The sequence below is a fragment of the Ruditapes philippinarum genome, unplaced genomic scaffold, assembly GCF_026571515.1.
Source record: "Ruditapes philippinarum isolate M1 unplaced genomic scaffold, ASM2657151v2 ctg134_1_1_1_1, whole genome shotgun sequence".
Classification (NCBI taxonomy): Eukaryota; Metazoa; Mollusca; class Bivalvia; order Venerida; family Veneridae; genus Ruditapes; species Ruditapes philippinarum.
Genome location: NW_026852258.1, coordinates 2,365 through 280,107, shown reverse-complemented (window position 1 = coordinate 280,107; position 277,743 = coordinate 2,365). Strand labels below are relative to the sequence as shown.

Below are 277,743 nucleotides of genomic sequence, written 5' to 3'. Positions count from 1 at the left end.
TCGTATGAAGAACTTTCTCCTAAAATCACCTTATACAGTTCAAATTTCTGATTGTCTCTTGTTATAAATAAACTATGCCTATAAGCTATATATAAACAGAAAGTTATGAGAAAGATGGTCTTTATGCACTTATAGGGCACGACCGTAGTGGATGATTAATTCTCGTATTTGATCCTCACAAACGAGCAAAAATGATTTATTATCCTGTAACATACAGTTCAAGGATCTTAAAAAAAAAGATAACAGCATATAACAAGGATAAGGCTCGTAATGTCTTTAAACAGTCTCTCTTGCAGTCTGTACCAGTTACCAATGTGTGAGCCTTATACGGGGACGTCAAAGACCGGGCCCGCGAAGCGGGTCCGGGCTTTGGCTTGCCCGGCTATAGACTACACGAGTATATTTAAAAGAAAATCAAATAAAAAAAAATTAAAAAATATATAGAATTCTATACCTATCAATGAAATTTTCAGTGTCAGTTCTAGTCAGGCGCCGCCATTTACAATGTAACTCAATGATAATAGGCGGGATATTCCGATAACGGAACAAATCTCAACTTTTCGGATAAAAGATAATCGCCGAGTATTCCGAGTGAAAACGGAAGCGGTGCATGTAATACCGAATGACACCTTTAAAACGGAAAGAATGAAAGGAATTTTTAACGACTTCCCCGTTCATAGGCTTTGCCTAATTTCATATTAATGTTATATTTAAGTTTAAACTTAATTTTATGAAGAATATAATCGGATATTAAATAGAAAGAAAGAAAGAAAGAAAGAAAGAAAGAAAGAAACAACATCAAAAAAAAAACAACAACAAAAAACAACAACAACAAACAACAGCAACAACAACTTTAATGATTGTTAGTGTCGCTTAGTAACTTGGACTGTGCATATGTTTTTATTTCAGTACGATTGATATGTAATAGATATGAGTCATTCATGTCGCTTTGAATAACGATAAATTTTCAAAGCAAACTTTCTCGTTGGTTTCACTCATATTCACACTCATTTCGCACTCATTTCACACCAACCCTGTGGTCTCATTGAAATACATCACCTGAATAACACATTCGTGCAATATCTCCTATAAATAGATTAACTATAATCGATTGATATCATAATTATAAGTAGTCTTAATATGAAAAAGGCAAAGCCTCAAAGCGAGCTCGAGTTTCTTTTATCGGGAAATAGTATAAAAATAGTATAAAATAATTGTTCATTTTTATTTTACATTTTCCGTTTTAAAATTGTCATTCGGTATTTTATACACTGCTTCCGTTTATTCTGGTTCCCTGTCCTATTATAGTTCCCATTTAATTGCGCAGGATATCAGTCTACGCTTCTGTTTTCAATCAGAACACCTCGGATTTTATCGTTATCTTGTAATTCGAAAAGTTGCGATGTGTCAATTCGGTACATCGGACGAAAGTTTTCAAAACCATCATATCTAGCAGGTATTCGCGTTACCGTGAAGCTCGCTTTGAGAAATAAATATTTGAAACGCTAATATGAAAAAGGCAAAGCCTCAAAGCGAGCTCGATGTACTTTTTACGTGAAATAGTATGAAGTAATCGCTCATTTTTATTTCAAATGCAGTGACGAGTACGTGTGACGTCACACGTACTGTATTAAATATGGCTCCGCCATTGTCGTGAAATGAATAACGAGTTTTGAAAACGTTTATAAAACTATGTTTATTTTATTTCACTCTATAATTTTTTAAGCGAAATTAAAATTATTTAAAGTGAAATAAATGTAAAACTTAAAACGTTTGCGACATTAAAAAAGCGAACTTGATTTGTTTGTTTTGCACGCGCTGTTTGGCGCTACATTGTGACGTCACGTAAACAATAATTTAAATGTCTGTACAGCGTTAACGACTGAATAAAAGATATTGGTGTTCGGATTAATTTTCTTTGTTAGACCATTTTCTTTCATTCTAGATAGTTTTCACAACAAAATTCGACAAAAAATTGTTTTTATTTATCAGATTTCAAACAAAATGGCGCCTTCGAATTTCATTTTTTATACACAGCTTCCGTTATTCTGGTTCCCTGTCCAATTATAGTTCCCATAGACGTGCACGGGTGACCAGTCTACACATCCGTTTTCAGTCAGAATTCCTCAGTTTTTATTGTTATCTTTAAATTCGAAAGGTTGCGATGTGTCCAATTCGGTACTTTGGACGAAAGTTTTCAAAACCATCACTTAGCAGGTACTCGCGTTACCGTAAAGCTCGCTTTGCGAGCAGGCCCTTCGGGCCAGCTCGTCGAGCTCGCTATTACTGCCAGTGGCCGACTTTGAATAAATTTAGGGCTCTCATGTCAACAAACTCTACAAAAGATTTATTGAATTTAGCTAAATTTGTTTACTTTGCAAATAAAAGAAGAATTGTGTAATTTTTTTCATTAGAATCACGCAAATATTGTTAATATTTCAATAGGGTTATATATGTGTAATGATACATTTAAATGTACATGTTTATTCGACATTACATAATCATGATACTTTCTTTTCAGAATAATGTTGCAATATACAGTCCAATCAAGGTCTTGATTCATTTGTCTTTAAGGTTAATGTGCTTTGATAAAATCGTCTCAATCAGAAACGTTTTTCTTTCTCGTAAAGTTAAGCGAATATGCGGGAGAACATCTACTAAACGTTGCTGAACGAGCGTAAATGATTACTTAATATTTGTGTCTAGGACAGAATATATTTATTGTGGTGTGGGAGAAAAACTAAGACTATTGAAATTCAAAAATGATAAATTATGAAACAAAATGCAACGTATTCTTTAAAACATTGCGACTCTAGTTGACAAACGTGCGTTAATTAGCATCGCAAATTTGTGGACAATATTACAATAGCATCAAAAGTAACACCATCACCACAAATGTGTGTGCATAATCATCAACACAGATAGTCAAAGACATACATTTATGCGCAGTGTTGGCTTCATGTGAACCAAAAGGTCAATGAAAACTGTTATAAAAGAAAGTATTGTCCACTTATTTATCTATACCCCATATTCACTGTTGTGTTAATTCTTTATCTTGATTTTAGATTTGTTTGATGGTTTGATTTTTGCTTTTGTTGATGTTTTCATAAGTATGATAACATCTTGTACATCTAAATGATGAATTTGAATTCTGCTTTAACCAGGCGGTATTGGGTATTACCTGCTCTTGTTGTTAATGTACAGGGTCAGTCGTGCTGCACCTCTGTCATGTTGCTTGGCGTGTCATAGATCCCAATTCACGCGTAATTCTTTTGGGCAGGTTGTTAGCAAATAGGTCAAATTCTCGATTTTTATCCCAAAGTACGTTTGTCACCAAAGTGCGCTGTAACGTTTACATGAAATACATAACTGTCTTTATATAAGTGTTTATTTGTAAACTCTAAATGTGAGCTAGTCGTTACATTCAAACATCACTACATCGTTATAAATATATCTTTTTTGTGAAATTCTAAGTATTGCAAATAATACGATACCAGAATAAAACAATTTATTTAACTGATGACTTTGTCCTGCACACCGATGATATATAACCCTTCTTATCTTTCACAAACACTAAGTATAACAAAAATACGAGCAGACGTAGTTTACTTCTAAATCTGTCCAGAATAAAACAATAATCTATTGTTGATTTTCTCCTGTACACCGATATTATATAGTTCATAAGCCTTGTTACGCGGGATTTTTTTTAAAACATGTCAAATTATGTGAGGATCCGCCATTTTAATTATTACTTTAAATTTATTCAAGTCGGTTTAAATGTTTACAGTTATTCAGTTTAAATTTCAGTTATTTTTCTCGTGAATCTTTTGACAAAATGGACGTTTTGTTACACTGGGAAAAACAGCCTTTTTATAATATTTCTGTTGACTTTTAATGGATAGCGATCAAGTTAAACATAAACACAATTTTTTAATGAAGGCCGTCACTATGGATACCGTTTGAAGTCAATCTAAAGCTAATCTTCGAAAAATCAGTTCATTAGTTTCAAAAAGACTCTTCCATGGATTAATTTAAAGCAAATCTGAAAAAGTCCGTGGGGATTTACTTGAAGTACTTTTGATTAAATATTTCACATTTTTAATGTTTCTTATGATATGAGGAAAAACTGTGATACCAGTGTTCAAAGGAGGAGTCATCAAGAGCGTTATAATTTGATATGACATAAAAGAACTTTAGAGAAATAATTATAGAAATGACAAACAAGATTCTTCATCTACGTCTCTTTTATCTTGACACTTGAAGTCACACCTGAATTTGCTGAAGGTATATTGGCAATTTCATATTGAGCAATTATATTAAGTTATAAAGATATTTAACAGGTTATATGACCGTATATAACCGGTTGTTTGAAAATATAACCCGAGCCGCAGGGCGAACAACTGTTATATACTGCCATAAATTTTGTCAGGAATATTTATAACGAATTTGAGATACAGCGAACTTCCTTTTTTAGAGAAAAAAAAACGAAAGATTTCGTAATAAATTGACACAGCCGTGTATACGTATAAAACTATATAACAGTCACTATTGTCCAATGAAAAGCTACGTTACAAACGTGCAGTACTATATACATAGTATATAACCTCTTTCTACCAGCCATACCGATATTTTGTAAAAAGTTCAATATAAATCTAAATACATGTGTATGTGAGATTTCAATAGACTAGAATTTTTGTGTCAACATTGAAGAAAACACTTGGAACTTACATTGTACAAATATCTAAAATAAAAACAATAAAGGCTACACCATTTAATCAAATACACATATCTAAGAAAATATTATATATTTACATAAAGAATCAAAACATTCCTTTTTTCATGGCTATAATTGTTTTTACAACTTTCAGAGATATTCTCTGTACATATACATTTGTTCTTGAAGCATAAAGTATATATTTCAGCAGCCATGCCACTCTGGGTTTACTCTTACCCTTAATTACTTTTTCCGGTTATTATCCCAACTTTTATTTTATTAAACAGTTTATTAACATGAAAATGGAATCTCATTTTTTTTAATCACGAAACAATTTAGAAAGTAGCAAACAGACAAACGACCTATTTCTTTTTCCCAATTATTTCGTTAATGGCAAACTTTGTCAATCTGCTTGAACGAAGTCCATCGGTAGATCTGAAACATAAAACGTTGAAAAATATAACGATAAAATACACATTGCATTCTGTTATGACAGCTTGTCAACGTTGATACTGTCTACAGTATATTATAAATGAGGAAAAAACATTGTTTATTATTGACAGTTCTGGTGGAAAACATTTAGTGGTGTTCAACATACTGTCGACAAATATCATTTTCTTTTAAATCTGATGCAGAATACGCCATGTCTTATCTTCTATGTTTCCTGCTGCATTTCTTGCTCAAAAATAAAAGGTTTCGCACATTTGGTACAAAACGTCTTCCTTTATTCACACTTCAATACTTTAATAGTAGCGCTTTTTTATTTTTACTTAAATACCTGATATGAAATCTAAGTAATTCAGGAAATATAAATTTAATAATATAACAAACAGACATAACAATATTCTGGTAACCAATAGATATATAAACACGGTATACAATAGATATATGAAAATGATATACAATAACAACTGAGCATGTGATGATATTCAACAGTAGAATAGACACATTGACCGATATTCTGCCCGTGAATTATTGCATCATATATAGTTAGTTACTCACTAGCTAATAATTGTTCTATTATATGAATAGCCTTAAAATTAAATAAGGTCACAAAAAGTAAAGCCTAATGAGAAAACAAAATAGCAACTTTCGAAACGAGTTTTTTTTTTTTTTTTTTTGGGGGGGGGGGGGAGGTGAGCTGCACGCTAAAAAGATGACGTCAGAGGTACAACGGCTATATATAAACACAGTATTTCAGGATAAGCATATACTCCCCATTGCAGTCACTGTGTAACTTTTAACTATTACAGTGTAAAAATCAAAGGGCTGCAGCTCTATGGTATTTTCTGATCTTTGCAATCTAAATCATACTGACTATCTGTATGTACTTTCCTATATAAGTTTATTTTTATACACTATAATTCATCTTACGCAGCGACAGCGTTTTGATTTTCTTCTATAACAGTTTGAGATTGATACATGTATATGGAATTTTGCATGAAAAAAAAAAATAGAATTGCCTCGACTAGGATTTGTACCATAGGCCTCTCACACCCTCAACGAGACCGCTTATCTCTGCACCACGGCGAAGTAATACATATGTACCTTGAATAATCAAAGCACTGAATGTACTGATGGGGAGGCTATGACAGAATGTTTCAGACTTATAGTTTCTTTTCTTTTTGCTTAAAATGTGCTGTTATTTCAATTATTACCAAAATAAGAAGATATGCACATTGTGTCATTTATCCTTACTGTTGTGTTCAACCATTCATATATATGGTTAATATGGTTGACTATTCATTTTGTTAATATTCCAGAAAATAACATTTCATTGAGGTCTACATTCGGACTGCTAATCCTGCAAATTTTGAAAAACCTAAACTGTCAATAATAAATGACATACCAGAAAGTATGACGACTGTTCATTATAAGATAACAATAACATTTTACAACTGACTGTTCCTTATCAAAATATTCTAGGACTGTTCATCATAAATACTTTATGTCATTTTAATATCATTGAATGATAATAACAACTGCAAGTTATATGCAACATTTTTATTGAACATAAAAATTATACATATTTACATGTCATGTACCATAATTGAGATCAATAAGATACTGTCTTGTGATGAGTATTAATATCCATGCTATACGGACAGAAAGATGTCTTCTTCCGAAACAAATCTGGAATAAAATCACGTTTCAGAAAATTATTCCCATTTCATTACTCGTCGCTGACTTTGACGGCTTCGGATATTTATTAAAACTAAATATTTCTTGAAAAAATACATATCTGCAAAGCTTATTCAAAATTGAATCAACCTAAGTGAAAATTGATCAGGAAGTTATATCTTAATTCTTTTTTTACCGCCAACACTCAACCAACTTATGGTAGTTAATAGATAGATTCTACATGTATTTTTTAAACCTCACTAGCTTGAAATATAACTGCGGAAAATCTATTGTTAACAGGGTGTGCGGTTATTACGTAGGGTTTTCCCTGTCGACCATTTCCCGCAAATAGATGAGAACATCGAAGCGTCAGTGCTATGAATGGTGTTATAATTTATAAATAGCGTGTTTTGGAAGTTTTTTGTTGAAACTTCTCCAAATCCCTCCAGAGGCGTGCACGTCGCGGAGAAGGCACACGGCAGGTCAAGGTCAAGTCATCTCAAGTACCAGAGGTGATTGGTTGTCATTTCGTGACTTACTCTGGAGGTTTTGGCGCTAATGAATGCCGTTTTTGTTGTCGTCAGTCAGGAAGTTGATGCCTTGCCAGTATTGTCGTCTCCTTTACCACCAACGAACGAAGAATGGGCTACCAGGAAGATTCGGCTTGAAAAAGACGTCCCCGATGCTATAATCTCGGACATATGGTTATTCCGGCCCCGAGTATAAATAAACTTAAAACACACACACTTAATTTTGTTGAAAACAAAACAAAAAAACAACAACACATTTTCTGTAGTATTTTTTCAAGTGTTGTAAAATGAATACGAAATTCCTCTTATGCCGCCGATTATTTTTAGAACACAAACATATAATTTTTTTTATTTGATTTATTCAAATAAACATTAATCACTTCAGCGCCCGCAAATATCGTTTTCAAATTAAAGTTTCGTAAGATATGTTGATGAATTCCCGATGCTAAACTGTAAGTCATTCGTATATATATGCGTTTTTTGTTGTTTTTTGTTGTTGTTTTTTAAGCCTCTTATTCTTTAATATTTTTTATGTATCTCATAATCTGTATTGAAAATTTGAATTTTATTACACATGGACTATCAAATTATGATGCGTTGCCCTAGAATTGAATAAACTTTCTAATTACACAATACGGGATCATTCATTTGACTGAAGACTGATCTTTGCGTCTTTCTCTGAAATAATTATTTTCTTGATAAAACATATTTGACCACATATTTCTGTCATTTAACTGTTCACTTTACAGCTATATGATATATAGCGGTTTATGAGCGTTTTCCGCGTACAGCCTCCTAGGGTGTACTAATAAGTTAGTTTTCCTTAGTTATCACGCAAGCACGATCCATGTCTCTGATGTAAGCGACAATTTACCATTATTTGTCTTTAAAAAATATTAAGGACTATTAATGGTTTGTATCAACAAAAGAACATGCATGATATTGAGACTACGGTGTTGCAACGTTCTAGTTAATGACCCGTCATAAACAGTTGGTCGCTGCGTAGTAATTGGAAAATTGTTATCAAAAATAATAAAGAATATTTGCCACCTAATTAAAGCATTTACTTATAAATTTTCATTTATGCTTTTTGTTAAAAAATTATTGATAAAGTTATTATGTAGAAGGGTTTTCATACCAGAACTATTTATTACAGACGTACGTATGCCTAAACCTGATTACCGCGGCAGTATGACGTCACGGAGTAGTGATTTTGAAAAAATAACAAACAAAAATCAAGAATTTTTCAGAGAATTATTATCTGATATGAAATTAAAGAATGAAAATATTTTCATATTGTAAATGTCTGTGATGAGTGATGAGTCAGCTTAGAAAAAAACAAGGTACTATTTTTTGACCTGATTACCGCGGCAGTAAGATTTGACACACGGTATTAACATTGGGTCGGCAAAGCCTCCCCAAAAACGAATACATTATGTAATTCTAAATTGAGAATTTCCATTTCGTGTTTGCAATCCTTATTAATTTCGAGGTATTTTGTTCACGATAAACCTGTTGTTTAACACTGATGAAAATAATTTAGCGAAAATTTTCTCGCCAAAACAGTCCGACATGTACATTTGTATATATTCCACTACTCGGCAGTCAGATTTATTTGTGTACTACGCTCTGGAGTATACATTAATCGACATAGCTAAAAATAGCATTTTCATTGATTAAAATGATATTCATGATAATCCGAAGCTTTACGGAAATAGCAGAACATTTTTCATTGGGTAAAAAAGATATTCACCCGCGAAATTTGTGATTGTAACTTCACATTTCTATTGACTAATCTAAACTTTTAATGCACTGTAATTCGTTAAATGCCTACATTAAAAATTATTCTTTCTTTTAAATTGCTGGTTTTTAAGCAGTTTTGAGTGAGAACTACTTTGCGTTGTTAGGACTGTTAGGAAATCTTGTGTTAGACCGTGGATGTTAGCTATGTATTTACTGATCTTACGATCAGAAAATACAATGATATTTGGATCAAGAATTATGTCTTTAATAACAAAACGGAGCAATATTCTTTTGGACGCAGGTTAGCAAAGGCAAAAGCAGTAATTTGATACAGTGTATATACATAACACTAGACTGGCAAAGACATAACTGAAGTTTAGTATAAACATAACATTCTTGCATATCAGACAGGATTATCTCCCGTTAACATCGGTGCTAGAATAAAAAGTTTTCTTTTTTAAAAAGAAGCATGCGAGAGGTATTTTTGCTGCTGTGGAAGATTTGTTTAATTCGATAATATTTGGTGATATTTTTTGCATAAAAGACACACTGAATGGTTTAAAAATAGAATTTATTATATATATTGAATATAGTATCATAATGAAAGTTTGTTTTACACTTCATTTTTGTTTAAATGTTTTAAATGATAATATGCCGGAGAAATGGTTACTTTTTCTAAAAGGGAACCATTTATGTTGGTCATCAACTGAATTTAAAATAAATGATATGCACATATGTATATATATATCAAAAGTAGTATCAAAATAAAAGTTTCTAATAAAATTCAATAAGCACATTTTCGGTTAATGTTTTGGTAAGTTTATGGAATTATTTCCTATACATTTTCCAAAACGGGCATAAAGTTTGTTAATCAAACAATTTTAAGTCCCAGATTTATATAAAAATGTTTATATGATTTGATTAGAATAAACAGAATATAAAGCTGTATGCCTCCAACCACAATATTTGAGGAAAATCTTGAGTTAAATTTGTGCCACTTGCGCCAAAATATCTCCGTTGCGTTATTTAGTCATACCGGTTCAAAAGGTTAAGGAGCAGCAAAATTTCGGTAAACGGTTCACTCGGTCATATAATAGTGCAGGGTGAGATTGTACCTTTAATGTTCACAGTTACTACATGTACTTATCGGAACATGAAATAGTAAAACGCTATTCAGAAAGCAATACGGTAATCGATTTATACAATTTAAAAATGAAACATCCACGTAGCGCTTAGTATCGTAAATGACATTTCCCGATTTTTCTCAAACTCCTCACAGCGGTTACGTCACGCTTTGCTACTTTAACCACTGCCACCACTGAAATCACGTGATGATAGTTGTATCATGTGACAAAAACATGGCGGCCAGTTTCAGAACGCCAGGGATCCCATATCAAACTGGCAGATTTATAATTACATCATTACCAGACAAAATAAGTTCAAGAAACACAATTTGTTATCACTTTAAAACAAGTGCCGGATCAAATCTTTTTGTGCAATCGTTCAATAACTGTTTATATTCTACCATTGTTTACTATGCATACGGTGTCACAGTGAAAATATCTTTCGTTATGTTTACAAAATAATTTTTATACGTATATTTTTTTACTTTCTTGTACATTAAGCATAACTATTTAACGAAAGAAAACTATAATGATATAAAGTATTATATTTTAAAATTAAAAGTGAAAAAAATATATCCGGCTATATTCGACCGAATTTACTTGTGGTGGCAGTGGTTACTGTACAGATCAGGGGAAGTAACCGCTGCGAGGAGTTTGGATTTTTCTATGTACCGATTTGTTCACTTCGATGTTGATTATCCGTTTAATTTAAGTCGTATTTTGGAACGGAGCATGCGCGAAACAATTTTTTGTAGACTGCTCCTAACGATTTTAGGCTTTAAATGAGATTCGTTCACTACAAGCAGATACGCAAAAATGGATGCCGCCAGCAATCAGTCTGAACACTCTGGAGAGGTCTGATGACCTCTCTAATAATATCTCTCATATGTTGCGGTTCAGATCGGAATATCCGTCCCGAGGGGATCCCGCCCATGGGTCATAACCACAAATGAGCGTGCATCATCATCAACACAAACAGTCAAAGACATACATTTATGCACAGTAAGTGAAACTATACTATATATACATTTAGATCAAAGATGACCGATAAGTGAATATTTCGTCTTCATGAAAACCAAAAGGTCAATGAAAACTGTTATAACAGTATGTATCATCCACTTATTAATCTATACCCCATATTCAATGTTGTGTTAATTCTTTATCTTGATTTTAGATTTGTTTGATGGTTTGATTTTTGTTTTTGTTGATGTTTTCAAAAGTATGATACCATCTTGTACATCTAAATGTTGAATTTGAATTCTGCTATAACCATTGCTAAGTGATGTAGGCGGTATGCTGCTGTTGTCAATATACAGGGGTCAGTCGTGCCGCACCGCCGTCGTGTTGCTTGGCGTGTCATAGTTCCCAATTCTCGAGTTATTCTTTTGGGCAGGTTGTTAGCGAAACATTGATAAAATACATAACTGTCAATATATAAGTGTTTGTTTGTAAGCTAGTCGTTACATTCAAACATCTCAAACATTGTAATTAATATATATCTTTTTTTTTGTCAAATTCTAAGTATTACAAATAATACGATACTAGAATAAAACAATTTATTTAACTGATGACTTTGTCCTGCACACCGATGATATATTTTACAAACACAAGAATCAAAAAACGAGCGCAGACGTAGTTAGCTTCTCAAATTTCCAGAAAAACAAATACAATCTTATTGTCTGATTTCTCCATACAACCGATATTAGGATAGTTTATAAGCTTGTACGCGGGATTTTTAAACATTGCCAAATTCATGAGGATCCGCCATTAAATTATTACTTTAAATTTATTCAAGTCGGTTTAAATGTTTACAGTTATTCAGTTTAAATTTCAGTTATTTTTCTCGTGAATCTATTGACAAAATTGACGTTTTGTGAAACTGGAAAAAACAACATTTTTATAATATTTCTATTCACTTCTGCGATCAAGTTAAACATAAACACAATTTTAATGAAGACGGATACCGTTTGAAGTCAATCTAAAGCTGATCTTCGAAAAATCAGTTCATTAGTTTTAAAAAGACTATTCCATGGATAAATTTAAAGCAAATCTGAAAAGGTCCGTGGGGATTTACTTGAAGTTATTTTGATTAAATATTTCACTTTTTTATGTTTCTAATGATATGGGGAAAAACTGTGATACCAGTGTTCAAAGGAGGAGTCATCAAGAGCGTTATAATTTGATATGACATAAAAGAACTAAAGAGAAATAATTATAGAAATGACAAACAAGATTCTTCATCTACGTCTCTTTTATCTTGAACACTTGGAGTTACACCTGAATTTGCTGAAGGTATATTGATAATTTCATATTATACAATCATATTATAAGTTATAAAGATATTTAACAGGTTATATGGTCGTATATAACCGGTTGTTTGGAAATATAACCCGAGCCGTAAGGCGATGGTTATATTGCAAATACCCTTTTATATACTGCCATAAAACCTGTCAGGAATGTTTATAACGCATTTATAATACAGCAAACGTCCTTTTTAGAGAAAAAGAGTGAGATTTTGTAATAAATTGACAGCAACCGTGTATACGTATAAAACAATATAAACGCCACTATTATCCAATGAAAAGCGACGTTACAAAAGTGCTGTATTATATACATAGTATATAACATCTTTTAAACAGCCATACCGATATTTTGTAACAAGTTCACAATAAATCAAAATACATGTGTATGTGAGATTTTTAATAGACTAGAATTTTTGTGTCAACATTGAAGAATACACTTGGAACTTACATTGTACAAATATCTAAAATAAAAACAATACAAGCTACACCATTTAATCAAATACACATATCTAAGAAAATATCATATATTTATATAAAGAACCAAAAACATTCCTTTTTCATGGCTATAATTGTTTTTACAACTTTCAGAGATATTCTCTGTACATATACATTTGTTCTTGAAGCATAAAGTATATATTTCAGCAGCCATGCCACTTTGGGTTTTTACTCTTACCCTTAATTACTTTTTCCGGTTATTATCCCAACTTTATTTTTATTAAACAGTATATTAACATGAAAATGGAATCTCATTTTTTTAAATCACGAAACAATTTAGAAAGTAGCAAACAGACAAACGACCTATTTCTTTTTCCCAATTATTTCATTAATTGCAAACTTTGTTAATCTGCTTGAACGGAGTCCATCGGTAGATCTGAAACATAAAACGTTGAAAAATATAACGATAAAATACACATAAAAAAAGCGTGTCAATGTTGATACTATCTACAGTTAATTATAAATGAGAAATGAGGATAAAACATTGTTTATTATTGTTCTGGTGGAAAACATTTAGTAGTGTTCAACATACAGTCGACAAATATCATTTTCTTTTAAATCTGATGCAGAATACGCTATGTCTTATCTTCTATATTTCCTGTTGCCATTCTTTCTCAAATATAAAAGGTTTCGCACATTTGGTACAAAACGTCATCCTATATTCACACTTTAATACTTTAATCTTAGCGCTTTTTTATTTTTACTTAAATAGAGCTGAGATAAAATCTAAGTAATTGAGGAAATATAAATTTTATAATACAAGAAACAGACATAACAATATTCCGGTAACCAATAGATATACATTGTATAAACATGGTCTACAATAGATGTATGACAATGATACACAATGTGATATTCAACAGTAGAATAGACACATTGACTGATATTCTGCCAGTGAATACCACATCGTATACAATTACTCACTAGCCAATAAGTGTTTTATTATATAACTTTTAACTATTGTAGCTAAAAATGATATTTGAATCAAGAAATATGCCATTAATAACAACACGGAGCAATATTCTTTTGGACGCCGCTTAGCAAAGGCAAAAGCAGTAATTTGATATATACATGACAATAGTCTTGCAAAGACATAACTGAAGTTTGGTATGCACATAACAGCAATATGGTATGGAGATAGACATTATAGTCTGATTTGGGCATGGAAATACCAGCACGTTGATATAGACACAAAAGTAGTGTTGACAGTAGACATAACATCAATATTGTATAAGCATAAAAGTAGACAGTACTGACATAACAGAAGCGTGGTATATTCATACAAATTATTGGTAATGACATGGCACCATCTGGTATAGGCGTATCAATAGTTTGATACATACATATTAGTTGTTGGTATAGACATAACAGAGTTTTGTTAAGACATAATAATAAAAGTATCGAAAAGACATAACAATAGATTATTTTCAGACATAACAGCTGGTTGGTATAGATATTGCAATAAGCTGATATAGAAATGACAGTAGGTTGGTATAGACATAATAGCAGCCTAGTATAGACATAACAATAATCTGATAGAGATATATAGACATAAGAAGACACTTTAAGTAGTCTGTTATAGACATAAAAATAGTTTAGTATAGACATAACCGTAGGATGATATAGAGATATAGATATAACAGTAGTCTGTTATAGATATAACAGATGTCCTTATAGACATAACAGAAGTTCTTTATAGACATAACAGTGCTCTGATATAGACATAACTTGAGACTAGTGTATATGTAACAAATTGTGTTTAGATATACATGTACTTACAGCGTTCTCAGGTGTACAACTTGATTGACATCCTTTAGTATAAACGGTCTGGTATAATCAGACCACGTGATACCGCCATCAAAACTATATTGTAGAGGTAGATTCGGAAACTCGGATTTCATCGTAACTTGGAAGTCCCTGTTGTTGTTTGTTCCAATGCTGTAAATAAAATAACATGGGGTGAGAAGTTTTTATCAGGCAATATACACAGATAAAGACAAGAAAATGAGTTGCAAAAATGTTCTATTTTGTTTTGTTTTGTTTTGTTTCTGTTTTACACATTTAAAGAAAAACATTTTGTAGACCAATGTCGACCTTTTTTCTTGATTTCCAAAGTCGGTCCCTTAAAACAGGCTTACTGTAGCTGCACAATTTATTTCTATTATTTTACATTCTTTATAAAGATATGAAAGCTCTTAATTTCGTAATCTTCGTTTCTACACTAAATAAACTTCAATACATTTTATACACATAGTCTGTCAACTATGACAACTTTAGGGCACTTACGCGACACCTGGAGGTGGTATTCGATATTTAACTCCAGCGTTGTCAAGTCTCGGCATTTCTCGGTAGCCGACTTTGTTCGCGAACTTCTCATATTCTCTGTCAGGTTGAATAGTGGTGTTCTCAAAGACGTCTTTATGCCACGCCCTCTCTGCTAGCGCTATTAACCGCGGGAACATCATAAACTGTAGAGTATCCTTATCCTTGATCAGTTCAGTCCAACCAAATGACTGAATACCTTATAAATAATGGGGGAAAATATATAAATTAAAACAACAACAAATACAACAACAAAAACATTCTGTACGAAGAACGATTGGCTATCTTCTTATATTACCAGTTACTAGTATAGGTTATATGGTCCTATATAAATGGTTGCTTGTAAATATAACGCGAGCTGCCAGGGGAGGATTATATTCCAAACAACATTTTATACACGGCCATAAAAACTGTCCAGAATCTTAATAACGAATTTATAACACAGCAAACTTCCTTTTTCAGAGGAAAACATGAAATTCCTTTATAATTTCACAGCAGACGTGTATGTAGTTTATATAAACGTCAAGAATATCTAATGAAAAGCGACGTTACAAACGTGCAGTATTATAAAAGGCAATATTCTAGGAAAAATGATTATTACTTTCATCAAACTCAAATGTTGCATTTATCTGAAAATGTGATCAAGTACATATATGTATATACATAACGTACAATTTCATCATAAATTTACCTTTAATATTTTCCGGTTTAAGTAGCGGATCACAGTTGACGTCATTGACGCCACATACATCCTGTCGTGTGAGAGGCTCTCCAGAACGTTTGACGTCAATGTTATCATACAGGTTGTCGGGACGTAGTGAAAATACCTTGTTTGTGTCCAAATACCTGAATCAAATAATATCAACATTATATAACAAACGGTAAGGGAGACATAATTATGATTTAATGTGCAGAATTTCACGACGACTGATTTATTAATACAAAAAATATTGAGGCACCATTTTAGTGTAAGATACATGTATAACAAAACAAAGTTCAAAACGGTATATTCCGTTTCACATGATAATTTTAAATATTCAAAATTAAAAACAGTAAGAATGCGTATAGTATCAATCATACATTGTATAAACAGTATACCATCGCTCAGTTGAGTAACTAAATACACAAACTAAATGCAAACATATGCGTTTAAACAATTTAATATCTTTATCAGTTGTAGAAAAGATACTTATCTAGTACATACACTCATATCTTAAGGAAGAAATTTTTAGATAAAACGGTAATATCTAGCTGAAAACAGGCATTCAGTACTGCTGTTATTTGTACTGTAATTTCACGAAAAAAAGGTTTCCAGAACTGCCTTAAACCTATCCTGTTAAGCAACAGACAATCACTTGAGCGGTGTTGCAAAATAAGAGATTTAATAAAGTATAATGTTGTTAACAAAGGGTAATCGATTCGTGTTCGAACTGTTTGTAAGGTGCACAGACTTGGTAATTAGATTCAAACTGGCATAATCTACTTAAATACAGCAGCAATTTTCACTTTGAAATAATAATTAGATTACAAATTAGTCTAGTGACAATTAAAAGCAGAAACAGATATGTTCTGGAGCCAATATCTAGCGGGTAATGACAAGAATTCCTTGTATGGTTTTAGTAAAATTGTATCCGCAAATGTCAATTGCCAATTTATAAAGTTTTGCCAGGCAATGTAACTCAAACTTTACATCATATAAACTGAAAAACAGAAACAAATAACGAACACACCGCCCTGGAATCATTACCTCGATGCCCAGTAAAGACCTCTTTCATTCGGGTCCGGCTCATAAGGATGATCCAGAGAAAGATGTGTGACTGGAGATAAGACGACCTGAAATAAAAATTCAGGTTAAGACGCCAGTTCTTCTCAAGTGTGAAAGATAGGGAATGTAAAACAAAGTCCCACTTGCATTGTGTGAAAGGTTATCGATCAAGAAGACTGTATCCGAAATTTTGAAAACCATTTTCATCTAGAATTTGTTAATCAAATTCGAACACACGATTTGTTTAAGATCATCTATTATATGTTTAGAATAATTTGAAGATTAAAACCAGATGACATAAAAACTTACGGGATATCCGGCGTTAGCGAGCTTGTATGCTCTGTTTGCTAGGCCCCACTCCCAGACATTCTGGTAAGGATATACCAATAGATTTTCTGATCCACCCGGAAGAGGCTCTCCATTCAAGAAAAAAGCATCCTCGTAACCTGCCAACCGTAGTCCTTCGTCCACTATAACCATTTTCGCCAGGCGACTCATAAAGTAAGCTTTAGCATAAACTGGTAAGTCTTCTGGTGCGACATTTGGAAACGCTTTACGACATGCCGTTGAATTCACCCATGCTCCTTCTGGCACGGCTTCACCTCCTAAATTGAAGATCTGAAGTGGTGTAATGCCAATATGCATATTTTTGATGCTTTGAATGACAGTTTTCATGAAGTTGTATGTTGATTCAATACAAGGATTCATTGCGTCATCAGAAAACATCTGCACGGATAAGTAATTTGAATTGTCTTCTAAATCCGTTAGAAGATGGTCAATGTCATTTTTACTCCGGAATCGTTCCTCCATTGCTTTTACCGCTGCATGAGCGTGAGAAGGCATTTGGAATTCTGGGATAACTTCTACGTGTCGTTTTGCGGCAAGCCGTAAAATGTCTCGGTAGTCTTCACGTCGGTAGTATCCGGAACCGGGAGCTCGGGGTAACGGTCCTGATCCAAGCTGGGGAATAATACAGTTCTGCTCTTTCAAATCATGGCATCTCCGACCTCCAACCTACGTATAAAAATATATAGCTTATTATCAATTCAAGTATGACCATCGATCATAATTATTTACTTCATTCATAATTTGTGACCTGTAATGTCAACAATTTAGACAAAAGGAAATTGGAATAAAACTTTTTTGTTACGTGACTTTTGAAAGATTTTACGTCAGTCACTTTTTGTTGTTGCTAAAATGCCACCACAAGACTTGATATTTATATATTTGTTCCCGATAAATTAAATATTTTATTTTTAAGTCGGAAGTGTTTTTATTTGTTTCAATATCAATATTAATTGATATTTATCTAAAATTCTTACAGTTGTTAATTCTGGAAGTTGCGGTATTTCTAGTCGCCACGCCTCGTCATCAGATAGATGTAGATGTAGTTTATTAAGCTTGTACTGGGCCATTGTTTCTACAAGATCCATAACTGTCTCTTTGGGTTGGAAATTACGGGCAACGTCCAGATGCACGCCTCTATACTCGAATCTAGGTGTATCGACAACATGGATACCCGGAAGAGGTCTAAAGCCAACTGTGCCATTGATAGTTAAAAGACTCAGGAGCGTCTGAATACCATAAAATACTCCTGCTGGTCCTTGACCTTTAATGGAGATGACGTCAGCACAATCTAGTGATTTGATGACGTAAGACTCTTCGTCGGCAAATCCGGTGTTTCCGATTTCCAAAATAATGGAATTTGTTGCAGTAGGCGTTTCAATTGACGGCAGCCCAAGCTTTGCTATAATAAATAGAAGATTTGTCAAACTTTGATTTTATTGATAAGTCATACACTTGATACTGACCAATAATATGACAGATTAAGCTGATTATTTTACGTTACTGTAAGTTGTTAATTAACGAGATGATTTGCCATGATTTCACCATGTCACATTCATCTAATGTTCATAAGATTTCGTTCAAATAAAAGTGCTGAAAGCACTAATAGAGAGCGCTGTTACTGAGGACGGCACGAGAAGAATAGTGATTGAAATTTTAGTAGATGTTCAGCAATTGGGACTTTAAATAGGTGTCAATTTATGCTGTCCTACACAAAGTCCAAGGGCTTTCGGGTGAGACTTTAAATCGAGGTCCCGTGTATGAGTGCTTAAACACCTTGAAAGCTAAAGAACCATGAGAAGCTTCTGGAATTGGGACATCTTTCTGTATCTGTATCTTGTACTATCCTCCAAAAAATCTAAGATGTCTAATACTCTTCTGGAAGACTCGCCCCTATGGGAACCAGTGGCGAGTATAATAAACTCAAGTACATACAAACGACCAAGTTGTTATTTCTTAACATGGTAGGTAAAGAAGGCTTTAATGTGCATTTTATTTCTGGTGAATACATGTTATATTATGTGACTTTATTTTAACATATTTTGCTTGCTGCTTTTATGTGACTAGAGGTAATAAAATTTTGTTCTGTTCTGTACCCGAAATTCTCTGTTACCCAGACCTATTTAGATAATAGCCATAGCTTTAACGGTTGCTAGAACTACGTATTTTTCTGGCCAGTAGTAAGCAGTAATTTGCACCTCTGTATTTCCTTTAGAACGAATGATTATTAACCAATTTAAAAACAAAATAATTTGATGTTTTAAAAAAGGGGACTAAATGAAAATACACGCTTGTAAAAATCAAGCAATGTCGTTTTGTTAAAAAAAATGTCACGTTGTCATTGATTTTCAAATAAAAGTCAACACCATAGTTATCTGCCTTTTGTGGTTTTAGCTTATTTACATTAATGAATGTGTTATAAAAATTAAAGATTCATGTCCTCTTTATCTGTACCTGGAGCAAAGAATGTAAAAATCTTAACTAAATAGAAATACATAAATTTTGATGTTTTTCCTTTTTACTACTTAAAAAGCAAGTTTTTAAAAATCAATACAATTATTTGTTTCGTTTAACATACAGTATTGTTAACTTATTACTCTTACGATAGTTGTTTAATTAAATGCCCAGTATGTCCCAGAAATGCTTTTGTGTTTTTATTTCTCATTTTGTTTTCTTGGTGTCTTTTCTAAGTTTCCAAAACATAACTAAATAGTACATTTGCTTCTTGTAATTAGTACAGTTATAGTGATTAAGTATTTTGTATGGAAGTCAAAATACTACTTAGATTACATGTTGCTACTTGTCTGACTTTTTTCCATGTGATAAGCATCTTATATGCCTTAAAACATTAATGTAAACGTCATAAAACTCACGTGTTCTCTTTCTTAAAAGATGTATAAAATCATCTATATTATATAAAGGATGTTGTGCCTTTAAGAAACTTTACTCTGGCAAATGATTTCACTATACAGCTTCATATAATTAAATAAACTATTGTGTGCAAATTGTTATAGCATTTTTAATAATAAGCGGTGATAACCTACTTATTGCAGCACATTCTATCAAACAAAGATAATTGTTTTCATATTAGAATATAAAATCTGTCAATTAGTCTTATAATGTGGTTATAATAAGCCTGTGAATACATATTTATTTCGTTTATATATATCTATATATCATAAATGTCTCTCTCTTTAACGGTCATAATATCCAGATTGTCATTCATAGTGAAAGGTAGGAATAAAGAAAAGTAGCCCATAATATCATCATTTACGAAATTGATACAATTTACTCATATATTATTCTTCCCCTGCCCCAGTATGATAGTATGAATAGTGTTCACTGTGTCACCACCTTATAATTATACTGATATACACTATATATAATTATTTTCCTTTTTTAAGGCAACTCACATCACTTTATAAGATACATTTATTAATATGTGTTATAATGTTCGTTTGCAATGTTTGTTATTGCTGTTATGGATAAGGAACAAAATTAACATATGCATTTAATTTCTCCGTTTTAAGAGCTTATTGATTTGTATATAATTCTTCTAGATGCTTTTTTGATATGCATATGTATTTATTTATATACCGTATATATCTCGGTATACAAATTTAAGTCAATATCATTTTTGTATATCATAACTTATACGCGTACTTACTTGCTAGGAAAGTGGCTTCATTTACAAGACTCGGAGCTCCTGATACGGTCCATGTATTGTCTATCCTCACGGGTCTGGATGTATCAAAGCCAACCTCTCTCGGTGTCGGTAAGACAGCATAGCTAACTGCTCTGTTACCCAAATCGTCTACCTTTATGTTATCAAAGCGTTCTAAAGGCGTGAATGGACTGTACTGATCATTACGATAGCGTTTGTACTGATTCGGATCCGTGAAATCTTCAACGAAGGACTGATCTTCAACCGCTGTAGCTGCCAGAGTTTTGGCGCTCAATCCGTCTGATGTCACGTACCAATTATTTGGCACATCCGTTTTTGACACCGCCCAGTCTTGAATAGTAAGCTTGAGCTCCCTTGGTTCGTTTGGTAGCAGAAGACCAAATCTGCGCAAAAATTCTGCGCGGAACAACATTCCGTTAACATGATGCAATCTTATATTATAGTCCGCTAATCTGTATCCCCGAGGGTCGGGTAAATAGTCCGGTTCCACCATGAAGAAACTGTGGAAAAACATCTCTACATTATTCATGTTCATTGCCCGATCTCCTTTGTTAGTTAATGTTATAATCATTGTATGTTTCTTGCCGTCATATCTGAGATTGTCAGTTATTTTCACCCGCACATCTAAGTTGTTTGCTATATAGTTTAGTTCTGATTGTGTAAGACCACGTGCCAGTTGTAAGGTCACTGTAAAAGAAGTAATATAGATATTTTAAATAGAATCTATGTGATATTGCAACGATATAAAAATATCATTCATACAAAATTAAACATTAGGTCATTTTGTTAATTTGAAATATTTGCTCAGATTATAAAAATCTGGATAAAGTGTCATCCCTCGGAAGCATACATCACAAGAAAAATACATGGAAACTGAAGACTCGGTTTGATTGAGTCTGTACATGAGCGATTATGAAAAGTGCAACATCCCTCACGCCCCCTAGCACCGGCTTGAACGGAAGTCAGTTTATTTATTAAGTTTAGTGGTATCCTGTGAGGTTGCCAGTAGGAATGTTTAGTACTGTATGTTTTAGAATATATTATCCAATATCATATCTTACCAAACAAATGTATTTTCTCTTACCTGATTACTAGTAAGTATCATATTATATTTTGTATTATCATGACCACGTGACATATAAGTGTTTTCTTTATTTATTTGCATGACGATATATTATGTACACGTTTTAAATTAAATGCCTGTTCTATTCTTGTTTGTGAAAAAAAATTCTTAATTCTATTTACATCTGATTAAAATCAGCTCCTAATTAACGCTACGCATAAGGCAAGAAATAACTTAAAAGTAGATTTAGTCAGATTGGAATATTTTAAATATATTTTTGTCACCATAAATCATATTTTGTTCCTAATTATGGACGATCATGACAGCGCCTTTTAAACTTACATTCATAAATTCATTTTTAATTTACTGTCATAAAACATAATTAAATATACGAGTGAGTGTATTAATAATTTATAGTTTCATTATTGAAACATTCAAAATTTAATTGAGGATAAGTATATTAGTACTGAATATCATTGGTTTAAACAGTATTTATTTCATATAATACAAACATATACAATTATGATACAACAACATTATATAAACAGGATTGAAAAGGAAGTCAAAGACTTATGTAGATTTCTTTCCTGTAAATTGTAAAAATAAAGCAAATTGCAATGTAACAACACGTACTTGTAAGTATACTAGTTACTAACATGAAATAATTATATTATTACGCCTAGAAAGAGTGAGATAAGTAATGAAAATACAACAAACGACGAAAAAATGAGAATTACAACAAATGTGCGATTATATATAAAGAGGGTACGGAAGGGGAAAAAAAGCTCGATCTTTAGTCTGAACAAATAGTTTGATCTTTTTGATGAGAACATTCAAGAATTATAGTAAAGAAGAAACATATACAGAAGGATAGTTATAGAACTCAGAGAACGAGAAGTGGCCATTGTCTTTGATTGGGATGATAGGTCAGTTTTGCACAGCAAATATCTGTGATAATTTTTATATAAGAAAAGGAAATTTTACTTATGTGTCAATATAAATTATTTGAATTATTTTTGTGGTTATCGGGAGTATTTAAATCCTGGATATAAGACATAGTATCTTATTATTATTGTTAAATAAGAGACAAATTATAAATCATAATAATATAGTATAGGATGAATTAAAAGAATGTTGAATTATGAAAGCACGTGATAAACGCTCGTAAGTACACCATTTATATTGTTTATGAATTATGTAAGGAGTTAGGCAAGACAAAACCGCTGTGTGCTAGAGATATATTCATGTACAAGATCAAATATTTTGGCATTTGTTTCATCGCTGAGACCTCTATCGCCATACAGTATAGTTGACAATGTAACTGTTGTTATTTGTTGAAGTTGTTCCTTGAATATGGCTCTCTGGCGGGAAAATTGATTACAATTAAAAAAAAAGTGACATGAATCTTCAATCTCACCGCACTGACAGAAGGGTCATCAATTATGTTTTTAGAGAAGAGATCTTCCTTTAGAATGCTGCAATGGGTTCTAAGTCGTGTGTGTAAGATTTGGGACTTACGGTTACCGTGATAATAGTATATAGGTACTTTTGAAAGTGTAGAATTTAGTTTCTTCTTAAATATGCCGATGCTTTCTGAATTTCTGCGACTGCACAGGTAGTTGGTTCCACTCACTGATTGTAGAATGAAGAACAGATTTAGAGAAGAATTGAGTATTACAATTTATGTTTCTGGTAAATTATGACCATTTCTAAAATTATTAGGAGTGACATCATCAACAGATTCAGGGACTAGAGATGATAAATATGATGGTACCAGGAAGTTTGTCATTTTGTAGTACATTATTAATTTGTGTTTAAGCCTTCTAGATTTAAGAGTTTCAAGACCAGTTTCTTTGTACAGATTTGATAGTGAGACTAATTTGGTGGCTCCAGTTATGATTCGAGCTGCTTCCAACTGTATCTGTTCCAATTCAAGTTCCTCTTTTTGTGTCAAATTGTCCCATACGACGTTTGCATACTCTAATATTGGCCTAATAAAGGAGAAGTAAATAGTTTCTAGGGACTTTCTGTCTAGGGTAAATTTAAGTTTCCGCATGATATTGATTCTTTGCCAAGCTTTGTGTTTAATATTAGAAATGTGTTCACACCAGGACCCGTTGTTGGATAACGTAACTCCAAGATGTTTATGGGATTCTACTTCAGAGATTTGAATATTATTCATAAAAAGAGGTGGATGATTATGTGAACGATGTTTTTTAGTTATAAGAATTGATTCTGTTTTGCTCGGATTGAACTTGACAAGCCAAGTATCTGCCCAATTACTTATTTTATTAAGGTCTGAGTTCATGATTTCAGCAGCGGTGATAGGGTTTTCAACGATAAGATAGAGAGATGTGTCATCAGCAAACAGTCTAATGATTGATTGTATGTCCAAGACAATGTCATTGATATAGACAATAAACAGAAGAGGTCCCAATATTGAGCCTTGAGGAACACCAGCGTTGATATTAAGTAAGTCTGAAGTAGATCCAGAAAGTACAACTCGTTGTTGTCGATCAGATAAATAGTCTTTGAACCATTCAAGAAGTTTACCAGATATACCTGTTAGAGATAATTTATGTATTAGACCTTTGTGCCAGACCCGATCAAAAGCTTTTGAAATATCACAAAATACCGCTCTAACTTCTTTGCCTTCATCAAGAGCTTGACAGAAAGTATGATAAATTGAAGTGAGTTGATTTACAGTAGAATCTTTGGCAACAAATCCAGACTGGAGTGAAGTAATAGTGTTGTTATCAAGAAAGAAGTTGTAAACATGTTTGTGAATAATTTTTTCCATTACTTTATTAAGAGTGCTAAGAAGTGAGATTGGTCTATAATTAGAAATATTTTGAGGATCTCCTTTTTTATACACAGCACATACATGGGCTAATTTCCACTGTGAAGGAACTTTACCAGACTGTAAAGAATGATTAAATAGGCAACTAAGTGGTTCAGCAAGTTCTTGAGAGAGTTCTTTTAGGATTTTATTGTTTATGAGGTCTGGACCTACCGCTTTTCCTACGCTTAGTGATTTAAGTATTGATGCGACTTCTAGTGGTGTTATATTTATGTTTTCTAAGTGATTATGAACAGTTTGTGTTGTTTCTGGGAGTTGTTTGTTGTTATCAGCAAGTACAGTTTGTGATTGAAAGAAGTTATTAAAGGCATTGGCTTTGTCAATGTTTGTTGTGTATATTTTGTCGTTGTCAGTGATAGTTGGTATGTTGCTATTTTGCGTGTATTTGGTTTGATAAATTGTTTCAATATTTTCCAATAATCTGATGATGTCAGGTTGTTTGATTTTAACCTTTCAGCAAGTTTGCTTGTGTGACTGGTGCGTGCATTTCTAATAAGTTGTGTTGTTTTGTTTCTTAACTGCTTATAAATAACCCAATGATGTTGATTGTTTGACTTTTTAGCTTTATCGTATGCTCTTTTGCGCTTTCTGATGTATTTTCTTATTTCATTGTGCATCCAGGGTGGATCTGTTTGTCTAATTGTAACTGTTTTGTTAGGAATTGTTTCTTGAGTAAATGTATATAGTTTCGTTGTAATATTAAGTGCATATTGATTGATATCGTTATGTTTTAAAGTGTTCCAGTCAAAGGTTGATACTTTTTGTCTAAGATTATTATAATTACCCTTTTCAAATTGCCATATTATCCTTTTAAAAGTATTAAACTTACTTTTAGTATACTTAAAGCAGCAGAAAATAGGACAGTGGTAACGTATGTTTTGATCAAGGAAGGGTTCACCAACTCCACAAAAAGCAACAGATTCAGGGCAGGAAAGGAGAAAGAGATCTAGGATAGAACTTGAAGATTCGGTAAAGTGAGTTGGTTCAGTTATCAGCTGAGAAAGGCCGTTCTCCATGCAAATGTTATCAATCTTCTGTTTAGATGAGAGTTTCTGTGTATCAAGGTTAAAGTCACCTGTAACAATAATATCTATATTAGTATCTTTAGCCAATCCAATTGAGTTTTCTATATTTGTGAGAATATTTGGGGAGGAGTTTGGTGGACGATAAAATGTACCAAGGAGAATTTTTTTGTGCTTAAGTTTAATTTCAATCCAAATGCATTCTGTGTTGGATATTTCTAAATCGAATCTTCTTATCACATTTATGCTATCTTTAACGTAAACAAGAATTCCGCCATAATTATCAGTGATTCTGTCTTTTCTGTGTGGTGATGAATAGTTTTCAAAATGTATAGTTGAAGAGTCAATGTCTGGGCTTAACCATGTTTCAGTAAAAACTAAAATGTCAACATGAGATAGCTCAGTAAGAAGGATGTCTTTTTTGCTTAGAAAACTCTGGACATTGTAATGAACAATTGTTAAATTATTAGCAAAAGTGTCATGAAAATTTGATGCGTTTGTAGTTGTGGACTCAGACGTGGATGTTGTTGATTCAGGCCCTGGGTTAGGATGCACATCACCACATAAGATGATCAGAAAGGATAACCACAGCAGTGTTTCAAATTTTTAAAATCGAGATAGACCTTTAAGTTTCCAGTGAAGAGCAGAGGAAAGACCTATTCTCACCCTGTATACAACAATATCAATGGACATTAGGTTATTTTTGGCATGCGTAGATAATGAGGTGAAAAATCCCTACAGAGACAATGGCCGGCAAAAGAAAGAATGAGAAATATTGAGAGAAAAAGTAAAGTAGTTTGCTAAGAACGTATGGGCGTGTAATACTACCCATATTGATAATGAAAATAAATCAAGAAGTTTGTAAGATGAGATACACATATTATAATTTATATGAAAACCAGTAAAAACTATTTACCAGTAATATATATATATATATTTCGTATAAAAATTTCTGCGTTGAATAAACTGTGAGAGATGGATAACAGTTTTGTAATGAAAAAAAAGGACAATTTGTAGTGTATAACATATAATGTTCATGTATAAAACATGTATTCCAAATACAATTATTTTTTTATATACTTTTACTTTTTAAGTTATATTATTTTCAAAAAGGGAGAGTAACAATGGTCGTCCATTACTTGTTAAAAAATAAGTTGCTTCCCTTGCTTCAATGACCAATGCTGTCATTAAATACAAGCCTTATAATGTCGTATTGGTTTAATTTACAATATTGAGTGCGAAATCATAAGCATTTAGACGTGAGAATGTTTAAAAGATCAAAGTGAAAAATATTAGATTATAGATAGGTTCATGAACAGCATTTGTGTATTTCTATCACAAAACAATATTAGTTTGTATAATTATATGATTGACTTGATTGTAACAATCTAACCATCACACACCTATAATTATTAATCTTTATATAACTATGCATTCATTATTCACTTAGGACATTATGCAATGATACATATTATAAGAAGATAATAACACATATTTACATTATAAATGCCAAGTTATTGTACATCATCATCAAGACACAGATTATATAGTATCATATTTAGCTAGTCAAAGATATATACATGTCAACAAAATATTGCCCCAGTAAGAAAAAAAAACAAATAAACAAAACACTAACTTTCAACATCACCTAATTTTAACGATAAAAGAACATCATACCTGTGACAATAGAGTTGAGTATATCAAATGATACATCTATTATGTTCTCATTACAAGATACAAAAACAAAAAACAAACAAAAACAATCCACAACAAAATGTCAGTAGTGCATTGTTAAATCATCATCAATGCATCATTATATCATCACAGCTAGCACTTGTCAGCATTGGTCCCAACAAAATTATCTTCATTTTTACATAACATAAGCAGAATTATTTTACAAATGAGAAACATACTGCTGTACTATTCATTCAAATTTTTGTGAATATATACATGTATTATCAAATTGAATATCGTTAAAAGTATAGGTGTTTTATATGTACTTTTGAGTTTTATTTTGCTGTTGTCCGCTGAATTTGTGTACCGGGTTTGTCAAGCTTTGAATTTGATTTTCAATGGATTTTATTATCAAGATACAAATTATGAGGTACCAACAGTATAGAGTCTGCTAAGACTGATTGATGTGCAGGCCTGGTCTAGTTCTTTGCAGGGGCAAAGGCTAATTATTTCCGGTTCGAGAATGTCAAGGGTTGGAGTATTTCGAATATGCTTTTAGCAATTTGAATTTGGTCTTCTGAACACATCTGTGTATGTTTCAAAATTTAAAATTAAACAATTTCATGTTAAATGTTGATTTCTGCTAAAGCCGGTGCCAGGGGGCGTTTTGGGCTTTCTTTACAGATTCTGTTTTTCTCTATTTAATGCAGATCATCACAAATGTTCGCTGTTTGTATATACTAATTCACTGATAAATGTTGTGCAGAAATTTACTAAAACATGTGTTGAACTCACAACTGATTTGATTTTGTTCACTCTACTTTGTTCAATACGTGTAAATTGTATATCTGTGTCATTCAAATTAAAATATATGCTCCGTTCACAAAACACATGGTTAAAACTCTTTTAAGAACTTATTTTGCAAAACAAGAAATACAAAAATAAGTAAAGTTGATGTATTGAAAAGCAATGAGGTTACTGAAACATAATAGTTTTTAATTACGACATTGTAATTCTTTCATACTTTAATTATTCGTGAATCTCTTATAAATTTATACTAATTAGAAATTGTAGACCCTTTATATTCAATTTACCTTTTATATGACAATCATCAGATAATGTTCTTAAGTTAAAACATTTATAATAAGCTAAGATATTACAGCTCGAATATTTGAATTTTGATTGTACTTTTTAATAGGCACCTGAAACACAAGCTTCAAAGTGTTTTGTTCGATTTTAGGTATCAATTTTAATAGAAATGAGATTAAAGTTTCTTTTGCAGTAAATTTCGGGTTCAGCAAACTCTACAGGATAAACTTTTGGCATAACTTTTCATTTTAAATTCTATTTCTAAAAAAAAGAATTAAGAAAAGTCATGTTATTTTGTCAACATCTTAAAATTATAATACAATAAATATAATTACCGTGAAAAAAGATCAGTGCATATAGTGTCCGCTTCATACTTTTATACCTACATTTACACAAAAATGAATCAAATGTAAGTTAACATTTCTTAATCTGATGTGTTTTTGGTTTTATTTTCTTGTTAGGCAGGACAGTTCATAAAACATCAGTTGTGATTCAAGTGAATGGACACGGCATGGCTAATTGGAAAGGTTAATTGTCATACTAGGTAATAAACACTGTCAAACAGTTTAACACACTCGCGTTCCATGGTAAGGAAAGTATCTTTGTATTAATCATAATATCATAGGTCAGAGTCGTTCATTACCTTTTTATCATATGATTTATATATCTAACTTCGTTTTATTGTAGAGAAAACAATTCTACTAGAAAGTTTATTGGTCAATTTCTATTTTATTTTTTTACAACGGCGGTTTTAAAATGGCGTTAGTTTCATCCTCCTTTGTGAAATGAGAAATGATAAATGAAGTTGTTAACCGTATAATACGACAAAAAAAACCCCCATAAAACAGTAAGATAATAAAAGTCAATCTACATCATGTTTTTTCTTCTTTAAAATAATTAATATTTGTTTAAGTTCTCTAATTGGAGAACCGTCCATATAATATTTAATAATATGTCTAAATAAAGGCAATATATATGAGAAAATGTTGACATCAAATGTTCAACATTGAGAACTTTTTAAAAAGTCAAACGATAAATTGCATGATTGTTTTTGACAGCAATTCAGGTTTCAAAGTATAACATTTAAGATTTATGGTGCAAATGAACAGAACAGAAATTTTATTAAGACTTGTACAAAGTACATCATCTACAATACATTATATTCACATATATTTTAGCTGCATGAAAATTTACAAACAATATCTGGATATCATATTTTACGTATTCAATAGTTTCATGATAATAAATAAGTAGATAAACAAATAAACAAATAAACAACATGCATATAGCTATGAAAAAAGATGTGCATTTACTGTGTACTTTTATAAATAAATACTAGTAAGATTAATTATGAATATTATTGGAATGGAAACAAATCATTTGGAGAATGAACATTGATTCAATTCAGACATGATTAGTTAAAAGTGTATACCTAATGGAAAGAGCTTCTTTAACAAATTTTGATAAACGTACAAGCTCATGTTAAACAGTTGAGTAAATTTGTATACTGATGGATTTCTATAATAGTAAGTTTTTAAGTGTTGTTTTCTTATAAAGTCATAGCATTTACATATACAAATAAAATGGTATTCATCTTCAATATCTAAGTTATTACAACACAAAGAATATCTTTCTTCGTGAGGAATCCTATTTCTACTAAATCTACCAGTTTGAATTCTGAGCGGAAGACCATTCATTCTTAATCTACAAAAATAAAATCTAAAACACCTGGGTAGTATATTTAGATAACATTAATATTCAAAACAAGATTTAACATTTCTATATATACATAAAACAGGACTTTTTTCAAGGTTACTGAACCATTCTTGTTTGAAGGAATCAATAAAACGACATTTAAATTCTGATAAAAACATAACCTTGTCTATATTGTTACAATTATCAAAAATGTATGAAAATCCATAATTATTTAAAATATTTTTAACATTAGAAACCCAATTTGTCTGCCCTTTATTGCTATCTTCAAATGCTTGAGTATAAACTGTTTTTAATATTATATTGTCTGTATTTACAAGTTTTAACCAGAGCTTAATAATTATTCTTACATATCTATGAATATATAATGGATATCTTCAAAGTTGTTCACTATATACACTAGTATTACATGTATTTAATCTAACTTTTAACAACCTTTTACAAAATTTTAAATGTATTCTTTCAATTTCCTTATACCCCGGTCACATATTCACGAAATACGTCCCCGGAAGAGCCACGGATTAATTCCGGCATCGTCCGTAGCTACCCGTACTGGTCAGTAGCTCTCCGTATTGTAACCGTAATCAATCGTAGTAGTCCTTGTATATCCGTAGCGATCCTTGACAATTTTTGAACATGCACAAAAATTTGCTACGGAAAAATCACCCGTAGCGTATCCCTGCTAGTCCGTATTAAACCGTACTGATACGTACTGGTCCGTACGAAAACCGTACTAGTCCGTACTGATTCGTAGTCCACCAACTTGTCAAGGATTTCCACGGTTTGGTACAGAGAACTACGTATTTGTACGGTTACCTTACGTATAAACTACGGTTTTAATACGGATTAATACGGCATTGTCACGGAAAGCCACGGTCGTAATACGTTGTACTACGGAGAGGCAAGGATTAGCACGGTCTTATACGGTTTATTGCGTTGCAACACGAAACGGTACGGAATGGTACGGTCCACTACTGTTTAGTACGGATAAATTAAAAAAATAAATTAAGTATCATGTACTTTTTCAAGGGTTTTAATACTACCTTCTTGTTAAAAACAGACATATTTGCGGGAACATTCAATAAATGATAATTGGTTTAAACATATTTATTTTAGCTCGATTGCGAAACAAGTTCTTGCAACTTATATTAATCACTTTCGAGTCCGCTTCCTGGAACCAACCAGTACTGGTGTCATATGAAGAAACATGGTTGTGACCCGATAATTGCCAATTACCTGGCTGCAGCTTTATATTGAAATGGCTCAGAATGCAGTGGTCGAGCTGCTTGATGACATGCATAGAGGTAAAAATTAATATCGTACTACAATTCATAAGTAATATAATAACATTTAATGTTACATATTTTACAAACATTGGATCGTGAAATTGGAGTAAATAATTATGTATATTAAACGAAGTGTCTCATAAGCCTCGGACGCTGGCCCTTGAGTGATAAAAAGATTAATTTACAAGCTTTTTACATATTTTTAAAACATAAACATTCACGATAATTAATGAATTGTAAAATGAACAGCAAATTCTAAAATTAAAAGATCAACATGTTTCATCAATGATTACTTAGTCTAGTCCATATCTAATCAGGTAAGAGAAGACAGACGAGATGATAGACTAGAGATGGGCTTTTACGAAGACCCTTCATGTTTAGTATGAGGCTCTCATGGCCGAACTTGTTGAGGATTCGGCGTCCTTCAAGAAATTCACTTTAATCGGACCTGATATGTCTCGGGGATCGGGTGCGATGAGGCCGAGTCCTCTCCGCCAAAATCTACAAACTCTGCAATTCGTTTTCTAGGTGTTTTTTTCTTGTGAGGCATTTTGAAAATGAGCATGCAAGAGGTTGTGGACGGATAAAATAGGTCCGTATCGATCCGTGGCAATTCGTTCTTCTCCGTATCAATTCGTTCTTCTCCGTATCAGACCGTAATTATTCGTACTAACCCGTGCTTATATCGTAGTCGACCGTAGTGTATCCGTAGTGCGTCCGTCCTGATTCGTGTCGCTCCGTATCAAACCGTGTCGATCCGTAACAATCCGTGTCTCTCCGGGGGCTTTTGGTGGTAAATCCGTCGGACACCGTACTCATACCGTTGAGTGTCCGTACTGGAACCGTAGCGGACTACGGAATTTCACATTTCCGAAGTAATCCGTGAACGATTAGACCGTAGCTCTTCCGTGGCATTATCCGTAAATATGTGACCGGAGCATTAGATTTAGAATAACCCAAATTTCACATGAATAATTTAATATTAGTGAAACGAAGGCATCAAACAAGTGACATAATGTTTTTGGAATAAGGTCACACTCTTTACATTTACATAACAATATGTTCATTGCTTTTAAAGCTTTTCCAATTAAATGTTCTTGATTTAGAATAAATTTAGCAGTTTAGTTAAAAAAAGTACCTAGATAATTGAAATCATTAACAGCTTCGATTTCTTGGCCATCATAGGTCCAATGCTCAGATGCTAAAAGTGCACCCCTTTTACGAAATACCATAATTTTTGTTTTTGAAGTATTACCTTTAAGGCCCCAATTATTACAATAAGACAATAAGCGATTCAAAATGGGCTTTTACCTATGATAGCCATATCGTCAGCAAATAATAAAAGAATTAAAACTGTGTCATCTAAAGTAAGACCTGCTTCAGTTTCAGACTGAAGTAATAATTCAAGGTCTTCAATAAAAAAGGGGACATAACTTCCCCTTGACGAAGACCTACAGCATACAGAAAATAATCAGAATAGCTAGAACATGACTTAACACAAGATTTTACTTTTTGATACATATCATGTATTATACTGAGTAACTTCCCTTGAATTCCGCAATTGTACAATTTAAACCAAAACCCATTTCTATAAACAGAGTCAAAGCATTTCATCATATCAACAAATATAACATAAAATCTTTTATTATCATTTAAATATTTCTAAACCAATGAATTAAGAATAAAAATAGCGTCTACAGTGGATCTTCCCTTACGAAATCCGAACTGTGCATCCGAAATAGTGTTGTGTTCATTACAAAATATTTCGATTCGTCTATTTATAACTGTAGTAAATAATTTGACAAGCAACTTACAAGTAATTAACGTCATTTTGATTCCCTTTTTTATGCAGAAGGATAATTATACCTTCGGTCCATTTATTAGGAAAACAGCCTGAGTTTAAAATACAATTAAGTCACAAATATGAGACTATAAAATATCAATACTTTCTATAAAATATTCGTTCAATAAACAATCATTACCATAGGCTTTATTACGCTTCAGTGATTTAACAGCCGATCAAATTTCAGAACAAGTAATAGGCTCGTCTAATTCAGGAAAAATTTCATTAGTAATTGTAAAATCATTATTTTCTCAAAACTCCTCAGCTTCAGCATTGTAACACTAAAAAAATCATTACTTATATTCTCTAAATTGTTCTGAAGTTATTTTATTATCAACCTTTCCTGTTTGTTTTTTTAAAAAAAATCCAAAAATCTTTCGGCTTACTCTTTTTCAAATTTTCTATTTCTTGCATTTTCTTTCTATAGAACATATTTTTCTTCTTTGTAATAACAGATTTATAAGCAGATTTATGATTAGACAAAATTACTCTATTTTCATCCGTTTTACAACAATTAAATTATTTTAAGCAAATTAAAGAAAATTAGACCGCGCAGTATGATCCGGACAAATAAGGCGAGACATTTTCTGATACATGTACTTTAAATCGTTGTGATTTCTACACTGTAGTTCGTGTTTTGGAAAAAATCGAAACACAAATTAGGGGACTTAGTATTGATTCGAAATTGATATCAGCCAGTCAGATTTGTTTTATTTTACGTTATTTTTTTCCAACTAAATCTGATATGATATAACGGAATTCTCAAAATGCTTGCCTAACATTGACTGGTTTTTACTGTTTAGTCAATAAATGACTTAAGTTCACCCCTTTGAAAGATCGTTGATTGTATTAATTATACCATATCTGGTAGTCAGATAATGTAACATAAAAACACACAAGAAAGTACATGTAATACAAGGAATGAAATTAGAAAATTTTCACTTTTAAGAACTTTCACGCTTCTTCAAGCCCGCATCAGTAAGAATTCCGAGAACTACTAAAGTAAAAAACGTTTTTAATTAAAGTTTCCCACTGCAAAACGTATTAAATCAAGTTGGTTGGATACATTTGGAATGTCAGGTGTCAAGTGTTGTATTTCAATTAACTGAATAATCACAGTATTTTCAATGTCGTTAATACATACATATAAAGTAATTTCAATACTCATACATAATGGTAATCGGCGCCCTTCTGGATGTCTTTACATTTTTCCTGTGGTTGGACACTTTTGAACTCTCATACTTTTATTATGCATGTAAATAATCTCGAATATCGTAAAGGTGATATCATCACGCCCGGCAAACTTTCGATGCAGTTTAAAATTGTTGTGTATTGAAAAAAGAGGGAAAAGAGCGGAAGACCGCTTTAAACAGCTAAATGTAAAATACAATAAAAACAGAAACCCTAAAAGAGAGCCCAACACGTCAAAATTGAAAATGTTGCAGGCTGGATTTTATTTAGCCTTTCCATTGACGGTACTGTAGTGGTAATTGCAAGCTACCATACACGCCCCCTGGCACCGGCTCATTTAACATAAACTGGTAAAAAAAGTTTTGCATATGTTTTTGTCTTCTAATGTTTTCAGAAATCGATCAGCGCAGTTCCGTGTATCAATATTGTAGGCTATCAATGACCTAAATGCTAAACTTTTAAAAAATTCCTCTCCGTTCGATCTTTTTTCAATATACCTTGTCCACTACTTTAAAGTGGGGCGTAAGTCGGGCGTGTGTATAAATAAGATATTTTAACATTGATAGGAATATTTTACATATGGCGTTAATCTTGTCATATTAAAAGTTGTTAAGTATACACAAATAAATTGCAGTTAAGATCGCAAATCTGACATTCAATTGAAAATGAAGAACTGTATACTCACGTATGTTGTGTTTTTTTATATAATAGTTTATTGAAATGAATTATGGTCTTTGTGTCACATATTTACATATAGGAAAACGATACATTACATGAAACTATTTTGTTATAACTTACGAAATGCATACAAGGGAAGTCACTCATACGTTTTATTTTGTTGTGAAAATGACATAGTTACTGCCCCTAACTGATTTTAAAACTAAAACTTCCTTCTAGACTTTGATATTACTTTACCTATCGGTACACAGTCATCAAATTCAATATTATAATTTAAGTACATGACGGAACAAGAAACATTAAAAATTTCTTTGTAAGTATTTTAATCGTATACTACATTTTATGACCCGATAATTGCCAATTACCTGGCTGCAGCTTTATATTGAAATGGCTCAGAATGCAGTGGTCGAGCTGCTTGATGACATGCATAGAGGTAAAAATTAATATCGTACTACAATTCATAAGTAATATAATAACATTTAATGTTACATATTTTACAAACATTGGATCGTGAAATTGGAGTAAATATGTATATTAAACGAAGTGTCTCATAAGCATCGGGCACTGGCCCTTGAGTGATAAAAAGATTAATTTACAAGCTTTTAACATATTTTTAAAAGATAAATAATGTAATGGTAAAATGAACAGCAAATTCTAAAATTAAAAGATCAACATTTTTCATTAATGATTACTAGTCACGAGATGGGCTTTTACGAAGACCGTTCATGTTTAGTATGAGGCTCTCATGGCCGAACTTGTTGAGGATCCGGCGTCCTTCAAAAAATTCACTTTAATCGGACCTGATATGTCTCGGGGATCGGATACGATGAGGCCGAGTCCTCTCCGCCAAAATCTACAAACTCTGCAATTCGTTTTCTATGTGTTTTTTTTCGTGTGAGGCATTTTGAAAATGAGCATGCAAGAGGTTGTGGGCGGATAAAATAGGTCCGTATCGATCCGTGGCAATTCGTTCTTCTCCGTATCAATTCGTTCTTCTCCGTATCAGACCGTACTTATTCGTACTAACCCGTGCTTATATCGTAGTCGACCGTAGTGTATCCGTAGTGCGTCCGTCCTGATTCGTGTCGCTCCGTATCAAACCGTGTCGGTCCGTAACAATCCGTGTCTCTCCGGGGGCTTTTGGTAGTAAATCCGTCGGACACCGTACTCATACCGTTGTGTGTTCGTACTGGAACCGTACATTTCCGTAGTAATCCGTGAACGATTAGACCGTAGCTCTTCCGTGGCATTATCCGTAAATATGTGACCGGGAGCATTAGATTTAGAATAACCCAAATTTCACATGAATAATTTAATATTAGTGAAACGAAGGCATCAAACAAGTGACATAATGTTTTTTGGAATAAGGTCACACTCTTTACATTTACATAACAATATGTTCATTGCTTTTAAAGCTTTTCCAATTAAATGTTCTTGATTTAGAATAAATTTAGCAGTTTAGTTAAAAAAAGTACCTAGATAATTGAAATCATTAACAGCTTCGATTTCTTGGCCATCATAGGTCCAATGCTCAGATGCTAAAAGTGCACCCCTTTTACGAAATACCATAATTTTTGTTTTTGAAGTATTAACTTTAAGGCCCCAATTATTACAATAAGACAATAAGAGATTCAAAATGGGCTTTTACCTATGATAGCCATATCGTCAGCAAATAATAAAAGAATTAAAACTATGTCATCTAAAGTAAGACCTGCTTCAGTTTCAGACTGAAGTTATAATTCAAGGTCTTCAATAAAAAAGGGGACATAACTTCCCCTTGACGAAGACCTACAGCATACAGAAAATAATCAGAATAGCTAGAACATGACTTAACACAAGATTTTACTTGTTGATACATATCATGTATTATACTGAGTAACTTCCCTTGAATTCCGCAATTGTACAATTTAAACCAAAACCCATTTCTATAAACAGAGTCAAAGCATTTCATCATATCAACAAATATAACATAAAATATTTTATTATCATTTAAATATTTCTAAACCAATGAATTTAAGAATAAAAATAGCGTCTACAGTGGATCTTCCCTTACGAAAATCCGAACTGTGCATCCGAAATAGTGTTGTGTTCATTACAAAATATTTCGATTCGTCTATTTATAACTGTAGTAAATAATTTGACAAGCAACTTACAAGTAATTAACGTCATTTTGATTCCCTTTTTTATGCAGAAGGATAATTATACTTCGGTCCATTTATTAGGAAAACAGCCTGAGTTTAAAATACAATTAAGTCACAAATATGAGACTATAAAATATCAATACTTTCTATAAAATATTCGTTCAATGAACAATCATTACCATAGGCTTTATTACGCTTCAGTGATTTAACAGCCGATCAAATTTCAGAACAAGTAATAGGCTCGTCTAATTCAGGAAAAATTTCATTAGTAATTGTAAAATCATTATTTTCTCAAAACTCCTCAGCTTCAGCATTGTAACACTAAAAGAATCATTACTTATATTCTCTAAATTGTTCTGAAGTTATTTTATTATCAACCTTTCCTGTTTGTTTTTTTTTTAAAAAATCCAAAAATCTTTCGGCTTACTCTTTTTCAAATGTTCTATTTCTTGCATTTTCTTTCTATAGAACATATTTTTCTTCTTTGTAATAACAGATTCATAAGCAGATTTATGATTAGACAAAATTACTCTATTTTCATCCGTTTTACAACAATTAAATTATTTTAAGCAAATTAAAGAAAATTAGACCGAGCAGTATGATCCGGACAAATAAGGCGAGACATTTTCTGATACATGTACTTTAAATCGTTGTGATTTCTACACTGTAGTTCGTGTTTTGGAAAAATTCGAAACACAAATTAAGGGACTTAGTTTTGATTCGAAATTGATATCAGCCAGTCAGATTTGTTTTATTTTACGTTATTTTTTTCCAACTAAATCTGATATGATATAACGGAATTCTCAAAATGCTTGCCTAACATTGACTGGTTTTAACTGTTTATACAATAAATGACTTAACTTGACTAGAGTTCACCCCTTTGAAAGATCGTTGATTGTATTAATTATACCATATCTGGTAGTCAGATAATGTAACATAAAAACACACAAGAAAGTACATGTAATACAAGGAATGAAATTAGAAAATTTTCACTTTTAAGAACTTTCACGCTTCTTCAAGCCCGCATCAGTAAGAATTCCGAGAACTACTAAAGTAAAAAACGTTTTTAATTAAAGTTTCCCACTGCAAAACGTATTAAATCAAGTTGGTTGGATATATTTTGGAATGTCAGGTGTCAAATGTTGAATTTCAATTAACTGAACAATCACAGTATTTTCAATGTCGGTAATACATACATATATAGTATTTCTGTACTCATACGTAATGGTAATCGGCGCCCTACTGGATGTCTTTACATTTTTCCTGAGGTTGGACATTTTTGAACTCTCATACTTTTATTATGCATGTAAATAATCTCGAATATCGTAAAGGTGATATCATCACGCCCGGCAAACTTTCGATGCAATTTAAAATTGTTGTGTATTGAAAAAAGAGGGAAAAGAGCGGAAGACCGCTTTAAACAGCTAAATGTAAAATACAATAAAAACAGAAACCCTAAAAGAGAGCCCAACACGTCAAAATTGAAAATGTTGCAGGCTGGCTTTTATTAGCCTTTCCATTGACGGTACTGTAGTGGTAATTGCAAGCTACCATACACGCCCCCTGGCACCGGCTCATTTAACATAAACTGGTAAAAAAAGTTTTGCATATGTTTTTGTCTTCTAATGTTTTCAGAAATCGATCAGCGCAGTTCCGTGTATCAATATTGTAGGCTATCAATGACCTAAATGCTAAACTTTTAAAAAATTCCTCTCCGTTCGCTCTTTCTCAATATACCTTGTCCACTACTTTAAAGTGGGGCGTAAGTCGGGCGTGTGTATAAATAAGGTATTTTAACATTGATAGGAATATTTTACATATGGCGTTAATCTTGTCATATTAAAAGTTGTTCAAGAATACACAAATAAATTGTAGTTAAGATCGCAAATCTGACATTCAATTGAAAATGAAGAATTGTATACTTACGTATGTTGTGTTTTTTTTTATAATAGTTTATTGAAATGAATTATGGTCTTTGTGTCACATATTTACATATAGGAAAACGATACATGAAACTATTTTGTTATAACTTACGAAATGCATACAAGGGAAGTCACTCATACGTTTTATTTTGTTGTGAAAATGACATAGTTACTGCCCCTAACTGATTTTATAACTAAAACTTCCTTCTAGACTTTGATATTACTTTACCTACCGGTACTCAATATTATAATTTAAGTACATGACGGAACAAGAAACATTAAAAATTTCTTTGTAATTATTTTAATCGTATACTACATTTTGTACATTTTATTCTGAGTATAGAAGTGATAAATCTAAATTAGATGTCAAATGTCTTCATAATATTTCATAAATTATATTGTATACTAAATAATACAGCTGATTAATTCAAGCAAAATTCAATTTTACAAAGTATGTTTTACTTATTTCTACTATCAATTGTATCGAATAGAGAACAGTTTTTTTATTCCTATAGAATTATGACACGTGCTTATAGGCAAATCGTGTAATTAATGACATATAAAAAGAAAAAATATGCAAGTGCCTCAAATAGTTTAGGTTTTTACGGTAATTGATTTCATGTTATAATGTAAAATAATTGCAAATGTTTACGCAACAACTAACTTATCACAATATGAACTTGTTTCAGATGTAATGAACATCTGTGGTCATTCTTGTAAGGGAGATTATTTACACTAAACGAAGTTCGTCAGTATTTGGTAACAGTACTAGTATTTTTAAGCTGGAAATCTTTTTTGTATTCAGAAAAGAATTTTCTGAATATGCTAGATATATCTTAGTCTTAATATAGTTGTAATGCATTCATGTTCTTGATTCTTCAGGGTAAATTTTGCTTCCAACAATTTATCAGATATTAAGATCATTTATTACATGTTTTGCAGTAGATTACTGAATTATAACGGTTAATTATATTCTGATAATTTCACAGTAATGATTACCAAATATAATTTCACAGTAGCCGAACTATATTTGGCGTAAAAATAAAATATTTATCATTAATGAATGTTTTTTTCAGCGGAAATGTAGTCAATCATAATAAAAAATGTACGTGATAACTGTAGTTCGTAAATATTTACGAACGTTGTGCTGAAAAAACATCTAAAATCTAAAAAATAATCATGGAATTATATTTTGCTTCAACATTGTGACGTCATTATTTGATGACGTCATGAAGATAAGAGCATGACGTTACGCGGCAAAAATCAGTAAAATGGTGTAAAAATCGTTAAAAAATCATGAAATAAACAGAAAATTTGTTTGTTTTACATGTAAGATCAAATAATATTTCACTCGTGAACCCCAGCTATTATATTTTCACTCGTGGCTACGCCACTCGTGGAAAATATTGCATCTGGTGTTCACTCGGTGAAATATTTTTCGATCTTACACTGAAACAAACAAATATCCTCTATGTATTTTGTACGTTAAAATGTGAAATTCCTAGGTTATTTATCGGTAAATTCTTCGTTTGGACAAATCTTGCTATTATGATAATACAATATATAGCAAACAAATAGAATGATTATGTCAATTTAAATAAAGGAGGTGTTTACAATTATTATAAATAAATAAATAAATAAATCACAAACCATACACCTAAAAATAACAGTAAACAGCATCCAATTAGTTGCAACATGTCTACCTTTGTCCCGACTAGAATCGAATGAGAACAAAAGACAAGGTATATACATAGTATATACATATTTCTGTTGATACGTTTTTATTGACTTCTGTACCATGTTTCATAACGCACATGGTGGCTGTACCCAATTTAAGTTTTGTGAACAAATACGAACTTAATTTTATTGCTCGTAGAAAAGAAATTCATCTCACATTAATAGTAGTCAAAAAGTACATGCTCTAGACAACGTTAACTGATTGATACTTTAACACTGCGACATTTGATCGAAAACTTTGAAGCCTTTTGTCTGCAAATCATAATAATCTTTAAATTGTTCTGAAGCGAGCTCGATAAGAATGTTGTAACGGTAAGTAATTAGGTAAGTATGAGTGAACTTTTTATATTAATGTCCTGTTCCGTTATCCATAAAAAATTAAATTGAATTACATTTTATTTTGAAGATAGCTGTCATGAGTGAGATATATTTATTGGAGATGAGACATGTGCTAAAACAATGTATCAAAGTCAATGCCAACAAGCAGAGATAAAGCCCTGGGAAGATTAGAATTTCTACAGAAGAATTGTCAACAGATCTTTAAGGGGTTTCAAGCTCACTGGACCAAACAATTTACCTTAAAATGCACAAACCTGCGTTTATCCCGGAATCAAAGTCCTAGCCTGTGGAATGGTAAACATCGGGTAATGACAATCATTTTCTTGATGTCACATTGAGTTTGAAACATATTGAGTAGTCATATTCTGTAAAGACAGCAGTTAAGGCTGCTTAAACTGGAGCCAAAGTTAGTATGACATCTGTGCATTAAGTGTGGCACCGCAACATTTATACAATCTCCATATATTGGATGGCGTTGAAATGGGAAGTAATATTACCCCTTGCCTAAAATCACAACAACAAAAACAAGACATTCTCGAGTATGTCACAGACCTGCGATGTATTTTTAAGATGCCCGTTTGACAGCAAAAATTGATTTATTCCCAGTTGCATCTGTAGAATGCTACTTTTCCTCTATTTTTATACCCACTGGTGATTTTGACCTTAATCCAGTACATTGAAGATGACAACTTTGCAAAAACTGTGAGTATGTACTTTGCTTTTGCTTTTGTACTCTTTGAAAAGAAATACTTAAATTTGCAGGTTTTTGTGAACTGTGCGAGGTAGACCATGTTTTAATTTCATAAATGGAGAAGAAGTTCATTGATGTTTTTTTTATTTTAAAAATCTGATCACTGGTAAGCAAATATAAATACGTTAAGGTAAAATAAAAAAAATGGAAAATCTTTTTTTCAATTACGAAAAGATCTTGGAACTTCTGCTCTATAAGGCGTTTATTTGCAATAATGATTTCCAAATAAATATGTATGTATTGAATGAATAATGGGCAATACGTGCTTAATAGAACCTCAAATGAGCAAAATAAAATACAATATTGTTACACTAATGAGAAAATCTATTTTCGTATACACTGTAGTTTATTTTCGTTATTCCGTTATAGACCGATGAATATTTGAAAGTCATGACATTATAAATACTTAAAAGTATCTACAACATTTAGTTATGAATAATGGAAACGTGATAAAGAAACAATTTCTTTTATTCTAAATGTATTTCGAAACATTTCTGCGTACATTTGCGAAATAGATTTATTGACACAAAAAATATAGTTTTAGTTGTAAATATTGCCATAACGCTTTATATAGTAAGTAATTAAAAAGGTAATTTATTTTAGATAGAACTGTAAATTACCTGTATTACTTTGTTTAAACGAAACACCACATGTTACTGATTACATAATATATGATGAGAACAGCCTAAAATAAACTAGAAAGAGATAAACATTAACGTTTACTTTAACATAAAATACTTATACAATCAAAACGAATGCCGAAAGTGCCACTACAAGACTACTCTCCCTATCTAACACACGAGTCATTGGCTTCATAAATAAAATATAAATATAAATAACAAATCTTATAATGTGCAGCAGTGAGAAGTAATCAAAACATATTTCAAAATAAAATAAGATTTACATATACTTTCCAGGATGTTTTCTTGTTTGTTTTAACAACGCTGAAAATCATTACCCTGTTTTTCATTTTGATCCATGCTTTTGTTGATGTATGTCAAAGTTTTCATTCTATTGACATCAGTATTACATTAACATTGCAGGAGATTTTATATCAATATTTATATCTTATATTCTGACATTCATTTATCTCTTCTCTGTATATTTATTGTAAATAACTAAAACTCTCTCTTAAATGTATTTATCGTATTAAAATAACTCTTATATTGCATGAATAGAAAGCATTATCTCATTTAATATCTCATGAAAACAGATTAAAAATGTAAAAAATTCCAGATATTTGACTTTTAGATGTTCAGTTAATGTTGGACAATATTCAAATAATATTTGAAATGAACCAGAACTCATTTATTTCCTCCTTTTAAAATACCAAGAAGCATAGGAATAAAAATCAATCTTTGAAGATAATTAGAACGACACTTTTTATGTAAAGTACTTTGTATACATTGAACCTAATTAAAAAGTCATTTCAAAGTTAAACAATTCAATTAATAATAAGCAATAAGAGATTTGTAATTATGTAGCGAAGTAACGGGACGGTTTAACATGAGGTACTCCTTAGGTCCTATCCTTGTCCAACCTTCTCGTACCTTCATAAATAATTTTACGATACAACAACAACAACAACAACAACAACAACAATAGCTTCTTGTTGTCTTGGCTGTTTAGATCTCTTGTGTAAAACTATAACTGTCAAAAATGTACTTATTACTATAATTAAAAAACTTTATTATTACATTGTTTTCAGTCATTTATATTATCATTTATAAAAAAAATCTGTCTTTATTTAAAACATAATTATGGATATTTTAAGTTAACAGGTGAAAACATTGTCTAACAAAAAAGGTTGTATATGCCATTCACTTCAATTGAAAATATTATAAAAATTTGTATATAGCAATAATTATAAATAATGGCTAAGCGTTAAGCATAATTATAGGAATATTGTATTCAAGTGATATGTTGGTAACGACATTTAGAGTGTTTACTTCAAATAAGCAGCTACGTATTTTCTAAATATAAGTTGTCGGGATATCATAACGCTTAATTTGTAGAGAATGAATTTCGGGTTTGTTCGTGCCTATTAAAAGTACCAATTCATTAAATAATATATTCATTACACTTTATTTTATTCGTGAAGAGGATTCGGAAGGGCGAGGCTAAATAAACAAATTAGTATACACTAAAACAAATGTTAATGTAAATAACGAAAGTGCAAATTAAGTAGATATTTAAGTATATAGTTTTATGATAATTGATTTGATCTGACAGAAACAGTTCATGTTACAAGCGATAATAATTGAGAATGTTTATATATTAAACAACAGCTGACAACAGTTATTACATGGTTTAAGATGTGGTTAATATTTTGCGGCTAAAATGAGTATGCCCAATAAAACGCTAATGTAACTTGTGCAAATCAAATATAATTATATTACACTCGGCAAATTAGATGGTTAAGATCTTGGGACGTGTACAAACGTTAATTGAAGAGAGGTTGCTCTCGTATGTTTTGGAAGATGCCTAATTATGCGTCATATCGATATATTTTTACAAATTCGGATGTTTTAGAACAACTTATTACATTTAAACGTGTACAATTATAAAAGGTGCTAATATATCCTCACACCTCACCTTACATCTTTGAAATAGATAATATGTTTTTTATTAATTTATCTTATTTTATCATTCACTGTGACCTTGGCTTTATAACCAAAAGCCAATTTGGGTATCCTACTGGCTATGGGCAATGTCTAAAAAAATCCCTCAAACTTATGCTACTTACTTATTAAGCTATTGCTTAGACAATGAATTTACACAAAGTATCACTGTGACATTGGCCCTAAAGTCAACAGATGATATAAAGACCATAAATCCAATGCATGCTGGTCGAATGAGCGCTAAGTGATTGATACCACCCTCACGTTGACCTGTGACCTACTTACCCTGATCATAATCAATAGGGGTCATCCTCGTTCGCAACGTGAGTTAGACCAAAGCAGGTCCAACTGACCTTGACTTTTGACAAAATTACCTAAAATATATGATATGTTTATCTTTTCACAGGTGTATATACTGGCACCAACACAGTATAAATTTAAGTCGGGGCATAAAAAGAAGCGTCGATTTAAGTGCTGATTTACACTTTATGTGGAAAATGCTATATAAGATCAAAGAAACACTCCATAAACCTAACATTTTGGAAAGTCCGTATCCTTTTTATTTGGCAGGAAAGTTAATATGAATAGTAAATGGAGGATTGAATCTTTCAGATCCGGAATTTCCTTGCGGATTGTAAACTGAAATATGAGACTTTAATGTTAATAAGTTCACAAAGTTCATAATGTTATGAGTTAGCTTTAGTTTGTTCGCCAGTTTCGACGAACGTTTTAAATTATGCGGTCAAACTACATCAAAGACCAGATAAAACATTTTTTGTTCATTTAGTATGATATTAGTCTTAACTTGAAAGTTGCTTAATATTAAGTAAAGTTTATTTAACTTATTTAAATGCCGAGCTTATTTTCATGGGTTAAATTTCACCAGTTCCGAAGCACTTTCACCGGTTACGGCGGATATCGTTTTTTTACTCTTCCGTGAGAATACGTTGTTACGAGCCAGGCCTAACGAGAAAGAAAAGCCAGCAGCAAACTTGTAACAATAACAAATTTATTACAGAAAAATTATTAAAGAAAAATAAAATAACAAATTATGTTTACAAATACCTGAAGTCCAAATAAAAATGTAAATTTCAAATGTCTAGTCTGATCCTGGAATGATCCCTTTTTGAATAGCACAGTTAAATCCAAGTAAAATCCAAGAACACTTTAGATATATTCCCACAATAAAATCCACAAGAAAATTTTTAACTATTTTAAAATAATCCAAGTTCCAATAAATCCAAGTAATATCCAAGTTGAATAATACTCCAAATATATTGATGACTTAAAAGGTAACTGATGACTTAAAAGATCAATGATGACTTAAAAGGTAATACGAAAGAAAAATGTCTCCTATATATATTAAGCTAAGAAGTTTCTAGAATAGTATTTCATTTTCTACAATAATCATAATTTAGCAACTTCAACAATAAAGATCATTCCGGAAATTTCTATCTAATTATAAGGCATGAGTTTTCTACAAAGTTAAGAAAGTTCTAGTACATACATGTAGTTTATGTTCTAAAAATAGAACAATGATAATATTGGAAATACCAACTGGTCAGATAAAAATTATATACATGTAATATGTTGCATACATAACAACGTAAAAAGGCCAACGGGAAACTTCTAGTGTCACAGGCATACTGCTACACTCCACAAAAAGTAATAAAGATCATATAATTTGCGTCATGTTTCATATTAAAATTGAAAACAGCGTAATAAAAGGATACCACCATTTTAAGATAAGGGCTCCATTGCAATATGACCTAAAAGGTAATCTAGAATATACAAATGTACATGATGAAAATGCAGCCTAAGTATGGATTCCACTTTTGGATAACTTTCCACTTGAAATGAGACAAATTGTCACTGACAGCAAACGGTATCTGAGGTTATGTCATTTTGCAGGCTTGCCTATAGGCCATGTTCCAAAAGGACTTGCATGTGCGTTTCGAAAAATATTAGAATCAGATGGGACAATCACTGCCACAGCCACTGGAGAGCCTTGCCCAAGCTTCCCTCCATGGCCAGCACCAAATGCAACTGGAGGGGGTGCAGTCATACTATGTGACTATAAAATTCATACTAATGAACAAAAAGATTTTGAGTTATTAACAGATGCCCTAAATCTCATGCCTGAGAAGGAGGCAATGAACATCAATTTGATAAATATCAATTAAGAAATGTTTTTATTTTGAAATACAAAAGATCAACCTTTCAATTTTACTGTTCTATTGAATTAATGTGTTTCATTTGTTAAATTTTATCAGTATGTAGCAAGTAAATGCATATATATAGAGAGACAAACTTCAAAATATGATAAACAAGATCAACAAGGAAAGGCGGCGTTCAATGAACGCAACCCCCACACGACCTAGCAACAAGAACCAGTGGCAAGGAGCCCAGGCGGACCCCAAACAAAAACAGGATAGGGCACAAGACAGAGCACGGACAGTTATCACTAAAATGATAAATAATTTGTAACTGACAAGGAACTCAAAGACAACAAATAATTGATCGAATAATAGGAAATAAGTTGCACCTGACAAGGAATTAAAAGAAAACATATAAATATTTTGGAATACAAAGTTTTACAATTACATATTACGTATGTTAATAACTTTAAAAAACTATAGCAAAGTGTCTGTTACACATGATAATCAGAAGTTATGCTGTGCCATTTATGGCATGACTCCTGCATTCATTACGTAACACAAAAATGGCAGAAAAATTCTACAGATTCTAATGTCAAAGCAGCAATGTCAAAATCATTATCTTTAGGTATGCATGGCACATGTATCCATCTGTCACAAATATCACATTTGACCTAACCATCTGGATCCTCTCTAAGTTGTTTACAAACCAAACAGTAAATTTAGAACCTGCAGTGAAGGATAAAGACATCTTTGCTTAAAATATGATAAACAAGATCAACAAGGAAAGGCGGCGTTCAATAAACCTTACTTACACAAGATTTCCTACTATGAGAAAGAGCTGAAGATTTACCCTTACTTTTAGCTGCAGCAGATTTACCTTTACTTTTACCTACATTTTTTTTCTTTTACCGGAGATTTAACTTTTTCTTTCATGTATAATTTTTTAGCTGCAAGTTCTATTCTAGCAAATTGTCTAGTAGCATTAAATATGATAAACAAGATCAACATAGAAACAAGTCGTTTTAAAGCAGATGCTCTAATACTCTCTGCGGAAGTTGACCAATGGGGAAAAGTGTCAGAAGTTTGGTTACCTTTTTTTTTTACATTACTTCATGATGGGAATACTAGTGCTTCCATAACAGATGATGAAACTGTATCATGAACTCCTGAACCACACTGTGGTGTTATAGGAGTAGTATTAGTATTAGAAATACATATACTTACATCAGAACTGGCAGAATTTACATTACATGTACTCATACTGTGAGGTATAGATATAGTGTTAGACAAATTGAAAGCAACATCAGAAAGCAAAGATAATGGAGATTGCAGTTCTGTTGCATTTAACAAACTATTTCCAGATAAATCTCCTGACAAAGGGTTGGGTGTTACATTAACAAAACTAGTACCTGGTAAAGTTGACTCAGGGGTGGCATGACTAGAAGTAGTAACTGTTAAAAGGGACATATTTTCTGCTGACATAGAACGGGATGAAACATTAATATAGCTGGTACCTGGTAAAAGTGACACAGGGTTGGCTGGAGAAGTAACTGGTGTTACACTAACAGCAGACATAGGACTGACCACATGATAAGGTAATGAATTGTTATTGCAATCAAACTGAGCATGCTCTTTCTCAGGTGATAGTGACTGAAAAGTCATTGCAGGCTTAAGGTAACTTTCAGATATTTTTGATCAGTCAATGGGAAAAATACCAGTTGACTTAAAACTATTAACTACAGTAAGAGGTTATAAAAATATAAAAATGCCTCTTGAAGTTTTGCTGCAAAATGTTCCTTCCCAATGCTCTTATCGGGGTTTTCTTTCATATTTCTCCTAAAAGTTTGGTACCATGATTTTTTCAACGGCACAAATACACCATTATCTAAGGGTTGTAGGAAGTGAGTTGAATTTGGTACAAGTCTGAATAGTTCTATCCCTTTCTCTTGCGAAGGTAAAAACATCCAAATCAATGTGACTGCTTACACTATCGATGAGTAAAATTACTGGTCTGTCTGGACATGCATACTTATCAAAATGTTGGAGGAACTTGAAAAATGTCTTGGCATTCATCCATCCGTTGTCAGTTTCTCTATGACTGGGCATGGTATATACTTCATATTGCATGGAGAAACATGTAAGCATGACCCATGTAATCAAATCAAATTGATAAAATAATTTGAAAATGGTTGTCCCCGTATGAGACCTCATGAAAAAAGTTGTAGGCAAATCCATCGGAACTGGTTAAATGTACGTCATATAATTTTGATCAAAGTTTTTTTTTTGAATAAAATGGGTGTAACTGTTTCTATTTTGAGAATGTTTTGTTTAAATCTGACATAAAATCAGGACCATAAGATTTTTCTTGTTCTCTCAATGCATATCTGGTAACTTGCAATCAAGTTTTCAATTTGACATTTTTGACCATTTTGTTTTTTCTGATGTTAAGACCCCTTCACTATATTAAAAAACGATTTCAATATACCTATGCCAGTAATTACTTTGGGAAATGTACAGGTACAATGCTGTTTACTTTTACTATTGGATGACCTTTTTTCTCGGAAGTTATATTCGGAATCCTTCGGAACTGGTGAAACGTCGGAACTTGCGAACAGACTGTACTTTAGGCAGCACACCACATTAATTGAAGCCACAGCTTCGAATTGCCAGGGAGGATTTCATGGATATAGTGACTATTGTGGATTTAAATGATTGGTTGTATTTAAAGTGCATTTTCAGCATGGAATTTGTTTTTGTGACATGTAATATGATCATTGGCAAATTCAAAAACATGGTTAGAAATCATATGCTGTTAATTATAGATGTCAGTGCCGCCATTGTTTGTAAACATTGCTTTTAAACAACACGCTCGGTGAAAACGAGTAATTTTACAGGGGGTGGGGGCTGGTTTACAAACTTTAAGCAATAGCAAAAAATCTACAAGGCCAAGCAAGGTTCGGCGTTCGATGTGGGTGTCCCCCTCCTTGTCCAAGTGCGGGCTGCCTTCAATCCTTGATGATCTTGTTTATCATATTTTATGCTCACAACCGTGTTGTTTGTGCCGTGTGGCGGCTGTTAAAAAATCTCCCCGTACATGCAATCAATGTTGTTATATTTTCATCCTCAAGGGATTGTTCGGCGTTCGATGTGGGTGTCCCCCTCCTTGTCCATCTTAGGTAGTGGTTTGCTTGCCCGTACTCTGCCTTATGCCCTTTCCTGTTTTTGTTTGGGGTCCTCCTGGGCTCCATGCCACTGACTCTTGTTACTGGGTCGGGTGGGGGCTGCGTTCAATCCTTGATGATCTTGTTTATCATATTTTACGGAATGAATTGGATTTTTTTAACTGCCTGACTGTTGCACCTGGGATGATTTCATTACAGATTTGCAATGTTATGACATATATGTTCTTAACAAAATGTGTTTTCTTTTTCCTGGTTGTGTAGTTTGGGATCAGATTTATCAGACATATTGCTTGTAGAACATTGACGGCAGAAACTTGAAATCTAGTGTGGAGTGCTACCTTATCAGAATAAATCGTGATATGATCAATGTTGATTATCCATATTTTGTTCGAAAGTCTGTTGATATTCGCCCTTATAGACTTACATTAATTAATGTCTCTATTTTAAAATAATTAAGACTTAAACATTTGGTTCTGTTACAATTCATTTGCACTTACAAGTTTCCATTTACACATATTTTCGATAAAATTGATTTTTATTTAATGTTATTATTTTACCATTATTTTATGTACCCTTTTTTTCATCTGATAGGATGACAGATACGATAAATTGTTCATAAGAAAATACAAGACAGCATATACATGTTTCAATGTTACTTGCATCTGTACAATAAACAAACTGTTATTGTAAAATATGTTAAAGATTATTAGGCGTATATGATAACAGTTGTATGCAATCTATGTTTCGAGAACATAACTTCAATCTTATTTTTTGTTCGAGATAAACTGATTTATTGTTGTCAGAAAGTACAATTGATAGACAATCGTTTCAATAAATAAATTTGATCATAAGATAATCTCTATTAGCAGAATATTTTATTATCAAATAAAACAAAAACTAAAAAGAACAATAAAATTGTTTCTCATATCATTTATCTAGGAGAACGTAGCTTAAAGAAATATATCTAGAGATAAATGTGGCGTGAAATGTTTTAATTTTAAAAGATGAAAATCCGATAAAACATGCAAAGAAATATACAGCTAGTTGCGACACTTGTCTTTATGTTTCTTAATAAATGTTCTATTCGAAAAATCGTATAATCAAAATAATCAGCCAAATAATACAAATCAGTTAACTTTATTTTATTTTTTGATGTGATTGACTCATAGTTACATATTATGAACACTGAAAATTGTAACTTTGAATATTGGAACAATAACACGAGTTATGTAAGAAAGTACAAACGTAGGGAATGCAGAATATTTTATTTGGTATTGTTTGTATAGCTTTAATTGTCATTGCTCACGGACGTTGTGGCATATTCATTAGCTTATGTTTTAGTGCTTGCATCCTGTTTTTATATGTTATATATATTAAATATATTTATTACTTGGCCCTACCTTATTCACCATAGAGTTGTGATATATTTATAATTTTTGAATGATGAATAAAATGAAAATGAATTAAAACTAAATGAATAATTTCATGTCTCTTTATAAATTCTGGTGTCGAAGCAGTTTTTACGTATACTTATATATTCTAAATCACATTTATGTTGACCAACTTTATGGAATAAAAGAATACAGACACCGATGTTTGAAAGTTTATAACATAAAATCAATAAATAAAAACACTTATTCCATAAATACATGCTTTTATATAAAGGTAATGATAACCTGACCGTGATGATTAAATGTCCGCCCTAATTTTACTTTGATTTTCATCAAGAACATCTTTATTTTCATAATTGTATTCAAATTACGAGTATATACAACATATACATCTATACAACAATTCAGTATCTAAAAGTGCATGTAAATTATACGTTCATTTGTTTCAATATAAGTGCAATATTGTTCCATTAAAACAAATTGGTATACTAAAGAGAAACTCTATTTTCGTAAGACTTAATTATAAAAATAGTATAATAAACGCCCTTTTCGTTGGTTAATATCATTCGAGAATGCCAATAAAGTAAAATGTATGATTAACAATAAAGGAGCTATATCACTGTAAGTCTCTGATTTATATTTAATAGGCAGAGATGGTAATGATGATATAATGAACATGAAAAGGTATCCATTAATAATTACATTGGTTAAGATAAGTTAAAGCAATATGTTGCATCTTGTATTTTGGTTGTAAATACTTTTATACTCGAAGTTAAGAGCAAAGAAGAAGAAACAAAAATAATGTGTCACTGATAATGTACTGTATGTTGAGATTTAGAATAACATTTTTAATTAGTATATAAATTTGTATTAGATTTCATGTAATGTCAATCAAATTGTTACTTTTGGGAGTTGGCTTCTGATTCCAGCACATTAGTGTTGAAGATCAAATACCGCGGAGGATTGAGAAATGTTGCACATTATCTCTCATGAATAGACTCAACCGAGTCTGCACAGTCTGTATTGTTATTTCATTGCTTCCGAAGGATCACTCCTTTTCCAGAGTGTAATAGAAGTAATTGTTGTTAAAAAACACGATAAAATGAACAAAACTTGTACGTTATTGTGTAATAATAAATCAGTCAGAACAAATGTCAGACAGTGTTAATCCTACGATAAAACAATGATAAATAAAACGAGATAAAAGGTGAAGTTTGGGTATCAATTATCGGTGTCGAAAAACCAGGAAACGTATCCTAAGGGCGATCAACCAAGATTTTGATTAGGAATAAACTGAATTTCAAGCATAAAATATCTTGTGCTGGAAGGTGATCGTCCGTCTGTCCGTACACAATTGGACTTTGAAGGATTTCAATGATTTTGTTTATTTTTGACATACAAGTGTTTTATGTCAAAACACACACAGAGTTCGATTTCGGCTGCAATCAACTTATTATCGATTGAATTATGCCCTTTTTGTGCATTTGATTTTTACATAATATATTTTGAAGGATTTCAGTTATTGTTTTTACATTTGGCATGTAAGTGTTATATCAATACACCTATTAAGTTTGATTTTCACTGCAATCAACTCATCTCATTATTATATTATTATGCCTCTTTTTAAAGAAACGTTTTTGTGAAATTATTGGTTTCCACTGAAAAGCTTTAAAACTTTAAAAGGATTTCATTTAATAGCAAAACGCAGTTCCAAATCAATTTGATATTAATCAATTAAAAAAGCATGTAAGTTTGCCTTCGGGCTTATTGTCCCACCTTAGTGGACATATTGTTTCTCTTAGTAAAGATGCGCAACTAGTATATATCTGTATGTTTATTGACCAACCACTAAAACCTCTCATTAATCAGCGATAAGAGGCAAATAATCATTAGAATCAATGTCCTAGAATAGTTGTCACTGAGGATCGGACGTTTTTTTCTACCTTATTCATTCATTCCTCTCATATCCTCTTATACATAACATTATGTTATGTTATGTTATAACCTCCCATACGCCGAAATCTATGACTGGAGTTGACACATAGTAAGAAACAAGTATAATTATTGCAATTATATTTCACTTCACACATTTATTATGTATGACCTCTTTTTACATTCTTAAAGATAACTACAGCGAAACTCTTGTCTCTCATAGAAATGATGTACATTATATAAGTTTTTCTACTTAATTCACGCGTTCCTCTCATACGACGAAAATTATGACTGGAATTGACACAATTTAGTAACAATTATAATTATTACATCAACAAGCTTTTTCATTTCATACATTTATCATGTATGCCTCATTTACATTTCTAAAGATATAATAGATAACTGTAGAATGCACGATGAATGTTATTGAAATTAAAATATAAATTGTAGCTGAAAAATTGGCAAAGGTAACAAGTTTTGAATGGAATATAATTGGGGAGATAATTTCTGAGATAAATCTGTAAATTACCTGTGTTTTTCATTTACTTAAATGAAAAACCAGAAGCCGCCGATTATTACATAATAGGTTGTAAGAAACGAATTGATAAACCAAAATATAAAACTATTCTTTAATTCCTGAAGATTCAAACAATTACATGTGATCATTTAAATGAACATAGGTTCTTAACCTTGTGGGCCGTTCACCATCAGTGTTAAGTAAAACAAAGCTGTAAATATGTACAAAAAATATAGATAGGAAAATAGGAACACATCCTCTTTTTGGTTCTTATCTGTTTGTTACAACTATATATTTTAATGTCATGTTTCAATAATCCATATCAGATAGAACAATTTCAATTAGAATGATATTGACAAAAATCGAATCGGTTAATACAATTCAGAACCGTTTCTTTGTTAAATTGTGCCAATATTTTGTCGTTTTTGTGCCAATTTAGATGATTGTTAAATCAGATTTTGTGTTTATGACCAATAAAACATTACGACAACTACATTAAATGTACGATGAAAACTGTTATCTGATAAAATAAAATAAAGTTTACTAGCACAGATGGCTTGTGTGACATCGCAATATAATGTGTTATAAAACGTGTCACTATAAATATCAGTATTAAAATTCAAGAAAAAAGAATAAAGATATAATAAAAAGTAATGTACGTTACTAAATATTCCTAAAAAATAAAGTATAAAAAGTTGATAAATTGAAATTGGATCACGGCTTAATAATGTTATTTAAAAAGAGAAAAACGGAATACCCAAAAAACACCAAGAGGATCAAATTGCAAAAGCTGCAGGCTCAACATTTAAACATGAAAATGGTGAAATTTTGAAACATCCTGAGATGTGCCCTGTAGTGTTCTTTGTCGGTGGTCTTGTGTTGCTGGAATACGTGTGGTTGCGTTAAGTAAATGCCGCTTTTCTTTGTTGATTTTATAACCACTAGCATGATTATAAGTTTAGTTGATAACGTTCAAAGTAAATGTATAGAGGATATTTGTTTAGTTCAGTGTAAGATCGGAATATATTTCACCGAGTGAGCACCAAAAGGTATATTTCACGAGTGGTGCAGCCACGGGTGAAGTATGAACTTTTGGTGTTCACAACGTGAAATATATTTCGATCTTACACTAAACTTAACAAATTTTCTTTTTATTATATGCAACGAAACGTTTTAAAAAGACATTAAACCTAATACTGAATGAAAAGCGCGCCAAATAATAATACAACGTGACGTCACGTCATGAAGTTGGTTCCCAGTACTGTGCACGCTGGTATTTCACTGAAACAACGTTAAGGGCTTAAATTCAAAACAGTGAAATTATCAAATTGATAATTTCACTGTTTAAAACAGTGAACTTATCAGTTTTATATCACTGATATATTTCTATAAACCACCGAAAAGCATGTAATAAATAGCATTCGCAAGATTATTTTATGATCATTTATGTCAGTTAGTTTTTTTTATATTTTAATTAAAAACAAACGTCTGAAGTTCTTTTAATTTATTTTCTCATTCTATACGATTGTATGATTTGTATGATTGTAAACCACACGATAAATTTCTGTCTGGTTATTTCAATAATATGTATTTCACAGCAATCGTGCACATTATAACATAAAAAATCTATTGCCTTGTTAAATCGACATTTAATGTATGTAAAAGATGTTGGAAAAAAAAACACTAATTGTTTCAACAGGAATGTGGAACATTTCGGTACTTACTAATCGACGTTTAATTGTTTTACAAGTTAAAAATTAGGTTACATAATTATGTTACCATGGGTTCTTGGAAAAATGATTGAAAATAAAGTGAAATTATTCTTGATGTATTTTAGTTGGTTAAAAAGGTTAACATCTGAATGTTTCGGTAGGATACAGAAGTGAAAATTTCTGATGATCACATCTAACAATATCTGGATAAAAGTGATCCCTCGGAAGCATTAATATCAGCAAAATAAAATGAAAATTGCAGACACGGTTATGAAAAAGCACAACATACCTTAAGCCTCCCCCCCTAGCACCGGCTTGAGAGGTACTCAATTTTCCACATTTAAAAGTGCCGAAATCAATAATCCCGAAGGAGTAGAACAATGTAACAACACCGAAGTGAAGTACGGGGCAACTTTTGACGGCTGCGGCACAGCACTTGAACCTGCTGTTGAGATGTATAATTATAATTTTTGTATGAACGTGTAAAAAGATGGAAATGTATTATGTAGACTTTATCAAGCAAATCATCGTAGTGCTTTTATATGAAAAACATTTTGAAGATAAATCCAACGGAAATTCATCTGTATCACAACAAGATTTTAACATACATGTATTTTATTTCAAAATATTATGCATGGGAGCTTCGACGTTTACTTCTAAAATAGGACGCATTAATTGTAGTTGACTACTCAAGATAGCCTAATTACATAACAGTGCTCGAAATAGGGAGTCCGTGTCCTATTGGTTAAGGTCATTGACACAAAACCACTTGCCCCTCATCGCTGTATGTTCGAATCCCGACAAGAACATTTGATTGTTTCATGTGATGAAGCTATCCAGTTAGTTAAAAGAGCGTCGGTGGTTCTACTCAGGTACCCGTTCGTGCAGAAGGATTTCTAAGATCTTCCTCTTCTATTAAAGCTGGAAAGTCGCCATATGACATATACTGTGTTGATGCGACGTAAAAGAAAAAGCGAAAATGCTGTGTTGTCGGGGGGTTTCTATAAAGTTCATAATTAGTAAAATTTTATAAAAAAAATTCCGATTTAAACACAAGAAAAATAAATTAGGTAATTACAAAAGATGTAAAAAGATAACGTTTATCAAACGTACTCCACAAGGATGTTTTCCCCCCTGTTAGGGCGTTTTTGATGGTTAAATATATACAGCAAGCGTTTATCTAATACTGATGTAAACGTCTAGAGGACATAAATCTTTATTGACTTCAATTGTCTCTGCACAATTTGGTAATGACAATTTCAATACAACACTTTTCGTGAATAAATGAAATGTGATTTTACTAATTTACTTTATTGAATGATCTATGTTTTGAAAATGTAAAGTGAAGTATCAAAACAATAATCATCACAATTTACATCACCGGTTTTCAGTATAAGTGTCGGTACAAATTTATCATACATCAGGATACATGTACATGTTAATATGCTTTTATTATTTTCTGTCCCCACCCTTTGGTCTCTCTCATCTGAATTGTTTAGGATACTTGTTATCAACACTTGTTTTCCGTCTCATTACTATGTATTATATTCTATGTGTGAGAATAATGTTAAAATATTAAGTTTTAAGTTTAACAATATTATGGTTAATTAATAATACATTTCATAATTAAGGTGCATACATAAATAAACATGCATATTTTCATACTTCTAATGTTGTTATTTTGCAATAATCTAATATATCAGATTTTATTGAAAACATAATATCAATTTAAGAGCATCATATATTATCATTTTTTACAAACAGATTTTCTTTGGCATGTTTTATGATAATCTTCATTTAAAAAATGTTACTTTGGCCTCCATTTTTAATTCTGAACTACACATTTCAATACAAATATTTGAATATCTTACAACATGTTGCAGAGAACATTGAAAATATTAAATGAAAAAGTAAAGAAAATCTATAAAATCTATATTTCGATTAACTAGTGTAACAGGCCCTTTATGCTTGTTTTATTTATGTAACAGTGAAACACTTATAAGAAGCAAGTGCTGTCCGTGTGACTGGACGCTCGAATAGTGTTTTAAAACTAGTTCTTAAAATCTATATTTGATAGGGTTATGAGAAAGGTTATTTGAAAACTATAAAATGACAGGTCTATTAAATAGAAAGTCATGTGAAGTAAAACATAATTATATTCGAAAGAAAAAAGGCTTAATATTAAGATTTGTAGTAATAATAATACAAATGGATATAATAAAACAGATGGGACAAAACTTTACCGGAATTCTAAGTAGTAAAAGAGACGTAATTTTGTGTGTGTGTGCGTGCGTGCGTTCGTGTGTGTGTGTATGTGTGTGTGTTTAATATTGTTTATACTCGGCGCTGGAATAACCATATGTCCGAGATTATAGCATCCTTGCTCTTGAGACGACAATACTACCAAGGCATCAGCTTTCCGGCAAACGATAACAAAAACTACCCTTCTTAACGCCACCCTCCAGAGTTAGTCACGACAGATCAACTAATTATCTCTGGTACTTGAGATGACTTCACCTTGACCTGCCGTGTGCCTTCTCCGCGACATGCACGCCTCTGAAGGAATTTGAGAAGGTATAATTTTGTGAAGACCAAATGACACAGTTAAATCGATCCGTGCTTGAATTGTGGTGATGATAACTAACAAGTTTTCAAACTTTTCATAAAGGGTTGAAAAATAGGAAATTCTAAGTTAAAAAGGGGGCATACTTTTGTCAAAATCCATGACAACGTTATTTCGTCTTGTGTGGAAGTGGGGATGACGATAAAAGTATTTAAAGTTTCAAAGCAATATCTCAAAAGGTATAGGAAGTGATGTGGTACGAAACAATGAAAAGAAATTTGAAGTTGAAGCAAAAGTTATGTCCTCTTGTCTGGATTTGGGAATGATTGTTACTAACACGTATCTTAAGGTTCGAGTTTGGGTGGTACCAAAAGTTTAACAAAAGTGTAACTCAGACATCGACACCGACGCCGACCGTAAGTAGGATATCTCCCAATTTTATTAATATAAAAGTCGAGCTAAATCTTAAACGATTTATACAGTCCAAAAGGAGCGCCGCATGAGCTCTCTAAACTACTTAATTGTTATTGTATTTCTTTTGTCCAACTATGCACGACGTTTAAATAGTATATTACAAGAAATAACTGACATAACTGACATTATACAACAAATTTTATTTTGACAAACCTTACAACAATAGGGCAACGACCATTCAGCGAATTGGACACTTTCTCCTTTTGGAGTGTCTCAAATTAGCGTTTAATTTTTAATAAGGCGACATGCAAAAATATCATATTTAAATAATTTATTGCTATCAATTGCAAACCCGCCACCGCATTAAACAACAAAGGTAATACTTGCCTAGTTAGTACGTAGTAATCATAAACTATTTCTTTGAAAATTTTACGGCAGCTTCTCGTTGCCCCTTTGTTAAGAAAAGTCTATATTTCTAGCTCCTGCAGTGTAGGAACCTGTTGAGTTGATTTGCCGTTTAACATATTCTATTTATCATTTATTTCATACGATTTTGACTAATGTGGTAATAATGATAGGAAGATTCGAAACATAAAGATCTTTTACTACATCGAATATTGAAAAAGAAGTATCATTTATATGCCATGACCGAATTACGAAATTACGCTTAATATAAAAAACCTCATGCTTTCATGCATTCACGCTGAAAAACTTTAAATTTTCCCTCTTTATAATTTCATACTTTAAAAAAACCCATACTTTTTCGCAAATTAATAAGGTAACGAGGAAACATATTTCAGAATTACAAACTTCTTGAAACATACTTATTAAAAGAAACGTTTCTATTTATTTACCTAAATTATAAAAAAACCCACAAAAACACAAAACAAAAACAAACAACAATAACATACATGACTAAAAAAGAATTTCTATAGATATCCTATGGAATTCATCAGTAAAAATGACCTGATAAATATGGCTGGGCAGTTTTTTAAAAATATTTTAGGTATTCTAAAAGTTTTTCCTAAACATTTGTCATTATCAATGATTAATCAATCACAATTTTAATAGTAATTCTTTTGAGAAAAAAAAACAACATATATTGCTGAATGATATCAATGATTGGTCAATAACAATTGTAATAGTAATTCTTTTAAAAAACATATATTGCTAATTCAGCTTAACTTTTCAACGAAAAAATAAGTAAACTATCACTTTAAATATAATGAAATGTTTAACTTTGAAAATTAACTATAACATTTAAATTTAGTGTTAGCATTGTTGAAATGTTGTTTTATGTTTACTTTGTTGACAAAAGTTTCTCCCCATATATGTAGTTGATGAATGACATCAGTTACTACCTAGTCTTCATGAAAATATGAAAACTTAGACCGATTTTCTTTAAAAAAAATTAATAATAATAAAAAACCAACGCAAATTGTATCTATTTATATTGGAAAAACGTCAAATTAAAACATTATTGTTATTGTGCTGCAAAGGGAGTTGCCTTCTATGACTGATAACTATAGAGAAAAAAAACATCGCTGAAATTGCCTAAATCGAAAACGTTTAAGACTCGGTTTGACTAGACCTCTTCATACTATCGTTCATGCCTCCCTAGCACCGAATTTAGCAATTAACATGAAAAAGTGTACATGAAACTTTCAATGTGACACACTAGTGTCATTCCAAATTATTACTGATATGCACAATGTATATAACTTGTATTTAATTACTATCTTATTCATAAATGTAACATTTTTAACTATGAAACATGTAAAATAACCAGTAATCAGTACATGGTGTTACGCCCTTAATTTTTTCAGTTTGCAAATACATGTACAATAATACAGAAAAATTTAGTAGAATCTAAATCTAATTCTTACAGAACTCGCCTTTTAATATAATATGAAAATTAAAATCTTACAGATGAATTATTGAAATAGAAATGTTCATCAAACGCTCAAAATATGTTTCTTTTCAAAGTCAGGTACATAAAACAAATTGTCATTTCTTTAAAGCTTCGTTGTAAAGCTATTTTGAAAGCATGTCAGATATAAAAATTAATAGTCAGCAAAGATGAGGGCAACTTTGAAGACATGTATATATAATGTTAATGTCTGATCAAAAGTAATTCATGTTTAAAACGATATTCTAGTTACGTCATTGTTATCAAAGACAATCTCAGTTTTGACAACATTTATTTTGATATCAAAACAATTTATCATGTCTATTCGAGCTGCACTCTCTCCTTTCGTTTGATCTGCTGTTTGAAAGAAATGCTATACAACGTTCAATTGCAATCGAGCATTTGTGTATTATTTTTACGAGATTTATAAACTAATCATTTGCCTTTCACTGTCTTACCATAAATAACATTATAATTGAAGTATATGAAAATAATTGGAATATCACTCTAGTTCATATAGTTATCAATAAATTGCAAAACAGACGAGAAAGTATATAGATTAAATATATGTTTTTCAGCATATGTTTGTCTTATTTGTCTATATAATCTTGTCATTTTATGTCTTGAAACGTTTTATCTCAATTTAATCAAGCACTTTAATGGGTTTTAAATGAGTAATAATGACATAAATCAGTTGAGATCACTCTGGGAGTAGAAAATGTCTGTTACACATTCTTGTTTTGATATTTTAGTTTTTTTATAAGTAAAATTATTAATTATTTGATATTTAACTAGTATCTAGAGATTACTTTTGACACGATAATGTTTAAGAGTCAGATGACACTAATAATTATATAATGTATTTGAAATAAGAAATTCTACAAGTCTTGAATTGTTTAAATCACATTTCAAACATTTCAGTTTTATTTGTTTGGGTCGTCAGACCAAACAAATAATGGTAGCGAAATTTCAGACTCTAATGCTGTTAATTGCAAGTGCCGAAAGTAGTCCGCTTTTTTGAAGCGGTTACTTCCCTTTATATGTAACACTTAGGCCGAAAAAATTAGGGGAGATCACTGCGTAAATATAATCACATGACAGGCGAATTAATTTTCAAGCAAAACAATTCCCGAATGGTCGAAGATTTCTAATATTGTTTTATTCTTTATAGATATACATGCTTATAGTAAGCGCGTGATTATTTACACAAGTTAGCGTCGTTACAAACCCTAACTAGAATAATATGGTTTTCTTCAGGCCGTTAACATGTAAACTCACCGTGGCCGAGGGGTTTGCGCGCTCCCTAAGGAAGCGAGAGGTCTGGAGTTCAAATCCCAGTTAAGGCAACTCATTTTTTTTTTCAAATTGTTTAAGTCAAATAAACATTGGATCGAATATCAGTGTTGCAATTAGTCTTACAGTCTACTACAATTAAAACGCTGGAAAGCATTGGTGGCACTTTACAAAAACAAATTGTTTTATTATCTCACAACCTTCACCTTTCTGACATTCTGAGACCCAAACAAATTCAGCGCCTTCTGTGCTTTGATTTATTATGAAAGGATGAATTATAGACACTATATTTTTACTATATTTTTTATATAATGTATGTTTTCTTTGTTGTGTAAGATTTACAGAATGTTATAATCTTTATGATTGCTTGAAAATAATAATTTGCATTATATGTGTTATTATTGATGCTTTGATGTATTGTCTTAATAAGCTAACCTTCGTTAGATAAAGAGTTTATTATTATTTTTTTAAACATCCCAAAAAAGTGTAAAGGAGAATGCTACCTGAATGTAAAAACCTTCGAACGAATGAAAAAAATTAGCTGCAATACATTTTTCTTCAAATATCATTTATTGTTATAAGTTTAACTGTGTTTTACAACATATTAAATTGATAGATATAATCCAAGTCTAATTATATTTGTAAGAAGTTATAATACACTCAGATTATATTTGTTTGCAAATCTAACAACGGCAGCTTATCCGTGTTCCAATGAAAAACAATTCGATATATCAATCTAGTAACCTGTTGAGAATTTTCGGCGTGTAGCACAATCAATTATTCTTTTCTTACCTACATTTGACAGTTCTGATTTATCTTTTTATAACAATACATGAAAGACGGAATCATTTGTAGCTGTTCTATTTTTTATGCTTTTGTGAAAAAGAATGCAGATATATCAAATAAACGATCTGTATATTTCTGCATACTGGTTGGAGAGACAACTCCGACACTAAATCACATATTTTTTACAATATCTTTTTTATATTCCTGTATATTTTAAATATTTTCTTTCATTTGTAATTTGCTATAAGTATGTATTCACTTAATTGCAATAAACGTTTGACTTTGAATTGAATATTGAACCACCTAAACAAAGTTCAGTTCAAAGACTCTACATTACACTATAAAAATTATGTACGAAAATGGAAACTGGCACTTCTTTAACGTCCTAAATGAGGTTTACAAAACTTGGTAATTTTACCCCACAACAGTAAATAAAGTCAACCCATTATTTTTAAGTAAAAAATGACAGGATAGTCAGCATCAATAATTTATTTTTACATCTTATATGTTTTGTCTATAATTTATTGATATAAAAACAATTTTTTAAAATCTTTTCCAAGTCAGTAACCCTTGGTAAATACAATTCTAGTTGTACTACCTTATTGTTATTTGGTAAAAAAGAACGTTTTAGAAGCAGTTTTGCCTACGAAAAGTTTAGGTTTTTGAAAAATATTAAAAAGTTTATCAACTTAAAAAAAGCATCACATTATGTCCTGCTCCTGTACTACTAGTTGACTATATGCTTGTTTGTTGAAAACAAAGTTACAAGAATTATATTTATCAAGTGTCGTGGTTATCTATGCGTCGGAGTTATCTCTCTGACCAGTATTGACTTTTCTAAAATGGTAAAAGTTTTATTATCTTTAAATTTGAAGAATGTTTAAATAAATAATTAAATTAACGTTAAGAGCTACAATAAATGATACACATTCTACACAACATAGATAAGTTCAAATGAACTTATTGTTAATTTTAAAGTTGAGAGTTTTCGAGCAAAATTTTAAACAGTGTCTACCTGTAGATATTTGGCATAATTCATCATCTGAGTTTATAACCACATACCATGGTTTGATATTTAATATTCAATCAATCATATTCAAAACTTTAAATGTTCCTGAGCATTAGCTTTGTAGTATCGCAATAGTAAATGAGTAATTATCAAACCATTAACACATTAAGATTTCGCAGTGTAATATAACGATGAAACAATGTCTTTCAAGAACTATTTGTAGAAAAACATGTTATTGAAGAAATGACTTTTATCTCTGTTAACCAGACCAGTAAAGCTGGAAAGTCGCCAAAATGACATCTTCTGTTTTACTATGACGTACGTAAAACCAAACATACTGAATCATTGAATCGCATGAACGAGTGTTTGATAATTTCAATGTTTTGCTTTGGTCTATAGTGTCCCTGAGGCTTCTCGCCCTTCACGTTTTTCATTAAATGTTATCGATGTTTAATCTTATACAGAAGTTTAAAATACAGACAAAACGAAAGAAAACACTGTCAAGTTGTCTAGCAGTTCTACGTGTTCATTTGATTAAGTCTAAGAATGAATCTTATAATTGTTTGATGATAATGAGTAAGGTTTGTGCCGTGTGGAGGCCGCAAAAAGTCGCCCCGTATCGTTTGATGTTTATGAGTGTCATGTTTCTCCGCTGCTTGAGGACACAATCATAAAAATAAAGAAGGAAGATGTTGTTGGCTATAATATATTCAATATTCCCAGGATCATATGTCAGATAAACCTACATTATTTTCTATTATACTCGCATCCTCGAATATCTTCTGCAATTGGGTAATCTCTTTTTGTTAAATTGATTTATTTTTATTAGAAAATAATTATCCTATTGCATGTCGGAAGGCAATTATCATTTAAATTTCACTATTAACCTGATATGGCTCCATTTATATCATAATCTGGCATGACGAAATTAGATCATTCAAATTTAAGTGGTTTAAAAGGAAGATCACCCAGTACGCTACAGTGTAATCACCATTAATAGGAACGAAAGTCAAACTTGTAAACCAAACTGTTTATAAGTGTATACATGTATTTAAATACACTAATTGTGCTATGAGTTTTCAGCCTTTAAGCTTTATGTACAGTGGTAGTGGCACAATCTGCTAGAAATGTATTTTCTTTCAAGATATTTTTGTAAACTCTGTTCATGATTGTTATACAAACTGTATAGATAATAAAATAAGGTAAATCATATATTACTTTTAACAAGAAAAACTTGCTCTAAAGAGGCTTACATTATTTAGACTATAATCCAATTCACAATTGTTTGTTTAATAATGCTACAAAAGTAACCTTAGTTCTAACCAGCAAAAGTTTAGATTTAGCAGTTCAACAATATATATCAAGGCTTTGTGAACGTCTCTGAAATATGCCTCTTCCAGATCATTAATTCATTTTGTAAATAAAAAGAAGATACATATTTTCATTGTCTTACACCAAGCATACAAGGAAACTCACCACCTAATCTATTCAAAATACTTCTCTCTTGATAAACAATTTACGATGTTAAGAAACTCACATAGCTTTATACATTTATAACATACTCGCACGGCTAGCGAAATCAACAAATAAAGTAAATAAGGGTTTCCTTTGTTAAAACCTTTAGTTAAATCATTGCTTGTCAAACAAAACATAATTCAAAATAAGGCTGTGATATATTTTAATTCAGAAGATCAGCTGTTTGTTTTCATATTGCAATATAATTGAACATTTTTTAAACGTTTCTAACAAAATTATATCGATATTTTATTAGAGTGATTTTATCATGTGACAATAATTAGTATGTTAAGATCATTTGGATTACTTCTGTATTAATCAGACATGTGAAATGTTAAAACATTAATCATTATACCATTTATTACTCTTTAGATTAAAATCGATGTATTTTTTGGGGTTTTCTAGTGATGTTATTCACTGGTTTAGGTCTTACTTATCTAGCCGTACACAAATGGTTAATGTCCCCAGTGTACTTTCATCTAGCGCCAATGTAACATGTAGGGTACCCCGATGTTCGATCCTTGGCCCTCACCTATTCTTGATTTATGTTAATGATATGGAGGATGTGGTTCGTAATAAATTGCTCCTGTATGCTGATGGCTCAGGTATTTTAGTATCAAGTAAAGATATCCAGTATATAAACTCTCAGCTTACTGATGATGTCAGTAGTGTGAGTAAGTGGCTCACTGATAATAAACGTTCGTTACATCTTGGAAAGACAGAGTCTATTTTTTTGCGTCTAAACCAAGAATTAGGTCATGTGATCGACTAAATATTGTATGTAATGATACTACAATAACATCCACCAAATATGTTAAATATTTAGATGCTGACCTAGATCGATGTCTATCTGGTGAGTCTATAGCCAGTCAGGTAATTAAGAAGGCCAATGCAAAAGTTTTTTATATAGAAAAAGGTTTCGATATAGTAACAGTTATTCTTTTCCAAGAGTTAAGGGTTTCGGAAAGAAAACATTTGTATTTAATGGTTGTCAGGAATGGAACAGGTTACCAACACATCTAAGGTTCATAACAAGTCGTGATTATTTAAAAAAAATCACTTAAAGAACATTTTATGCAATCAATATCTGTTTAGTCATTTTAATCCAGTCATCTTACTTAGTTTTTATATATATGTTTTTTATGTTTAGTGCATATTTTAGTTGTACCTATTCATTGTCAAACATATCTGTCATAATTATGATTATAATACATGTGTGGTAAATTTTGTGATTGAATTACTTATGTGCAATAATTGATATAAGAAGTTGTGATTGAATAATTTATGTGCAATATTTGATAATTACTAATTATTTTGCCTTTCTGGTGTCATATGACCACAATAGAAATAAGTCGGCTTATGCCTTCTTTTTGTGTCATCCTTGGTATTGAATAAATGGCATCAACACATGCACTTTCATGTTCACATGTATTTCTTGATGTTGACATTGAATTTGTAGTTGTTTTATGACATGTATTTTTTACAAAAAAAAACTATCTACTATCTATCTATTTACATTTTCATTTTTTTTAACAAAGGGGACACATCACAACAAAAGTGGTCCTTTCCCAGACAGTGCTTGTCATTTTCGTTGTGATTGATCCTCAAATCACGTCTATGGTCATTCTCACAGTAACTCTGCTTTCGCATGTACAGAAGTTATAAGTCCTTTGCGAGAGTGTAGACACAAGTGCTGGTAAACTGCTTTACAGCCTGCCCAGGCTGATATGTCCTCTGGTGAAGTAAAAATGGCTTGCTGCCGTGATCCGGAGAGTTAACAAACAACACCGCACCAAATTCGTTTATACGCTATCACAATATATCTTTAAAACGTTTGTTTAGGTTTATAGTTAACAAAAACCGATCTGTGATACCCTTGGTCGTATTGTTATGAAAATATTAACATTTTCAGAAACGTTCACTTTTAGTTGATATTGCTATGTTTTTATGTAATGTAAGATTGTCTTCTTAAGACGGATTTATAGTATTTTCTTTTTTCCCGGTACATGCTTGTTAATATGTGATATTATACTCGATATTAAGCCAAGAAAGTGTGTAATGTGGCAATCAATTTTTATTATTATGTATTGAAATAAATAACAACCAATACAAACGTAGATTAATTAAGACAAAGCATTCTAAATCAGTAAGTACATACATGTATGTGTGTGTGCATATGCGAGCCCATGTGTGTATGTGTGTCCATATCTATATTTACTTGCACTTTTTATAAATATGTCCTAAATATGTTTGAGAAGTTATTTTGAAATTTATACATGGCTTAGAAGAAAATAAAATAGTTGTATACTGAATATTTAATGTTAAAAGCTGTTTACATCATAAAATATCATTCACATAATCATATCGGCGACAACGGCAAACTCCGAAAATAGTCTGCCATCATCGGCAGAATAGCGTCAACACCAAATGTCCCTGGCCTCCAAACATTGCTTACACGCCTCATATGATTCTGTATTGAATGGCATATGTACTTTTATCAGTTTTATTCATTTTGATTCTGATGTATCTGCTGTACATATGATGAGACGAAAATAAACTATCTTAATTGCATTGTAAGTTTTCAAATTGACGAATCATGTTTGTTGCATCTTAATTACCAGAAAAAATACGTTGAGTCACGGTCAGGACTTCTGAAATGGAAAAGCACCGGCGGGTCTGCATTATCTCAGATGCTGTAACACATACATATTAAACTCATGCATATGCCTATAAAACAATAAGCTTTTCTCTTAAACGAAGAACGTGTAATAATGTTTTTTCTTTTGGCTTGACAGAAAGATAAAGATAGGTCAATTATGTAATTATATTCTATATCGTCATTTTTTGTCATATTAGCCAGACGCTGTCTAATTTTTAAATGCCGTACAAATTTGTTTTCGTAATTACGAATAAAGTAAATTTCATGCTATTTTATGCTATTTGAACAATGATATCAAACCTTTTGTCAGTTTTAACTTATCTTACTAGTAATAAATGTTATGATAATAAAACTACAAACAAAAACAGTAATAAAATAACAATAAGTCATACTAATTTGACAATGTATAAAAGCAAGTTCAGTAAAGCTCTCATCAGTGTCAGGTTAAACAAAAACTATCTCCCTGATCTTATTTTTTTAAGCTGAAATGACAGCTATTTAAATGTAGGACCACCGGGGATCTCCGAATGAGCAATAACATAAAAATCGACATCACAGTAATAATGTTCATATTTTTTTTTACTTTCCAAATAATTTTGAAATGATTCTTTTTGACTTTGATGTTTAAAATGCCGCTATTATTGACGTTTCTTTAAAATTATTGTCTAATGAAGGGAACATAGATAAAAAATAACATAAAAATAATATGGTATGGAATTAACCTTATTTAATTCATGCATAATCTGTTTTTCAACTCATATTGATGCGCACTTTGTATTGTGTGAATAATAAAGTCTTTGATTCGATTAACAATTAAAAAAAATACAGACCGCAATGAACTTTGTTGTTATTTAAGGTAGTCTTATCCTAACGTGATTAAAAAAAAAACAACCAAAAAACAAACACAAATCAACTGAAAACAGTTATATATATCTGCAGAAATATATGTAATGTTATCTTTGGAGAACTTAATATGAAAAATATTATCTTAATCTTGCAGATAAGCTTGTTATGTTTATGATATTAACATATTTGATCAGAAACTTAACTAATCAAAAGCATATAATACTTTTAAACAGTTATTGCAATAAATTACTTTACCCGCCGTGTTTAGTCCATTGTTGCATTAGTCATACAATGTATTACTACAAATGTTATATAACCAAGATTAAATCTATAGCCATGGTAGACATATAACTTTATATAAAATAATAATTAAAAATCTATAAAGAAATCTTTTGTATGTAACCGCAACATTATAATACATTACACAATTATACCATTAATCGTTTAATCATTTTCAAAATGACCCAGATATTATCAAATACATTTAACTTTCTGTATACATCATGTGAGGGTCTTTTTAGTTACAAACTTTATAATGCACAAAATACGGAATGAATTTGGAGTTAAATAAGTGTAATGTGTATAAAAATGTTGTTATTTTTAATGTAACGAAATAATTTAAACAGAGCAAACTAATGTATTAACTAACAAAGATTGATAATTGTTTTGTGGCGGGCAGCGACTTAATTAATTTTGATAGTTACACTAATACGCATTATACCTGAAAAAAAGAAGAAATATTTTGGGTTTACCAACGAGCTATTATAGTAAAAACTTTCATATATTGTTTTATTTTGAGGGAGTTAAATTGTAGCTTATATAACATCATTTTATGTTTGCAAAAAATAATAGATTATACATCAATTTAGATTTTAACTCGGCAGTTAGAAGACTTGCTACGTTTTACATTGGAGTTGTCGCTGTTAGATATTGTTCGGTTTGAAACGGTGTGAAAGTGATGGTGTACCGTTAGTATCACAGTAAAATATGACATATTATTGTATTAAAAAAAATACATTTCTGTCTGTGATACTCTGTAGTTAAAGGAATATAAATAAATGAAAAGCTAAACTTTTAATGCAAGGTACAAAGAAAGTTTGTCATTGATAAGATATAGTGTTAATGAAAAGTTATTAGAAATATTTTTGTTGTCAGTGATGCTCTTCAGATGTAGTTTAAATATGATTAAAATGGATCTTTACATGATTGAACTCTCACAAACCTGAATCTTTCTATTGCCATTAATGATCTAAATGAATGGTAATGAAATCGCATATCTGGATTGAGTAAATTTCTATAGAGGCAGAATGTAAACTTCATTTTACGGGAAACATTTCTAAATGTATGCAAGTTTTCTGTGATAACGTCAGACGAGATTAACGAAGGTAAGTACTTTATTATTTGAAAATGCAAACATCACTTTGACTGATACCGTGTATTTATTATATATAAAAAAGAAAACAAAATGCTATTTGCTCTAGTCATGTATTGAATTCAAACATTGATTTCTACTGCATTTTGAAAATAAATATCATCAACTCTTGCCTATACAAAATAAGTTTTAGTATGTCTCCAGATCGATAAACGGGGTCGAAGTGTTGATATTTTGCATATTATTTTTTCTCGACCGTCAAAAATTGGCTTTTTACAGGGAATATCCTTCATACATGGAAACAATATACCTGTAGACGTTTATAACTTTTAAACATTGAAATCTGACATTTTCTTATATGTAATTTCAGGACATTTCATTTTAACTTTGCGATTCGTCTACAGACTTTGCTTAATGGATATTTAAGTAAATTGATATGATATTTATGGAACATTGCTTATATTGTTATACAAATCAAAAGTAAGGAAATATCAACACTATTATTATCAGTTTTTCTTAAATGTGTATGTTTTGAGAAATAAACATGTGAAATTGTTTACAATAGTTATTCTCTCAAGCCTTATCAAATCGTATAATTCCCGATAACACACAATTTGTAGGAATCAATTGCAACGTGCCTTTGCAGCAGTAACTTTTTATTCACAAACATATTTGATACACAATGTAACGGCAACGGTTAGAAAACACTTCCCTTGATTTGTAACACTTTTTACACAATAAAGTAAAGTAAAATACAATGTAACAAACTACTGAAAATGTTTCGATATTGTCGACTTACCTGAGTAATCGTAAATTTATTTATTCTGTCATTCTTATGACCATTTTGCGTGATGGTAATTATCATTGAAATTTCACTATAAAATTGATATGTCTATATTTGTATATTATTTCGTGTAGAAAGAAATTCAGAGGTTAAAGTGCTTTTTGAAGATTTAAGTACACAAACGTTGCTTTGTAATAAGTCATTCTAAAACTACAAGACATTAACACTTGCAAAACGTTTTGATATTTCCATGAAATTCTGAAGAAGACAATCAAATAGGCAGGAGCAATTAGTATATGGTATTTAAATATTCGATATATCCAATGAAAAACAATATTGGACGGTATTGGAAAGGTTAACACTAATGGCATGCTGCTGTTATTTTACTTGTTTTGTATTAAACAGATAGTGCAAGTAGTTTAATAATTGTAAAAATATAGTTCTAGCACTTATTTTTTTCTCAGTTCATAATTTAAACTTAATTGAAAAAATCTTGCGCCTCTACTATAAAAAAAATTTGACCGATTTGATGAGAAAAAGCATGAGGCATATTAATGCGGTTAACAAAGAGGCATTTAACAACGCGAAAGAAGTAGGTATTCACCCAACATGAACAATTCGTCTCTTAACAGACAATGTTGTTTTATGCACAATGGTCATTAACTAAAGTAAAAATATATCTTAATATACCGGTATATGTAATGATATGTCACGAAGTTGCAATATTCTTATACTTTGAAATTCTTAATTTCAATGTTGACACACATCTTTGTGCATCCAATTTTGTCAGGAGTATAAATGTAATAAGTTACTTGTGAAAAGTTCCGAGCGTAAAACTTAATATAATGCAGTTATGAATATTTAACATATTATTAATGCGTATGCATAAGATTAAAAATATAAGTTTACTTAGACTTTGATAGTCATAAATTTATACAGAAGTATACGTACAACCGCTATAGGCATGGATTAAAATATGTTTACTTAAACATGCTATTAATGTATGAGAATACATACCTGGCGCTATGTAAAGTCTTTGATGTATAATATATGCTTTCTGTTTATGTTGTTAGCCAAGCCTTTGGTATATTCACTTTGGGTGTTCTCTTATATTATTACTGTTTTGCAATTTGTTACGATTCAGCATCATTACTTAAAAAATTCATTGCAACCTTTGTAAGAAAAACATTTGTTTAAATGAACGAAAATATATGTTGTAAACACTTTAAAGGTTTTTCAAGCCACAGTTTAGTTATGAGTGAAAGACAGATGTTTTAACTTGTGTCAATGCCAAGTGCATATCATCGCAAAATTTTCATTGGAAATAATCTTTGATATCCCTCAATATGCGTATTGTAGCACACTTTTGCTAATAGCGCATACACGACTTAAAGATTGTACCATTTCATGTTTCAACGTCCCATTCTGCTTATGCGAGTTAATTGGAGCTTGAACGTTGGCGGTAACTCCCACTTACCACTAGCCTGCAATGATTTTGGCGTTCTTCTTCAGGTATTTCGTTTTTCTCTATTTTTTATTATTCTATTTGTTTTGCATAATGAAGCATGTAGCAATTAATCAATGAAAACTATTTCACTATGTTCTTCTGTAAGACCATTGAACTACGTAAGTGTTGTACTAAAACCTATTAATTTTTACATGTATAGTGTAAATGAAACAAACAAAACATTTCAAGAAGTATCATATGTGGGGATAATTATTGTTGAAATTGTTAATTTACAGCTATTTATAATACAGATATGGTTGTAAATCTACAATTGAAGCTGTTAATAGAGTGTGCATTAAATAGACGTAACACTACACATATAGTGAAACGATGAAATATTATACAAAATGCCATTTATAATTATAAAACACAGCTTGAAACACGTTTTGACTAATCTATTATAACAAATGTGTGTGTTATTAACAGTATTTAAAGAATACCTTAAACTTATTTATTAAAACGTTAAAGTTTCAGTCAAGATGTGAACTGACAAGAAGCGGATTAATTTAAAACGGTAATGTACATTGCATTATTATCATGTACATTATATGAATAATTTGCACATTATATGAATAAATGGTACATTACGTTATATAAGAAAACTGGTACATTTTATAAATAACTGGGTTATGGCAATGAAGGAACGAGTTATCACTATACTATTTGAAAGTACATTTTTCATTTAGATTTTATTGGTAGATATATAAGTGCGGCGTTTAAGTGAAGTTGGTCTCGTTAACGCATTATTGTATCGGTTCAATCAGAGCTTGAACGTTTTATTTGAAATTTTCATTCATAAAAAATATTTTGCAAGGTTATGTGACTCTCTTAATTTGTGCGTTCGTCAATGGGTGAATCGTTTTTTGTCTGTTTAAAGACACCGATAGAGATTTTTGCTTTACTATAAAAATATATTTAAACAAATGAAACGAAATGAATTTCATCACATATAAAAGTTTCAAAAGGTAAAACTTTTGATGTTGCACTTATAACAACATTTGAATATTAAGATGAAAATAATGGGCAATCTTTATACACCTTTATATCTTTGAAAAGGAGATGAAAAAAAAATCATTAGATAATTACCGTTAAAAGTTTGTGAAACTACAAATATGAAAGTTTTCGAGTATACAAAGGAATGAAGCGTTAACATTTTAGTGATTATTATATTCAATTGTTTGAGGTAAGTTTTATTTTCTTGGTAGTTATAGTCTAAAAAAAAATATGAAACTTTGATAACATTTCATCTGACTGATGCATGTCCTCCAGAATTAACATGTATAATTTCGTTGAAAAACGTTTTTATTTCTATTATTACATTGCTCCAATCCATTACTTAGCACTGAACAGTGTTACTAACATGTATACGTAACATTCTGAACATTTATTTTGATCATTATATGATTCATTGCGAAAAGTGTTTTTAAGCATAAGATAATGATCTGTGCTTACTTAAGAACGCTTATGTTTTACCAATATTGTCTGAATTGAATATATAATATTGTAAAATCGTATAATTGAAGATCAACACGACATTATTGTTTTGTGTACATGTATGTGGTTTTAGTTTCTTTTTGACCTTTTCATCTTGAGAAGCTCTAGTTTTCCTGTATTGTATAATAACCCTCAGGGTATGGAGCCTGCTTTTTAAGTCTCTCAGTTGATGTCTTGTCTGAGATATGTAAGCTTCATAACCTTTCAAAATTCCATTCCGTTTAGGGCACACGCATTCTTTATGAATTCCGTTTTTCTCTATTTGTGTGAGTTTGATTTATTGAAATTTTTATAGAAGTCATAAATTTTAACAGTAAATACGGAAGCATTGCTTCTAAGACATATACACTCACATCTAAGTTATAGTTTATCAACTATGCTGTTTGAATATAAAGACATACAAAAGTAAAAAAAAAACTATTGTATGACAAATGATCAGCAATGCTAAGTATTCGTATCATATTTATAAATTAGTTTTAAATCTTCTCGTGTTCCCGCATACATTAAGCTGAAGGATAAATCTTTCATTGTTAAATTAATTTATTTTTATTGTTAAATTATTACATTATTGCATGATTGTAGGCAATTATCATTTAAATTTCACTATAAACATGATACGTCCCTGTTTGTATCATATTCTGGCATGCAGAAATTAGATCAGTTTAGATTTAAGTAGTTTTAGAAACTTAAAGTACATAAATATTGCTTAGTTTGCAGTAAAACATTGCGTATTCAGTTTTAAAAAACTTAAATGCTGCATATGAAAATCGTTATTGAATTTCAATTTCAATTAAAGATTCAAATAAGAAACAACAACAACAACAACAACAACAACAAAAAACAACAACAAAACAAACAAACAATCTGATACGTAAGCTTTGGGCTACCATATTAAATTGATAGATATAACCCAAGTCTAATTATATTTGTAAGAAGTTATAATACACTCAGAATATATTTGTTTGCAAATCTAACAACGGCAGCTTATCCGTGTTCCAATAAAAACAATTCGATATATCAATCTAGTAACCGGCGTGTAGCACAATCAATAATTCTTTTCTTACCTATATGTGACAGTTCTGATTTATCTTATTATAACAATACATGAAAGACGGAATCAATTGTAGATTTTCCATTTTATGCTTTTGTTAAACGAATGTAGATATATCAAATTAACGATCTGCATATTTCTGCATATTGACTTTTCTAAAATGGTAAGATTCATTATCTTTTAATGAAGAATGTAATCATAAAGCATTAACGATAAAAAGTACAATAAATGATGCACATTCTACACAACATAGATAATAGAGATTAACAAATGTGCTCATTGTTAATTCTAAAGCGCAAAATTTTAAACAGTGTCTACCTGTAGATATTTGGCATAATTTATCATCTGAGTTTATAACCATATACCATGGTTTGATATTTAATATTCAATCAATCATATTCAAAACTTTAAATGTTCCTTAGCATTAGCTTTGTAGTATCGAAATAGTAAATGAGTAATTATCAAACCACATTAACACATTTAAATTTCGCAGTGTAATATAACGATGAAACAATGTCTTTCAAGAACTATTTGTAGAAAAAAATGTCGTTGAAGAAATGACTTTTATCTCTGTTAACCAGACCAGTAAAGCTGGAAAGTCGCCAAAATGACATCTTCTGTGTTACTATGATGTACGTAAAACAAAACATACGGTATCATTGAATCTCATGAACGAGTGTTTGATAATTTCAATGTTTTGATTTGGTCTATAGTGTCCCTGAGGCATCTCACCCTTCACGTTTTTCATTAAATGTTATCGATGTTTAATCTTATACAGAAGTAGTTTAAAATACAGACAAAACGTAAGAAAACACTGTCAAGTTGTCTAGCAGTTCTACGTGTTCATTTGATTAAGTCTTAGAATGAATCTTATAATTGTTTGATGATAATGAGTAAGGTTTGTGCCGTGTGGAGGCCGTAAAAAGTCGCCCGTCTGAGTAATGTTTCTCCGCTGCTTGAGGACAAAATCATAAAAATAAAGAAGGAAGATGTTGTTGGCTATAACATATTCAATATTCCCAGGATCATATGTCAGATAAACCTACATTATTTTCTATTATACTCGCATCCTCAAATATCTTCTGCAATTGGGTAATCTCTTTTTGTTAAATTGATTTATTTTTATTAGAAAATAATTATCCTTTTGCATGACGGAAGGCAATTATCATTTAAATTGCACTATTAACCTGATATGGCTCCATTTATATCATAATCTGGCATGACGAAATTAGATCATTCAAATTTAAGTGATTTAAAAGGAAGATAACCCAGTGCGCTACGTTGTTATCACCATTAATAGGAACGAAAGTCAAACTTGTAAACCAAACTGTTTATAAGTGTATACATGTATTTAAATACACTTATTGTGCTATGAGTTTTCAGCCTTTAAGCTTTATGTACAATGGTAGTGGCACAATCTGCTAGAAATGTATTTTCTTTTCTGATATATTTGTAAACTCTGTTCATGATTGTTCAACAAACTGTATAGATAATAAAATATGGTAAATCATATATTACTTTTAACAAGAAAAACTTGCTCTAAAGAGGCTTACATTATTTAGACTATAATCCAATTCACACTTGTTTGTTTAATAATGCTACAAAAGTAACCTTAGTTCTAACCAGCAAAAGTTTAGATTTAGCAGTTCAACAATATATATCAAGGCTTTGTGAACGTCTCTGAAATATGCCTCTTCCAGATCATTAATTCATTTTGTAAATAAAAAGAAGATACATATTTTCATTGTCTAGCATCAAGCATACAAGGAAACTCACCTCCTAATCTATTCAAAATATTTCACTCTTCATGTAACCGACTGATAATTTACAAGATGTTAAGAAACTTACATCTTGGACATAGCTATATACATATATAACATAATCGCACGGCTAGAAAAGTCAACAAAAATAAGTGTTTCCCTTGTTGAAACATTTATTTAAACTATTCCTTGTCAAACAACAATATTATGTTTGTATTGTATTCATTTGCCCAAAATCAGGTTGAGATTTTACATGTACAATATATTTTTTCTGCTCAGTGTCAAAGTCTTGACTTGGCAAAACAGTATTAAAATTGTGTAATACAAATACATAAACGTTTACCCACAATTATAATCCTTTTACATATAATATGAATCTCTTTTTTTCAAAAGTTTAATTGCATTGTTTATTTCACATAACGAAAATGTTTAATAATTTCAGCAAACCTAATTTTTAGCATATTTTTTTTTCATAGTGATCTATCACATCTTCATTCCATTTAAAATCTTATTATCTATCAGGGTTGCTTATTGCCGTGAAATATAATTCAAAAGAAGACTTTGGTATATTTGAATCCAGAAGATCAGTTGTTTGTTTCCATATTGAACTTTTTTAAACGTGCAAATTTTCATTTTTAACAAAATTTCATCTATATTTTATTAGAGTGATTTTATCATGTGACAATAATTAGTATGTTAAGATCATTTGGATTACTTCTGTATTAATCAGACATGTGAAATGTTAAAACATTACTCATTATACCATTTATTACTCTTTAGATTAGAATCGATGTATTAACATTTTCATTTTTTAGCAAAGGGGACACATCACAGCAAAAGTGGTCCTTTCCCAGACAGTGCTTGTCATGTTCGTTGTGATTGATCCTCAAGTCACTTCTATGGTCATTCTCACAGTAGCTCTGCTCACGTATGTATAGACGTTATTATGTCCTTGCGAGAGTGCAGACACAAGTGCTGGTAAACTGCTTAACAGCCTGCCCAGGCTGATATGTCCTCTGGTGAATTAAAAGTGGCTTGCTGCCGTGATCGGGGAGTCAACAAACAACACATGCACAGCACCAAATTCGTTTCTACGCTATCACAATATATCTTTAAAACTTTTGTTTGGTTTAAGTTAACAAAAACCGATCTGGATACCCTTGGTCGTATTGTTATGAAAATATTTACATGTTCAGAAACGTTCAGTTTTAGTTGATATTGCTATGTTTTTATGTAATGTAAGATTGTCTTCTTAAGACGGATTTATAGTATTTTCTTTTTTCCCGGTACATGCTTGTTAATATGTGATATTATACTCGATATTAAGCCAAGAAAGTGTGTAATGTGACAATCAATTAATTTATCATTAAATAACAATCAATACAAACGTAAATTAATTTAGACAAAGCATTCTAAATCAGTATGTACATACATGTATGTGTGTGTGTGTGTGTATGCATGTGCGAGCCCATGTGTGTATGTGTGTCCATATCTATATTTACTTGCACTTTTTATAAATATGTCCTAAATATGTTTGAGAAGTTATTCTGAAATTAATTAGAAGAAAATAAAATAAATCTTACTGAGTATTTTATGTTAAAAGCTGTTTACATCATAAAATATCATTCACATAATCATATCGGCGACAACGGCAAACTCCGAAAATAGTCTGCCATCATCGGCAGAATAGCGTCAACACCAAATGTCCCTGGCCTCCAAACATTGCTTACACGCCTCATATGATTCTGTATTGAATGGCATATGTACTTTTTATCAGTTTTATTCATTTTGATTCTGATGTATCTGCTGTTCATATGATGAGACGAAAATAAACTATCTTAATTGCATTGTAAGTTTTCAAATTGACGAATCATGTTTGTTGCATCTTAATTACCAGAAATAATACGTTGAGTCACGGTCAGGACTTCTGAAATGGAAAAGCACCGGCGGGTCTGCATTATCTCAGATGCTGTAACACATACATATTAAACTCATGCATATGCCTATAAAACAATAAGCTTTTCTCTTAAACGAAGAACGTGTAATAATGTTTTTTTCTTTTGGCTTGACAGAAAGATAAAGATAGGTCAATTATGTAATTATATTCTATATCGTCATTTTTTGTCATATTAGCCAGACGCTGTCTAATTTTTAAATGCCGTACAAATTTGTTTTCGTAATTACGAATAAAGTAAATTTCATGCTATTTTATGCTATTTGAACAATGATATCAAACCTTTTGTCAGTTTTAACTTATCTTACTAGTAATAAATGTTATGATAATAAAACTACAAACAAAAACAGTAATAAAATAACAATAAGTCATACTAATTTGACAATGTATAAAAGCAAGTTCAGTAAAGCTCTCATCAGTGTCAGGTTAAACAAAAACTATCTCCCTGATCTTATTTTTTTAAGCTGAAATGACAGCTATTTAAATGTAGGACCACCGGGGATCTCCGAATGAGCAATAACATAAAAATCGACATCACAGTAATAATGTTCATATTTTTTTTTACTTTCCAAATAATTTTGAAATGATTCTTTTTGACTTTGATGTTTAAAATGCCGCTATTATTGACGTTTCTTTAAAATTATTGTCTAATGAAGGGAACATAGATAAAAAATAACATAAAAATAATATGGTATGGAATTAACCTTATTTAATTCATGCATAATCTGTTTTTCAACTCATATTGATGCGCACTTTGTATTGTGTGAATAATAAAGTCTTTGATTCGATTAACAATTAAAAAAAATACAGACCGCAATGAACTTTGTTGTTATTTAAGGTAGTCTTATCCTAACGTGATTAAAAAAAAAACAACAACCAAAAAACAAACACAAATCAACTGAAAACAGTTATATATATCTGCAGAAATATATGTAATGTTATCTTTGGAGAACTTAATATGAAAAATATTATCTTAATCTTGCAGATAATCTTGTTATGTTTATGATATTAACATATTTGATCAGAAACTTAACTAATCAAAAGCATATAATACTTTTAAACAGTTATTGCAATTGTGAATTACTTTACCCGCCGTGTTTAGTCCGTTGTTACATTAGTCATACACTCTATTACTACAAATGTTATATAACCAAGATTAAATCTTTAACCATGGTAGACATCGGAAAACTATAACTTTATATAAAATAATTATTAAAAATCTATAAAGAAATCTTTTGTATGTAACCGCAACATTATAATACATTACACAATTATACCATTAATCGTTTAATCATTTTATAAAATGACCCAGATATTATCAAATACATTTAACTTTCTGTATACATCATGTGAGGGTCTTTTTAGTTACAAACTTTATAATAATGCACAAAATACGGAATGAATTTGGAGTTAAATAAGTGTAATGTGTATAAAAATGTTATTATTTTTAATGTAACGAAATAATTTAAACAGAGCAAACTAATGTATTAACTATCAAAGATTGATAATTGTTTTGTGGCGGGCAGCGACTTAATTAATTTTGATAGTTACACTAATACGCATTATACCTGAAAAAAAAGAAGAAATATTTTGGGTTTACCAACGAGCTATTATAGTAAAAACTTTCATATATTGTTTTATTTTGAGGGAGTTAAATTGTAGCTTATATAACATCATTTTATGTTTGCAAAAATAATAGATTATACATTAATTTAGATTTTAACTCGGCAGTTAGAAGACTTGCTACATTTAACATTGGAGTTGTCGCTGTTTGTTAGATATTGTTCGGTTTGAAACGGTGTGAAAGTGATGGTGTACCGTTAGTATCACAGTAAAATATAACGGATTATTGTAAAAAAAATACATTTCTGTCTGTGATAATCTGTAGTTAAAGGTATATAAATATATGAAAAGCTAAACTTTTAATGCAAGGTACAAAGAAAGTTTTTCATTGATAAGATATAGTGTTAATGAAAAGTTATTAGAAATATTTTTGTTGTCAGTGATGCTCTTCAGATGTAGTTTAAATATGATTAAAATGGATCTTTACATGATTGAACTCTCACAAACCTGAATCTTTCTATTGCCATTAATGATCTAAATGAATGGTAATGAAATCGCATAAATTATCTGGATTGAGTAAATTTCTATAGAGGCAGAATGTAAACTTCATTTTACGGGAAACATTTCTAAATGTATGCAAGTTTTCTGTGATAACGTCAGACGAGATTAACGAAGGTAAGTACTTTATTATTTGAAAATGCAAAACATCAACTTTGACTGATACCGTGTATTTATTATATATAAAAAAGAAAACAAAATGCTATTTGCTCTAGTCATGTATTGAATTCAAACATTGATTTCTACTGCATTTTGAAAATAAATATCATCAACTCTTGCCTATACAAAATAAGTTTTAGTATGTCTCCAGATCGATAAACGGGGTCGAAGTGTTTGATATTTTGCATATTATTTTTTCTCGACCGTCAAAAATTGGCTTTTTACAGGCAATATCCTTCATACATGGAAACCTGTAGACGTTTATAACTTTTAAAACATTGAAATCTGACATTTTCTTATATGTAATTTCAGGACATTTCATTTTAACTTTACGATTCGTCTACAGACTTTGCTTAATGGATATTTAAGTAAATTGATATGATATTTATGGAACATTGCTTTATTGTTATACAAATCAAAAGTAAGGAAATATCAACACTATTATTATCAGTTTTTCTTAAATGTGTATGTTTTGAGAAATAAACATGTGCAATTGTTTACAATAGTTATTCTCTCAAGCCTAATCAAATCGTATAATTCCCGATAACACAAAATTTGTAGGAATCAATTGCAACGTGCCTTTGCAGCAGTAACTTTTTATTCACAAACATATTTTGATACACAAATGTAACGGCAACGGTTAGAAAACACTTCCCTCGATTTGTAACCTTTTTACACAATAAAGTAAAGTAAAATACAATGTAACAAACTACTGAAAATGTTTCGATATTGTCGACTTACCTGAGTAATCGTAAATTATTTATTCTGTCATTCTTATGACCATTTTGCGTGATGGTAATTATCATTGAAATTTCACTATAAAAATTGATATGTCTATATTTTGTATATTATTTCGTGTAGAAAGAAATTCAGAGGTTAAAGTACTTTTTGAAGATTTAAGTACACAAACGCTTGCTTTGTAATAAGTCATTCTAAAACTATAAGACATTAACACTTGCCAAACGTTTTGATATTTCCGTGTAATTCTGAAGAATACAATCAAATAGGCAGGAGCAATTAGTATATGGTATTAAAATATTCGATATATCCAATGAAAAACAACATTGGACGGTATTTGAAAGGTTAAAACTAATGGCATGCTGCTGTTATTTCACTTGCTTTGTATTAAACAGATAGTGCAAATTGTTTAATAATTGTAAAAAAAGTTAGTTCTAGCACTTATTTTTTTCTCAGTTCATAATTTAAACTTAATTGAAAAAATCTTGCGCCTCTGCTATAAAAAGATATTTGACCGATTTTGATGAGAAAAAGCATGAGGCAAACATAATTAATGCGGTTAACAAAGAGGCATTTAACAACGTGAAAGAAGTAGGTATTCACCCAACATGATTTTATAATTGAAACAATTCGTCTCCTAACAGACCATGTTGTTTTATGCACAATTGTCATTAACTGAAGTAAAAATATATCTTAATATACCGGTATATGTTATGATATGTCACGAAATTACAATATTCTTATACTTTGAAATTCTTAATTTCAATGTTGACACACATCTTTGTGCATCAAATTTTGCCAGGAGTATAAATGTTATAAGTTTCTTGTGAAAAGTTCCGAGCGTAAAACTTAATATAATGCAGATATGAATATTTAACATATTTTTATTGCGTATGCATAAGATTAAAAATATAAGTTTACTGAGACTTTGATAGTGATAAATTTATATAAAAGTATACCTACAACCGCTATAGGAATGGATTAAAATATGTTTACTAAAACATGCTTTAAATGCATGAGAATTCATACCTGGCGCTATGTAAAGTCTTTGATGTAGACTATATACTTTCTGTTTATATTGTTAGCCAAGCCTTTGGCATATTCACTTTGGGTGTCCTCCTATATTATTACAGTTTTGCAATTTGTTACGATTCAGCATCATTACTTAAATAATTCATTCAACCTTTGTAAGAAAATCATTTGTTTAAATGAACGAAAAGATATATTGTAAACACTTTAAAGGCTTTTCAAGCCAAAGTTTAGTTATGAGTGAAAGACAGATGTTTTAACTTGTGTCAATGCCAAGAGCATTTCATCGCAAAGTTATCATTGGAAATAATCTTTGATATTTCATAATATGCGTTTTGTAGCACTCTTTTGCTAATAGCGCTTACAAGACTTAAAGATTGTACCATACCATGTTTCAACGTTCAATTCTGCTTATGCGAGTTAATTGGAGCTTGAACGTTGGCGGTAACCCCCACTTACCACTAGCCTGCAATCTTTTGAATTTTAACGATTTTGGCGTTCTTCTTTAGGTATTCCGTTTTTCTCTATTTAAATTGTTATACAATGTATTCTAATTTTTTGCATAATGAAGCATATAGCAATTCATCAAACTATGTTCTTCTGTAAGACCATTGAACTACGTAAGTGTTGTACTAAAAACCATTAACTTTTACATGTATAGTGTAAATGAAACAAACAAAACATTTCAAGAAGTACCATATGTGGGGATAATTATTGTTGAAATTGTTAATATACAGCTATATATAATACAGATATGGTTGTAAATCTACAATAATTATTTTGTAAAACATAAAGTAATGGCATCATTGTACCTTTGACGTTACTATAGCAATGACTATCGAGTAATCATAACATGCACGTATTGAAGCTGTTAATAAAGTGTGCATTAAATAGACGTAACACTACACATATAGTGAAACGATGAAATATTATACAAAATGCCATTCATAATTATAAAACACAGCTTGAAACACGTTTTGACTCATCTATTATAACACATTTGTGTGTTATTAACAGTATTTAAAGAATACCTTTAACTTATTTATTCAAAACGTTAAAGTTTCAGTCAAGATGTGTACTGACAAGAACCGGATTAATTTTAAACGGTACTGTACATTGCATTATTATCATGTACATTATATGAATACTAGTAATTTGCACATTATATGAATAAATGGTACATAACGTTATATAAAAAACTGGTACATTGTAAAAATAACTGGGTTATGGCAATGAAGGAACGAGTTATCACTATACAGTATACTATTTGAAAGTACATTTTTCATTTATATTTTATTGGTAGATAAGTGCGGCGTTTAAGTGAAGTTGGTCTCGTTAACGCATTATTGTATCGGTTCAATCAGAGCTTTAACGTTTTATTTGAAATTTTCATTCATAAAAAATATTTTGCAAGGTTATGTGACTCTCTTAATTTGTGCGTTCATCAATGGGTGAATCGTTTTTTTTTGTCTGTTTAAAGACACCGAAAGAGATTTTTGCTTTACTATAAAAATATATTTAAAAAAATGAAACGAAATGAATTTCATCACATATAAAAGTTTCAAAAGGTAAAACTTTTGATGTTGCACTTATAACAACATTTGAATATTGAGCAGAAAATAATGGGCAATCTTTATACACCTTTATATCGATGAAAAAGAGATGAAAAAAATCATTTGGATAATTACCGTTAAAGGTTTGTGAAACTACAAATATGAAAGTTTTCGGGTAACGTTAACATTTTGGTGATTATTATATTCAATTTTTTGAGGTAAGTTTTATTTTCTTAGTACATGTAGTCATAATCTGAAAATATGAAACTTTGATAACATTTCATCTGACTGATGCATGTACTGCAGAATTAACATGTATAATTTCGTTGAAAAGCGTTTTTATTTCTATTATTACATTGCTCCAATCCATTACTTAGCACTGAACAGTGTTACTAACATGTATACGTAACATTCTGAAAATTTATTTTGATCATTATATGATTCATTGCGAAAAGTGTTTTTTAAGCATAAAAAGCGATCTGTGCTTACTTAAGAACGCTTATGTTTTACCAAGATTGTCTGAATTAAATATATAATATTGTAAAATCGTATAATTGAAGATCAGCACGACATTATTATTTTGTGTACATGAACATGTATGTGGTTTTAGTTTCTTTTTGACCTTTTCAACTTGAAAAGCTCTAGTTTTCCTGTATTGTATAGTACAGAGCCTGCTATTTAAGTCTCTCAGTTGATGTCTTGTCTGAGATATGTAAGCTTCATTACCTTTCAAAATTACATTCCGTTTAGGGCACACGCCTTCTATATGGATTCCGTTTTTCTCTATTTGTGTGAGCTTGATTTATTAATATTTTTTATAGAAGTCATAAATTTTAACAGTAAATACGGAATCATTGCTTCTAAGACATATACACCAACATCTAAGTTATAGTTATCAACTTTGCTGTTTGAATGTAAAGACATACAAAAGTAAAAAAAAACTGTTGTATGACAAATGATCAGCAATGCTAAGTATTCGTATCATATTTATAAATTAGTTTTAAATCTTCTCGTGTTCCCGCATACATTAAGCTGAAGGATAAATCTTTCATTGTTAAATTAATTTATTTTTATTGTTAAATTATTACATTATTGCATGATTGTAGGCAATTATCATTTAAATTTCACTATAAACATGATACGTCCCCGTTTGTATCATATTCTGGCATGCAGAAATTAGATCAGTTTAGATTTAAGTAGTTTTAGAAACTTAAAGTACTTAAATATTGCTTAGTTTGCAGTAATACATTGTGTATATAGTTTAAAAAACTTAAATGCTGCATATGAAAATCGTTATTGAATTTCAATTTCAAGCAAAGATTCAAATAAGAAAAAAAACAACAACAAAAAACAAACAAACAAACAATCTAATACGTAAGTTTTGGGCTACCAGGGCTACTGTTATTTAATACAACTCATTTTGTATACAATTCAAATACATTGCCTATCTTTTTAGATACACCTTTGTATGCTCCGTATAACTATAAAATTATAATGGTAAACAAACAAACAAGCAAGACCATCAAAGGTTATTCTTATTCATGAATCAAGAAACGTGGACAATAATTGTTTTAGAAAATTTGACGTGACAAGCATTTGCATTTTTGTTTTCCTATATAAATGCATAGAACACTTTACGCACAGAGATGCGTTTGTAACATACATTATAGTTACATGGTATTTGACTCGCAATAAATGATTCTGTTAGAATACAAGTAATGAAGAATATAACAACTTAAATTTTTGTTATGATGAAATTGCAAAAAAAAATACTGTAAAATAATGCAATGCTTTAATTTGAATTCCGATCACATTCTAATCGCATAATTTCTGCCAGCCATCAGACTTACTTCAGTAAATAGTACAGCAAATCATATTTATCATGTCTGAAAGTCTTCGCAATCTTTTATTTATAAACCAGAATGCATAGGTTTACACTTGTTCAACTTTCATAAATCTATAACAAATATTGCTATTTATTGCCTCCTAAATTTAGATTACTATTCCAGTAGTACATAATGATTTGTTCGTTTTCTAGGAAACAATTTAATTCATGTCATTTGCCAACATCTTATTCCATCTGCTTAATATAAGAATGGTATAACTCTTAAAGACAAAGCAGACTTTTTCTGGAACAGAAACTAAGTCAGGAAACCCATGATAAATCAAAACAATATTAACTAAATTTCTTGTGCATCACAGCACATGCTAGTGTAAGTAAAACATGCTTTCAGAATCTATTGTAATCTGACTCCGTGATGATTCATATCAAATATGTAAGAAGATATGAAATTTTCAATGAATACAAATGCAGATAAATTTTTTTATTGCAAGTCAGCTAGACTAACAGCGTTTCATATTAAAGTAAAAGGGTAAACTATTATATCTCAATTAAAATGTCATAAATCAAATGATAAAATAATGCATTTATGTTTTATATAAATAAAAGTTTTAAGATTTTATTTAGAAGTATGAACGAAGTGCGCTCTTTAACAATAGTAACAAAGACATAAACAAAATTGTGTTGACACAGCTTTTTTTTAGATTGTTTGTACAAAAATAAATGTTCTCCTCACTTTGCTCTCAAATTGAATTAAGTAACATATAGATTTCACGAATAATGTACATAGATGATGCATTGATTGCTAACCCTCTCTAAAAAATCTCATTTAGAAGAGTTAAATCAAACATGGTAACAAATATCTGTTACAGATGTTTTATTAGTACTTCCACAACACAAGAATGATCTAGGCTTCAGACCGTCATTGAGACGTTTGTAGTTATTTACAATACACTTCATTTCATGTAATATCCACTATTCATAATGGTTGGTCAAACATTCTGATTGAGTTTTATTTACACATGAATTAGATCTAATGAATCCTATCATTGGGTCAAAACAGCTAATCAAACCTCTCCTTTAGGTCTTCAAATTATTAGCTCTTTGCAAATGTCAGGTCAACTTCATGCATATTAAAAGAGAGTTCTGAAAATGTTTAATCAACATATTTCATTAGGTGGCGGCGTGGCCGAGTGGTTAACGCGTCGGACTAGTAATCTATGGATTGCTGACCGCGTGGGTTCAAACCCTGTCAGGGGCAAGCCGTTGTTTCCTTGAGCAAGAAACTTTACATTCATTGCTTAGTACTGGTTGGTTCCAGGAACGGATTCGAGAGTGTTTCAATAAGCTTATAGCTTCCAACACAATCGAACTAAAATAAATTTGTATAAACCAACATATTTCTTCTATTTGTTTGCCTTAAAACGCATATAAACCTCTCCTATGCAATGTACATGTACTTTCTGTTTACTGGCAGCTTCAATACACATGCATATATAACTCTCAAATAAATCTACATCATTTATATCAACGTCATCATAGTAACATTGCCATATTTCACAATTATATGAAATGAAAGAAATTCATCACAGCTGTTTGAACAATGATAAATGCCTACCAAACACAGTATATCAAAGTGATGACTTATAAACAGACAAGATTGATGCTGAGTTAATTGACAGGAAAGGAACATTAGGTGAATTTATGCCCCATGTCATTACTTACAAATTGGGATAATTTCGTATTGGATTTCAAATATAAAAGTTATGTGACATTTATTATTATCTATATATAACTCATGCTACATATGAAATGCAAAAAAAATGAGTTCGGTTAATTGGCCGTAATTCATTCAAAGTAAAGAAAGTCGACTATATGAGACTGAAAAATTTATGATATTCAGCCCATCGTTGATAGTTTTAAGGTTAACTTAAACATCGCTTTTCAAATATACAAGGTATTTTTAGTGCGAAAATTTTAAATATAAAACCTAAGATAAAACACTTTAAATGAAATATAAACACAACACAAAATGTTGTCGCAAATGTCAGTTTGGACATTAAGAAAATACTCGAGCGTTACACAATACAAAGAGTTTGTCATCATTAACATCATAACATTATGAAATTGAATTATGTTATATTAAAGAACAAAGTTTGTCAGTTATCATTTTAAAGTTCTGTTTGTGACGGGCTAAATAGATATAGCAAGCTATCTACCTTAGCAAGTGGTTAATTAATCACAATATATACCATTTATATCAATATAGAACGTTCCTATAGAACGATCAAACGGTTTTAATTGCATTATATACCCCAATCCAGACATCTTGTATTTGTTTGATGACAATCAATGATAACTACAATCTGATGTACCAAGACAAATACAACAAAAACATTTATAAAAAGTTCGGTTAATAATGTGAATCGTCTCCTAAGCGCAATAACTGGTTATCGCCTGTTAAATTTAGAAGGACATAACCTATTACTGCAATGAGGTGACGGTATGTTCTTTTCTATCTGTTCTATGACTTACCATTTCTGGTAGTAATTTGCTACGTTACTTTGATCGATTTAAAAATGAAAAAAAAAATATAGCAGATTCACACTTTTAGATATTTCAACGATATTATAAACTTATGTTTTTGTTTTTTAAATATATATTGTTTAGTACTAGAAGAAAAGGTAACTCGATTTCTTAATTGCAGCAACATGTTTATAACTTAAAGGCTAGGGACAAAGGAAGTTTTGCTAGCAAAGATGAGAACAAAGTTCAGCAAGTCAAGGCGACGTTCACAGAAACATTTCACAACAAATGTGTTCATTAAAGATTCGTGTAAAATGTCTCAAGCCCGTTTTGTTCAATAATGAAATAGTGAAAATTAGATTAATAATATCAAGCCCGACAGATTCTGGGACTGTTCTACTAACCTTATGCCTATATGTCGGTATAACTTCTATATCTCATTAACTAACAAAGGTAATCATCCCCTTGACTTCGTGGTATTGTAGGCTAAGGCCCAATCATGATCAATATTTCAAAAAACGAATTGATTATACCAATTTTTGAGTAACGAAAAATTCTTGTAAAGTTTACATGTGCATGTAACACATTTCTATTGGGACTTAAGGCTACTGAAGATTCTTTACTCAAGCATACATTCTGACTGACCAACAGTCCGAAATCAAAGGCAGTTAAACATTTTAGGATGTGTGAATGCAGTAATAAAACGACAGTACTTTTGAGTTTAGTGACACATGTATTTGTTCTTGCCTTTATCAATAAATTAGTCTTTTATTTAATCATTTTAACTTAAACAACCTTATCAATAAAAGGCCAACTTAGTACTATAATTATGTTAATGGTCTATAATAAGGGATGCCATTATCTATGTGTTTACACGTTGTTTGAATGATTTTTTCCGTGTGAATTCCTGAAAGTCTCTGATGCTTGTTAAACTTATTTTAGTTGCAATATTTAAACCTGTATCATGTGTCGTTTTATAATTAAAACAAACGTTTGGTTTATTTTTTATAGGAAAAAAGGCGCACAGGGTACTGTTTTTTCAAAACTATGTGAATTTAAAGCATAACATTAAAAACGTTCAAAACTTTCAACAGAGATCAACATTTCTTACTAATTATGCAATTCTTTCAATTTATTTAAGCAAACAGAAAATTTATGTCAGAAACTATTGTTAGATACAAATAGCGAATTATTGTATACAATAAAATCTGGGTTAATGATAACGACAACTAACAAGAATTATACAGTTACGAAGCAGCGAATTAGTTTTGTGTAATCTGTTACGCTACTTCGAATAACCAAGTTACTGTGCCAAATGCAATAAATCGTTAAATGGCAGCTTTTGATATTTTATGGTATAAGTTACTGAATGATAACTTTTATTATTTCCAATTTCATAACATTTGATTTGTTGAATGAAAATTAGATTTGCCATTTATTATTATATTACTCTAGTGCACTTTGTGATGGTTTACCAGAGACACGTGAACGAATAAACTTAATTCTTCAAATAGTCATTGAATAAACCATCTTGCAGTTGATATATTTAACAACTGACGGTTTCAGATGCATATAAATTAACCTTATACTTTGTGCTCTGTTATATTGTTTTGAAAAATAGACGAATTGTGTTTTGCATATAGATGCTTTATTAAAGGATGAAGTTAATATTGATACAAAATTCCAACAGTATGATAAACTATATTGTTGTATTGAAGGATCTATAGTGTTTCCATTTTAGATATAAACTTACCTGTTATTTATTGAATTTGTAATTAAACTATGTCTCAATATTCGGAAAATATAGGATTTGAATACCTTGTGGATATAATGATAATGGATAATGTCTTTAGTTGGAAAAGGGACCGTGTTTTAAAGGTAATATATCGTTAATTTTAAAAAATAAAAATAAAAATATCAATGTTATAAAATGTGCCTGGCTATTTATTATAAAGAAAGCTAGAGTAGAAACTTAGGCTCTATATATTTCAGTGGCCAATCTCGGCTGCATATTGTCGGGGTTTTATCCCATTACAATACAAAATACGTTACAATAATAAAAGCATCGTTTTATTTATAATTGCTCATGGTCAGTTAAAAGAAATATAATGAATGCAATAAAAAAAGGAAATATAAAAAATGCCATTCTTCCTTTGACTTATTTTGTCATCCTATCTGTTAAGCAATTAACATGTATCTCTTTAAAGAGTCCAACGACGTAAAAATGAATATCATTATTACATTCATGATACGTGAAGCAAATCTATGCACTATATAATGACTTTTGCAATTCATCCAAAAGCCTTGAACAATACAAAAACAGACACCGAACAGGTATGTAATTAAAGAGATAGTTGTTTGTTCGGGAGTTTGTTTTACAACTCTTCCGTAAATGATTTATACACACAAAGGTGCGTGTTAAACATTATGCCAGTTGTTGTAACATTTTCCGTCTTTATTTTCATGAAACATGCTATCGCAGACACTAGAACTTCAGATGTGTATAGAAGACAATAGACTTTTTAACCAATTAGTCACCAATAAAAAATATAAATACTACATATTCTTGATATTTTTCATAGTGTATTATGCAGATATATGCACCATTGGGACTGGTCCAAAGTGGTCTTAATTTCGGGGCGGTCTTAATTGTGAATATTCTTATTTCTTACATACTTAATGACCATGGTATATTTTAGACATGTTGTATGAACAAACAATATGTGTCTTAACAATATTAAAGTATGTTATAACACTTAGAAATATACTGAAAGTAACATTAACCCACTTTAAAATTTACTTTCTCATTTATTTCATACAGGTCTTAATTCTGGATCATGTAACCATTGATATAAAGAACAGAATATTCTTTTCTTTTAAAGAATGGTCTTAATAGCGGGGTGGTCTTACATAGGGATTTTACTGTATGTTTATTTAAGTCTATGGGTGTCACGGATAGCAAAAATGCAAATGTTTAAACGGCGACTTAATAACCGTGCAAAACGTTTAAACGACCGTATTAACAAAATTTTAAGATTTTTAAAATGTAACTTTTTAAGTTTTTCTTAGGATAAGATAGCACATTTTGCTCGTATTGTGTTATATATGTACTTGGCATCAATTACAAAACATATCTGATTTTGAAGTACCATTGTCCGTAAGGAATGTACTGTACAAGATAAGATAACATGTAATTGGGAAAAAAGTCAACTAAAGTACAAAATAAATATCATATCTTATCATTAATAAACAAAAGTATCGTTAAAACCCAATTTAAAATTTCTTTGTCTGTTGGTCTTAAATATTAATCTCGGTGTCCGGTTATTCAATTTTCTAACCGATTGTTGGATAAAACGCGACCAAAGCCGTTTAAAGGGATAAAGATGACACTCCTATTTAAGTCCGGAGAAACATTACAAGAACTGTATTAAGTCAGATATTTCTTTTTACAGTGTTAAAAAATGACACAAGTTTCATTTTAAGTATGGGACATTGACAAAAAATAACCCATCGATAAATAATGCACGATTAGAAAACAGGTAGCAAAAACAGATTTTTAACCAGCAATAACAATGTATCAAATATAGAATGAATAGACAACAGTAAATCGTTGGTATTTAAAAACTATTCTTTTGAATAACATCGGCTTGTAGCATTTATAAATTACATCTTGCCACACAACGTGATTTGAGAACCAGTGATTAAATGTGATATATGTTTACTTGAAGTCATCATTGATAATCAATACGTGCGATGCACTCTAGAAGATTTAGCATTTTTGTTTTAAAAGAATGTACCAAATCCAAATGAAACAACTGGCTATGTACAGGGTTAGGTGAAGATCACCATTACACATAGCTATCGACATTCCAAAGACCAATTAGTAATTTTAGTTGAGGAGAGGGTAATCGAACTCTTATTATTTGAAGTCCATATGCTCTAATTCCAAAAAATCTCTTTGTAACTTTTTCACTATCACACGTGAAAAACTTCATCGTTTTGCTGTGTCACAGTCAAAAGGCCAAACTACTTATTAATGAAAACATATAAGTGCTTTCGACACTACTTACTTTTGCCGATTGAAAACGGAAAAATATTTTTTATATGAAACTTAAGTCCCCGCCGGATAAACTCTTATCAGGTAAAACAAGCACCAATTATCATAGTATTGCAAGCAATACATAAGACCCCTACTGGTTAGAACCCAAGCAACATGCTGAAGGGCCATTGGCCATTCAATTATACCATTGAATGAATGAATTACATAAATTAAATCTTTTGAGTTCTTTGTCTGTACATGTATTACAGTAATGTGTGAAGTTTCTCTGCCGAAACTATGCTAATACAACAAATTGTCAAAAGATCCAATTTTGTATAACTACAGTATTGTTTCAACTTTTTCTATTTCAAGTTAATTTGATTGAAAACTTCCAAGTTCTTTAAAAAAGGACAGACAAACAGACGGACTGACTGACTGATATACACTCTGAGATTAAATCTTTAAACATCCCTGGTTGTTATCAGAATTTAATATTTTTTAAAAGCAAAATTCTTAAACTAAAGAGGAGATAACTCTTGAGAAATGTTGCTAGACTTTGCCATACTTGATGTGAGTGTAACAAAGAACAGTTATCTTACGTTTAAAGAAGATTATATTAATAGTTTAAAATGAAGATAATCATAGAAACCCAGGCGCTAGACTTATAAATTAATCACATATGATGTAGGTGTTGATAATGAATGTATATTTTAAATTTGAAGATTTTATATTCCTGAAATATGATACCATCTGGCAGATGGACAGACAATGTTTTGCATACGATATTGAACTTGAATATCAAATATGGTAAGTATGAATGTTGTTGAAACACATTTCACGTAAGGCGACAAGCGAAATAAATAATAACATTTAAAAAATACAAAAAAACCCCCTAAATGTCGTACTATGATACAGAAAATTGTGGTTTTATATAACTCAAACCTATTCACACTGATGATAAGAGGTTCAGTTCTAAAGGCATAAACATATAATTGATTTTCACGCTGCGATAAGTGTAAATATACCAGAAGGAAGTATTCGAATGTGGACATCAAAAGTAACAAGCGTACAATGCACAGATTAATCTCATATCGTGAAATTATGATTTTTCATCAAAGTCTGAAAAGAGTTAAAACTGAACGTGATTTCTATCAGGAGAGAACAGCTGTACTAAGGACGTCATTAAGTTGAAAAAAGGTTTAATGCATATTACAGACATCTGTTACAGTTATAATCCAATATTGTGAAGAAACTTTTGCCAGACTTGCTGCAATTGCCCCTAGTGTAAGAAACGATTTTGGATCAATATATTTAGTTTGTGAACACCTCCAGAGATAAATCGATAAGTGCATTTAGAGGTTATTGAATGATTTCATGAAAGTTAACCAAATTCTTGGATTATACTATTAGATAACTACAATTCATTAATTTGAAGTATTACCAAGTTTTATGAATTATAGACTGAAAGGATTTAACAATAGCATGGATTTTAGATTAAGTATAAAGATTTAAATTAACGTTATTAATATTTCATAAAATTATCATCCTTTTAATTTATGACGGCTCCAAGGAATTTCTCGTGTGGATCAATACTATAATTCACGGTACATTAATCGATTACATGTTTACGAATGTTTTAGAAGGTATGTGTTCGATTCGTGTTCTGAATGTTGTCTTCAACCTTTTAATTGCTTTAACTTATGCTTGAAATATGAATTCACGATTTACTAAGGTTGTTAATATCTAAAATTTGCATTTACAAATATTTGTTTATCAATCAATGAGTTTTTATGTACAGATCTTCATTTCCAAATTAAAACAAAAGGAATGTTTTTGTTTTTATGACGAATGTATTTAGCCGTGTTCCTTTAGTAAGATGACTATTAAATCACTAGATAACAACAATCCTGCAGACAAACCTGTCACTGTAATTATCTTACAGGTCTGTAATTAGACGAATATTTGTTTGTTTTATATATGTTGCGTGAATGATTTATCCGTTACTATATCATAGAAAGTATGTTTCACGCTTTTCAAGGTTTCTTACTCTGACAAAACTCACAATCATATAATTATTTGTAAAAATAATAATAATAAATAAAAATAAAATACATGTATTAATAAGAAGAAATAATTTAAAAAAAGAATGAGTATACTTTTTCACAATGTAAAATATTTATAAAAGTTTTAAGATACCGTGTAAAATGAGTTATATTGTATATCACAGGTGAAAAACTTAAAGAAGACAGATGTTGTCAGCAACATATTTGAAAATAATTGTATACTACAGAGGAAACTTAGATTGTCATAAATATTATTATAGTGTTTTGATATGTTTAATTTGTTACTTACAGCAGGCCAACTTAAGCTATTTGTATATGAAACTGAATATTTAATTGTAATAAGAATTTAACATGTTAAATCAAATAACTTGACCGATTGTTGTTGGGATGTCAAATTATTTCTTGATGTGGCGACATGGCCGAGTGGTTAAACAGTCAGACTAATAATTGTTCAGTATTGGTTTGTTCCAGGAACAGTTTCGAAAGTGTATCTGTAACGTTCGAGCTTCCTACTCCATTGAACTAAAATCAATTCTGTATATTAAATGAAATAAGATATTTCAAATATGAATATTTAATAACAGAATGTCCGTACTAAACAAATATTGTAATTATAGCATGTGTTAACTACTCTGTAACTCTAGAAATTCGAAGTGCATTGCACAGTTATTGAGATGCGTTGATACAACATATCTAATTATAGAAATGTTTTAGATAACAGAACAAAAATATCCAGCGTGTGCGCGTCAAATTATTTTGTTCAGATAAATACGAATGTATAATTCCATTGTTCAGCAAACTGAAAATTTATGTTATAATGTTTCTTTTCTCCATAGAGTGAAATGTAACACTACGTATTAGTCATAGAGAATTATTGCTTACTTTTAAATCTTGGTTTATACGTAAGACGAACGAGACAGTTAAGGCAAATACAAGAAAGTATTAAATGGTAAATCGTCAAATAACTAGTCTATTGTGCTTTAAATATGTTATGCTACTTAGAATAATTATGTTACTGTGTCAAATGCAATAGTCGTATATATTTAACTACTATATTTAACTGGGTTGTATAGTTTAAATTGTCACAATTTTCCTTGTCATTTTAAGATTCTATTGTCTTATAACAATTTATTATCTACTAAACAAATATAGCTATCGGATTCTTTAACAATGATACGTTCAAAATTTTTTTCAATTCATATATACTTTGTATTGTAAATACCAGATTGTTCCATTCGAAACATACTGAATGTTTTTTTATTGAAAAAAAGTTTATGTTCAAAATATTATTTCCACAAGGATTCAAACAACGTTTAGTTTTTTACTTATGTTAATTATCTTTTTTTTTCAATTGAAAATACATTTTGCATTTGCAACTTTCATGCAATTTATCACTGACTTGTCGCCTTCATAAATATAAAAATATATTGTAAAGAGATGATGTAAAGTTGACATTAGCCGGGTCAAATGACTTGGATATTCACCAAAATCTTCATATATTACAGTTTTAATGTATAACAAAATTGAAATTCTTTATTTGGTAAATTTTCAAAATTATCTGATTTCCTTTCTCATGCAAAAATGCCCTACATAAGCGGACATAACTGAGAAAATATGATTTCCTATTTCGGCATTCGATCCCTTTTACGCAGAAGCGTGTTCATGTTCATAGAGAGGCGATATTTTACTAGACTTTCCAAATGTAACATTTTTATTGTTGTTTTTTTTTATATAAATTCACTGAAATACATACGGCAAATGTGCCCATTGTAGACTTATCCATTTTAATAATCAAATAAAAGTAAGAAAAATAAAATTTACACATTTTATCTTATTTTATACTTTTATTTTATACTTTAAAGGTGAGAGGTTAAAGTTTGAGGTAATACATAAATTAAATGCTGTTCGCACATGGGAAACTATTTGTTCGGAGGACAACTAGTACATTATAAAGGCACAACAACAATTGCTAAATATTGACCCATGAAGGGACAGCTGAAGTTAGAACCACGTGAATGCGATAATTGAACAAATCTTGTGGTTATGTAATTAAGCTTGATACACTGGTGTTAAAAGGACAACTCTTGCAGCTAAATAGCATGTTTTGCACTATCAAAGTAAAGACATTTATAAAAATAACACGCCAAACAAACCGGTGACGGAGAGGCAGCATAGTTATGATTAATTTAACTTTCTCATGGCAACGAAATAGAAACTAAAAATAAAACCTAAATACAAATTTTGCTTACTCTTGGCAACGAGATATAACTTAGACTAAAATAAACTTCTCTTATTCGAGGCTACGAGATAGAAGTAATAACTTAAAGAATTTTATCAATTAGTGACACTGAGATAAAAGTTGGGAAAAAATCGGCCATATCATATCGTGGCCTACTGTTAGGATCACTTGTTTTATTTTCTGAAGTATTATTTAGAAGTCATGAGCAATCAAACTTAGTTGTTGTTGTTTTGTTTTTAGGAAGTATCTTAGGGCAAAACGAGTCAGCAAATTTGTTTTCTTGTTTTGTTCTGTTTCTAATTTATTGTCCCATGGCCTCGTGATTATATAAAAAAACATTTCCATGTCCTGTTAATGCTTCCGCAATTTTCGGCTTGATCGGAAATGTATAAAATGAAATGTTATCACATGTTCACATCTGCATTTATGATGTCAGTAAGTGGAATAAATTTAATGCTTTTTACAGACATCTGTTACAGTTACTGTGCAAGGTTGAACGGAATGCTTTACAATTCTCACTGTTTATGTCTTTGAAATGATTGTTTTATGAAAACACTAAAGGAGAATATTTTGAGAAGTGCAAGCAGAACTTCTGGAAAAAAAAACTCAGTTCTAGGAGAAATTGAATTTGAATTTTTGGAGAAGTATTGTTTAAAGAAGAAGTTATTAACCATACATAACCTTTATTGTGTTATACAACTACTTTATTTATTTGTCTATCTTTACGCTATTTCAGAGAGGTATGTGTTTGGTTTGTCGTTCATTATGGTATTAAATAATTTCTGTTAATGTTTTATCTAAACCTACTCAAGCCTGTTCCGAGGGGTATACACGCATACAGGCTCTATCAAATCAAGTCTACAACGTTTTCATTTTCTTTTCATTTTGAGCTGAACTTTCTTTAGGGGTTCCATTGTTCTTTAATTTTGTCAATGAACTATAGGCATATAACCACTTAACCTTATGAAACTATTGAAATTATGTTAACATTTTTTTCTCAGCAATTTTGATTTAAACATTAAATCAATGATTTACCCATTAACAAATGCAGAAAGTTTCGTACGAGATTACTTAAAATAGAAAACCTCTTCTTTTATAATGATATATAAATACATATGCTCTTTCATTTTAAGAAACTGAGTCTTTCATTAAATCATTATAAAACAACAAGCTTGCATTAATCAGACAAGAATGTCACTATAATTATTTTACAGGTCTGTAATTAGAGGGATATTAGTGTCTAGGTGTTTGTTTTATATACGTTGCGTGAATGATTTATCCATGTCGGCTTATGTTTTACATTTCACAATATTTCTTATTATTATATTAGGTCTGTCCATGCATATTAATTTTATTGTCCTATATAATAAAGTGTAGATTCAAAATTTAAATCTAGTACATCAGTTGAGAAGAAGAACGTTTATTTCACTTAAACTACAAGTTTCTCGTGATTAACATATATACAAGCATACATATATAATGACATGAAAAATACAATGACATGAAAGTAAACATAATAATTATATTGGATGGACAAAACAAAATAGAGATGACACAAATACGCATAATGTATGTTGAGTATACCTTAACAATGACTATTATATGAAATGGGTAAAATTTTCAGAGAAACATTAAATAAACCGTTTTATGAACAATTCATTTCAAAGTTTTTGAAAGACTGAGACGAGAAAAAAACTGACTTGTTATTTTATGTGATTTAACATGAAATATTATCATATAATTGAAAGCCATTATTTATTTTATTAGTAAGTATTTTCGTTTCCAGAACGTCAGTCCCTTCATAAAAATATCCCATAAAATATCTCGGGCCAACGTTAACCTTTAATTTGAAACATGGCGAAGTGCGCATTATTTTACATTAAAGTAGCTATCACCAGTTAACGTATTGTCAACTAATTGAAATAACCCGATAGAAATAGGTAATTTAAGTAATCGAAATGATTCTTAAAATCAACATTAGGATAAAGCTTCGAATCATACAGGTTAAGTAGTGATTTACAAAAATAATATTTTTGATTATTACATGTAACTGGTCACTGGTCAATATTGTAGCTTTTAAAAGACATTTTGTTGTTTACTGAATTCATACGGGTTATAAGTAGTGATTTACAAAAATAATATTTTTGATTATTACTTAAATATACATGTAACTGGTCACTGGTCAATATTGTAGCTTTTAAAAGACATTTTGTTGTTTACTTACAAGCAGATATCTTAAAATGTTATAACGATAAACTATGTGAAAACAATGAAATACTTGAGTTATGTCTTAAAAGTTGGTACACATTTTACAATAACTAAGTAATTGTGTCAAATAAATTGTAAGACTGACTTCATACGGAAGTTGTATGACAGTTGTATAATGCAGGACTGTTTTATATTTTCAGTCTACAATATTAGAGAATAAGGTATAAAGTGAATCATTCCATTGTACACACAAATTTGCCGGATAGTTTTACAGTGACCCGTTTACATATGGATAACATTATCATATTTTTATTAGATGTATTTTTATTTTAAATAATAATTATAGAAAAGATGTATACCATTTTAAGTATCTATTTGTTAAACAAACAAAAATGAACATATAACCCATTTTTATGCAATGTAACTTCTTAGGACACAAGCTTTTCGGAAGTACAGAGTTTGATTTATAATAACGAGACCAAATAAAACTTAAAGTTATACTCATACCAACAATGTAAATTCAGCTATGAAGTAGTAAACAGTGAATATGTTAAGCGAGACAACATTTTTAAAGTTTGAAAGTGGTTATATAAATTTTCAAACATTTAAACTTCCAATTGTAACAATAATAGATAGTTCTGGATTAATACTTTGTACACTGGGGGAAAATAAAATATTTAACAAAATACCAAATACTTTATGAACATTTTTTCTGATTTCAGATTTTGACATGAGGCATCGTGCTTTTTACTGAAAGGATATTTATGTGTGTTTCCATTCAAACAAAATGAAGGAATTATTTACCTTGTTGATTTTAACATTAAGCCTTTCAGGGATACATATTGTGAGTGGTGAATTAAAAGGTAAGTAGTTATTGAATATTATAAAAATATTAATACCATTTAAATAATTCACTTATTTTCTTTAATTTTTCTGTGCCGATATACTAGTAAAGAAAATATTAAAATGGTATTGTCCGTAAATCATTACATCCGGATTCATATCTCGGACAACTATTGTAAAAAACCAACATCGGCTATTGTAAGAGCTATTTTGCTTGAAGTGGTTAGGTATTGTATGAAGGGTTGTTTCATTTTGGATATAAATATACTAAACTGATTTGTTATTCTAATGAGGTCAGTGATAAAAAGGTTCATTCACATTATATGTAAGATATGAATGAGATATCGATACAATGAAATTTTGTTGTTTTGGAATTAGCTCGACAAGTGCGAAGATGAACATCCGACTTTATAAAAATTGTTATACATAATTATTGCCGGAGATTTATAGTGTGGTTGTTTAATCAACATATCTTAAAATGTTTAGCAAATGGTTTGCACTAAATGATTTATGTAACTTAAAATCAAACCCAACATCATCTTATCCTTGTATTACTTTGTAGTGTTTAAAGTAACAGCAACAGATATATATTGTGAATGAATAAAGAGTTATCTTAGTCGACTGTGAACATTGATCCAAAGATGACAAAGTAAAGTCTGAGTTCATTGTTTGTTAAGACATTGTATTAAACTTGATAAAAATATAAGTTTGACTTTGATACTGGGTCATAATAATACATTTATACTCACTAACAACATTGTATTTATTTTCCCCTCTGTTAAGCGTTTATTTTTCTTTGGTTTTAAATTTCAGAATATTATAGGTTGTAAGATTTAAGGTTAAATTAAATTTAACATCATGGGAGGTTTTCCAGTTGTTGTATTTAGTGATACATGTAATCTTTTCTTCATGTTTCTAAAACTTCAGCCTATTTGGCATTAAATACAGTTGATGTTACATTTCTACAAATTTGATTCCTTTCTTTCAAATGAAACATATTTTAAGTAAAAAGAATATTAGGAGGAAAATCTTTTTTTAGAAATAGGTGAAATCGTTCAAGATCTTCATAGCGTTCTATAATTCATGTCTATATAAATTGTCTTACATGTCTATTGTTTATAAAGATATGAATGTCTTTAATATGACAAAAGTTTCCATTTAATATAACTTATTCGAGCTATCTTAGTTGTAGTGTTGAAGCAACTAGCGTATTGAAATGTATCTTTGCTTTATGTAATTATTGACAGAGGAGCACCTAGGATCTTCTTCAACCAGTAAAGCTGAAAAGTCGCCATGTGACCTATACTGTGTTGGTGCCGCGTAAAACCCGCCCCCTAAAAAACTGTAATCATTGTATCGTAATTTGAATAGTTAGATCATTTTTAAAGTTTTGATACAATAATAGGACAATCAAGACTTTCTTCAGTATCTAACAAAATGCACTAATCCCTGATCCATTAATTAATCAAATATCGTACAGAATATCTCCAAAATATGTATTTTAATGTGTCAAGGAATGCCAGTAACAGTGATCTTACCAAACAGTTGTTTGTCCTATATTGGTTATCTTGACATTTGACGCACTTCCTATTGACATTTAGTCATACTTTATTGTCTTAAAGATATCTAAAGTGGTCGTACGACAATAAAATGACATATTTCAAATTTTGTAGGCGTATCAAGTATTCCATATATGATAAAAAGTGATTATATAACACCTGGGTATTAAATGTAAAGATACAAAATTCTGTCCCAAATGCTAAGGAAAAAATAAACCAGGTTGAGCAAATTGATGTTATTCTCGTATAATTATAGCAAATAAAATTAATTCAACTTAAAGCTGAATTATATATCCTGTTCCAGATTTACTAAAGGAAAATTCAGTCCAGACACAAATCTCGCTTCTATAATATTTTAAAAAGAAAGAAAAAAACATTTATTTTTACAACGTCTCTTCTTTTACAAAATGTTGATAATGAGACACTCGTGCTTTAAGTATTATTTTATTTTTTAAATTAAATTTCAAAAAACGTTTTCATCACAGCCGATCATGTTGTTATATTTCTTCAAATGAGTATCCTTTATATCTTAACCCAAGGTTTAATTAATGATCCATGCAGACAACCTACCATGCCCGGTCACAATTTAATTGATTTGTCTTAACCAGCCTATACCATATAAAGCTGACTTTCTTATTGTACATATCTGTCTCTAATAAACATGTTAACGTCTTGATTAGAAAATGGAGATATCTGCATGAAGTTTGTACTGATATCATTTACTGTCATTAAAAATGTGTGTTCTTCTTTTAGCTAAATGTTTGCCATTGGTATTTATATAAATTAAAACAAAAGTTGACGGTGACAATTTTAATATTCAATTTAAGTTATATTGAGAGACAATGAACCTAATACAAGTATAAATATCAAGTAAGAAACATAAAGTTTCAGATAAGGTTTAAAAACTACAACTGCAAAATGGAATTCTGTCATTTCATCTAATAATAACCTACGTTTCTTAAAATTATAAGAAGACCTGCATTCCATTCATGCGAGCAGACATGAAGCAGAATCATTCAATGAAACAAAGAAAGACAAGGTCTATTATCAAAGAGATAGTTTTTCGTCAAGGAGTTAAGTATGTTTTACATATTAACTTGATTTATGTCCGATATTTGATACTTAGGTAAATAACTTACATAATGTAGCAGTACAAACTATTTAATTCCCGCCTTTAGTGACCTCTTGAATGTCTGTCACAAGTAATTGTATAAAATTGTGAAAACAGTATTTTTTTTAGTTTTATATAATAACAGGTATTTGATAGAAAGGTAATTTTCAATTTCAATTTAAGATAAAGAGATTGTTAATGAATTCCAAAACCCCAACTATCTAAAAACAAACAACTTAATATGTTAAAAAACATTGAATATAGTATCTAAGAATACGAATATTTGGGTTTCGAGTTTAAGGATATAAGGGATGGTAAAGTTGTCTCAGCTAATTTAGTGATGGTATTGACAACACGAAAAGCAAAGTTAAAATGTAAAAGGGTGATGACTTAACATATTAGCTTACCTTAGCAATATTATTAATTACAATGATCATTTCAAATTTATAATGATACAAGGTGATGCAACATGATTATTTCAATTCAATTTCAAAAAGTAGTTGGATCGTTTGAAAATTAAATGCATTTAAGCCTTTAATTATCTTCATTTCTACAGTAATTCGTTTCATTTTAAAAGCATCCTAAGCGTACACCACATACTTCCAATATAGTTATATGGCAAAAATCAGAAGCAAACAAAAAGATATTTACTCTTTACTTTAGTACTTTTGTTAGATAGAGGGTTCGATGTCGTAGAAATGCACATTGTTAATAGCCATAAGTAATGATGTGGGAAGTGTATTGGATATCTAACAAACTGCCTAGTAATGGTGAAAACAAACATTTTTAAAATCAAAATTTAGCAAAGGTAATATGACACGTCAGAAATGTCAATACAGTTTGTTTCAAATGACATGAAACCTAAAATAGCCCCTCACGTTTCATTATACAGTCTAAACCGCCAAAGTGACCCACTGTATTCAGTGACTTCCTGTCTTATGTGATCCTGTTTGAGTCCGCCCAACGATGTCGGCTATAAAGTTGCACTGTATTAAGCGACTTACTGTGCATATCACTGTTTTTAGCAACTTTGTTATGAAATAACTCTGTTCTTACTTCATGTCGGGTTAAAACATGTTGGAAACAAACATACATGTACAATATTATTATGACATAATTTTAATAGTTTTACAGGCACTAATTGTTTAATAATCCATAAAACAATCAAATATTCTATTACATTGTACAAGTATAAAATGTTTAATACTGTACTCACTTTTACTGCTCTTACCTTAAATAAACTGTTTTAACACTACATGTATATGCTCTACTAGTATTATTGAACTTTTTAATAATGTTTTGGTGTTTGACAGTAAACCCGTTTTAAGAGACTCACTATCTTATGTGACCTTCTTAAGAAAGTCCCGTGGAAGGTCACGTAAAACAGATTTGACCGTATTTTTCATATTTTATTATCTTAAAGGCACATTATGCCTTAAAAGTCCATATTTTTCAATTCTTTTGAAATGTCAAGCATTTGTTGCAAAGTGTTTTATAAATTGATTTAGAGCATATTAGATGCCTAACAACTGAAGAAAGTAGCATTGAACGTGCAATAATGTGTTATAAAGGTGGCAAAAGGTAACTAAAACTACTTATTCACTTTGATTAAAACAATTGCCAACAGAGCAAAAGAAGAAGTAACAGAGATTCAACTATGTGGCAAGTAAGTATCATTTTGAAAACTGTAGCAAGATACAAAAAATAATAAAAATATTCTGAGTAAACAAAAAAAGATGGCATTTCTGGGATAATGGGCCTTTTCGATGATATTTTCAACACGTCCTGCAAAGTTTGTCTATTTTCATATATTACTAAATAGATTGTGTATCTTTCATACTCCTTACAATTTTACGTATATCAATACTTAAAGATTTATGATTTAAATTACCTCATTCATAAACCCCTACAATTCTCTGTTTAATGTTGCGGAAATGTTGTTTCTCTGAATGAAAATGAAACTTTGCTGCGCATGCCCCGATACATTATTACATAAGCAAGACGCGAGACTTTCATCGATACAAATGCTACCTATTAAAGTTCCCGAGGATTAACTTATCTATATATCGTCTTCTATTCATGTATCTTCATTTGTGAAACATTTCATTAATTCATATCTTCAATTACCATTAACAATTACGTCCATAGCACCTGCATTTTTCTAAAATAAAACGTTTGGTTTAAATTGGAAAACTTTGTGAATAACTCGTTAATCATTCGTATTACTATGCATTTCTTCATTTGAATGATAAATCAGACACGTCATTCAAAGTTTAAATGTTTATTATTATAAAAAAAAATATTTGATATTAAACTGTTGGATCACACTCACAAAAAAACATAATTTTACAAAATCAGCAAAGTCATTCCCATGATAACCTATGTATATATAAGTTTATTTGAATATTCACATACCTACAGAAACTGCTGACCGAAGTTAGAGAATACAATATAAACAAAACAAAAAGTTTCTAAATTATAATTACTTTAAATTTACACCAGTCAAACAAACATACCGTTATAGGCAACTGTGCATAATTATCATTGAAGAGCTTTGTGGTCCGTAATTCAGAATGCAATATATGCAATAGGCTTATTTTATTCAATGATAATAGGATTACTAAACGCGTCTTCAACATGGACTACAATAAATGCAGTAATAATTGGTGCAGTGACGTTAAAACAGTTATGACAAAATTGAACTTGGTCAGACATTTTGAGAACAAGACCGTTATAAGCATAGATTATGTTAAGACCAGGATAACTCAATATTAGCGGTGACAATTTTAAAATTTATCATTAGTTATAACTACTTTCTTGTTTGAGAGATAATAAACTTAATACAAGTATAAATTTCAAGTAAAACATAAAGTTTCACATATGGTTTAAAATCTACAACTACAAAATGAAATTCAGTCATTTCATCTAATAATAACCTACGTTTTATTAGAATAATAAGAAGACCTGCATTCCTGTCATGCGAGCAGATATAAGCAAAATCAAATCTTTCGATGAAACAAAGAAAGACATTGACAAGGTTTATAATTAAAGAGATAGTTTTTCGTCAAGGTGTTAGCGTAACAATCTTACTGTTCATGAGTTACAAATGCACACAAAAATGTTTTAAGCATTCTTTAAGATCTTTGTCACTAAAGATAACATCTCACTGTTTGCCTTGTTTTCTAAAATAAAAGTATTTCAGTCATTTATTTTATGTCATTTGACCTACAGTTCTAAAATATATAGCATTCTGAATTACGGATCACAAAGCTCTTCAATGATAATTATGCTCGGGTGCCTATGATGATATTATGTTTGAATGGTGTAAATTTGAAGTAATTATAATTTAGAAACTATAAGCTTTGTTTTTACTGCTCTCGAGGGATCTCTTACTTCGGTCAGCAGTTTTTGTATGTATGGGTATATTCAAATAAACCTACAGTTATATATATACATAATATTATTATTGGAATGACTTTGCTGCTTTATGAAATTATGTTTTTGTGAATGTGATTCAAAAGCTAAATATTATCATATTTTATATTACAAAATTAAACATTTAAACTTTAAATGACGTGTCTGATATCTCATTTAAATGAAGAAATGCATGCTGATATGAATGATTTTATGAGTTATTGACAACGTATTCAATTCAAACTAAATGTTTTTTTAGAATGTTAGAGGTGATATGGAAGTTATTGTCTAGGTATATATTGAGATGTAAATTAATGAAATGTTTCAGAAATGATAATACATCAATAGAAGACGATATATGAATATGTTAATCCTCAAAAACTGTAATCAATAGGTAGCAGTTACATTGATGAAAGTCTTGCGTCCTGCTCGTGTTAAAGTGTATCGGGGCATGCGCAGCGAAGTTTCATTTTCATTCAGAGAAACATTTTTCCGCAACATTTAACAGATAAGTGTAGGGTTTATGAATGAGGTAATTTAAAACATAAATCTTAAAGTATTGATATACATACAATTGTAAGCAGTCGCTGTATGAAAAAATACATGGTATATTTAGTAATATATGAATAAAGACAAAATCTACATGTCGTGTTGAAAAAATATCATTTTAAAGGCCCATTATGCCTAAGAAATGTCATCAATTTTACTACTCAGATTTGGTATCTTGCTACAGTTTCCAAACATTTACGCATTTGCCACATAGTTGAACTATCTGCATTACTGCACGTTCAGTGCTACTTTCCATAGTTAGACATCTAATATGCGCTCTAAATCAGTTATTAAAACACTATCAAGCATAAGTTGTCATTTCAAGAACATTGAACACATATTGCTTTTTGAGGCATAATGTGCCTTTAAGATAATAAAATATGAAAAATATGATAAAAAAAAGATTGTGACCCATTTTAGGTTTCATGTCATTTGAAACAAACTATATTGACATTTCTTACGTGCCTTAATGCCTTTGCTAAATCTCTTGAGATCACTTAATGATTAAATGATAAATTTGTGAATATTCAGATACGAAAGGTTTAAGATCTCTAACTTATATAAGATAGATGATGAATCAATTTCTATATTTATACTTTTATTAGTCTTTTATCCAAATTAAAATTGAATATGATGTTACAAGGCTTAGCGTATTTTCCTTCTTGTAGTTTTTAAGAGAAATTGAAAAATTGTTATAAATTTTGTCTTAAGATTTTCTAGGATAACGAACCCTACCTAATAAAAATACTAAATTAAATATATTTTGGTTTGCTTCTGACTTTTGCCATTTAACTATATTTGAAGTCAGTGGCGTACGCTTAGGATGTGAATGGTCTTTGTTCGTATCCCGATCCAGGTAATCAATCAATTTTCATTCTTATTTTCATTCTTATTATAGTGATAGGAACATTTTCTTAAGAAACTAGTCAATATATGCTAAGGTAAAATATGACTGTTTATAAAATAATGTATATAAATGCTATCTAAATGCAAGTTAGAAATTCGCACAATTTCATATTCAGATTTCAGGTTCAAACTGTTAGATGGTAAAACGAGTTAATTTTTTACGACCTCTGTATACTCGTATATTTCTGATGAGTTTTTAATGTGCTGCTCCAGTTGTATATGTAAGATATTGCAAATTAAAACGTTACGGTTTCCGTTTGGTACTCGATATCAATTTAAGTCGTGTTTACAACTACAATATATGTGTATGTATTTTACTATAAACATACACAACTACGACCCGGCAGAGTGAAATTTGTTATGCTAGTCAAATGTGATTCACTGAAACCTTAAGGAACTAACAAATGATATGTTGATATATTTGCTTAAATCTATGTTGTAGCACACAAAGCTCATTTTCAAGATATATCTAAAAATGGTGTGTCTCGCTATTAAAAGGCATACGCAAAAAAGAACTATATTTACACGATAATCTCTCTCTTACATTTCATAATAATATTTAGGTACACGCCATGAAATGTTATACATTGTTTTTATCAAAAGATAGGTAATAAAAACATTAATTCTAACAGGTGTTTAAAGAAAGAGTATTTATTAATTAGTGTGCGTTGAATTTGCAAATAAGACTATGGGGTCATGAAGTTTTGATTTATTTATTGTCTTATAAGGCATTTTATTATTTACGCCACCTATTTGTGTTTGTTCTCGGAAGATATATATTCTGACAGCAATGGTTATGTCTCAATAAAATAAGATAACTTATATACATTTATGATTATGTCATACAGATAAAGTATCCGGGAAAACTATGATAGTAGTTATGCCATATACAATTAATATCCGGAAACTATTCTAAACTGACAACAGTGGTAATGCCATTTATATATAATATACGGAAACTATTATTATTTGAAATCAATGGATTTGTCACTTTCATAGAATACCTGGGATTTTTTTTTCTCATCTGAAATCAATGAATAACTAACATTGATAGAAAGAGTATCCGGGAAACTATTATAATATGACATCAATAGTTTTGTTCCAGGCTATTAAATATCGAAATACTTCAGTCAAGTTTATAACCTCACAACTCAACTGATTATTCAGCAATAAATAAGTATACATATAATTCTAAAGATAGATCGATGTTTTAGTTTCAAATAACTTTACAGAATTAAGATTTAAAAGCCCCGTCATTAGATAGGGATGTCACGGTACAATCGTTTGTAAAATTGATTTCAAAATCATCTATTTTTAGTTATTTTGATCTATCAATTTGTTTGCCTTTAAAATGAAACGAATTAATGTAGATATAAGATAATTTAAGGCTTAAATGAATTTAATTTACAAACGATCCAACTACTTTTGAAATTGCAATAATCATATTGCATCACCTTGTATCATTATAAATTTGAAATGATCATCGTGATTAATGATATTGCTAAAATAAACTAATATGTTTAGTCATCACCCATCTATATTATAACTTTGCTTTTCGTGTTGTCAATGCCATCACTAAATTAGTTGAGACAACTTTACCATCACTTATATCCTTAAACCCAAATATTCGTATTCTTAGATACCATATTCAATGTTTTTTTAACATATTAAGTCGTTTATTTTAGATAGTCTGTGTTTTGGAATTCATTGACAATCTCTTTATCTAAAATTAAAATTGATATTTGCCTTGCTATCAAATACCTGACATTAATCATGTTATTATGTAAAACTAAAAAACACACACTTTTTTCACAAAGTTATTGGATTACCTATGACAAGCATTCAAGCTTATAATCTAGAGGTCAATAAAGGAGGGAATTACATAGTTTGTACTGCTAAATTATGTAAATTATTTACCTATGTATCTAATATATGACATTAATCATGTTAATATGTAAAACATACCTAGCTTTATTGCATCCTATTTAGCGGTATATATCTTTTAGCACTGACTTAATCTGGTATTATATATCAGGTATTTTAATGACACTTAGTCTATTAATAGGTACCAAAATTTTGTACTAAAGTTTTCTATGTTACGCGCATCTACATAAAAAGAGCCATTTAATTTTACACCAAATAGTAGCATATTTTTAACTTTAAACTTTTCATCTATGAAATCACAAATAAAGATTAAATTATAACACGACATTTCTTTGATGTTGCATTTATTTCTTGGGGATTCAATAACAAAAGGCTTTATTATACTACATGTACAACAAATTGTGGACAGGCCTTTGCTCGTTGTAACATTGTTTTCTTTGCTATGTGTGCAATATAATCAATTAAAAATCATATATAATGTTAAGGGTATCATATGTTATTCAAGAACCCTACGTACAAGTTTTCGTAATACCACTTGAAATATTAGATGTAAAGCAACAACAACAACAACAACAACAACAAAATCGAATGAATAACAAAAGCATATGATTTAAGCCTTGCGCAAGTACATTGTGGTTAATGCATGATGATCACTTAAACAATGTGGACACATCTGCGATGCTTCAAAACTCAGAACTTTACCAGTTCATGTTAAATGTTGAATTCTGCTAAAGCCGGTGCTAGGGGGCGTGGACGGTAGCTTGTAATTACCACTACCGTCCATGGACAGGCTAAATCAGATCAACCCTACGACATTTTCAGTTTTGCCATGCTTGAATTTTTTAGGGATCCTGTTTTTCTCTTCTTTGGTCATTAATCACGATATGCTATTTATGTAATAAATGATATGCTATTAATATAATAAAAACTCGCCCATTCGAAATGTATATTCACAAAGTATTTGGGAATCGTCGGCTATGAAAACAATACCTCATTAAAATGTGATTTTTTTAACGATCTTCTTAAGAAACGTTTGGAAACAGAAAATGATATATTATCATGATAAGCAAAAAAAGATATTTTTAGATTAACAATGTTCTTTGATAAACATGTTTTAATCTATATTCCTTAAAATACTTAAATAAATAAATGTGTTAATTTAAAGCTATCAATATTAATAAAATGCTTTCACTTAAAAATTGTTTGCTGGCATAACACTAATGCAGTATAACAACCGCCTAACCCTAGCCTATTATAAAATGTTTGCAAAAAACACATTTTTTGATAAAAGCACTTAATACTCTATATAACTGGTTTATTTAGTTAATTTAAAGTTTCTTATTATTAAGTGTATTGACTTATTTCTGAAATAATATCGGTCTCTGCGGTGTTTATCGTCTACATGTGTATTTAACAACGGTAAAGAGTTTTGATGCATAGGAATTGACCACGAAGGTTGCAGTCCTTGGTGGTAAATATTGTTATGGCGTTTTATAAGTTTCAGTCCGCTTTTTTTATACATGTTCTCTTTGTTTTCTCATCTTTTCTAAATTTTCTTTAATACGATTAAGTAGACATGTAGTTCAGCTTCCATTTCGCACACCTTTTAATTGTATGGTTTTAGAAATTATAAAGAAGGTACAGCAAGGTCGTTTGGATAAAATACGAATTCGTTTAAAAAAATGAGTATGTAGTAAGAGCGATTTAACGTCGTTAGTTGCAGATTAATAAAGGGTTGACTGTTCCATTATGTTGTAAGTGTTTGTAGTTAATAACAAGCTTGCTATTTACAAATACTTTAGGTGTTTAAATTAACAGCTAAGTGGCATTTAAGTTGGTGCATACATTTAATATACTTATTGAATTATCCGATCCTTAATATCGAAATAAGATTACCATTGTAAAAGTGCAGCTAACGTTTATGACTGTTTATGAATATGTCATGTTCCAGCATTTATAATCTGATATAAGTATGTTTGACCTATCGATCTCTGTGAACAAACATAGAAAAGATACTTCTTTTAAAACCAAACTTGCATCTTGGGAGTGTTTAATGTATTGGTATCATTGTTTTTTAAATATGAAGATAATAATTGTTCCGCAACATTAAACAGTGTAGTGTTGGGCATTTGATATGAGCTAACAAATTCATCAACGACATGAAAACGTACTTTATTTAGTTGAATGGAGGTTCATGGAAATATTTAATAAAAACAAAAACTTTACATAATTTGGTTAAAACAATCTTCTTTACACTCATCTACAGAAATTGCTGCAATTATTCTGTAAGTTTTCCACAGATCTAGAAACAGTGTCATGACAATTCTGGCGAACAATAATTCTTTCAAAAAAAATGTCATAACAATAAATATAGTGTGTAAGTGACTTTTTTGCAAGTGGTTGTTGAAATAAACAAATTCAGGAAACATGAAAAATTTATCATTGTGGATGATTTCTCTCCTAATCTGTAGGTTATCTTGCACAGAAACAGAGAATAATGTAAACAAAGGTAAATATCCTTTTTTGCATGTTTTTGTTTATCGTTCTTAAGTAAATCGTATTACATTTTATATATATCAGTGGTTCAATCAAAGATATAATAACATTTTATACATAAAACAATACTTACCCCAGTTCTGATTTCATAAGAATGTTTAAAGCACGAATTATCTGTTTTAACCTATAAAAAGATATTTTAACATTTTTTTAATAACATGAAAATATTTTATTTTGATATAATATTTTGCAGAAAATATACAGCTATAGTAGACTAAGTTTAAATCAGATTTTTCATTCAACAAATTAGGTTAAACCTGATTCAATCTTTTGCTCAATGTTCTATTACTATTTGTTTTCATTTCTGAAGAAACAATTTTGGGGAGAGGGGAAGTAAGCTGCGAAACGATTTCAAATGTTTGCGGGTTTTTGCCGACATTTTATTGTGATATTTTGGCATCGGGCTAACTTTAATAGAAAGATAAAAATTTACGTAATATTTATTTCCTTTGACATTTCAAGGTAGCTTGCATACCTACTTTGATCTATTTTGCTGATGAATATGAAATCCATGTGATCTGTTTCACTGTTTTAAGACTTTGTTTACAGCTATAGAATTAATGTAAAATATCAAATACTTCTTTCATTTACAATGGTTCAAAGCAGATTAACTTACATTTTCATCTTATCATAGTATCAGGCATAATTGCTTGATCCTAATAATCAAAATATAAACTCATGCAAGGATAAATATCTAATAAAATTTGTTATAAACTTCAATCTTTTTAAGGTCACTTTGGTCCAAACGTCATTATAAATTATCATAATTAGGGTTAGTGGATGTTAATTTCATTATAGGTCATCTTACTTTTCTGTATCATACAATGTTTGATAATTCATTTTTTGGCAGTTGTCCCTCATGAAAACATATTCTGCAAATGGCTTCAGATTATTCAATTGAAATGTAATAAAATCTGTCAAATAAAACCAAATCGACAAAGTCAAGCAAATTAATATATAGAAAAAAAAAGAAATAAGTTATATAGACAAAAGCAAGTCGGCCAAAGAAATCAAAAGACAAAACCCATTACAAAGACAGAAGCCAATTGCTCAAGACATTATAGACAGAAACAAATGATATATTTCAAGACAGAAAAACAAGTTACAAGTGAGATTAATGTCTTCATATAAACATGAAGTTGTCATATATAAATGATAACAAAGACATCTCTTTAAACATTTTCATTTGAGTACTTTGATAATGGTAAAACGAAAATGATAAAAACAACAAATGTTTGTATTGTTTAAGATGACTGAAAAGGTGTTAAAGTTTTATTGTTAAATATTCATACTAAACTGATTTATAATGATTGAGGACTTGAAAAAAGTAAGTCAACTCAGGCACATGAACGGATGGTTTATGTAATTAATTCAAGCAACCCATATATAATATGTTCCTGCAACAACGACACATTATTAATTTTGGTCAAACATATTCAACTAACGTGATTTAATGTAAACTAACGATGGGAAAAACATTTATAATCACTTTTTATTGTAGTAATTTGACGTGAACTTTTGGGTCACAGATAGATAGTTGAAGAAAACCTTTAGTGAGGTTTGCAGTCAATGGTGCTTACGATATGAGACACATTACTTTGTAATAAATAGTGATACAAGTTTGTTAGAGCGTAGATGACAAATGAAGGTTTATTTTTTAATTAGCGTTACACTCTTAAGACACACTGACAAGGTGTCATTAGATAACAAAAGCACATCAGTCCTTAAATGATCCGTAAAGTGAAATTTAAACTATATTGCTATTTCATATAAAGTGTTTAAAAGTAGCATTTAACATTATGTTTTACCTTTTTCAATGGTAATATATAGTTACGTGAAAACAAGTAAAATGAAAGCTTTTAAAAGTTGTCCAACACAGCAAAATTGAAAATGATTTGGCTTGATTTGATCTGTAAAATATTTTCTTATGTTTTACTTTTAAGTCGTCTTTATTTGTTTGCATTTTTTAACTTTAAAGTGAAACGAAACAACCTTGATTTTATGACCTTTTCTTTTCTCAATATATATCTATTCATTTAAATATAATTTTGCAAATTATGATAAATTTTATTTTTTCTGTTTTTGATTTATATATATTTTCAATATAGTTGTAAAATCAAGTTTAAAAGAAAACGTACATCATTGTTTCTATATTTATGATCTAGGATAACTTATAATAGTACATTTTGTATATCATGACGTGTGACACAGTTCCAACGGAAACAAATCAACCAAAATTAGTTAGTGGTCTTATTATAGGGAATGTACTATAGTATAACATAGGTAGGGCAATGGGTATAGTCTTCAAAAATTATAATCGTCGTTAAAATCAAAACATTATTTAAATGATATTTCTCATGGAATAAAAATTGATAATTAAAACATCTATGCTGAAAAGGCGATAAGAGAATCCAACCTTTGAAGTATAAAGAGCTGTCGGAACTGTTTCTATGTTTTTACTTCATCCCCGTCCTGATGATATTTGTCTTGAATATTTCTGAAAGAAATGCTAACACATAATATTCCTGATAAAATACAATGCATTTTCAGGTGTTTGTTTGAGAACTTAAGAATATTTCATAAAGCAAATTACTTTTTATAAACAATAAAATCAATCTAGCTCGGAAGTATTCCTGAATAAAAGATATTCATTTTTATGTGAAAAAATTAGCAGTACTTTTTGTGAAAATACAATATTTATATAACATAAGTTATTCAAATTTATGAGTGCATTCGATGTTGCATATTATATATGTGCATATAATTGAATTGCAGTTCGATAAATACGTCTTGGTCAGATGTTTGAATTATTCAAACATTCTTATCGACCATATATATATATTATATATTATATATAAATATTCATTATATGCCAGCACCTTTTGCGATTGTCTGGTAGAGACTTATAAATCAGATAATATCAATCATTTGTCTATTTTATTGCTAAATAATAACTTGTGCACGATTTTATTTAATAAATTAACATTACAATTGAAAAATGACATCTTTAATTGTTAACACGCCATATCATCTATGCAAATAGTACGCATCTATTCTAATTTGCCACTCATTTCGGACTGGCACGGGATTAATAGTAAGTGAATAGGTAAATAATTTACAACTGTAATTTGGCCTAAGTGTATCATATTAAGACATTTAGGCCTAGTTTATTTGTGCTATCACATATTTATTATGCATGGATATCTGACTCTTTGTTAATCTGACTTATCTAATTGTGCAATTATAAACTTATTGCATGTTGAGTGAACATTATCATTCTAATATACGACACTATCTCAGGTTTTTATGTAAAATAAACGTTGATACTTTTAAGCTATGACTTGTAAATGATCTGTTTTAAGTGATGCAATTAAGGGTTATATGTACGCTTGTGCAAAACTTGGCATTCTGCTGTATTTTAATAACTTAATGTGTAGTATTTATGGAGAAGGTAAAATGCTTTATGCAACTTGAACAATGTGGAAACATTGGTATAAAAATAGACGAAAAACAATAGAAAACATTCGTAGATTCAAGTTTGTTATTGAAAGTAATGTCAGATTATAAATTGTCAAGATAGCCCTATTGCATGGTTTTCAAAAACAATAACTATGTAGCTAAACAAATAAGGCTAGATTAGTGCTCTGACAAATACTACAATAAATAGAGGATATTCAAGTTTTTTCTATAAATACATGATTTATTTTCATCAAGTGGTATGAAAATAAATATTTCATGAGTGGCGGTAGCCACGAGTGAAATATGGCAATTTTTATGCCACAAGAGGAAAATAAATCGTGAATTTATAGAAAAAACTTGAATTTTCTGTTTATTATATACATTTTTCTCTTTTTTGACATTAAAATTTGAAAGACTTTCCCTTAAATTTTGTGTACTGGCAGAATTTAAAAGAAAGTAGTCCGGCAAGACACCAGTGAAAATACGGAAAATATGTTTCACTGCAGTGAAAAATAATTTTTACAGTTAAAATACGAAAAATGAAAATATGCATTTTATTTCATCAATATTTCTCAATATTTCATTTATTAGTATATAGTAAAGTGCGCCCTCGTTTAGTATAAAAAGGCTTATAATCAGGACATTCAATCCAGGACAAAGCTCATACACACGACTGATTTTATGCGCAACGTATTTTAACCGTGTGACGATTTTTTCTTTCCGAAACTGTAGAAACGTCTTGCAGGTCGCCGTTCTGCGAGTAGATGTGGACTTGACATTATTGTTGTGATTGTAGTACTTTTAGGTCTTTCTATTTGGCTTTTTTATTTGAGTGGATCCAGTATTTCTTCCTTGAATATTGTCTAATCACCCTTAAGATACGTGGCCTGCTGTTTAAACGGGTCCTTTGACAGCTTATTTGTGACATGCAGGCTTCATAAACTTCTAATTTCTATTCATCAGATGAAAACTTTAGTATCGCATAATTGCAGACATTGTATCGTAAAAAATAGAATAGAACGACCGTTTGCGTAACATTTGCATAAAACGCTTGAATCATTTCATGTTAATGCAGACAACATTTACAAATATTTGCAACACTGTTTCTGATAAAAGTAGTTAACACACTGCTTTATCTTATTAAAGATAACAAACTTGTTATCCCTGGCAAGCAAACTGAAATATCATGCTACATATTATAGCATTAACACACTGGTGAAAAATTTACTGTCGTTGACCATTATTAAAACATAGGTCATCAACCTTTGCTTCTTATAAGAGGCCAAATAGTTTGAACTGTTATACAAATCTTTATGAAAAACAAACACTCAAATTAATGACATGTTAGTCATTTCCTCTTTCTTATCAATTGTCCTGTAGAGATATCTATATTATAATCAGTCAATACATAAACATTGTTGATTCGATTCCTCATATAGCGCCTTAGGGTGTCCTTAAAGTCCAAAATCATATTTCCTCAATTCCCTCTTCTTAAGACATTGAGTACCTGTTTAAAACAAAGCAAACATTATATAAATTTCACACCCACTGAGAGGTAGAAAACGACATTATTCTCCCGAGACGAGTGATCATTTTTTTTCATTTTATACCGAAAAATTATGTAAGATCTGTTTTCTGTTTGGTAATGTTAGAGGGCCGAAACGTGATGTAATGTTATGCATTGTTACCCTGTGACGTCACATTAAGTGATATAGTAAATAGATCACAAAGGGTATAATATACTTATATGAATTTAAAACATTAAACAGAGTAGCAAATAATATGTGGTATATGAAATGCCTGAACAAAGATCAGAATTTACAGATTTGATATTTACATATTACAATGTACACAATTATTATGTTCGGGAAAAAAATATGTTCGGGGAGGCATTCATGAATGCCGCCCTTCCTTGTTGATCTTGTTTTTTTTATATTTTACGCATTACAAACAGAGTCCTATCTTATATGTATTTCAAATCTAATGAATATCCATTATGCTCAGAGTTTTATTGTTTTAGAGTAAATATGTATGTCATAAAAATATGACAGATACCATGGCATTTATATTGGCAAATGTTTACATAGTAAGTACATTTGCATGTTTTCCTTTCAAAAGTTATTTTACATAATCCATTAAAGATTGTTACAAAATGTTTGGTTTGATTTATGCAAGCTTTAATGCTATTACTACTTGTTTCGTTGTTGTTTTCTTTTCATTTGAAATGATAATAATAGAGCGTCAATGACAGCAGAAATCGTATCAGTCAATTTAATTCTTCTGTTCTTGAGATTGGTTTTGTATGTATTCTTTCTCTAACAATTCACAAAGCTATCGTAGTCAATCAATCTAATAAACCTTAACGAAATATGCATGGATCAAGATGGAAACTTATAAGGCTTGTTGTTCTTTGATAATAACTAAACAAGTAATTACTGATGCAAGGAATTGTTAGAAATAGAGTTGGTAAATGAAATCATATAAAAGATAGCAAGACACTCATTGATTATGTAGTTTAATTTTAAAGTATTGAAACGTTGACAGAAGAGGATGATGATCTAGCTATAGGCAGTATAACGCAGATTTGATGTTATGGTATAAAAATTTGAAAATAAATCAAAACTGGTCACATCGATATCTTAACTTAAAATAGGTGAAAAACGTTGTATGATGAGGTATCAGAATTACAGCCACCGTTAAGCCCTGCGTGATCGTAAGAGGCGACTTAATTGGTTCAAATTACTGAGCTCTATACATATCTTAGCTCCAGCAGATTGGGTGATTTTGAGCCCTGGTATTGCTTTAAGTTTGTAACACTCAAAGTTAGCCAAAATAATCTTTCATGTCGTTCACCGTAAAACCAAACAAAATAAAAGAATGAATAAATACAAGTACACAAGTCCATTTATTTAATGCATTATTGTATTTTGTTCATTAAGACTATGCATTTTTGCTTTGTGTGGTTCCAATAGAAATAAACAACCTTTATATAAACTGCATACTTATTAGCAGATGTTAATTTTAAATGACTAACAAACAGCATATGTGTATAAACAAAACTTGATTAAAATATATAATATAATAATTAAATTCCAAAAAGAAAAGCAATTGTCATAACATCGATGTGATTCATAAAACATTCCGTCCTAACCGTTTGATAATATCTTAACAATATTGCCCTTAAATTGCAAATAAAATGAATCTTTTAACCTCTTTTTTCAACCTCATCACAAATCTATTAACAACTTAATGCGACATAAATCACCAGACCCCGGGACATTTCACAAATTAGACTGATAAAACTGTTTTAACAATGTAATAGGTTTACCTGTGACAGACATCCAAGTTGATAATGTAGACGGGAACCACATAGTTTGTACTGCTAAAAGATGTAAAATATTTAACTTGCTATCACATTTCTCACATAAATCATGTTGATATGTGAGCCGCCTCACGACAAAACCAACATAATGGGTTTGCGACCAGCATGGATCCAGACCAGCCTGCGCATCCGCGCAGTCTGATCAGGATCCATGCTGTTCGCTTACAAACCCTATAACAAGAAAAGAAACTGAAAGCGAACAGCATGGATCCTGATCAGACTGCGCGGATGCGCAGGCTGGTCTGGATCCATGCTGGTCGCAAACCCATTATGTTGGTTTTGTCTTGACACGGCTCATGTAAAGTATATTTCGTATATAAAGCGTGTCACATACTTTAAACAGGTACCAATCATTCTACTGACCCAGTAAAAATCTCTGCCATTGATTGCAATACATGCCAAGTAATGTTTTAGTATGTTGATTAGAAGGACATCAAAATGGTTTATGAAATATCATCTGAAAAAGCTATGGTTGCATTCATAAGATTTGTGTCCTCTCTCATTGATTTTTTTAGATTTTGATTATTGCATCTTTTCCCGTCTTGCTGTCACTTTATATCAAACTTGAAATATTAAAAAAAAGAAACTTAAGAAAGAAGAAAAAGGAAGAAACAACTCTTACATAAAACCTTCAATTGGTGCTTTCATTTTCAAATTTAGACTTAAAATGATCAACCAAAGTTTAGTAATATTAAATTCCAAAGCAAGTTTTGAAAAAAAAATGAAATGTTTAACTTATCAAACAATTCATTTGTATCTGTCTGTATGGACCAATACTTGCATTTGCCATTCATTTATCAGGAATATTTACTGTTAATAAATAATTTTAGAAAATATTAATAAATATAAACTCATTACTGAAATAAAATACAAAATTTTACTTATAAAAATGACCAGCAGTTAGTAAAACATATAGTAGAAACTAGTGCAATTTCAAAATATAACATTTGTGTACATTTTAAGCAACCACTGTCATAAAACGAAAGACACCGTAAACTGATATGACCTTACAGAAGTTAAAGACAAGTTTATGTCTTACGTAAACATGGCTCGTTTGTTATTTTTTGGTGTATTTTACTACTCTTAATATTAAAAACTATCCCCTTTATATAATATTCTGATTGTCTTTAATAGCAGTTTTATCTATCCAATATGTTTTGAAAATAAGTTCATGACCTTGATATATGAAGTGCAAAAATACCGTTTCATCTTTACATTTTTAAGTGCAGTGTTACAAAATTGATCAGATCATATTTCAAATAGATTTGAGGAGGTTTTATTATAAGTTTATTTTGCTAACTTAACATAAAGTAATTTCCTTTGTAGACAGAGTGTGAGTCATCGGCTATATTTGCAAATTATTATATCTGGGCTGATATTTATATGACATGCGACAAGAAAACTAGGACAGAATTACAATGTATGGTAATAATTGTTTTGGTTTTATACCATAATCTGCTTTATAATGAAAGGAGTCACAATTATGAGGGAACAAACAATATTAAAGAAATCAAGGAAATGATTGATTATGTTGACAATGCGTAATTCGCTTATGGAACTTAGAATTGAGCATTTATCATTGAGCAAAGATAGATTATCATTCACTACGTTACGACCCCAATTTTCAAACATTTGGTAGATCAAACCGTAACTAAAATATGACAGACTCGCAGATACAAACTTAACCAAATGTACAAACCAATTTGCATAGAATTCAACTTTAGAATAAATTTAAAATTCCCATCTTGTGAAAGCGTATTTCTAATGAACGTTCCATTAATCTGGAATCATTTATAGATTTTTAACAAGCATGTTATTAAGTATTTATAAAGTAATGAAATCAAATCGATGGCTAATAGCAATTACAGGTTATATTTGATTTTATATGATTTTAAAAACACTGAATGTAAGAATTTTAAAACAAGTTTTAAGGCTTCTAGATTTTAAGACGTACAAATAAGCATACAATTTTACATGTTCACAATGTAAGGATAAATAAAGCGTGATTTACTTTGTTCTCAGTTTATTTATAAAAAATAAACGAAAGCCTCTGTTAAAACTGCAATACAACTGCATACGTAAAGGTTAACAAATAGCATCTCTTGTGTAACAAATTGATGATGATGTTACACGTAGAGTTGTTAACCCTTATATTTTTTTATTTAACGCTTTTTGTCGGGAAACTAATAATTTGTGTATATATCAATTACTAGCGGTTTAATTTAAATGAAACGAGTTTTTTTTTTTTTTTTTACAAAATTTGAAATCAGTTTAGCTTTGCATTGAACACTGAATAAATATGAAAATTGTCATATTTCAGGTTTTATTATATCATCAGATATCGGTTATATATCGTTCGACTTGAATGTATGTTTATTAGATACTACTGGTAAATACGCGACTAGGGACTCTTGCTAGTGTTGTAGATAGTCAATGATATCGGGGTATGCGCAGTGAAGTTTGATTTTCATTCATAGGAAGATTTTTCCGCAACATTAAACAGTGTAGTGTAGGGTTTATGAATGAGCTAATATTAATACGTACATCTACTATATAAACGTAGAGTTTAAAAGTTGTATACAGACACTGGGAATATTGACTAATGTGCAAATAGACAAACTGCAGGCCGTGGTTTAAATACAGCTGATATTTTATGTGATATGAAATATTCGGTGAAAGTTTTAACGGGAATATTGACTTTAATATCAGCAGTAAATTGAAACAAAAATGTGCTTTTAGGAAAAATTATATTATGTAAAATAGTTTTGTGGATTTATTTTATTGTGATTTTATTAACACACGTTTGTTTGTAGTTATTGGAATAATAATATTTAAAAATGAAGAGGTTATCATTTTTAAGGATTTTTATCATTATTTGTTGTTCATCGTTTATAGAAACTGCAAGGGATATAAACAGAGGTAAATTTGTTATTTATTTATTCATTATATGAAATTTATAAACACATTTCTAAGTTTGCATGTAAAATCTAGTAAAAATTGGACGAACCTCTAATCTTGACTGATTACTTTTATCACATTTAGATGGTTTATTTTTTTATGACATTGCATGTATATATTAAACTAATTCCATTCATAAACAAAAAACATCAATCTACACGCTTAGAGTACCTTTGTTTTTGCTTTTTACATTTGCATCAATGTTTGTGAATATTCTAACGTTTAATGTCAAGTTGCACAAGGTTTGATGAGCGTTTCGTATATCACATTTGTTTAGATGGCTCTAAGAATTGCATTGTTATTCTTATCAAATTTAAGATACTCAAACATACAATCTCCGTAGCAATTATATTGCAACTGAAAATTGTAATATTCTTTTAAATAAAAAAGAAAGTATACTGTGATACTAGATCGTTGCACTATTGATATAACTAAATATCTCTGTAATAATGATAAGATGTGTTATAACTGGTGAAATTCCAAGTAAGCTGTAGACTAAATGAGTCATTTGATTAATTTTCTCATGCATTGCAATTCTTTGTTTTGTTTTGGCATCGCACACATTATATGTATAATAATATAAATAATGGGAAACAGTTCAAAACCGTGGATAAATTTGTACATTTTACTGTTTAAAAGGGCTCAACTGAGGTGTTTTGAACAAAACGAGACAGGAATAATTTTTCGAGATTAATATTTCATTTGATGTACTTCTTAACCAATATCTTGTGTGCAAAATTTTTGATCATTTTTTCACTCCATTTTTCCAGATTAATTATTCTACTCGTGATAATGTCTAAATATTAAACATGGTTGCAACACTTTTCATTTGAACCGAGCTAAGAATAGACAAAATACGATATTCAATTTATTTTGAGTATATTTCTTATTATCCGTTTTTATATCTAACTGTTTTAAGTGCCCAAGCAGATTTTCACATTTTATGTCTTAAGGCTTTTTGACCTCAGTGAAGACCCTTTAAAATGTTTAGGAAAAAAGGTAAAAAGACTTTTACTGATGTGTGAATCTTATTTTACATTAATTCTAGTTTGCAGCTTTTATTAAGGCTTATTGTATCTGGTAAAGACTAATTTATTCGTGATCACGCATATCTACTGTGCATTGATATTTGAGTATTTGGTAAATTGATTTATCTCATTGAAGAATATTTCACTAATTGTCGGCTGATAGAATAAATTCATTGTAATTTTTTTTATATGAAAACTAATTTTACGTTTACATGATGACATCTGACGCGAAGACGTTTTTCTTTTTGGTCAAACGACAGTAAACTAATTTTATTTAAGACTTTTTTTTTCTGATTTTTACAAGTATATTAAATGAGCCGCGTCACGACAAAACCAGTCTGCGCGCAGTCTGATCAGGATCCATGCTGTTCGCTTACAGACTCTATAACAAGTAAAGAAACTGAAAACGAACAGCATGGATCCTGATCAGACTGCGCGGATGCGCAGGCTGGTCTGGATCCATGCTGGTCGCAAACGCATTATGTTGGTTTTGTCGTGACACGGCTCAAATGTAAATCTAGCTAAAATGTAGCCAAGTGCAAACAAATAATTAGACAATACCATTTATTTGATTAAACTGCTAACTGAACTGCTCACCGCTGTTGGGTTCGTATCACTAAAGAACGTTTTTTCATGGTAGGAAGCTAATCCATCTAGCTCGAGGAACGTGGTTCTACCCCATGCATCACTTGATACAATGATATATTTGCTTACATTAAGAAACGCATGGCTATATGATCTAAGTCCCCATTACGAATTAATCCTATATCATATTTACATTTTCATTTTTAGTTTGAATAAAATGTATACTTGATTAAACAGTTGTACAAAACTAAATCAGTTCTAACACTTTATGCGCCTGATATGTTCAATTTTGCTCAAAGTTGTTTAAATAAGAAAGAGTGATATAAATCTTGTCTATATTATATGACGAAACTTGCAGATTAAACGTGATTTTCATAGACCTATTTCACTTTTTACAAGCCTTGTCAATTTCAAAATGTTTGTTTTCAACTTAACACGACAGTTAGTTAAATATTTAACTTTTTTATACGTCAGTCATATCAGTGAACGAGTTGTGTTTTATTTATAGCAATGTTTCCAATTGTCTGTAAAACAATTCAGTTTGTCCTAATTTAAAAAAAATGAAGACTAGAAAACCGCTCTACGCTACTTTCATAGGCCAATCTCTGTAATTTGATTGATATTTATTGATTGTGTGTTTGCAATTTTACTTGAACTAACTGATACATGTTTTCCTTGACATTTAAACTTTGCTTTCTTAACTAGATGAGCATTAATTTCGGTCTTCTACTGTGTGGTCTTTTAAAATGAATGTTTTTACGTTTTAGTTATGTACAATAGAGAAAATAAAATTCCCTATAGAAAGCCCAACACTGCAAAATTGAAAATGTTGCAGGCTTGGTTTGATTGAGTCTGTTCGTGGACGGTACTGTCAAGTGCAAACTACCGTCCACGCCCCCTAGCACCAGCTTAAGCAGAATTCAACATTTAAACACGAAAATGGTGAAATTTTGAATTTAGAAACTTCCGCAGATGTGTTCATACGGCGGTTATCATGGAACCTTCAATGTGACACAGTAGTGCCATTCCTTCAAAAGCGGCATATGGTCCCCAAGTAAAAGAATGCATGAGCCCTAAACGAGAAAACAATGAGCGGAATTAAATAACAATTTCATTCTATACATTATTGGAGACAATACTGACATTACCTGGAAGAGTATACAGCCATCAAAACTACACCTACAGGCGCAAGCTGAGTCTGATGAAGGTTGTGAAATGCTGTGTACGATTCCAAAAGAATCAGTATTTTTCTCAACAATGTATAGTGTACTCTTTATTTCACATCACCATTTTTCACAATTTGACATAACTTCAAGTACAATATGGATTTGATATGGACTTTTGAATTTTCAAAATTGAAAGGCTGGATAGAGTATGATATGCATTCGATATTGACGTTTTGGACAAATGAAAACAAAGCTAATTTTGATAAGATTGGACCCAATAATGTTTTCTGTTCGAAAATTGTGTGATGTAAACGCTGAAAGTTCTTTGGTTATACATGCGTTTAATAAGATGTAAATGATATAACTTACTAAAGCGATGCTATTCAAGTCAATGTCGTCCGATTTCACCCCATGGTTACAACAATCAACCAAAATGGTATCAATATTTAATATAATAGAAGTTAAAGAATGATAACACAAACACACTAATTAGTTTTGAGCAAGATAAATAAGGAGGAACTATTTGTGACAAAGTACACAACTGGTATAAACTAGCTAAATTATAATGGTTGTAGTAAAGACCACCTAGCACACCTCACTAGTTCTGTCTTTACATTATATTATCTGTATTTACACTATTATTTCTATCTTTACATTATTTTATCAATGTTCAAACATTTTGCACACAGTAAACTCGAACAATGATAAATATCTTATCTCAGTGTTTATTTTGATTATAACTATAATGTGAAAACATTAATACTTTAGGCAAACTATCCGAAACAAATATCTTAACCGTCAATTGAACGATAGGTCAGGTACCTTTCTTTATTTACAAATCAAAGTTGAAGAAACACTTTTCTCTTTGTACAATTAAACATCATATTGCAACAAGTCTCACACAGAACTTTATACAAATGATCATAACATTTGGACGTGCATTCTTTATCCTTATTAAATTAGTTTTGGCTTGGCTTTAAGAATGATATTTCAATATAGTAAAGCTGTTAAAAGGGTACTTGTTTTAAAAATATTCAAATAGTTATAGTATATCCATAACCTGACCTATGTTTGTTTTCACTGACAGTGATGTACAAATGCAACAAACATATATACTAAAAATTAATTAATAGTTCACACGCGATCAATTATTTGTGTTTATTTGCATGTTGTATATTTTAATCAACCGTTTTTTCTCATCAAGCGAGTCAATGTTTGAAGCAAAGCAGAGCATATTCAGCCAAAATAATGTATTGAACCGAAAGCAACAAATCATCAAATTATTCACTGTCATCCCGGAAAACTAAAACTAACTTACAGTGAAATGTTTATATAATTATAAGATGACACGGCTTTACAAATAGAAGATTTTTCAAGTAGATGAACAAGACCTACTCAAAATATATTTTGTCCCGCTTATAGGAGAGTTTATTTATATTTTATATCATAAAGATTTAGTAAACCAGGGTAATATGTAAAGGATATCTTTCTTTATTACTTTAGGATTTGATATTTATTTAATGATATTAAGACACACATTTTGAGATGATATAAAATTTCATTTTTTTCTCTAAACTTTTGATACAGACATGTCGTAAATAGTACAATTAATTTGAATGCAGCATAAAAAACCTCTTGCATAATTATGTCATAAAGCCTTCATAAGACACAATTTATGTCTTATTTTAATGTATGTCAAAGACAAAATTAAAACACTTCCTGCACTATGTTTTGATATACAGTATATTGCATTACAATGTTCATTGAAGATTCCTTTTTGTATTTTACTTAGATTAATTTGTTTTTAAATGTATGATTCCATTTGTATGTATGTTTTCCTCGTGGAGTTTTAATGTTAATAATGTTCTGGTATATTCTCTCGTATACAGTTTATTCTATAACGTGAGTTCATTGAGAAATAAGAATTAGTAGATTATGTGATTCCAACAGACAGAAGCTAAATTGAATTGTAAACACTTGTTAAACATTCGTGTTTTATTAGAAATAAAAAGAGAACAAATGAATTGAATAATATACAATTGAAGTTGTTTAAATGATCATACATTCAAATCCGTTGATTAAGAAATTCAATGTGATTTATGATAATCGATTCAAGTAAATTTTAAATGATTGTAAACCTGTTAAATATCAAATTATAGAATTTTCTTTAATCATATGAGTTATTAAGATTAAAGACTAGATCTTGATTAAACAAGACGTTGTTTAAAATAAAATTATAGGGATCACATGGATAAATTAAGAAATAATATATCCCAAACAGTGATTTTATCGCTCAATAACATCACTGTTTGGAGTTCGGATGCGAGGAATTATATCACGAGGGCGTAGCCCGAGTGATATAATGATGCGCATCCGAACGACAAACAGTGATGTTATCAAGCGATAAAATCACTAATTTGGATATATTATTTCGATTCTAACACGACATCAACAAATAAATGTTGCCGTACTGGATAGCTAAGCAAAATTGCGCCTGATTTGTTTCCGTACTTATTTTCAGCGCGTCGGATTTTTAGTGGTTACGTCGCGTGTATAATGATTACGTCACATGTCTAAATATAGAACGTCAAACTGTGCATCTGTTGCATAATAACACACACTTTCTGTTCTTCTATGTTCAATAGGGAAAAATGCGGGTCGTGTTAGAATAAATCTTGAAATACATTCTAATGACGTTTTATATTTTGTTATCTTGGCTTTACATGATACAATTCAGAACTATTAATATGAGATTCGAAATGAAAATGCAATTTCATGGCTTTTAACATGCTGGTAAATTGCGATCAATTTCAATAAACTGAAGAATTTATTACTTTATTGTGTAACGAGTAAAGTGATGCATTGATTTATAATAAAGGATCATATAATTATAGTATTTGTAAGAGTTGAGATAACATAGACTTAAGTTAACAATTTAACGGCGAGATTGATATGTTGTCATTATACAGTGGTTAAACGGTCAATGGATTCAACGTATTGCTTATTATGCTTTTATATCTATCAAGTAAATTAACATTTCACAGTATCAAACTTGATCTTGTTGTTCAAATCCTATACAATCAAGTATTTTGTACAAACATCCTCGGAATCAGGTTCATTAGATGGGTTAGATGATTCAACTTAAAATTATATAATTATGCAGACTCTTTATCAGAATAAAACAAATATTTGTCGTTTATTAAATAAACATAACGATAAAGAATGACTTAATATATATGCATAACATATACAAGGCTTTTGTCAACACCATCTTTAAGCAAATGAAAAGGCAAATACAATATTTTCTATTATTTGTTATTTATTTAGATACTACCAAATTCATTAACATGTCGAGTGTTATAGATACGAAACATTCATTTTTTACCTTTTTGTTATTTGTTTATTTGACAGTCTTCATTACTTTTTCTTGTAAGTTCAAAATGACAAGTTAAGTGAAAATGTTAACCTCATTTTAAAACCTTATCACCAATCTATTAACAATTTGAAGTACAGTATAAATCATCAGACCCCGGGACATTTTACAAATTAGACTGATAAAACTGTTTTAACAATGTTATTGGTTTACCTGTGACAGACATTCAAGTTGATAATGTAGACCTCACCAGGGAAGGGGATCATATAGATTGTACCGCTGAAAGACATATTTTGTTTGTCTTTGTATCAAGTATGTAACATAAATCGTTTTAATATGTAAAGTATACCTAACTTTATTGCCTAGTATTTAGAAATATATGATACAGCAATAATTTGATAGCGTATTAGATATGATAAAGGTATTTATCAAGTCCAACCACGACATAGTTCAAACCGACAAAAACTCACAAAAAGAAACCACTGACAAGTTTAATATATATTCACGTTCATTGTGAGCTTTTAAGATAGTTGACGTTGTCGTAATGAATTGTGACATTTGATTAGTTAGATTATACTCACCATGTTGAACTTATCTTCAAATCTTTAGCCTTTCTAGTCTTTCCAGTCTACAAATTTTATAACATGAAAAATACAATTAAAATTCATTGTAACAATTTGGTGTTAAAACGCCAGTCATTTTTATATTAGCATTTTAAGAAGCGGATAGAATATTTCCCATATTTTCAATGAAAATAATACCCAACTAATTCAAATAAATTTTGTTGGAAAATTACTTTATTTGTCATTCAACATTAACATAATTATGCATTTGTACTAAAATGTTTTGTAGCTGATTGTCTAACATTAACAAACATTATTGTCTTCCTTAAACCTTACATCTTTGTTTAACATTGTTTAAAAATTTTAAAGAGAAAATACTTACTTCTTGCATTGTCAACATAAATATCATCATAAAATAAATAGACGCAATGTGATGAATGTAAACAAGAAACATAACAAAACTTATGCTATAAATATAAGCGCAAAAAAGGAGAAAATAAGTTAACTTTAATGTTCAAGGTGAATATATGTCTAAAAACTGAATAATTTTTACCACATTTTTTGTTTGGTTATGAGGATCATTCCTGATTTATTTTATTCATTTCCTGATGAAGAACATATGACGTTAGACATTTTGTCTTCAAAACAGTTTTGCTACAAATTTTGAAAGAATTTCATGAATAATCTGAAGGTAGTCATTATATGCTTAAATGAATGTATTAATGGTACTGCATTTGAGTTACAAATTGTTTTTTTTAAACACTAGAAAAATGTTTTATTTTAGCCAGATTGTGTTGAAAACGTTTAGATAAAATGTCAACAGCTGTAAGACATCGACCCTTAAATAAAACAAATTGTACAAGTCAAGATGTCCTACTAATATTCTTTACATGAAAAACGTAAGTTATGACTAGCTGACACAATCTCCAGACAGACTTAAAAACATACATATTCAAAATGCGCGCATATACTTTGCAAACATTTGCTATTACTTAAATGTTTTTAAACGGGGTTTACTTTATATTACCATGTCATAAGTTAATTTGTCAAACTCATTGTCTTTATTTACTAGCAGAACTCTGGTTGCCATGGTAATCGAAAGAAAATACTTTAAAAATCTTCTTCTACAAAACCAAAAGGGCTACAGCTAAGGTATATGCTTTGTAGCATTGTCTAGTGGGTCTTTACCAACCCTTAATAATTCTTCTAAAATTTTACAGGCTAAGATATTTGGCATAAAACATTGTCAAGTTGACCACTTCGAAATTTTGTTTTCAAATTATTGCCCTTGTATAACTTTTAATAAGCGACTACCACGACGCGGGTTCACTGACCCACTTTATTGTTTTAATAGCTACAGATATGAAATACGAACTATATGGACATTTGCAGATGTAAAATTGAACCTTGATGCCAGTTGATCAAGATTTTTTCCGGTCACCTTCATTTTCATTTAAAGAGCTACAAATATAAAATAAGGCCTCTTTACACTCTTTCAAATATAGTTTTGCACTTTGACATTGATTAACCTTGATTTAAACTACTTATGGTAAATAGTGCTTAGACTAAATTTTTACCTGGATATTGACCGGCTGACTTTCTGTTTTGTATTGAGAGCTTCATCATTGAAATTTAAACTACAACAACTGATTAAGATGCAGATTTGAACGTTGATTTCAGTTGACCTATTTTTCTACCAAGAAACATACATTTTAACTCACCTGAGCATTATGTATCTTGTACATAAAGTGCTTTTCAGGTGAGCGATACAGTGCCTTTTATGGCCCTCTTGTTTCCAGAAGTATGATAATTTTTTCATTCTTAACATCCCTTGAATATACAAATATAAGTCTTTTAAAACAAATAAATAGAACAAAACAGACGTTTGTTTTAAACTTAAGCATATAGCTTATCATCCTAAAATACGTTTCTGCTATCGTTTTCAACTATTATGGTTCTTCCCAGGTGGCCGTTTGTGCCTGAAAAAGTACACGTACCTGAGATCTTCCTCCACCATTAGCAAGAAGTCGCCATAATACTGTGTTTGGTGCGACGTTAAATCAAACCAAGAAGGTTAACATTGCAACAGTCATATAAATGTACCATATGAAAGTGATCTGAGTAAAACAATACCATACGCTTTCGTGACAAAAAAGACCAAAATATTTTTACATTGGTCTTATGTGAAAAGTATATTTTCACGTGACATATTATACTTTAGGTCAATCGATGTCACCAAAGCAAGGTCGTTATCACTTTCAACTAAGCAATAGAGCTCATATCGTGTCCTAATAAAAAGATTAAATTATTTGTCGAAGTGTCGTAATACAAACATTTATTCTGGTTTTATGTAAACGATATCTAAATATTTTTGTTAAAGGATTAAGATGTTTGTTATTAAAATGATATGAAGCTGATAGCCTTAAAGTTTTCATACATAAGATTAAATTTATCTTTATGAAATATCTATAGATATTTTAAACTAACCTACGTAATACAACCCTTTAACCAACATCTTTAATCGAAAGGAAAGTAAATATATACTTTGAAATTTGTTTTATTAATTGTATCAAAAAACGAGGATATCAAATGTTTAACACCTAAATAAACATTTTTTTACAATTTGAATTAGTAGCATTCTTCCTTTTTTTGGCACAACTGTATTGCTAAAGAGGAAAGTAAAATATTTAATATTAAAATAAAAATGATTTCTAGACATAGCATAATTTTATGATACAAACATGATACTAATTTGTCCATCAAAAATCTATTAGATTTATTTTACATTTTAATGAGATTTAAGTACATTACTGGTGTTTGAATTCAAACGATGTTTAGAAGGGTTTTGCACCTAGATGAGGTGCATGGCTGGAATCATACATATTGAGTTATCTGACTGTTATCAGCACGTAATGTGATACATGTATACTGTTATCTCAAATAAATGTTCTACATTTAATGTAATGTTATCATACCATAGTAATTATCTGTGTCTTTTAATGAACACATTTACTTAAACTATCACTGAACATCAATATGTTTTTATAACGTTCCCTATTCGATATGCAAATATAATAAAGTTTTTATAATGAACAAATGTAAAAAATAATGATTTTTGTAGCTATTTATTTGTCAAAGTTTTGATATGATATTATTAAAAAGATACTTTAAACTTGAAGACAGAAATAGCAATCTGCTGACAGAAAATCGAAGATGAAATAGAATAAAACGACAAACAAATATTCCAAATCATACCGATATCTAGATTTATAGGAAGTTAAACGCACGAAGGCAAACACTGTTATTGAAATCATTCTTGTAGTTAACTTATCTTGTTGCAGTGTTTAAACGTATTATTATTCACAGGAAGATATTTTTTTTTCTACTTTGATATTGCAAAGCACTTTATTTATTGATTCAGATCATGATGGTGTCTAAGTGTATTTTATAGATAATAGTAAGGAATTACCATGATACAATGATAATGCCTTCATCAAAGTATAAACATTGTACTTGAGATATGCAATGTTTGTTTGTTAGTAAGATCATATCTTCCGGAAGATTCTAATAATTTCAGGTTATGCATTCAATACAAAAATGTAATAAAAAGTCCGCTGCGGATAAATGCTTTGATAGTGCATAAATTATAGCTCTTGGAATCATATTGTAACAATTAATCATAATTGATTTCTTTCATTGTAGTCTGTAATTAATAGAATGTATTTATATTAACATCGGTTTGGATGATTTTATATTAAATTCATTTCTTATAGTTTTGATATCAGTTTGATTTACTCTGACAATAAACCTAAAAATTTCCTTCGTAATAGAATCGTTGCCTTTATGACAAAGTAAAAGAAGGTACAAAATTCAAGTCTTTATATGAGTAATTCTTTTACTGACAGTGTATTTTGCAAACAATCACATTTGGTCATATTTAGTATCAATAGTACTTAAATAGTACTGTATAAATTGAAACCTAATGCATGCCCTAAAAAATCTATTTTTTGAAATTATCCATTAGTCACTAATTCGCATACATATTGACGTGCTTTTGTAAGATAAGATACCAATTTATGATGCCGTTAAAATTATTTATATCATTTTGATTGTATTATCCAGACAGTTTGTGTGTACCAAACAGACCTTAGGAATCAACTTTGTTATTACCATTTGTCTTTTTTATTTTCAGACGAATTCCTGCAAACGCTACAAGAATATGATATAGTGGTGCCAGCTCGTGTAACAGAAATAGGACATCATTTAACATATGAAATAAACCCAAGACATTCACTGCGCAGGCGCAGTGTTGATTCCAATGTGCAATCGGATGACAATATCCATTATAATATAAAAATTAACAATGAAAACCATATTCTTAGATTAAGACATAATAAGAATTTAATAGCCCCTAGTTTGGTAATAGAAAGAATGAGAAATCGTTTTAAAAATGTGACAGATTCTACCTTTAAATTCTTGGAAGATAGCAAGAAGAATTGTCATTTTCATGGAGATATTTCAAATCAACCAGGAACAAAAGCAGCTGTAGGACTTTGCAATGGAATGGTAAGTTACTGTTAGAAATATTTCGTAGACTTATCACTGAATGCAATTTGTATGAATTATTCAATGAAAGGCAATGTTGAAAATGCATGTTAGGCTGTTCCGATGGATTGATGAAATACCTTTTCAATGTGATATTATTACAGACATTGTTGTACACTGGTACATGCTATGTAATAGCAACGATATATATAGAATAGTTAACCGTTTAAACTACAACAACCGTACATCAAATTGGCAAATCTTTTTGAATGTGAGATATAGTAAATCTATTTGTAAAGCATAATCAGTGATTTAATATCAAACTTCATTACAATATTTTCCCTATACCCATTCCAATTTATATGTATGTAATTCACTAGTATTAAAAATAGATTGAATAAAATAGTTTAATTGTGTTATGATAGATAAAATTAATAGGACTAAACTTAAATAAGTTACACAGCAGACCAATAGTAATATCGTTTTGTAAAGTTAGTCACAAGATTAAATTATATTTCACGCTTCAATCGTTAAATGGTTGTAAATATAGAAATAATGTCGGTCAAATGTTCACATCATTAACATGGTAACTGACCGAAGTGAAATCAAGAAGTTATATTCACGAGATCTGCTCGCTAATAAATCATAGGTAATGATGCAGAAACTTGTCCAAATGTTCAACCTATTGAACTTATGAAATCCAGTTTAATAAATTAAAACAAATTCGTCTAACGTAAACTCCCAGACATTTTGTAGCCAGGTTGTTGTTACATACGTGATGGTACAATAATAACTATCGTTGTGGCTGGTGACACTGATAAGTTAATAATGTATGTTTTCATTTGTTCAAAGGTTAACAATGACAACCTCAATGTACTATATACTGTAACGAGAGTAAAGATACGATATGCTTGTCTCGTTTATGTGACACATCTATTCAGACTATAATTTTGTAATCTGTAATCTTCATACTATGTAATTATAATGTTAGATTTTGATACTTTTGATACAAGACATTAAAATTCTAGACAGGAAATATGTGTCTGTCTTTTCACAAAACTAAATATTTGCTTCAATTTATGTATGTGTACTAGTTTATGCATGGAATAATCACCTGAATCATTAGTCTCTATACTGTTTTGTTTTTGATATAATTATTTTTATGTTTGTTTACCTTGAGTACAATCTTTCTATAACCATTATATTCTTTTGTCTAAATAACCTGCTAAAATTGTTTATGATTATTAAAAGTTTTTAATTAAATAGGTACATAATATTATGTAATTCATTGTAAAATCCTTTCCTTTTAATATTCAACTCAGTGAATGGATTATCGTGATTCTTAAGAACATATGGTTTCAGAATAACTTTCAGTGAATTGCAGGGATCAGATAAACCACACTTTAACAATGTATAACAGATGAAGTATTGTTATGTAACTGTTTGGTATCAGAGAGGTTTCACTTCCGATCTTGCGATCTGTGAAGCCATGTGTTAAATTGTAATGCATGACTTCCGGTTTCCTTTTCTACTTCTCATCTAAAATCTAAAATGACAGATACCTGATATCTTTTGCACTTTTAACACATTATAAAGAAGTAATTGTACTTAATTGCTCTTTTGCTGAAAGTTTATATTTTTGTGTTCGTGCAGCTGCAAGTGCAATTTTTACAATACTGTGCATTTCCTTTCACGATCTATTTTCAAACAATAAAAAGTATTATAGAATATGTTCTACATTACGCTTTGACAATGAAATGAATCATTATAATGTGTGACCAAAGAAAGAAATATAATACAAAAGATATAGTAAGGGCATTTGTTTTTTTAACAATCATTTTTTTTTAAATTGTTGTAAAATAATAGGATAGATATTGCTTATTTAACTTGTAAACTGTGCTTATTTAAGTCAGGTGATATATTTATTAGGTCAATGAAATATCGTAAAGCATTCACACTTACCGAAGTGTTGCTCACAAAACAAGTTAAAATTAATTGTTCATGTAATTCATTTATTTTAATACATATCATGCGTATGTTTATATCAGATAAAGTTTCTTATTTATGACAAAAAATAATTAACTGAAATTGCAAGACCTATTTAACAAATATCCATTTGTAAAGGTAAAAAGTTAAACGTTTTGATTTGAGAAAGGAATCTACAAAGGACCAAACACCTCAAAACATGTTATTAAATTAACTAATCTTAATGGGCAAAGTGGCACAAAATATGACCAAAAAACAACAACAAAAAACAAAGAAACACACACAAAGAAAACAAGAAAAAAAAACAACACAAAAAACAAAAACAAAAACATGTATTTTTGATAACGTTCGCTTTCCGGCGATATGTAAACATAATAGACGGTCAAGAAAATACTTAAAAAACATACTTTAAACTGAACAAATTAACGTTTTTTTTATGTGATACTTATCCTTATTTTAGTCAAAAGCTTTTTTTATCTTATAGTAATTTTTTCGCAATTGAGACCGTCATAAAATCTTCATAAATATAATTCTAGCCTCCCGTCATGGCCAACAAACTCTATGTTATGTCCTGTTTAGTTTATATAATGGCTGATTTCTGTTATATCGTTTAATCGTGTACCATTACAGAGAACGACATATCAGACAATTGTAAGAAATTTGAGAAATAAGTGTTTTGTCGTGTTGTCTCGATAGACAATGGCACACAGTGATAATAACGTATATGTCATCACGACTATACGGCAATTGTTATAATCGTTTTGTCGACCAGAAAATGCCACGTTTTGCCTATATATCGTTATGTAGCTATCAAGCACATCAGAAAGGAAAGGACTTCAAATGTCGTACAGTCTATGGCACGTAACTTCCTAGTATTTTGTTGGTTTGACATTCTGTCATGTTGTCATATAAATATGTTTCTACGATAGAACGACATATAATAGTGTAATTACTGGAAATTGGTAATTAAACAGGTTTACATTTGATCTGGGCTTCACAAATTGGTAATTTGTCGCAATTGCTATATCCCCGAACGCCCGCAAAAACCGAAAAATCGACGTTTGGTCCATATGTAGCTACAATTGTCGGTCGTTCTGACGTTTTGAAGATGTGACTTCGTCTTTCCTGATAGCCTATAGTGATGCATAAACGAAATCAAGAACCACACGTTGCGTTATCGTATACATTTGGTTTGAATAACAAACGATATAAAAAGAAGACATAATGAAGTCAAGGAACGAAAGGTAGTCTGTCGTGATATATGATATTGTTTCTAAGAGATTTTTAAGTTCATTTTTAAATTCAGGACTATTTAGCGTGTCATTTTCTGTAAGGTACAAGTTATTCCAGATGGCCTATGTTAACAGATGATACTTAATTAAGTTTTGTATCTTTATAACATACCTATACGGTGAGTAAGAAATTTAAATATGATAGAATGACTAATAACATGTCATGAGCTTCATTTTTTTTATACTTTCAGATTACAATCAAAATTCATATTCAGACATGTGCATATAAGTGTACAATATGCAAATGTAATTTTAAGTACCGACACTGACGCAGTAGTTCATACATAATGGCTGGTATTCAAAAAAATAAAAATGTTCCAATAGTCAGATCGCCAGAAATATGCTCATCCCTAATAAATCGTCAACGGTTGCAAAAAACGGCTCTAAGATTTAGTTTTACTTTGGATTGTATACTTTGGACAGTCAGTAGGTTTTGGTCAATTGATTTACGTCTTTACGTATCGGAGAGAAAATAATCCTTTACTTTTAATAACCATAACAATATAAGTTTGTAAATCCTTTTTTTTTAATAATCTTTTTTTATAATCATTAACTGTTATTTACCGCAAGACAACATACAAAGTCAGCTAGTGGATGAGGATTATGCCAAATTCTAATATAAATAACAAGCTCATGTTAGTTAAGAGGAGGCGGGGAAGGGTAAAGTAGCACCAACACTTTAAAGGTTATTTGGCGGCTTTCCAGCTTTACTGATTGAGGAAAACCTCAGGTGTCCCTCAATGTATTGTTTCAGGCACTAGAAGACATCTGAGTAGAACAGTCGACGTTGCGTAAGCTAGCTGAATAGCATCCTCACGTAAAAATAAGTTCATGTCCCTGATGGGACTTGAACCGACAGACACGGATGCCTCGCCCCATACATACTCATATTAACTCATATTTGAATTTAAACTACGGTGTTATGTTTATTCTCGCCCGTTTTCTCCACAGAGTAGTAAAATTTTTATGTGACGTCGACAATGGTTGGTTACCTTTAAAATTCTTTGTCATACCAGTAAGTTTTCCCGCTCTTTGCAAAACAAACTTTATAGGTCAACAATTCAGATATTTTCTGAGCACATCTGCATAAGTTTCTAAATTTGTATTGTTTCTGGATCAGAATCATTGATGTTCTATTTCTGAACATTATCACTCAACAATAGTCTGCACAGATAACGCCATGCATGCGATGCACGTGCATTTGCTATAAAAACTTCCTGAATGTTTGTAACAAAGATAGTGTCATTTCGTTTTGAATTCCGAGCCAAATTTATAATTTACAACGAATGGTAAATAAAACAACGACATTAAAATATTTAAATGTTCTCCTGAAGCGAAAACAAAGAAGTCAGGCCTTTGCCTAGAGTAAAGGAGGAGAAACTGTAAAGGCAATAACAACATTAAACAAAATGAAAATAAAAAAAATAATCGAAATAAACAATTAAACATATACAATGTTTATCCTTGAGTAAAATATTTTAATCACAGTCATTTATTGAAATCTATGATTTTTTTACTGAATTTGTTTAATTTGAATAAAAGAAGTATGGGAAGCTTCGTGCTCTATTACAGGACAAGTACAAAAAAACTACTAGTTTTTAAAATGTCACCATATTTTCATACTATTCATGACCAACTATAATGTGTAGAATTTTAAACATAACATATCTTCCTTAACATGTTTATGTTATTTTTACAAAGAGGCTGTGTAGCAATTGCCAATATTTTCTAATATCAAATTTGAGCATAGTATATCTTTAAGTAGATTTCTTATACCTAAAGTTTGATATATCATTTTATTTCTCAATGTCCGATATTATATCTATTGCAACTTTTATTATTATTATTATTTATACATGTAGTGTCGAATATACTATAAATTGACTTTCTGACTTTGCTAGAATGTTCGAGTTCATCCATTACATACTTTTCAGTAGTGTTTAAGTTTCAAAGCAGCTTTCATCCTCAGTTAATGTTAAAAGTACTTTACATATTTTATAAAATTTCAAAGATCGTAGTGAACGATATTTAAGGTAATCAATCTCTCTTATCTATCTGAAGTGACTTTATAAAAAAATGTTGACATATTACGTTTTAATGCATATCAATTAACACCGTGTTTAACCATTTCGATAACCCCAGTTACAATGGCTTTATAAAAGGTATGCAAATGACGATAAGAATTCTAAATATCATTTAACTTTCAAAAGCAATTCGGTCGCTTGTACGTAATTTTCAAAATATGCTTTTAAAGATGTTAAAATGTTAATTACATTATAAATATGTTATATGAGACCAAAGTGATAAAGATAAAAATACTGTTAATAAAATAGCCTTGCTTCTGGAAAATATCACATGAATTTTGAATATGAACAAATATCTTGCTATATTACTTTTTAATTACACAGTTTGTGCATGGTTAACGTATATCTAATGTAAACGCATTGCCTTTGCATGTATAATGAAAATTATTATATTTGTTGGCCTTTCAAATATGCATTGCACATGTTTGCCCAAATTTAAAGTTACATATTTGATAATCCCTGTCGAGTCATTTCACGGATAACTCTCCCTAAGCACGAAAATGTTTTTAAATTTCATAACTGTTTATTCATACTTAGTTTAATAAGTAAAAATAGTTTACTTTATGTCATCACGACCGAAAAAGGCATGTTTTTTACTGAAGATAAAATCAATTTTTCGACTGTTTCTAACCTCATTTGCATTTTATTTATGCATCTGTACAATGTTCATATTATACTATGATTACAACACCAACAAGTTAAATGCTTTTAATTTAAGAATCAATCTTAAATGAATTTAATTATCATTTTTACTGTGCTTCTAAGCAACCAAACAGTTTGTCAGGTGATATACTCTATAACACATATCTTGAAAAAAATGGTATAAACAGACCATATCTTTACAGAAGCAAAAATAATTAAAATAGGTGAAGTTACAACAAAGGCAATTGTGAAGTTTAGCTAAGATAATATGATTTATTCTGAACCCTGGGAGATGAAATAGTTTTGTGATCCTGTCAAATTATAAAAATGAAAGAATACCAAACATTGTATTTCAATAATATCTACAATGCTTTTTTTCAACTCGTATTAGAAGAATTTAAACAAAGTCATAAATCCAGTGAGACCAATTACAGTCGAACATAAACAAGAAATATTCGTTGATAACGTAAAACGTTAAACAAAAAATAATCCCATGTGAAGACGAGATATAAATTTACAAATGTCGCATGACAAAGGTGTTTTACCACCTGGTTGAAAAAAATGTCAGCGTTAATTTCAACACTAATTTACTGACAGCGAGACGTCGCGGTATGTTTTCAAAAGTAATTATCATTTTGTATTTAAGGTCAATAAAATAGTTACGTTATTATGAAAATTAAAGATTGAGAAATTGGCTGTTATATAGAAATACATTATCGAGTTGTTCTTTCATTAACCGAACATTGCACTTCGTAGTTGTTTGTTTTCTCTCATTTCGTTTTGTTCAAATAGACATGATTTTATAAATATATAAGTTTGTTTTGTTGAAAAAACATTACTTTGAGTTAGTAATTTATAGCATGGCGGCATGCCTGAGTGGTTTACGTTTCGGACTAGTTATCTAATGGTCGCAAGCCGCATGTGTTTCAAATCCCGTTAGGGGCAAGTCGCTGTTTCCTTTAGCAAGAAACTTTACATTCATTGCTCAGTACTGGTTGGGGGCAGATGTGTCTATAAGCTTATAGCTTCCTACACAATCGCACTGAAATATATTCTGTGTAAACATATTTATTGCATGTTTCTGTGTAGTGATACAAAATAATAAAGTGACGTAGAGTATCATGTATCTTACCATGACTTTACAATTATATTAAAGGCAGAATTTTAGTTTTGATTTTAAATAATAATAGGGAAATATAAACACTTACCATTTCTTAAAATAATTCAATGTAATATAACATAAGTGATAAAACAATGGCTTAATAGCAGTTAAAAGATTAAGCATTTGATGTAGTAACAATTCAATGTTCTGCTAGATCATATAAATATAAACTTGGATTTTAGAAAATCTGCATGTGATTCTATCAAAATTACACACTTACATAAGCGTGTTTATTTTCTCACATGATATAAAAAGCAAACAATCTCGCCTCATTTAACGGGCGTGATAAATTTCGAGTGACATTTAAAGTACTGAAAGGTTGAATTCCTTTTGTAAAGGACATTCTTGACATAATGTGATAAATTTGAGACAATCGTGTTATATTTGGCTCTGAAAAATGACACCTAAATAGACCATGATTAGTTTAAAACAGTTAGATATAAAATAAACACCAAGAAACATTTCGATGAACGTTTGATGTTGCTGTATTATATGTATTCAAGCAAAGCAAAATTGCAGTTTTTTTGTCAATTACGTGCATGCTTGTTATATTTTATTTTTTAAATGTAGCAATTTATCAAAGTTATTTTGACCAAAATTGAATTTCCATGTTACAGCGGTCAAGTATTTTAAGAGAGCTCCGCATAGGTCAAAAACGCTTGAAAACATAAAATTTGAAACTCATAAATCAAGAAGAGCACTTAAAATGGAAAAATCTGCAAAAATTTGGAAAAAAAACCCTAGAAGTTATTGAATAACGAAATTTTGTGCGATGATTCTTAGCCCATTTAGAGTAAAATGTGTTACTGTCTGTCTGGGATAAAAATAGAGCATGCTCGTTGATTGGCTCATAAGAAAGGATAACAATAGAAAAGTCATATTCAGATGCTCGAATATTGGTTACTTTTTATAGGGTTTCATATTGTGACAACAGGGAGCTGTTTTTATTTTTGCTAGTCCTCGCTCGTACAAATAAGATAGACTCATGTTTCAATGTTCTTTCTATTAATTCCATCATGGACCAATCCACTTAAATTTTCAAAAGTTATACATATCAGAGACACTCTGTGCAGTAAGATATTATAACAACATATTGTCTTATATTTTATACCTTTTATGCTAGCTATTTAAATAATTCATCAAGCCATGGACTATCTTTAAACACGTGTTTTTGTGTGTGCATGATTGACAATAAAATTACATAATTGAACTATCAATGTTTCTATGTGGGTCTTGATTGCAGCATTTAAGATAAACGCATATTCAATGCGAGAAACCTAATATCCTTTCTTCTTTCTAATACAGTTTACTTGACACGTTTATTTTCGTCACTTTGCCAATTAAGTAGGTAAAAATATCTGCTTTAATTGTTTATCGTGTTACGTCACATGTTTTACTGTCAAAACTAGGTTCTATAAAAACTGGCATATAAAGTGTTTTTCTCTGACACTTTTTTCCTTTTTCTGTTTTTTTCTTACCTTAAATTTAACACAGTTAACAGGATAATCAAGACAATTGTTTTATATCGCTATTATACTAAAAGCTTGAATAAAATCCAAACAGGTTGCAGGTTTGGTTTGATTGAGCATGTTTCACACATGGCTGCGGCAACTGAACTGTGCACTCTTTCCTCTGCTCCCAGCTAAGGCTTAAGAAGAACTTTCATTCGAACATGAAAATGGTGTATAACTTTGAATCCGTTGAATAAATCTTTTCACAGTCTAGTTGAGTGATTTGTGATACGCACCTTATAATATTAGTTATAAAGAATTTTGCCAGGTCGTATGTCCCTATGTTACCCGAGCCGCTAGGCGACAGCAGCCGTGTATATAAAACTATATAAACATCACGATTATCCAATGAAAAATGACGTAACAAACGTGCAGCATATTATGAATCAGATGTAAGCAACATAAAATATTTAACGTCATTGAATTATCTTAACTGAATAGAAATCATTTAATCCGTTTATATGAGGATGGTAGTATGAATAGTTCATTAATCTCTTTTCGATGCATATATTTATATTGATAAGAATGAAAATGTGAAAAGAAAAGTGATTTTAAAGAAATATGTACAGCTTGATGAATTTTGTCGTAGAAATTTCTGTAAGTGTTTTATATGATGTTTTATAGGAAATTAGAAATTAGGAAATTTATGTTATTAGAATAGCCATCACATTCATGGTCGTATATGTATAGATTACTTCATGTATTAGATTATCACAAGACCATGTGCCGATTAGTGTGTTACATAGAACAGAGAACATGAAATAGCATAATTATATACATAGTACATCATACATATTGTTATAATATAATAATAGATATACAGAATAGATATTCATAATAGAATATAGTTTAATCTATCTCCCTCCCGACGATTTTATAAACACGAATACTCTTATATTGTTTTGCGAAGAATATGTCATCTCATTATAGAAACGTCCAGAAGTGAAATTCGTTAAATAGAACTATTTATCGCTTTTATTTTCGGTAAATTTCTTAACTTATTGTTTTATTTGTAATACAAAATATCACAGTGTTATAAAATTGTGATAATTTAGAAAAGCCTAATGACTTGTTGTACCACTAACCTGTTAAACACCGCTTTTACAAATATTCTAGTCTTGATAGAAATCAATTTATTCCAGACAGAAGAGTAGACAAGATACCAGAATTTCGGATATGATCAGTGCCAATATAGATAGATGAATATTCTATATTTTGTATTTTACATATAATTTACATATGATTGTCAAATCCTACGTACATACATCGAAATCAATAATGTCTATAATATGATAAAATTATGAATAAAATGGGGATGTTACAGTTTGAAAAGGACGTAAATAATCCTACAATTTCACATGTATCAAACAGTAATGATAAATTCAATAAAACATGTATCTTTAGTAAAAAAGAAATAAGTCATTTTCAAATCAGTCTAACATGACACCTTTAATATATACATGTATGGTTTCAAAGTAGGGCTAACCACAACAATTTAGATTTCTATTTAATAAAACGTTCTTCAGACAGACATTGAATATTGTCATTCTCTGTTTTCAAAATGTTCTATGTCATGTTGAGTACTGTGTAAAAAGTTGTATTTTATAGCATTCTACTAGTTTTTTTAACAAACAACGTGTAAATCACGTTGAAGGATCTAATGTATTTCATTAGTAAAAAAACAAATATCTACAGACAGTAACAAAACAAAACAAAACATAACGTTAATTCCCAAGTTACAAAGTGCATAGTCGTCAATACATACACAAACAATAACTATTTTGCATCATTCAGAACAAAGTTTCAGATATACAGTATGGTTCACAATAATCGACAAAAACAACATGACATATTCATATAATAATTAACAAACTACATAATATGTATAAAGTTTATTAATGTAAATAACATGGGAAAACTAAATAACTAAATGTATTGAAACACTAATGTCCGCACTACCTTAGTAATGAAATCCAACAAAAATTGCGGACATTTTAGTGTCGTTCTGTAATCTTTGATCCTATTTGAGATCGTTTGATTAATTACACATCTTTAATATAACAATCGCAGCATGAAGTCTATCTTTCACGCTGATCTAGTCGTTAGTGATATTCTATTTCATTGTTCGATAAAGATCGTCTGACCTGACACGGATTAGTTAATGCCTCATTATACGAGGTCATGACTTTGAACGACTAGTGTGATACTGATAAATGATAAATGATAAAACATGGGGGTCACAAATATAAATATCTGAAACGATCTTCATCGGATTAAGTTGATTTAGATAAATTGGATTTGATTAGTTTAAATACATAATGATGATAATTTTGTTATCATGAAAAAAAAAACCTAACCAAAAAATTCTAATTTGATTAGCATTAGGGTATATACATTTTTACATGAAATTATTTTGATGGAAAACTGCAAAAGATTATTCATACAGTACCTGTTCCTTATGGCAATGTTTTTCGATCAAAATGTACTTTAACAACATAAAATCATTTGTTTTTATGCCCGTCTGTCATTGTAGGGTAATAAGGGTAGCCTTTAATTTGCAAACAAATTAGAAAATGAATAATTTACATCAACAGTATCATCTGAAAGATACCATATCTACATAAATAGTAACATTGACCGTGATATAGGTGTTCTTATGCACATTGATTTATTCGCAGTTAAAACTTGCATGTCTCATTATAGATATTATATTGTCAAATTGAAATGTTTTATGAAGATTATACAACTGTGTCATTGAAAGTCATTAGTCATACTGTTACAGAATAGATATTACAATTGCTGCATTGTTAATTGAAAATCAGATTAGAGTAGGGTCAGGGAAGGCTTTAATTTCACACACCTGATCTGTGCATCTTCGTGCACAATCATAATTCATTACTTCCTCTCATGATGTAAGATATCATTCTTCTGAAACTTGGTCATAAAAGAAACAGTAACTGATTTATCTTTTTTTTCTTATGGCTTTGTTTCAAAGTTGATGCACCCAACCCGTACACCTGGAAAGCAATATACATTGTAGTATAATTTTTTCCCTTTTAAATCAAATGCAGGTGCATTGCATAAAAACGGCCTAACAATTATAAAAAACAAATTCTAAAAACTTCTTGTGTAACTTAGTACTAGTCGATTAATTATGTTATTGTTGCTTTTATAAGGTAATATATCAACATTTCTTGTATTTAATATATTTAATATCTTTTAACAATCGTTGATTTGTTGTTATCATGAACAGGACATAGTTAAATGAAGACTATCTTAGAGATGAAACGAAAATAAAATGAAACCAAAAAGTGTGCTTGATAGTAACTGTTTATCCTATTCATTAAAACCCCCTTTGCTCAAATCTTTAAATGATATTGCATTTCTATCGGGTCATAAAACACCGCTTGAGTTCTATTGACACACTTTTTATTAAGAAACATGCCAAGGGGCTTCGTTGTTAGGAAAATAGTAAGTTTATATTAACACTGACTTACTAGGTGGCAAAATTCGTATGCCATACGAGTATGTTTTAAATGAATGCCCTTCAAATGGGTTATATTTATGACCAAATTATGTAAACATTACCTTATAAAATAATGTTTCAGACTTTACTTTTTACAGCTTTGTGACTGTTGTTTTGTTTTTAAGTCAAACAAATTATACAAAGGAAATAGCTGAAGATGTATGTCCTTATTAAAAGAATGACAACATTGGCTATCATTTTATTAAATACTTAGAAGACCTTGCATTGTCAAACTTTTGTTGTTCTGTATTTAGATATTAGACAATCCTAAGAAATATGAACGAATATTTTCTTGTACATTATTTACTGTTATATCAATTATGAAATAGTAAGTTTCATCATACTAGATTTCGATTAAATTATGGTATATGATGTACTGTTTTTCCATTCCATAACATGTTGACGTCGTTTATCATTTTAATCAGATTATGGGTTACCTCATTTTATCTGTTAGATTGAAGCGTGTGATACTGACAACAAACACACGAAGAAATGTTTTAATGTGTCGCTAACGAAGATTAATGAATAAACTATATTTCTAATATTTCCACCTCTTTCACTCATGGACTCTTTGATCTGAAAATAAAATTCCCAATATTCAAAATTAGACTATAACATTGTTAAATTGTCAGAAGTTTGATTTTATCTTTAAACATGTGAGTGAAGGTGGAATAAAACATGTTTTAGTGATAGTGTCATACAATATATTGTATATAAAACACATATAAATATATGTTTAAATAAGTTTCAAAATATTTTTTATCAGCAGCAATCGACAGTCACATACCTAGATATGTCTATAGATAAAATATAATTTAAATGGCGGTAACAAAATAAATAAAGACAGTCTAATGACTGTAGAATAATTAAAAGTTAACTGATATGTCATGCCTACCGCTTTCGTCAAGATAGAGACCTCCTTTAAATGAACAGGTAAAGCAGTAGTAATTTAACATTTTACATTCGTTTCTTTAGGAAATTATTTAAGTGTAACACAAGTATAATGTTTTGACATCAAAGTTTATGATAGTCAATTTCTTTTACATAAACTGTAAACCTCTCTTGTCTTTGCTTATCAACATTTTTAGCTAGACGCTAATTGTTATGCATTAAAATATAGGAATTTATGTTATTTCATAAAATGTCATCTAAGTACAAGTAGATTGAGTAAGAAAAGTTTTAACGATGAAAGCAAATTTCAGTTTTGTTTAATTCAATTGAATTGTTTATTGCAGATGCAGTCTACATCATATCCTTTTGACATGCACACAAGATTTAGTGTTATATTCGCACAATCAGCGATATCTTGAGTAGATAGTTCTATTTTCTAATGAAAATACATCTTTTATGGAAATGTGAAGTCATCTTCCATTTACACTTTTCATCTTAATCACAACATTTATCTAAAATGCGCTTAATCACTAGCTTGTACTTCTTTATTCTATCAAATAAAACGAGTTAAAATATTCAATCAATGGTTAATGCACACATCTAGTCAATTTGAATAGTTACTTTGACAGTTTTAAATATTGAAGTCATTGTATTGGTCGACATTGGATACATGGGATACATACATTGTCGAATTCAATTTTGTTTTGTTAAACTATTCTAGCATTTCAATAAAATTTAAGCATGGAATAGGAGGCACTTATGGAGCGTGTGCTAGAGGGGATGAAGATATTGCGCTTTCCGATGTCTCTTATGGATCGACGCAATAGCCAACTTCTGCGATTGCCAAATGGTAATTCCATGAGGGAATAATATTAATTTAAAACAAATATGTGTTTTTAAAAATTTACCAACGGCTCATAAAACAGTTAAATCATTACATATCCATATACGTATGACTTTAAATTTATCAAAATGTGTCCATAGTTAGGATACAACTGTCTGTTGATCGTTTACGCTTGTTAACGCATTTTACAAAGAGTTATAATGTTTCTGTACTGTATTCATTGAATGACACAAATTACATAATTGGTACAATGATCTTGTCTGATTTGATTACACTATTACAATAAATGAACAGTCACCTGATATTGACGTGTTATTCTCTGGTATGAACAGTCACCTGATATTGACGTGTTATTCTCTAGTTTGAGTCATTTGACACATATTCGGTCAGTTATTCATTTTTACACTTCATTTAAATTCACCGATATTCTTTATTTATTAAGTGAAAGAGGAAATACGTTATCATACTAAAATGTCATTTTTTACAGTTTTTCATACTGGGTGTTTAAATTATGAAATGATGGATACAGATTGTTGAGAAATAATCAAGTCATGGTTCTAGACAAACAGATTTAGGTGTGGCTCTTAAATTGAAGTAGATGATTTATGTCTGGTCATTTACAAGATTAAACAGGGCGTTCTGCAATAATGCCAAGAAACAATATGTCATCTTATGATTTAGCATTCATAGTTTCAGTCAAATTATTATTGAATTACAATTTTTTTGTGTGAACAAAGTTTTTATCTCTTAGAGCATTTTCTGGCATTTAACAGTTGATTTATTTTTTATTTTGTATAACATATCACATCTGAAAACATACACATATATTTATTTTATCAAATTATCACATTATTTGGTTGCAATCATTTGTAAACAAAACATTTTTTCCCCACTAATGAGTGTCATATTATAGATATGAATTTATTTTCTGTATGGAAATATTGCAAAGAATTTTTCTTTCTGTCAAATATTTCTCTTATTTGCAGACGTAAAAATGTAGTTCCTACAAGTTCTCCGGCAGCTATATTAACGCAGGCATCAAACTTGCACATTTCACGTGATGCTGACATCATCAATCACAGGAATCTGCGATACATCTTGTCATAATTTAGAATAATGCCCATCAAACATTAGTGACCTTCGCTCACTTGTAGAGATTTTCTCACAGATTTTCATATCATGTCTGTTATACGCGTCCTGTGCAAATTTCAGCTGTTGTTGTTTTTTATTTAGCATTGTAAAATTGATTTAAATATTGATATGTTTTTGAACATAACAACATAACACTTAAATGTTTTCTTTGCTGTAATACTTTAACCTGTTTTTGATAACCTTCCAATTGCTTCAGTTTTACACAAACATGGCGTCACCAATTCGTGATCAGGAAATGGATAAACAGGGGCTTTAAAAAAATAAAAAATTAAGATCTGAAAATGTGTATGTATTGTTAAAATATGTTAGAATATTTCAACAAGGAATTCATTTTTTTAAGAATAAGATTTCATGCAATTATAGAAGTGTTTGATAAATACAAGAGATATTTTGTTTTAACTATTTTACCTTTTTTCAATGTCTATTATCCAAAGTCTTATGTTTATTTTTAGTGTTTCTTTAACTTAATCTTCTTTGACTTTCATTTGGTTGTGTTTACTAAATTAATATTATTCTTACTTTTTTTTACCAACATTCATTTTACGTTTATAATAATAATAACAATAATAAAGACTTTATTTAACGAGAGAACTCATTTGAACAAAAATATCAATCTTCCATGAGACCCTCAACAAGGAACAATATAAATTTAACATATTCAAACTATTAAAATACATAAATGTAAAAACATACCGGAGATTATCAATTTGTATACTTGCTTTTCAATGTACAATTGGCGCTCTTTCTTTTCAGATATCGTGTATTTATATTTCTATCATGAAGTTTTTATTTTGATATGCAGTAAAAGACAAATGGAACATTGATAAATTTATCAACCGGTTTTCAAAAATGATTGTAAAAAATTGATGACGAATTAATCTATTCAATGAGAAATATAACAATGGTTTTCTGTCAGATATGGTAAACGTGTGTGTTCCATTGCCCTAATATTTTGATATTTATCACCGTACATTGCATATATCGTGTTTCACTTGACAGTAAATTAATGTTAAAGCAAATTGGGGACATCATATTCGCGGGTATTTTGCTTTGATCTTTTACGATTGATCAGTTTGATTAATTACTGTATTAAAACGATCTCTATCTGTTACAATGGTATGATGTGTGTTCTGTTTGGAAGGTAGTACATCGTTGTATCGGATTACTTTGAATTAAACTGTTAAATATTGATTAATGGAGGCTACAGCTTCATGGTCGTATTACATGTGGTCCGCATTTAACTTCTTGTCTGTACCAATTTGTTTTTGTAAATATATTTAAAATTATGTATTGTAAAGTAATATTAAAATGATCACTCTCAGCAGTTTATTTCAAATCAAATAAATCCAAGAACATCATATTGCAAAAAGGTACATGCCACTAAAATACGTGTTTTGGTTAAGTTTAAGCTGCATACATTAAACAATTTTATCATTATTGATTTAAGATATCATTTGAAATCTTCTTCTATAGCATTGATATACACATAATTCTCAACCCTCAACTTACTAACGTTATTATCAATGTCGACTCAAAATATTTTGGAATCTCTGGCTTGTTTTAAAATATAGATTATCTATCTGACATCATATTTGTACATGCCATTCTCATCAGAAGATGCTCATCTTATTACGAACCAGTGTATTATTATAGATCTCTAAATCGATTATATTAATCTTGATTTACCTCTAAGATTGCTCCGTATGTTAAATATTTTGACTGTTGAATTTCAGCGACATATCTGAAGATCTTTGATAAAAATCGCTTGAAAATTGCAAAAGTAATGTATACGATATTTAAATGTTTTTCTCTTCATATTTTCATCAAAGGAGGTCTTGCTTTTAACCAGCTTTAAAAAGAAAAGGGACGACTTTCATTAACATTTTATATTTGAACAGTCATTAATCATCGATATACAATGTTATCGTTATTAATCAGTTATACAAAACGTTATCGCTATTTAAGACTTGTTTTCTTATAAACGGTTTTTAAGGTTTTGATTTCCAATTGTGGCTGATGGACATATTTTGACAGTTATTTTAATAATAATTCATAATTTTTGGAAAAACATATTTTGCAAACAAATTTTATTATCTTATCTCAGGAACATGAATTAATTTTACGAACATTTCCTCCACCCTAATGTCATTTTTAAGTGATAAAATCAAACTTTTAGAAATTTTGAATATATATCATTATCTTAGTTGAATATTGAACATTACTTTATTAACCATTAAACTTCACCGATGTAAACGGTTCTGAAATATTATAAATATATTCTTTCATTTAATTTCCTAATATTAATATTTTCTAGTATTCAGTTTCCTTTTTGGTGAGACTTTGCCTTCTTTCATTTTCTCATCAGTAAATCATTATTTAACGATGAACTTTTATAAATGTGTAACGTCTTTTAAATGCAAAACAAGCTATTTTTACCAATAAGGAAAATAGTAAATCGTTTTAGACAGTAATTTGTTTATGAGAATGTATTGTGAAACTAGTTATATAAGAGGAACGCTCCACAGCGCTGAAATGACATATGAATATTTGCTTGTTTCCTTTTCTCAAAATATCAATTACATACTCTAATATGTTCTCCGTTGTTTGTTTGTTTTTTTTTTTTTTTTTTTTTTGGGGGGGGGGGGGTATCTAATCATTGGATAACATATCAAAAGATAACTATGAGACAATTAAATAATTCGGATAATGAAATATAGCCTAAAATCGGAAGATGAATTTTAAAGTTATCTCTTTCTCCAAGATTCACCCTAGTCTGGTTACTTGACTCCCCCTATCCGGAACATCACACAATGGCCATACCTAAAGCTTAAGGTTATTTACAGCAACCTCACGCAACTACAAATTCTCTTTCTTTCCTATAAGAGTTTTTCCATTTGAACCTCAAAGTTGCCCTACTCCCATCACAGAGCAGTTCAGGTCAGCCATACCCGGTATTAAACATGTCTCATCCTGTTTTTTCCAGCCCCGAATGACTTAAACATTTAATCTTTTTTATCAATCCAAACATCAGCACCAATTGCAGGTAAATATTTCAATGTAACATTTGCCTCCTTTATTAATTTCATTCTGTTTTTATCATGCTTAATCACAAGCTTATTGATGCAAATCTATATATTTATATCTTCAGTCATACCTATCTAATGTATAGTTTACCTCTATTGTTTCATTCATGTTTATCAATTACCAACACGCATGCACCTACTCTTTCTCTTGTTAGCCATACGTACAATTACTGCAATTCATCAATGTTATCTGTTGATATGTTTTATAAAGCATTTATTGTAAGATCAAGGCCCTCTGTTTAAAAACATATTCATATTAAAGATAACTTATCTAAAATCGTTGCAGAAACACAGAAGAACGCTGTAGAAATAGTTCTCTGTTAAGATATGTGCCGTTGTATTTTCGGAAAATATATTTTGTAAAAGTTAATGTAGATGAATAAATTAATGAATCCATAATGTTTGATGGTGGTTAACCATAAATAAATCTTATGTTGTATTGAAAATACTTGATACCTTTATTTTTGTTTAAAATTCTAGTAGACATGAGATTTGCATGTATATCACTTCGATTTTCCATTATCATATATTCAAGAAATAAGAAATAATATATATCCCAAATTGTGATGTTATCGCTCAATAACATCACTGTTTGGAGTTCGGATGCGAGGAACTATATCATGATATAGTGATGCGCATCCGAAGGACAAAGAGTGATGTTATAAAGCGATAAAGTCACCGATTTGGATATATTATTTCGATTCTAACTCGACATCAACAAATAAATGCTGCCGTACCCGATATTAAGCTTAATTGCGCCTGATTTTTTTCCGTACTTATTTTCAACGCGTCACATTTTTAGTGGTTACGTCACGTGTATAGTGATTACGTCACATGTCTAAATATAGAACGTCAAACGTCAGTGTAATAACACCACCTTTTGGTTCTTCTATGTTCAATTAGAATTATTACTTCACAATTACAACAATAAGCACTACAATTTCGCCTATGTTAAGCTGTTAGTTAATTTCATGGTTTACTTTTTACTTCCCATTTAATAGATTGATATGCATTTTTTTTTAAATTCTACCATGTCTTCTTGATTATATGAGATATTTCACTTGACAACAACAGTGGCTGATATAAAATGTTACTATTTTCCCCCTACTTTAATTTACAAGATGTATCAGAATCGTACACATAACAGTAACCTAGGTTGGCATTAAGTTCTGATAAATTAAAAATACTGTTATATTTGATAACAGGAATGCAGAACAAGGCATTTCAAATTAAAAATAATTAAATCAGATTGAATCTTATCACCACACACTGCCATTTATTTGCAGGTACAATAATTAGATTATTTTTGAATACATAGAAATAGAAATAGCTATATATTTTTAGCTATAACACTGTGTCTGATGATATATATTCTCTGTTGGTGGTATACATGTTGCAGCATTAAAACTCAACGCTCGAAATATAAGATTCAAATTGGAGAAAATTGGAGATGTGTATTAATATCAATTCCATATATAATTACAAAGTAATATCAGCAGATACAATTTATGGTAAACGCTACATTTTTTTAATTACACTTGGAAATAAAATAAATTGAAAATACAATGCATCACTGGTAAGCATAGCTTCGAACAATGCGATTTAACACGTATCAAAACAAATACAAAACATTTTTGAAAACCTGACTTGTTGGAAATTTAGACTCTCCCTCTTACTCTGACCCGTTATTTTAGTACATACCATACTAACCAAAACACTCCATCCATTTCAAAAGCCCAACATGTAAGTTTTCTAGCATTTAACTGTTTGTTTGTTTGTTTCATTTTACGCCTTTTCCAACAGTATTTCAGTCATATAGGCGGGTAGTTTCCTAACCATCGTTAATGGAGAGTTACACCAGTATAGACTACCTTCATCCGCGCTAAACTACCAAAGCATCTCCCGGGGATCGAACCCACTCCAGAGAGGTAACTGGATTAGAAGTCATCGACTCTAATCCCTCGACCACGGACGGAGGCGGTCCATTTTAACTGTAGTAAGATGAAAAATAGTTATACATATATGTTTTGGACCTCTAAATGAGCTGCAATATTTCAAGAAAATCAAATTTGAGGAAACTGTACTAAATTTTAAGAAAAGTAAAAAATATTCAAGACTCAAGGAATAATTAACATGTTATGTGCGATTTATTTCTGATTTTGCAGATTTTTCACTATATTTCTACTTCGCGACTATTTAATATTTTAGCATATTTTTACCTCTTTTTGGTGATTTACGTGGACTGTAAGTGATTTATTTAATGAGAAAATCACCAGCTGTGTTCACTTTTAATATTTTACATTTAAATACATTTTCAAAATTCTCATGAAAATTAGCATGAATCTGAAGGCATGCTGCTTTAAAAGCTTTGCTTGTAACAAATGTATTGAGTTTCAATTAATTGGGAAACCGTAATGCTTTACTTGCCAGATTTTCAAGCATTTTTCAAACTGATAATCCTGTCCTTGATGAGTACAATGATAAAATATACTTTATGGGATATGTAAGCCTGCTGTTCATCACTGCTTTTTCTGCAGTCGTTTGATAAAGATCGTTGGCACTAAAACAAGACTATTGTATAAAACAGACAATTTTATATTGAATGAATTGTCATTTTCAAACAAGTGCAAAAAAGAAAAGAAAAAAAAAGAGAAATAGTTTCAGTACCTATTTCTAGTTTTTGTTCTTGTTGGACCATAATAAAAGTTGCAATGGGTCAAAATATGTGACATATTTTGTCAAGAAAAAGATGAAATTAAAGCATAAACCATTTGCTGTATGTTGCTTTCTTTCCTTCTAACTTGTTTCTGCATTATAGAGAATGTTTATATATCACACTGCAAACTACATGCATACTATGTTATATAGTAATTCCGCATTCAAAATATAACAGGAACATTTGTAAAAACAGTTCTGTAACAGATAAGTTTTTTGTTCTGATATTCTTGTTCTCTGCAGCAACACGTAAATCAGTAAAATATCTTCTACTGTACAACCTTTCAAGTATTGGACATTATAATTGATCCTCATGGATACCAATATTTCAAGAAAATATTCCTCATGCCACAAGCAAGTATCATTATTACTATGATGAATGTATTCTTGCAGGGGCTAGCATAGCTTCTTTGACATAAATATCGACAAAGACGCCAATTTTGCATATTTCATTTCAGAAAAGAATTCTAAATTGTATAGATGCTGATTTCTTTTCATTCCTCTCTAAAAATGCTTCAGTTTTCTGAAAGAAATGTTTGCGTTAATTAATAAAGATATTTGTTGGTAACGGGATTTTTTTTCCAAAGAAATTATCGATATCACCATTGCACGTGTCGAGTCAATATTTATTTAAACTATAAAAATATTATCAAAATAACTCATGATCTAATATTTTATGTATCTGATGGAGAGAATGGACTAAATATCCCTGCAAATAATAATACAATGATTAATAACTATTTACATTAAAAAATAAATAATAACAGAAATACTAAATGAATCATTATGAGTTCGATTTTAAATGACATGTATTCATTTTGAATTGAATACCTTTTTTAACACCGTTAGGATTATACAGTAGCAATCAAAAATGAACTTAAAGATGTCTTTGTTTATTTACAAGTATTACATGTTATACACAAACATAACTTAGCTTACTGTAATGATATATGAAATCAGGTTAAAAGCCTTTGTAGAGAATCGACATTTATCAAAACATATGTTTATATAAAAAGGAAAATAAGGTATATATTACGAGATAAAAAAAGCATCACAGCCAAGCGGTCAGCAACCGTTAGCGATAAGATATGATGTCTTGGCTATTTATTGAACAATGATGGAAATATGCACCAGGAGGGAATTGATTAGTTATCACTTATAATGCCGGTGTGCCGTAGATAAGGAACAAAAAAGTCAATAAAATATTACTTAATTCATTAATAACATACAATTTGAAGCAAGAGATTCATTTTTACGCTGTACTTAGTCTGCATTGTAGAATGCTTGTATATTCTGTAATAAAGAAAATTTGTTGTTTCAACAAATAGGACGAAAATGAAGAATCTTTAATAATAAAGGGAAGAGGAGCGTTTATATAGATAGATATGTGAAAGATAAAGTGTTATGCATTTCATATTATATTTCTCTGAAAAGTGCTCTTAAATACTAGTAAAGGAAAGATATATGCTATTCTGTTATATTAACCACTATATTTGCATTTTCATTTCATTTTCAAGGTTCTCTAGTGATATGATAAGAACCTAGGCCGTGCTCAAATCACTTTACACAAATATTTATCAAATATGATAAAACACCGTGTTAATTAACATCATAGCGTTAAAACATAACATCTGAATCATTGCCAATTATTACTACTGTTTTTATTTAAAATTGTTCTTTATGAATTGTGTTATCATAATTGGGCATTCTCATATTTATCAGCAATGAAATATAAATATTTACCTTTGTCTGTTATCTACCTAGAAACATACATTCATTATCACAACGGATACACGTTCTTGTAAACCAGGGAAACTTTAGTCATTATTATCTGATTGATTCGAAAACAGCGTGCGGTCAAACCATATGGTCAACACCCCTGATATACAGGGCGTCAAACAAATCTGTGTTTTTACTACCTTTGTTTGTTCTAAGTTCGTTCCAATGTTTTTTTTCGATATGAATTTCGCCACAGTTTATATGTGAACGAACAAGAAATAAAATTAGCGACATAGAAAGATAACAACTACAACAACAACAATAATACGAGTAAGACTTTTAATTTAGAAATATAACGCCAAACGGTTGCTTGTTCTTTAAAACTGTTATATACAAAACATGTCGTGGGAGGGCGACGAACATCAACATTTGTGATAGTAATATATGGTCAGGAAACAATGCATCGCCGAATTTGTCACCGCTATTTATAATAACATCTTTCTGAAACATCCTATATCCTTTAATTAACTTTGTTATAAACAATACGGTAGTAAAGAAAATGTTTGGTTATTCCGCATGAACACCTACTAAGGCACATGATCTTATGTTTGGCCTTGCGAATGATTTTGATAAACTATTTCGGTGACCTGAAACGAAATTGTTCAGTGATTAATTTAAAGCTTGGTTGAACTTAAATGTTACAATGACCTGATACAAATTTTGCTCAAATTTTGCTCAAAGTTTGCTCACTGTTTTATGTCCGAGGTCATTACTCTGAAGAATTCTTATGACAGATTGAGTAGATTGACAGGTATGCAAGCTTGTTCTTTTAAAGGCTATGTCTCCTTTATCTAAATTTGATTTATTTTTTGATGAAATAAACAAAACGTTGAAAATATACCACAAGAACAATATTACCTTTGTTTACTATTTATCAGTGCAATACGAACTGATATTAAATTCATTTGGCACTTCCTGTTTAAATATGTTACACGATAATGCAAGTACATTCATAGCGTTTGCTTATTTACCTATGAACCCATGTCAGCATGAAAAATAACAGAGGTTGGAAAACAACATTATTGTTGAAAAGAAACCTTGATCAATCTGACATATAATAGTTATAACAAATTACATTTCATGTCGTTAAACTTATTCAATACATGAAACGTTAATCTAATAAACGTTGGTTATTAGTAAAAGAGGCGTGACACTCCCCGTGGAGGTAATTATAATGTACATGAACTTTAAATCATTGAATAACTTGCAGCTGTTAACCGTGTATAAAGGGTTCCTTCGGGTGAACTAAGAACAAGAACTCTCTATGAAGTACTACTTTAAGTGCTATACACTAACTTTACTACATATATTATAACAATTGAATAATGTGACATAAGAACATAATTATATTGCAAAATATTGAAAAATATGTAGGGTAAATATTAGATTTTAAAAATTTTCATTTTCTGAACGGATTGACATATGTTTAAATCTTCTTATGATACAGGCGATACACCAAATAAATGAAGTGCAAAAAAGGTTTCTGAAAATATGATGCACATATTTATGCTTAATACCATTTCACGGTCGATTTATCCGCATTAGAATGGTTTGTTTATACACTATTATACCATCATGAAGATGTATAAAAGTGAACAATTTTTGTGCCATATGTAGGAAAATACGCGCTTTATTACAGCATTATTGCTGCCTGCTCTAAAATAATAATGCAGATGAAACGCTAAGAGAATCTTAATATATATATATATATATATATATATATATATATATATATATATATATATATATATATATATATATATATATATAGGTAGAATCTTAATATGTATATATATATATATATATATATATATATATATATATATATATATATATATATATATATATATATATATATATATATATATATATATATATATATATATATATATATATATATATAGGTATTTGTAAACAAAAGCAAACAATCAAAACTCAAAACTACGTGTCTCTCAATAAAGGGAATACAAGAATGCATGCTTTGGGGATAAAATTGAATGGTTATATATAATTCTGTATTAAAAAGTTTACTCGGCTAGAAAGAATCTCATCATTTTATTAGTATGAAGAATTATAAAGTTTGATTTAATAAACATGTACTTAATGTATGTTAAATAATAGACTTTTGATCAATTCCCAACCGGGAATAATTACGCAGTATATTAGAATTCAAATATTTAGTAATCCTTTAATCAAATCATGTTGTGAAGTCACAAAGTGGAGAAATCTTAACATGTGTTTTGCCTATAGGTAACATAATTATTTCAGTTAATATTAGAAGTATAATATTAGAAGTATAATAGATGTTTGAGTGAAATCAATTCAAAGGTATGTGAAAATAATAGATTCTCTACTGCAAAACTAGCATCCTTAATTGAAATTTGATATAGAAGTAAATAAACGATTTTCAAATAGCATAAATGTCTTTCTAAGCTTTTTGATTTTGTCTGCTCATTCTGTATAGAATTTATCAGATCATATATGCTTTCTGCTTCGGTACTGTGTTTTATATTAATATACAATAAATATATTTCATCTTTATGACCTTTATCTGTAAAACGATCTATATCAAAGTTTGTTAATTTGTTTTGAAACTTTTTCATTTTATAAAATACATTAAAACCAATTCAATCTGATTAGTTTTTACACTATCGGCTTCTCATTCACATACTTGTTATCTTTCATGATTACATGTTAAACAAACGTTTTCTTCTGTTTAATATAGATCATTATAATGTTGCTTTTGCTAGCATTGATCATGTAGGCCGCAATCTTTGCTCAATGGGGAGAGCATCGGATATGATTTGTAATCCGACGGTCGCTGGTTCAAACTTTGGTCGAGGCGAAATTTCTCCGTAACAATTGATCTCAGACATTTAGTCCAATGGCCATTTGTGTTTTAGCGCTGATATAGAAATCATGTAGAGTATGTAGTCTGTGAAATTCGGATAAATTGCATTTATTGCAATTATTGGTAAGTTATCCTGCAAAGCTTGTTAGGACTGATCGCCGAGATACGACATAGAATGTTTTAAAATCGACCTTAAACCGCTACAACCAAACAACAAAAGCATTGATCACGTGACAATATTAAGAGAGTACGTTGACTTCATGAAATCACAATTTCTTGAGTGCAAGACAATAAAGAATGTATATGTCAAATAACTAATGACATGATGAATATTTTAGATTATGTCTGGAGTTGATGTAACAAATATTTTAAGTACACCAGTATCATACTAACTATAGCATTACAGAAATCTAATTTCGAGGTGGATGTTGGAACATACGGTTTATTAACATAATTATGTACACTATTTTGGTTCAAACTTAGGGACTAAAGCATCAAATGTCGTTTTATAGATCAAATTATCTTTTAATCTTTTGTGATATTTTAAAGTACTCTGCCGAATCAACGAATTAGACATCTTTACTAGTAATGTACACCAAGGACCACCACTTAACACTGTGATAAATAATTATTTGATAAAATCTTAATGTCGTTTCCTTGTGACAGACAATACCTTATACATACAAAAACTAGCAATGTAACACGTAACCTACAAAATGTTAAATTGACCTTTGGTCTGATATGTTGCATAACAGAAATTATAACAAATTTTAACACACTTAATAAGATAAATGACGCTAATATAACAATATTAAGCAAAATATAACGATTGTAACAAATGCTCATTTGATACCAATTAGTGTTTGATTAATTTGATTAGATAAACTCAAATAAACACTTAAGATTAGGACCAAAGGCTTATAAATATTAATTTACTTTTATGATACAATAATGCTTGGAAATCATTAAGCTTTAGATTTGAGAAATAGTAAAAGGACAAAGTAAAATATCTAAATAGCTTGAAATCCATTCAATTTTATTCCATTTTCATCACACATATTGCTTCAGGTATAGACTGTTGCAAACCGGGTTTGATATGAGGATTTATAACAAAATATTTTAAGTATCAGTTGCCATTTCCTGACGTAATTGTTTTCTTCTTTAATCGATAGATGTTTGCATGTCACATTTAATTTTCATTTCTTTAAAAATAAATGTTAAACTTCATATGCTGCTTTTGTTTCTATAAGTATTATAACCAAATTCACGTGAACAAAACACACATCTATTGTCTTTACCTATTTGTAAAATAACACATGCTACTGTATCAGGGTGCAAGTTTTGTTTGAATAATAATAAGATAAAGTCCAGCGAAAGGTAAAATTGCACCATTGTCCCATACTTGAAGCACATGGTATATTCGATATGATATGTTTCCATCTGTCTTGTTGTTCATGATCTTTGTTATGTAAACAAAATGAGGAGTTATCACCCTGGAGCAATACGTGTTCGTACTTATGATTTTCATATTAATATGTACCTTATTCATTAGATAATTAAGCTGCAAGGTTAAAATGATTTGCCAGAGACACAACATTTCCCCAGATCATCATTAGATATTATACTAACACCTGGGTGATATGTGAACTTTGAAAATCGCTATGTTATCATTATCATTAATCTATAAATGTTTCAAATCGTTAAAAACGAGATTCTCGTGCAAAGACATAAAGATCTTGACTCAACATGATAAAATGTTGCACATACAGGGTTCGTCTAAATGTTAATGAAATGATTTAAATTTGCGCACGTGTGTAAATTATTTTTACTCTGACTAACGACTTTGCTAGGTTATGATATGTCCGTAAACTTGTACAGGTTGGTGTTTTGTAACTGAAACATTATTTGACAGGCATGTAATGTGAGGTTTTAACAATCATTTTTGAGTTCAATATTTTTAAATAGCCTTAAACTGCTTTTGCAAAATATTTGCTCGACCAGCGAATGTGCTACAATTGTAAAGTACAATGCTACAGCGAATGTATTATGATTTGTGTATATGACGTTAATGTGATAACAAAGATCAACTGGTGCACTTGAGACAAATTCGATTCTTACCCTGATTTGAGTGATCAGCAATTTAACGCTTTTCATTTTTTTGGCATTTGCACAGTTAAAATTTTGTTCTGGAAGAACAATGTAAACATGTTAGTCTAGAGATGCATCAAAATGATGTTAATTCCTTAAATCCTGTCCTATGAAGTCAAAAACCTCAATGGAGTCCTTTAAAAGAATTATCATTAAATTGTAAAGAATAACAACGAATATTACACTGATGATGGATAAATGATTCCATTTGTTGATAGTTTCGTTCTATTACAGGCAGTTCCCAAAACCTTTAATGTATCCTGACATTATGCACTGGTTAATCTTTGTTTTGTAATGTTTTATGTACATCAAAGATATGCTTCTTTTCTAACCTCTTATTTAAGAGAAAAACTATGTTGCGGTTAACCACATTAGAAAATTACTAACACGTCTGAGATATATCATTGGTAGATTTAAACAAAACATCTTTAAGACTAATGTTTATGTTTCGATTGTATAAATTATTCCCTTTGTCTACTTTTTTATCTTTACCTAATCATATGTTTATATAAAAATACAGTACCTATTAACAGAAACACAGGTTTTCTTGCCAAGTGTACAGTAACCACTAGTAATACATTTTCATCGTTAGATTTTTGATAGATAGTTATTTGAAAAAATCGCACAAGTAGGTGTAGGTAATTAGAAAAAAACTTTGATCTTAACAATGAATACGGATTTTGTTCAGCTGAAAAAATAAAACAGAACAAAAGATTTTTTCTGTGAAATAATTTTTAGTACTTTAAGCTTCTGTAACTGTGTTCCTTTTTATTGCTACTACAATTAATAGACAATGAAACAGCAAGCTGTGTTTAATTAATTATCTATTAGAAAGCACTAAACGAGCAGTTCTCGACAAACCGCAACATCTGAACCACTATCGACTAAAACAACATTAACATTTTCCCTTATATCTATTAGTTATGAAATATAAATATTTACCTTTGTCTGTAATCTATCTTAAAACATACATTCTTTATCATAACGGATACACGTTTTTGTAAACCAGTGAAACTTTAGTCATTATTATCTGATTAGTACGGCCGAAACATGCGGTCCAACACACTTCATATACATAATGTCAAATAAATCTTAAATGGGTTTCTATTCTTTTGATAATTATCAGTATTTATACCTGAAACGTCTTTTTAATGAACCTGTATTTTATCTCATAATGTATCGGTAAACAGATATAATATTCACTTCTCACTATTTTTAGAGTATATAACGATAACAGAACGTAAATATACAGAGGGATATAGTTTATATTTGTTTTTATTTTCTGTATTTTTGTTAGGTAGAATTAAACAAGTTATAATTACAAAATAAATCATCAATGGAAAAAACGCATGTGACTTGTTTTTACGAACCGTATCATGAAAGTACGGTATATACCAACACATTTGTAGTAATTTATGTCCAGAAAACAATGCTACATTTTACATAACATTTTTGTTAATATGACTATACTATCTGCAAGGCAGACTGAACCTAACAACTTTTACCTAGTGTTCATGATGTAATAATGAAGCGAGGAAGAGACACAATTCATGATTTTATTATAATGTTACCAAGTGCAGCACATGTATCGTTAACCTTGTTCTTAATTTATGAGAATTAGCTCAGGTTTCCAGTTTTATTTGCTTGTCTAGTAATAAAGTTAATTCGCTATTTTTTCGCTGTCTATAACTATTATTGTTTAGAATCATTTCTACAAGAAAAAAACTTTCAATGAGATGTAGTAAGAATGTAGAGTAGTAAAAAATGCTCCCAGTTCTTGATTGTATCGGGCAAAAATATACGTTGATGATCGAATCATCGTTTCAAAGATCATTCTTGCCGTCACTAAGAATGTGATTATCAATGTAAAATGATTGATATAACAGGTTATTTTGTATAGCAAACGTTTCGAATATTGATATATCTAGATTGGATGTGATATTTCTATTTCGTGAATCGTACTGGAGTGAGATAAGTCAAATATCGCTCTCGAGACTATTATTTACATATGTACGCATGTTTAAATGGATGGCTTGACAATCGTATGAACGATATGAATTAAAAATGATATTTAAATATCAGACTCATCTCATTTATGTATTATAAACATATCTGCAAGTTTCATATAATATACTTGTTTTCACTGCTTCCGGGAGATTAACCAATTTATTAGATCTATCCAAATAATATAAAACCTGCAAAATATGAAGTCTTATTTTGGCAAAATTTGCCGGTTTATTATCCAAAAGTGTTCTCCATTTATAAAATGAATAAAACGCTACACCTTTTTTGGTCAGTGAAAAGATGTGTTTTTTTTTATGATTGCACGCGATAGACACTTGACATAACTATTTCCGAACGTCAGAAAAATCATGTTCCATTTCGCTGAAAGATTACTGATGTTGTCTAGATTTGCTGATAAGAATCGATTGCTTTTCAAAACGGTTCACTTTTTTGTACGTACAAAGTGATGTTCGCATAAGTATTTGATATAATTTCTGTTCCGCCAGATGAAACCGTATCAGATTTATTTGGCAATCGGAACATATAGATATAATGTCATGTTTTACAATTATGACACGCGCAACGTTCATTAAAATTAATGTTGCAGATGAAAACTTTATTGCTTTCATTTAGATGATAGTTGATAGTTGAGATATCGATTTAATATCAACTTTCCTTTCCATTGACGACATAGTTCAAACTGACGAAGTAGAGCCCAAAGACACTTATTCCTAATTATGTTTTACTTATATTTTTTGTATTATACTACATGTGTATTGTACATTGTAAATGGAAGGGATGATACTTTTTAAAAATAAGTCTTTTGAGTATTATTGAACCGTTAAGTTAGTGATGTTGAGATGTTCCTTCAAATACTTCAAATTCGGATTTAAATTGTCATCCCTAGGTCATCTAAAATATTCAAACGTTAATTAATGTGTTTTCAAATAAGATAACTTATTGCCTTGCCATAGCTATATAAGGATAAACGTATGAACTGCGAACGAAATTTGTATATACTGATAAATAGAGATATACTTTTATACAAACAAAATTACAGATACATATATATACATATATATACAGATGCACATACCGGTACAAGTACCAATTAGAAAACATAGATACTTCTGCATACTCTTATTAACTTGTAATAAAACAGGGAGGATGGCAAAATATGACGACAATGAAAATGTAATAAATCTTTAATTACTGGAAGAAACAATTTAGATTATTTAGATCACTGGGTAACATTTCACATAATTTAAACTATTTTGTGTATTTGAGTAACCTATATGCACCCTGATGAATCACATTTGCTGAAATAAGAATTCAAGGATGAGGGAAAAGGATAATGTATTTTTTACACATCTCTTTGATTTCGAGATGATTTATCACCTCTCTTTCTTAACATGTTAAAATAAAATTTAATACCTCGGTATCTTAAAACGTTCTACTGAACTCTCACTGGAAATAAAGCAAAATGGAATATAAATCTTTCAAAACATATGAAATTTATTTGTTTTATATCTTCGTGTATTAAATATAAGTAAACATATAATTCATAAATAAGTAAAGGTCTTATGGCGCTTTTCCTTTACTGGTGGCGGAAAACCTCAGGTGCACCTCCGTGCATTATTTCAGACGCGAACGGGCACTTGAGTAGAACCACCGACGTTCCGTAAGCTAGCTGGATAGCTTCCATAAAGGACTCTAATTTCCTTGTCAATATTTGAACCTGCAGCGGTGAGTGGCAAAGGGTTTAAAGTCAACGACCCTAACTACTCGGTCGCGATCGCCTATTAGCTGACTGTATGTTAATACTTCACTTGATTTTTTTCCTTCTTTTATTTGTATCTTCGAAAAAAAAGGATCAGTTTAATCCACAAAACAACAAATAACATCCCGGTAAATAAGTCAATGTCAAAACGATTCATCCATATGGGGTATTGCCACACAGTCGTATGTTTATAATACAAATATACGTACTATCTAGAATGTAGACCTGCAAAAGACATTTTTAGTAGTTGAATGCTATTTTGTTAAATAGTCATTTTGATATATTTGTATGTGTGGAAGCGTCAGGTATTTTATTACTTTGATACTTTTTAGATTATTTATCAATTCATAACCTATTATTAGATTAAATACATTGTTTATAACATATAAATGTGCTATGTTTTTTTCAAAGTTGTATCTACTGCGAGTCTTAAATAAATGCATGTTAAGAAATTCTCTTTGTAAGCGACAAACATACGATATCATATTTTACGCTCTGTTAATATCCACTGTGTTCATACATTATATGTGTGTCAGTCCCAAGAACTTATTCCTAATATATGATAGGCATATTTTGTAGTACCGTCAAATATAACAACTACTATATTGTTTATATTATAAGTCACTTATGATCATAAAAAGATTTCCTTTATTCATCATTTTGAAAATTAGATATAAATATTTACCTTTTTGTGTTTATTATCTACATTAAAACATACATTCAGTATCTTAACGGATACAATTCTTTTGTTTACCACTTACTAATAGGTAAACAAGAGTCAGTATTATCTGATTAATATGAAAGCAGTGTGCGACCGAAACATATGGTCAACACCCCTGATATACACAGTGCGTCAAAAAAGTCTTCATCTGTTTATATTTTTTGTTGTAGCCTAATAGATGTTTAAGAATATCATACAATTAAGTATCAGATCGAATGTGAAAAAACTTTTGCAAAGAAGACATATAAATTAATCATAATATTATCATTGATACAAGAAACCAGACATCAAACAATGTATTGCTTTTTTATCTTCTTTTTCGGCAAGGGACAGCTCTGTTATACCTACAGTTTTGCACAACCGGTTGTAACACAGCTCTCCAACGCTCAGTTAGAAAAAATAATCTCATACAAAAGCAAATTAAAGTAAAGAATAAGAATGGCTTTCCTATATAATGCACGGAAGGGCATCTGAGGTCTTCCTCCACCAGTAAAGCTGGAACGTCGCCAAATGACCTTTACTGTGTCGATGTGACGTAAAACCCAATCAAAGAAACAAACAAGTCACTTGACTGTACGGACATTTATGTCTGTTGTGACCTTAAATTAAACAATTGTGAATAGATAAACTTGCAACGACATTGTTTAGTGAATAATTTAACGGTTCGATAATGTCGTATTGGCAGGTTAAGCAAATTTGTAAAGATGTAATATATACAGGCTTATGACCCTTATTCGTGAATGTATGGTATCGGAGATTTTATTGCTATTTAATAGTTAATAAGTGATGCATCCTTATTTTCATCCTGTTGAATATGTTCAATGAACTAGTTCTACTTTGAAGTATAAACTGTCCGTTGTGCGTTTGAAGTATTTTGATAACGAAGATATATTGAAATTCATCAGCCGGCATCATATATCCTAACGAGACTGCACGGATGTACATACTAGTATGTCCTAATACATCAATCAGTATTATTTAAAGAGAGAAAAAGTATTCAAAATTTATACTGAATCCTTTATACATCTGTTTGGATAAAAGAAAAGTTGTGTTTTCTTATATATCTCTGATCGCTTCACGTAACAGGTACAAATTTAATGTTTAATTTACCAAACTTAATTAAAGAAAAATATTGGCATGAGAATAAGTTTAACAATTTGACGTATTGCACTCATTACTAAAAAGGTGACTTACATTCAATAAAAAATTATTAGTGTATTAAAGAGGCAAATGTCATATCATTATATTTCAGTCCTATCACATCGCAACCCCATATGAGATATATTCCTAAAGAATATGAAAGATACCTGGCCACCAACTCAACAAATATAGTCATATGAGCCAACTTGATATTGTCTGCGAAGAATGATATAGAATGGAGTCAAGACCCCCTTTTACTAAACCTCCCCTAAATAAAAAGGCAAAAAAGTAAACAATGATCTGTTCTATATCATTTGCTGAATCTTACTATGTGTTTTAATGTATTTAATATTTCACCAGTTTTGGGATATTCTCATTATTATTATTATACAAAATTGAAAAAGAAACCAATGTTTGGCTATTCCATTCCAAATTCGCTTGTTAAAACCTGGAAAGAATGTTCGTGCATGTCGGTCGTGCATACAGAAACTATGTGTCAGGTTTCAGTCCGAGGTGCATAATCTTATCGATCAGTCAAGCTCATTTTTATTTTTCTCCATGATGCATATAATGGTCTCATTGGCCTCATGTGCATCAAAATTGTATCATCTCAAAAATCGACTTGCATACATATTTAGTATCATTCTGTGAATTACTGAATTCAACATTTATAGGTCACCTTTTGGTTGATAGTAACATTGAAGGACATGAATGGTGACATGTCAAGGGTCCGTACTGTGAAGGCCTGAAAAGGCGGATGGACCCTCATTAAGCCTAGAATACATACATACATCATTATGTGAAAAGTATGTTAGGTATACATATATATTTTCCTTCAAACAAAACTTTTGTACCAAATATCAATATGATAGAGCAATGACCAAGCACATCAGTTTGCATAAGGATAATTTTCAATGGTGCAGCAATGTATATCAAAGACATTATGTTTGCATACCTGATTAATATTGGTAACATCTAACAGTTGTTATAATCAATATTCCTACATGATTTCTATTTGAACAGGAAGATAAGTTTATATAACAGGATTAAACATTTAATTAACCGTTCAATTACAAGGTAAACAAATAGATTAAACATCAATATTAATTCTAATTACTGTAAATGTCTAGATATAAAGGTGAATTAGTTGTAATCTTTCATTTCCTGAATTTTAAAATGTTATAAGCTTTTTTGTTCATTGAGATATGGATAAAAGTATTAACAAAAGTAACATTTAGATTAGTCTCTATTGGTTTTGCCACCTGTAAAAAATATAGATCTATGTTTATAATAATGGTTTCAATGAATAATAAAGTAAAACTGTTTCAAAACAAATACAACAAGATATAATTATATATGTATTTCCTTGTCGTTTACTCGATTTTGGTGATATTTGTTCATACACGAAGTTGAGTGACACAACTTAGCAACGGCTTGAGCGCAGTTTGCAATTCTAAACTTAACATCCATTGTATTGGAATGAAGCAATGATCAAAAGAATTTTTCTTTAACGTATACGACTGTCATTGTTTTAGCATCTGTGTAGAACAGTAGATTTATTTTATAAGCTTTGATCTATATCACACCCTTGCATCATATTGTAACTATATTCACATTACCATCACATGTACTGTTATTTGGTTTCTTTTTTATACCTTACCTGTATTTCTTTCGTTACAGTTTGTTTTTCTCCCTTAGAAAATTTAAAACAAAACAGAAACAACGCCTATGGTTAAACTAAATCTGAACTTTACGTTATCTTATTTATGCATTTTTCTTTGTCATATTTTTACAAAATAAGTGATATCATCTCAGCTTGACTTCAGACATCTTAGTCAGTTCCATTCTATCAATAATCATTACCTGCTGTTTCTGCTGCGCTTTTGACAAGTTTGATGGTGTCAATTAACTTGATTCACATTTGTCATTGATAAGATTTAATATAACAAATAAACAAAAGGCGAAATGAATAATATGAACAATATGAATCAAAAATAAATTTGAAATAGTTTGATTGGAGAGATATTTTTCGAGAGACATCACTAATATTTAGGTTATTTAATGTGCAGTACTCTTGTAAATACTTAATCACTTTCATGGTCAAATATTCCATAGTGTTTACTATTGCCATATTTCGAACATTTACATTAGCCAACCAACCCTTGTTACACACTCTTATTGCATCTAAATGATGGTTTTATTCAAATTAAACTACATATTCAAATATCATAAAGCAATCGGTTAATAATCTGTTCGTTTTACTTAAGAAAGCTTTGATTTGGCCATATTACATAAACATTGTTTGAGAAATGAAGTTGGCTCTGTAACATTGCAGTCAAAAACCATATATCCAAATCATTAAAAGAAGTTAGTTAAAGGTATAAGGATATTCGTGTTCTATTTCTTAAAAATGAACGTAACCAGACTTTCTTACTCCGGCGGACTGTACAGACAGTAATATGTAGCTCGAGGGTAACTGATCTTACAGTCAGTGGTAATGAGTCTTTGCCATTTTCTTGTATATAACATCATTTCTGAAAACAAAATTACGAACAATATATTGTAATTTAGCACTTGTCTCTTATAGTCAGTTTCGTATTTACAACTTTTCCGAAACGACGGAAAGACGTCTTTATAAACATGAAGCTCATCTATAGAAGGTGCCGAAATTACATCGTATTATGCACGTGACACACTTTTAACGGTTGAAGAGTAAGATGACATTTTCAGCACCAGTAACAACGCTAAAGCATCCAGTCTGATAAGCAAGAAAATAGAAGATAAAGTAATATCAACATGTTTTTACCCCACTTGACCTTAAATATAGCAAATCTCAAAATAAATGGTTTTCATATAAACGTACATATAACCTCAATAGAAATCTTAAGATATTTATTTTGAACGATTGAGTTGTTTAGTTAAAATAACTTATATATAGGTAAACATATTTGTATATATATCCATTCATGTATCTGTGTCAGCTTGCCATTATGAATCCCTCATTTCAGGTTTTAATGAGACATAGATATTTAAATGTGAAAACGATATTAAAGGATCAATCAGGTTTACCAGTATACGTAATTTACTCAAGTAGAAAATCGGAGACGAGGTGATGACACGATGGTACAGCTATCAAACATATACATGTATTATTAACATAAATATACTTAATGAAATGCTTTAAGGTACAAAGATTGAATCGGATGGAAGTTTTATTGGTAAAATACAGCAAGGACAAGATAACCACAATATTAAACATATAATTATATAATGAATGATTTAAACATGGTGTTACCTACATTTCCATAGACAACGAATTAAGATTAAGAATTGTATTCTGTGTAAGTTGATTTTTAATTCAAAGTTGTCAAGTATAAAATGGTATTAGGTAGACCCAATGATATCTTTTAATTACCAAGTACACTTACTGGATTAGACATAACGGAAACGTTTTATAGTTTTATCAGACATTTTAGAGGACACATTATTATTAATATCTGTATTTGCATAAAGCCCTAATTAATAAACAAATTAAGTTTGTGTTAACATATGCACAATGTACTTGTTCCCCTTTGTCTCAGATTAAGGTCATGTGGTGTTCGTGTTTTTAGCAATTAAAAAGATGAGAAAAAAAATTTAGACTTTGACTTTGATGCCTTAATCCATTCCATACATTACGAATTAATATCGATGATAGGAAATTGATAACTATCTTACCGGAAGTAATCAAGCTGAGTTCTGCAGTGATACTGCACTCTTAATTGATAAGTTCAGGTATCTGCCTAGTTTTATTTCTATCTTACTATGTAGTGGAGAATTTTAGAAGAAAGTTGTTAACATCTGTTTTGCCTACAGGCATTGTAGTTGTTTCTATCAGTCAGTTAATTGAAGTTTGAGGATCTATATTTGAATATCGAGAAAGGTATCTCTGTCGTAAGAATAATACCCAAACATTTTATACCTGATATGTTATGTTAAACATTGTATATCGTTATTAGTTTTAAATCAGAATAACAAAAAAACAACAACAAAAAACAAAAAACCAAGTCAGATTGTTCATGAGTGTTTCTTATTGTATTTAAATCTCTTAATACAAGTGTTATATCAACTCTATTCACCGTGTTATTTAACAATATTATGGTCTTTATCCACCTTTCCCTCCAATCACTGGCTTTTATCAAGACGATAATCTTTATCGAAGGTAGTAAAAATGTTATATATGTTCGTATTTGCGAATATTTATTACCATTTTACTTTCATAGATTTCAATTGAAAGTTGCCAAATTACTAAGTGCTTTCATTTAACGGTTTCTATTTTTTGCACTTGTTTTATAATCAAAATACGAATCAAAATGTATATACAATGCATTAAATGACAGAAAAAACGTGCTTGCAATTTATTTTTTGTAATCGAAATGAAAAGGCGTAGTGTACATGGCTAATTTTTCATTAAGCGTTGATACATTGTTATACATTGAAGCTGTTATGAGAAATAATATTTTACTGTATGGAAAAACGGTAATTCCAAGGACATGAGATCATTACAGAAGTTTCAGAACTTTACAAATATTGATAGTCCCGCCAAAATGTACAGCATAAATCAGTTACAATATTATTATATCTTGAAAGTTCTCACAGAGACCACAAGAATACAAAAATAAAAATATTTATTAAATTATAACGGCTGTAACATTAAGTGCATCTAATATATTAGCATTTTTTAAACATTTAAATTCCATATATATACAGACCTTACTATTTAAATCCCTTGCTATGTATCATACTCTGTCATAGTTGTCGTCCTTGCTGGTAACGTACACCATGGACCACCACTAAATAGTGTAATAAATAATCGTTTGATAAAATCTTTATTGCTTCCTTGCGAGATAGACAGGACTTAACAGATAAAATTATATGACGAAATGTTCGCTCCTGTGACCACGTATAAATGTTAGATTGACCTGAGGTCAACTATTTTACAGGGGATCCTTCGAAATGAAATAGATATTTATGCCCTAAGAAAACAATGGGCGAAACTAATTTAAATTGAATTTTGGAGAAAGGGGATCAGATGTTGAAAAACCTGCTAATCCGAGTATGCAATTTTCAGCAATTTACTTTTCCATCTAAATTCACGGACATCATATCTAAATGAAATGCGTCTTATAAGACATAAAATAAAAGTCTATTCTTAAATGGATTTAAAGACACTAGTTCTTTTTTCTCACATAAATCACTATGATTACGAGCATATGCCGCTTTTAATGTGTCACATTGAATGTTCTATGATAACCGACGTATACATACAAATGTAGATGTATCTAAATTCAAACATCCAACATTTCAGGTTTAATTATCTAGTTCTGCTTAAGCCGGTCTAAAGGATGTGGACAGTAGCTTGCATTTATAAGTACGTTCCATTACATTCCATTAACAAGCTCATCCAAACCAAGGCTGCAATATGTTTATTTTTTTGCCGGTTTTGCGTCCTATACTGATTACGCATTTCTTTGTTCAGTAGAGATAATGTATTAAATGAAAGATGCAACATCTTTATAGACACTATCTGGTATTATGCCTAAACTTTTGAATAGTGTGAATAATGGAGATCTTTTCAAACATACACACGAAAAACAAAACATATAAAAGAAATGTGTTTTACGAACTTCGAATAAAGCAAAATTTCATCATGTTTTTGAATTACATAAGATTTTGTCTATTAATTAATATACATGTACAAGCAAAATCGAAAATGTAGAACTGTTACATTTTTCCGTAGTTAATTTCATTATTACATCTAAAACGTTAACAATCATTAAAAAGTACTTAATTTTAGTACCCAATTTTATACAAATTACTAAATTATCTCTTTCTTTATAATCTGAAATCTCGATAATCATTTTCCGACTTGCCGACTACATCATTCGAGCATCCATTTTTCTGTTTCTTCATCTCAATTGCCTACCACTTCTCTCATTGCATGTAGTCTTTTCTTTAACTATATCGCCCTGACTGTTATCAGTATCAGAAAGATTACATTTAATTGTAGTCGTAAACGTGTCATTTAACGAAACATTTTCCAAAATATATGGCCTAGTTTAATCTGATATATGTAACGTTTTTATTTGAAATATTTATTAAAATGAGGTATTAAAATGTACAATTAAATTTCAATTTTTACAGAGATAAATGCTAACAAAGAATTGCATCGTATATCGGCGACTTGCCATTTTGGTTTATTTATGATTTGTATTTAAAGATTTTGATAGTAGTAATCCCAAACGTTTTCGAAAATATACATTAGGAGCAACATGTATTTATTATTTTTGACGAGAATTGTAGAGTTGTTCTATACGAGAACACCGGATCTCTCCGATAATATAACGGTAATCAAAACCTGATAGATAAGTTGATGGTTACTTTTATACTATCTTCAGTCACACATGCAGAAAGAGAAACAGTAATAAAACAACATGAATGGACAATTTGCTAAAACAACCTTATTGTATAATTTTATTCAAATGACTGTTAACATTGTTTAAACAAGATAATCAGTCAGACACTAGACGTGTGCGATAGTTTCATCTCAATGTTACCAAGTACACCATGCAGTGCTGTCTTTAACATTTGTTCTCAGTTCATGCGAATAAGCTTAAAATCTATGTCTAGTAATAAAGTTAATTCATCAATTATTCGCTGTCTATGATAATAATGATGATATCGCCATTTTCATTGTTTTAAAATGTTTTTTACAAGAGAAAGCTTTCAAGGTAATAAAGAAGGTACAAAAGTAAAGCAAAAATGTTCATAGTTCTAAAGCCATTGAGTTGGAGTCCCCCCCATTTGTTTCATTGTTTGTTGGCATTGTTTTTCAATGAAACTTTATGCAGTCTGCTTAGCTCAGCAACTTCAGCTTTTTTGATGTTAAGTATATTACTTTGCATTTGTCTTGTTATTAATGATGAAATTACATGAATGTTCTATAACAATATACGTGGCTAAATTGGACAAGAACATTAGAGATTTTGCGTTGACATATGCTGTTATATACAAAATGTGCATCAAAGAATATACAATATCTATAATGGCATGTAAAAAGCATCAACCTAATAATAAAAGTATTACACTAAACTTGTTATATCTCTCTTTTTTGTAATGAATAATTCAGCAATTCGTGATTTGCTATGTTTCTGTTATACAGCAGTCAAGCAGGTTCAGTATCTCATTAATAATGTAAAAGTGATATAGAATCAATAATATATCAAATAATGAAGAATTGTTAAATGTACATTTCCAGGCAGCATTTATTGTACTATTCAGACCAGCGGATTATTTGATTTAAACATTTGACATCCATATTTGCGAATGTCAGATCTATTCATGTTCCGCTCCGCTAAGAGATTATAGATTTTAATTTGTTTTGCGATTGTAATTATTCCGATAAAATTCTACTCAGTCTAATGTTTGCTGAGATTTGACGCATGGAATCATATAAATCAAGTAAAACAAAACTATAAAATGACGAATTTTATTACAGTTTCAGCAATGGTAACACAGTTTTAAAGATTGTTACATAAAGAGATTAAAATGTACACTATTTATGTTGCCAATTAGTCTAAGGGTGATAAGAACAAACATTTTAGCATGCAACGGGACAAGTGTTACATATCTCTTGATAATAATCATCCTCATACAGTCATAAATGATGCAGGGAGAATGTCTTACTTACACTGAAGATAGATTTGTATAATATTTAATACTGTTAACTTTTCGTACTACTAGAAAATTAAATCTGAATGGAAAATAAGGATCAATAAATATCGATGCGCATTATTTTGGTGCAGAAAGGTGAACACTTTGAGAGTTTACAAAACTTGTGAGCTGTTATCTCTTCTTGTATTGACGTAAACCAACACAAAATCTGCTATTTATTTTTATTTTTTTATGTTAATCTGTTCAGTTGAAGCGGATATATGTGTAAATATACAGTTTCTTGGTTTCGTATCGTAAACTTATATCATTTACATTCATACATGTATAAATGATATGTAATTTTAAATCAATGCGCTTTATTTCTGAAATTATTATTTCAGCAAGGATTCATACATACGAAACATGGCGAATATTTCATAGAACCTTTAGACAGAAGTCCTTCTACACCAGAAGGTCATCATCGTCACGTGATCTACAAAAGGACTGCATTACCCGCTCATCTGGACCCTGTACAGTTAGCGGCAAACATACATCGGCGTGAAAGTTCCGAGGATGATTCATGTGGAGTTAAAGGTATAAACTTAAGCATCAGACCACCGGAGATTGAAGGGAATTTTGTAAACGTTACTCTTGTCCAAAATTATAAATACCTTTAAAATTCATTCAAACGACTTGAAGGATGTCACATTTTTTTTAATTTTTCGTGGTTAAATGCAGACTAATTGTAACATAATACATGTATTATGTGTAAAATAACTAAGAATTTGATATAATATTTCTTTTCATATATTTCAAATGTTTGAATTCATCATGCAAAAGACTCTTTGTCTTCGCGATCAATGTAGACTACAAATTTTCCACACCTCCCCCATCCCGCCCCCCACACAAAAAAATCACGAATAGTAACGTAACAACAAGTTACAATGTCCGCATTATATAAGGCGTCTTGCAGACGATACTTGTTCGATATAATGATAAAATAATTTAATATCAAGTATGAATATATGAAAATTACATACTGTTCATTTCATGAAACGAAATAGATGCCGCGATGATGTAAGCACCGTTTAAATGTAATTGGCATATGTTGTAAATAATATTTTATCAGTTTTAATATCAGCAATTTGCAGCAAATTTTAAATTTGTTTTTACATTAAATGGGAAAATTGATAAACCTATTTGTTGGTTAAATTTGCAACACTCATATTACATGCATCATAAAGAAAATCTAATGAAACATGATCGTTACTTAGATTGAAAAAGTGTGTCATGTTTTTTTTATTATAACAGGAAATTTATGTTACCAAATGAGCTACTTCACGTCATGCTAACGGCTAATGCATTTTGTGCCTCACATCACAAAAATACGAGTACTTTCACATTCTCAACATTGATGTATAATAGCGGGTCTCAGCTTCACACTTATGTGTAACATAGTTTTAGTTATATTACATCGTCATCGTGGCAAAGATAGGTGTAACTTAATTTTGGTTATATTACAATATGAATATAGCAATGATCAATATATATCCACACGTTACACAATACTTATCAAACTAAATATTTTGAACTATTAAAACTGGACAAATGCCTGTACAGATTTTTTTTTCATTTATCAAGACAGAATATTTTATGAGTTAAAATATTGATAGAACAAAAGAAAGGATTAATTATTTTGATGTAATAAACACTAATATTTAGCTCATACTTTTAATAGAGTTTGCCAATGCAAATAAACAAAGGGAGAGATGGGAACAACATCACAGGAGGAAAAAGTCGACAAAGCATCATCGAAGCAAGAGGTCATTTTCCACAGAAAGATATGTGGAAACGCTTGTTGTCGTGGACCATAGCATGATCAAATACCATAACAACGAGGACCTCGACAACTATGTTCTGACAGTCATGAATATGGTATACATAGCGGAATTTGTATATTTTTAAGACAGATTTGTCAAATGTAGTCTTATTCCCTGTAACACTTTTATGCAAAACCATTTGCTCTACAACGTGTACAAAATATATTATATATATATCAATGCCTAAATATTATTAGAATGTAATGCGTACAAAACGTATTATTTATATACCACAGTCTGAATATTATACGAATGTACATAGTTTGTAACAATAATCATCTTCTATAATTGTCCAACGCTTGCTGAGGAATTTTAAATAATGTACATTTTTATTTTGAATATAAAAAATGATGTCTAATTTTTTTAATATTCTAATGTTTGTTTCATACAGGTTGCTACAATGTTCCATGATGCAACAGTTGGGAACTCTATCAGTATAGTTCTTGTCAGAATTCTGCTGATGGAAGAAGATCAGGTACTATTATAACTCATCATCATTTTTGCTTACAAGAAGAGCGATCTACTAAATGCATTTTGACATTATTGTTTCGTTTAGATTTAGTTTATTTATCAATGAATAATAATTTAATGACAAACAATATAAGTGTACTGAGAGAAACGTCTGCATTACAGATGTTTAGTTTATCATCAGTTTTGCAACAAAAATGATCAACAAACACTAATCACTATTTTGATTTGCTTGACTCTAATTTAAAACTTTCTTCTGTATTTGAGTTAATTTCGGATTTATTCAGTTACTCAGTCTTATTTGATAACTTCTATTCTTAGAATGTGAATTTATTTTCTATGCTTACTCGTATTTCTATTTGTTTCTTTTTTAAAGTTAAGCTTTAGTCAATTGCTTGACCACCACAGTATTTAACATTTAACTAGCATTGTCTAAAAGTTATATGAAGAAAATCTCCAGTTTTATTTTACTGCAAGTTGTCTTCAGATGGCTTTATTTACATTTTACATTTCTCTTTTTTTCTAGTGCATCATTAATCGTTTTCTTATCCACAAAATTATAAATGATTCTGTTATCGACAATGTTCTACGATAACATATCTGTCTCTAAAATAAGCTATTCCGTATCACTTGAGTGACATATGCACGAGATAAGCGTGTCTCAAGAATAATTTTGGCAGCACTTTAGAGACACTCCTGCAATAAATGTCAATATTTATATTACATCGATGAAAGAAAATGCTTTCATATTTCACTCACAGTAATAACGTACAATAAAATAATATTATATTGGGAAAAACTTTACGAGCCCATTATACGAGTATTGGACTGGTAGGAAACATGATATGCTGGATTGCAGAGCAAGTATAGCAACTGAAAGGGTAGCATTAAGTATAATCTTAACGTTAAAATCCTTTTCATTTATCAGATATGTTATCAATACAATATAAATGAGTATGATTTAGTAGCAATATATACAGCCTGCTTTAAAGTTTACTTGTATCATAGTTTGTAAACCTTTCTGTTGAAAATGTGTCAGTGATAAATCGTATACATATACATGCACAGTGCTTTAACTGGAGTACAGGTGTTAGTTCCCGGCACTCCAGAGCGTACCCGTTGATTGGCTCATTTACTTTCCTTGGTTTTACTTGTTGTGATGACAGAGAAAGGGATAGCAATAGAAATGCCTTATTCATTTGCCCGTTCATTGATAACTGTTTTCTTTGGTTTCATATTGTTACAACAAGGAACGTGTTTTATTTTTTATTTTTCTTCAATTTTACCTATGACACAACAGAGAAAGAGCATCAAAACATTCGGCAATCTTATTTATACTCCTCGGGAGCAACGCTCTCCATAACCTCGTGTTTCGATGCTCTTTCTATTACGTATATCATTATCTATTTGTTTTTTTGAAAACAACCTTTGTGGTAAAAGTGTTGATCGTAATTGTTGCCAAAACAAATTCAAACAATTGTGGATTGACGCATTAGTCACTTTATCGCTACTAGGCCATTAATGTTGTGTAATCTTTTATTCATATATTGATAATATTTGTGCACTTTTTTACCAGAAAGACCTGAATATAACGCATCATGCCGACAAAACCTTACAAAGTTTTTGCAAGTTCCAGAAGAAAATAAACTTTAAAGATGATGATCATCCAAATCATCATGATGTCGCAATTCTTCTTACAAGGTATGTTGTCTGTTAACAAGTTACTTCCATTTCAAATTTCTATCTTTTGTTTTTTGAAAAAATAAAGTTTGCCTAAAATGTGAGATATTCCTATTCAGCCATTACAGTCTAGTTATTGTGTTCTTATTCATTCGAGAAGGATTGTTTATCATTTCACCAATTTTATATACAATGCAGGAAAAATATTTGTTCCCGTCTGAATGAACCCTGTGGAACCCTTGGATTGGCGCAGGTATCTGGAATGTGCCAGCCACATAGAAGTTGCAGTATAAGTGAGGACACCGGACTGGCTTTGGCATATACAGTCACACATGAACTTGGCCATAAGTAAGTGCATAAACACTCTTTTATATTCCATATAAACGCCGTAGTGTAACCACACCTTTTGGAATACCATTTCAGGTGAAATTTATGTTTATTATAAATGCAACTTTAAGTAAAAGTCGTGAACTTTAGGTACAATGCACGTAAAATTGATGAAGGTCAAGGGAAATTACATGCAAGTCTCCAGAACCATTAATATAAGTTTACCGAAATGTGCCTTCAGTGTCACCTCTGTCATGTCAAATTGGCCTGTTTACTGAGTTTAACGTTGCCTAATAAAACAAGACATCAGCATACATTACAAATCTAGAATAGGAGTGATTCCTCGGAAGCCAGATATGATTAACATTATTTGCTTTTGCATGAGTTTCGCTGAGACAAATTGATTTCCTAGTCTATGTTGAAATATTTGAAATTGTAACTTTTGTATTCAGACTGTAATTTGTGTTTATTATTATTAGTAAATAGATAAATAATTAAAGATGTGCATAACTTTAAATACCAGATAAACTTTTATAATATGTAATACTTTAATAGCTTTGTATGTCGTTGTGATATTTCTCAGAGTATAATGTTAGATCTTTACAAACATCTTAAAGAAAATTATAGAATATGAAAGTTATCTTGATCCTTAACCCTATGACTTTAGAAGTTATTAAGCAGAACTTTGTCAGTCAGCATGTTTGTATTTTGTTCATTATGTTATACATATGACCGCCTCCGTCGTGGTCGAGGGGTTAGAGTGGATGACTTTTAATCCAGTTACCTCTCTGGCGTGGGTTCGATCCTCGGAAGATGCTTTGGTAGTTTAGCACGGAGGAAAGTAGTCTAGTACTGGTGTTACTCTCCAGGAACGATGGTTAGGAAACTACCCGCCTATATGACTGAAATACTGTTGGGAAAAAGCGTAAAATGAAACAAACAAACAAAACAAAGTTATATAATTATATGAACTATGTACATGTTGTACAAGTGGTGGAATCATTAAATCATTTATCTATATTTTACCTATAAAACAACAATGCATTTATTTCTTGGCAAACATTTGGATTTATAATTCCAGATATTTTATAAATTCCTTCTAACAATTATTAAATACATCATTAATTTTCTAATCATTTAATTTTAAAGACCATTTAATTGAAGATCGGACTCATAAAGATAAGTAATCTAGTTCTTTTTTTAAAATGTATGGTATTAAGTTCGTTATTAAATTTTCGAAGCTTGCCTTCAAATTTTAAACGCAAATTATTATAGTATTCTTTCTTCAATTCATAAAAAAGTTTGCAGTGACTAATATTGAATTACAAAAGAAGATCCTTACATAAAAAAGAGTGAAACATTACTAACTCTTTGTTTTATTTGCGAGCATTTGTTTATCAATGCACTGAAGTACATATCCTTGACAACGTGAAATCATCTAATTCAAGTAAAAGAAGCAACACGTTATTACAATTTGTACTCTAAACGATTTATTAGCTGGGTAAGTGATACAGATTGTACAAATTATGAAACGTTTCCCTCCATCATCAAATGCTAACAAGGTATTAACGTTAAGTTACCACCCATTGGCACATTTATCTCACCTGTACATTTAAATCACCTGGTATCATTAAAATGTGTATTCTATTACAAGGTTAAGCCTGTTTTGTGGAATAAAACAAGGTGATGTTTAGTCAGCTCTTTTATTCCGTGATTTCTTTGTGTCTTGTATTGCAAATATTACTCACAGGTTTCGGTGTTGAAGTTATGAATAATTTCATACTGATAGGTATTAATAAACTGACAACGTTTTTTCTTCCCGAATAAAACATTCAATTGTATTAGCACGTGAGGGAGAAGATTTGTATCACTGATTCTGGAATGCTAGAAAAACATTTGTTACAAGGAATGATATATACAAGTACAAACACGTTTGTCGTCGAATAAAAAGACTACCAAAATCTTGATTTAACAGTCTTGCAAGATTTAAAATAATCTTTACGGATGTTAGTTGACGATCGTTTTAAGTAATTTTAAATAGCATTTCTCACCCTGTCAGCTTTCTTTGTTTCGAGCATTAATCTCTTTTTACAATGTTAAAATAAAAAAGTAATAATCTATATAGTATCATAGTTGAATTTCCTATAAATATATTAGACACATTTGTTCTGATTAAATTAAGAATGTAATAAATGGTGTTTTGTGATACGAAAATCATTCTATAGTGTAAATATTGTCATTGAGGGTTAAATAGTCCCGATTATGATAACAATATAACAGTGATATCGTCGGCTTTGTTTATACTGTCGGGTTTGAACGCTTTATTGTTTCAGACATATATGTATTTATGCCAATGTAAATGTCTCAATGTCAGCCAAAGGGCGTGTAATTGTCAGGATCTTCAGTCAAGACAAGCAAATGCTGATGTAACTAAATTATATAAGATACATTATGATAAACATTAATGCCAACACCCTGACATTATCCAGGTTGTTGTACCATCAACACTTGTAATGATTGAGTCATTTTGGTGTTCATGCTACATGTGTATAGATTTTATTGTTTTGTTCATTATAAATTATCTTACAAAACAAATTGTTCACACTGAGTTAACTACCCACCCTAATCATAGAATATAGCAAAGCATGTCTTGAATTAGTAAAAGTATAATATTCCCTTACGAAGGGGTTAAGTTGGATTATACGGCTGTTTTCTATCTTAAAATTGACTTTGCTCAATAGTTATTTAATACATGTAAAACCAAATTACTGGCAGAGAAATATCGATGCCAAATTTCTTTGAATGTCAGAGATCTCAATATGAAAGAGAAGACTTTAAAGATATCTATTTTGTTAAATACATGCACTCGTTCAAAGAAAACATGTATTTTAACACAAATATTTGTGGTATTTTTGCTTCTGTGGCCGAGTGGTGAAGGTCGTTGGCATCAAACCACTTGCCCTTTACCTCTGTATGCTCAAATCCTTCCAGGGACATTTCTTTTTATTTAGAGAACGGAACGTCGATGGTACTACAAATATGCCCGCTAATGCCTGAAATAATACTCCATTCTCGCTATATAAACCTCCACTGTGTGGTGCAACGTAAAATCCAACCACAAAAAAATCATGGATTTTAGTGGTTTTTTCTCCATTATTAGTTTATTACTTCCAGTCCAGCCATGGGTATATTTTAAAACAAGTCTCATTTAAGTTTTTTACAATTCATTATATACAAAATCTTAAAAAGATCATTTTTGAGTATTTTATTCATTTTTCGCAAAGATAAATTGATGTTTGGTATGATACATACACTATTATAAAAAATACTTATCCATCGTGTGTACTAAATCCTAAACTGCAAAAACGTTTCCACATAAACTTTAAACTATCTTGATATTTCGGTCAATGATTTTTATTTTAGTAGAAAGTTAATTGCGCATTTAATTGGGTTTTTCTTTTCGTTTTGTATTTTAACCAGGTTGAATGACTCTGATAATGTTTTAAGATAATATTTAACTTTCTTGCATTTATTTAAATATACCTGTCTGTAATAATTTGATATATATTATCTCTTCAAATTGAATACCAACGTTTTCCTTGTAGCAATATGTGGCTTTGGTTTTTTAAAAAACATATTTTACAAGAGGCTGTGATGTCCGATATAAAAATAATAGTTTTAATTGTTATAAGAAGTATGTTCGGAAATTGCCAAAGTTTTGTATAACTTGCATTGGAACGATATTAGCTCTATTTCTGAAGAAAAGCAAGTTTTTGTCGTCATTACAAGAAGAAAAAATTGAAATGGATTTTGCATCATCTAAAGCTTTTTAAAGATGTATTTAAATTCCAAAATCAAATATTTAACATTTGTTTATAAATTTCATACTGGTTCAACTGATATATCCATGTTTAAAGTTGCATTATTAATTACACGACATAAGACAATAATGCTTAGTCAATCAATATAAAGCAGCTGTAAATACATATGTAATTAATTTACATTTACATTTATTTATAGACAATGTAATATGCAACGAAGTGCTTATATCCTAAAAAAAACAAAACATTTTCATCTAAACGGAGTAATTATATTTTTCGCAATATTTTTGACAAGGATTTTTGTGACTTTGATTATAGCAAATTTATCTTTATTAATCTATTATCTTTCTTATTCTCTACAAACATTCATGTTTTTAAACGTATCATACACCTAACCGTATGCAAATACAACATTTTGATCACTCTGGTAAAACAATTTAACTGCATGAACCGACAAAACAGCATAATACATCACTATAACAAATTGAATAAGTGCTAAACAATAAGTGTACTGTTACAAATAGCTCAGAAAATGTTGTTGCTACATCATAAAAGAGAAGCAAGGAATTTACAAAAAGTCTGCCACCCAGGAATATTTAAAGCACGTGACATAATTAAAACTACATTATACTGCCTCGTTAACAGAACAAGAAAATGATTTATACTCGTTTTAAAAAAGTTCTCTTCAATTTTCTTATCAAAACTAACTCATATTTAAATTGGGTTTGATTACTGAAAAATATAAGGATATTTTTTTCTGTAGAAAATATTCAAAAAACAAATTGCAAGAAAAGTATTTGATTTTTATCTTTAAATTATGAAATGCTAGAAAATAATTTTACAAGCTGTTCCAAAGAATAAATGTTCCCTTGTTGTGGATTCATGGCTACTGTTTTATTGCTGAAATAGATAACATTGTCGAAAACAAGCTTATTTATTGTTATAAAAATCATGTATGGTTTCATGTGCTCACATCATCAGGTAATAATTCCTGAGTAAATGCTCTAGAAATGGCCATGACATCAGCAATGTTATATTTTCAGTTGGAAATCAGAATCGTTTATTTCATATTTTGTTTGATGGTATATACTGACATGCACATTTGATTGTTGTCATAGTACTTTTGCAGCAGCTTTTGTACAAGAAGTTTAAACATTTGATGGATATTGCGTATTGGATTGATGCTTTATTTTTAGTTTAAACATAATCATACACATTCAATTATTATAATTATTCAATATATACAATGCTGAAATGAATTAGAACGAACGATATGCAATCTTTTTTAGTTCTCCGACTCTATTTTAAATTGACAACAAATTGATGTTGTTTATTTTTTATAGATTTATTGGAACGCGTGTTTAATTTTTTTTATCTAATACATGTATAAAGTCAATACAGCCATTAGTATGCCAAAGGCTTCGCATTAAGAAATAAATACTTAAGAACTCTTGCATTACATTATCGTTGTTTATGTTGGTATTGTTCGTAATTTGTGTAGGTATTGTGACAATATGCTCTTTGTATACAAAGTATGTTATTAGGTAAAAGGATAATTATCTTTTTTCAGAAATGAGTTTTTATAGCTTTGCTAGACAAATGACATGTATATAATACTTTAATATCTTACCAATTTAACTTTACCTTTTAACGTCATTATTTTAGTAATTTCTTTATTGCACTGCTCGTTTAAATATTTTGAATTAATTTTAAAAAACAATAAATAGTAATTAAGCTTACATTAAGATGTTTATTATTATATTGGCAATGTCTACAAAGCGGTGCTAAATCTAAAATAAACTTTCTTTACATTTAGTGCCAAGTTAAATTAAAAGTTTATTGATTCTGAAAAGTTAATATGCAATGGAATTTCTCTACGGAAAATAATTATTAGATAGTTAAACTATTTGTAACTAGTACATCTGTAAATGAAAGATCATTGATATCATCTAATGACAGTAATTTCATTGAATTGTACTTAAAAACAGTTTTAAAGCTGCATGCCTCGAGATGAGCCAAAATATTTTGACAAAAAGAAATCAAACTTGAGAAAATGTACTTTTGAAGTTTCAAGAAAAGTAAAAATAATCAAGATTAAAGTAATTATTTCCATGTTATGTCAGATATTACCGATTTTGCAGTATTTTCCATATTTCTAACGCAGTAAGGGCTATTTCTTGCGTATTTTTTTCAACTCTTTTTGGAAATTGGTTGTTGTAAGTTTTTTTTTGTTCCCTTAACAACTTCACACTTGCTGTTTTTAAGACATTTTCATGTTGACTATGACAGGAATCTGAAAACGTGCTGCTTTAATATAATATGTAACGGTTATTTCATGTGTGAGATTTAAAGGTTTTATAACGTACAGTTCTTTTTATTTGATCTATAACTAGCTTTATAGGGACTTCTTCGAACATTGTTAACAAAAAAAAAAGGACTGCACTCTCTGTTTTTCCAGAATATTTTTTTCTGATTTCGCAAAATGAACAAAAACGAAACGCGTTTACGATTTTAACTCAATACCATGGGGCTAAGAATAACGCAATAGGGATTTTCAATTTAATTAAGTTTAGTTTTTATTATCTTCTAATTATTTTCGCGTTTGAAGTCCCCCATATAATCTATTTAAGAATTTCATATTTGATGTACTGAGGATTTTGGAACTCAGTGGAACTCCTTCAATGTTTTAAGCCCATCAATTTCGAAAGAAAAACGTCGAGCTATTACGATAACTGCGTTTATCAATTTACAAAAACTAAATGTAGCCCATTATTCAAACATTTTGAATAATTGCTTATAATGACAGGCTGCAGTTGTAAGACATCTGTCATTATTCTATAAGATATATTTTATGTGACACTTTTTTTAACTGAGAATTTTTGTCAAAGTTACTTATTACGTAGAACTATAGATACCAAGATGAAACATTGATATCTATGATAAAGAACGGTTGTTAGACAAGGAGCATCATCATGAAGGTTTAATTGTTAGGAGTTATGTCTCTTTTTAACTTTCTCCTAATTTATTTCGCTTGGGAAGATCTCAGTTATGAAAGTTATTGCTCTTAATACATGAAAATATTTAATAAGTAAGTAAGACCATGAATTATATGTTGAGTCATATACATATTTTTTAAGAAAATGAGAGACCATCTTATACAAAAGTACGATGCTATGCTTCAGATAATGCTTCAGACATAATCATAAACAAATACAAATATACATATTCAAACATTTTACCTCTAATTAATAGAATCGCAAAAACAAAAGTTTTAAATATCATTGATTGATTCTGCTTTCATTGCACGACCGTCATTTCAATTTGACTATGTAAGAAAGTTGTCAGTGCATCCTTTACTATCAGAATATTGTTGTTGACTAAACAGAAAATAAACAGCAAGACAAAGAAGATTGTGTTCTAACAAATATTTTAACTGTTTACGTGATTTATTTTTCTATGTAGATCTACTTTCTATATGATATTAAAGGGTCAAGTCCGTATTGTTACATGATTATATCATATTTCGGCCCGCTGCCACTACACGCGCATATCGGGTGCTTGGTTTAAGTAATTATATTACACATGCTTTACATGTAATGTTGACCTTAAGTAAGGTTTAGTTGAATAAAATTAATATCATCACCCATCTCCTCGATTGCCGTCTTTACCTGAATATTTCATTGTATTACCGTCATTTGAATGAATTTTGATAATTCTTTGAAGTTATTACTACACATTTTTCTTCATTACTGGACATTTAATTATATCATGCTTCATGGTTAAGCATGTTCAATTTAAGAAAACAAAGCTCCGTGTTATCAACTGTACAGAAATTCCCGTTTCATTATAAGTTTCTTACTCACTTATAAAAACTACTCATAGAAATTCCAAATGTTTTTCGATGGTATACCGATAGAGATAATGTAAATGAAAACATTTTTATCTGAAATTATTTAGATTTATTTTTTCAAGTGAAGGATACGATTCGTATCGTTATTACAGGAATGCCAAATATCTGAACTTGCTGCAAGCTGTAATAGCTTGAAAACTTTTACATCAGTTTTTTTTCTGTCACTCCATCTAATGTAAGAAATGCTCTATCACAGTTTAAACTTTTGTTCTAGGAGGTTTGCAGTTAAAGAAACTGTGATATTGAATTCATATTAAATTCTAATTCATGAAAACGTAAGAGTTTAAAGAAATAAAATAATATTTAAAACCTCGCGTTATCATCTCAAGAAATAAAAGTGAAAATGTTGTTTTTCATATTTAAAGGTGCATCTTCAAATGAATCTGTATTTTGTCTTGACGACTAAACTGAATGGACCTTTTTTTATCATATTTTAGTTTTGATTTATCGTTGCAAATGATTAAATCACGAGAATACTTTTCTTTCATATATTTTGCTGAACAATTGACATTAAATATTGTAACAGACCTTCTTTTGGTTGAGGTAAAACATGTGAACATGTTGTATAAAATTCCCAATATATCTAAGACAGTCAATAAATATGAAGCAGTGTAGACTTTAAGCGTTAAACAAATGATTTGTATTACTGTGGGTAGCCTATTTAAAGTTTGATATTTAGGATCACCATTCCTTATGTATATCCCTAGATGTCAATGCCTCACAAATTTACCTATACCAGTAAAAGTGCGTTCTGAATTTTCTTTTTTTTTGTTTACATAATATTTGATTACACTGTCGTTTGTTTTTTGTAACACCCTACTTTACTGTAATGTTTCGAGATGTCTATCAAATGGTGATATTCAGATATCATCTCCGCAAACTGAAAGCAACATTTGTAGTTTCAAATGTCTTGGCTCCCTATGTTTTCTTGATCATGTTTTATCTATCATGTCACGTAGTATTTAAATAAAACTTCTAATTTAATGATTTAAATAAGATAGAATCCCTCTAATTAACTTCACATTAATATTTCTTTTTTAAAAAAGGATATAATTCCCCTAAATTACTTCACATTATTTTTTTCTTTGCTATAAGTATGCCAAAATGTAACTTTACCACTTCGAAAAGCAATTTCGAACTACATTTATATGTTTCTATCAATACACAGTTTTTACAAACATGCTTAGTTTCCGTTTTATGAGCAGAAAATGTCTCCTGATTTAGTTCAAGGTGAACATTAAGTTTATATAGTGATCTACATTAGTTGAATTGTTTCTTAGTATGTGCTTTTACGACCTAATCTGCAATATAATGTGTATAGAGATCTATGTAATTATAATTAATTTACAGATTTTTTTAAAGTTTCAAATGTCCTTAATGACATAAGCTTTTGATAAATTAATCATATTTAATATTTCTTAAAAGGTCACAATTGATCGTGTAAATACATTTCAAATGAAATTAACTTCATATGTTGCAAAGAGTTTTAGAATATTTTTTGCACGAGAGTTTTTAGCTTACCTGAGCACTATGTGCTAAGAGTTGCGCTTTTATGATGGCAGAAGGTCCGTCGTCATTCGCTGTTCATAACTTTTTTTATCTACTGAATTTTGACTTAACTTCAAACAAAGTAATCCTTAGGTGGTCTTCATCAAAAGATATATAGCTGGTGCCAATCTGATGCAAAAGCAGGTCACAGGAGCTAAAAATATGCTTTAAAAATGGAATCTTTATATTTCTTCTTTCTCAAAAACGACAATATCAAGAGTTTACATATTTGTCATGTAACATTGCTATTTGACCACTACAAAAGTTATAAAAGTCATGCCTCTAAGATAAAAAATAACAGATATTTGTAATGAAGCATTCAGTAGCCGACATCTACAAGTATTTAAAAAAAATACAATGCTTTGATTAAAAATGACAAACCTAATGTCACCTCATTACTGATATTATGATTTTATCTAGCAATGTATTTCAGTAATTGTCACTGGTACAAATGAAAAATTTAGTACTTCACTTCAGTTTTGTTATAGTTTTCTGGTCCTTTGGCATCATTGAGTCCAGCAATTTTAAGTGTTGAGAACTAAGTACCGCTCAAGCTGGTCAAAAAGGGATGTTGCACTTATCCATTATCCCTCATGTACAGACTCATTCAAACCGAGTCTGCAATTTTCATGTAATTTGCTGCTTTTTCTTGCTTCCGAGGGAGCACTTTTTTCCAGATATATATTGTTCTAAAATCAAAGTCATATTACACAACACTTAATGAATATTGTTTTGATAATAAAATATAGCAAACACCTTGCTTCAAGCCCTTTGATTTACGCATCTTTCATACAATTGTTTGTAAAATTCAATGAAAGTTTACTTTGTAGCTGGCTCTGTCTCGAATTTTACTAATTTTGTTTTGTTTTTTGTCTAAATATTTATTGCATTTTGACAAAATGATTCTGGGAGAACTAAACAGTTTTCTACGCCCTCTGATTAAAAGTTATTTTAAGAAACATCTTGCCGCACTTTTTATTACAACATTGAACTTAGGTAATAGGTTTAAGTTCTCTTTAAAAGCTGAAATATTGCAGAATTATTTGATCCTGGAAATGTGAAATTTGTTACCGAATAATGAAGGAAAAAAATAAAAAACTTAGCAAAACTGTTTTTGCTAATTTGCCTCATATACTTTAAACTAAATTTGGTTTCAAACATTATGAAAAATAGTTTTTGTTATGCTATAAATGTTGGATATCATAAATAGATAAAAGTACTATATAATAAAATATTCTAATTAAATCTATATTGAATCAAAACGGAGGCATGGTTTGTATCAAATCTATTTGTCGTCTGTTTCTGTGGAAACATGCAGTTGTAAGAACATTTAAGCCGCGTCACGACAAAACCAACATAATGGGTTTGCGACCAGCATGGATCCAGACCAGCCTGCGCATCCGCGCAGTCTGATCAGAATCCATGATGCTACGAACCATATAACAAGACGAGAAACTGATAGCGAACAGCATGGATCCTGATCATACTCATTTGTTAATTACTTGCATATGAATTTTATTTGTATTTAGTATTTTTTTATAATTATTTCAGTTTTGGCATGCTCCATGATGGGGCGAGCAATGGTTGCGAGGACCCACCTGGCAAACAACTGTTTATTATGAGTCCAAGTCTTGTTGCTGACAGCATCACAAAGTCATGGTCAAACTGCAGTAAAAAGTCAATTACGCAGTTTATAGAGTAAGTTTTTGACTAATTGTAACAATGTATGATTTTATTGTTTAACAAGCATTTCTTAATGTAAATAAAACTAAATGTCGTAACAGGTTACAATTTGATTTAAAAAAGTTAGATTAAACTTATAAAATCATAACAATACATGTGTGAAATGAGAACATTATAAACGTGTTTATCGTGTAATAGGTTGTGTGGGGGCTGCGTTCATTGAACGCCGCCATATTGTTTATCATATTTTTTATATCAGTCGTGACTGGGGTTATTGCCTTGATGATGAGCCTACCTCACACAGTTATGAGTATCCCGTGATGCCTCCAGGTACCATGTATGATGCTAACCACCAATGTCGTCTGCAATACGGTTCAGATGATGCTGAGATATGCACAAATGAACAGGTACTTGAATGTCTAAACAAACATTCTTCAATAAACATAAAGAATGATATTTCAGTGAAATAGTTTAAGTCGGATACTGTGCTTTCTAGAGCAATAGTTCTCCGCTACTTTGCTTTCTAGAACAAAAGTCCACCGCTAAAAGAATATTTGTATAAATTGCTTAACTGAGATTACACCCAAACACAAACATAATAATTGAGTTACTATTTCGACTGTTTAGTTATAAAAGTCGTTTAAATAAATGTGTATTTTGAAATTTTATTTTTAAAAGAACAAACAGATTTTTGACGATAGATACTTTGTCCTGCACTTAAAACTTAGTTGTATCGTAATAAACACAGAATATGTTAGGAAAATAAGAAAACATTTTAATTAATTCAGGTTTACTCTTTATATTTAATTCAATATTTAATTGAATAAGATTTGAATAATGTTAATGTCTCTTTTACACAGCTGTATATGTACTACTATTGCACTTTATAAATAGTCCATACGTCTGTAAACGCACAACTAGATGATTACTTTAACACATCTGTAGGCTGTAAACAATCAATTTATATAAATAGGATGTATGTTCAAATCTCTGGTGTAAAACAGACAACCGATGCTCCACACATCTTGAAGCTGCAGCAGAGGGAACCATCTGTGGAAAAGATAAAGACAAGGTATACATAGACTGTATCACTCTAACTTTTTATCACTTGGTTGTAACACTTTGTTCTGCTGCACATAAATGCAAATTTAAAAATTCCACTTCAATTGACAATAGAACAAGATTCTGTGCAATATGAAACATACTAACTCAGACTCAGCATGAAGTCTGAATTTCGCCCAAAGACTTAAAATTTGACGCCAAAACTCAAAAGACTAATAAACGTGTAAGTTCTTTTTAGTTTTACATACTAATACAATGAATAAGTAAATGTTGTTTAAACGATAACACTTAGCTATATATAGTGTAATGTTCATTTAATTTTTACAGTGGTGCTTTGAGGGTAAATGTGTTAAGATTGGTTATAGACCGGAAGCTATTAATGGCGAGTGGGGTGAGTGGACATCATGGACGGGCTGCACGAGAACTTGTGGGGGAGGCGTATCTCATTCCCAGAGACATTGTGAAAATCCAGCGTTAGTATCTAGTTAATATACACGTAGATACATTGATTTGAAACTTTCTTCCTAAGATGTATTCAAATACAAATAGTTTCTAAAGGATATGACAACAAATAGTTTATTAAGGAAATGATAATAATTCATGGAGATATTTGTTGCAATTTATATTGAATAAGATATTGTTAACCAGTTTGAGCTAATGATCTGAAATTTTTGACAAGAGTTATTGGTCAAGACTTACATCAAATAGAAAATATATCCCGAAATATTATATTCAGTCCCGTCATGCCAAAAACCTTAGTGTAGTTAATTTAAAGCATCGCTTGATATTTCATATCTTTTAAATTTCAGACCGTCACATGGTGGAAAATATTGTCTTGGTGAACGAAAGCGGTTTAGGATTTGCAATACAGAAGTAAGCGCCGGATGTGTAACATAACCTTTTAAGCTTACATAATCTTGTTTTTGCTGTATTTTATATAAGACAAATTACGCGCCGTTTTCTGTGTGTTACACTAGTCAGCTTCTTAATTAGAAGGAATTAAACATACTTTGGTGAAATAAGCCTACAGATAATTTAATGATAAAAGAGCTGCACGTGTATGTTGATTAGTGCAAATGCATCATTTCTTTACAAGAAGTTGTATTTTTCAAACCTAATTTCTTCTGTTTTCTTTCTATCTGAAATATAAAATATATTTGTGTGCTTTTTAATACTTATATTTTAATATATTTTTTAACTTTGGTAGTTTTTTTTATACCGATACAAGAGGACCTAGCCTGTAGATTTTATATCAAAATCAAAATTCAACATATCTATCATCCTGGGTGGTTATTTCTAATTTTCTTTTAACTGTGTTTTATAGAAACAGTAGAAACAGTTTTTTTTATAAATATTTTGAGTAAAGTTCTATCTAAACATATTTATATTTGACAGTAATGTATTTGTAGATATTAAACATATACACATAACATGCTGTTATATTTATTTATTAGCTACCGGCACATGCATGGCACGTCTTTAAATTCCTGAAGGGTTTTGAGTGATGCCACTTAGGCTATTATATCTATTTTAATACGCACTTTCCCTCTTAGCTGTCGGCACATGATTTATTTCAAGGCCGCTCTTAATTGTTACAAATAAGTTTTTCATGCTGTGTGTATTTTATATTTGATAAGTAGTAAATTGCATGATTGTACGAATATAATTGCTTTATCTAGAACTGTTGCTTTGAAGTTATGAAAATACTTGCTCTTTTTATTATCTTTAAAAGTTTTGTATATTAACAGTAATAAATAATGAAATATCATAATAACACGATCTGTTTGATGTACTTTCAAGTTGTTTTTTTTACAAGAAATGGTATATTTTCATTTGAAAGAAATATTGTGTAAGGTGGTAGAGTGTAAATGTCTCTGCAGTTGTTTTGAAAACAAACTAAAGATATCTTCCTGATACATGTAGCTGCAAGTTGAAGTAACATGCGTAGAGTTACATTTACACGTGTTTACGTCAGCGCAAGTTATTACGTATTAATACAGATTCCTTTTAAATTCATTTACCACGTATGCGATTATATACTCAAAATAGTATGGTTTTACCATCTGTGTTATACACCAATTTATATCACAGAAAGACGATAAGCTAAAATGCATGTATTTATAAATACTGATTATATTGAGATATTGATATTTCAATATTCTTTAAAAAAAGTTTATAATTGTCTTTCTACATTTTATTTTCAAGCAATGTAAGGATAACGAAATTACTTTCAACGAAGCACAGTGTTCAGAGTTCAACTTAATTCCGTACAAAGACAGTTTCTACGAATGGGAACATGTTCCAACTTCAGGTATAAATCAATGCTTATTCAATACAAGATAGACTTGAGCTAATTATCGGAATTTGTTCTCAGTTGAAGTGTGTATGTAAAATGAAATTACATGTACATTTACTTTACGGGATTTTCTTCATTTTAAGTTTTAAAATAGACACTCGTTTATCAGATACTACGCATGTTTGTAAATGTTTGCTGAAGACTTTAATTTTCTGCGAACAAGCAAACTCTCTCATTACGCTCATTTTGATATGTGTCTTATATGATGAACAAGCAATTATCATAGTATTGCAAGCAATCCATAAGTCCCGTACCGGTTAGAACCCCAGCAACATTCTAATGGGCCATTGGCCATTCAATTTTACCAGTGAATGAATGACATGAATGAACTTAAATCTTTTGAGTTCTAAGTTTGTCTATATCATAGTAATGTGTTAAGTTTCCCTACCTTTTAAGGAAATTATGTTTATACAACAGATGATCAAAAGGTCCAATTTTCTCAGGATGAATAAGTATAACTAATGTTTCAACTTTTCTCTGCTTAAGTAAACTTGTTGGAAAAAATCTTTAAAAGTGATCTCAGGAAACAGTTTTTATGAACAGCCAGACAGACAGACATACAGACAGACTGAAGGAGACTCTTATTTTACAAAAATATAACATATTTTAATGCAAAATTCTTAAAGAGGAGATAACTCTTGAAATAAAGATGCTAGATTTATGAACATTGTCATAATGTGAGTTTTACTTTAGTTTAAAGATACCATTTATAGTCACAAAGGAGATAAGTAAAAAAAATTTCAAATATAGCTTTAACTATAATGTTTAGTAAGAGACAAAGATGAAACTTAAAAAAAATATAATGTAGGTTTTGATAATGAATGTTTATTTGAAGAAAATCTATGAAGAAAAAATTACAAAGTTAAAGAATGAATAAGAAAAATTCAAAGTATAAGGAGGAGATAATTCTGGAAATATGGTTTCTAGATTTATAAACCTTGTCATATTATTACGACGTGGGATTTTAAAGTAAATCCTATAAGGAATGAAGAAGTTGGAGTAAAAAAATACCAATTTCCCAAAAAAATCTAAGTTCAAGGGGGACACAATTCTTGAAATAGTTATTAAAAAAAGACAACATTTTTTTCATAAAAATTCTAAGTTCAAGGGAAGTAATTCTGATAATTTTTGTGCTAGAGTTATAAACCTTGTCACATAGGATGTGGTTGATGACCAGAAACTTATATTTAAAGTTTGAAGTAAACACCTTAAAAAATAAAGAACTTATAGTGAAAAAGCGTAAAAATTCAAATCAGAAATCTTGAAATCCAGTCTTTTTGTTGGCATAGCAACCAGAATTTTCAACATAGAAAAAAAGAAAAAGGTGTGCATAATCTCCACACTGCCATCTACCAATATTTCAAGTGTCATAAAAATATTTTCAGTACTTTTTGAGTTATCACTGGTTCCAGTTTATGTGTTAAATTTGCCATATTTTCAGTCTATTTGTTGCCATGGCAACCAGAATTTTCAACATAGGAAGAAAAGAAAAAGACGTGCATAATCTCCATACTGCCATTTATCCATATATCAAGTTTCATAAAAATATTTTCAGTACTTTTTGCGTTATCGCGAGATCCAGTTTTGTGGACGGACGGACGGACTGACGGACTGACAGACAGACAGACTGATGGAGGGTAAACCTAAAGTCCCCTCCGGTTAAACCGGTAGGGGACTAATAAGGGTGCTTTCATCACAAGGTTAATCATAAAAATACACAAGTGAATTATGAGAATAATTGTTTTCTTTTTATATTGTAGAAACACCGTGTCAGTTACACTGTAAGCCAAAGCAACGTTTCTTCTCCGTGTTGATGAAAGATATAGTAACTGATGGTACTCCGTGCACAGCAGGCACGAGAAACATGTGCATCAGTGGAAGGTGTAGGGTACGTACCGTAACTTTCATGTCAAAATGGCCAGTATCTTTTTACATTTACTGAACAATAGTTAAAACAATTAGTTAACGTGTAATGGAACCTAGTTGAACCAGTTTGTTTACATAGAAATGATGCAATAACAGTTTTGCAGCAAACATTACAGCATTTCTCAAACAGTCACTCTTTTTTCTTGCTTTTGACATTAAGCATTCTTTTTCGTTACACATGTCCGCCATAACAACAAACTTTAGTGCCTGTAGTGCGGCTTTGGCGAAAATGAGGAAGTGCAAAAGAAAAACAACACCATAAAACACGAAACAAAAGAAAGCGTGCCTAAATTGGCGAGATGAGATTTAGCTTGAATCAGCTTCCATATACATGTACTATTAATTCCAATTAGAAAGTACATATTAACTAATTTGAAAGTTAACAGAAAATAAACCTTTTTTTATATATACATTTATGCTATTATGCTATTATGCTTGAATCAATTAATTTAAAACATAATATTAAACGTTACATGAGTGTATCTTTAATTAAAGTAAAATCAAGAAAACTATATTTCAAATATGTTTCCATGGTTTCAGCATATTGGATGTGACTATGTGATAGATTCTAAGGCACGTGAAGACAGGTGTGGTGTTTGTCACGGTGATGGGTCCACGTGCACGACAATCAAATCACAATTTAATGAATCACAAGGGCTCGGTATATAATTATATACAAATATACTTCATTATCAAATATGTCTTTAATATACTTTTAGACTGAGGATAAACTTTTTATGACTTTAACTTACGCTTGTATCTATTCTCATAATTTGAGCTGAATTCACCATTAACAATTTTTTTTTAATCAATTAAAAAATTCTCTAAGCAAAACACAATCTTTTGAAAAAATTGCCATTTTCTTTCTCGATATGTCGGTTTTGACTATGTTTACCAATACAAGCAGAAAGAGCTATATGCTTGTTTTACATCTAAGTATGTCAGATATTTTCGAATACTGTAAATGACATGCAACATAAAACAACGGTGTGTGGTGCATTTTTCTGTCAACTTAAAGAAAAGCATGTATATTGTATATTTAAACATTTTGTTTTTCAGGTTATGTGGAAGCGGCTGTTATACCGGAAGGTGCACGTAATATTCGGGTTGAAGAAGTTGCCGCTGCTAGCAATTTCCTGGCTTTACAAAACGCTGAAGGTAAGGACAGTTAACCTCATTAACTCGTATGCTATTGATTTATTATTTAAGCCCTATCTTGACAGCATATGGTATAATTGTGAATGCTATTTTAAGTCATCTGTCGCCTTATGTGAAAATATTTTTAAAGTCGATTGCCAATTATATTTCAGCTATGAGTATTTATTTTTTTCTGAAAATATACAATTTGATTTATCTAGATAATACTTAAATATTGCTATCTTAAAAATTTACGAAATTATATATTATTTGCATCATAAAAAAGATAAGAATTTATTTCAGCGTATTGCAGCATACAATTGTTATAGTTATAAATTTATCTCATCTGCAAGAATTATTATTTTGTATTTCAAGGTGAATATTACCTGAACGGACATTGGTTTATACAATGGAGTGGTGATTATAAAGCTGCTGGTACCACTGTTCAATATAAGCGTGAAGGTAACAAGGAGTCAGTCGTAGCTACAGGACCTTTGAAGGAACCGTTGCACGTGATGGTATAACATTACTGTTAATATTCATGCTCTACTTTTTCTAACCAAGTATTATCTATATCTTTTAAAAGTTTTACTTCTTTATTAGTATAGTTCAAACATATCGATTATACCTCGATTGTGTTAAAGGATTACTGGTCATTTGAATTATGAAAGAACTTGGAAGTGAATCTAAAACGGGGCTCGAACACAAAATTCCTTTTTTGTTTTAGGCAATATAAGACAAAGGTAATTTTGTACTCATTTTTAAAAATTCTAATGTCTATTTATTATATGTCGTCGCAAATTCGTCCTTTTAAATAATAAATCAAGATAAAATACACAAATCGTACGTATTAGATACTCATTATTTTTGTAACTTATCGAAATGCCTTTAAATTTTCGGAAAAGTATCAACTTTCATAATTTGCAATTTCAATACCAGATTTATTGGAGAAGATTACTTTTGTAATTTTAACTAAACGAGATGTTCTCATTAAATTGCAGTTTTATCAAAATTTATTGAATATCTCGCTATAAGGTAACGACTATAAGGTTGAATTTTTGTCCAGTGATAGAGATTTATAGAATTTATTCCTAATTATGTCTGGTTTATAGCAAGTATGTTTTTGTGTTATCAATTATTGCATATTTTATTGTTTTGATTTGCTGATATATAAAACTTCTGCATAAAATGTATGATTAATTTCTCCTGCGATAATTACAACGGAAATATTTTATCACCGTATATTTCTTCTTCGAAAGTTAAAGCAGCGGCCCCTAGATTCATGCTTTTTTCATAAAATAAACAATAATAATAAAACGAAAAAAAAAATAAATAAAAAAATAACCAACACAAAACAATTAATTTCATTTTGGAAATAAAGTTCAATATGGGTATTTTTCTCTTTTGCCTATCGCAGAAACAGCAATTATGATGGTAAATGTGAAACAATTTGAAACAGAAAGTTTTTCGACTTTGCCATGATATCTGCATTATCCATTTTCTGTTACCTACATTCCTTAGTCCCTATAAGTGAACTGATATCATCAAAAAAAAAACTTTATTTTAAACATTTGAATAAATATTTTTAGCTGCTGTTACAGTCAGATAATCCCGGTGTTGTGTTCGAGTATACTGTTCCAAAGGACAATGTCACTGAGCCAAGAAAGCCGGAGTTTCACTGGCACCACCAACCGTGGACACACTGCACCTCGTCTTGTGGAGGAGGTGCGTATTGCCTTTATAACCTTAAATGTTGTTTATAATATGTTTTAAAAAAACATATCGGCACGTTTCAGAAGATCAATATGCTTGTCTTGGATATTTTCTTCATTTTTGTTTTAAAAAATCGTCGGAGGGTTTTTAGTTACTTATATGTGTGTGTTGTTTTGCTTTTATGAACAGTAGTGTTTTGTGATTTAAATCGGGTGTGACATACATGTTTAAAACCGATCTTTTTCCAAAATCTTATTCGAATCTTATTCATCTAAATCTAATTATTATTAATTTTATTTTTAACCCCCTTTAAAAATAATGTGTTAACAATAGGAGATTTTTACACAATAACTCGTAATCTTCACATGTATTAGTCAAGTTTAAAATATCAAAAGAATTAGAGAAGAATTCAAAGATTGTTCATAGTGCGAATTTCACATCATTGTCATTACAAAATATGCAAAGTTTTAACACAGATGTTCAAAACTTGTAACGTGAATAATTTCCTTTACATATATCAATAGTAAAATCAAAGATGCACCTTTGATGATATACGTGATCTTACAGATTTAATCCTTAAAATGCACCGCCCCTATTACAGATTTATCTGGATTAGCATACTTACGTCATACAATTCAGATTGAGTACAGTACGAACATACTCAAGAATGAGTCAGAAACATATGGGAAATATCTTTGTGGTTTAAGGGATATGATTCATGCTTAACCTTCGTTAACGTTCGGCAAATGTTCGACTCTTTTAACAACTAATACCTATAAGGACAATATTTTCTGTAGACCCTGGTCAAGTAACCGCTTACTCGAATTCTAAACCGCTTATTCAATCTTAAGGCGTCAACAGACGGTAGGATTATGTTGTACAGCACTAATTAGAGATAAGAGTACAATTGTCAAAGCAATACAACACATGCATTCAGACAGTAGTTCTGCATTGTAGGAATCATCTGAGGTTTCCCTAAAAACTAAAAAAGTTCCCTCCCAATTGATCCCTTACATACTTTACTCACTAAATATTTTTTTTTCTCCATAATAATGATTGAAACACCTCCATTTGTTTTAAAAAAAAATAATTTAATTTAATTTTTTTTAATGTGCAACCTGGCCGAGACTCAAACCTGGGACCCTCGGAATACCATACTGTGGTTCTACTGACTGAGATATCCGGCCAACTACAAAATACCTCCCCTGATTAGAGAACAGTTCAATACCGTGACATAATCATTTTCGGGACAATTTGGGATTCGAACATACCACAACTTTGGGCCCTTGAAGAGTTTTTCAACATCATTTTTACACCCATCTTACTACTATGTATACCTTTTAGCCCTAATTGTTCTGGAATTTCATTCATTACACCCATTATCAGGAGATAATTTGGTAATCTGTTACTTGTCATTGCGGGAGGTCTGTAGAAATCTGTACGACAAGATTTTCAAAATAGAACATGTCCTATCCTTTACATCTAGACTTTAGGTTTCCGAAATCAAGAAATAGTAACCTTCACACATTAAGATTTGCTTGTTGTACATCTTAGTTTTAATTGGTGTTGTACTTCAAAATCCTACCGTCTGTTGAGGCCTTAAGACAAACCGCTTAAGGCACTCAATCATTACTCATGGCGAAAAAAGTATTTAGTGAGTAAAGTATGTAAAGGATGAATGTAAAGGGATCCTTTTTAGGGAAACCTCAGATGATTCCTACAGTGAAGAATTACCGTCTGAATGCAAGTGCTGTATAGCTTTGAAAATTGTACATCTTATCTCTAATTAGTGCTGTACAACTAAATCCTACCGTCTGTTGAGGCCTTTAGTCAATCTTAGAAAGATCATAGAAAAAGCGAAATGTACTTCATATTGCCGAACTTGTAAGCTAGTTTTTCCTACATAATACTAGTAATACATACATACAGTCTAATCAGCGTAAAATTACTTAAAAGTAAAATATTCAATGTAGATTTGTAAATTTCATTTTTTAAGACCTTTTATAATCATAGTAAAACGTCGAGTTTGCTTTCTCTTTTTATTTAATATCCATCGCCATAGTCAGCTTTATTAAAGTGTTTTGTGTTCGGAACAGGTAAAAACAAAAAATGATTTAGGTAATTCAAATAAAAAAAAAGATATTTTTTCAATAAATAATCACATATTTTATTAAGAAATAAATATTTTATTTCTGCAGGAAGTCAGAGATCAGAAGTATTTTGTGTAGAATTGGAGGCAGGTGTTGTAGACGATAAATATTGTAATGTTTCAACCAAACCAGACGATATACAGAGAGTGTGTAACGAACATTTATGTCCAGCCAGGTAGATATAATCATCTTAATATTACCTCTTATATGTCCTGCCAGGTAAATATAATCATCTTAATATTACCTCTAATATGTCCTGCCAGGTAGATATAGTCATCTAAAAGTTCCTCTTATCATAGCTATCCGACATATCATGATAGGCTCACGGTTCATTGTTAAAGGGGAGTAAGTAAGGGAGAGTGTTTAAGAAGTTGTTAGATTATTTACCTCCCTTACAATGTTTTACAACCATGCAGGTATGCAAAATATAAGGTTCTATAATGTAATGATATGATTATTAGTTACTTTTGTTGTATAACATTTGAGATTTAACTGACCAGGATTGACTTATCATAATTTTATTCCTACACACATAAATGACAGAATGCTGAATCCAACGACATTGTACACGCTTTTAAATAAATAAAAACACAGAAAAAAAAAGAATTAGAAATATAAGCAAAAACTATTCTACTTACGTATAATTGTAGATGGTGGTCAGGTCCCTGGCAACACTGCTCTGTAACTTGTGGTAACAATGGTGTACATCACCGTACGGTAATTTGTGTACGAAGTCTGGGACCGGATGAACAAATAGCACTTGATGATGATGCTTGTGCAGCAGACGACAAGCCCGCCGAAACGGAGGCGTGTCACAGGAAAGATCCCTGTCCCGGAAATAGTACTTGGACTGTAGGCGAGTGGTCAAGCGTAAGTCAAAAATGTTTCAGATGTTAGTCAGTTCATAATTCCTATTTTGTTACTCCTTTTAAAAGTGAAATAATTATCTTTTTCGGGATTAGCATAGCAGTAAATTTATAAACTCATTAGTACTATAATGAAAGACAACTATTATGCATTATTACAGAAGAAAATATGCAATTAATGTGTATTACATTTTTTTATATAAAAAGGTCGTTTGAAATATAACCCTCGCTTAGCTAGATTCTTTGTAAGTATAAGCTAACAACAAAACAAAATTCTGCATGAAATGATAAAAAAACAAGAAGACAGTCGATATTTTATCACTGTTTTCATATTACTCACAAGGATTGTTCATACGTAAAAAGTAAATGTCTGATTTTAGTATTTTTAATGTTTCTACTTAAAGTTCTTACATAAAAATATTTTAGGGAATATCAAATTCTAATTTAGGCAACAAATAGTGACGATTAGTCTAAAGCACAATTTATTTATCTCCATTTAAATCAATATTCACCGCACAAAATGTTAAGAAAAAATACAAAGTAATTGCATCGTATATCATTGTAAATAGTTTTACATTATAGCCGAGGTAATTTAATTTCAGTGCAACGGAAATCCATGCGGCCAGAAATACAGGAAGGTACAGTGTAAGGATATAAACATTGGCTGTGAGAAGAATGCAATACCGTTATCTGAGATGCCATGTAGTGAACAGCCTTGTGGAGAATATGTTGCCTCTGAATGGACAACTGTATGTTTATTTGAAATTAGCTTGAATATATATAAAAACTTGTAGCACAGATTAAAAGGTATCAATCGTAATGAATGAAGATTTTCAAAATCTGTAGTTTAGCATTTAAAGCTTTCGTTACAAAATAAAATGGCATTTTTAAAATATACTGTTCTCTGTATGAAACGTTATATGCAATAGGCGTACATGATTTGTCATATATGCAAACGATATTGACGGCGTTTAACCAATAACTTAAAAAAGGTTTGATTTAATCTGTACGAAAAGGATTAACCGAATATAAAGATAAAATTTCATTGTCTTCTCTTATGCAGTGTACAAGAAGTTGCGGTGATGGTATACAGACAAGACAGGTTATATGTCAAGGTGCTGAATTTTGTGATAATTCCAAAAAACCTACATCTCAACAACTTTGCAACGTCATTCCATGTTCAGATCCTTCAACAACAACGACGTCACCTACAAGTACATTAAATGAAAACCACGAAAAGATAGTTACAGCAAACGAGAATGCAGAGATAGTTACAGATAGTTCTTTAAAATCAACAGAAAGTATACCAAATCAAAAGGAACATGGAGAAGAAATTATAGAAAATAAGGTTGTGCCTACCAGTACAGACAAGATAATCCCAATGCATGATTTAACATCTCAAAATTTAGAGTCAGAAGAACACCATGATTTTATTGAAACTGAAATGGAAACATCTCAAAACAATGATTTCATAAAATCAGATTTGGAAAGCCAAGAATCTAGTAAAGACAATATTGACAAAGATGATACTCAACATTCACACCAACATAGGCATCATCATGGAAATACTGAGGAAGAAACCGACATGTTCCCACAAAGTAATGATATACCAAATCCAAATCAAGAAACCCTTGTTAATTCTGTAGACAATCTAAAAAACAAAACAAGTGACAAGAACCTTGAAACCGAAACAGAAATTGATACAAAAGATACGGAAGAAAATGAATACTCAAGTTCAACAGTGGATGACTTTAACCCTGCAAAGGATATTTCAAAACTATCAAAACTGTCAAATAAAAAATACGAGTTACCGCCTTTGACCAATTTGGATAACTTACCACTGCTACCAAATAATAAAGAACTACCATCTCTTCCCAATATGAAAGATCTTCCTCCTTTACCAAATTTAGATGAATTACCACCAATAAATTCTGCAGAATTCGATAAATTACCAAAATTAAGTAATTTACCAAGCTTTGATAGTTTGCCACCACTTCCAGGAAAAGGACCGCTGCCAATTACGATGGATAAATCAACTTTAAATACAGATATTAATTTTGATTTACATGAAACAACTGATTTAGATAAAGGTAATATTATTCCCGAAGATATTAGTTTAAAAGGATCACAAACTATTGAAAATTTAGCGACAGAGGAAGATATTTCAGAGCTTCCAGGTGAAGACAATATTCAGAAGACCAATACTGTATACAATATTGGTAGTGAAAATCTAGCAAAAATAAACATGCCTAGTATTCCAGACGTTCATATCAATTTCACAGACACTAAGAACGAGAATCAGAACATCACATTAAGTGAAGGTGATTCATTAAGACTATCAAAGATGACTGACAACGGTCCATTCTTACCGAGAGTTATAAATACAAATCAAGCAACTCAATACAAATGGAACCCACTTGATTGGACCGAGGTATATTATTTACTGACTTGGCTTTTATTTTGCCCTTTGTGATTGAACCGAGTAATTCTTGTATATGATAAATGAATAATCCTTAAAATCAACAAAACAAATTATTTTATCTAAGGACATTGTTTCACTTTAAATGATATTTTTCACATTGCATTATGTCACCGATATCAATTTAGCTCATATGGCGTTAAAACAGGAAGATGATTTTGGCTAACCTGGGGTGGTACTAACTTCAAAGCAACACCTGAGGTCAGCACCATCTCACTGCTGGAGCTAAGAGATGCATAAATTCCAGTTTTTCGAACCCATTTATCACCTCTTATGATTACGCAGAGTTAAACGGTAGCCTCAACTATTTTCAAGGCAACCCCTCAGCCATAAGGGGCATAATGATGATGATGGCGATGATGTTATAATAATAGTAAAGATTATAACATAAATAATTAAATGAATAATAATGAGGTTAATGATCTTGATATTATTTTATGTTTGTTTTAGTGTTCACGACAATGTGGTGGAGGTATTAGAACACGGGTAGTTGAATGTATTAATTCTGAATCCAATGAAGATGTTGACCAAACTTTATGTGATATTAACACCAAACCAAATGCAATCGGAGATTGTAATAAAGACACCTGCCATGAATGGGAATCTTCAGAATGGTCACAGGTATATTTTTATGATTTTCTGCTCTCTTTGAACAAAGAGAATTGTTGAAAAGTTTCAAATTCTACCCTCAAGTACCATATTTGTGATTTTATTACTTTTTAACACATTGTAACTATGTACATGTATTATGTAATGGATCTTTCTTAATTTGCTGTCTCTGGTTATTTCTGAATGATAGAAATGAGCCGCGTCATGACAAAACCAACAGTATGGGTTTGCGACCAGCATGGATCGAGACCAGGATCCATGCTGTTCGCTATCAGTTTCTCTACTTGTTATAGGGTCGGTAAGCGAACAGCATGGATCCGGATCCGCGGATGCGCAGGCTGGTCTGGATCCATGCTGGTCGCAAACCCATTATGTTGGTTTTGTCATGAGGCGGCTCAAATGGTTTAATTCGACATTTATAAGCGTGTTATCGTTCCTGTGGGTTCTCTAACAAGTCTAAGGTGTAAAACTTTTAAATCACAAACATTATTTATAAATCATTATTTTATTACTATTGAAACCAGATTTCGACTCTTCATGAATATACACAGCATGTCGCATGATTAACTTATGATTATTTACAGACATATCATAATATCAACTAATGGCTTTTTAGCGACATCGCTTTCCGAACGACGATCACTATTAGTGAGAACGTTTTTATATAAGATTTAATCTGTCAATTTAAGTGTTCAGCGACTTGTGGCAAAAGCATCAGAACGCGTGTAGTGTCATGTCCACAAACTGGATCATGTGATCCCAAACATAAACCGGATGAGGAGGAGATGTGTGATGTACCAAAATGTGTTATCTGGGTGTCTGGGCAGTGGAGCAAGGTGTGTATATTTGTTATAACATCGATACAGATATACAGGTGGTCTGCCGGTACAGATTATAAATTCTGGCTTGAGTGTAACTGTTAAAGGCAGTTATGATACTCCATCGAGATGACACAAAATATAACACCTAGGGGGCCCGCCGCTGCGACAGCAGTTGGAGTTCATTATTAACATTACTTTTTGTTTCGTATCTAATAAAGATAGGAAAGATGAAATGGAATCTGGTTAATATAGCGTTATATTCTTATATAAGCGTATGGTTCGTAACGTTGTGACTTAAATAGGTTTGACGTCATTTTAATCACGTAACGTATCTTAGAAACCATGACATTTTCGTTGCAAACACTCGAAAATCCAGTTTTTTTGCTGATATAACTTAATACAATTACAGCTTATATTATGCACCTTTTCTATTTTATTTTATTTTTTATACATGTATTTCCATTGTATTAAACAGTGTACCAAGCAATGTGATACCGGTGAGCAATTTCGTCTCGTGCAGTGCGTGAACGTGACAAACCAACTTCCAAGTCATGGCTGTAGTTACCCGGAGAAACCAGAAGAAAAACAAGATTGTAATACAGATCCTTGTAAAAATGATAACGCCGGTACGTGTTAATTCAATTAAATATATATAATTATATATCGATAACAAAAACAGCTTATTAGGCTAAGTATATAGTTTTAGCTTTTAATAATTGTCAGCGTTATTTCAAGAGCTGTTTTTGTATTAAACTCTGTCTTTCATTACTTTAGTCTGGTCAGTTTAATTGATTACATGCCGAATTTTTAATGTACGGATAGACCTTTTTACTTGCAAGGATAATTATATTACCTGTTTACAATATTAATTATGTTTTTGTAGAATGAAATATAATTAATTTTCTTTTCTTTTCAGCCCTTTCACTGAGATGTGAATATAATGACTTTTCATATAGCTTATGTCGTGCATTGCGTAGAATGGGACAGTGTCATAAACGATTTATAGCGTTAAAATGTTGCAAAACATGCGGGATGGACTCACATAAACGTGCAAATAAAGACAGACCAAGAGGCCACTCATTGAGATAATATACAAACCAGAAATCGTTTACCAGTATTAACTTGTATGATATTCTAGATTTGAAGACAATATCCTATAAATTGAAACAGCGGAAGTTGTTATACTCGAGTTTGTAGTGTAAAGATATTCTTTCACACTTTTTGTATTAGGATATGTTTCGTTATAAAATGATTAATTTTGGATAGTGTATACTATCCACTGTTCAGAGGGATACCAATTTAAGTAACCCGAACTTCATGTAATATTGAGATGAGTGTGTTCAAATACTTTTGAACTAACGGAGAACGGTATTCAATTTGTAATTTGTATATCAATGTTTGACAAGTGTACAGTATAGTTGTTGAAGTTTTCATTTCATTCGTAGAACAATTATAATGTTCTGACAAGAATGTAAGTGAATAGCTTAGGTACAGTTTATATTTTGACACGTTGTATTGCAATTATGAATGTGTCAGGATTGATTATGAGTTTGAACAGTTATACTTGTACAGTATTGATATTTCTTTACCATAGAGTGAAGAACAAATATTTTGTTTCTCTGCTCCTTAAGTGTTCGGACAAAGTCTCAGCTGACCACGGTTTATAAGAGAGGGAGAGGTGGATATTGACGATGCCGTCTGGTTTTTTAACAGGGCTGAATAAATCCATGATTTTTTTAAAATGCGGGAACAATATACACCAGAACGGTTGTAATATAAGGTTATTTTATTAGAGGATCCGACATTGGCAATAGAGCTTGTATGTTCAAAATTTAAATAAATTTATAATGGAATATTAAAATTCTGAAGAGCAAGGTTTAGATAAAGAATCATTTGCTTTAATACGATGAATTAATACGATAATTGATCGTTGAAATAATTTTTGATTTTTGATATAAATGGAATCATTTCTTTTCACCCAAAGTGTCTCAATTACTGTGCAAGACATTTGCAATATTTATTCTTTTTTATATTCTTATGTTTAAACGTGAATTCAACTATTTGTTTTAGTGCTGCTTCAAAACAATGACAATAACAAACAATAACCTGTTTGAAAGCTTGAGAAACAGGTGCATGTATAATTAAACGCATCTTATATAACGTCATCTGATAATTGTTTTTCCCTTGAATTAATGAAAAACATTTTTCTTTTTTGTCTTTTTTAGAGTATTAACATGAAGAAAGTCAACAAAACTATAATAAGCAAGTAATCGTAATTTGATTTTTTCCCCGACGATTAAGATGATTCATGAAACAGCCAGGGTTGGGGGCGGCGGGGCCAGGGTTGGGTATTTCAAATCAGTGCTATGTAACTAATTTATGTGTGTTTATAAGGACTTATCGAGGTATTCATATGATATTACTTGTCATTATTAGACAATGTTTGTTCATGTTTTATCATATCTCATCATGGTGTATAATGTTTTGTCATGTTTTATAATTTAGACATGATAGAGAACAACATCATATTTCAGTTATAACAATATAAGATATAAGTATAATATTATATAATTAGAGATCCTCCTTATATCTATATTTTACATAGAAAGTATAACATATATACAATAAATTGTCAACAATGCCTTATTTCCATAAAAGTAACAAAAAAGCAGATGGTCCTGTACAATAACTAAATATTTTCATATTTTCAGTGTAATGTTTTAATAATACAAGCCTATACCAGAATTAAATAAAAGATGTCTTTTCATTTTTTTTTTCATAAAAATGTTCATGTGAACCACATTTATATAGTTACCATTTGCAAAAAAGCCTATGAGTTATGTAATATCTATTATTCCAATAAACCGTTGACCAAACTAAATATTCATAAGATATACTGTTCATGTATTTTAAATGATCATTGTGCTAATGATTTATATATGTAATCATGTTTTTAATTTTATCATTTGATATACTTTATAATTTGTCATTTTTGTTATAAAATTATGCGACAACATACAATTAAAAATGTCAAAAATGAGTTTTATGTTATATGATTTTCTTTACCCTACACCCTTTAAATTCACTATGTTTACAGAACTTATCATGGAAACACATTTATTTTTATCGACACAAATACGACAATAGTTTTTGTGCATCAACGACCTATTTTCAATACTGTTTGATTTTTGTCTGTGCGTATAAAAACATTTTGGTACTAACACTGTATAAACACATATTCAACAGAAAAAAGGAGAGAAAAAAAAAACAACGTAAAAGCGCAGTCAGAGAAAAACAACAACAATGCTACTGAATTTTAATTATATGATTTGAAAAAACACTTTTATTTTCTTACAAATTTATAGTAGATTAAAACACAACTGTACACAACCGGAAACCAAAGAATGATGTTTCACAGAACTGTAGATAAGGTAGAGAAGAATAGTCCTACTTTTAACAGTTGCACATTTATCACTTTTGAGATGATTGTTAATTTATATCAAGCTAAATGTTGATTTATGTCAATGTCTGGCATGTTCAAATAAATTGTCCTGAATGTTATTGCCTAGGTCCAAATACGAACCTCGAAACAATGAGGACACTGTAAAATGTAAATTAATATTTAAATATAACAACTTAATATTTCAGTCGTTAAGGCACCAAATCTATTATTATCAATCATTCACTGTCCTATGCACATGCATACTGTATGACAAAATTGAATGATTCTATATATTGTATTTCATAGATGAAATGATTTGTATTGGGAGGTCAGATTTAAACTGTTTGATAAATTTTCACATTTAATTTGACTAGAACGTTGCTGATGAAAGAATCTCGATATGGTAAAACAGTCTAGCAGCTTCAGTTTGTAAAAAAACCCACACTATGGCACACATTTCTTACACTTGCACTCGACTGAGAATATCACACTATCACATTTTCACTTGTAGATATATAGGTCATTTTCTGAGACAGAGAATAAAAAAGTAAACTATCTAACATTATCTATCTACATGTAATAAGTAACGTGAAACAGATATTAACAGAGACATTCCTGCAAATATTCAGCAGAGTAAAACAAACTGATTGCAATTTTGAACCCACGACACAAGCACTTAGCACTTAGTTATCTTTGCCTGAATTGCATGAGGGAATTGCAACGAGAAATGTAAAATCACTTATAGATATATCCTTCAAAATCCTTCATCTTTCCAGATGAACATGTTTTTTTATCATCGATAAGGGTATTTTCCCTTAAAATAAAGTAAATTGTATCCCACGTTAGTTCAACCTCAACATTTAACCTTTAGATTTACTGTTCATGCTTGTTATCTTAAAATAAGAAACGGTATACGTGACGTTACTTATTTATTTGCTACATCATGCTTCTACATGTCTGTTATCATCGATAGGAGCATTTTCCCTTATTAATATAAAGTCCGTTGTATTTCATGTTTGTTCAACCTTAACATTTAATCTTTAGACAAGAAACATTATACGTGACGTTTTTCATTCATTTGCTACTTATAATTTATCTTGATTGTAAATTTGCCTGCATTTTATTCCGCTTCTAGGGGAATGTCTGTTGTAGAAATTTTCAAAAGTATGAATAATGAAGTGATTATCTGGAACATGAAGAATAAAACCATGAAAATTCTGTCCACAACTTGGGCCAGTTTCTTCCAATCTTCCATGGTATCTTCCAGCTCCCGCTTCTCATCAATGTGTTCTTTGATACTGTGTAGACAGTCCAGTTGCTGTTTCAATATTCTAACCATGTCGTTTGAAGTGTCGTAATCAAACTCCGGCGGTAAATTTACAGGTTTGCCCGTCGTATCATTCAGGTCATTCAGTATTTTATTAATGTTGTTTTCATGATTAGACATGTCGGACCGGAAGTCTTCAGGATGAACGTTGAAGCCAGCGTTGTCATGGGTTTCGTGAAATCTCTGTTAATATAAAGATTACATGAGATTATAATTATGCACGAGTGTTCATGAAATCCGTTCACTCTGTTCGTATTTGAAATATGTATTTAAACAAGTGTATGGGTTATAAATATGACTGACTGTACGTTATAACAAGAACTGTCGGAGGACAGTAACACTCGACTATTCGAAGTTGTCACAAGGGTGTTTCATTGAGTATAATAATGCTTACCTATATGAATAAATAAAATTGTCCGAAAAGGTACAAAGGCTTGTTATTAAGATGTTTTATCGAGTTAATTATCGCTTTATTATTATGAATGCATAAAATTGCTCCAAAAAAGACACAAACCCTTCAGAAGTTTTGGAGATACCAGCTTACAAGCAAAAACTTTACCTAGAATTTCTAAGCCGAAAAAGGCGCATAATTATGCAAAAACACAAATCAGAGTTATGGGACTTGTGCCAATCATGTAAGATAATCACAGAGAACAGGTGTGTGAAGTTTCAATCCATTCCCTTCAGTAGTTATGGAGATACCAGCTCACACCGAAAATTTAACCAAGAATTTCTAAGTCGAAAAAGGGGCATAACAAGTGTTCCCGTCAGTAGTTATGGAGATACCAGTTTACACGCAAAAACTTAACCACAGGGACGCCGACGCCGACAAATGGGAGACTGCATTAGCTCGATTATTCTGCGAAAACAACATTAGATAAAGCGATAGAAATAGGCAAATTGGCAAGTTGATCATACAATGGACGAAACATTTCATGTTCTGGCTCTAAGTTTATTCAGTATTTTTGGCTGATGTTATTATAACGCATAAATAAGCATTTTATAGGTCCTGCTTAAACTATTATTTCAACAAAAAGGATACCTCAACGTTATTACGAACGTCTGGTACAACCCTGTTATCTTTCTCCGAAACCTTTACGTGGAGAAGGCGCCCAAAACCATGCAAGAACACTTTCCGGACCCAGATAGGCATTTTCTTCCCGAAATTTCCTTTGAAATGCAGGTTAAGGACAGTAACTGTCATCAGGCACGACATTGACACCAACAACATAGCACAAGCGAAATAAACACCTGAAAGATAGATTTTATAATGTTAGTACAACAGTAGATTTTCTCTTTTTCATTTGGAGGTATGCTACTTGAAAGCTTTTATAATTCATTTTGAGACATTTATCTACATGTATATTAATTTCAACTACAACATGCGCGCTATTTGTATCGTACAATATCGTGAATTTTACACTGAAATGTAAAACAATCTTATCACCTGGCTTTAAACGAAAAAATGACTTTTAATCCGAAAAGCAATTACGTTCAATATATGCAACATGTGTTCTTTGCCCGCTGAAATTGATTACATAAAGTAGGCTATATGTTTGTAACATCGTAAAGTAAAAAAATGTTTACCAATATAAGGGAAGGTTTCGGAATCTGGAGGCATTGTTTCAGATACCACTAGCAAGAAGACCGCCAATGACAGCAGCACTGTAATCTCTAGAGAAATTTTCTCCCCGGAATCTGGTGGTAACAGAAACCCAAGGAAGGCAACTGTTGAAATCAGGGTGCACGGGAAAATTAGGTTTAACAAATAGAATAATGGTTTCCTTTGAATCTGAATGTAGAATGTAACATCCGGGTACGGCTGTGAACAGCAGGCGTAATATATCTCGTGACGAATAGACGGCAGTCCTGAAACAGGCAAACATACAGGTCAACTAAGGTTCAATTTGTACGATTCGTTTTAAAAGTATGTGCGTAACAATTATAATTTATCTAAAGTACGTTCAGTTAACAAATATAATGGTAGCGTGCAGACTTTGCTCGACAAATCCATGTTTATTACATCAAATATTCTCACAAAATAAAAACATGATCATACATAATCAAAAGAATGTCTATCATTTCTTTAACAACAACCGAGCCCTGTTTATGCATCAATTTACTTTTTACAGTTTTACATTTTTCATGTTTCATTACATGCAGTCCACAATTCATACATAAATGTTACATTAATAAGTATTTCATATAGTTTCTAACGGAGGGCTTAAACATAAAGCGAGGTTGGGAAATAAATGAGAAAGAAAGGTAAAAAAAAAAAGGTATTTTGATATTTGCAAATCATTAAGAGGATCATTTTGAAAGTCTATGTACATTTCTGCAAATACTCTGTTTAACAAGTTACGCACACAATTATTTGGTATAAGATTGTTTTGTTTCATGTCTATTATTTATAACAAGTGTAAACATTCAATCTAATAACTTTATTTGAGCCGCGTCACGACAAAACCAACGTAATGCAATCTGATCAGGATCCATGCTGTTCGCTTACAAACCCTATTACAAGTAGATAAACTGATAGCGAACAGCATGGATCCTGGTCAGACTGCGCGGAAGCGCAGGCTGGTCTGAATCCATGCTGGTCGCAAACGCACTATGTTGGTTTTGTCATGACGCGGCTCATTTTCCCACTCACCAATTATTTCCCATTCTCCATTAGCTACAAACATGGAGATATCACCGGCTGATACCCTTTCTGAAACATTTACGTCATAACCATGGGACGACCAGGACCCAAACTTCATTTGACCTAAGTAAAGAATATGTACACACACTGTTATATGATTCAGTCACAATGTTTAGTTTTTCATAAACTGAAAAATTCATCGTTGTAGTATATTTTAAAATGTTGTTCTTCGATTCATGCTTGAGCATATAAAAAAATTGACATGTATTGAGCAGACGCAGTAAAGTCACACATGATTAAAGTTAAACAAAGCAATATGTCTCTAATCTTTATGAAGAAAAAACAATATTTTTTATAGTCTGGTGTTGGGAAGGGTCCACCCTCTAGTGATGTGGTCTGACACTGTTGCTTTTTATACATAGCTACAATTTATGTGTTAATATTGAAATAATATTACTATATTAATTGTCATATTTGAAATTGTATCACTGTTATGGGTTCGAATCCTGCCAGAGACTTTAAATACCTGCATGTGAGGAAGCTATCAAGCTAGCTTATGGACCGCCGGCGGTATACTAAGGTGCCTGCTTGTGTCTGAAATAATTCAATGAGTGGTACTTGGGGTCTTAAAATTTAAAAGTCGTCGCATAGCCATTACAGTGTCGGTTTTAAATTTGCAAAGACAAAGGAAAAGCAAAAAGTAGCATTAAATTAAACTAAATTAAGTCTGATGTTTCAGACAAAAAACTGAACTTTCTTCAATAGTTTTCATCTACAAAAGACATACAACAAGTTTTACTCATGTTCATAAAATCAAATTTTATTATCTCGAAACTGTACCAGACGAATAGAAGACCGGATACTCACATTGTTGAACGTCAAAAGGGAAGTATGTTACGTCAACTTTACACAGACTCTTAATGACGCTTGGAAAATTGTAATATACGGACCCGTCTGGATAAACGTCTGGTCGAAAATCAGTCAACCCGCCTAACTCGTTCTGTGCGCTGTAAAAGAAAAAGTTCCACTGTAACATACTTATAACCAAATGTTTTATTGTGAATATTTTTGGCAATGGTTTGATTACCGTCGTATAAATGATTTCTTTATACCAGTTTTATGTATAATCTAATTGACGGAGGACCAAATTTAGTATGTTTACTCATTTTTGTTAGTTATGTGTTAGAGAAGAGGAAAATCCCTAAAACACGCAACTTCCAAACATTCACTACCTCATTTATGTTTACAAGTTTAGACTCAGTTGCGCGTATGTGACCCATTGCTAAAGGCAACTGTTAGGCAACGTTTTCTTAGGCTCTCAAATGAGGCTTAAGAGGTCTCAGCGATTCTTATACCAACATGGCATAAAGTATGCTTCTAGGTTGCACTTGGTGACCAATTAAGGTCGGATGATCAAAGTAGTCAGTCAAGACGTAAAATATTTCCATCATGAAACATTTCCCCACGTCTTCTTTCCAGGCTCTCGCATGTATGTTAGTAAAACCTAAACACTTCAGTGACGAGAACATGTCTCCAGTTTCAGTTATTTTTTATGGTCCACCTAACACTCTGCCTTGCTCTGTCCAAACGGGCCTGGCGGTCACGATAAGTCAATACAATTCTGGAATTCTTCCACGCACCGTCTTAGTACAAACATTGGCCCAGAAGCATTAGGGCAGTCAATACGAAGATGCGATGCTCTAACAAACCGTCCTCGACGGGCAATCAAGAATCGGTCTTTAACTGCAGTCGACACCATTTGTCTGCTTCCGCCATGTCTCCTGATGGGTGTACCATACTTCTGGTACATTTTCCAGGTTCTGGTAATAATGATGTTATGTACACCAAGGTGTAAAAAGACAATAATATGTATCTGATTCCACTAACACCTGGCATTCTATATTGGACGAGGATTTTCAGCTGTGTATAACTCCAAAAGAAAGAGTTTTGTACTTGACAATGCATGATGACCTCTGTATTTTACATCAACATCTTTTGGACATTTTCACAGTAATTTGAATTGGATATCTGGACTTTGATAATAAAAACGAGGCTAGATGGGGTACGCTATGCTTTTGATAAACATATTTTGGACTATGAAACTTATAATAATTTCCATTGAAGCACCACGTGGTTCAAACGCTGAAGGTTCATTTGTATCATTTCATAAGGTGTGAATTAACTGTATATATTAAAGTATCAAAGCTTTGTACAGATCGAATTTGGTTCAGCTATTATGGTGTGTCATTACCTAACTTAAGATTAGCAAAGACTTACTTGTCATAAAGTGTTATGTCAGGAACCCAGATATTTTTGAATGGTACCACCATGTTGCTGATTCCTGTTTCCGTCTCGTTCCATTGTAAGTTACAATCATTCCATATCTGTTAAAATGGTTAAAATGGTAAGTTAAAGATGTGAATTGTTATTGAAAGTCAGTAATAATGGCTTTATATACAGATGTTTTTAGAGACAAAAAAAAATTAAAGTGAATTGATCTAAAATAGAAGGTCTGTTATATAATACTTGATTACGTTGAAAGTATTAAGTACAACACATGGATAATGTTGGCAAGTGTGAGAAATATGATCTAATATTGCATGTATTTATATAGCAGATAATAATTTGTCGTTTTAAAATATTATTATTCATCATAAAAATGTCAATAGCAAACACTAAGAACTTTATCAACATTTTTATATCAAGCAATATTTCATAAAATATCTAACATTTCTATAATTTTTACTAATATTTAATATAGAAAAGGTTAGGGTCTTGTTAACTATAGTGTCACCCAGCCATTTCTTACTTATGAGACACCTTTTGCTTTCATACCATGTGCCTCCCAACTCCTACCACTATGCCAGGCGCCAGGCGGTAATCATTCATTTTAACTACCTCGAGGCTCACGAGACGGCCATTTCGGAACGAATCCCACGAGAAACATTCAACCTTCAATTAACGATCCCCATGAGGCTCGAACCTTACACCTCCCGATCCGAAAGCGGACGCCATAACCACTTGGCAAACAGTACCGGTAAGCAATATACTTATTAAAAATGCGCACCTTGTAGACCAATCGACTTTAATAGCAATAAAATTTGTAATGCAACATGACCAAACAACATGTTTTTTAATCAATAAGTTAAATGTTAAAAGGAATATTTGTATGCAGTCCTACAAATAACAGACTTACAACAAATGTTCGAAGCATTAGGGAATGACATTTTAGTCTTCAAATCACAATCATTTATAAAAATGCAAAGTTCATCTATTTGTTCAAAACCAATAAGACATTAGTGCCAGTGGATGAATAACAAGTAAGCCCTTCACTTTAGTTTTAAATGTATATTAGCTGCAATGGAAGATTATATAGCCGCACGCTAACTATATAACATTATTACGTGTCGCAAAGGTACAACTACCACCAAAATTATGCTTTCCTTTCATTAAATAGTACTTTTCAAATTGTGATTTTGTAGAGAAAAATGAGACAATTTGGTGGAACTATGACCAAATCAATGTTATAATAAACAGAACGAAAGTTTCCATGAAATGTGCTTTCTCCTGTTCATCTATAAATTCGTACTGGTGTTGCCCTGTTATAATGTCAAAGATGTCAAATAGCATATGATTTAGTCTCATGACGATTCTATCAATGGATATAACATGCCAGTTTAGGATGTCATTGATAGTCAAGTTTTTCATTACAACCTATCCTTTGTTCATTTAACGGACATGTTTAATCAAAGAACGACATGTGATAAAATGTAAACATGGTTTTTTGTACTATTAATAAAAGAATCGACATTTTTAATTATTTTCTACAAACAAAATATTTAGATAACTATAGAAATATGACTCATTATTGACAGTTTTATTGAACAAAGGTTTTGTATAAATAAATTATTAAACTAATGACCTGGCATAGTGTAATAATGGGGCTAACAAAGTACTAAATGCATCTAAATATTGCAGTGCAAATAACTTAAGCGAAATCTTATCACCACCAGCCAGTATTTACTAAAGGAATCATAGCTACCATTAACGCAACCAATGGATCTATACCGAACCTTATTCCCTCAACTTTATCCTTTGTACCAAAACAATCAACAATAAACATTACACGTGTAGAAATTACTTTATGACACATAATTCGACGGCATTTAATGACACGTCCATACGTGTTATAAAAACATTAAAGGTTTTATTGTCCAACAAAACACATGGACAATAATATTATACATTGCAATTTCGTTGGAATGAAGTATTTGACATCTTAAACAGAAACGCAAAAAGAGTAACGACTTTTTATGTTAGATATAAGTTTCATGTGCTCAGCGTTTTGTTTTGAAGTAGTATAATCCCTTAACATTAATAAATGTAAGGCACTATTTGAGCTGTAACCTCTGTTTTATTGAATGTATTTATGATCTAAACCGCCACACTGAGTAATGTCCGAGAAAGCCTTTATATTACAAGTTGACATATCACCCGTACTGCCACTTTCCGACCAGCTAACAGATGTTCCGGCAAACACTGCATGACAGTGAAATTATTAAAAATCATTTTCCCCTGACAATTCTACAAATATCATCATTTCAGCTATTTATTATATGCATAAACTTTTTTTTTTAATTTACGTTAATTATAAATATGTATCATAGTCAAACCATTACTTTCATACTGCCACTTATCAATCAGTTATCATAAACATATGCTGTACCACATAAAAATGTCATAAAAAGTTAAAATAGAACCACCTGTTTCTTTGAAGAAATGTTGAATAACTTAAATTCAGATGAAAGGTAATAAACAATTTTAACCAAAGTATAAGGCAATTTTTCAATTTTGATACATATTTGCAGTAGTAAAGTTGTTACAATGGGAGCAAAGATGTACATCTCAATTTTCATTACAAAAAACAACAATTTCTTGTGAGAGTTTTAGGGTCTTAGAGTCTAAATGTCCCCAACTTGTGACAGCACACTGAAAATTGTCAGAGAGTATGTTATTCTATGGTTAAGTTACTGTAACCTAACTGGCGTATTAAGTTCCAATTAAGAACCCTACAGTAAAATGTGTGCATATCAATACCGTTACTTTTGTTGTGTGGTATACGTAATTTACTTCATGATAGTGAAACAGTGGCCCAACATTATATCTTTTTTCTACAGACTGACAAAAAACAGAGTCTGTAAATCAAATATTTGTAGAAAACTATTACGATTTGTAACAGGAAAAATTAAGGATTAGTGGAAAACGTAAATCTTACATATTTTGGACACAAATATTGGTATTTTGCTTTTTTATCACCATATTTGACATTGTTGCTAATATACATTGTATGTAGTCAAAGTGAGCATTAGATATGCTTACAATTCGGCAACATGACAAATAAGGTCAAAAGTAAAACATTCCTTGGGATAATTGAAAATGGTTGTGATTGAAAACTGGCAGTTTGGGTCTCTATAAACAGTTGTTTGCATATTTAGACCGAGCAGCTAGGCGATGTTAAATTGCAAACGACCGTTTATATGATTAATTGTAAAGACATTTGACAGGTTATATGACCTTATATAAACGGTTGTTCCGAGCCAAGAGTCTTAACGATTTTATCTATTAGAAAAGAAAATTGAAATTACGTCATAAATTCACAACATGTGTATATATAGTTTATATAAACGTAACGATTATCCAATGGTTAGCGAGGTTACAAATTGTATGAAGTAAGTGAGTTATATCATTAAACCTTTTCATCAAATGTCAATAGAAATGCCATTTAATAAACATAAATGCATATAAAGCTGTTTACAAATTACCGTTGTCATTATTGTAAGTAATGTTAACTTGGAAAATTATTATTTAATCACAAAGGCAGCAATTCATTTCTACATCTTAAACTCGTATCTAGCGGTTGAATTCCGTCATTCAGGAGTGCTGAGTGACGTATTAAAGTGTGTACAAATAAAATGGTGATAAAATAACATTCAATATGAATTTTAACAAACACTACGTGTCCAATTGTACGGAAGCCTTGCAGTATCATTTATTAATTAAAACTTGGTATTTATTAATTACAATTTATAAGTAATAACTTATTCATAAATATTTATTACTTAGCACTTGAAATAAGTGGGAAGAAGAGGGACATTATAGAAGCAGACAACCTTAGTTATTATAAACAGGTTAGCATTATAAGTAAAGAGCAAAGTGTTTAGTAATGTGATATTGTTAATAGGTCTTATGCAAGGGCTTTTATAATAATCTGTATTCAGGGCAAACAACGAAACTTGCAATATTGTATTACTACGTCATGGGTATTGTGCGACCTCTGTTTGTCATTATTATAGTGGCACGTAACCTGAAAAGATAAAAAAAGTTGCTGCCCTTCATCCGGCATTTACTTGCAAATCTGCAAATACTTTTTTACCATATCATACATTATGGACAGATTGAATTTGATTTTAAGATTATAGCCTAGATATTCTGTATTTAGTACGTCTTATGGGCTTTTATAAAGATTGTTCAAATTGTGCCTCTGGGTCAAAATTGACCAAACCCAAAGGATTTCCTATTCTAAGTATATATTCGTATATAGACTATATATGGAAAACTTTGTGTTAAGGATCATGTTATGGTTGTCAATGAAAATGTTCAAACAGTGTGTCTGGGGTCAAAATTGGCCCCACCCAATGGTCTCATATTTTATATAAACTTATTTAAGGAAAAGTTGAAAAAAATCTTCTCTGAATCCAAAAGGGCTAGAGCTTTGATATTTAGCATGAAGCATCATCGTTTAAATCACACTACCGAGTTTATTTAGCTGAGAGTATCAGGGCCATTATGGCCCTTTTGTTAAAGTGATCAGTATATTGAATGTTAATTTGAAGTATTTCACATTTATTTATAAATCTTGCTTTGTTTCAGTTAAAGCTTAAAAAATTATCTAGTAAGAAACCTCTTTGTCACACCAATTAAGTTAAGACCAATCATTGTACTATTTATCAACAATTCATGATTTTTGAAAATATAGACCTTACAGAATAGTCCCAGAGCCTTTGTGTCAAAAAGGTTTGTTAAGGATCTTTATTTTCCATGATTTCAGACAGAGGCTGTGGATACAGAGGAAATAGATTTGGCCCATGCCATACAGTATATAACCAAATTTGAAATATCCATTTTTTAGAAAAAATCAACATATATTTTTAGGGACAATTATGTGATGAAAAAAATTGTAAAGGATTAAACTTCGTTTGAATATATATGAAATAGTTGTTGATGTACTGCCCCTGATTAGAAACCTTCCATTCTGATGAACCATTCTGAATTACTCATTCAGGCCGCACGAAAACTAGTGCTTTCACACTAGCACATAGTCAGTGACAAGTTTTATTTTAAAGTAATTAAAATAGTGATTGATAACTTTTTATCATAAAGTAATAAAACATAGATTTTAAAAAATTAATAATAAATAATAAAAAAATGAATCATAAATTATAAATAATATATAATATATATTAAGTTATAAATAAAAGTTAATGCCAATATATTATATGTGTGTCACTTTTTCATGTGAAACAAAGTTGGCCTTTCTTTGCTTTTTATTTTGAACTCGTCTCATCTTTAATACACCAACTTCTGATTTCAGGGAAACACCATACAAGCGTATAGTACCAGACGTTGACGTGGGAGAGGTCGACGATCAGACTTCAAAGTTAAGTTTGGATGACAGCATTACAGAAATAATGCATATAGAGTAGTTACAAATGCAAAGGTCGGTGAAACTTGAACAATATTATGCAAAGCTGACCAAAACATAACTGTCAATGATATTGTTGAGAAAGGAAAAAAGATGTTTTTCAAGAAAAGTTACAGTTGCTTTGGCCACATAATATGTCAATTTGTTTGATAGATCGACGTGGAGAATAAACAATGAATTCACTGATTTGAATGGATCCAAATGTTCCTATGCAGAATATGTAAATACACAAGAAATGTTTGGGGTGGAAGCATAATCAGAATATGTGAAGAATTCATTTTTAATTTTTAAACCAAAGTGTTAAAGCTACTTCTGTTGTGTTTGAAAAAATAAATGCATTGATCAGTTAAATATTTCCCATGATTACTTCTGCAATATGTATATAGAGCAAAAGTTCCAAAATATTCAGTCGTGTTGCTCAAAAAGTACTTTTGTTAGAGTCAGAACACTTCACAGGAATGTTGATTAACATTTTTAGATGTGCATGTGGGATGTCGTATGTGGATTAATTCAAGGCTTTTAGAGTTATTGCTCCTGACTTATAATTATAAATAATTGAAATATTCAATTGTCATAAGTGTGAGGGGCATGCTGTGTCCTTTGGATACATTTCTTGTTGGAATATTGTTTGTGTTTATCAGTATCTTTGAGTTTAACATTTAGAAAGATTTGATGTATCATTTTATCTTGACTATTTGAGAAAAGCTGATTTCTCAGTTAAGCTTGACTATTAATTGAAATTAGCTGAAGCTTTTACATTCAATGATCACATATGCTTGTTTTGTTTAGAATTAAGGTAATATGTTTTTTACTGCTTTCCATTAGCAACTCATTTGTGAAACTTTTCACAGCTTTATGAATAATACGCGTGTAGGTATATCAGCCAAGTTGTATAACTCTGACATGCAATTTCATTAAATAATGCCAATTTTCTTCTTTAGTTTTTACAAAACTAAGTCGCCACTTAATTATTGTGACAGTTCTAGTTTTTGTATTTCTCATTCCTATAATTCTATGTTTATTACTACCTTTATGGTGTTTACACAATTAGCAGTAAAGTATTGCAGTCAGGTTTTTTTCGTCCCTTGTAAACAGGAACCCTTTTTAACTTAAAAGCTATTTGTATAGTTTGATAAGGTTTGATTAATGAAAAAGTGTCAATGTTAGAAAGATAAAAAGCTAAACACTAAATCCGTCTTTCTTCCACTTGACTTTTTGGGAACGGTACACACAGTTTTTTTACCCGATTCAGGTATGTTTTTATGAATCACTCTTCTATTGCTTAATCGATGTTGATTAGATAAGGTGTAGAGTACTCGTAGTTATTTATGTATAGGCTACCCACTGTAAATCAAAATTCTTAAAACCCCTGAATTGTTTTTAGAACATTCGAGTACGTTTTATTTCATAGCTGGGGCTGAGGGGAACGATACGCACTCATTTATCACATGCGACTTCTAGTAAGTCGTCAGCTCTTTTTCACTGCTTCGTAGAAAAAAGAAAGCTAAATTCTTATAGATTTACTAAGTCCTATATATCTAGTGAATGCAGTAATGTTTAGCATATTTTCATAAAGTTATGTTTTAATGGTACGGAATACACTGTTATTTTAAAGGATACGGTACACACAAATTTTCTGTCATTTTGAATAAATCTGAAAAAAATAATGATATGAAAATTTGCTTTAACTGATAATGTGGGTGTTTGACCTTAACGTTTAACATTAGTGCAGTGTTGCTTTAGCATTATTTTATCAAGTTGAAATGCTACAGAACACAGCGCTTTTAAAAGGGGTAGGGAACACATATACACGGAGCACATTCTTACTAGGAAAACTGGAAAGTCGCCATATGACCATGACAGTTTTGGTAATACGTGAAACCTTACCAAATATGACCTACATTACCTGAATTAAAAGTTATTGATGTTTTAAAACAATATTTCAAGTCCATGGTCATGTTTAATTAAAAATACAGTTGCCGTTGCTTAATTTTTTAATGTTTTTCCAGTTTTACTAGTGCCCCTTTGGGTATTAATAAAGGCACTAACGGGCACCCACAGTTTCAAAGGAGCAATGCCTGTCTAGCACACACGTGGAATCAAAAAGTCAAAGTCTTATAAATAAGTTATAACTTTTAAAATGTAATTAATGAATATTATTTATTATTAATATGTAATAAACGATACTCCCAGGCTTCTGAGGTTAACTTTTTTTATTGGCAAAGAATATTGAAATTCCGTCATTAATTGACAGCATGTGTGTATAAAGTTAATATAAACGTCACGAATATCCAATGAATTACGACGTTACAAACTTGTACAATGTTAATTAATATTATTAGCTTTATAATTAAATGTCAGTAGAATGTTTTCATAAGGAAATGCCATTTGTAAACATAAATGCATATAGCTGTTTACAAATCACCTTTTCATTCCTGTAAGTAATGTTAAGTCTGTAAATTATTATCTAATCACAAATCCAGCAAATCTATTTCTACCTCTTAAACTGGTATTTTGTCTCTGGAGTGCTGAGTGACGTATTTAAATGTGCGCCAATGAAATAGTGATCATTTAACATTCACTTTGAATTTTAACAAACATTTAGTGTGCAATTATCGTTTAAATTACAATTTAATCGTGGGCGGTAACTTGATAAAATTGCACCCCTGTAAATACCCTTTACTAGTACTCGAATGATTTCTACCTAGTGTTTTGAACAAACAAATTTATAACTAGAAATTTTTAATTAGATTTAACGATTCTATCAAAGACCACTTCAAAACAGATAAATTATTGCAGAGTAAATGACCGGAATAAAGTGACATTTTTTATCAATAAAGTACAAAAGATTTGAAATAATTGCTTTTTCCAAAGCAAACAAATATGATAAGCCGTGCAATCTGAACAATATTGTTCAGAAATATCTTGACATTTTACCCGCTAGGAAATGAATTAATTGTTCTATTTAAGGCTGAATATTTAATACATGAGTTAAGAAATACAATCGTAGCGTTATGAGTGATCGAAACAAATTGTAAAATAATCAATATAAACAGTTCCCTTGAGGAAATAAAGGAATATTACAAATCGATTTGTTTTCAATAATTAAATACAGATTATGTGACAATGTTTCCTATATTTCATGAACTTTATTTATCTTCTTTGCTTGATTTCCCGGTCCGAGTAATCACAAAAGACACTTAATAATACCAGTAACATGGCAGAGAAAATCCTATTAAATGTTTGTAACAGATTGTTTAAAGGATTTCCTGGTTATTACCATTGAATGCTCTATGTTTACATACATTTCAATTTTGTTGAAATGTTGCAAAACATTTATTCTTCATTTTTACTGACAGTTTTATTTATGAGCTACATGTCGTACCTATATGAGGCGTTTATGGTATGTATATATAACATTGCGCGTATCTATAACATGCATAATTAGAATACGATAAAGCAGCAACATCAAGAACAATAATAAAAACAAAAAGTCAACCCCCATAAGAAAAAAAAAGAAAAGAAAAAGGACGGCATATAACGAAACATTAACACTTTGATAATTGGTGCTATCAATTATGAACACCAAGTATTGTCATGATGCAGATTGTAAAGTTAGCCTCACGTCTCAGCTCGTCATTCTATATAGATCGAATGTCGAGCTGAATTGTGGGTAACACAATATTCCAGCTTATTATTTATTGTTCAATAACGTTCCAATTGTTGTAGAGACAGGCTTTTCTTGGCCCACATTAAGACATTTAATATGGTGCTTCTTGATTAATGTCAAGATCCGTTGACTTCATTAAACAACCTTTGCAACGTCGAATCGGATGCTGACATCCTTAAGCTGAACATCAAACAAGATAATGATGTGGAATACATTATTTAGTTTGGAATGATATTATGAATATCTATTTAATCCGCATTTAAGAATAGTTATGCAAAAGCAGAAAAAGAAAGAAAACAACTAAATGGTTGTTCAGTGCAATGTTTACTTTGATGTAACATATTTAGTTGAGATGAAAATATCTTACCAATCTAACCCAACAGTTTGTTTCCAGAATTTGCCGCGGTTCATTCTGAAATAAACAAAATGCAAATACTTCAATTAAGTTATGCATTGGCGAAAAATATGTATTTTTATAATAATTATGTAACCGAGTGAAATAGTTATAACAGAAAAAAAACACTTTGAAATATGCAAGTTAAATAATCAACGAAAGTTTTAAAGAAACTATTTAACACGTAAACTTGATCATTATTAAGTAAAAAATCTTTTTACACACTGACGTAAAATATATAATACAGAAAAGAATGAGTAATAGCAATTAAAGTCAGTTGCATTGATTAAGAGACCAAAGTAACACATATTTGACGTTTCTTGCTGCTTAGTTGGAATTATTTTGACAAACCATACTTTAAGGCTTGAAAATGGAGTTTGGCAAATTACATATAATAATTATCTTGATCATAAATTCAAATTAATAATAATTTATATCATAAGGTATTAAGAATTATTTTTGTTATACATGTACAACAATTGTTTTATCTTTTAAACTGATATCGTCCACGACTACGAAAATACAGTTTTACACGAGTTGTTACAAGTGCTGTTGTCCGTACAGATGTATGGATGCTGATATAATATGTGAACTTATTACCTTAGAATAACATTATTGTCTTAAGGGCGCACTTGCCAATGAAATGGTGTCATTAAATGATAAAATCTCATACATAGATGAAAACCGTCATAATCCCTGGACTGGATACGTATTTGATGGCTACTCTTTGGGGAGATTTATCATATTAACATCAAACATTCACAGATTCTATAAATAATTGTTTTGCATAAATTGATTTCGGGTTCTATGTGGGATTAATCGGCGATGAATATGAATAATTAAACAATGAAAATATCAAATGTTTAAACGGTCAATTCTAGTAAACCCATCTTAAATTGTGTCGTTCTAGGAATTAAGGACATCAAAGCTTTAGGGAGAATAACGCCGTATTGTTATGATAGAATATAATTTGTCCCAGAAACCAGACAAAGCTTTCATTGTATGATACATATTTATCTGGGTCATTTACATTATAACAACAAGGTTATGATACAATATTTGATTCTTGATATTTATATTTTATTTTATTTATTTCAAAACATTCTATACTTTCCAATGAAACAAATTAACTATGAACATATAAATCGCGTCGAAAAGACTAACATATTAAAGTACTATACTTGTAAAGAAGAGCAAGAAACTATATACATTTATATTCTTAGCCATAGCATTAATTTGAATAATTTTTATTGAATTAAATGAAATGTTCTTTATTGACGTTTTAATGCAATATTGTAATATATACAAACATGGGACCGGAACCGATTTTCATCACTGTAAATATTATAATCTTGATAATAAAATACCATACACTTTTCCATTAAAATCATAAGCTGAGCAGCAAGGTTAAAACAAGACATAATAAAATTACCGAAAATGAATGAATTTTAGAAATCCTAGAAAGATATATTTATTTGAACATTGACTTACTAGATCAATAATCTGTCTCAGAGCGAGGCCGACCTTGACTTGTACTGCTTCGTGATTCGCACACTTCGGTAACACGTGTGGCGTGTAATTGGCGAACAATCTCTGGTATAATGTTTCTAGTCTAACTTCCCCAACACAAACTGCAATGACAGACAATCATTTGTAAGTAAAAATACATCTACAAATTATAACTCCAAATGTTTATACTTTATTAGGTTTACAAAGGCTGTGAAAAATGTGTTTCAAAATACGCAAATGCTCGTAACGTTAAAGATCCTGATCAATCTCTCATAAACCTTACCTACATGAAAGTCATGTTAAAGATCCTTTATGTTGTAATTAAGGATTTTACAACACTAAAGTGAAATTTTATATATGTGTATAATTATTCCTCTAAGTAATTTCCAAACATCCAAGAATATGTTAAATATGTAATGCGCATTAAAAGTAATTATTAAAATATAGGCATTCATTTCTTTAAAAAACAAATAAGAACTATATTCTATTTATGATATAACATCAACCAGTATTTTTTTTAGCATCAACCAACCAATTCTGATCTCAGGAAAGACAATTAATATCAGATTATGAACGAATCTTAAATAACTGATTAAATAAGTGATGGTTTCAAAACATTAATTTCCTGCCCATCTGAGGTGTCTTTATCTCTAATGCAAACATTTTTAGTCGCAATGAGCATTCTCAACACAAATCTTTCACTTAGTATCATAACAGTTTAAAGGTAAAAATTATTTTATTTTCTTTTTAGAAGTTGACGATCACAGCATTTGACATTATGTGATAAAATTGTGTCAAATTTAGTATAACTATCACTGATTGCTCGTCTATGGTTTCAAGTAAAGGCAAGACTTCATGCAGTCAGACCAGAAATCTTTCAGTGAAGTCTCTATTCGTATTTCATATCTGAGCTATTTATGTCTTTGAAACTGACATGGGGCCGATTCCAGTCCTAGTAACACAAATAAGGCATGGAAATGTTTAAAATGTTAAATATTCATTATGCTCTAGGATCCGTTCGAATACAGCACAAAAGGGTGCTCATTGTTCTTTTAATACATAGCTCCTCGGGGATCAGTTCTCGACACTTTCCATCGATAGACAAATGCAGGTCAGTGTTTTATCGTTTAATGTGGCTTACTGTTGTGATTTGAAGTGAAAACTACCAACAACACCGTCATCAATAATTATTACAGTTATAGTGATTTGGTATGTATTGAAGTCAAAATATCACTTCGTTTACATGTTGCTTCCTTCATGACAACGTATTTCACAATCAATGCTATTTTCTTCCGGTAATAAGCATCTCACATACTTTTAATATGCTGTTAAGATATAATAAAACACATTTTTTTGTATCTCTGGAGAAAAAACCTTCAACATGATGACGTTATCATGGTGTTAACAAACACGGGACAACAAAATGTAAACAGGTGCAGTTGTAATAAAATTGGCTGTATCGTAACAATTTACTGTCTGTCTCTGTGTCAGTATGTGAGTTTGTCTATCTACCTGTCTGTCTCCCTGCCTGTCCAGTCGTTCGTCCGTTCGTTTGATCTTTTACGATCTCTTCTCTGTCATGCATACCAAAATAATATGGCATTTAATTGTTGTCGAATTATATTTTTAGTCTCTTGAACACATCTACTCCGTATTTTATTTTTCTGTCCGGCTTTTGCCAGTCTTTACCAGTCTTTATTTAATGGAAAATACAATGTCTCTTAAAATCTTTGAAATGCTTTTGAAATCATGTGAGAGCAGATGATGTATACTGTTTCTGTGCCAGACATGCTTTTATCTATCAAATAGTTCTCGTTTTTATCATGGTGAATGAAACATTTAACTTAAATAAACAGATTCGACAGATAATTTTAATTTGCTCATACCTGTGCTAATTGCAAAATGCAAAAATATTACTTCAAAAAGACACAGATAAACATCACGCCTAATGCTTTTAATAACATTATGATTCTCTCCAATGTTAACAAATACTAACGATTACAGTCTAAACAGAAGTTTCTCCCCGTTGCAATCAAACTATCTAACTTCAATCATCGGTAAATATTTAACCGAATAGAATGAACGTACAATTTCGATCATTTGTAATGATGCACGTAACTGGTTTGTTTTGTCATGATTATATAGTCGTAAATACTTTAAATATATGCCAGGAATCTAAAGGATGATTTAAAAAGTTCATTAGATCTTTCCAACAGTGACCTAATGGTGTATATCCTTTCTTCTCTAACGATGCACCTTAATTGTAATAACCGCCATATAAAAATTGGCAAAACGACTTTAATATAATAATCATATAAAATAAGACCTTTCTACTGCTGTTTACAGTATATTTTTATTTTGCCTTCAAATTTGAACTCGACATTTTGATTGTAATTTAAGATTTAATATATGCATCATTTTTATATAGATTACCTTCCTGAATTAAGAACGGAGTTTAGATTTAATACTATCATCACAATGCATATTTTACTTGTTAGATTGCATGGATGTTATTGAGCTGAAGTCTGGTATTCCAGTGAAACATAAAACTTAAACTGAATGTAATTAGATTATTTGTAATTAAAGACGACACATATCAATATACATACTTTACATAAAAAATTGTTAAAAAATTAAGTAACACCTTATGAATATTTTCCGAATTTAATTACAATGTATTTTTCATTGTGGACAATATTTATAGAAATTATATTGATTTCCATGCGAGATCATAAAACAAAATAATTAATTCAGTTCATTCGTTTATTAGATTATAATGATTAAATAGCTAAATTAATAAAATGTCAAACAAATACTGTCTGGAAAATACTTCAGAAATCCATATTATATTCTCCTTTTATTGACATATAATTGCTTAAGTTGTTATCTATGCATTGCCTTAGTGACACTACAGTTGTTTGGAATTGACTCATCTTAGCCATCAAGTCTTCTGCCAAACGAAAATATAAAAATATCTATAGCCAGTCAAAATATGGAGATGTTCTTTGCATACTGTTGCAAACTACATGATTGTAGGATGTAAAATATATTTATAAAACAACATAAGCGATACTGATCTAAAATTTCAATTAAACAAATATTACTAACATTTCAAATATTTATTTAAAGTGTATAAATTTATAAATCATTATATATATATATCTTTGCATGCTATGTTGAGCAATATGTTTCGCTTAAATTGGCTTTTTGATATTGTTGTGTTTGTGATATTGTGGCGATAGAATAGCGTTAGGTAAAAGTGCAAAGTTAAGAAATAGAGATTTAATATTTTCCTCTTTTGCATGTGAGTCAACACAAAAACTAGAACCAGTTCTATATTGAAACAATAATATGACATTATTTAATTTCTTTCTGTTATATACATAAATTATAAATATGTTCTTGTTAATTGTTCATGTCGTAAGTTTACATCAATTAAAAATAATTAAATGCAAGTTTCAGTTAAATTAAGTTAATTTAAATTACACATCCGCCCATGACTTAATTTTTTACTCATAACTTTGAACAAGTTTAATATCCAGAGGCATAATTAATTGTTACAGATTCAATATAAAGAAAATACAAAAGTTTCAGAATAATTAATGTAAAGATATAAGCAGAATATATAAATAAAGTAAATCCTGTCCTAAAACATAAAGAAGTTGCAAAAAAAAAGTTAACTTAGTTTTTTTTAAAGTGAAACACAAAACAAGATAAAATAAACATAGTTCAAAGAAACAAAATCTGGTCAAAATCCATTATTTAATTTTATTATACAGTTATGAACAAAAATATAAGAATTTATTAAATGTTCCTTACCACGAATTTCATTTCCAAAAAGGAGTAAACCAATAATCAATAATTTATTTGTACACGTATTCCAGGAAAAACATGTAACAGACATTTTTCGAGTTGAAAATATCACCATCATATCCGAAACAACAGCGTTTCATTAACCAATGTTTGACTTAAGTGAATCTACTATTTGAGGCCTCTTCAGTCAATAAATTCAATACTATATTGGGAATAGCTGCAATATTGGAAAGTCTACGATGATGATATTACATATTTCCGATGATTTTAGCTTCGGTTACCTATATTATACATAATATTTAAATCCCATACATTTCATGCCTGTATCATGGAAAAACAATTGATTCAAAACCACTTTATTTAGAGAAATCCTTCAGGAAAACTCGTTCTCATGTAATATGTGTATGTACACTTCAGTTACCAATTTCTTATATATGTTATCAAAGTTATCTGTTGATCAATGACTGTTATAAACTACATGACCAGAAATAATATATGTTTTGTTAATCTGATAATACTTTTTTCATGCAAATTATAGACTGAATCAAAGTCTTCACTGACGTTTTTTTTCCTGATTTCGAATTTGTTACACTTTTCTGCTATAGACTACAAGCGAGGTAATTGGTGGTCCAATTTGTTACTATTACAGGAGTTGCCGTATATGGCATATGACGTTTATGCAGTCGTTCTTCATGGCAACAAACTGTCCGGTATAAACATTTCTAAAGCCTTTTCGATGAGGTATTTTAAAAGAAAATACGACATAAAAATGCAAGTTAATATTTCAAATTGATTTTGAGTGAATTATATCAATTTAAATCCAAGAAATATTACCTTAATAGTTAAAATTATGCTCAGCCGATGAGTAGAGAAACAAATATTAGAGAATTTCAATTGTCAAGACCTAACATCGATTTTAATTCTTATTAATTATTTTCCTTCAATACGTATTGAAATATGAAAACAAACATGATCAACACGGAAGGGTGGCAATCAGTGAACGCACCTCGAACATAGGATCCCCGGACATGACACCAATAAGTTCAGGGCCACATCGAAATCTGACAGTTTTACCTAGTTTCACAAATAAAAGTACCAATTGCAGATAGGATATCTCAAGAAACAATTAACAAAGATGACTAAGTGATATCTATTTTATAAATGGCTCCATGCACTGCCTTTGTGTCGATAGCAGTACAACAAATATATTCCATTTTTCTATCTTTGAAGTTGCATATAGAAATTATAGAGGCATATAAAGATTGGAAGCTATTTAACTTTAATTAAAAATAATAAAATGAAATAGAAATGTGTGCATGTGTATATATTAACGTTTGTAATTGTTTCAGCATAATTTTATAAATCTATACCAATAATGTACAACTCCTAATCAGATTTATTAACTGTATGTTGTGGGTCAATATTAACGTTATTCAAATCGCTGGAAGACATTATAAATTAAAAGAAGTTAAGGCGACGTAGAAGATGATTTGTTGTAAATTGTAAGAAGCAATAAACTTGATGACTGAATACTGATAAAAATTCTTCATTTGAGCAACTTTGTAAGTTTAATATATGATTTAATACAAGTTGCCTAGCAAGATTTCATCGACGCTTTTGATTTTTTTTACAATTCAATTTTTGTTTACAATCATTAGATGAGTCAGGAAGCATACCTTTCAATAAAATCGGTGAACGACATTTCATCGAATGACAAGTCGTCCAATACGATAGTTTGACAAATATGACATTTGGTCGAAAACGTCAGTTCGTAAAAACAGAGACTTCGATAACTGATCGAAAATAAGTTTGAACACTACGACAATTGATCGTAATATATTTTTAATCCTACGACACTTGAAATCGCCCCGACAACACACATTCTGAGGCGGTTTTGATTAGATGGCTATAGTGGTTAAGTAAAGAGGAATAAAGATCGGTCTGGTTAAAACTACTGTTAACTATGATCGAAGCATTATATGACCTTACGGAAATGGTGCACTCTCCTAGTTTACAGGTATTTTTTCAGAATATGAATGTGTGTAAAGTAATTGTTAAGCATGATGAATGGTCTGACAAATAGGCCTTCATTCTTAAAACATTGATTTCAAATTTGAATAAATAATCACTTAAAATTATTTGCATAGAAACATTTATCATATGACAAATGGTCACATTGTCTTGCAACATTACTTGCCGGGATGCAATTTATATTGTGCCATATTGTAATTTATTTTTTAACAAAATGCGTTCTAGCATCTGGTGTTTGTTTTTAATAGGAAGCTTCCAGGAAATCTATTCTTTTCTAAATAGTCAGTATTAGTCATTTGGAACACAAAAAATGTGCATAAAGCTTGAGCCAAACGAATGTATGTTGTTCATTGTGCTATATAATGTATGAAGTGAGTCATTGTATTTCACAATAAGTGATCAAATCTATTGTAATTCCAATATGCTCAATTCAGAGTTAACATTTCCCTATTAATGTAAAAAGCCATATTCGCATATCCTGTGTTTTGTTTCTCATATTCAAATTCCTTTTATGAAATCCATTAAAAATATTAAATTATTCAACCAGAACTATTTATGAAGGTACATAAAATAGTCTTATATGATATGTGCATGTGAAACAATCTAAATGAATACTACAATAATTTATCACAAGACAATGTTGGAACTATAAATCTGTTCAAGAGAATGCTTCAAACTTACATAAACTAATCTACTTCGAATCAAAATGTAAATGAAATGGTTTTGTAACAAACAATTTCTGAGGTTCTTACATTGACAAGAACATATTTCGTGCAAATATTAGGTCCAATGGACTACAGACAAGATATTTATGTTCTAAAAGAAGCTGGTATTCAAATTATTCCATTTTAACGCTTTAATTGTTAATAGTCTGATTCATTTTGTAAGGAAGAAAAGTATTGTTATTACTACACATATATTAGGAAATGGCGTTTTGCTTTCAATATCTTCTGAAACTTGATATTTTCGTACAAAATTCTTTCGCAATTCTTATTGACAGCGCTGCTATTGTAGACACTTAATGAGTTTTCCTTGATACAATACATATATTGAATAAAAGTGTTATTTCAGTAAGCCATTGTTTGATTTGACAGTCTATCTCTTTTATAAATCGTATCGTAGACAGCATTTGTCTTTTTTAAATAATTCATTTATTATTTAAAATTACTTTTGCAAAAGCTCTAAGGTTATTTTACATGTATGAATTATTCAACGTGTACATCGAATCAGACTTTATATAACAGCAAATTGAAAGATAAGTAATGTTTATGTGTAAATATTCGGACGAGACACTATTGAATGAATAAACGGATCAGTATTCTTAAAACAAGGAAGGAATTTGCAAGAATTTAACTGTTTTTTCTAGGTCTTGACATTTTGTAAATCCAAAAACAATATGAAATACGAAACCCACAAACGAATCAAACAATTATAGCGACATTTTGTGGTTTGCATTCTACTTTAATTATTAAAGACAATTTAAATGCTGTTTTTTAAACTTGATGAACTTAATGCTTTGCCTTATATATACTGTAATACATAAGATCCTGTAATTTTAAAAGTTGAATACTACACCTTAATAATTAAAATCGTTGACAATTTTATTAACTGATTATTATAAAAATATGACTCGATATATTTTATTTGGCCTGTATTATGATTAGTTTTTGATGCATCTAACCTTAGTCCTCATTCACACACCATTTTTAACATTATCATTCAAATAATTTTGTCTTTGGTTACGTAATCGAATAATACCAACGAAAGTATGATAATACCTATACCTTCAAAAAGAATTCCGCGATCCGATCTTTGATTAAAACATCTACTAGATCATTAAGAAATAAATCAAAATTTGTTTGCCCCTGCCTTAATGTAACAACTATATCAAATAAGAATTAACGTCAATTTCTAACGCCCGTTGTAACAATAGAATAAATTGACCTTATATACTTATATTCTTACCATTTAATCCTATGTCAAACAAACACTAGAGTGAATCAAGGCAGACGAAATCAAATGTCTTTTTAAGGTCAACAAATGCTCTTGGGACTCGTCTATTTCTATGCAACAGGTATTTGATTATACTACTTAAAGTGAGAACTATATCTATCATGCTTTCTTTTCAAAAGCCTATTTTGGCGCCTGAGAGTAATTTATCAACTCTTTACTAAACAATAATCACACAAAATTCTGAATTTAGTCTCAACCAATTTTATCGGTTTCAACAAAATAAAATATAAACATCTTACCAGTAAAATGAAATCCAAAAGATATAAGAAGAAAACTAGAATTCATTTTAGAATGTTATTTGCTTACCATAAGCACTGTAATTATTATATTTGTTTCAAAGTGAATGAAGTAAGTACCGTAGATTATTTGCGTTAATACCCTAACAATAATATGGTTTGGTCATCGATTTGTTAAATTGTGTTTCAATTGTATTTTATTATTTCAAGCAGGCATTAACAAAGGGAAAGCTCAATCATTATGTTATACTATCCCATAGAAAGCAAGAAAGAAATCATGTTACCAGTGAGATATATTTATACAGTATCATATAGACTACCGATGAAACATTTAAATTACATTCATTAAAACACATGATTGTGTTAACATATGAAACAATTAAAAGCCTTCAATAACTTAATCATCATAATTTGTACAAAAATTTAGGAAAACACACTATGTGCAACGAACAGGCATTGTTTCTACAAATTTGACAGACCCAACATTTTCAATACAAAATGAAATATTGTCAACTTAGCTATATATTCATTCATACACAGATATAAAAGATTCATTTATTCAGGAAAAATAATAATACTAAATATCTATGCAAATAAAGAGTAAATCAGTATTTGGTTTCTGCAGGAGGTACACAATTGCTAAACTTAAATGATTTTGTCTTTGATGGAATATCTATAACACCATAAATGATTATGCCGATAGTATTGAGTATCACACATGACAGCAAATCACGAGCCAATTACATATTGATGTTTTTGGTAAGTGGTACATACATGAATCGATATGACATATCAATATAAAGCAGATGATTAAGTGTTCTAGAACTAAATATATTTGTTCATCATATTTTTTTTGTTATCAATATTTGAAATACTTGCGAAAAATGTGCCCCTTGTCGACCAATTCACTTTAAGGATAACGAACCCTCATGGGCAGCTTTTCATTACATTTACCTTTTTTCGAGATTGCAAAAGACATTTATTTTTCAAATATTAGTAGATTTCGCAACTCAATTTATTATTATTATTACCATTATTATGTGTTTTAGTGGCACACCCCTCTCCAAAATTTTAATCACCGTGGCATACTAGTTAGAGGAATTCTTTTTGCAATTGAAATAGTTTTTTGGTAGAAGTCGGGTATGTTTTTGTCATTTTGCACCTAAACAATTTAAAGTATCAAACAAATGCTTTTTCATCTAAAATAAACGCATGGCCGTAAAATAGAATCCCTATTCCACACATCTCACTAACCACTCACACCAGTGTTCATGTGTAAGTGTGCAACCTAAATCAAAAACATCTTCAGATATTTATTAACAAGTTGTAAAAATACAACAAGCACTTCAACCACCAAAATTTGTTTGCTATTTTAACAAGTTTGAATTTAATAAATATGGAATTGTGCTTGGCCAGATTTTAATTTGAATCAAGATTTCATTCATTTACATTTTTCTTTCATTTTTTAAACGCAATCATCCTTTTTTATGTTTTTTTTGCTAAGTCCTTGAGAAAAATGTTAATATCAATTAAAAAACCAGAAACTAAAAAGAATTATTTGCCTGGACCACGATATGAACCCCTGACCTCTCACATCCTAGGCAAGCATGTTACCTATTGACCACAGGCTTCTATCATAGTTATCAGGTAAATGTAACAAGCAAACCAAATGACTTTGAATTAAGAATTTCCATTAGGGTTTGTTATCCTTTAATATTTTTTGAATACATTTGAACGAAACGATAGGTCCAAAACAAACAAGTGACTCAAGTGGACTGTATAACTTACATTCAATTTGTTTCATTATGACATTCATTGTGATATCGTTGATATATTATTTAGCTAGTTGTGAGTATTTTTTTTATTCTTATGAGTAATGATAAAAAGGACATTTTCTTTATAAAATCGAAATATGTGTATTCCTTTTAGTTTTTTTTGTTTGTTTAAAAGTGTATTTCAGACTAAATGGCCTAAAATGCCTTTCTTTATCAATTTAATCAATTTAGTTCTGACGCAGGACGCCTTACATTGGCTTTCAACAGTGTAACATTTTCATTCATCAGTTTCGTGAAAGGACCGTGAAAGGACGTGCATGTTTTCTTGATATTGATCCTTTTAACGTTTGGTGATTGCTTCAAGAAAAAATCTTTTACTGCATATTTCTGTAAAAATAGGAGAGGAGACAATATAATAGCATGTTTGCAAGAAGCACTCTATTCTTAAAAACATCTAATTAATTCAACGATTAAAACAAAGTAATTATTTCAACGATTAACAGTAATATGTTGACCTGAATATGAATAACATTGCTAAAAGAAGTAGCTTCCTAAATAAAAAGCCGTAGTTAAAAACGTAAGCCCGCCATCTTTTATGCCATCTTCAATTTCCTACAATTGTCTTTAGAAACTCCTTACCTTTTATTCTCATATGGAAAGGCAAAACAATAAAATATACTTTTTTCATTTTATCGTTAAAACAAAACAACATTTGCTCATTCGGTAAGCTACAATTTAGGAAATATTTTTAACAGATCAAAAGTAACCAGAAATTACTTAAACTGTAAATGAAGAAGTATTGTTACTTCATATTTTTGTCCAATAAGATTCACACAAACACAATAAATCTGTTATTGAGAGAAAGGAAATTAATTTTAAACAAATATGTGTTGAACGTGTGTATTGCAAAGTTATCGTCATTTTCTACTTTGCGATAGATAATGCTGCCCAAAATCGAGGTAATTTTTTTGCCTACAATAGTCGCATGATGTTATTATTTATACGGAAATTATATAATTTATTAACATAAACATGTATGTATTTGCATTTGCTATTCTGGTATATGGTCAAAGTGTACCCATACAAAAATATAATGTAAGATTGAGTTGTCTTGATACATTATCAGGCCATGAATAAACTTGTGCACATTGTATTGCATTTACATAAGGTAAGATTATAATGCTGAATAATGGTTGATTTGCATAGGCTTAATGGTGTTGTTTCGCATGGTAATACTAGGCATTTAAGAGTTATCAGCATGCTATATATCATATAACGAATAAAACGTAGTGTGATAAATGCAACAGCAGTTACTCGATGAAGAATATGATCATATTTTATAAGAGTAATAAATAAACTGGTAAAATACAGCACGTTATCTAACATGAAAAACATTCACCCGCGTTGACAAGATTTACTATCATTGTAATATATTTGTAACCACTGCACTCAAACTCCTTTTATGTTCTATTATTGCATATTAAGGGGATTGAATTGAAGTTCATATTTTCTTGAATAATGTGTGTTTATTATAAATGTTTATAAATTATGTTAAGTTTGCCAAATGCTGTGACATTTGTTCTAAATTTTCTTTTCATTATATGAGACAAAATATTCATATTAGAATATTATGGATAAGAGCATTTTACTTCCTATTTAATTATCATTTACCTGAGAGCTTTCATGACACTTTTTACACTAGTTTATGTTGTTATTGTTTCCTAAAATAAACTAAATAATTTTTATAATGTACTTTATCCAGTATTTGTTTGTCAATGTCTACTTCTAGGAAATCTATAATTTAATAAAAAAATATATCGAAGCTTGTCAGAGAAATCATTGTTAATTTCAACAATGTTTTTGAAAGCGTATAAGCCTGGGACAGTGTAGCCAATTTTTATTCAGAGGTGCGTTAGGTATATTGCATTTCTCATTGCCTATCTTGTACATAGAATGTCAACCTGGCATAAACTGTTGTCGTGATTTCAGACCTTTAACCTGTCACTTACTCAAGCCGGTGCTATGAGGTATGAGGGATGTTGCATTTTTTCATTATCCTTCATGTACAGACTCAATCAAACCGAGTCTAAAACTGACATGTAATTTTGTCGTAATAAACTCTTCCGAGGGATCAAACTTTCTCCAGATTTTATAATAGGCTAGTATATTATTTTATAATAAAAAGTCATAGTTAAAAACGTATGCCCATAATCTTTTATGCCCTTTCCATCCTACAATAGTCTTGAGATACTCTTTACCTTTTATTCTCATATTGCAGGGCAAAGCAATTAAATATACTTTCCATTTCATCATTAAAACAAAACAACATTTTCTCATTCGGTAAGCAACAAATAAGGAAACAAATTAATCAGAATTTACTAGAAGTTACTAAAACTGTTAATAAAGTCTTTGCAATGAAGACTTTAAAATACAACGGATTGTTACATCATATTTTGTCCAATAAAATTCACACACACACAATTTTGTGTTATTCTGTTATTGAGAGGAAGGGAATTAATTTCAAATAAATATGTGTTGAACGTTTATTGCAAAGTTACAGTCATCTTTTACTTTGCAATTATAGATAATGCTTTCGAAAATCGAAAAAATCAGAACACATTCCAATATTTTGCCTACAATTGTCGTATGATTTTATTTTGTATACGGTAATTATATTATTTATTTACGTATACAGGTATGTATCTGCATTTTTTCGTCAAAAATGTACCATAATAATATCATACAGGTAACATTAGAATGCCGATTGGTGGCTGATATGTATAGGCGTAATGGTGTTGTTTCGTATGGTAATACGAGACATTTAAGAGTTTTATCAGCATGGTATATATCATATAACGAACAAAACGTAGTGTGATAAATGTAACAGCAGTTACTCGATAAATAATATGATCTTATTTTATAAGGCTTATAAATAAACTGGTAAAATACCGCAAGTTATCAAACATAAAAACCTACACCCACGTTGACAAGATTAACTATCATTGTAATATATTAGTTACCAGTGCACTCAAACTCCTTTTATGTTCTATTCTTGCATTAAGGGATTGAAATGCAGTTCATATTTTCTTGTATAATGTTTCTTTATTATCATAGATATTTAAGAATTATGTTAAGTTTGTCAAATGTTGTAGCTGTGACATTTGTTCTAAATTTTCTTTTCATTATTTGAGACAAAAATATTCATATTAGAATATTATGGATAAGAGCATTTTACTTCCTAATAAATTATCATTTACCTGAGAGCTTTCATGACACACTTTACACTATTCTATGTTGTTATTGTTTCCTATAATAAAGTAAATATATTGTACTTTATCCAGTATTTTTTGTCAATGTCTACTTCTAGAAATCTATAATTAAAAAAAACAATTATCGAAGCTTTCAGACGAATCATTTTTAATTGCAGCAATGTATTTGAAAGCGTATAAGCCTGGGACCCAGTGTAGCCAATTTTTATTTAGTGGTGCGTTAGGTATATTGTATTTCTCATTGTCTATCTTGTACATACAATGTCAACCTGGTATAAACTGTTGTCGTAATTTCAGATCTTTAACTTGTCACTTGCTCAAGCCGGTGCTAGGAGGCATAAGACATGTTGCACTTTTTTATTATCCCTCATGTATAGACCCAATCAAACCGAGCCTAAAATTGTTATGTAATTTTGTTTTAATTAATTCTTCCGAGGGATCAAACTTTCTCCAGATTTTATAAGAGGCTAGTATATTGTTTTTATTATAAGATCTGGTTAACAAAAATCATTGCAATCCTGAATTTCATAATTTGTTTGTTATCACTATTCAGTAAAATGATAACCTGAAAATAAAAGTCTATAGACTTGACTAATTTCATATTAATCAGTGAGTGTTATTTACTACATGACCAAAATATCATTATTTTTTAAATCTGATAATACTTTTTTCATGCAAATTATAGAGTCCCAGTCCTTATTGAGGCGGAATGAAAACGTTGATGCTTATTTTCCTGTTGTAGAATTTGTTACACCTATCTGCTACAGACTACAAGAGGTAATTTTTTAAATCGGTGGTCCAATTTGTTTCTATTACAGTAGATGCATTATATGGCGTATAACGTTATTCAGTCGATGTTCATTGTAAAAAACTGATAAACCAAGCTTCTAACTATCTCGATATGACAAATCACCATTTCTGAGGCTATTTAGAGGTATTTGTAAAGAAAATATGACAGAAAAATGCAAGTTAATATTATGAATTGATTTAGTTAGTGAAATATACTAATTTCAATCAACGACCTATATCACTTAATCGTTAATGTTGTGCTCAATACATAGTTGAGAAGAGGAAAACATAATTAAAGGATTTCAGTTGTCGAGACCTAACATCGATCGCAGGTTCTTATTATTTTTTGCTCCATTACATATTAAAAATATTGCCCGTTCCACATAGCACTACAAATAAAAATACCAATTGTCAATAGGGTAACTCAAGTTTCATTTAAAAAATGACAAAAGTGACACCTATTTTATAATTGGCACCATGCACTACCTTTGAGTCGATTACAGTACAACAAATGAATTCCATTTATCTATCTTTGCAGTTCCTGTAGAAATTATAGAGGAACAAAAAGATTAGAAGCTATCAGAATTTAATTAAAAAACAAAATGCGCTAGAAATGTGTATGTTTACGTTTTTTATTGTTTCAACATATACAACTTTACCTAATGTACAACCCCTAAGTAAATGTATCGCTCCTTTTTTGGTCCCTGCAGTAAAAGAAATTGTGTATAACATAGTGACAAAAGCAAGACTTCATAAGAGCATATTTGTAATGTTTAATATATAATCTGCCTAGGATGCTTTCATTAAGGCTTTTGTTTTTACAAGCCATAATTTATTTAGAATTCATTGACAAAAGTCATGAGGCATAGCTGTCAATTAAATATGTGACCTAATTCGAAACACGTTTTAATTGTCAAAAGTAAGACACGTCACGGTACAATGATTATAAAGAATCTTATAAATTAACACCACATTTTAAAATATTTTAAAAGTATAGCAAAATTAGTATAATAATAGATTAAAGTTCTGTATTGCATTGCACATACCTTACATAAATAGTACACTCTCTAGTTAACAGGTATTGTTCAGAATATGAATGTCCTGTATAAATGGTGTGTCAAACAGGACTTTATTCATAAAACATTTATTTTCTGTCCTGTAAAGCATGATAAATGGTGTGTCAAACAGGACACACCAGATTTTGTTTCCAGATTTTTATTCATAAAACATTTATTTTCAATTTGAATAAATAATCACATACACTTGTTTGCATAGAAAAAAAATATTCTATAACAAATCATCATAGTGTCCTGTCACAATACATGTCGTGACACAGTTTACATTGTGCCACATTGTCATTAATTTTGAAAACAATATGCGTAATAGCATCGTGTGTTTTTTTATCTAAAGCTTCCAGGAAATATATTCTTTTCAAAATCATTGGCATTTGTTAGTCTGAACAAAAAATGTGCATACAGCCAGAGGGGGATTTTCCAGCCAAACGAATTATGCTATATAATGTATAAAGTGAGATAGCCACAGTATTTCATATTAAATGATAAAATTTATTGTAATACCAATATGCTAAGTTCAGAGTAAACATCTCCCAATTGATGTAAAAAAACCATATTCGCATATCCTGCATTGCGTTACACTTATTCCAATTCATTGTATAAAATCCATTAAAAAATCAGAATTTTTTCAACCAGAACTATTTATCAAGCTACTCATAATAACTTAATCTGATATGCGCATGTGAAATAATCTAAATGAATGCTACAAGACACAATGTTGAAACTATGAAATCTGTTCAAGAGAATAATTGGTGCTAACTTACAATAACTAATCTACTTCGCGACAAAATGTAAATGAAATGGTTTCGGGACATAACATACATTTTCTGAGGTTCAAACCTTGACAAGAACATATTCCCTTCATCCCTTGTGGCTGAGGGGTTGCTTTGACGGGTTGAGGCTTTAGAATTGCAATCAGCGTTAAACCCTGCGTGATCGTAAGAGGCGATTTAATGGGTTCGAACATTTAAAGTCTATGCATTTCTTAGCTCCAGCAGGTGGAGTGGTTTTGACCCCTGATGTTGCAAATGTTTGTGGCCCGAGTTGAGCCAAAATCTTACCTGTTTCGGCGCCATATGACCTAAAATGTTTTTGTGCGCTGTGAAACTAAGCAAAATAAAGCGTATCCCGTGCATATATTAGATTCAATGGACAGCAGATAATAGATAACTGTAATATATGTCGACGTTTTAATTGTTAATAGTCTGACTTATTTGGTAAGGTGGAAATAGTAGTATAATGACTACTATTAAATACATATATTAGAAATGGCGTTTAGTTTTCAATATCTTCTGAAACTTGATATGTACGTACAAAACTCTTTCGAAATTCTTATTGACAGCCACTTTACGAGTTTTCTTTAATTCAATACATATTGGATAAAAGTGTTTTTCCAGTCATTTATAGTTCAATTTGACGGTAAAAATAGAGTCTATATGTTTTATAAATTGTATCGTAGACAGCATTTGAATTTTCTTATAAAAAAACTCAATTATTATTTGAAATTACCTTTGCAAAAAGCTTTAAGGCTATTTTGTATGAATAATGTAACATTTCCAGCAAATAAGATTGTACAATTAGCAAATTAAAAGGTAAGCAAAGTTAATGTGTAAATATTCTGACGAGAAACTATTGAATAAAAAAACAAGTCACGTTTAATGTTTTTAGTCATAAATATTAAACATTTTTTTGTGATTATGTTCAGCCACCATATTTCAACTTTGTTTTTATTGCACCGCTCGTTTCTTCAAAGGGAAAGTCACAAAGTTATTGCAAGATGCATATAATAATATTCTAATTCAAACGATTTCTAATGTGACAGCCTTCTTAAAATATTTTCTGGATTAGATTGTTATACGTTATTCTACTTGTCTGTGAACACGTTTATTCCTTTTTATATTTAAAAATAACATCATTACGTCATCAGATAAGACATAATAAAATCATTTATAAATAAGAATTTTTTTAAAGTTAATTTACACTTTGGACATTTATGATGATTATGTTGTTAGTTCTTTAACAAGTTTAGTGACACATTAATCACAAACTAGTTCTCTAATAGAACATCAAAACCCTAATTTTTAGTCCTAAATTTACTGTAGTCTACAAATACATTGTATTATGTTACGTTATTAAAATGATATTTAATTCTGACCAGTATCAATTTATCAATGGAACAAATCCTTTTACAAAAGCGAAAGTATATATCCTAATTTTTTAATAAACTGCTGTAGTACATGTAGTATTATGAAAACCAGGAAAGGGATTTGCTACGATTTTACTCTATTCGTTATAGGTCTTGACATTATGTAAATCTCCAAACAGGACTACAATATGAAAGCACGATACCTTCAAACGAATCAAACAATTACAGCGAGATTTCGGGGTTTACATTATACATATATATTATTACATTATACATAATTATTATATAATGTTTTACTAAAAATACTTGATGCACTTAATGTTTAGCCTAATATATACAGTTATACAAAAGATCCTGTAAAATTGAATACTATACCTAAATTATTAAAATCATTGACAATTCTATTAACTGATTATTACATGTATAAAAACATTATTTGTCATATTTTATTTAGTCTGTTTTATGAAAAAGAAAATACAACTTTAGTTTTTGATGCATTTCACCTTAGTCCCTATTCACCACAATATACTTTTAACATAATTATTCAAATACGTTTGTTTTTGTAACTTAATACCAATGAAAGTTTGATAATACCTATATCATCAAAACGGATTCCGCTATATGTTTTATTAAAACAACTAGATTATTTAAAAATAAAGCAAAATGTGTTTGCCCCTGCCTTAATTCCACTGCTTTTTTCCAGTACAAATAACAATTACGCCAATTTATAACGCTCGTTTTAACAAAACAATACATTGATCTAAATATACTTAGACTCTTACCATTTAATATTATGTCGAACAAACAGAAGAGTGCATCTCGGCAGACGAAATAAAATGTCTTCTTAAGGTCAACAAATGCTCTTGGGGCTCGCCCTATTTCTATGAAACAGGTATTTGATTATACTACTTAAGGTGAGCACTATATCTATTATGCTTTCTTTCGAAAAGCCTAATTTGCCGTCTGAAAGTATTTTATCAACTATTTACTAAACAATAATCACAAAATCGGATTCGACAAAATAAAATGTAAACATCTTACCAGTAAAATGTAATCCAAAAGATATAAGAAGAAAACTAGAATTCATTTTAGAATGTTATTTGCTGTCCATAAGGATTGTTATTATTATATTTGTTTCAAAGTGAATAAGGTAATTACCGTAGATAATTTGCTTTAATATGTTAACAATGATATGGTTTAGTCATCGATTTGTTAAATTGTTTATCAATTGTATTTTATTATTTCAAGCAGGAATTACAAAAGGGAACGCTTTATCATTATGTTACACTATCCAATTTAAAGTAAGAAAAGGAATCATGTTACAGATAAAATATATTTATACAGTATCATATAAACAACCGATGAAATATTTAAATTACATTCATTAGAACACATGTGTAAACAAATGAAACAATTAAAAGCCTTCAATAACTGAATCATCGTAATTTGTACCTTTCTCCTTATGTCTTGTGTTCTGTGGTTGGTCTCTTTTGGCACCTAGTTTGGCTAGGCTGTCTGCTTGCTCATTTTCAGTGACTCCGCAGTGGGCTGGAATCCATTGCAGTACCAGCTCTCTGCCATGGCTAACATGGCTTACAGCTCTGGAGAGTTCTGGTAGCCGACGGTTGTTGAGGGCCTCAAGAACAGACAGGGCATCTGTAAGCACCTCCACGTGTGAGCAGTCTTCTTGCGACTCTTCAATAAGAGTAATAGCCTGCATAAAAGCTTCAACTTCTGCCCTGAAATTGTTGCAGTGTTTTCCGGTTGGGCAACTATTTGACTCAATGTAGATGCCAGCTCCCCCATCTTGGACAGCGGCAGTTGCTGAGCCATCTGTATATACATGGGTCTAGATTTCTTGTGGGAAGTCTTGATGTATCATAGCTTGTGTTAGGGATTTCTTGGTCATCTCGTCATGTTCCACGGATGATAATTGTGGGACAGTAGTGCTAATTTGTATGTGATAGGTCATGTTTCCATGGCTCTGATTGGTCCTCTCTACCGAGAGGAGTTGCTTGTCCAAGCCAAGGGCTATAGTTTTTGAATAACTGCTTGGATTTATGTATAAAGCTGCTCCTTCTAAGACGATTCTTTGTTAGACCATACAGTTATTTTTTATGGGATGGTCTGGCAGGTACTGGTATTACGCCACTTGTATCATCGCTTTTCCTTCTCTTTTGTGACAAAGTGGTGGAATAGGGGTGAGATCTTCCATAGCTTTTATTGGAGTGGATTTCATTGCTCCAGTGATCACACGCAGGGCTTGGTTTTGGACCTTCTCAAGCACTTACTGGTTTGTCGTGGCAGTTGTAATCCATGATGAGGATCCATACTCCAGGTGGGGTCTTATAGTGCCTTTATATACTGTTTTAGTATGTCCTGACTGGCTCCCCAGGTGGTGCCTGAAAGTTACACTGATAAAGGCACGGATGAAGCCAAAGACAGCACAAGATGATTACCATCTGCTTACCCGAGCTGAAAAGGTAGCGCTGGTCAGGCTACGCCACAACAGGCTGAACAACACATGCATGATAAGCGAAAGCTGTCCAAATCGCCTATATGCTCCTGTGCCTTGAAAAATTAAACGGCAGAACATTTATTACAAAGATAACCACATCTAGAGCAGCTGCGAAGAGAAGAGTGACCAGCAAGCACCCCTTTGGAGGAGAAACTTTGAACCTTGAGGTCCTCCGGAAGACTGCACATTTCATCGCTGTGGCTGGGGTGACGTTGTAGAAGAGCAAACGACAAGAAGGAGATCGTAATTTGTACACAATTTTTGGAAAACACACTAATTGCAATGAAAAGGCACTGTTTCTACAAATTTGACAGACCCAACTTTTTCAATACAAAAAGAAATATTGTCAACTTAGCTATATATTCATTCATACACAGATATAAGAGATTCATTTATTCAGGGAAAAGAATAATATCTCTGCAAATAAAGAGTAAATCAGTATTTGGCTTGTCCAGGAGGTATACAGTTACATAGAATACTGTCATACAGAAAATATTATGTAAGAACCAGTTGTCTAGATAGTTACCAGACCATGAATAAACTTGCAGCTCATTGTATAGCATTTGTATAAGGTAACAATAGAATGCTGATTGACGCTGATATGTTTAGGCGTAATGGTGTTGTCTCGCATGGTAATACGAGACATTTAAGAGTTTTATCTGCATGCTATATATCATAAAACGAATAAAACGTAGTGTGATAAATGCAACAGCAGTTACTCAACAAACACTCTGCGATGAATAATATGATCATATTTTATAAGAGTAATAAATAAACTAGTAAAATACAGCAAGTTACCTAACATGTTAAACATTCACCCACGTTGACAAGATTTACTATCATTGTAATAAATTTTCGTAACCAGTGCACTAAAAGTCCTTATATGTTCAATTCTTACATGAAGTGATTGAAATGTAGTCCATATTTTCTGGTATAGTGTTTGTTTATTATAGATATTTAAAAGTTCACTAAATTCGACAAATGATGTGCTAATCAAGCATTCGTCCAAAATTTCATTTTCATTATTCGAGACAAAATTATTCATATAAGAATATTCTGCATAGGACCATTTCATTTTGCTAATAAATTATTGTTTTAGCATTGAGTTTTCATGACACACTTTAAACTCGATTATATTGTTATTAATTCTTAAAGTAAACGAAACATGAAGTCCTTTATTCAGTATTTGTTTGCCATGCTCTTCTTACAGGAAATCTATGCTTTTAAAAAATATCGAAGTTTGTCAGCCCGAAGAAATTGCATAAGACCAGGAAACATTTTATGACCTGGTGAATACGATTTTGTTTTGCAAATTGTAATGTCATCATGTAGAATTTTAATGTAGATCTCAGCATTAGTGGAAAAATCTGTGTTATTATATCCTGTTTTGCGTTATTTTTATTCAAATTCATTGCAAGGGATGCATTCAATCAGAAATATTTATTACAGTACACAAAGGAAACCTTATACGAAATTTACATGTTAAAGCATTAACTTGCACGCTCCATACGTTTGGCAAACAATACACTACTAGTTTTGTTATTTCTATTCTGCTAAATAATTTTATGGAAATGAAAGTGTTTAGTTAGTGAAAGGTTAAAATTAAGAACCGCAAAGGTAGCGACCCTTGGAAGCGACCGTGGGTTAGCAATCCTATGTATGATTTTTTTCGCTGAGGTTTCGAGAACACTTCTATGTAAAATATATTTTAAGAACCCCAAAACAAAGTGATACATGTAAGAGGAGTGAAACTATACCACTTATGTGCCTGATGTTCTGTATGCATAAACTGAAAAACGTAAACCTATTTCTCTTTAATAATTTTTCCAATGTCACGTCGTCATTATAAGGCGGGGCTATCACATTCAATTGACGTTGAACACTAATACGGTCTATTCGTGTGTATGCTTACGACATAAACTTGCACTAAATAATGTATTTATAAATGGAAACGAAAATCATGTTACAACTACACATAACTACTCGTATATTTCGAAATTACGTCTTTTATTCAATATCCTCTGACACTTGATATAAACATACAAAACGTTATCGCAATTGTTATTGATAATACTGGTATTGTAGACGCTTTATGAGTTTTCATCAATTAGACATAGGAGGTCTTTTTCAATTACAAATTGGTGAATTTAACAAAACAGAGAGTCGATCAAACTTAAGTTAACACATAATTGTTCTGACGAGAACCGTCGGTATATCTTAATATCACTTAATACCACTTTGAATAAGAGTTAATGTTTTATTTCCTGTAATGATCGAAAAATGCCTAAAAAATAATGATTGCTTTTTTAGAGACGGGTGTCCGCCACTTTATTATATTCATATACCTAGACTGAAGCGAACGCTCAAGAAGCTGCATAATATGACAATATCTATCAATGAAATTCCCAGAATATACTGCATTATTATAATACTTTAAACGTCACATCCAATTTCATCTCATTTAATGTTTTTATAATGTTCATTAATGTATTGTATTTTCTTTTAAATTATTTTCAACTTTGTCTTTCGGAAGTTAAGTATTACGCCTTGACGTATATTATTACATTATAGCATTAGTTATCTCTTCTGAGTGAATTGTTGCAGACTAATGCACGGTTCCAGTTCAAATGTGTAGGAAGATAATTACGAGGCTAATAAGTCTGAGTGATTAATTACAAAGCGTTTGAACGAAAACCCGTTGCATCACTATATTATTTTGCAAAAATATCTATTTTCCATTTTAACATGATAATTTTAAAGAGATTTGATAAAAAATATTCTGAACTAAACTGAACGTAATAGTATTTTTCTGACATCATTTGGTTTCCTGACGTCATATCTGAACTCATATGACGAGTAAGCATTATTTTGTGCTATGCATACATCGTGTAATAATGCGCTTGACTGTCCTCTTTATTCGATAGGGGAATAGTGTGCTGCGTGTTAGAATATTAGATATTGTACTTGTAGCATTAAAATAGTGCTATCTCTCTCAATATGATTTCATCAACAAAATAGCGTCATATTAACCTATCTATGCAAGCTATCATTTACTGATATAAATACATTGTTCTAGTTGTTACTTAGGTATATTAATATATTGGCCAATTACACGTGATAGTCATACAAACACATTGAAAGGAAATCCTTGATTCATGTAAAGTATGTGTTCAGTCTAGAAAGAAATTACTGTTGGTGTAAGTCAATAGAAATGTAAAATATCAATCACTTACTTAACCTATATCTGATAAAGATGAGGGAGCAAATATGTCAGAACTTTTGGAAATGGGAAATATATTGCTGATATTTTGAGACGCCTGTAATATATCACTTTAAAAGTCGTGTTTACAAATGTAACAGCCGTCACAGAGTAAACATATCTTATTACTTGATTATTTGACAATGTAGATTTACTATCATTATATTATATTCAGTAACCAGTACCACTCTAACTCCTTATATGTTCTTTGTTTGCATAAATTGTAGTTCACATTTTCTGGTATCTGGTATTATGTTTGTTTATTATGAATATTTCAAAAAGTTCGTCAAATGCTGTGTTAATCAATCATTTGTTCTAAATATTCTTTCTTTTATTTCAGACAAAATGATTCATATATGAATACTATGCATAGGAGCATTTCCTTTTCTAATTAATTATCATTTACTTGTGAGAGCTTTCATGACACACTTTACACTATTTTATGTTGTTACAATTTCATAAAATAAAATTATCCAGTATTTGTTTGCCACGGTCTACTACTAGGAAATCTATGCTTTTAAAAAATCATCGAAGTTTGTGAGCCGAAACATTTATAATGGCAGCAATGTATGTAAAATTCCATAAGTTTGGAATAAATTTTATGGTCAAGTGAATACTCACTTTTTTCCTCTTTTGTAGAATGTATATTCTGTGTGAAACATAATTTTGTATTAATTGATCAAATTAATTGTAATGTCTTTATGTAGAAATATAATGTAGATCTCGGCATTAATGGAAAAATCTGTGTTCCCATATCCTGTTTTTTGTTATTTTTATTCAAATCTATTGCAAGGAATGCATTATAAATAAGACAGCTTTCTCAATCATAAAAAAATTGTACAGTTCACATAGAAAACACAATATGACATGTGCATGGTAAAGCATTTAAGTAATGCTTAATACGTTAAGCAAACAATATTCTAATGGTTTCATTATTTCTATTCGTGCTAAATAATTCTATGTATATTTTAGTATTTATTAAGTGAAATGTTTACAATAAAGAAACGCAAAAGAAGCGACCCTCGGGAGCAATTGTTGGTTAGCCCTTCTTTGTATGTTTTTTTTTTTTCGCTGAGGGTTTGAGAACCTTTCCATGTAAAACATATTTAATTACCCTTAAACAATGTGATAAGAGGAATGAAACTTTACCTTCAATTAGCATGCAGAAACAGAAAAGCGAAAACGTATTTCTTGCCTATAATTTTTTGCAATGTCATGTTGTAAGGCAGAGCTAACACATTCAAATGATGTTGAACACTTAATACATTATCTGTTCGTGCGTATGCTTACGACATAAACTTGCATTAGATGATGTACAATGTATGAACATAAAATGCTTAAGAAAATCACATAATTATTTGTATTATTATTTTCAACTTTGATTTTCGGAAGTAAAGTATAAACTATGGGCATATATTATTATATTATATCATTAGTTATCTATTCCAGTGCATTTTGTCAGAATAATGCATGGTTCCAATTCAAATGCGTAGGAATATAATCACGAGGCTAATAGGCTGTGCATATATCATGTAATAATGCACTTGACTGTCATATCTGTTTGATAAGGGAATAGTGTGATGCGTGTTAGAGTATTACATTTTGTACTTATAGTATTAAAATAGTGTTATCTCTCTCCATCTGATTTCATCAACAAAATAGTGTCATATAAACCTATTTATGCAAGCTATCTTTTACTGGTATAAATGCATTGCTCTAGTCGTTACTTAGGTATATTAGTATATTGGCCGTTTACACGTGATAAGTCACACAAACACATTGTAAGGAAATCCTGAATTCGTGTAAAGTATGTGTTCTGTCTAGAAAGAAAGTGCTCTTGGTGTAGGTCAATAGAAATGTAAGATATCAACCCACGTACTTTACTAATATCTGATAAAGATGAGAGAGCCAAGATGTCAGAATTATTGTCAAAACAAAAAAGGAAATGAGAAATATATTAATGATAACTTTAGACATTAAAATATGTCGCTCGCCTGTAATATATCACTTAAACAGTCGTGTTTACAAATGTAACAGCCGTCACAGAGTAAACATATTTTATTACTTGATTATTTGACAATATTATAGTTTTTACGTTACATGAGAATAAACGTAAATCAAAGAAAAAGAGAAACAAAAACAGCGATATAACAACATGACTTGTATTGATATGTTGCACGAATACATTTCTATAATGACATATCACAACAAAGATATGTACAACTTGTTCAAATAATATCCATGTTATCCAAATTCAAAACAAATGCTAAAACAAATGACATGCTGTAAGATATTCTAACACGCTTCATACCACTGACCTATCAAACATTTAGGACAAACAAGTGCATTATTACACGATGTATGCAAAGAAAAAAAGAAATGCCAACACGTTATATGGCGTCTGATTTGACGTCAGTAATTCGAATGACGAAATGAAAAGTACTTCTATGCTCAATGTAGTTCAAAATATTTTTATCAATTCTCTTTTTATTTGTATGTTAGAATAAAATTAGATAAAAAATAGCGTGTTATTGTATAATAATGTTCAAATGCTTTGTATTTAATCACTGTGGCCTATGGGTGGTTATATATTCCTACGCATATAAACTCAAACCATGCATTTTTCTACAACAATGCACTCAAAATTGATATCTATTACTAATCACAATAGCAACGGTTTTTAGTCGTAAAGATTTTACAAAATATTGTGTAAATTAGACAGTTTTGAAAAAAAAAAATCTTTATTCTTTATTCATACATTTGATCTTTAACGCTGGTTCATTATATAGCTGTTACATTGGTGAGGCAACAAGATTGTTAGTTGGAAATTTGCATTTTAAGCGCAATGATGCATATGAATACATAATCTTGTGCATTATCAGAAAAACGTTAACGCAGTCATGACCTAGTAATATCGAACCAGTTCTAGTAAGATTAACTCGTAATTGATTAGATAAGTTAAATAACTCTATTGGGATTTATAGTTCATGCATCATGCAACTTGATTAATAAAAACGTGGTTTGTCGCGCAGTCTTGGAGGTTTTTACACTATTCTTTTGTTCATAAACACGCTTCAAGAGAAGTATAGTATAATAATTTAAAAAGATTTTGATAGGTGATTTTTTTCCGTAATCAATAATTAAATCAAAGTACAGAATACATATGAACATACAAGCTGGCTTGATGTTTCTTTTAGCTGATAAAGTTACTTAAATGGGTCTTTTATCAGTCCTATCAGTCTATACAAATGATTTTATAGAAAGCCCAGATTTACAGCAGTTATTTTCGGAAACTTTTGGAAGAAAAAGGGCATTCAAACTCCGTGAAATATGTAGTACATTTTATAACCATATTTTGACACTTTAAGATTAGATTTTCAATGAAATATATAAGTATGATATAACGGTTAGGTATTTTGAAACCGAAATACTCTGTATACTATTCTAAATACATATTTTCAAGACACGGACTTTCTACATAAATGGTTAAACTAAACTTAACTAATAAAATGTTGTGTTGATTTTAGTGCCTCCTAATTAACAGTTAACATGGAACTGAAGTATGTCCCAGTCTTGTTAAAATGTAGAACCTGAAGAAACGAACGAATAATGATCCAGATCTCACACATACATAACACATCTATAAAGTTCAGCAAGTTATGTGGAAAGTACATATCTTGACATAGTATATTGCAAATGCCACTCAAATGCTAAAAGATGTGATAGCCAGCTTATCAAAGGTACACAAGATAAGTAAACGGCGATTACTTCCGCCGCAAAGCACGGAGAGTTGGTACGTAGTTGGCTGGTATATCCGTAGTCCGCTTTTTGGCTAATATTTCATTCCAAATTCGCCGGTCATGCATACGGAAAACATGCGTCAGATGTTAGTCCGAGTTGCAAAATCTCATCAGTCGCTCAAGCTTGTCCGAAAGAAATATTTTGGCAGCAACATCTTATTTTTTTCTCAATTGATGCACATTATGGTCTCATCGGCTGCCCGTACATCATAATAGTTTCATCACAAAAATCGACTTGCATACATATTTAGTTATTTACCTATAAGTATCAATTAGTGAATTACTGAATTCAAAATTTCACCTTTTGGTAGATAATAACACTTAAGGACACGAATGGTGACAAACTCACAGTGCCTGAAAGGAAAGGGCGGATGGACCCTCATTAAACCTACATCCTAAACCTGGATCCTAAACAAATATACACATTCGTGCGTAGTGATGTTGTTTGTGGAAATAGATCTATTGGAACCAGTTTTAAATGCATAATTATACTGTCAAAAATGATCTTAGCTTTCCGGCAGATTGCTATGGTGATGACAAACAGAGTAGACTGCATGATCACAAATAAACGATAAGCTATGATCGAGCGACTAATTGCCAGCCTAGAAACTACTCGATTATAACAGAAAAAGACAAACATATCATAAAACAATACTTACTGAAAAGAAACACAGATGTATGTATTCATTGATGACAGGTCATCTATTGCAATGAAATTACCATTCTATCATTACTTTCGAAGTAATACAATGGAATAAAAGAACACACCACTTGGTACAAGAACAATTGCTTTCATTTAGTTAAGATAATTGAGCCGCGTCACGACGAAACCAACATAGTGCGTTTGCGACCAGCATGGATCCAGACCAGCCTGCGCATCCGCGCAGTCTGATCAGGATCCATGCTGTTCGCTATCAGTTTCTTTACTCGTAATAGGGTTGGTAAGCGAACAGCATGGATCCTGATCAGACTGTGCGGATGCGCAGTCTGGTCTGGTTCCATTCTGGTCGTAAACCCATTATGTTGGTTTTGTCGTGACGCGGCTCATATGACGTCGAGCTGAGTAAATTCCGTGTATCCTGACAAATGCAATATATTAAGGTGACTATTATCTAATAACTCTTTACTTATGAAATAATAAGAAGCTATCGCTTCATGCGATTCCCCTATTTATCCGACTTTGCATTCGGATTGTTATGAATATAATATGTGCATGGTAAAGAAAGGCTTACAAATTCTTTGTAGTTTAAAGAGAAATTAACCTTCAACCTTACCAAAGTTCAGATTTACGTAGCGTTATTTGGGAGCTAATTTTAATCAGATTGATTGACAAACATGATAAAGGCTCGTCCATTGTACTATTTTTAGAATTAATTAAAAACTTTTTTAAGTGCAATTGTGTCCATATTTATAACAAAGTAGAATATACTTTAGTTTATATCTAAAATTATGTACAAGCTTCATTATTCTATAAATCGTCTGTGACTCATAATTATATGGGAGAATGATCTGAAAGTTTCTTCAAATGTATGTTTATATCGAGCATTTCTTCAACTGGTTTCTTTAGTATTTTTAGTCATTTAGGACATTAATTTTACAAAATCGTATATAAGATGTTCGTCAGATATTTAAAAAATTCAAAATTATAAATCATTATTGATTCAACTGTTTAATAGTTTGTGGGAATATTTTCCGCTCATTGTAGTTCAGCATGTTTTTATTAATTATCTTTCTGTAAGCATGTTAGAACAGAAAAATATTTCCCTTTATCTTGAGTTGTAGTACAGTAATGCATGCTTTTAAAGCGTTTAAATGCTTTGTAATTATAACTCGGCTTCACTCGCTTTTGTATTTTATATTACTGCACATTGGAACTCAAACCGAGCATTATTCTGCAATCACGCACTATATATAGATATCTATTATCTAAATAGTAATGTGGATATGGGTTTAATGACACAAGTTTACCCCGCAGGATATGGGCATATTAAGGTAATTTAATCCTATGTTGCCTCCATATGAAACAACATACCGGTATTTTAAAAAAAATGAGAATATGTACTTAGATTTTAGGAAAAGTAAAAATATTCCAGATTCAAGTAATTATTTACATGTTTTGTGCAATGAATGTCTGATTTATTTTCAGTATTTGTAACTATATTTCTACTGCGTTACTTACGCAATAGGGTAACCCAATAGGGGCTATTTTTGCATATCTTAACTCTTTTTGGTAATTTACATTGGTTTAAAGTGCCATTGATAATGTGTAAATTGCTTCCTTTTAATTTATTGACGATATCATTTATTTAACCTGGAGGTGTGCTGCTTTAAAAGTTAAATATGAAAATAAAACTTTACAGGAGCTGGTTGGAACCAGAAAAAGCAGGCATTAATAAGTTACCTCAGCAAATGCAGACGAACTAGAACTCTGTCTCCAATACCTTTAAAATGATATATTATTCAATTATTGAAGTTCTGTACAGTGCAGATCTTTTAAGCAATGTTTGCGAATGTACCTGCCAATGGTATTGTTCAATATTGAACGGTATTCTTTCTTATATAAACACACTTCATGAGTAAAAACGTTCTTTGCTTTTCTCACGATTGAATCTAATGAGTTCATTTGAGTACATTTTTTTTTCTAAAATTGTCTTTCATAAGTGATTCATGTTTACGAAAAATTAAAATTGTAGATATCCGACGTCACCAAATGTTTAAAAAGATATCAATATATAGATATATCATTAACTAGCCTAGACGGCCCGGTTCATTCTTATATTGGCGCACACACGGCTTAGTTACTTAAACAATAACAAAATACGTTTTAGAGTTTATGAAAGAGGAAATACCTCATGCGTACAAATAGATAGCTTAAATAATGGAAACGAAACTCTAAACTCTTTAAATATCGTTTTTTTTCTTTCTGATACATTTTGCATAATAATTTGAATTGTGATTTTGTATGGAAGAATCACTTTGTTAACATTTATGCTTCTCTTGTAACAAATGTTTTTTTCTTCATTTAACGTTGTTATTTAAGTGATAACGATTAAAGTGACATTATGCCTATCCCATCCATGAGTAGATATACAGTGAATATGTGAAAGTCAAGATAAGTTAACATTTTCTCATAATTCCTTTCAATTTTATAATCTACTTCACATGAACGATAAATAACTCACTAGGCCCTGTGAAATGTATGTAATTATCCGTCAGAATGTATCTGTAACAAAGAGTGGATATATTTAGGTAGAATTATTCTTTACCCTAAACATTTCAAAATATCTTGTGTTGGTCAATCACTATTATAACGACCAGTTTATTGAAATATATAGTCAATTATAGTCAATTTGACAATGAAATAAATGAGCATAATGTCACTTAGAAAATTAAGTACAAATAACAAATCTAGTTAAATATGATAAAGCTGCCATACAAGTAAGATTTTCATTATTTAAATTTAATTTTCAAATCAGCTACTGTTTGTTTTCATAAAACAGGACACAATATGTATTTATTGATACAAAATTAAAATCTTCCTAGATAAATTGAATGATGAATTCTATATATTTTGACTGCTTCTAATGTTGTTTTTCTAAGTTTTACACTATACAGATTGATCACATGCAATAAACACAAATTAACAAATAAATACTAAGTATATTGTAAAAAAATAAGAAATAGAAGGAGCATCAAAACATTAGGCTATCCGATTTGCACGAGGGTGTATAAATCAGATTGCCGGTGTTTTGATGTCCTTTCTCTTTTGTATTATAGGTTAAATTAAAAACACGTTCCAAGTCGTCACAATATGGAACCCCAGAAACAACCCAATATAAGAGCATCTGAATATGATTTTGCTATCGTTATCTCTTTCCCTGTCGTCAAAATAAGTACACCCCAGCAAAACTTAGCCAATCAACGTGCATGCTCTAGACAGACAGTGAGTGCGGGTAACTGATACCTGCACTCCAGTTAACGCATCGTGCATGCATTGGTATACGATTTAACTCTGACACATTTTCAAAAGTAAAGTCTCCAATATATGATACAAACGTTATAAATGTCTCGTATGAATGATATTCAATTATAAATAAGTTTTAAATTGTAATATAATATAATTTAAAGAAACGTTTAAAAAGTAAAAGAGTAAAGTTTAAAATTGGGAACACAGCATATTTATGGAAATGCCTATTCCAAAATATTTATCAAACCGTCTCCATTGACGTCATGATACCACAAGCGCATGCGTACTTGTTGTTAATATAAACAGACATAATCAAGATAATTTATCAACAACGTCGTGTCGCACAAAGAAAAACAAGAAATTTAGTGAACAATTGGATGACAAATAATTGAAAATCGTTATTACAAATTTACTTAATTTAGAATAAACAAGTTAATCGACTGGAATAAAGAGGCTTTTGATGCACTATACAATTGTCCTATCAAATACTTTAATGGGGCAAGGACAACATAATGTTCTAGCTGCTTTTTCAAGAACCGATGCGTTGCTTATTTTATATCATATTAACTCAATATTATAAGAAATGAACAAGACAACCGATAAACCATGCATTTACGGTGATTTATAAGGAAACTATTAGAAATACAAGCACAAACATTTTTCAATTATTGACTACTTATTAACAACTCTTCTCAATAGGTTTTAAAGCATTTATCTAGCAAGGAAACTTTATGACATTACCACATTTAAGTTAAAGGATATACCAAATATATATTTGGTTTATCAAAACGATCAACTATTTTCATACCGTATTTGCAAACATTTTTAAAGTGCAATTGATATGAAAATGTACTACAAAAAGCACTATGAAAAAGAAAGAATAAAAAACAACAACAAAATAAGCGAAAGTTATTTTGCTCTTAACGAGAACGCTGAGGATAAGTCCAAACACATAATTTGAGTTATTTTCTAGCATGATTGTGTTATTACACGAATACAATTCTGTGGAATGAAATGTTTATGGTAACCAGGGACAGCTCTCATTTCAGTTAATTGTTAGACAATACCTTTACCGATTTTGTTTATTTCTAAAGGTGCATAGTAACATCAATGGACGTTACTTGTGTCTAAAACTCATTCAATAAACGCCGTGTTGCATTTAAATCATGATGTGTTCTTTATTGCAATTGTGATTTATTACAACAAATCACTGACAAGGGAAAAGGTCATTCATATCAGAAACGATTTACGTTAATAACGTCCTTTCAGGAATTGTTTTTTTACTAAGTGTTAGTTTGATTTCTATGCAAAAGGAATAGAAATTTAATAACCATGTTTATTGCAATAAGTAATTAAGGGACTCCATTGAAGTGTTTTTGACATGACCAGACTGAAAATATTTTTATTCGAGATTAATGTTCCATTTGATGTTGATCATTCTCCTACTCCATTTTTGAAGGTTTTGGGCCTCAGTGCAGTTCCTTTATTCTATTAAGCTTTATTGTTAGCATTTATTGACTATATGAATAGTACTGTCAGTGACCTACGAATTTCTGAATAATCGTACGCTTAAATGATAGCATAAAAACTTAAACTTGTCAAGAGTTCATCTCTTTTGGAATAACATTATAATATTCTTATTTCTATTCCACCGTACAACACACAAGCTATGAAAATAGATACATAATATTTGATCTGACATCATATATAGTTTTTCATTTATTTAAACGTCCATGATATTCTAATATATATTTCAGGAAAAGAGTGATTTACTTATTTACAAATCTGGATTGCTGTCAAAGACATTAAACAGCTGTATTTCTGTATAAACTTGTTAAAATATATTTTGCATTAAAATACTTAAATTACGGTACGAAATCAAGAGATAGTAGAATATTTCTTACAATCATACAAATACCATCTCAGCCATTGCGTAAAGGTAATTTGTGGATACCATTAAAACTGAAAGGTACTGTTCGCAGTTCAATTTTGAAGAAGACAAAAAGTTTTGTGTTCAATTCAATCTTTCCTTGTTATACTGGTATAAAACAAAAAGTAAAACTATATTTTCATTCAAGTCTTAAAAATACTGAAATAAAAAAGTATTGTATGATTAATATAAACCTTGTATATAAAAGCCACTTTGTATCATAGAACTTCCTAAGATATTATGACTAAAATAATTAGTCATTTTATTTATAAATATATTTAGTTGTATTAAATTGAAATAAACATGTTTGAATAGAATAGTTAGGTTTTGACAAAATGTTAAAAAATGTTTTTGTTCACAGCTGCAAAAATATATCAGTCTCGACTAGGCTTTATCATTATATAATTAAGCCTAAAAGTATATGTTCTGTTCTATGTTGGTTCTTCAAGTGTTTTTTTTCATGTATTCAAAATTTGATGTTTCCTCAGGAGATAATAGGTTTTGATATAAAAGCAGTTGAAATATGGTTAAGCTTCCATGCTTTTAAAATTCTATCCTCGCGGGATATAAAGCTTTTCACAATAAAATTTAATCTTAAGTCAATGTCCATACCAGGTACAACATTATGCCAATTATAGACCACTCGAGGGAATAAGGAGCGATTTGAATGCAACAAAAGAAATAATAACATTTGCCTTAATGTCAACGTACTAACCATTTCATTGCAATATGTGCTAACTCATGGACGTTGAATATTTATATATTAGTCTGTTGATAACTTGATATTATCTTTACAAAATTACGAAAAGTATCTTGGAAAACTGTAAATTTAGTACTTTTATTTTAGAGTTTGTTTTACACAATCGTTTGTTTTTAAAAAATGCCCTGTCATATGCAAATTTTCAAAAGCTAAGAGATTTCGTACATAAATACGTCATGATTGCTAATTCAAATATAGATTGAGCATATATGTACTTATTGAGATGGGTTGGAGTTGTTCTCATTTCACTTTTTACTGCTGTGTGGGTTACTGTGTACTATGTCATTAAAATCTAACAATAGAAACAGGCTCATAATGCTTCTCATGGTGGGCTAATTTGACGTTGTTTCATCGATAAAAATATAACCCTAATTGAACAAGTTCTTGATAATTATCTTATTGATTAATAAAACAAATATTTACAAGTAACACTGCTATAATTGATTCTAAAAATATATTTCAGCCTGTCAATGAAAAAGGGATTATGATACCATTCATGATTGGAAAATCAAATAAATCATTTTCTCTATTGTTAACTTAATTGTAATTATAAAAACACTACCGTCATTAGCTTAACGAACAATATTCTCCCAATCTATGATCTAAAGTATCCTGTCAGTTAGCATGGCACGTGTAAGTACACGTTCTTAAATTGAAACAGTTATCTATGTACAATTTGTATCATAGTTTGGGGACCTTTTTATTGAAAATGTGTCAGAGTTCAATTATTTACATATACATGCACAGTGCGTTAAGGAGCACTCCAGAGAGCTTGTCAATTGATTGGCTCATTTTTGATTGGGGTTACTTATTGTGACGGCAGGGAAAGGGAAAGCGATAACAACATCATATCCAGATGTTCGTCCATTGGTTACTTTTTTCTGGGGTTTCATATTGTGACAACAGGTTTTTATGTTTGACTATGATTCAAAAAAGAAAGAACATCAAAACACTCGGCAACTTTTTTAATACTCGTGGGCTACGCCCCCTCGTACGAATCAGATAGCCTCGTGTTTAGATGCTCTTTCTATTACTTGACTGTAATGTGTTTAAACTTTTTTGTTCCATGTCATTTACATGTATTTACCTTGTCAATAGGTATATGTAGATCGAGGGTATCCTACTCTATACTGTACAATGTATATGTGCATAACATATGAATTATAATAGAAAACAAGATGTTATTTGTATATATATATTAACCCAAAATAATGGAAAAAAGCTATGCAAATAATGTGCGCTTTTTGCTATCGTTTTTTTTATAGCTTTACAAATATACAGAAATATAACTTTGGATGTAATTTTGGGCAAAAAACAGCTTTAAGGAAAGTATCTAAATCATTCTATAAAATTGCTTTTTATGTCAATATTATAAATCGGTAATTTATAAATTGCTGTGCTCCTGTAGTATTTGTTATCTGTTATTTTTCTTTACAGTTGTAAATACATCTTAACAAAAAGGATATTTATTGCAGTTGAATTGCTATCTTTCAAACCTAGGATAAAGTTGCAACAGCTGAGCAAAGTTCTAAAACTGCCATACTGTTCAAAAACAGAAAATATTAAAGTGTTTGTTACCAGACAACACAATAACAGATTTTCGAATGACACCTGCATTGAACCAGGTTTTAAAGAACACGGACCGATTGCCAAAGTGATTAAAGGGTTATAGAAAATTGGAAGAGAAAATAACTAATTTTCATATGCTTCTAAAAAATTACAAAGCATGTAACGTAAAGTGTCATTCCAAAAATCTTTTTTTTTATTTCACAAATCTTCATTTTCAAAGTACCCAATACTACAGTTAATCAACTTTTTCATATAAAAAAATGAGTATGCTAAACTGATCAATTTACCATTGTTGATAAAAATTCTTCTTACCCAAGACATCTTTAAAGAGTAAATGTATGCTTCAATGTCAATCATTCCAACACCACCTTTATCAGTGTATTCTCTCAAGACTTCTTGTTATATTTTATATTGACATAACCAGACAAGTTTCATTTCAGTTTCATGACAATTATTTATGTTAATAATATTAAGTCTTGGATTTTGGCAATGCTGTAAATAATGTAAATAATTGTTAGAATATAGATCACAATAAAGATTTAAACCACTACGTTTCTAAGTTTTTCTGTATTTTTGCTCATTTTTTCGTCATAATTCATTGCCACCATTTTGTTTAGATCTACATGAAATTTCATACCTAACATAACAAAAATAAAATGGTTCAAGAAATTTTAGTTTTAATGCTCTTTCAACTATTTTATATAAAATTGTAACAACATAAAGGGTCTCTTTGCGACAACACAACCCTTAATAAAGTCGGGAAAACAAATCCACACTGACTTTGATATGCTATTTTTATACAATACATCTAAAGTTAAAAGCTTTTTCAAAGTCTATGAGAAGAAGTAAACCAGGAATATCCTTTTCTTCTGTATAATTTACAATGTCATTGAATACTCTAATACTTTCACCTATAACATTTTTAATCTGCCTTTAATAAAAACTGTTATATCGTTACTAAAATTCACTTTAAACGATTGCAATGCAGCCGGATCTTATTTTGTAGACGCAGTGTAAAAGAGTAATTGGTCGCCGGTCCTTTTTTTTTAATTTTCAGACTTATCTCCTTTCGAAATACATGTAATGGTTCCTTAGGTTTGCGTAAACTTCAAAGACCCCGATGAAAAAGCATGACTTTAAACAAGTCTATATTAAAGCCGAAAGTTCCAAGACTTTTATATGAAGCCATTTCTTTTAAAACATTTGACGCCTCATTTAGATTTATTGTTATTGGTCCTTTTTCAGATTCAGCTTTATTTTCAGATTATTTTGGAAACGTTAAGTTATTGATAAAATATTTGAAAGTATCATTAAAAGTTGTTTTGGAATTAAATGGAGAAATTTCTCTGTTATTATAAAGTTCAATCGCTATAGATTGAACTCTTTATTCCATCCAAAAACAGATTTTATAACGGGCCAATTAAAGGCGCTGTCGTTGATATGACGCGTAGTGAAGTTCATTTTCATTGATTTGCAATTCATATGATTTGAAGCATGATTGACGTTTCCCTAAATTATAAGTATCAAATAAATGAATTTGCGTACGACATATTCTACCATAATAGTATATGGCCGATGTCAGACCATACATGAAACATATACTTAAATACGTATCGATATTTCTTTTTCACCAGTTATTGACAAAATTTCGCCAAACATCAAATAAATCGTGAAAACCAAATTTGTGTTCTTGTTTTGTGTTGGAATAATATCAGTTTGATTTGAAATTTCTATTCCATTATCATTACATAAACTAAAATTGTTTTTGTTGTATTTTTTTTCTTCTAAAAACAAAAAACAATGTATTTGGTTTGTCATCATCAATAATCACTTCTTTGATCTTATCATAAAACATAACGTGTTTTTATTCTGTATTTTACTTAGTTCCTCATTTAAATTATTTAATTCCTCGAATTTATCAGCAGAAAAAGAATTTTATAAATTTTCAATGTATTCCTTAATGACTCGCATTTTTAAATTGTTTCGTTTTATATAAACTATTTAATATAGAATTCCCTGTTATTTCCATTAATAAGGTATCAAAATGAAATTTAATCTTGATTGTTGAAGGAATTTGTTCTTAACCAAGTATAACGTTTAGTTGATGGAAATATATTTCAGTCAGTAAGCTCTCTTATTTTGCATTTCTTTCAAAATAAAGGATCGTGCTTTTTAATTATTTATACTTTTATGATTATGATAGTCAAATTCTGTGTTGAAAGCTAACCTAAAATCTCCGCATAGCAGGTCATCACTGTTTCCAATTTGATCTATCTTATGAAAATGATATTATCAAAAAAATGATTATACTCATAAGGATCATATAAAGTAACACGAGTGAATCTCGTTTCGCCTTTAGTAATGTCAACATTTACATAATTACTATAATCATCAACAATTTCTCCGATTACTTTGTAATGAAGTTTGTTTGAAAGAAAAACTCCAACACCCCTTGAAACTAAGAATATATTTTGAACTCAATTCTGTGTAAATATCCTTAAATTCATCCTGATCCTGCAGACAAAGTATATCACACTTACTTTCTATAAAATATGGAAATAATTCTTGTCTTTTTACAAAACCTTGAAGTCCTCTACAGTTTACAGCTCAAGCCAGAACAAAAACATGTTATAATTAAAACAAAAAAGCAAGCCATTAAGTAAAAAAATGTATGCAGAAAATTTAAGAAAAAGCGATGCGTTCGTGAAAATCAAATCAATTAATTTGGATAATTATAAGAACTTAAATAACGAAAGCTTTTTCTCCGAACATCATTCATACTACTAGTTTATTTTCTACATTACGTTTTATAGTACGGCACTTGTGTTACGTCGCTTTTGATTATATTATATGCTTGCATTTGTCTCTTTGATGACCGACAACTTACTATTTATTTTCTGTTTACACACTTTAAAAATAACAAAAATAACTATACACAAGAACGTGCGACAATATTTGAAGAATGAGTACGATTCAATCTTGTTTCCCGAAGCATTACTAAAACTTTTGTTTTGATGAATAAGTAACTTTTCACATTTTATTATATCATGTTAGCGCGTGAGTTGTCTGCTGTCTGGAATTATACTGCAAATTATCTTCTAACCATATTTCTAGTACCAAGTGTATATACTTATAAAACATTTTCATTTATAAACATGCTAAATAGATTATAGTTAGAACGTAAATAGTATGTTCAACAAAGATATTAAGCGAGATAAGCGTGAATGTTGTTTTGTCTGTGTGAAATGAATTTTGTCCATGTAATTATATGAACAAATCATCTACATCAATCAATCAACTGAGAGTTAAAATCTGTCTTGGGAAATACAACATTCATTTTCTGTATTCTAATCCTTTACTGTCGATATTACAATTTTATTAGGCGATGCATCATGAAAGCTTTTAACGCGACTTTTGCTCAACTTTATAGTGATACACTGATAGAGCAATATCAAGAATAAACGTGAACACTTTACACATTCATTTACGAACATTTTGTTGCTGTGAAAAGATTTGGAACATGAGCCAGGTATGAACATCAAATATAATGCGTTGTTGACGTTTCTTTGTTTTTTGAGCTGATCATTCCCTTCTAACTTCTATGTAAGCACCATTTTAGCAGTCATAAAACGTGTTTATAAAGAAACTTGATGCACGTTATGTCTGGTTTATAGGAAAATATTCGTTTTAAAGATTGTAGATAAAAATGTATTTTATTATTCGTTTCACTTTAATGTTTTGTGCAATAAATTGTATGGAAGTTGAAATAGCTACGGCTGTAATAAATAATATTTTTCTTCAATTGTGTAAAGGTTAGGACTGTGATTCGACCTTTTGGTTGAACAAGATAAGCCTATAACACATGATGTTTTCTTCATGCTCATGGGTTGTATATGACAATAATTACAATCCAACCAATTTATATCAATTTGCGAATATTTGGTGTTATAAAATATCATTATATTTAGACACTGACTTGAGCTCAAGCAAATCACTTTTACATTGTGACAATATTGTATTTATCACTCACTCTGAAAAGAAATTATAGTAGTTCAAAGACACATTAAATATTCATAGTGTTTACATATTGTAATATATCATATGATTATATTGAATGCGTGTTTGATAAATAAATAACGACATTGATCAGTAATTGACGTTTATAGACTGAGATACAAAAGGTTAATGAGTGAGTGTAACAAAAGTGTTAAAGCTCCACACCAAATTCGTCTTGACAAGGCCTTTGAAAGATTAAATGCTAAAACCTCGCTTTCCTCCAGCCGAAATGCACTTGAAGTCTTCAAATCGATTTATATGCGATTATGACTTTAAAAATCTAAGAATCTACGAAAAAAGTGATATTTGTCTATTTTGTGACTATGATTTCTGCAAGCGTCTTGAGGTACAGCCACAACATTGTATTAAGTTAAATCAAATGTTAATATAGTTTACGTGGACTTTACAAAGAATATAATAATAATAATAATAATAATAATAATAATAATAATAATAATAATAATAATAATTATAATAATAATAATAATAATAATAATAATAATAATAATAATAATAATAATAATAATAATAATATTTAATAGCAATTCAATAAGCAAATAAAAACGAATGTATACAACTAACAGTATCTACTAAAGTTTTGAAAATTTATTACATATCACTGATTACGGAAGCTTATCAGGGCCTCCTCTTATCTAAAATTTTCACGTCATGTTAACTTGTTCCTTCTCGTTTTGACCAAAAACATCCCATGACGAAGTAAATATTAATACGTTATACGTAAAAGTTTTTAATCTTGACGAAAAAACGTATGTTGAATTACGTGTCCATTTGTCAATGTGAGTAACGTCTTTGCGTCTTACTAAAAATTTCAGCAAAGTCTGCTTTCTACATACTCATAGACTATGTATGACAAGAAGCATAATCTTTGTACTATTGTTTATGTTTATTTCTCACTAACCAGATAGAAAAATCCTTAAATGTTACTAAAAATAGCGGTGTTGGAAAATCTTATCTCACATGGGCTTATCTCACACTCAACGTGCAGCAGTTCTAAATAATACGCGATTCACTCCTATTTTAACAAAAATTAAACGTCAAAAGGTCAAAATGTATTAAAAATTTGTAAGCTAATCTATTAAATTGTCTACGGAATCAAAATAGATTGATATTAACTTGCAATGAGTCCTACTCTACCTAGATCCGCCCTTTCCAATAACGATCTGTTACTAAAAATAGCACACTTTAAAATATCGAAACGTTCTTCGTAAAATCGGATATTATGACACTTTGCCTGAAAAACATTCATGTTTTTTGTTATGATAACGATGCTTTTTGATGACGAATCTCATTTTGATATATTTTAATTGAATATTCGGCCAAAATAACCGAAAAAGTAGAAAAACCTTTGCAAACGGTATTTAAACGCTTTTTTGTCAACCATTGAAGTATGGACTGAATTCCTTATAAACACTTATATTTTGGCACTTTCCGTTTTTAATATCGATGTGTTTCATCATGATAACCTTGCTTTTTCATGAGGGGTCTCATATGAATTTATTTTCATCAAATTTTTCACACATAAACTTGGTCAGAACAATTTTTGCGGACGTACATGTATAATGCTTTTTAATCATAGAAAGTCAGGCGCCTAAGCCCCGCCCCCTTTTCAAAACTAGGTACATTGTAATGGGCGTAGCAAGTAGATTCACTGATATTTGTGTGTTCAGGTGAGTGAGAAAAATAATCAACCATTGGGTTAGATAGAGGATAGGGAAATCCCAACCCTCGGGCAATCGGTTCCATCGGGAACTCGCCAAGGCTCGTTCCCGATGGAACCGATCACCCTCGGGTTGGGATTTCCCTATCCTCTATCTAACCCAATGATAGATTCTATTAATCAATTTGCGAACATTTGATGTAATAAAATATCATTATATTTATACACTGACTTGAGATCAGACAAATCACTTTTACATTGAGACAATATTGTATTTATCACTCACTCTGAAAAGAAATTATAGTAGTTCAAAGACACATTAAATATTCATAGTGTTTACATATTGTAATATATCATATGATTATATTGAATGCGTGTTTGATAAATAAATAACGACATTGATCAGTAATTGACGTTTATAGACACACATTTGTGTGAGGTCGTCAATATTGTAATTACGTAAAAATGTCAGTCGCTAAACGTCTGGAAATACGGACGATCATTACATTTTGTGCAAATATTGGTAAAACACAAACAAATACCTACAAAGAACTTATAATGGCAAGCGGGGACAAGTTCAGTGTCACCAAGGCTGGTTTTTAAATGGCACAAACGCGCCGCAGAAGGGCGAGAGCCGGTAGACGATGACAACCGGTCAGGCAGACGTCCATCCATAATGCCGGACTATGTGACGAGGGTTGTCCAATATATTCGTTCACTGGTGGGATATGTTACATGTCTGTTGCATAAGAACAATAAAAACTACAACATACTATGCATCAATCTTTCCTCTTTTGACAGTAAAACAAATTATAACATAAAAAGCAAATGCCACTTTACAAGCAACAAACAATTAATACAATTACAGTAATGAACAAACCCAATTTTTTGCCGTGCGCCGGTATTACGTTACTAAGGTAACTTAATGACCATTCTTTTACACGACACGCCAGTTACCCGGCTTTTTCTTTTGTTTTCTTATTTGAGACAGATTTCCCCTTCAAGTGATATATAATTCATTTGTTTTTATTAATAACTCTTACGACAATTACTGCAGTGCACGAATTTTTTGGACAACCCTCGTACATGTAATAAGAATAATAATAAGAATAATAATAATAAATAAATAAATAAATAATAAGTATACAACTAACAGTATCTACTAAAGTTTTGAAAATTTATTATATAAACTTATGTAACGCATATTATATCCCTGATAGCTGAGCTCCCTCAAATTAAAACAGTTGCTATAATATAATTATAGAAGTAAAGTTTATCTATTACAAGAAGAAAGTTTCGAATTGTCAACTTTGAAAATATTTAAAATTGCTTAAAGTTATGATACAAAATGTTTCATCAATGAAATACATGACTCCGACATATATCCGCAAGTTGATATCCGCTCTAAATATGAGTTTATTACCCGATCTGGTCACATTTGCAGTTCCATTTTGAGTGGTTAATTAGGTGTTTAAGTTGTGTTGTTTCACCCGTTAACAAATATAAGATTTCAAATGTACGTGTATTTCTCACGAAAGTGGAGAGACCAACAAGAAAAGAGTTCATGATGGCTAGTTTCGAAAACGGGAATCAAATTAAAAGTGTTGACGTTTTGCCAATTTTCCCGCTATCATAATAGTTCAAACTAATTTGTCATTGATGCGATGTGATCGGAAGTGTGTTCTGGTAAAATGTTAAAATTAAAAGCTTGATGCAGACACATCGTCCCATTCATTTTACATTGTAGACAATATAAATTCTTAAAAATAAACTAAACAGTTCTTGTATGGGAGTTGAACTAAGACTTTGTTAAAATATAAGACCATAAAAGCATGGCAATCTGTTTCATTGTTATAGTAATATCAAACATACAACTAATTCTAAGTTAATAGTTCCAATAAATAATTTACAAAATGATGAAATCATGACCAGTCACCTCTTGATATAATGAACGGAATCTACAATTAGACAAATGATTTCATACATAAGTAAGACAAATAAGAAAGAAAAAACTTACATGACGACATGACAGCGAAGGTAAATAAAACATATCTCGCTTTGCAATCCATAATTAACACGTCAAGTATTCTTTAACACCTTCGCTAGTTGTCTAGTGTCACAAATTGTAAAAAGTCTGTGTTTTTCTTTTGCATTTAACACGACAATTCCAATAGTTTTCTACTTCCACTATAACTTTTCCTGATTGATTTATCGTAAAAATGTCCGCTAAGAGATCATAATCGCACATATTATAATCTTCCTTTGTTGATATATCCAATCATTATTAATTCCATATTTTCAAACATTGTTATCGTTTTCCCGTGTTAGAATCGTCGGTGATTGGATATTCTAATTGTTAAACCTTTCCCTCGAGTATGAAGAGTGTGTCCGCTAAAATCATCTAATCGTTTTTTTTCCGAACGCGTTAAATACTCCATGGAATTTTAACGCATCTATTTTTTCCGTTTGGGTAAAATTAGGCCAGGAAAACTATTGATAAGTTTATTGCAAAATAAATGTTTCATATACAAATAACGAATATTTTGTCTTTCTTTATCATCATGCCTACATTTAAAAAAGAAGCATGAATAACTATGCGTGTAGTAAAATTATACCATATATCAAGAAAATAGAATGCAAAAAAGGCAAGGTATTCAAATACGTACCATAGCATTTTTATGCTATAGTTATATAATGCACGCAGACAAAATTACTGGACGATTTTGTCTAAATATTTGCGTATAGATTAGTTGCCTAACTGATCGTTAACGTCCAATTAGCGTTATGTAATTCATGTTTAAATACCTTTGGTTAGACAGAAACCTTTTTAATTTATAAAGTGGCTCAAGAGCCCTTTAATAGAAATAAACCAGTGAATTATCAGTGTTTTAATGTATAATGCTAAATTGTCATGTATTCAGCATCAAAGACATGTGTAAGTAACATATTTACATGTACGCGTTAGATTAGAAAAAGTGCATTCGAGGTTTAACCTTTCACCTGCAGAAACCGAAAGTGATAAGTTATAAAACTAATAAGACAAGCCAGGCTACACTTCTGTGTAGCCTGGCCAGGCTCTATCCTGTTGTTTAAATTTTGATAATGAAATCGTTTGAAATGTGAATACTAGATTGTTCCAAAAATCCATTTCACAAAGACAACGGTTAAACGGTAAACATATCATTTAGATAATAGTATGAATCATACAAAGATTGCGAGGTTCGAAAAGTTCATGACAAACTAAATGAATTGAGGTTTCTATTTGCCCATTTATTATGTATATCATACTGTGAAATTGTGAATAAAATAAACATAAAGCATGTATCTGCGTTATTTTTGAAACCATGAAATGATTTTATCAAGTCTTTTGTGTTTTCGTGAGAGTAACGACCTGTTTAGAAGACGATTATTGTGTTTCGTCGATAATAATTAGTACAATGAATTATTAAAGAATAAAGCACTGAAGCAAATTTGTAATAAAATAATAGTTTATATTAAAAAGCCTAAAACATAAAATTGAAATTCTTACATAGATCAAGCGAAGCACTGGAAATATGGAAATCTTCAAAGAGTAATTAAGAAATATAGTCAAAATTAAATTGAATATCGATTTAAGAAACGATTCTTTGCAACCATTGGTCATTTTACACAAAAATGATAATTTTTGAAAAACCGCGTGAGTGAATGATTTGACAATTTGCATACAAGTTATTGGCCCAGACTTTCTTCAAATGGTACAGTGTCACATATTTTGGGACAATATTGCCATTCTCATCATATCAAAAAGTCAGTGGGGTTTGTTTAATATCTTATATACTGTTGGACAGTTAGTGTAAAGTTGAAGCAAAATGTATCTTTCAATGTTCTCACTCTAATTGACGTTTCATATTTAATATTGATCATAGATGTAACCCTCTTGCTCATTATTTTGTGTTATAATATTTGTTATTTCGATTTCATTTACCCGTTAATCTGCTCCATTATTGATTGTGTTGACAAAGCTCACGGAAATCCACATAAGGGCAAGTGAAAAGGCTTTAGGAAATTAATAAGTTACTTTTAGTTTTCAGGTTTCTTTATTATTTTGATATATATTAACTACATGTACTTGTTTGAACTGAAGCAATTTTCTAGTTCGGAGTTCCTTCTCCTTAAACTACTTGGTTTATCATAGTACAGAAATATCATGCTGGATAAGGTCAAGTTCACTGGAAAAACATTATGCGAATGCCTTTGATGTGCGGAATAGATGTAAAATAAATATCATATTTAGATTTTATTTTTGTTAGAGATCCTTCAAAAACTTTGTAGTTAAAATACATTATGTTATTTTGTTTTACTCAAATGACCTCACGGACATTCCCATTATAACTGGGTAATATTCTAATGAGAATTTAATTGGAACAGTTAGTTGGATAAGCAAACTATTCAGAACTCATTAAGTGACCGGTCGTTGCACCGGAAGTTAATGTTATATACATAAACACTTAATTGTGGGAAATGGTCGAATTGAATACACTGTAGAATGATTCTGTAACTGAATTAATTCATGATACCGCAAAAAATATATTCTATTATACGACAAATTGAATGCACTTAGAACTCGTGTCATGATAGACTTTGACCAATAGAACTATCAATAGAATAAAGTCTCTGTACACATGTTTGTAGGACATTTCTCCTGGTAAATAATCATTACAGTGATGTATGGTTACTATTTTGTACATGTTGATAGCAACTACGTGAATGTTGACAGGAAATTGTACAATAATAAATCTCTTTAAGTGAATGATCGGCAGAGTCAGAATTTGTATAGATGTTACCATGGAAACAGAATAATTGATGACTTTCAATAGGGGCACTCAGTTTTCGAATCACACGCAAAAATTATTAAAGTATTTTGAAATAAGATTGCTACAGAAACAGCATACCTGTCTGTCATTTCTGATTTCAGATTAAATCATTGAAGTTAAAATGTAAGTAATTGTATTGCAGATATAGCCACAAAAGCATATAAGATCAAAATTTTATCTTGGTTTGTATTAAATCATCATCATCATCATCATCATCATCATCATTATAATAAAGCATTCAGTTTATTAAGAATTCTTTTCATTTGACTGACATAATAACTTTATTTCAAATTGTTGATTAATTGGCTTGGGAACTGTTTCTTTTTGTGCCACATTTAATTCTTATATTTGGTTGCCTGAAACTAAATTATATTAGTCGATCCTGTATTATGTGGCAATATTAACCTGATACATTTGAATATTCAATGACCTTTTGTCGGTATTTATCGGATTCCGAAGTCAACCATACGGATTTTAATAAAATTTATCAGCATATCAGTTGCCTTTCTAGCCTCGGTGACAAGTTGTAAGACTTTCAGTTTGTTTAAATTTGAAGAATGTAGGTTCGAATCAAATGATTTTTTTACATTTTCTTGTAGTAAGACTTTTAGTATATAAATTTGTCGACACGAATCTCTATGATAAGTCGGAAATATTGAAATGAAACATATGTATTTATCAAAACTATGATATTAAACGCAATGCTAGATTGGAAACACAAGATTTATATACCCATGTTTCAAATGAGTTAAAATAACTCAGCTGATGAAAACTTCAAAAAGGTTTGTTCAAGATTTGAAGTACTTACCACTATACGACAACGAACATTATTATTATTTTTTTTATCGTGATTATATTATTATTAATATCCTAAGCACAAATCATAATTAATTATGGAAATTTAGGAAAAACATCAAGAAAATTAATTTAGTCTCAGGTCAATATTGACAAACAATAAACACAAATTATGTTTTACTTGATGGGAGATAACGCTGCCTTTAACAATTCTAGTATCAACAATTTGTTACGTCCCTTGAATAACAAAACCCATTTGATTCAGCTATACATGTATATATAACAGCCATTCACCTTTAGATATCTATCAGGCGTGTTGTGAGTTTTATTAAATATATTCGACAAATAGATTTAAGTGTGATCTTTATATATATTTATAGAAACTACTTTAAATGTAAAATCTTTATTTCTTCACAGTTGCTATTCATGACTAATGCATAAAGTTTATAGCTGCACTATCTGCGGTGTCTTCTCGGGTCTTTGTTTTCGTTATTTCAGCAGTTCAGGCGGATACAGACCAAAACTGATCGCTTATTTAGTAGAAAACTAACATGCATTCTTCTGTGTTTATAATTATATTATAATTAAGTACGTGTTTAAATATAAAAAGTGTGTTTTTATGTATAAGATATTCACCGAAGCTTATATAGGGGACTTGCATTTTTATGCTAGAAACGAAAGACATGATGAAATAAATCACGTCACTGTCTAATAAGTTTATCGCGCTAATCGAAGCAAAGTTACATCGGAATCTTTTGGGAAAACAAACACATACTTGCTTAATTCATTTTCGGTGAGCTGTTAACTTATTGATACTGTAAATCGTTGTCTTTCTATTACTCATTACCGAAAACAGATCTTCATCATCAGCAACAGCAGTAGCATCATTACAATCAACTTCGTCATCAACATCATCATCATTTTCATCATCATCGTCATTATCAACCTCATCATCAACAACATCAGCAGCATGTACTAGGGAATATTTTAACAACATGGTTTCATATTTATACCGCATAACTAGATACAGTCACGAAAAGTAAAGATATTTTATAAGTCTTCGGAGAGCATTCTAATATAATGCTTATCAATAAATGACTGCAAAATAGAATAAAGGGAACAAAGGTATATCTTAAACAATTGTTTTATTGAATTAATAAACATTTGATTTACATTGTTTCGGTAATCCTATGGTCCATTCTGTTGTAGCAACGAATGCCACACATGAATATTTTATGTAAACAGAATAAAATGTTCCGGAAGCAAATATGCTACTTTTATAAAGAAGAATGTTATCCTTTTAACAATGATTTCATACATTGGTCAATCACCTTGAAGGTAATAAATATACAGGTACAGGTATTTTGGAAGAATTCTTTTATTTCAAAATTGAAATAAAAACTTTTGAAGCTGATATATAGCTTTATACATTTTTGATTAATACATTTTATTAAGCCTTCGGTTTGTTGTGTCGATTCTCATGAAATAGCTCGAAAAGAGTATTTTTGTATGAGGCGTCCCGTGGCCACTTAAGGTCGTTGACTTTAAACAACTTGCATGTCACCGTTGCAGGCTCGATTCTTTTATGTGAAATAGCTATTCAAACAAAAAAGAAAAAAAGAAAAAAAAAATAAAAGAAAGAAAGAAAAAGAGATTATTTGTGTCTTTGTCGTAAAAAGCAGATAACGTTTTGCTTTATACGTAACAAGTAATATTCCCAAACGGCAAATCTGTGACAACCAATATCGAAGTAAATATTTCAAAATAAGATATACGCACTTCTATGTAATTTCCATGAAATTGATCTATAGTTTCTGTACAAACGCCTACACAAAGACATGACAAAACCAGTTGTGTTTGTCATTCAGTACTGTCTAGAACAGACAAGAACATTTTGCATATATCATTATTGTAAAAGACGCCCAAGTACATGCTGTAAATATAAAATTTTAATAACATCAAAATAAAACATTTAGTAATCATATCTTAACTCGAATATTTTTATTCACAGTTAGCGTGAAATGTACTCGGTAATTATAAAAAATTGATTATTTTTATTTACTTACTGAGCAATAGCTAAATGTTATCATTAAAATGAAATATGAGAACAAAGTTGGTGTCAAAAAGGCAATTTTACTAGCAAACCCTTATTTAAAATAATCCAAATCATTTGAAGTGAAATATCAGTAACCGCTTTATAAATTCTAACACACAAAGATGTAAAAGTAAATTCTAGTTTGAGCAAACAAAAGTAGGCCTATACACTTTAAGCTTGTCAATACAGATTTAACTCTCCGTCTCAAAATGTCCAGAAATACCGGCAGTGATTTGATATTATTAAGACTAAGTTTGAATAAGGGACAATAAGTTTTTATAATAAATATATGTAGACTCAAAATGTTACATATTATATCATTATGATGGGGAGATCGAGCTAAAGAGAAACACCGAGTGACGTCCTCAATAATTTTAGCCTTTCTAAAATTTGAAAATATTCAGTGAAAGAAACAATAGCTACATTTTTCGGGGTAGAAGAATACCGAATATTGGATATTTTGTAGCTAAAAGAGTAACGTGTTAGGATTTACAAAAGTCTTGTATGTAGGCAAATCATTTCTGAGATATATATAAAATAGATCAAAAACATAAAATCAAAACTGTGGTTATATGTGAATTAATGGAAGAAGTATTGTTCTGTCATAGATTCATGTCATTAAGTGTGTTTAAGATTATTTAAATGTTATCAAAAATTTTATTGTTAATATATGAATTGATGGTGTAATCTTAACAATAACTGCAACATTTGGGTAAACAAAAATTATTTTTAAATGTCATCAACAAAAATTTATCTCAACGCTTAAATTATCTGTATGAGTTTACATATGCCTAACCGCCCTCTGTCAATGCCGCAATTGCAATCATCCATAAAAAGGCGCGAGGCATTTTTGTTACGTCATATAGTTCGTAAATTGTTATTGACGTAATATATAATAATGTTTTTTTTCGTCAGGAATCCATTTTCAAGAGTTATTGCTCCGCGCCCACAGGCGGGGAGCTATTTGTGTTTACTATGTTTTTTGTCCATGGGCCCGGATTTGATCAATAAATCCTTCCGATTTACATTTAAAAGTAAATCCGCATTCAAGAACTCCTTTCGGTTTCTATATTGGTTTCCCCGTCGGTGATTCGCAGCATGTCATATTAATGAATGAGAACCGGAAAGCAGTTCTGCTGTACATGAATTCGAAAGCTATAAATAGCTATAAATGTTCTGATTTTTGACACTTAGGTTATAAATTTGTTATTTCCCTTTTTTAGTAGTACATGAAATTATAATTTGTTACATTTTGAATTACATTTACACACAGCATATCAAGTATACTATTAGTGATTGAATTTGTCAATATAAAGAAGATTTCAGGCATAATACTTTAACAATTTTGCTTTTGAAAATTATTTTTAATTTATATTTATGAAATTAAATGTTTAATAATAATATGTTGATATATTGGTTGTTTTGTTATAATTAAACTTTAGTATATAAGGTTACATTTCATTAGCGTCATTGGTACAGCAAATTAGAAAAAAATAAGGGTATGACTGGTGACATGTTCGGGGGTCCGTACTCGACAGGGAAAGCTGCATTTTGTGGCCTTAAGAGCGGATGGACCCTCATTAAGCATAGGCTATAGATATATATCATGACAACAACTGAAACTTTGATCTGCAGTTTGTAATGTTTTTTATGAATGGTTTTAAAGCAATTCAACAAAAAATATATATTGATCTCCCAATAAATTAATTAACAATAGTTTTTTTTTTATATATTACCAATGTCAAATAGCTTTCATATCTTTGTCGAGACGCACGAACATGATGTGAGTGAATTTCCCCATACCTGCCTAAAATTTAGGTTACAGTCTTCTATTATATTGATAAATACTGTATCACTATGATTGTAACGCGCGTATAACAAACAACAAATCTTTAATTTGGTCTTTTTGAAATTTATCCCATTTTTCATTCCAGAGTGTGTATTGAAAGAAACCATTTTTTTAATTTGACATGAAAAAATGCATGTAATAATATTACTATATTCAATTTATAAAATTAGTCCCTTTTGTTACTATTTGCAAATTTGTTACAATAATAATAATAAAAAACAGACATTGATACTTTTATCATCTTATGTTACTGACTACAATAGTGACACAAACAGAACACAGAACAGTCATGTCACATAACATTTACAAGTCTTGTAAGTCTTGTTTGTATACAATGGAATTACTTTCCTTACCAGGTAGGCATCAGTGAAAGCATTTTTTATATTAAATATCTTTCCCCTCTTTTTAATTATGGACAGTGCATAAGATAAGTATAATTATGCAAAAAATGGTTTACAAAACATTCGGAAAAAATCTACAATAGTACTTAATCTGAATATAACATGACCTGTGCGTAGGAATAATTTGGTAAGGTATCTGTAATGAGCACAATTTTTGCGCGGAGCTTCTCAATTGTTGCATTGCAGCAACATTTGTACTTGTAAACATTGTGATGTTGACAACTAAAATTGAAAGGCCGTTGTTGAATAATGGATTTGGAACATACTGAATTATGATTAATGTTTCATTTACATACATGTATTTCATTTGCTAACTCAGATAACTGCACAACTGGAACAAAGTTTCAACAAGAAAAGCATTGATGCAAAGCATCAAAGGGCGACGCCAAAAGAATTTGATCCAGGTTTGCACCTAAATACTTAACAAAAGATATGTACTTTATAGCAGTAACATTACATGTGACCTGGAGGCTAGGCCAAGTTTTAGCTGAAACTTAACTTAAACCAAAAAGAATAGACTCTGTCTTGCCAAGATGCAAAGACAATTTATAGTCAATTAACCAATCTTATCAGACTCAGCTTTATTTTACCAGATACAAGGATACCTGAGTCATTAGCATATAATCACAGGCACGAGTATCGGACCTGGGAAGAAAAAATATGACAACATTGATTAAAAAAAACTGTGTTCATAAAAACCAAAAAAAAAAAATGTAAATAATCACCCCCTTTAAAAATATACTATTAACTTAAAGTATATTTTTAAAGGGGGTCATTATTTACATTTTTTTTTGGTTTTTGACACTTTTAAGATGAACACATGCTTTTTATCAATCTGGTCATATTTTTTCTTCCCAGGTCTGATACTCGTGCCTGTGCATATAATAAACGCTTATTGCTTAGGGTTGCAGACATGTCATTGACATATATTAGACATAAAAGAGGACCTAAAATGAACATCAGGGGGACACCATAGGTACTCAGAGCAGTAGTAGAATGAGTACCAGCAACATCCACCAGCTGCTGTCTATCAGAGATAAGACTTAAACCATGTAAGAATGTCATTACATATGGCAGATGCTTGAAGTTTCATGAAGAAGAAGAAAAAGAACTTATTCATGTGCAGTATAGTGTGATCAACTATCAAATGCCCTTTGTAGATCTTAAAGTATCATGCAATACTGCCTTTGTCCATTTCAAATTTAATGCAATCTGTTAAATGAATCAAACATGTGTCAGTTGAAAAAGACCATGACTCGAACCCATGACTTTCAGAAGACCAACTGAGCTATCCGGCTGGCTACACATTTTCTCTTTAATAATGAAACAGTTCTTAACCACAACATATTTCCCCACTAAATTGATTTGTGTCCTTGAATTTCTTATGTTTACAGAGCATAGTGAATTGAACTCATGCTTATATGCAGTCACAGGATGAGAAAAACTTTCAGCTTGACCAGAACTCAAACCTGTGACCCACAGAATAATGTACCGCAGCTGTAGCGATTAAGCTATCTGGCTGCTTACACATTTTCTCCCCTGAATAGTGAACAAATCTAAACTGTGACAGATACTTTTAGATTTTTAAATTAACAGATA

The 277,743-nt window shown here is 30.5% G+C and overlaps 3 protein-coding genes across 6 annotated transcripts; 1 reads left to right on the top strand and 2 right to left on the bottom strand.

Moving 5' to 3' along the window:
* Positions 1 to 4,902: 4,902 nt before the first annotated feature.
* On the bottom strand, positions 4,903 to 29,320 carry LOC132754568 (beta-hexosaminidase-like). Of its 2 annotated transcripts, none has more exons than XM_060745232.1 (9): positions 29,191 to 29,320; positions 21,130 to 21,834; positions 18,440 to 18,864; positions 17,427 to 18,131; positions 17,100 to 17,185; positions 16,044 to 16,198; positions 15,317 to 15,551; positions 14,810 to 14,968; positions 4,903 to 5,149 (listed from the first exon to the last, which is right to left on the bottom strand). In XM_060745232.1, the coding sequence occupies exons 1-9, from the start codon at positions 29,225 to 29,227 to the stop codon at positions 5,077 to 5,079; spliced, it is 2,580 nt and encodes an 859-aa protein (XP_060601215.1). In that variant the 5' UTR covers positions 29,228 to 29,320; the 3' UTR covers positions 4,903 to 5,076. The 2 variants fall into 2 exon arrangements, with proteins under 2 accessions (XP_060601215.1, XP_060601207.1); XM_060745224.1 differs by lacking the exon at positions 4,903 to 5,149 and adding an exon at positions 13,204 to 13,406.
* A 64,835-nt stretch (positions 29,321 to 94,155) lies between these two features.
* LOC132754543 (A disintegrin and metalloproteinase with thrombospondin motifs 7-like) lies at positions 94,156 to 207,761 on the top strand. Of its 3 annotated transcripts, XM_060745190.1 has the most exons (27): positions 94,156 to 94,534; positions 100,124 to 100,264; positions 132,930 to 133,303; positions 174,687 to 174,879; positions 176,024 to 176,220; positions 176,557 to 176,640; positions 178,210 to 178,334; positions 178,512 to 178,661; positions 189,471 to 189,617; positions 189,862 to 190,009; positions 190,576 to 190,674; positions 190,992 to 191,137; positions 191,474 to 191,537; positions 192,870 to 192,975; positions 194,781 to 194,908; positions 195,487 to 195,607; positions 196,006 to 196,104; positions 196,459 to 196,601; positions 197,673 to 197,808; positions 199,995 to 200,121; positions 200,597 to 200,816; positions 201,415 to 201,561; positions 201,876 to 203,243; positions 203,742 to 203,912; positions 204,590 to 204,736; positions 205,197 to 205,347; positions 205,638 to 207,761. In XM_060745190.1, the coding sequence occupies exons 2-27, from the start codon at positions 100,189 to 100,191 to the stop codon at positions 205,808 to 205,810; spliced, it is 5,040 nt and encodes a 1,679-aa protein (XP_060601173.1). In that variant the 5' UTR covers positions 94,156 to 94,534; positions 100,124 to 100,188; the 3' UTR covers positions 205,811 to 207,761. The 3 variants fall into 3 exon arrangements, with proteins under 3 accessions (XP_060601173.1, XP_060601181.1, XP_060601169.1); XM_060745198.1 differs by lacking the exon at positions 94,156 to 94,534 and having other exon boundaries at positions 100,053 to 100,264; XM_060745186.1 differs by lacking the exons at positions 94,156 to 94,534; positions 100,124 to 100,264 and adding an exon at positions 121,445 to 121,983.
* A 127-nt stretch (positions 207,762 to 207,888) lies between these two features.
* Positions 207,889 to 268,712, bottom strand: LOC132754562 (neuronal acetylcholine receptor subunit alpha-10-like). Its single transcript, XM_060745212.1, has 9 exons — positions 268,169 to 268,712; positions 225,452 to 225,591; positions 223,934 to 223,978; positions 214,412 to 214,518; positions 213,002 to 213,141; positions 212,144 to 212,257; positions 211,078 to 211,359; positions 210,533 to 210,741; positions 207,889 to 209,673 (listed from the first exon to the last, which is right to left on the bottom strand). Exons 1-9 carry the CDS (start codon positions 268,218 to 268,220, stop codon positions 209,284 to 209,286), a joined length of 1,479 nt encoding a protein of 492 aa, XP_060601195.1. The 5' UTR covers positions 268,221 to 268,712; the 3' UTR covers positions 207,889 to 209,283.
* Positions 268,713 to 277,743: the final 9,031 nt, after the last annotated feature.

What these genes read in the sequence shown, in the direction of transcription:
- LOC132754562 (XM_060745212.1), bottom strand. Translation starts at nt 268,220, where the DNA reads ATGGATTGCAAAGCGAGATATGTTTTATTTACCTTCGCTGTCATGTCG. An exon ending in CAAACTGTTGGGTTAGATTG is followed by an intron (nt 214,519 to 223,933) that starts GTAAGATATTTT and finishes CCATTTTAACAG; the next exon opens with ATATGGAATGATTGTAACTT. An exon ending in ACGTTCGTAATAACGTTGAG is followed by an intron (nt 209,674 to 210,532) that starts GTATCCTTTTTG and finishes TTATATTAACAG; the next exon opens with AGATTTCACGAAACCCATGA.
- LOC132754543 (XM_060745186.1), top strand. Translation starts at nt 121,902, where the DNA reads ATGAAGAGGTTATCATTTTTAAGGATTTTTATCATTATTTGTTGTTCA. An exon ending in CTGTAGGCGAGTGGTCAAGC is followed by an intron (nt 200,817 to 201,414) that starts GTAAGTCAAAAA and finishes ATTTAATTTCAG; the next exon opens with TGCAACGGAAATCCATGCGG. An exon ending in TGTCTGGGCAGTGGAGCAAG is followed by an intron (nt 204,737 to 205,196) that starts GTGTGTATATTT and finishes TGTATTAAACAG; the next exon opens with TGTACCAAGCAATGTGATAC.
- LOC132754568 (XM_060745232.1), bottom strand. Translation starts at nt 29,227, where the DNA reads ATGAAGCGGACACTATATGCACTGATCTTTTTTCACG. An exon ending in TCGCTAACGCCGGATATCCC is followed by an intron (nt 17,186 to 17,426) that starts GTAAGTTTTTAT and finishes TTTTTATTTCAG; the next exon opens with GTCGTCTTATCTCCAGTCAC. An exon ending in GGTCTTTACTGGGCATCGAG is followed by an intron (nt 16,199 to 17,099) that starts GTAATGATTCCA and finishes TATTTGATTCAG; the next exon opens with GTATTTGGACACAAACAAGG.